General features: G+C 31.5%; 4 protein-coding genes and 2 long non-coding RNA genes across 8 annotated transcripts in view; 1 reads left to right on the top strand and 5 right to left on the bottom strand.

Annotated features, from left to right (window-relative positions):
• The window catches only part of Reck (Reversion-inducing-cysteine-rich protein with kazal motifs), a 757,413-nt gene extending 685,621 nt beyond the window's left edge, over positions 1-71,792 (top strand). Inside the window, exons 5-16 of the mRNA XM_075353978.1 lie at positions 12,280-12,443; positions 26,910-27,105; positions 30,730-30,863; positions 33,108-33,354; positions 35,002-35,278; positions 38,207-38,487; positions 42,234-42,419; positions 44,331-44,532; positions 50,281-50,435; positions 52,631-52,758; positions 58,133-58,386; positions 67,684-71,792. Coding sequence (XP_075210093.1) covers positions 12,280-12,443; positions 26,910-27,105; positions 30,730-30,863; positions 33,108-33,354; positions 35,002-35,278; positions 38,207-38,487; positions 42,234-42,419; positions 44,331-44,532; positions 50,281-50,435; positions 52,631-52,758; positions 58,133-58,386; positions 67,684-68,089 — 2,630 coding nt within the window. The 3' untranslated portion in view covers positions 68,090-71,792. The remainder of the gene's footprint in view (positions 1-12,279; positions 12,444-26,909; positions 27,106-30,729; positions 30,864-33,107; positions 33,355-35,001; positions 35,279-38,206; positions 38,488-42,233; positions 42,420-44,330; positions 44,533-50,280; positions 50,436-52,630; positions 52,759-58,132; positions 58,387-67,683) is intronic.
• Positions 71,793-110,234: 38,442 nt separating this feature from the next.
• LOC142317422 (uncharacterized) lies at positions 110,235-138,224 on the bottom strand. Of its 3 annotated transcripts, XR_012754751.1 has the most exons (6): positions 138,128-138,224; positions 136,734-136,899; positions 132,622-132,836; positions 128,287-128,456; positions 122,942-123,482; positions 110,235-110,936 (listed from the first exon to the last, which is right to left on the bottom strand). It is a non-coding gene; the product is annotated as an uncharacterized LOC142317422 (long non-coding RNA). The 3 variants fall into 3 exon arrangements; XR_012754750.1 differs by lacking the exon at positions 132,622-132,836; XR_012754749.1 differs by lacking the exons at positions 132,622-132,836; positions 136,734-136,899.
• Positions 138,225-150,700: 12,476 nt separating this feature from the next.
• LOC142318019 (uncharacterized) lies at positions 150,701-183,838 on the bottom strand. Its single transcript, XM_075354550.1, has 8 exons — positions 183,764-183,838; positions 181,281-181,406; positions 179,476-179,583; positions 168,016-168,129; positions 166,433-166,558; positions 158,552-158,680; positions 155,142-155,676; positions 150,701-150,759 (listed from the first exon to the last, which is right to left on the bottom strand). Exons 1-8 carry the CDS (start codon positions 183,836-183,838, stop codon positions 150,701-150,703), a joined length of 1,272 nt encoding a protein of 423 aa, XP_075210665.1.
• A 14,095-nt stretch (positions 183,839-197,933) lies between these two features.
• Positions 197,934-252,495, bottom strand: LOC142318018 (uncharacterized). Its single transcript, XM_075354549.1, has 10 exons — positions 252,393-252,495; positions 250,715-250,842; positions 246,588-246,864; positions 228,754-228,876; positions 226,988-227,095; positions 215,091-215,204; positions 213,505-213,630; positions 206,330-206,458; positions 202,924-203,458; positions 197,934-197,992 (listed from the first exon to the last, which is right to left on the bottom strand). Exons 2-10 carry the CDS (start codon positions 250,783-250,785, stop codon positions 197,934-197,936), a joined length of 1,542 nt encoding a protein of 513 aa, XP_075210664.1. The 5' UTR covers positions 250,786-250,842; positions 252,393-252,495.
• A 2,660-nt stretch (positions 252,496-255,155) lies between these two features.
• On the bottom strand, positions 255,156-261,561 carry LOC142318487 (uncharacterized). Its single transcript, XR_012754955.1, has 3 exons — positions 261,522-261,561; positions 259,398-259,546; positions 255,156-255,256 (listed from the first exon to the last, which is right to left on the bottom strand). It is a non-coding gene; the product is annotated as an uncharacterized LOC142318487 (long non-coding RNA).
• A 336-nt stretch (positions 261,562-261,897) lies between these two features.
• LOC142318017 (E3 ubiquitin-protein ligase HERC2-like) lies at positions 261,898-287,855 on the bottom strand. The gene is made up of 8 exons (XM_075354548.1): positions 287,711-287,855; positions 285,749-285,923; positions 277,592-277,812; positions 276,751-276,907; positions 271,638-271,753; positions 269,647-269,858; positions 265,632-265,726; positions 261,898-262,071 (listed from the first exon to the last, which is right to left on the bottom strand). Exons 4-8 carry the CDS (start codon positions 276,808-276,810, stop codon positions 261,898-261,900), a joined length of 657 nt encoding a protein of 218 aa, XP_075210663.1. The 5' UTR covers positions 276,811-276,907; positions 277,592-277,812; positions 285,749-285,923; positions 287,711-287,855.
• Between the last annotated feature and the right edge of the window lie 503 nt (positions 287,856-288,358).

The raw sequence follows: 288,358 nt of genomic DNA, 5'->3' as shown, positions 1-288,358 counted from the left end.
AACATCCTTGTCGGACTCCCTTTCTTATTACGGCTTCTTTCTTATGTTCTTCAATTGTTACTGTTGCTGTTTGGTTCCTGTACATGTTAGCAATTGTTCTTCTATCTCTGTATTTGAACCCTATTTTTTTTAAAATGCTGAACATTTTATTCCAGTCTACATTATCAAATGTCTTTTCTAGGTCTATAAACGCCAAGTATGTCGGTTTGTTTTTCTTTAATCTTCCTTCTACTATTAATCTGAGGCCTAAAATTGCTTCCCTTGTCCCTATACTTTTCCTGAAACCAAATCGGTCTTCTCCTCACACCTCCTCTACTCTCCTCTCAATTCTTCTGTATAGAATTGTAGTTAAGATTTTTGATGCATGAATAGTTAAACTAATTGTTCTATATTCTTCACATTTTTCTGCCCCTGCTTTCTTTGGTATCATATCTATTAACACTTTTTTTGAAGTCTGACGGAAATTCCCCTTTTTCATAAATATTACACACCAGTTTGTATAATCTATCAATCGCTTCCTCACCTGCACTGCGCAGTAATTCTACAGGTATTCCGACTACCCCAAAAATTTTACTATTTTTTGCTTATTACAAAGAACGCTTAAACAGTTTTTATTATCTATTATTATCTATTACATATATTTAACATGTGTTTAATTTTAAATTAATAACAAATATTGATAATAGAAATTTAGTGTCTTACCTTTTTTGATATCAGTATCGTTTTTTTCAAAACAATTTTATTTATATTACACAAATTTTTGTTTTTTGATCGGAAGAGATGATATCTGCGAGACTCTTACCGTACGGTTTACAATTTCATTGTAATTTTTTTTTTTAATATCACTGGGTTTTGTTAGATTATTCTTTTATTTATTTCTGATTTTTATCTTATGGATGTATTATTAAAATTTATTCCCTTTTTAGAACAAACAAATATACATTTTTTTAATTTCACGGCCAATTTTTTTGTTGATAGTTATATCATTCACTTCATACCATATTTTTTCTTTTTTAATAAAACTAGTATAATGACCTTCACGAATCGAAGATCCGTAATGTAATATTGCACTTATTACTTTGTAAGTGTTACCCTCGATTTTTATCGTTAAATTTGATTTTACCAATCGAATTTATTTCTGTTTTATTCATTCCTTTTTTTAATAAAACTGGTATAATTTCTTGTAAAGCAATACTTTTATTTTTTTTAATGAAGTGATGGGAATTAAAAAAATTGCTTCATCTTCAGTACTTTCATTTACATAAGAGCATTTACTATTAAAACATGTTAGTACATTTTCTTTTAAATTTTATTATTTCAAATTTTTGTACGCTACCTAGTACTATCAAGTACTAACCCTTGAAAATTTTTTTTTAACCTCTGGAACCAACAATAGGTATTATTCCAGATGACGAAAAGATGAATGATTTGTAGCGTGTGTGAAAATGCCACGCATGACCTGGATTTGAACCCGGGACCTCCGGATGACTATCAAGTACTGCTATCTAGCGGTGCGATTCCTAAAGTCACCTTTAAAATAATTAAAAAATGACATCTTCGAGTCCCGCGGTTTATCAAATGGAAAAAAAACGTCGTCTAGAAAATTCGAGGTATTTTTTTTAAATATTCTTTGTTACTAATCTAATTGTACTGAAATTTAATGTTTTCACACTTAATTTTCTTATTTTCATTTCACTGTTTAGAAATGTAAACATAGTTCGTTGACTTCGTAACGTCTTACCGACGAAGTTCTAATAAAATTCGTGATTTTATTTCACTAATAACTTCCGATTTTTTTCTCATATTTTTCATCAATCTGAGGTAATAATTATTAACAAATCAATATATTTAAATTTAAAAAAGGAGATGAAATCTGATTTGAACCGATGTTCCTTCCCCTTGTAAGATCTAAATATTTCATTAATTAAAATTTTATTTGGCTATAACTCTGGAACCAGTGAAAATAAGTACTACTTATGACATATCGTTGAAAAGCTCTCAATGAAAGCTTATTACTGCAGTTAAGAAAAAGTCCAAAATCCATTTTTGTTTTTGAGCTTTTATGGACACTTTTGGTCCAGTCGATTGCAATCAAAAGGAGAGGTAACTACATGTTACAACAACAGTCCTAAATCCAAAATTGCAACATCCTAAGGCTAATCGTTTTTGAGTTATGCGAGATAATACGTACATACAGACGTCACGCCGAAACTAGTCAAAATGGATTCAGGGATGGTCAAAATGTATACGAGGTGCTACCCAAAAGTTCGGGGAAGTTTACCATAAAAATAAAATAGATTACCATAACTTATAATTTCCACGGTCACCTTCAAAGCAATCCCCTTGGGCATTGATACAGTGATCCCAGTTTTTTCCCCATGATTCCATGCATCCCTGGAAGTCTGCAGGTGTAAGTGTTCGAAGCACGTTCTGTGTTTCTTACTGAATCTCCTCAATTGTGTTAAAACGATGGCCTTTCAATTGAAATTTTATTTTCGGAAAGAGAAAAAAGTCTCACGGGGCAAAGTCAGGCCAATAGAGTGGGTGGGGAATCACTACCGTCTTTTTGGAAGCCAAGAAATTCAAACGGCTAGCGATGTATGCGCGGGCGCGTTGTCATGGTGCAGAACCCAGCTGTTGTTACCCCACAGATCTGAACGTTTGCACCTAATGCTTTCACGTAACCGCTTCAAAACTTCACAATAGAACATCCCATTGACAGTTTGACCAAGAGGAACAAATTCCTTATGGATAATGCCATTGATGCCGAAAAAAAACAATCATCATGGACTTCACGTTGCTGCGAACTTGGCGTGCTTTTTTTGGCCGCGGTGAACTTGGCGACTTCCACTGAGACGACTGCTGCTTAGTTTCAGGGTCATACCCGTACACCCATGTCTCTCATCACAGGTTATGATGTTGGAGATGAAGTTAGGTTTCTTGCTGAATTTTTCATTTCACTACAGACAACTACGCGATTTTGTTTCTGGTCGCTGATCAACAGTCTCGGTACGAATTTTCCAGTAATGCGTCTCGTGTTCAAATTGTCCAACAAGATGCGTTGCAGGGACCCATATGACATTTGTACGATTGCACAAACATCATGGATTGTTTGTCAACGATCTGCAACAATAGCCTCTCGCACTTTCGCGATGTTTTCCGGTGTTGCGCTTGTTGATGGTCTTTCAGAACACTCATCGTCATCGACTGTCGTTCTTCCATCTTTGAATCGTTTGTACCACAAAAAAGTTTTACTTTTACTCACAGCATTGTCGCCAAATGCTTTCACAAGCATGCGATGGGTTTCTGCACCGGTTTTTTTATGAATGAAGCAAAATCTGATGCAGGTTCTTTGCTCTTTAAAATTTGTCATTTAGAATTTCGCCGAAGCAGTAAAACACAACGTTACACAACCGCACGAAACTCAACAATGCAGCCTCTCACCGTCACAGCTGTTGGAACACTGATTCACAAAGAGTACTGTTAGCCACAACTAGCGGCAGCAGGTCGTATCAGCAATTGTTCGCGCGCGAAATTCAATTCCCCGAACTTTTGGGTAGAACCTAGTTTTTCCGTTGAAATCTGAAAATCGAAATTTTTCGCGATTTTTCGTACAAGGAAGTAAAAAATATTAAACTTCTTTTAGACATATTTCTTTTTATTTATTTATTAATTTTCTAAAAATGTGAAAAAAAATCATAAAAAATTAACATAACACTTGCATATACTACAAATTAAAAATTAATTAAATATATTAATAATAATTATAATAAAACATCATATAATAATAATAATTCTAATTTTAATAAACAAGGGGTATATAATTTGTGGTGTGAAGATTGTGACATGATATATATCGATATAACTAGCCAATTCAATAGTGCAAAAGAACACATGAACAGTATTATATTATAATACATTTAATTTAGAAAAATATCACATTTGCAGTAATCATAAACAGCTACTTGTGAGCAAAAGTTTTTTTTAAAAATGATAAATTGTTTAAACATGTCCTAAATTCTACCCTACTAAACGACATTGGTATGTGTGTCTGTCTGTACGTGCGTCCCGTTTGCTTAGCACCGGAATGTACCGATTACTAACGGAAAATCCCGATTCTTTAGTACATGTCTCGTGATGGTCAGGTGTATAATTGTTATATTATTATTTACCGATATATACTAGTTATATTATTATTTATCGATATACCGTACATATATCGATATATATGTAAAATATATTTATCGAAGTTTTGGGAAAATTTATTACTTTTTAACCGGATCCGAATTTTCGAAAAAAAATCGCAAAACGGTCGATCGTGTGGTCTGAAAAAACATTTTCGAGCCCCCTCGACAATAACACTATCCACTCCCAATAGTATCCGTCGTATGATAATACTTTTAAGAGACCCCGGGGCGCCGTTCGGAAATTGGGGAGGAGGTGCGATGCAGTATCACCGTAATATCTCGATAACCGCTTGTCCGATTTTCACGATTCAAACGGCATATGTATCACCAGGTCTAGTACTAACTGTTTAATGCATCGGGTAAACTCTCGATCGACCGGATATTGGTTATCCGGAAATTAAATCGTTTAGCCCTATGTTTTAATTGCACTCAACAACCGTAAAACGTATCGATCCGATCTTTCGCTAAGTACGTTCAAAACTGTGCGCTAGCGCAACTATAAAGTAATAAAACTTAAAATTTAAATATAAAACTAATTTAGATTAAAATTTAGAGAATAAAACATATATTAAAAATGTTTTAAAACACCATTCTTAAATTAAATTCATTAAAAGGTAAAAATTAATTTTAGGACGGTATCTCAGAATGGATTTGACATGAAGCTTTGATGGTGATATGTAAGATTATGTAAAATGCATTTTTTCATATGCGTGAAGAATGTCCTAATTAATGAATTATTATTACTACACTCTATTATTTAATATATATTATGGCCATCCCTGAATCCATTTTCAGTTATTTCGGTTTAACGTCTGTACGTACGTACGTATGTATCTCACATAACTCAAAAACGATTACCGTAGGATGTTGAAATTTTGGATTTAGGGTTGTTGTAACATCTAGTTGTACACTTCCTCTTTTGATTGCAATTAACTGAACCAAAAGTGTCCAAAAAAGTCTAAAATTGGATTTTGGACTTTTCCTTTTACACTAGTCAAAAATGAAAAAGAAACAATCAAACAGGAAAAAGAAAGATAACATGAAGAAATATATCTCAAAAAAACGACAAGAAGATGAATATGAAGTGGAAGAAGATGTTAAGAAAAAGGGAAGAATAAAAAGATTAAGAGAAGAAAATAAATATAAAGAGGAAGAATATATATAGTGCCTCATTGAGAGAGCGGCAACCCCACTCTTTAGGCCATTCATCACGCATATAAAAAAATTGGCAAAGAAATCAAATTTTTAATTTGAAGCTATGATTTTCACATAATCTTACATATCAAAGCTTATCATCAAATCCATTCTAAGATATCGTACTAAAATTATTTTTTTACCTTTTACTGCGTTTAATTTATGAGTAGTATTTTAAAATTTCTTTAATTTATTTGTGAATGATTTTCTTCATAAAATAGTGAACTATAACCAAATAGTAGGCACCGGAATTTACCGATCATTTGCGGAGAATCCCGATCCGTTATTATCAATTTAAGAGCTGTCTTTCTTTTCTGTTTATCCTACGGAACTACCGTAAGGTATTACTTCAGAGGATGATATGTATGAATGTGAATAAATTGTAGTCTTGTACAATCTCAGGTCGATACTCCTGAGAAGTGTAATTAATTGAAATTCCACCGCCAAAGAACACCGGTATCCACCATCTAGTATTCAAATCCGTAAAAAGGTTATTCTTGCCTTTGCTAGGATTTAAACCTTACAACTCTCGACTTCGAAATCAGCTTATTTGCGATGATGAGTTAACCACTAGACATTTTCTAGAGTTAAATCTTTAATCTAACTTTTATTATATCAGTTTTCATCAATCAAAAAAATATTTTTACACAAGAGGTTATCAATTTTGGATACCTAATTATACCATTCCGAGATGCTGCTCGCAAGAGCAATCCGCCCGGAGGGCCTAGCTGCGGAGGTGTGCCCTACGCCCTGCAGATAGTTTTTTTTTTTTTTTTTTTGTCTTCAGTCATTTGACTGGTTTGATGCAGCTCTCCAAGATTCCCTATCTAGTGCTAGTCGTTTCATTTCAGTATACCCTCTACATCCTACATCCCCAACAATTTGTTTTACATACACCAAACGTGGCCTGCGTACACAATTTTTCCCTTCTACCTGTCCTTCCAATATTAAAGCGACTATTCCAGGATGCCTTAGTATGTGGCCTATAAGTCTGTCTCTTCTTTTAACTATATTTTTCCAAATGCTTCTTTCTTCATCTATTTGCCGCAATACCTCTTCATTTGTCACTTTATCCACCCGTCTGATTTTTAACATTCTCCTATAGCACCACATTTCAAAAGCTTCTAATCTTTTCTTCTCAGATACTCCGATCGTCCAAGTTTCACTTACATATAAAGCGACACTCCAAACATACACTTTCAAAAATCTTTTCCTGACATTTAAATTAATTTTTGATGTAAACAAATTATATTTCTTACTGAAGGCTCGTTTAGCTTGTGCTATTCGGCATTTTATATCGCTCCTGCTTCGTCCATCTTTAGTAATTTTACTTCCCAAATAACAAAATTTTTCTACCTCCATAATCTTTTCTCTTCCTATTTTCACATTCAGTGGTCCATCTTTGTTATTTCTACTACATTTCATTACTTTTGTTTTGTTCTTGTTTATTTTCATGCGATAGTTCTTGCGTAGGACTTCATCTATGCCGTTCATTGTTTCTTCTAAATCCTTTTTACTCTCGGCTAGAATTACTATATCATCAGCAAATCGTAGCATCTTTATCTTTTCACCTTGTACTGTTACTTCGAATCTAAATTGTTCTTTAACATCATTAACTGCTAGTTCCATGTAAAGATTAAAAAGTAACGGAGATAGGGAACATCCTTGTCGTGCTCCCTTTCTTATTAGGGCTTTTTTCTTATGCAGCTAGTTAGAAAATAAATAATATAATCGTAAAAATTTGTTTATGTATAATTTTTTTCTCCGTTACATTATCGGTACCTAGAAGAACTCTCTTGGATGATACACTCATACATATCATCCTCATTCATCCTCTGAAGAATTATCTAAACGGTAGTTACCGGAGGCTAAACTGGAAAAAGAAAGGTAAAGGTAAAGAAGAACTCTCTTGGAACTTTTCTGTGAACAAGAAGCCAATTTGATTGCACGCTTTAGAAGAATCAAACAAATCAACATAGTAACGCAGAAAGTATTTTTGTTAGCAAACCTTAATCTTTTCTCTCTTCCGATTTCGAGTATATATATTTTTAATCGTATATCTTTAAAATAACTAATTTTTGTATTGAAAACTACTTATTTGTGAAAAACGTTTTCAATATTCTGCATCGTCAAAGATAGTTTATCCCTAGCTTATTTTTTCGAGACGTAGGTTCAAAATCGATGGCTAAGTTTTGACGATTACCATCTCTCGACAGAACTACAGACATGAAAAGTTAAAAGCATTTAAAAATACATTTTTCAGTAAAACTTTTCGAAGAAAGCTTGAAATATTTCTTCTTGTTTCCTCTTGTTAAATAAAAAAAAAAAAAAACAGCGGAGTCATTGTTGAAAAAGATAGATTATATCGAAGAGTAAAATATAAAGTTACTTAAATATATATGTGGGTGGTAAACTGGTAAAAAGTGTGAGTAAGTGAGAACATTGTTTTCGTGATCATGAAGCGTGCAATATCGAACGATTACTGCCAACAATGGAAGAAGTCCAGGTAACCTTCACGAAATATGCGACATCGTATCTGCTGCTGTACCAGCAGTCGATAGCACACGACGACATTATCGAAAACGAGAAATAGAATTCTCCTACATAACATTGTTTAAAGTGCAATGTACGATGCTGCACGACTTGAATGAACACACTGAATTTATCTCTGTATAATAGTATTTTTAAAATCCACATTCACGTTTAGTAGCCGATAACCAAGGAGATTATTACGTAGAACCGAGATAGAAGATGCAACGCTGTGGTTATATATGTTCACCTGAATTAAAAGAAGTCTATCATTGTTAAAAACATCTTATTAAATCTGATATGATACTACATGACTTCTTTGTACACCTATTAAATTACATATACACATTTTTTGCTGCGTTTCATTTAAACTTATTTCATTTGAAAGTGAGATACGATCCTCCAATTCTTTAATAAAGTGGACAATTACACAGTTTTTATTAACATCAAACATTTATACAATTATTAATTTATGAAATATTAGGATAGAGTAAAAGTCCCTTTATTACTCGTATTACTAGACCAGTATTATTCGTATCTTCGTGAGATTTCTGTTGTATCGAATAAATAAAAGTTAATAATAATTAAACTATTTCGTTTAATGAACTCCTGTATACCGGTTACAAATTTTAATTTCGACCTTACGGTGTAAAATATTCAGTTTTTATTATTGGATTATTTGATGAATAATCGAAAATGAAAAAGAAACAATCAAACAGAAAAAACAAAGAAATATATCTCAAAAAAACGACAAGAAGATGAATATAAAGAGGAATAAGATGTCAAGAACAAGGGAAGAATAAAAAAGTTAAGAGAAGATGATAAATATAAAGAGGAAAAAAATATTAAAACCAATGAAAGAATAAAAAGATTAAGAAAGGACGATGAATATAAAAAGAGAGAAAATTTGAAAACTAGAGAACGTATACACAAATTAATATCAGAAGAATTATATCAAACCAAAGAACGATTAAATGATTGGCAACAAAAACAAATAAACGAAATGACGATCGACTCCGACTTACGGAGAATATTATCCGACAATATCACTGGAGTAATGAACTAAAAGATCAGAATTCTTTTCAATTTATTAAAAATCGGGCGTGTATGTCTCAGTGTACATGTAATTCTTGTGAGGGTCTATTTTTCATTCACTCTGTAGTTAACTTTAATGTAGATAAAATTAAACAGAAATTTAACTAGAAAATCCTAAAATAATACGATTCTAAATTATAATTTTCAATGAATATTAAATAATCAGATGTTTCACCAAATCTTTTACATACATACATATATGTTATGTAATAATGCCTATTAAATTACATATACACGTTTTTAAAAGTACATAAAATTTTATTTCACGAATTACTTCTGATATTTTTTTAATATTTTTATTTTTCATTGTTATTATGGAATTATTATTTTTACAATATTTTTGGAATATTTTAATGGAATTATTTTTTACAATAACGAATTAATAATTAATTATTAAATCAATATATTAAATAAAGTATATTTAAATTTAAAAAAGTAAATTAAAGAAAAAGTTAAAAAAGGGACATGAACTCTGATTCGAACCGATGTGCCTTCCCCTTGTAAGATCCAAATATTTCATTAATTAAAATTTTATTTGCCTATAACTCTGGAACCAATGAAAATAAGTACCACTTATGTATATCGTTGAAAAGCTCTCAATGAGGGCTTATTACTGCAGTTAAGAAGAAATCCAAAATCCAATTTTTTTGCATTTTGGTCTTTTTTGGACACTTTTGATTCACTCGATTGCAATCAAAAGATATTTTGAGAAATATTTTCTCAATTTTTTTTTATATTGTTATTATTGAATTATTATTTATCGTAATTTTTTTTATAATCAGAGGTTAATAAATCAATATAATTAAATTAAAACAAAAAAAAAAATGAAGTCTATTCGAACCGATTTAAGTTCCCCTTCTAAAATCCAAATATTTCGTTAATTAAAATTTTATTTGGCTATTAGTCTGGAACTGATGAAAATAAATATCACTTATGATATATCGTTGAAAAGCTCTCAATGAAGGCTTATTACTGCAGTTAAGAAAAAACCCAATTTTTTTAGATTTTGGGCTTCTTTGAACACTTTTGGACCAGTCAATTGCAGTAAAAAGGAGAGGTGAACAATTAGGTGTTACAGCAGTCCTGAATCCAAAATTTCAACATCCTACGGCTAATCGTTTTTGTGTTATGCGTGATACGTACGTAAAGACGTCACGCCGAAACTAATCAAAATGGATTCAGCGATGGTCAAAATGGATATTTTTGTTGAAATCTGAAAACCGAAATTTTTCGCGATCACATTTTGTATAAAAAAAATATATTACATGGGATATCTTAGAAACAGAGGGATACAGTTCTGGGACCTATTTTTTCGATTTCCCAGCTCAAAAACCATAAGAATCAATTGAATTTGCCCCTTAATTGACATTCCCAGAATTTCAGACAGCCTTAATTTACCCGGAGGAACTGAAACTCGGACGAAATCTTTCACCCTGTATAATTCGCTAACGAAGCGTTTTCGGACCTATGTTTATATGAACTTTTTTCTTATTTTTAGCCTCTAGAATGAGTTGTCAAAGTATTGCTGTATCCTCCTGAATCACTGTGTATATTAAAAAATAAGTTAGTTAGTTAGATTTGTAGGGAAAGCTGATCACATATTACCGTACATTTTTTCCTGAAGATCTGAAATTCCGGATCTGGATCAGGATTTCCTGAGAATAGCTTCGATCCTGGCTGAGATATACTCGATTATGTGAATTTTCGGTTCGGCCGAATTTTCGGTCAACCGAAAAACATACGATTATGCAGAGGAGATAGGCATTACCGGGGGGGGGGGGGGGGTCTAAATGCCGTCGGTCCCGGTCGAATAGCGTCGATCCTGGCTGAGATATAGCGATTTTTTTGTTGTTGGCCATGCACAGTTTAGGCAGGATATCGTAGTCTTTTACTGCGGAGAATTTGTCATTGTCCGGCTTGAAAATATTTTCTCGGACTCTGTCACCGTTGGGCATGCAAGTTTCTTTACTTTTTTTTTTTGTTGGCCATGCACAGTTTAGGCGGGATGTCGGAGTCTTTTACTGCAGAGAATTTGTCACTGTGTGCTTTGAAAATATTCTCTCGGACTCTGTCGCCGTTGGGCATGCACCCATTAATTTTTTTTCTTGTTGGTCATGGACAGTTTAGGCGGGCTGCCGTAATCTTTTACTGCGGAGAATTAACTTGTTTTTTTGCATTTTTCTCTATATTCCTTTTATTTCTTATTTTTTCAGCAGTGAGACTTTTTACTGGGGTAAATTGCTAATGGGAATTCTTTTTCATTTAATCTTTCCTCACCCTATCCTCTCGTGCGAATCTCGTTTTTAGTCGTGAACGCTTTTTCTCCGTCATAATGCATGTCGGCTATACGGAAATGCTGTAAGTTTGCATTTCAACTGAGACAACGTCAAACCGGATTTCGTACTTGAATTCGCGAAAAACCGATCGCTTTCAAATTTCACCGCCCTGCTTGGGGTCATCAAATTAACAGTCTACCGTATTTTCAACTCGATCCTACTTTCGGTTTCGGTTCAATTAACGGCACTGTTGTATACCGATAACGGTTATATATATAAAATCTTTTTAAAATGTCTATAAACTCTTATTATAATCATACATATTATATTTTTTGATTTCTAATATTTCCATATTTGTTTGAATATCAGATATTGAATGTGTATTATTAATAAGATGGTCGGAAACTCAGTTTTCCATTTTTATAATGTCTACAGTGTTCAGAAAATCTAGTTTTGAAAGATCTAGTAGTTTTTCCTATATAAATATCGTCACATTCATTGAATTTTATTTTATAAATTCTACTCAAATTGTATAAACCATGTGAATCAATATGTTTACTGTTTTGTCAATGTTTTAGTAAATGGTTATTTGCCTGAATGCAGACTTAAATTTATTGTTATTATAAACTTTTGTCATATTGTCAACAATGTTATCAGTATATATATATATAAATAGTCAATTTTTTGGGTGTCATTTATTGATATTAAACACGTATTACTGTCAATTTTTGACATTTGTTTTTTGTATATATTTTCATCCAAAGATTCATTAAAACCATTATACGTAGTGATTTCTTTTATAATATTTATTTGTGACCATAGATGATTTGAATATCTATATATTGCGGTTTTGTTAGTTAAGGAATTACTATATACTGAAGTTATAAAATAATTAATTTTACTTTATTTATTGTTCTGTACTTAGATTGATCAAGTTCTTTTAAATATTTTAATAAATACATTATTTTTTTAATCTATATCCTTTTTTTATATTGCAGAGCTCAGTCGTGAAGATCAATGGTCAGGATCAGTATGCTGTTCCTTACCGCAGTCAGAACGCTGTCAACAAGCTTGTGTCACTGCTACATCAAGACATGATCTTATTCATAGTTGCAGACATAGTGATGAACTTAGTTTTTTTAATTGTTTGGATAGGCAACAGGTATTATTATGATAATAATTTACATTTTAATGTTTACCTAATTTTTTTCTAACAATTTATCCTTTCTTTTCTTTTTCCTGTTTATCCTCCGGGAATTACCATTTAGGTATTACTTCAGAGGATGATATGTATGAGTGTAAATGAAGTATAGACTTGTACAGTCTCAGTCCAACCGTTCCTGAGATGTGTGGTTAATTGAAACCCAACCACCAAAAAACACCGGTATCAACTCACCGGTATTCAAATCCGTATAAAAGAACTGCCTTTACTAGGATTTGAACCTTAGAACTCTCGACTTCGAAATCAGCTGATTTGGGAAGACGCGTTCACCACTAGACCAATCCGATGGGTTCTAACAATTTATCCTAATCTTGTACAATGGTACTTTTAATTTTAGTATAATTAGGTAACAGAAAGAGACCAGATTAATACTTTTTTAAAATGAAACCCGACTGTTAAATATTTTTTTTATTCTGATTCTTACATTACGATGCATTATTTAGATCATTCGTTCTCTCAAAGTGGGCGATACCACTTCATTGTGGGCGTCAGAAGCCTTCAGGGGGTGTGTTAGAAGGCCCACAAAAAATTGGGGGCGTTCAGGCGATCTAGAAAGCGATGGCTGATTAAAAAAAAGGCAAAAATTATGTTTTCCTGATATTTCAAACTAAAATTAAATACTTATTACTCCAGTAGAAAAAAATTAAAGGGACATCAATATTTTTTAATAAAAAATTATTATATTCAAACTTCATTTAACTTTACAACCAAGAGGCTTAGAGAGACGAATAAAAAAAGAAATTAAAGCTTCAATAGTCGACTTTTTTACCGTATACTTTAGATTTAAAAATCATCATATTGAAAAAAAAAGTTTTTTTTCGTGTTTGATCGATCGTATGGAAGAAACAAAGATTTTCCAGTAAACTAAATTAAAATAATTTAAAAGCTTAAGACTTTAACTTCAATTTCTTTTTTTGTTTGTCTCTCTTCGATTTTTCCGAACCGAAATATTCCAGTTAAAAGAGAAAAGGCCAATTTTGTCTTTAATGTTACTTATCTCCCGATCTAATCTTTGTATTGATATAAATAAATATGGAAATTAAAGGGTTTTGATCTAAATTTAATGACATATTGTGAGGTCTTTAATTTTGCGTTGCAGTTTTTGGGTTTTTTTCATTTTGTGCCGAGGTATTGAAATCTTTAAAAATTGAGACTGTTACATGCATCACCCGCTCATCAGCTTAACCCACGATTAATTGAATATGCTGTCACTATTTTTTTTATATAATTACATAAATACAATTGTAATTTCTAGAAAGCAATTTTAATAAAAATACTTACAAATATGATTTAATATTCGTTTTAATTTTTTTCATTTAAAATATAAGTTTCAGCTCAGAAATAGGATATGCCATGTTTAAAAACAGTAATTGCAATTATTATTTTTAACTGATGGTAAGTTTAAAATTTTGGGGGATGCTAAAACATTTTTGATTCTCAATGTGAGGGGGTTGGAGAAAAAGGTTGAGAAACAATTATTTAGATCATATCATGAATGGGTAAATATGCTACAATATATTTTAAAAAAGGAATTGCTTCGGTACTAACATTAATCAAAGGAAACCATGATAAGACCTTGAGCAAAGCAGCATTAAAAAATATAAAATAATTATTAATTACAACAATTACATAAAAAATAATTACAAAATAAATCACAATTCAGGGAAGATTTTAATGAACTTCTTTAAGATCTAATCAACAGAGTAATTCTGTTTTTCTAAAATAAAATCTTTTAATTGCACTTTAAATAAATTAGTATTAAGATATTTTAAATGGTTTGATATTTATTAAAAATTACAACGTAAATACAATGAAACGTTTTTCGTAAAACGAAGATTATATTGAGTGACCGTGGTGGCTCGTACCTAAAATTATTGGGGGTGTTATTCCAAAAAAAAATTTTCTGGGCCTTTCTAAGGTTAATGGTTAAAGTTTTCTGTAAAATAAAAGAACCAAAACAAAAAAATAATCAAATTGAATAGTTGGAAGTAGGATAATAATCTAATTCTACGCTTTATCACATTCATTAGTAAAATTATCAACGGACATAGCCAAGTCTTAAACCTTGCACTACAAATTACATTTCAATTTACATTTCATTTAATCTGTTAAACATTCATGCAGTGACGGCTCGGGTAAAGGCACTGCGGAACTGAAGCACCCCCTATTTCTACTTGATATTATCGATAACATTTAATATCACGAGTCCTTTTTTCATTAATTTTTACATAAAAAATATGTAAAATTAATTTTTACATCGAAGAATATGATACACAATTTTTAAGCGCAATGTGTGTTAAAGCCCGTATTCAGTTTAACCCGATAAATAATAAAATATCAATACACATAATATTTTTTTAGTATTATTAGATAATAAATTAATAAAATGTCCGCTTAAAAACACTATAGTCCAACGGTGGTTAATTTAAATTTCTATTTACACAGAAACAAATATGTAATTAGTTTTTACTAATTACCTTCTCTTTCACCCTTCCAACGGATTTTTGGACAGATTTGGTGATCAAAAAGCCCTTGTTTAACTCTATCTTTTGATCTCTACTGAAAAAACAACTAAACCGCTTTCGTATTCCTTCCACCGACTAAACTAGAAAATGGAACGAACAAGGAACGTTCCGCACCCACGCGGAGTAAAAAAAAACTACCTTCCAGCAGCACGCCAGAGTCGGCACTACGAAAATGACAGTGCTCTCTCTCCTTCGCAGCCTCGCGTGCAGCTTCCTATGTACGCATGCGCACAACAGGCAAACCGCGGTAACTGCGAACCAAAAACAACTAAACCTCTTTCATATTCCTTCAACCGACTAAACTAGAAAAGGGAACGAACAAGGAACGTTCCGCACCCACGCGGAGTAAAAAAAAACTACCTTCCACCAGCACGCCAGGGTCGGCACTGCGGGAGCAACAGTTCTCTCTTTCTCCTCGCGTACAGCTTCGTATGTGCGCATGCGTACAACAGCCAAACACCACTCCGCTGCACTGTGAAGCGCACAGTTCCGTACAAATATTTTTGTATGTTTTTTCATTAACTCGGGGGTGGCTACTGACATTAAATTAAGGATTACATATTTTACAAGTATAAAGAAAAATTAATGAAAAAAGGACTCGATATATTAAATGTTATCGATAATATCAAGTGGAAATAGGGGGTGCTTCACTTCCACAGTGCCTTTACGCGAGCCGTCACTGCATGAATGTTTAACAGATTAAATGAAATGTAAATTGAAATGTAATTTGTAGTGCAAGGTTTAAGAGTTGGCTACATCCGTCGGTAATTTTAGTAACTTATTTTTCTTATCATATATTTCAGTTGGTTTTGCAATTAAAAAAAAAAAAATCACTATTTACGTTGTTCTGTAATTTAAATAAAGTAAAAACCTAAAAAGAGTTTATGTTTTAATAAATAAAAGAATTTATATCAAGGCAGTTTATATTAATAGAAATTTGAAATGGGGTTGGTAGAATTGAGAGTCGTTGAGAAATCTTAAGGATACTTGAAATGTTTTACTGGAAAGTAATTTCAAATATTATAATTATATATATATATATAATTATATATTTATATATATACTTTGCAACTTACTTATGAATGAATATTCTGCTGTATTTAATTAAATGAAACTGCATAATCTGCTTAGTAATAAATTCTTTATATATTATTAATCATATTTATAAAATTCCCAAGCATTCTAAGTACCATAAAACACCAGCATAAATGAGCCATTCATATTGTTAAATGTAATTGTTATTTGTACATACAATCTTTTTTGTTTTTTTGTTTTTTATCACTGACGGTTTGCGTGTAGGCACTGAGGAACTGCAGCAACTCCTATTTCCATTTGATATTATCGATAACATTTAATTTCCATGAGTCCTTTTTTTAATTCTTTCTTTACACTTGTACAATATATAATAATAAAGATACGAAGATCTTTGTATGGAACTGTGCGCTTCACAGTTCCAGCGGCGTGGTATTTGGCTGTTGCGCGCTTGCGCACATAGGGAGACTACGAGGGAGAAAGAGTACTGTCGCTCCAGCAGTGCCGACCCTGCCGTACTGGTGGAAGGTAGTTTATTTTTACTATGCGTGTGTCGGAACGTTCCTTGTTCGTTCCCTTTTCTAGTTTAGTCGGTTGAAGGAATATGAAAGAGGTTTAGTTGTTTTTGGTTCGCAGTTACCGCGGTTTGCCTGTTGTGCGCATGCGTACATAGGAAGCTGCACGCGAGGCTGCGAAGGAGAGAGAGCACTGTCATTCTCGTAGTGCCGACTCTGGCGTGCTGGTGGAAGGTAGTTTTTTTTTTACTCCGCGTGATTGTGGAACGTTCCTTGTTCGTTCCCTTTTCTAGTTTAGTGGTGGAAGGAATATGAAAGAGGTTTAGTTGTTTTTTCAGTAGCGATCAGAAGATGCTGGGAAACAAGGAGTCTTTGATTGCTAAATCTGTCCAAAAACACGCTGGAAGGGCGAAAGAGAAGATAATTAGTAAAAAATAATTACGTATTTGTTTCTGTGTACATAGAAATTTAAATGTATTTAAGCGTATTTAATATTTAATAATACTAAAAAATATTATCTGACATTTTATTGTTCATTCGGTTAATCCGAATACGATTTTTAAGCAAATATGCTTAAAAACCGTGTACCACATTCTTGAATGTGATAAAGTATAGAATTAGATTATTATCCCGCTTCCAGCTATTCTATTTGATTCATTTTTTTAGGTTCGTTTATTTTACAGAAAATTTTATCCATGGCCTTGTAAAGGCCCAGAAAAAAATTTTTTGGAACAGAACCCTCACTAATTTTGGCTATGAGCCGGCCACTCTTCATTGTAATACAGAGTGATTACAAATGAAATATACACTTTCGATAGCTTATTAAAATTTATTTTTTTAGTTGAAATGATTACTTACATGATTATATAGAAGAATTCATTAAGTCTCTATTTATAAATGTTCAATATTTGCACGTTTTTAACAGACAGATATCAACACTGTAATCGAATTCGTCCCAAACACATACAACCATATGCCGGTCAACGGTAACAACATTATTTGTGATGCTTTGTTTTAAGTCGTCTATATGAATAGGAAGAGGCCGTACAAAAACTTTGTCTTTTACATAACCCCATAAAATATAGTCGCAAAACATTAAGTCTAGACTACGCAGTGGCCAACCGTTAAACACTATGTTTTCTGCACTTGCCCAACCAATCTATCGTCTGGGAAAGCGTTCATCCAAATAATTTCTAATCTGTAAGGACCAGTGAAACGGAACTTCATCTAATTCCTCAAGTTGAGTCATTAGCCATTCCTTTAACATGTCCAGATAAGTTACTCTTGTTATTGTTACGTCGAGACAAAAGAACGGTCCATACACCCTTTCACGAAATATACTCCAAAACATGTTCACTTTAGGAGAATCGCGTATATATTGTAAATCTTTCTCTTGGGTTTTTGTATCCCACATTGTTACATTATGGCTATCTATTTTTCCGCTAATGTGAAACGTACATTCTTCACCGAAAATTAGGCGATGAAAAAAGCCATCGTCATTTTCAACACGTTCCTGCAACTTCACATAAAAATATTTACGTAAGCCTTTATCGTCGAGATTTAAAATTTGTTCTTACTGTTATTTATAAGACGCCATTTTAAAACGTTTCCGCAGAACTTTCTACACAGTCGGTTGAGGAATTTGTAATTCTAAATTTCTAATCTAGTCGATTCGCTTCAAATTACTTGACGATTCACCATCATCATTAGAGTTTGTTGTCAAATCAATTCTGAGATGCTGTCCTAAAATTATTTTTTTTACATTACAGTGCGTTTAATTTAAGAGTGGCGTTTTAAAATGTTTTTACATACTCTTTATTTTCGATTTTTTAGTGCATTTAAGGGTTCAAATATAGAGATAGAAGAACGATTGCTAAGATTTACGGGAACCAAACAGCAACAGTAATAATTGAAAAACATAAGAAAGAAGTCGTAATAGGAAAAAGAATCCGACAAGGATGTTCCCTATCTCCGTTACTTTTTAATCTTTACATGGAACTAGCAATTAATGGTGTTAAAAACAATTTAGATCCGGAGTAACAGTACAAGGTGAAAAGATAAAGATGATACGATTTGCTGATCATATAGTAATTCTAACTGAGAGTAAAAGGATTTAGACGGCATGGATGAAGTCCTACGCAAGAACTACCGCATGAAAATAAAAAAGAACAAAACAAAAGTAATGAAATGTAGTAGAGATAACGAAGATGGACCACTGAATATAAAAATAGGAAGAGAAAAGATTATGGAGAATGAAGAATTTTGTTATTTAGGAAGTAGAATTACTAAAGATGGACAAATCAAAAGCGATATAAAATGCCGAATAGCACAGGCGAAACGAGCCTTTAGTCAGAAATATAATATTTTTACATTAAAAATTAATATAAACGTCAGGAAAACATTTTTGAAAATATATGTTTGGAGCTAGCATTATATGGAAGTGAAACTTGGACGATCGGAGTACCCGAGAAGAAAAGATAGAAGCTTTTGAAATGCGGTGCTATAGGAGAATGTTAAAAACCAGATGGATGGATAAAGTAACAAATAAAGAGATTTTGCAGCAAATCGATGAAGAAAGAAGCATTTTGAAAAATATAGTTAAAAGAAGAGACAGACTTATAGGCCACATATTAAGGCATACTGGAATAGTCGATTTAATATTGGAAGGACAAGTAGAAGGAAAACATTGTGTAGGCAGGCAACGTTTGGAATACGTAAAAGAAATTGTTAGGGATGTAGGATGTAGGGGGTATACCGAAATGAAACGACTAGCACTAGATAGGGAATTTTGGAGTGCTGCATCAAACCAGTCAAATGACAGAAGACAAAAAAAAATGCATTTAATATAAGAGTGGATTTTAGTAAGTTTTTTTTATATACCTTTTATTTTCTACTCTTTAGTCTTCATAAGTTTATACTTTACAGCTGCGCTAGCGCACTGGTTTGAGCTTATTTACCGAAAGATAGGATCGGTACGTTTTAGGACGGGTGAGTACAATCAAAATATAGTGCTAAACGATTTAATTTCCGAAAATCCGGTCGATCAAGAATATACTCGATGCGTTAACCGTTAATTTTTCAGATCGCTCAGATTGTTTTCGAGATATTTGCGATTTTCATCCGAATATTCTGATCCGGTTAAAAAGTACTAAATTTCCCCTAACTTCTTTATATATCGATTTATATCGATAGGATAACGATGTATAATAATATTACAAGTAAACACCTGACCACCACGAGACATGTACTAACGAATCGGGATTTTCCGCTAATGATCGGTACATTCCGGTGTTAAGCTAAACGGGTGGCACACAGAGATACACATAAAAATGCCGTTTAGTTAGGTAGGATTATTTCAAGTATATTTAAAATAATTAATATGAATTTTAATTACACCTATATTTTTTATTTTATAACTAATTATGTATTTTGTGATGCTGCCATCATATCTCTTCCAATTTGTGACACGATTACATAATTTATTATTCTTTACCAATAGATTATTCTTTCCCCTAACTTCTATATATATCGATTTATATCGATAGGGTAACGATGTATAATAATATTACAAGTAAACACCTGACCACCACGAGACATGTACTAACGAATCGGGATTTTCCGCTAGTGATCGGTATATTCCGGTGTTAAGCTAAACGGGTGGCACACAGAGATACACATACAAATGCCGTTTAGTTGGGTAGGATTATTTCAAGTATATTTAAAATAATTAATATGAATTTTAATTACACCTATATTTTTTATTTTATAACTAATTATGTATTTTGTGATGCTGCCATCGTATCTCTTCCTATTTGTGACACGATTATATAATTTATTATTCTTTACCAATAGAATAAAATATTTATTGAGGTTTATTTCTATTATCCAATAAAATATTTTATTTGTGACTCTCATATTAAATACCTTTTTGTATTTTTGTATTTGTCAGTAGTTTTTAATTTTTCTTTCTGTTTTGTTTTATTTTGTTTTAATTTTTAAGTTTAATAAAATTTAAGATTAATTAAAACTACAAAACATTTGTAGCTATGTAATGTTAATTGAAATAATAATAATAATTTACACCTGAAGAATGTAAATATATGAAGAAGTCGTTTATTCATTTTAAATTCAAATTAAGTCTGCAAGTGCTGTTTCAGAAGAGTAATTGCTAATGTGGTGGATGAATGTGCATTTGAATAAATACATATCCACTTAGCTCTTGACTTAAGTCCACTTAGTAAAACAGTTTGTCATTTTCTTTTCAATTTCTTCTTCCTTCCTTCCTTCGTAACTCTTGATCTTTTTTTTAACTTAATTGTTTTTAAAGTAACTTATTTTTTATATTATAAAGTATTTCACATAATAAATATTTATGTATTTTTAATATTAGTTTTATTTGTAATTATTAAATTATGAATTATATTTGAATAAATAACAATTACCATATTTGATACCTTACGAAGTCTTACAAATTACCTTTAGAAACTCTGGTAATAATTCATGTTTCTGTTTATGAGTAAACGTTCAGAATAAATAATTTATAAAAAATATTAAACATTTTTTTTTTTTAATTACAAAAATATATTTGATTACAAACAAAAAATTACTTTTTATTAAAAAATTTTTTATTTAAGTAATATTAATATTAACATTAATAAAAAAAGGAAGCAAATTAGAAAAAACCTCTAAAAAGTAAAAATTAAGAATTAAATCAAATAAATGTAATAATTATTCAATTTTAAAATTAAATGTAATGAAAATATTTATTTAAATAAAAGCGTGGCGCAGTTTTTATAACAATGTTTTCGAATAAGTATTTATAGACATTTCTGTATTTTAAAATATATTTTTTGTTTAATTAGGTTGTACATGTATATAAATTATTTATCTGCAATAAAATAACTCAAGTTTTAATTCTTTGATGGTTCAAATTTGCACCGAAATGACCTTTAAGAGTTAATAAGATTAAAAATAAAAATTCAATTTAGAAATCTTGCGCAAAGTTATTACATTTTGACGGTAATCTAAAAAATTATTAATTATTATCGTTATTATAATTGTAATCGTAATCATGAATTCATTAAATAAAAATTCATAATTAATTAAAATGAAACTTTTATGAGAACACGTACTAAGAAAGAGAGTGGGTGTATTTTCCCAGATTTTTACTTGTAGCTAGTCAGTCTCAACTGGAGAGGTTCCAGCAGACCTTTCCGCCTCCTCGCGTCGTTATTGAAATTGAAAATGAAGATTAATTGTTGTAAAAATAAATGTGTTGTTTTAAATAAATTATAAAAACTGCGCCACGCTTTTATTTAACTAAATATTTTCATTACATTTAATTTTAAAATTTAATAATTATTACATTTATTTATTAGATATTTATATAATTTATTTTTTACTTTTCAGTGCATTTTTATATTTGTTAATATATTGTATTTTTTTCGTTTAAAATTCTCAATTTGATTTAATTCTTATTTTTTACTTTTTAGAGGGTTTTTCTAATTTGTTTCCTTTTTTTAATAATGTTAATATTAATATTAATTAAATAAAAGCTTTTTTAAAAAATAAATTTTTATATGTAATCAAATATATTTTAGTAATTTCTTTTTTGTATTTTTTTTAAGACTAAAAACAAAAGCTTTTAAAAAAGTAAAAATATTTATTTTTACACATCGAAGTTACATACGTGTACCAAATTTCAATCATTTTCATATGATATCACAAAATATTGCTAGATTTGATTATTCCTAAAGCGAGTTAAATAAAAGCTTTTAAAAAATTAGTAGAAATTATTTAAATAAATTAGAAAAAATCTGATGTGGACACCACATGACTTCCTTGTACGCGTATTACACTACATATACACATTTTTTTTAATGAATTGTACGTAAAATCTTGTTTCACTGATAACTTCTGATTTTTTTAAATTTTCTTTTGTTATTGTTATTATTGAATTATTATTTATCGTAATTTATTTTTACAATCAGAGGTTAATAATTATATTATAATTAAGATCAATATAATTAAATTATAACCAAGTAAAGAAAAAAATAGAACTTCAGACAAAATCATACAGTAAGAGAAACAAAACAAGTGAGAAATTATAAAGAGTAACAAAAAAAATGAAATTTTTTTTTTTTATTTGAAAGTCCTTTAACTAAAATTTAAAGGAGGAAATGAAACCTGAGTCTTAACAAGTTGTAAGAACATTACGCATAACTAAAAACAAATTTTCAATAATCACTTTAAATTGAATAATTCAAAAATATACAGTTAGTACCAACATAACATTGTGTTATTTTTCTGTCAGAAAATTAAATAAAATGACCTTTTTAAATATAAATGTACAATTTTTAGAAGATTTTGCTAAGAAAATCCAAAATATAATACGATTCTAAATTATAATTTTCAATTAATATTAAATAATCAGATGTCTAACCAACTCTATTACATATATACTTATGTATAGATATAAACATTTCTAAAAGTACATAAAATTTTATTTCACTATAACTTCTTAATTTTTTTTTCATTTTTTTTTTTTTTTTATTGTTATTATTGATTAATTATTTATTGTAATTTTTTTTACAGTCAGAGGTTAATAATCATTAATAATACAATATATTTAAATTAAAAAATAGTTTAAAAAAAAGAGATGAAGTCGGATGTGTCTTCGAGATACATACGTACAGATGTCAAGCCGAAACTAGTACTCAAAATGGATTCAGGGATGATGAAAATGGATATTTCCCTTTGTAAGATATATGTAGGGATATTTCCCCTTGTAAGATACAAATATTTCCTCATTTGGCTATAACTCTGGAACCAGAGAAAATATATACCACTTACGATATATCATTGGAAAGGTCTCAATGAGGACTTATTACTGCAGTTAAGAAAAAGTCCAAAATCCAGTTCTTTTGGATTTTGGGCTTTTTTGAACACTTTTGATCCAATCGATTGCAATCAAAAGGGGAGGTGCACAACTAGATATATGTTATAACAGTCCTAATTCCAAAATTGCTATATTCTACCTCTAATCGTTTTTGACTTATGCGAGATACATACGTACATATGTCATGCCGAAACTAGTCCTCAAAATGGATTCAGGGATGATGAAAATGGATATTTCCATTGAAAATCTAGAAACCGAAATTATTCGGGATTATAATACTTTCATTACTTCGTACAAGGAAGTAAAAATTAGTAGAAATTATTTAAATATATTATAAAAACAGTAAATTTAAATTGTGTATAAAGTAACAACTATTATTGTATCAAATCATTAAAGTCATAAAAAGTAAATAAAGTAACAAATCATTAAATCGATTGTTAAGTGATGAATAATTTTTAATTGAAGTCAAAAGATATACAGATATAGAAACATTAATAAAATTTAAATGTTTATAAATCATTTATTTTTAAGGAAACAGAAATCACTTTAAAAATAAACTATTTGACTTTAGCCCACGCATCTGTTAATATTTCTGATATTTTATTTTGTAATAAACTTTGTTTTATTTTCATATAGTTTTAATAAACATAGGAAATACTATAGAAATGTAAGTAGACAGTAAAATGTATTTAGTGGTAAGAGCAAATGAAGGGAGAGTAGAATAAAAAAAATGTTACATATATTTGGGGACTAACCTACCAGATTGGTCTAGTGGAGAACTCATCATCACAAATCAGCTGATTTCAAAGTCGAGAGTTCTAAGGTTCAAATCCTAGTAAAGAAAATTACTTTTATACGAATTTGAATACTAGATGTTAGCTCTTTGGTGGTTGAGTTTCAATTAACCACACATCTCAGGAATGGTCAACCTGAGACTGCACAAGACTACACTTCATTCACATTCATACAAATCATCGTCATTCATTCTCTTAAGTAATACCTTACAGTGTTTCCAAAGGCTAAAGAGAAAAAGAAAAAAATATTTGGGGACTATGATGAGAGAGGACTGGAAGAATGCAGTGGAAATAAAAGGAAGAATTGCAGTACAAAAGGAAACCTATGAAATTACTACGTAATAAAAGCCTGATCTTTCATTTAAGAGTGATCAACAGTATCTTGTCGTATGGAAGTAAAGCTTAGACGATAAGATAGGAGAGAGATTGGATCAAGGTTGAGATGTGGTTATAGAGAAGGAAGAAAAAAGTAAGATGGATGAATAAAGTGAAAAATGAAGAATTAATTAATTAATAACATTAAAGAAGACAGAGTTCTTATATATGAAATACAAAAAGTACAGGAAACTGGTTATCACAACTGATAAGAGAAGTAGAATCTTGACAACTATAATGGAAGAGTCAATAGAATGATAGAGAAATCAAGGAAGAAGAAAGATGAATTTAATAGATGAGGTGAAGATTGGAAACTACAAGGCGATGAAGGAGAAGGTAAAAGACAGAAATAGATGAAGACACTATTGGCATAAGGAACCTATTGCCAGACAGAACACAAAATGATGATGATTATGACTAACCACCATCATCATTAAACACTATGCTCATCAAATCTTCCTTTTTACTTCATTGTATGAAGTAAAGGACTTAATGTGATCGCAAAAAATTTCAGTTTACAGATTTCAACAGAAATATACATTTTGAACATCCTTGAACCCATTGTGTCTATTTTCGGCATGACATCTGTACATATGTATCTTGCATAACTCAAAAATGATTAGCTGTAGGATGTTGAAATTTTGGATTCAGAACTGTTGTAACATCTAGTCATGCACCTCCCCTTTTGATTGCAATCAACTGGAACAAAAGTCCCCAAAAAAGCCCAAAATACAAAAAATTTGGATTTTGGACTTTTATTAACTGCAGTAATAAGCCCTCATTGAGAGATTTTCAACGATATATCATAAGTGATACTTATTTTCATTGGTACCAGAGTTATAACCAAATCAAATCTTAATTAATGAAATATTTAGATCTTACAAGGGGGGAGGCACATCGGTTTGAATCTGACTTTCTTTTTTTAATTTAAATATATTGATTTATTAATAATTTTTAACCTCTGATTGTAAAAATATTTTCGCAAAAGATAATAATGCATTCAATAATAGCAATAAAAAACAAATATGAAAAAAAATCAAAAGTTATTAGTCAAATAAAATTTGATGTACTTTTAAAAATGTATATATGTAATTTAATAGGCAATATTCATATGTGTATATGTAATAAATTTGGTGAGACATCTGATTATTTAATATTAATTGAAAATTATAATTTAGAATCATATTATTTTTATTTATTCATTCGTTTCAGTCTACTTGGTAATAAATATTGCTATAAAATTTAATAACCTTCTCCTGTTTCATTTTTGTTTTCATTTTGTTGATGGATACATCATAATAATTTTAAAAAACATAGTATTAGGTAGATATAAAAGTAACCTTTATTTAAAAAGTGATAAAGGAACTTTTACTCTATCCTAATATTTATGGTTATAAATAATTGATGTTAATAAAAACTAATATTTCAGCAATTGTGTAACTGTCCATTTTTACTAAAGAAATAGAAGATGGTATTTCAATTATTCAAATGAAATAAGTTTAAATGAAGTGCATGTATATGTAATTTAATACGCGCACAAAGAAACAAAGAAGTCATGTGGTTTCCATTCAGATTTTTTTAATTAGTGCTTGGATCATCATTCATCAAAATCTCATATTTTTCATTTCTGTTTTCTCTTCTATTATACTTTCACCATTTGTATTACTTTATATTTAATTTTTCGCAAAGAATTATGAGTATTTCAGTTTTTGTAACTAAACATTGGATAGGAAAGTAAAGGACAAGAAGAAACAACTGTATATGAATATCTTTGAAATCATTTTTTTTTAGCTTGCAAATAGGAAATTTTTTGAAAAAGAATCATTCAGATACCACAGTATTAAGACTAATGTTAATTTAAGAAAAATTCCAACCCAGGTTTTTTGGGGTACTCTACATCTGAAGCAACAAATAATCCTATCATTGGACATCATTGAAATTTGGATATTCCTGCATTTATAAAATTTATTGCATTTTGTTTAGAAATTTTTCACATATTGCAGTATATACACTTAATTTATCTACTTTTTTTTAAATTGTTAAGCTAAGAGGCCTGGAGAAATAAGATTAGCCAAATTGTTTCCAACAATGAAACTTTCCAACTTATTTTAAACAAATTTTCTTTTTTTTTATGCTTTATGTTTATTATCAAAGAAAATATTTTATTTGTCACTTTTCATAAGAGATTTTTATGCTTTAATTGGATATATTTTTAATAATAAACTGAATATAGTTTATAAATTGTTGATTTTCTTTTTCATTTTTAGATGGGTGAAGAATGTTGTGGTGTAGCTAAAAGTTCTGAATGTCATAATGCCTGCCGCGCAATATTTCGTAGTGAATTAACACCAAGTAGAGAAGCCAGAGCTAATCTTTCAGAGGCTTGCAGCGATTCAAGTCCTAGAGTTATGTCTTGTGTTAGCAATTTCATTCGAGTTGCAACAGTTACCAATCCACATAAGTGTAAGTTACAACAACTATTGTTAAGTAATTTCATTACTGAAGTTATTAAACTTAATGTTATAATTTAACTGATAGAACTCTTTGTGCAATTTCAGTGTAAAAATATCTATCATGTTTATCATCCAACTGCACCAGTCCTGTATGTCTAGTATCACACCAAAGTGATGGTAAAATTTAACATTTTTAACAACTAGGACTTATACCAGACAGAAGGGAAATCGAGAGGAAAATAGGATGCTTCCCTACAAATGCTTTTTTTCTTCCTGTTTAACCTCCACAATCACTGTCAGGTATTACTTCAGAGGATGAATAAGGATGATGTGTATGAGTGTAAGTGAAGTTTTGTACAGTCTCAGATCAACCGTTTCTGAGATGTGTGGTTAATTGAAACCCAACCACCAAAGAACACTGGTATCCACAATCTAGTATTCAGATCTGTATAAAAGTAACTGCCTTTACTAGGATTTGAACATTGGAACTCTCAACTACAAAAAATCAGCTGATTTGCGAAGATGTGTTCATCACTATATCATCAACTCAGTAGGTTCCCTATAAATGCTTGCAAAGAACATACCTAACTGATATCACAGTCAACTTGTTAATTACACTGTTCAATAAAATTTAACTTTTTGTTTGTTAAATGAGAGTGAATGGCTGATTCTATAGTATTTTTTATGCTGATTTCATATATGTTAAGATTTTTTCTATCTGGCTCAGTTTTTTCGTAACTGAAATTTCTTTTGAAACCAAAAATGTATGGTGAACATAATATGACAATACATTACTTGCATTTTGTACTAACCTAAAATCTATTTCTTTTGGATTTTCTGCTGTAATTTGCTGTAGGTAGATCCCTCTTTTGTAGACTCCCCTCTTGTAGGTAGACTCCTACAGTAAATCAACTAACATTTTTGGGTTCCATTTTCCCTCGTATCGTGTTTCCATTGTAGATATCTCCTGGTGAAAATGTTCTCCATGTTTATCACTGGTAGCGCCAAAATTATTAGGGAAAAGATCCAAAAGTGAATCTAAGAAATGAGTGAGTGATATGTTACACCCAAGTTCTTTGTAACTTTGAAGGAGTTATAGACAAGTTGTCTATAGTTACTGGCCTTATGATTTCCAAGGAAATTGTTACTACATTTGAAATGTAGTAACATTTCAAATCACATTTATTTCATGTGCAACATGAAATAATTTCCATGCAGCAACTTCTAAGTCATTCAGACATTCTTTGCCAGATCACTCATTAGTTTTCTTATTTGTGGTCTAACAAATACACCTTCCTTTATTTTAGCATCGCTTATATTAGGGAATTTGTATTTTAGAAACTGAAGCCCTGCACCATTATGATCCATTGCTTAAACAGTACTTTTGAATAAACCTAGCTTAATGTGTAGTGGCAGAAGATAAACTTTTTCTGGTTTTACTAATGCCTGACTAACAACATTCTTCTCTCCTGTAGTCAGTATCTCTCTCTCTTTGGGCACTGCTCTTTTATGCAATGGTTTATCTATTCCTGCTCTCCATCCCACTCGCACAAGAAGCAACAGAACTTAGTGTACCTGAGTTGCAGTCCAAGTAAAAGCAGTATTACTTCCAGATCTCCACAAATATACCATAAATATTTCTCATACTGAAACCTGCTCAATACAAGTTTCATATTTTCATAACTCTTCTTCATGTGAACAGCGTATGCTAACTTATTGATGGCTATTTATTTCCAATGTGAAGTAGACCAACTTTAAAACTAAACTTTGACACATCAGTAAAAAGTCACCATTTATCAGGATGGTGCATATGTCCCAAAGCTTCCAGTAAAGAGTCAACATTATTACAGTACACTAAGTTTTCGTAATGAGAGAAGAAATGTTCAAATTCTGACAGTCTGTCACGGAAAGCACTTTATTTTAGTGTTTGGTTGTAAAAAATGCCATCCTTTCAGTCTTGATGCCAGTATTTCTGCTCGATTCTTTGATAAATTTAGATCACAAGCCAGATCATTTAATTTTGACCGATTAATTAAATGGGGATCAGTATATCTATTTTCTAAACTTTTTGGATCTCTTTCTTCATTGCCTGATATGTCAGCACAAAATTTGACATTTTCATCTTCATCTGAGTTCCATGTTTCTGGTGGTATTGAAATTGGAAGCTCTTAGATATATAGCACTGGCCGCAAAGCAGAGGGAATATTTGTGAACATATTTACATTCACAAAATGCTATGTTTAGAGTTCATGCATGCTACTACCTGAAAATAATAATGGTAGTTACAAAAACTAAGCCTGATAGAAGAATTCTGATTTCATATTTAAAATCAGCATGAAAAATACTATAAGAATCAGTTATTTACTATTGTTTAACAAAATCATTATTGATCAGTGTTATTTTATATTAATACATGGAATGTTGTTTAGTAAGTCCAGGCAAAAATAAAGAAGTCAGTTTTCAAATCCTTTTTATTTCTAAGAATAATCTCCTTTCAAGTCTGTACATTTAATTCAACAATGCTTAAGTTTTTTTGATCCTGTGTTTTTAGACTGATTTATCCAAGTTTTCAAAACAGATAGATGTTCCACCAATAACTTTTCCTCTTAAAATTTTTGAGTTCTCCTTGGGCTGTGTTGATCTCATACTTTAAACTATATTGTTTTTAAATCTGCTAAGTTTAATTTTTGTATGTTTAACTGTTAAAAATTATAAGTATTTAAGAGTTGTCGTAATTTGTTAACACCTAGTATTTAAAATCTCAGTGATTAGATTTTTCTGAATATATTCAGTGTGAATTTTTTATTAAATATAAACAATTATAATTATATTTTAGACTTATTTCACATAAATCTCTCTCCAACAACCCATTTCTTCATATTTGAATACAAGGAATAGTTAGAAAGTGCGAGTAGGCAGATGCAGAAGAATTTCATGATTTGATTTGAACAATTTTTCTGTTATAATTGCTGAAGAGTACGGTAGAAGAATTGGATAAATTTAAAAAAGTTTCTGTTTTTATCATCTCAATAGAGATGTGAAAAACATCTCTTGTAAAAAACCTCTCCTTGGATGTTTGAGGTGATTGGTCGCATACTGAAAAAAATATATAGTTTTGAGATTGGAGCATTTGAAAATTTCATTTTTCTATGTTTAACTGTTGAAAATTGAAAAGTATTTAAGGGCTGCCATACTTTGTTAATATCTTATACTTAGAACCTCAGTGATGAAATTTTCCTGAATGCAATCAAAGTATAAGCTCTTTAATTTTAATCTGTTAATTTCAATACACCATTTGATATCAATGACTGATCCAAATCTGAAGCCACTGATGTAGTAACATTAACAAAATGTTTTAAATACTAAACAATGGAAATAAAATTTCGATGAAAAGTAATAATATAACTTAGACCAGGCTTACATATTACTCTGGTTAGAGGCACTGAATGTCAGCTATTGCTATAATGTAAATTGTCGCAAAATATGCAGACAAGGATGTGAAGCAAGATGCCTCTGGACCATGCTAAATATTTTCTTCTTTTTTTTTACTAGCACATGACCCATAACTTCAGTATAAGTTAGTTAATTGTCAATTTTGAATCACATTTTATTATTAATAGTAAATTTGTTACAGATCTGCACTGCTGTGAAAAAACTAGCAAAAATGAATGCAGAGAAACATGTCGGCGCAGTCTTAGAACGAAATCTACAGATCAGGAGATTATAGATAGTCTTCAAGAGGGTGGTTGTGGTCCTCCTTTACTTCATGTTAGTAATGTTCCATTTTTGTATTTACAACTTTTAATTTTCATTTATGTTTTGTTCATTTATTTTTTTTAATTTTATTAAACATTGTTATACTGAACTAGTTTTGTAATTTAACTGTTAAATATCTGAATATAATCAGTCATCAATAATTTATTATACATATAATTAATTTTGACGTTTACTTATCATCATCTTCTATAAAAAATTAGGAATCTTTTATTTTTATGGAGTTAAGAGGGATAAAAAAGAACCAGTTACACTTAAGTTCATATTCCGCCATATTATTTTGCTTGACATTATAATATAAAAATTGTTTAATGTAATATATAATTGACATCATACCTATCGTTATAGTGAAAAAATTAAATATCTCAGAATATATATGATATACAGATAAAAATCTAGAAGTGTTTGTCAGTCTGTTACTATTTCACATAAAATCTACTCAAGCTACTGAGCTGAAATTTTGGATGAACATAGTTTTCATACCTGGAAAGAATACAGGACTAATGCCATTATGAAATATTTCACCATTCCAAGATGGTGACCGTTTAATGGCTTCTCAGCCATTACCAAAACCAGATTACATTTCTTTCTGATGTTTAGTTTTACTACGGCCAAACCATTGGTCAAATCAAATTTGGAGACTGTCAAATAATTTGTCGAGTTGGTTTAATACCTTGGTTCGGTTAAAATTATTCTAAGTATTATTTTATTCACTGATTCATTGAAAGAAATCAAAGTCTTTGTATTTATTATATTCCAAATTAAATTTATTATAATATTTGAATTTTTAATAACTTTATATATACGATATTGTATTAAAACATGTTGAGTCATTGATGGCTGGCAGAAGATTCACCGATAAGAGCATAAGACCATAGTTAAAAATTCATTTAAAAAGGAGTAAGAAAAAAGTGGGAATTTGGCAGGGATGCGCCCTTCATTTAAAAATTAAATAACCCTGAGTCATAACAGAAACCACTTGCAGTATTTGAAATTAAAGTTTTTACAAAAAAGATAACTGTTTTTTTTTTTTTATTTTCTTTCAGTTATTGAGAAAAGTAGATTTAAAGGTACTATAGTATATGGTACAGTAGCTCAACCAATACAGTCACTGTAACTGTTGCTGTGTGTGCAGTGCAACAGGTTACACAGCCTCCAGTTACTTGGCTAAAAAATATAAAAAAGTGAGAAACATAATATGGTCGATAAATGAGAAACGAAATACAAGTTACAGGACTGTTCTTTTTTTTTCTTGTTTAGCCTCCAGGAATTACCATCAGGTATTACTTCAGAGGATGGTATGTATGAGTGTAACTGAAGTGTAGTCTTGTACAGTCTCAGGTCAACCATTTTTGAGATGTGTGGTTAATTGAAACCTAACCACCAAAGAACACCGGTATCTACGATCTATTATTCGAACCGTATAAAAGTAACTGGCTTTACTAGGACTTGAACACTGGAACTTCAACTTCCAGCTGATTTGTGAAGATGCATTCACCACTAGACCAACCCAGTGGGTTTACAGGATTGTTCTGACTGACTATTCTGTTACTCGCATACTTCAAATCGCTCAAATCTTTGAATCCTGTGCTGACCAAACTGTTCTCTGAAGAAATTACAATACACTGTTAATTTCTATAAATTGAACAGGCTTTAAGTGTTAACAGGCTCAGTGTAAATAACACTGAGTATTATTCTCATAAGCATGAAGGTAATGAACACAATGGGGTCCAGGTAGGGAAGCCCCCTGTCTAGATGAGAAAGGTGAGAGAAGCAAGCCCTGATCAGCTAATAGGGTATACTTTTCTCGCTGGCCATGTGTGTTATGGATAAGGTTAAGCGTTCGTATTGGACTGATACTCATGGATTCCAACAGAAAATTAAAATATTTTTGACATAAAGCCCTTAGTATTAAATTTTCACGTGGATGAATTTTATTGAAAATCAATAATTAGCAAACAAAAAATGTATAATATTGATTGTATTACAACTAATAAAAGAAAATAATAGTCAGATTAAATGGATGATTTTCAAAAAATGATTTGGCAAAAATTGAACATTATGCAAATAAAACCAATTAAAATTAAGTGGTTGTGTTTTTTTATTTTATAAATTCAATAAAATTATTTAGTTTTACACAGCTTTAACAATAAATTGTTTTAATGATAATTGATTAAAATGTAATCATGTAAAATGAGAAAAAATTATAATTTGTTTTAACATTATTTTTAATTTTAGGAAGCACTATGGCAGTGTTTCTTGCAGGGAGGTGACACTGTATCAAGTTCAGTTGAAGTCTCTCGAATCGATCGCATGGGAATGGATTCTGCAAAACTCCATTGCTGTTTTAAAGCTTCTGCTCCTTCTTGCAGACGACTATGTCTTAAAACATTCTCAAACGAATGGACAAGATCTTGGGAGGACTTTGATAGAGAATGTCTTTCTCAATTATCAGAAGACACATTGCTACAATGTCTAGATGAAGGTAAACGTTGTTCGATTAAAATGTTAGTTAACATTCATTGTACTGTGATAAAAACATTTTTATTCATTAAAACTTTTATGTTATTAGAAAAAGACAACAATAAACTAAAACTGAATCGTATTAATTTTTTTTTAGACATGGCAAACAAGTATGTCATATCCTATGGCAGCTTGTACAAAAATTAGTGGGGGTGCTGGTCCAGAAATTTTTTTCTAGGCCTTTTCAAGGTTAAAGTTTTAAAATAAAAGAACCGAAAAAAAATGAATCAAAGCTGGAAGCAGGATAATAATTCAATTCTACACTTTATCGCATTCAAGAATATGGTACACAGTTTGTACACACATTGTGCTTAAAAACCATACTCGGTTTAACTGAATAAATAATAAAATATCAATACAGATAATATTTTTTAGTATTATTAGATAATAACTTAATAAAATGTCTGCTTAAAAACACTACAGTTCAACAGTGCTTCATTTAAATTTCTATGTACACAGAAACAAATACGTAATTAGTATTTACTAATTACCTTCTCTTTCTCCCTTCCAGAGTGTTTTTTGACAGATTTTGAAATCAAAGAGCCCTTACTTTCGACCTTCTTCTGATTACTATTGAAAAAACAACTGAACCACTTTTATATTCCTTCCACAGACTAAACTAGAAAAGGGAATGAACAAGGAATGTTCCGTACACACACTGAGTAAAAACAAAACTACCTTCCACCAGCACACCAGGGTCGGCACTGTGGAAATGACAGAGCTCTCTTTCCTCACAGCTTCGCATGCAGTTTCCTATGTGCGCAGCCAAACACCACGTCGCTGGAACTGTGAAGCGCACAGTTCCATACAAAGATTTTTGTATTTTTTTCATAAAATGTGGGATATCTACTGACATTAAGCTTAAGGATTATATATTGTATAAGTATAAAGAAAGAATTAAAGAAAAATGAACTCATTATATTAAATGTTATAAATAATATCAAGTGGAAATAGGGGTGCTGCAGTTCCACAGTACCTATACACAAGCCACCACTGGTCCTCCTGTTATCTGTTATGCATTCCACTGATGATTTCTCAAGTTATCTGAAGTAGTTGTTATTGGAATAGAGTACAGTCTGTGCTTTAATAAGATTATTTTATTTCACTTTTACATGAATTTAGCCATATTAAAGTATATATACAAATTATTAGTGATTTCTTATCTCATTTATGCTTCTTATCAGTGATTTAATGGAGCTGAGATAAATTTAGATGCATGAATAAATAAAAATACTGATAAATGTTAGTTGTAAAAGAAAAGGCATTTTTTACAAAAGAAATTTAACTTATTTTTATTTTTTAACTTGTGATGCATAATTTAAAAAAAATTATACCATCGTATATTGCAAATAAAAAAATAATAAATCTTAAAAAATATTATCAAAGATATTTGAGTATTAATTTGTCCATCTTTTAGAAAGGAAAACTTTTCTTTTTCCATTCTCATAATAAAAATATATCTTAAAACAGTGAAAAATAAAAGTTTTACACCATTAAATGCAATCATGTAAATTTATTGTTTTGTTGACTGCGCTTTAACCACAATTGATTACTGACATTATTTTTAACTTAATTATATTTTTATTGTGTTTCATTTGTTATTATCCAGTCGAAGAACCATGTGAACTTGGCTGTGAAGGACTTAGTTACTGTACAAACTTCAACAATCGACCGACAGAACTTTTTCGTAGTTGTTCTTCTCAAGCAGATGATGCTGCTCGTTATGATGTAGCCCTGTGGCAAGAACAGGGTTTTCTTAGCTTACCTGGCCTTCAGCTTCCAGTTCGCAATATATCTCGTTGTTCTCCACAAACATGGAAAGCAGTTGCATGTACTCTGCAGATTAAACCTTGTCATAGGCATTCTCATGCAAACCGCATTTGCAGGTGAGTGGAGTATCATTAAAGTTATGCATAATAAATGTAGTTTAATATAAAGTTATGTTGAGTATTCAAAGTATTAAAATGTCTTGATCATTTTTTGATGCCTGTAAGTATAAATGGATAAGGATTTGATAGATAAGGGTAAATATTATCCACATGGACACAAGGATAAATATTATCCTTGTGTAAAATAGTTATTTTTTTTTTAAATTAACAATATCCAATTTTATCAAACTAAACAACACAACTATTCTCATGTATGAGGCATATTCATAAAGTAAGGGCCGTCAACATACATTTAAATATTAGCAGGTCTGAACATAATGCATGCATGCAGGGACATCTACCGGCTGTTTACGAAGCCACTGCAGCTGTTGTTTTGACTTAGTAGTTGTTTGCTTTCTGGTGAATGCAGATTGCAATATCCACATCAATCATTTCTCCAGCTAGATGTGAAGTTCGCACTGTTATTCGATTTTTGTGTACAAAAGGATCTTCAGCTGCTGAAATTCATCAGGAGTTTGCCTAATGTATAAACCTACAATAATAAGTGAAGGAAAGGTTAGACAATGGTGTCAAGACTTTAAAAATGGCTGCACAAATGTGCATGATGAAGAACAGAATGGAGGTCCAGTATTTAGATTGATGAAATTATTGAACAAGTGAACCAAAAACTGCGATTGACGCAGTTTTCCAAATGTTGGACGCACTTCTATCTACATGATTGTCACAGAAAAGCTCGGATATCATAAATTGTGTGCAAGGTGGGTACCGAAAATGCTCACCGACCAACACAAAGAGCGAAGAATGTGCAGTGGATGAGCATTTTTGGACCGCTATTGATAAGATGGAGATGATTTGTTTTCCCACATTGTTACGGACGACAAGACATGGATATCCTACATCAATGCAGAATCGAAACAAGAGTCAATGAATGCAGTGGCATCATTCAAGTTACCCAAAACCAAAACGATTTGAGCAATCTTCATATTCAAATCGAAAAATGTTGGCTACCATTTAAGACAAAAAGGGCGTTGCTATGGTTGATTTCACGGAATGTGGATCAACAGTTACAGCTGACATGTACTGAGAAATGCTCACCAAACTGAGACGTGCGATCAAAGATTAATGTCGTCTGGCGTAATCCTGCTTCATGATGACACACATCCTCACACCACTGCCTTAACCAAGAAGAAGAATCAAGATTTTCATTGGGAACTTTTTGAGCACTCGCCATATACTCCCAACCCTGCATTTGAAAAAGTGGCTTGATGAACAATGGTTTGAAAACAACAACGTACTCAATACTGCTGTAGTCAACTGATTGAATTCCCAGGCAGAGAACTTCTATGCAGAGAGGTTAAAGAAACTGGTGCAGCGTTATGAAAAGTGCTTAGAACTGAACGGTGATTACGTGGAAAAGTGAAGTAGATATGTAGTAAAATAAAACTGTAATTAAAAACGTTTTTTCATGAATTAATTTTTTTTAATGACTAAATAGCCCTTATTTTATGAATATACTCAATACAACTCAATACAATACTTTGGCTTATCAGGAAGGACCTTATGCATCTCTTCCCATTTTAAATAAATTACCAAATAATTTTTTTTTAAATCTTAATTTATATTAAAATAAAATTTAATATTTTCTTTGAGATAATTTTTTACTCTATTAATGACTTTTTAAATAATACTAATAAAACAATTTAAAAATAAACCCAGAATTTTTTCATCTTCAATCAACATATACTTAATGTGTGCTCAAATAATTTTTATTAACACCTTTTGAATTGGTGATTTATTTTACAATTATATTTCATACTTAGTATCATAACACCTGTACTTTAGTTTTACTTCAGGGTTTATATTCTAAATAATTAATAGGAATTTGATTTCATCCAGTTTTTATTCATAATTAATTGTGTATTTTGTGATGCTGCTTTGATCAATGTTTTACCATGGTTTCCCTTGATCCATCCAGGCAAATGCTGGGGAAGTTCTTGTATTGATGGAAATGCATATTTACTCATTCCTGAAATAATTTACATAATATATTATTACTATAATGTATGGATCAGAGTAAATGATTTATTTATCTTTACTTCTGGTATTGTTCATCATCAGCTTTCATGATGACATGACAAAAATAAAGTGCTTTTTATTAAAAATTAATTAATTAATAATAACGATACAAGTATTTATCACAATTTTACAAAATTAAAAGTTTTCAAACAGAAGGTTACAAATGGTAGTTGTTATTTAAACGGTTAAAAACTTATGCAAATTTCATATTTGTTAAATAATTTCTTTAACATTTGTAGAATTTTCTAGAAAGATTCCAAATGATTTCATTTAGTGGGAATTTACTCTAGTACTGTACCATACATTACTGAGGAGTACTGTATGCAGTAGTTAGTAAACGATTACGAATCCACCAGATTGATCTAGTGGTGAATGCGTCTTTCCAAATCAGCTGATTTGGAAGTCAAGCGTTCAAGTCTTAGTAAAGGCAGTTACTTTTATACGGATTTGAATACTAGATTGTGGGTACCAGAGTTCTTTGATGGTTGGGTTTCAATTAACCACACATCTTAGGAATGGTCGAACTGAGACTGTACTACACTTCATTTACACTCATACATATCATCCTCTGAAGTAATACCTGAACCGTAATTCCTGGAGGCTAAACAGGAAAAAAAGAAGTATAATACTTATGTTACTTCATTTACCTAAATTTACACTAGTATAACATGTATGTACTCTGTAGACACTAACTATTAGGAAGTAGTTATTGTGTAGGTATATAAATATATATATATATAATTAAAAATTCAATATTTGATAAAAATTTAATAAATAACTTGTAACATTTACTAAGAATATTTTTGATATCTTTGAAGTATGTTAATGAAATATTTTTCTTTTTAACAGGGAAGACTGTTATGAATTGTTGAGCCAATGTATGGATTGGTCTCGCATGCCACCTGGGCATTCAGCAGCATCATTATGTGCTCGTTTATCTCCTGATAATCCAACAACTCCTTGCATACCACTTACCCCATTTCTTTCTCCTTCAGATCACCCTTATCATCCACCACGAGACCAGGTTACTCAACCTTGTAAAGGAGATCCTTGTAATACTAGTCAAGTATGTTCTATTAATAGAAATTGTCATCATGGCAGAGTCTGTCAGCCTTATCAATGTTTTCAAGGTAAAGAAATCATAATTTTTTATATTTTTATTCTCTTCTTAAATATAATTTCAATTAATATATAATTGAAAAATGATTTTATGAATTGTTTTAATCAATTTTTCAGAGTAGAAAATCATTGATTGATAAGGTTTAACAGCCTATACAAACTGGAATGAACATTTATTTAACCAACCACTTAATTATGGTATTATTCCAATTTATGACATCCAATTTATGTCAAAATCATTTTACCCCGTTTAAACTTCAGTCTTAGGATAAAAATGAAACTTGGTGAACTGTGTTAGAATGATATTGTTGTAACACAGTAAACCAAAAAGCTCATGGTCTTTCTTTCCAAATCTGATCACTTTTTGGAAGAATTCATTATACTCATAGTAGTTTCCATTCTTGAAAAAAATCAACTCGTTCACACAATTTACCTCTTGGAACATTATTGTTTAGAGGAAAAGGAGTGATTAATTCTAGAAATTAAAATTATTGTTTCTTTTAAGAATTGGTTTATTGATTTTTCAAAAACTAAAAATAAATATACCAGAAACAACATTACAGTTTAAATATATTTTTTATTATGCGGAAATGCAAATGCAGTATACAAACAGATTTAATTACAGTTAAGTTTTAATTACAAATAATAATCAAAAGAAAAATGTTTAGTCTTGACTTCAGTCTTCAACATCTTCAGGAAACGTTTGAAGGATTTTGATTTCTGGATCTTATTGCAGGTAAATAGTCAGATCCTCATACACCTTTGCAGGGATGTACATCCATAATGGTCAATGATGAACCACTTGAAGGAAAAATTTGGTGCATATTTATACTAGTCGGTTGACCTTGCCATCAAGATAACTTTCAAACTAGTAAACAAGGTCACATGCGCAAAAAAAAAATTCTCATGCGTGAAAAAGAAATCCCGCCAAAAATTTTCTATCAAAATGTGGTGGATGGGAAAGGGAATGACATTAGAGGTCAGGGTTATGTACCATGATATCATAGGGTCAAAAGTCAAGATTGTACCAGAGTGCCCAAAATTACAACACAAAAAAAATTTTTTAATATTTCTCTAAGTATGATACCATTTCTTGAATTGCTTTTTTTCGTACATTACAGATCTGTAAATCAATTTTTCTATCACCCTTAATTTTAAATAAATTACACTTCGAAAAAATTAAGGGAAAATATATTTAAAATCTATAAAATTTATAATTTTCCATGGCCATAGCTGTGTTAGAATGATTTCGCTGATGCTTTTCTTTTATAAATAGCTTCAAGGCATATCCCGAATTAATGTTCAACAGTAATCAGCTAGCATGTTAGTATTTCATTTCCCTTTATAGTGACTTTCCATCACCAAAATGTCTTGGTGGAAATGTTCACCTTCACCGTGTTCATCACTTATGTCTCCAAGGTTGTCCAGGAAAAAATCCCGATACAAGTGGAGGAAATGTATTTTCAATGACATATAGCTCTGTATGAAGTAAGAAGCTGATTAACAATATTGTGGTAATTGTCTGATTTTTGTAAAAATTGTCTGATTTTTTCTAAATTTCCCAAGCTGCACTTTCTACATTGAGTTAAATACATCATCTTTGACGAAATCTCTTATTTGAGGACCAAAATATTCCTTCTTTAAGTTTTCCTTCACTTAGATTCAGAAATTTCTGCCTGATGTTCAAAAATCCGATTTTTCATTAGTCCTAGCTTAATATGGAGAGAGGGTAAAAATATTTTTTTGGGTTCAGCTAAAGGCTCATGAATAACATTTTTCCTATTTGTAGTTAAGTTGTCTCGTTTCTTCCACTCTTTGGTAACATAATGTTTATCCTTAGCTTAGCTACCCCATTCACAAAGAAAACACATGTACTGTGTATAGCCTAACTGCATGCCTAACAAAATAGCTATAAGTTTCAAATCACCACATATTTTCCAGCTATGTTTTATATAATTTATTTTTTCAAGAACGTCTTTCATCACATCGTATGTCTCTTTCAAATTAATACCATAAGCGATTGGTATCAAAGGGTATTTGTTACCGTTTATCGTTGTGTAATAGAAACTCTTTTAAACTGTACTAGGAGGAATCTATGAAAAAGCGTCAGTCCTCAGGTTTATGAACTTGTTCTAAGTGCCACATAAGTTCATCAATATTTGTGCATTAAACCAAATTTTTGTTTTCATCAATAAAGTAGTGGTAAAGTTCTTTTTGTCGGCTTCGAAAGCCCAAAATTTTGTATTTTTTTGAAGTAAATTACAACCGTGAAGTCTTGATCCTAACAGTTCAGCTTGATTTTTTGATAAATTTAACTCCTTAACCAAATCATTTAATTCACCTTATGATATAAGATGTGGCTTATCAGAAGATAATTCAAAACCTTGAAGATAATTCAAAATACTTGATTCTTCATCGCTACTTTCGAAAAAAACATTCACAGGTGGCTCAGGAACTGGAATAATTTCAGTGTGAGGTACAGGCCTGATTGCAGATTGCAATGAAGGATATTTTACAGTATGTTTAGACTTTTTAGAAATTCCAGACACACTTGTTAAACAAAAGTAACAATCGGTTGCATGATCCTTTGGTTCATGCCAAACCGTAGGTACACTAAATGGCAAAGCCTTCCATGTACCTTTCAGCCATCCTCTTAAATATACACAACAATTAGTGGATACTATATGAGGAGCCCATTTCTTATCCTGATCAACAATTTTTCACTTAAAGTACAAATCATATGCTTTTTTAATTAAAGGTGTAATGTTTTTTCTATTTGATTTTACGGTAAATTTGCCACATATAAAACAATAGGCATCCACATCATTTACACAATTTTGAGGCATTATGACACTGCACTGTTAACAAACTTAAGACAGTAATAAGACTGAACAAAATTAATTCTTTCCTAAATCCAGTGCTTAATACAAACAACATAGCTGTGTTTTCAGCTACATGTTTTGACCTGCACAGACATGATTAATCTTGTCCATGAAGGCTCACTCTTAAGTATTAGATATGATGTCACAACATGTGACTATGATATAATTTAGTCTAGTATTGTTTATTTATATCTTACAAAGTTGTTAACAAAGTTAAACAATAAAAATTTAATTAGCAAAATACAATATAAGAGCTTAAAATGCTAACTATTTATTGAAAAATGAAAAAATCCTTTAATTAAAATTTAAAATTTTTTCAAAAATGGTGGGTAATAGAAAGAAAGATTCTGAGTTCATATCCATTTTCAGAATCAAAAAACAGATTAAAATCATGTATCGTTAGGAAACATGATGTGTTGTTAGGAAACAAAAATTATATTTATCAGTGTAATATTTTGTTAAAAATGTATTACTTTATAAATCGTGTACTATTTACATGATTTTTCCTTTAATTATTTGATTCAATAAACTTCACATATTTCAACATTTCATTTTGTGAAATAAATATTATTTATTATATTAATTTCAATATAATGTTGAAATTATATTTCATATATTGAAATATAACCATTCAATAAATGAATTATTCCATATTTGCAGAATAATAAATTTCCACAGAAAAATGTGGAAATTAGCAAAAATAGATCATTTATTAATTTTATCCTGACAGAATCTAACACCTTTATAAATTATTTGAGTTAATCTTCTATTTATTTTAAACTCTTGCATGCTGTCATCAACATAAACCTATAATGTTTTGTAAAAATTCTTTGCAAACATTCTCATAAATCAGGAATAATATTTCTTTTTTTTAGGCTGTAAACTTGGAGAAGTTTCACAATATACTGTACCTGCTGGTTCATATGTGCGTATACCTGTTGCTACTGGTCAAAAAGGATGTCTTAAGATATGCCAGTGCTCAGCACAAGGTACTATTGAACGTTGTCAACCTATGCCCTGTTTTCCTCTAGATTCATGTTGGCTTGGCAGTAAAAAAATTGGTAAATACTTGTATATATATTTTTAAAACTAAGCTCATTTTGTATAGAGTTTTTATCTGTGCTATTGTATAACTACTTTTGTTTCAAGTAATCTCAAATAGCTCAAAAAAAAAAAAAAATTCTAATATAAAAATCAGGACAAGAGAAATTGGTAGAACAAATTCATGATATTAAATCGTTCCAAAAATACTGATCTTTCACAAGAGTACAAAAGGTGACATTATTACATTATGTCAGTATTAGTTTATCTTTTTTCAAATGTTTGTACATCATTAAATATTATGTCAATCTATTACTAGTTCAGATATTTTAATATTCCTTGTAGAAGCTGTGAGATAATGCATTTACATCGAGTACAAAAAGGAACAAAAATGAGTGGCAGCTCGCAGCTAAAATTAGTGTGGTACTGCTTTAGAAAATTTATTCTGTGCCTTTTCAAGGCCGTGGTTAAAGTTTTCTGTAAAATAAAAGAACCGAAAAAAAATGAATCAAATAAAATAGTTGGAAGCAGGATAATAATCTAATTCTACACTTTATCGCATTCAAGAATATGGTACACGGTTATTAAGCACATTCTGCTTAAAAACCATGTTTGGTTTTTTACCAAATAAATAATAAAATATCAATACAGATAATATTTTGTAGTATTATTAAATATTAAATACGCTTAAATACATTATAGTCCAACGGTACTTAATTTAGATTTCTATGTACACAGAAACAAACATGTAATTAGTTTTTACTAATTACTTTCTCTTTCACCCTTCCAGTTTTTTTTTGGACACACACTATTTTTTTAAATTTCATTATTATCCTTGACAAAACAGTGGTATTCACTGTTTTTAGATTTATTTCATTGCAGGAAAGGGTTATTAGTAGTTCAATGGTTTAAACCCTGTGTTTTTAATCTAAAAGTTCCTGTTTTAGCTCAGACCGGTTAAGATTTATTATCACTTCTTAGTCAACCACCCTTTGAATTAAGTCCCTCATTTTTGGTGATGATGGAAGTTAAAACGACTAGTTTTGTTGTTGATTCAAATCCCCTCCAAACATTTCCCTGTTCAGTTTGGGCTGGGAAATAAGGTGACTGACACTCACCATTCACCTCAATGATAACTTTAGTTTAGTTGTATTTCATTTCTGAAGCTGTACAATTTTATTTACATAAATGATTTTTGAAAAATGAAAGGGACTAAATAACTAATCTGTTTTACATACTTTCCCTATTCAATCCAAATAATCTTTAAACTAACCTCTTCTAAAACTTTAAAACCCCTGAATTTTCTGCATCTCTGTTCAATAAATTGTGATTTATTTTTTAATAATTCTTTCTTGTTTAGGAATATAACGTACTTAATATTATTTCATGCATTTATATTTTTAATAAGCAATATAGACTTTTAATCAAATTAGTTTTTTATTCTATTTTTTAATGAATTGTATATTTCGTTTTGCTGTTCTGATCAAGTTTTTACCACATTTTCCCTTGATCCATTTGTTGGTTAATTTATCAAAACTGTATGATGACTATATATTGAATTAGTACTCCTGAGTTCAAAGTAATTAAGTTGTTGCTTAATGTCATACATTGTAAGAAAAATGTGTCTTTTTCATTTAGTTAATAATAAAAGTTAATGCTTATTGCTGCTAATATCTTGTGTTCATTAACAAACTCTTACAAATGTTGGTATAGTTTTTTTATCCATAAGTAGCATATCTGATGTGATCTGTATAACATATTGTTATCAGTTCCTTTATTGGTCACTACTTTCAACTCCTGCTTTAACTTTTTCTAGCTGTTGTTTCATGAAAAAGTTGATAGATTACATCCTTATCCGAGTTTTTCTGGTTTTTAGGTTGTTTTACTTTGAGTTTATTTTTTTTTAAATTAAATTTTCTTATACTTTCTAGAGCATGGATCATGGTTCTACATGGAATGCAATTTATGCAGTTGTTACGCAGGTGAAATTTCTTGCACTAAAAAACAATGTGAAATTTCATCCCTTGGTGTAAGAGATGCTGCTTATACTAGTCTTCCTTGCAACTGTCCACCTCATCATGTTCCTGTGTGTGGACGTAATGGAAATACTTATCCAAATTCATGTCTTGCCAAGTAAGTTAGAATGTTTTAATCAATATTCCAGTAAATATGATCATCTTGACCTTTAACCCTTTCAGTGCCAACATCCGATTTTTCGTACGTCTACTTTATTTTCAAGAAATGCCAGCGTCCGAAAAATTGGACGTTGATAATGGACAGTACAAGTAAAGCCAATGTCCGATTCAACGTACGTCTGAAAAATCGAAGTTTGTAAATAGCATAACATTTTTAAATTTTATTTTTAACGGATAAAATTTGCAAGATCGATTGTTCACGTGAGCAACATGCGGCCAGTGCAAAATCGATATATTGAAAGTTTTATCGATCAAAGTCACGGAACATTTATTTCAAACGTAACCTCAAAGTATCGTTTGTTGTTATCCTGTGTCACGTTCTGAAACGTTTATATTTGTGTGTTTAGTATTTGATTATTGTGTATTTGTGTTCTTTATTACAAAATGAAACGTGCAGCGTCGCCTCTGAGTGATAATGCAATGAGAAGGGAACTAGAATTGGAAAATTTGAGCGACGATTTCGTAAGTGATGTTGATATAGAAAGTAGTAGTGCCACTTCTTGTAATAATATATTCAATTGTAAATTTTACTAACAAGTGTGCTAAATAATTCATCAGTACAAATTGATGCAGATTAAAATCACGTAGCCGTGCAAAGCAATGTAAACCAGTATTATATAAATTCAAGAATTTTTGCAGTAATATTTTGTTTATAAATAATTGTATAAAAAAACAATCAACCATTTACAGTTACTGGTGGACAGTTCCAGCCAATGCATACCATGGTTTGCTAAAATGTTTAAACGCATTCGGTTCCCGGCTACTTTGCAGTTTTTTAATATGGTGGACAACACTACACTTCCTAAACCAGGGCAGTTGAACTGCCATGTGCACTATTTTCACCACTGATAGACCACGTGAACAACTTTAAAATATTTTTTGCCCCATACTAAATTTTATAAGTTGATAGTATGGTGAGCACTAAAGTGCATTCACAACTTAGATAATATCTACCAAAAAAACACCCCCAATACCTAGATGACCAGAAGCCAATAGGGTACTTACGTGTTAACGCCACCGCAGCTACAGCTTTATTTAAAAACAAAGTAGTCAATCTGATTTCGGTGGAAAATGGACCGATATAGTGTTTAACATAGATTCAAAACAGTCTCTTTATTAATTTTAATAAATGGTTATTTATATTTATTTATTTTATAAATGTAATTTAATCAAACTTAACCTACGCTCGCTAACCCTGATTAATTAACAGGAGTGTTTTGATTATTTAAATAATTGCAATAATTACTGAATTTCCACCGAAATCCGATTGACTACTTTGTTTTTAAATAATGCTGTAGCTGCGGTGGCGTTAATACGTAAGTACCGGCAAAAGTTTGGAAAAAGGTAACCTTCAACATCTTTTGTAGGATGATACTCAGTACATAAATATTATATATAAACTGAATACAGATAAGTCGTTATTTAGGCTTGAATATATAGTGGCTTTAGTGGAAGCTATCCAAAGATTGGTTACACCTTAAGGATAGTAGACCAACATCGTATACTTCCCCAGATAATCTTAGGAATCTACCAGGTGCTAGCTGTGGTAATGATGCTAACCCAGAACAAATTTTTTTTAAATTACCAAACAGGATGAAGAAAACCTGCTATGTTTGTAGTAAATGCAAAAAATCTTAGTATATTGTAAAAAATGCATGAAAGGTGTTCATACTACTTGCTAACCTTTGCATATTTGTTAACTCATTTTTTTACATCCAAGTCTGTATATTTTCTTTTGTTAGTAAATTACTTTTAGAAATTTTTACTGCTTTTTTCGGAATAATGTGTCTGAAATATGTATTGGAACTATTAAAATTAGTGTTACTGTTATTTGGTCTTGCAATGGGGAAAAGAGGAAAAACTGCATTACAAACAAATTGAAAAAGTGTGATAAAAATTTTATTTTTCATTATAAATAAACAATTTTTTTTTTACACAAATTTCATGAACTTGAATATGGTGTGACTTGTATCTTACTGGCTATTTTTTTGGTATGTGATTTTCCCTGTATACTCAAGAATTTTGAACTAAATAATATGTAAATAATCTTATCTAACTGATAAGCAGGGTTTTTACTGTATGGTTGTAAGAAGTAATGGATATTGTAGAGTAGTTAATTCTAAATAAAATAGTAAAAACAAATTTTCTCAGAGAGAAAAATGTCTGACACTTCTTGCATACACGTATGAGAAAATGACTGGCACTGAAAGGGTTAAAGATTATGTTAATTATCTTTAAAAATTCTGCATAACTAAGAAACTATAAGCAGTTTAGCTGCACTGGAATTATTTAACTTAGGTTGCCAAAGAATATTACCTATTTTATCATGCAATAGGAATTTGTGTAATTTGGTTCTATATCAGACAAGAAGATTCTGAGATCAGATTAAAAGCTTTGTTTTAATCTTAACAAAAAATGTATTTTTATTGATATTGCCTTTATTGGGTTTTTTAATTGAGTTTTTGCAATTTATATAGCTCAAAACATAGTTAGATTTAAGCCTAAGTTAAATTAATTATAAAATTAACTTCTGAAAATATTGCTGGAAACATATTAATTGGTCAAACATGAATAATTATATGTTGATATAACTTAATATCAGTAATAACTTTCCATTCAGGGCTGTTACCGAAAAAAAAAACCTCATGAATGTGTTTGTCTTATCGAGATGGACTAGTTGGAGTGACAAAAAGAATGCAATTCTACATAGAATCTTTGTTTAAAGTAATTTTGTGAGATTGCAACTCATAAATGATCGATATTAAAGTACAGATTATATAAATTTTTTAAGAAATAATTTTTATAAAAGTATGTTTTGATTATAACTGTCTCCTTTTTTTTTATTATACAAAACATATTGGATATTTTTTTATATTTTGTGATTTTTAAGAAATTACATTTTTTTATACACACAATAATTTAACTGTTATCTTCTATACAATTTTTGTGAGTTTTTCGTATAAGTTTTTTAATAAGTTTTTATAAAACATTTGGGTAGTCAGTTGTAATTTTTTTTTTTTAGATATTTAGATTATATCATGGTTAAGCAAAGATTTAGAAATCAACTCGTTGACTGCAAAACTTACCCTGGAGCAGACATTGATAGCGACCATAATTTGATGATAATGAAATGTAGATTGGGGTTTAAAAACCTGAAGAAAAGGTGTCAGATGAATCGGTGGAATTTAGAGAAGCTTGAGGAAGAGGAGGTAAAGAAGATTTTTGAGGAGGACATCGCAAGAGGTCTGAGTAAAAAAGATAAGGTAGAAAATGTAGAAGAAGAATGGGAGAATGTTAAAAAGGAAATTCTTAAATCAGCAGAAGCAAACTTAAGCAGAATAAAGAGAACTGGTAGAAAACCTTGGGTTTCAGACGATATTTTGCAGCTGATGGATGAACGTAGAAAATATAAGAATGCTAGCGATGAAGAAAGTAAAAGGAATTATCGGCAATTAAGAAATGCTATAAACAGGAAGTGCAAACTGGCGAAAGAAGAGTGGATTAAAGAAAAGTGTTCAGAAGTGGAAAGAGAAATGAACATTGGTAAAATAGACGGAGCATACAGTAAAGTTATGGAAAATTTTGGGGTACATAAATTAAAATCTAATAATATGTTAAACAAAGATGGTACACCAATATATTACGAAAGGTAAAGTCGATAGATGGGTGGAATATATTGAAGAGTTATACGGAGGAAATGAATTAGAAAATGGTGTTATAGAGGAAGAAGAGGAAGTTGAGGAGGATGAAATGGGAGAAACAATACTGAGATCTGAATTTAAGAGAGCATTAAAAGATTTAAATGGCAGAAAGGCTCCTGGAATAGACGGAATACCTGTAGAATTACTGCGCAGTGCAGGTGAGGAAGCAATTGTAGATTATACAATCAATCAGACTTAAAAAAAAGTGTTATAGTAATGATACCAAAGAAAGCAGGGGCAGATAAATGTGAAGAATACAGAACAATTAGTTTAACTAGTCATGCATCAAAAATCTTAACTAGAATTCTATACAGAAGAATTGAGAGGAGAGTGGAGGAAGTGCTAGGAGAAGACCAATTTGGTTTCAGGAAATGTATAGGGACAAGGGAAGCAATTTTAGGCCTCAGATTAATAGTAGAAGGAAGATTAAAGAAAAACAAACCCACATACTTGGCGTTTATAGACCTAGAAAAGGCATTCGATAATGTAGACTGGAATAAAATGTTCAGCATTTTAAAAAAAATAGGGCTCAAATACAGAGATAGAAGAACAATTGCTAACATGTACAGGAACCAAACAGCAACAGTAACAATTGACGAACATAAGAAAGAAGCCGTAATAAGAAAGGGAGTCTGACAAGGATGTTCCCTATCTCCGTTACTTTTTAATCTTTACATTGAACTGGCAGTTAATGATGTTAAAGAACAATTTAGATTCGGAGCAACAGTACAAGGTGAAAAGATAAAGATGCTACAATTTGCTGATGATATAGTAATTCTAGCCAAGAGTAAAAAGGATTTAGAAGAAACAATGAACGGCATAGATGAAGTCCTACGCAAGAACTATCGCATGAAAATAAACAAGAACAAAACAAAAGTAATGAAATGTAGTAGAAATAACAAAGATGGACCGCTGATTGTGAAAATAGGAGGAGAAAAGATTATGGAGGTAGAAGAATTTTGTTATTTGGGAAGTAGAATTACTAAAGATGGACGAAGCAGGAGCGATATAAAATGCCGAATAGCACAAGCTAAACGAGCCTTCAGTAAGAAATATAATTTGTTTACATCAAAAATTAATTTAAATGTCAGGAAAAGATTTTTGAAAGTGTATGTTTGGAGTGTCGCTTTATATGGAAGTGAAACTTGGACGATCGGAGTATCTGAGAAGAAAAGATTAGAAGCTTTCGAAATGCGGTGCTATAGGAGAATGTTAAAAATCAGATGGGTGGATAAAGTGACAAATGAAGAGTTATTGCGGCAAATAGATGAAGAAAGAAGCGTTTGGAAATATATAGTTAAAAGAAAAGACAGACTTATAGGCCACATACTAAGGCATCCTGGAATAGTCGCTTTAATATTGGAAGGACAGGTAGAAGGGAAAAATTGTGTAGGCAGGCCTACACGTTTGGAATATGTAAAACAAATTGTTAGGGATGTAGGAAGTAGAGGGTATACTGAAATGAAACGACTAGCACTAGATAGCGAATCTTGGAGAGCTGCATCAAACCAGTCAAATGACTGGACAAAAAAAAAAAAATATTTAGCTAATTTCTACTCATTGAATTTTTTGTAATGTATTTATTTCTTTTTTTGTGCATTATACATATGTTGTGAATATTTTTTTAATGTCACAGAAATTTATTTATTTTTGTCTTTTTAGTCATTAACATTTAGTAAATAATTTAAAAATTTTATTATAATGTATTTCTGTGATTTTTAATACTTTAAAAACAAAACATTTCCTTATAAATTATCTAATTTCTAAGAGCATTGCACTATTTTTCATTTACAGTATTTTTGATTGGTATGTTCAACCTTATCACTGGAAATTCTTAAACCTATGACAGATATAAGTGTTTCTTTCCTTCTTTAATTTTTTCACTTTCTTCACCTAATGTTCTGTTTATTTTATAGAATATTACTTTTAAAAAAAAATAGCTATTACTTCAAAAAATATTTATTAAATAAAACTGTTTGTTGTAGATGTGCAGGACTAGCTGATGCAGATTTTGATTTTGGATCATGTGAAAGTAAAGATCCATGTATAAATAATGCTTGTGGTGAAGGAGAAGTTTGTATTCCTGCAAGGCGGGTGTGTCTATCACTGTTGCATAAACCTTGTCAGCAGTACACATGTGGTAAGTTTTGTAATTTACAAATATACAATTACCGCAGCAAATTAATATATGATTATTTAAATAGCATTGATAGTAAAACTATCAATACTCGTCATCCAGAAGGTTCTGGGTTCAAATCCTACTCAAGCTTCATATGCTACAAAATTTGAATTTCATAAGTAACTATATTTGGGCTGTTAGTCTATAATTGTTAAAATAAGTAAGTAACTGAATAGTTTATTTAAGTGTAATGGTTTGCTGAAAAATTAACATGTAATTTCACAACAAATAGATTTCTTTGACATTTAAAAAACTCTTTAACGCATTTTGCCGTAATATTATGCAGTCACGAATTGCATCCCAATGTGTTTTGCCATAATATTACACATTCTGTCATGCCGTCATATTCTACCAGGTGTGTAAATTTGAAACCAGTCATCGAGCCATTTTTGTACATTTTCTTAAAAAGTGAAGGGCTGCTCAGCAAGTGTATGTCCCTTCGATGCAAATAAATTAAATAGTAGTCGGATGGAGCCAAGTCTGGTGAGTAAACCGCAAGAGAAAGTATTTCCCAACACAACATCTCAAAAGTTTCCTTGACCAATTTTGCTGTGTGTGTGATGTTGCATTATCATGAAGCAAAATCACTTTGTGTTGCCTTTTTTTATATTCTGGTCGTTTATCACGCAGTGCTTGATTCAAATCGATCATTTGTTGTCAGTAGCATTTAGTATTAACGGCATCACAAGGTTTTAGCAGCTCATAATAGATCACACCCTTCTGATCCCACCAAACACAGAGCACTGTCTTCTTTCCATAGCGATTTGGCCTTGAAATTGATGTTGATGGTTCACCTTCAGTTACCCATGATCTTTTACGGTTAGGATTCTTGAAATATATCCACTTTTCATCACCTGTTACAATTCGATGGAGAAATGGTTTTCTTTTGTACCTGGCAAGCAGCATTTCGCAAGTGGGTTTTTGGTTTTCTTGCCATCATTCATTCAGTTCATGTGGAACCTATATTCCCATCTTCTGGATCTTACCTGTGGCTTTCAAACATATGGAAATGGCTTCTCGTGTTATATTTAATTGATCCGTGAGTTGCTGCGTTTGAGTATCATCCTCATCCAATAATACTTGCAATTCACTGTCTTCAAACTTTTTCGGTGGTCTTCCACATTCTTTGTTTCTCACGTCAAAATGGCAACTTTTGAATTCTTTAAACCATTTAAAGCACTGTGATTTACCAAGAGCATGTCACCATAAGCTTCGACAAGCGTTCAATGTGATTCTGCAGTAGTTTTCTTTAAATGGTAACTGAAAGTCAATGCTGTCCAGAAACCGTAGTTTGTAGGGACAAAACTTAACTTGTTCAATGCTATTAAAACTACGCTGTTGTATGAAACTTGTATTGTTGTGAGTTGAAAATCTTTGTCAGCTGTCAAAGAAAGAAAATGGCACCAATGATGTGGTTTGACAGTAACTAAATTGACAGCTAGGGTCATGTATGGGTAGATTCTAGTTTCATATTTACATACCTGGTACACTCCAGCAACTGCAATTTAAACTAAAAGGTCTTAGATTAATTGTAGTACAGTTTAACATGTTTTTCTCTCTGTAATTACTGTTAATGAATAATAATCAAGTCTGAAAGGAACAAAATTTTTCTTATTCGTTCCGTGTTTCTCCTGATCAGCTCTTCCATTGTTTGACTTTCATACGCATTTGGTTTGTAGTTTCTTGGATATATTTTCATATACGAGCGTTTTAGTGGTCTTCTACTGATTTGTGGAGTTCATGTTGTATATTTTTATTTTAGATTAGTTTTTCTGAAGAAAAATGTGGTAATAGAGCTTAGTAATGTGGTAATAGCTTTTCGTTTACACCAGGCGTTTGCGTAATATGTGAATACATATTATTTTCTTGTTTTAGTTTATAGTTTAAAGTTATAAAATAATTATTTATTATAAACCCTTTAACGCGTTTTGCTGTAATATTATGCAGTTATGTAATTATACTGAAACTTTTCTACTGGTATCATGAATATAAATTGAAATACATGCAATTAAAGTTCAAGAGCATTATCGGCCACCAATTAATAAAATAATCCACACTGTTGGGGATTATTAATTATCAACATAATTAACAGATTTAGAATTACAGATTTAGTAAAAATAAACATAATTATACATTTTGTTTGTTTTATGTTACAGTAAATGTAAGAGAGTCTTGCAGAGATTTGCCACATGACCCAGTTTGTGATACTAACGGTCATGAGCACTCACATTTATGCTACATGTTACAGTACGGCAAAACACTTGATTATCATGGACCTTGTCTGGTAAGCATTTAAATTAGTCTGTATTTATTAATAAATACTTATAAACTTTTATTTTTTACTTCCATGTACGAAGTAAAGGAAGTATTGTGATCATGAAAAATTTTGATTTACAGAGTTTAACAGAAAAATCCATTTTAACCATCCCTGAATCCATTTTTACTAGTTGGGTATGACATATGTACGTATGTGTATAAGTATCTCACAAAACTCAATTACGATTGGCTAATCGTAATTTCAACATCCTACGGCTGTAGGATGTTGAAATTTTGGATTTAAGACTGTTGTAACATCTAACTAGATGTTAGTAGATGCATCTCCCCTTTTGATTGCAATCAACTGAACCAAAATTGTCTAAAAAAGCCTAAAATTTGGATTTTGGAATTTTTCTTAATTGCAGTAGTAAGCCCTCAGTGAGAGCTTTTCATGTAATAAGTGGTACTTATTTTCAATTGTTCCAGAGTTATAGCCAAATAAAATTTTAATTAATGAAATATTTGGATCTTACAAGGGAAGGCACGGTTCGAGTCAGACCTCATCTCCGTTTTTTTTAGATTTAAATATATTGTTAAATTAACATTTTTTATAGTCACAAGTTAATAATTACTGTGAAAGAATGTTTACAATTACTAATAATTCAACAATAACAATAAAAAAAGAAAAAATCAGAAGTTATTACTGAAATAAAATGTTATGTACTTTTAAAAGTCTGTTCATGTAATAGAATTGCCATTATTACATATGTGTATATGTAATAGATTTGGTTAAACATCTGATTATTTAATATTAATTGAAAATTATAATTTAGAATCGTATTATTTTTGGATTTTCAAGGTTAAATTCTGTTTAATTTTGTTTAATTATTCTGGAGTTTCTGTTTAATTTAACTACAGAATGACTGAAAAATAGACTGTCACAAGAACAACATATACACAAAGGCATACATGCCCGATATTTAATAAACTACAAAAAATTCGGTACTTACGTATTACAGCTGCTGTATAGGTTATGTTGACGTGTACGTATATCAAAATAACCTAACTAAATATAACCTACGCTCACTTCGCTTGCTAACCTCTTACGTATTAACACCACCGCAGCTACAGCTTTATTTAAAAACGAAGTAGTCAATCGGATTTCGGTGGATTAACATTAAGCACTGATTTCGATGCTATAACATTAAGGTTATATTATTAATAAGTTGTATATATTATGCATATTTAATGTTAATTATAAGAGGTTAGCAAGCGTAGGTTATATTTAGTTAGGTTATTTTGATATACGTACGATTTGTCAGTACACGAAGTCAACATAACCTAAACAGCAGCTTTAGCTGCGGTGGTGTTAATATGTAAGTACCAAAAATTCTTATCTTTTAGTTCATTATTCCTCTGATATTATCAGACAATAGTCTCCCTAAATTGAAGTTGATCATTTCATTTTTTTGTTTTTTGTTGCCAATCATTCATTTAATTTCTCTTTGGTTTGATATAATTCTTCTGATCTTAAGTTGTGTGCACGTTCTCTACTTCCAGCAATTGTGTAACTGTCCACTTTATTAAAAACTTTGAGGATCTTATCTCACTTTCAAATGAAATATGTGCACAAAAAATAACTGCAACAAAAAATGTGTATATGTAATTTAAAACCTGTTTTACACCAAATATGTCATGTTATTTATCACAGATTGCAAATTGTATTTTTATGATAAAAATTTTGCTGGATATAAATGTGCATTTTATTGGTTCTATATAATCTTTCTAAATTGCATTAAATCATAGATTTTTTATATTTTTTAAAATTAATTCTATAGTTAAAGAAGATGGTAAAAGCTGTGTACTTCCTGCGGAAGAAAAGAAGTAAACAAAATAGATTATAGATATTTAGTTTATCTTATAAATGAAAGATTTGAGACGTCTGGACGTTTCAAATTGTAAGAACTGCCAGTTGAATATTTTTTTTTAATCTTATTTTACTCAGTTGTCTTTGACAATAGACACTCATAATTTTCTAGAGAGAAGGAAAGAAGAAAAAAAAGATTACATGAGAAATATTTCAACAAAAGAATAATTGCAAAAAAAGTAACTCATTGCTTTTACACATAGAAAGGATACAATATAGTCAATCCTTAAATAATTAAATAATAATGCAGTTAATAATTTCAGATGAAATTATTGAAGGTAACGATATTTATTATTTACATAAAATTATAACTAATAAATTAACCTTGAGAAAGAATATTACTGATATTACCGACTAAAGATTATTATTGGTTTTTAAATATTAAAGATACCACACAAAAAATATTTCAATACAGCAGACACTTAAATATGATTTTTAAATATGTAACCAATGTACAAAAATATGAAGATATATTTTTTAACTTTCTGCAGTAACTTCATAAGTGTTATAACTAAAAAAGGAGGAATGAAAGACTATTTGTTTATATTATTCCAGTGGTTATCATAAAACACTCACACAGAGTTTTTTTTTTTCAGAATAATTTTAACTTCAACACACTAAGATATTCTAGAATTTCAAATTTTTTCATCCATTTCCAAAGTTAGCTTTGACCACACTGTCGTATTGTTTCTGAATGTTAAACAATCAAAGAACTTAGTACTGAAATCTTAGTTGTACCTTAATACTTCACTATCATTCTTCAAAGTAAGAACATCTGCTCTGCTGCAGCTCTAATCTTTTAAAAATTTCACTGTTCATCTCGAACATCAGTTCCACATATATGGCTGAAAGTGCTTCTGTAGTGCATTTTTCTATTTATATCACTACAAAAGAAAAGCAATAAATTTAAATAAATGAAAATGAAATATCACTATGTATTTCAGCCATATAACACTTTAAAAAACAGCATTGATCATCTATGAAAAATTGTTCATTAATTAATTTGAATTGAACTGCATGCTAGATTTTTATTTTTCTACAAGTAGGGGACATTGTTGAAGTTATAATGGAATTTCATTTGCATAATACTGAGCTTTGCAGGAATACATTACAGTTTATTATTCAATGTAACAAGTTACTTATTAAATTTCTAGTTGGCTTTCACATGAACCGGTGAATGATTTCACAACAACTAGCTGAATTTGTTGTTTCTTAAAAGATATTGGGTCAACTATTCTTCTTCTGGCTTGCATTTGACACCCCAATCTTCTGGTCATATAGAGGAATTTCATGTATAGCATGTGGGTTGTTGGCAGACTGTAAACGTGAGTTCTGTGTGTGTGTGCATGAACTTTTTGGGATGTCCCATAGCAGTTTTTTCTCTTCCAACAGTAGTCGACTAACATTTTTGGATTCCATTTTCCCTGGTATTATGTTTCCATTGTAGATATCTCTTGGTGAAAGCATTCTCCATGTTCAACAATAATAGCCCCAAGATTTTTAGGAAAAAATCCAAATGTAAGTGTAAGAAATAGATTTTGAGTTACATGTTTCACCCAAGTTCTTTGTAATTTTGAAGGAGTTGACTAACAAGTTCTCTGTAGTTACTGGCCTTATGATTTCCAAGGAAGTTGTTTCGACATTTTGAAATGATTCCCATGCAGCAACCTCCATATCGTTCAAAAATGCTTCAAACACCTGACCACTCATTAATTTTCTTATTTGTGGTCCAACAAATTTACCTTCCTTTATTTTAGCATTGCTTGTATTAGGGAATTTGTTTTTACCAACTGAAGCCCTGCACCATTACAATCCATTGTTTTAATAAAATTTTTGAGTAAACCTAGGTTAATGTGTAATGGCGGAAGATAAACTTTTTCTGGTTTTACTAATGCCTAACTAACAATATTCTTCTCTCTTGTAGTCAGTTCGTCTCATTTTGGCCACTGCGCTTTTACGTAATGGTTTTTCCTATCCTTGTTTTTTCACTCGCACAAAAATACAACTGAACTAAGTTTATCCGAGTTGCAGTCCAAGTAAAAGTGCTATCACTTCTAAATCCCCAAAAGTATGCCATAAATATTTCCCATACTGAATTGTGCTCAATACAAATTTCATAGTTTTACAAGACTCCTTCATGTGAACAACATATACTATTGGTATTAATGGGTATTTATTTCCAATATGAAGTAGACCAGCTTTCAAACTAACCTTTGACAAGTCAATAAAAAGTCGCCATTTGTCAGAATGTTTCATATGACCCAAAGCTTCCAGTAAAAAGTCCACATCATTACAGTACACTAAGTTTTCTTACCGAGAGAAGAAATGTTCAAATTCTGACTGTCTTTCACAGAAAGCACTTATTTTCATGTTTGGTTGTAAAAACTGCCTTCATTTCAGTTGTAATGCCAGTATTTCTGTTCGATTCTCTGATAAATTTAGATCATGAACCAGATCATTTAATTCTGACCTATTAATTAAATAGGGTTCACTATATCTATTTTCTAAAAAGTTTGGTTCTCATTCTTTATCTCTTGATAAGTCAGTACAAGATTCGACATTTTCATCTTCATAAATTCCATGTTTCTGGTGGTACTGGAATTGGAAGCTCTTAGTATGCGGCACTGTCCGCTTGGCAGAGCGAATATCAGGGTATTTAACAGTGCATTTAGTTTTAGCTGTTATCTCGGATATCTGTATTACACAAAAATAACAATCTGTGGTGTGATCCTTCGGTTCTCTACAAACCATTGAAATTGCAAATGGCATGTGACAAGATCCATTTAGCCAACCAGTCAACAACGTTACAAAAAAAACGCAGCAAATATGAGGAGCCCAAGATTTGTCCTGATCACCTAATTTACATCCAAAATATAGTTCATATCATGTTTTTATCAGTGGGAGTTATATTTCTTTTCTGAGATTTCAACGTTAGCTCATCACAGATGTAACAGAAATTATTGATTATTAATGTAACTGCAAGGCATTGTTAATACATTACAATAACTAATATTGTTTAAAAAGAAATACTTTATTAGCACTAATTTAATAAACATACACTCTCACTTAACTGAACAACATATACCCGCAAATACGAAAGCCAGCTACAAAACTGAATGTTACACATGCGAGAACTTGCACTTGAATAAGAATTAAAAATATTTCTCTAGTCTGCACGACAGTTTATGAGTAAATAAGGGACTGTAATAAATAAAGCTATTTAGTTCATAAATAATACAATAAAATATGTTCACAAAATGCTATGCTTATGGAGTTCCTGCATGATACTACCTGAAAATAAGAATGATAGTTACAAAAAACTAAGCCTGATAAAAAAATTCTGATTTCAAATTTGAAATCAGCATGGAAAATACTATAAGAATCAGTTATTCACTCTCATTTAACAAAATCATTGTTGATCAGTGTAATTAATGATATTTATTTCTACCTATTACGTATGTTTGTATTTTTACAGTACGGTTGTAATCGAACAGGACCTGTATGTGGGATTGACGGCAACACTTATAAATCAGAATGTTCAGCTCTTGCTAGGAAAGTTAATGTGGACTACTATGGTGTTTGTATGGCTGTTGGGTTAATAGGCGATCAGGCTAGATCACAATGTGATACAGTAAGGTGCCCTACTTTAACAAGACCTGGATGTGTTGGTGTTACACCACCTGCAGCATGTTGTCCTATTTGTGCTGGAGCTCTTCGAGTTTTGTACAGGTAAATAATTAATTATTTAACAGTTTATGTCATTGGTTTACTACAATAAAAAAAAGAACAATTATTTAGTTCTTTAAAGAAAATCCTTTAAATATAATTAAGAAAAAAATAATCATAAGTATTGTAAATTATTCTAATGCATCACCAGTTTGAATATAGAAGGATTATTTTAATATGATACTGCTTCATAATTTTGTTCTCGTCTTTAAGATTTGAACATTCAGCATCACAGGGAAGTGACCTCAATCCCTTGCTTTTCTTATTCTTTATTAATTATCTGCTTCAAAATGTTGTACCATCCTTCTAACCCTTTTTACACATGATATAACTGTTTCTATATCTGAAGGTAATAATTTTTTTTGTCTTCAGTCATTTGACTGGTTTGATGCAGCTTTCCAAGATTCCTTATCCAGTGCTAGTCGTTTCATTTCGGTATACCCCCTACATCCTACATCCCTTACAATTTGTTTTACATATTCCAAACGTTGCATGCCTCCACAAATTTTTCCTTCTACCTGTCCCTGCATTATTAAAGCGACTATTCCAGGATGTCTTAATATGTGGCTTATAAGTATGTCTGTTCTTTTAACTATATTTTTCCAAATGTTTCTTTATTACATTTTCCTATAGCACCGCATTTCAAAAACTTCTAATCTTTCTTCTCAGGTACTCGCATCCAAGTTTCACTTCCATATAAGGCTACGCTCCAAACATATACTTTCAAAAATCTTTTCCTGACATTTAAATTAATTTTTGATGTAAACAAATTATATTTCTGACTGAAGGTTTGTTTTGCCTGTGCTATTTGGCATTTTATATCGCTCCTGCTTTGTTCATCTTTAGTAATTCTACTTCCCAGATAACGAAATTCTTCTACCTCTATAATCTTTTTTCTTCCAGTTTTTACATTCAGCGGTCTATCTTAGTTATTTCTACTACATTTCATTACTTTCATTTTGTTCTTGTTAATTTTCATGCAGTAGCTCTTGCATAGGACTTCATCCATGTCGTTCATTGTTTCTTCTAAATGTTTTTTACTCTCCGCCAAAATTACTCTACCTTCAGCAAATCACAGCATCTTTATCTTTTGCACTGTTACTCCAGATCTAAATTGTTCTTTAACATCATTAATTTCTAGTTCTATGTAAAGATTAAAACGTAACGAGGATAGGGAACAACATCCTTGTCAGACTCCCTTTTTTCTTACGGCTCTTTCTTATGTTCTTCAATTATTACTGTTGCTGTTTGGTTCCTGTAAATGTTAGCAATCGTTCTACGTCTTTCCAGTCTACGTTATCGAATGCCTTTTTTTAGGTCTATAAATTCCAAGTACGTTGGTGTGTTTTTCTTTAATCTTCCTTTTACTATTAATCTGAGCTCTAAAATTGTTTTCCTTGCCCCTGAAACCAAGTTAGTCTTCTAACACTTCTTCCATTATCTTCTCAATTCTTCTGTACAGAATTCTAGTTAAGATTTTTTATGTATGGCTATTTAAACTAATTCTGTATTCTTCACATTTATCTGCTTCTACTTTCTTTGGTATCATGACTATGACACTCTTTTTGAAGTCTGACAGAACTTCCCCTTTAATTAATAATTAATTTATTAATAATTAAAAAGAATTTAATTGAATTTTAAAAAAAGGTAATAATTTAAAAGAACAAAAAAATTCCTACATTAACAGTTAAAAAATTATCTATTGGATGGACTATAAAACTATCTTAATTAAATGTGTAGAATTCCCATAAATTATAAACTATTTTTGTTATGGATAAAATTAAATTTCTGGATGTTTTTTAAATGGTAAATTTAACTAATTTATAGTTTGATTTTGTTGCTTACGTAATGTTTTGCTTTTATACAAATAAAGAAAATACTAAATTTATCATTCATTATTAAATAGCTTACATACAAGTTTGTAAATAAAGTAATGAGGCAAGTTCAGAAAAACTATTTTTTTACAATCCAGTTATACATGGACTCTACACGTTCAAAATAGTTCCCTTGGGAAGCAGCGCAATGCTTCAAACATTTTTCCCACTCTTCATAGCAGTTTTGAAATCAGACTGGAATATCCTTCAGACTTGTCAGTTACATTTTTTTTTTTTTTTTTTTTATGTTTTCTGCTGTTCCAAAATGGTGTCCTTTGAGGTTTTTTTTTTAAAGTCGGGAATAGGAAAAAGTCACAGGGACTCAAGTCAGATGAATAAGGTGGTTGAGGAACTACAGGGATGTTTTGGTTTGCCAAAAACTAATTAATTGAGAGTGCAGTGTGACAGAGTGCAGATGTACATCTTGTCCAGTCTCAAACTTATGATTATTGAGACAGTGTGGTTTATTAAACCTCAGTATAAACTGATCACTTCAGCATTAAGTCCAGTTTAATAATTGCTTTAAATAAGTAGGAAATGTAAGACAGTTATATATTTTTTTTTTTTAAGTAAATGATAGAAACTTCAAAGAAATATAGAAAGAATCAAAACCTTATAGTTGTAATAAAATGCAATAACAAACATAGTTTTCTGAGGAAAAAGGAATCTATTAATTGTTAAAATTAATTATCAACTTAAAACATCTTTTAATTACACTTTCCCAACAATTAAAATGTTTTCGGCTCAAAAATAGCTTATTTTTTTTTGTATTTCCATTTGCTGAATTCAAAAATCACCATAAAAATGACCAATTAGCTCTTGTTTTAGCGATACAATGACATGTCTTTTTTTTTTTTTACCTAATTACATTTTTAGTTTGGAGGTAATTTTGTTTTTGGAGTTGTCACACCTGTTAAATAACAAAACGCAATGTTGTCCAGCTGTTTGTAGGTTATAAACATTATTACTGTTGCTGTGACTGTGAGTTTCATATTGTTTGTGTTGTAATTAGTGCAGAAATTCTGGTTTTCAAGTACTTTTGAAGTGAAAAATTTGGTAAATCAAACTGCCATGAAAATGTGTAAATTCATGTGAAATAACATTTTCGTCACAAACGCAATCTGACACCTCTTGTGAAGACTTGATTATTTTGGTGTGAAGATATTGGCCCAGGGTAAGTCATGTGCTCCACATATATGTTGCAACTATTGTTCAGTTATACTACGAGAATGGCTGAATAATAAATAACATTCTATGGCTTTTGCTTTGTCTATGGTTTGGCGGGAGCCTACAAACCACACATTTAACTGCTATTTCTGCTTGACTCCACCTATAAAAGCAGTATTGTCACACCTATAAAAGCAGTATTGTCAATGAAGAAAAGATGAACACAATTCAATATCCTAATCTTCCATCTGCTATTCGATCTATTCCTCATTCAAATAGTTTATGTTCCTATTTCACTCCAAAATCTTAAATTAAAAAATGAAGACAGTGTGGAAGAAGAAAAATCCAACAAGCCTTCCATGTCCCATGACTGTGATGATGAGAAAGATAATAAACAGCACAGACTGAGTCAAGGGGAATTGAGTGATCTCATTTGAGACCTTGATTTGTCGAAGGAGAAGGCAGGACTTCTAGGGTCAAGACTATAGTGTTGAACTACATTGGAGAAGATTCCATTGCTAAAGGGATCTGCTTTCTTTTTTTTAAGAAGAAAAACAATTTTTTTTGTTACGATGTTAATGGCTTGATAAAATGTTTGAATTTGAATCATGATCCAACTGATTCGAGGCTATTCATAGACTCCTTCAAGCTTAGTTCTGAAGCTGCATTACTTCACAACGGCAACCATCTTCCTTCTATTCCTATTGGTCATGCAGTTCACATGAAGGACCCACCGGGTTGGTCTAGTGGTGAACACATCTTCCCAAATTTGGGAGTCGAGAGTTCCAGCGTTGAAATCCTAGTAAAAGCAATTACTTTTATACGGATTGGAATACTAGATCGTGGATACCGGTGTTCTTTACGGTTCGTTTTTCAGTTAACTATACATCTCAGGAATAGTTGAACTGTAGTCTTGTACAGTCTCCGTTCAACCATACATATCATCCTCTGAAGTAATACCTGAACGATAATTCCCAGAGGCTAAACAGGAAAAAGATTTCACATGAAGGAAACAATCCTGCTAGACTCAATCAAATATGCTGAACACAAGTGGAAAATCGGTGACAATCTAAAAGTCATCATTGTACTCTTAAGAATGCAACTGGGGTATACTAAATACTGATGCTTTTTATGTATGTGGGCCAGTAGAGATAAGAAATTACATTATATTCAAGCAGATTGGCGTGCAAGAAATCTTCACGTAATTCTCTTCAGACCTAACCAATTGCCAGGTATGCTTCCATCAATTAAGAACTCTTAGAATGTAACTGTCATTAAAAAAATGTCAAATCGACTTTCTGTGTTGTCAGTATATGTAATTAAAATACTTGCATCTATTGTATATCACAGAAACTAGAGCTAATAAAAATTTATCTTTATCATATTCGTTTTTTTCAGCCCAAAATTAGTAAGATTTGAATCATGAAGGAAACATTCAAAAAAAGATTTTTTTGTTGGGCAGTGTTATTTAATAATACGCTTTGGAATGATCTTTTACTTTCACAACTAAATTTTTTTATTAATTTAGCCCCAGTATACAGACAGGGGTTTTTTTTTTTTTTAAATAACTTAAAATTGTATTTTTGCTGTCATTAGGCAGCTAAGTACTTCAGTATATTACTGATATTTAATGAATAATGATGATGGACATGTTCATATTTTTCAAGAATAAGGATTTTATACATTTAATTGTAAAGTACATTGTCACATGTTATCAATTTTAAAAAGAGTATCAAAAGACTACATATGTTAAAAGTTTACAAAACTATTTATTTACTGTTGAGTTTCTGTTTACAAAATACCATATGAGCAATTTAAAGCTGAACCAAGCCAACTCAAACTGCAATTACTTGAGTTTAATGCCACTACTATTAGTACCAATATTTGTTCTGTATGTTACTCTTCTTGTTGTCAGTTATAAACTGTTTATGCTTCAGTGCAGTTTAGTTACATTCTTTGGAATGTGATTTTCTAAAATACCTTATTTGATCGAGAAAGGGGTTGATATAGTAGAATCCTTTGTGTGTCCTTTTGTGTGCATCAGATATTCGCAGTATCCCAAAGTAAATGCCACAATCCCAACAAAGAGTACCAATATAATACGGTTGAAAAATAATGTAAAATGGGATCAGTTTCAAATGAAAAATAAAATAAACAACTTTCCATTCAAAATTTCAGATATTCAAAGAAGAGTTTCTACCACCCTGAAAAAATATTTTTTTAGTTATCTCAACAAAGAGGTATAAAATACACATTTTGTCATAATATTCTTGATATCGTGTAATATAACAACAACCGTACAACAAGTTAATAGAACAGACAAACTGAAACATCTCAATTATTATGACTGGCTTTTCAAAAATATTGTCAACGGGTAGATAGACCAGTGTTGTATTATATATATCAGACGAGAAATCGTTTAATTTTTCTGCACATTTTATTTTGCACAACACCAGCTATCAGATGATTGAAAACTGTCACCATATATTTGAGTATTCATTTCACAATAAGAAAATCAGTGTTATTTCTGGTAATCATGTACCGAAATCGATACTTTTTGACCGGTTTTTCGATACAGAAGTGTACAGCACAATTTTTTAAGAATTGTACGGTCAGTTAACAAATTGTGAAACAGTATTATAAAGATGAATGTATCATACATCAAATGATTCACCAGTACGCTTTTATGCAGCTTTTAGAGAAGAACGAACTCCTAGCAGAACACAGTGGCCTCAGTGTTTTCCAGATTTGTCTAGTCGGGAGTTTTTCCTTTACTATTACTTAATGAATTTTTTTATGAAGTCCTCCTATATTGGTAAACTTAAGGTGAACATTCAACAAAAAATTGATGACGCTGACAACAATGTTTTGCATCAGCTGAATCAATGCAACAGCCACTTTTTTCAGACTTTTGGTTTGCTTGGCATTTCTCCTTCCACCACCCCATTTGGTCGCCCCAAAGCATACGACCAAATGTTTGTGCCACAAACGGCTACTGAGCCTCAAACAGTTTGGCGACCAGTGTCCTAAGTAACTCCTAGAAATTACCTAACAGCATGAGCGAACAAAGTGCGGTGCCATACACCACCGCCTTACATGTTCCAACCGCTTACTTGTCATATATTTCAACTACTAAAAATATATATGACATCCATAAATTAAAATTTATTTCATCGAGACAGCAATTTTCTGCCACGCCTAGGTTGCTGAATGCCAGCAAATACCTGCCCGCCATATTAAAGCGCTTGGAACCTTAATTGGCTGGTGGTCAGCCATACATACCTCTAGGTTAGCTTCACACAGCAGTGCGATAGGAGTCTTTTCCCTTAGGTAAACTACTGATGTCAGTTGAACAAAGCAATTGCATCAAAGAACTCCCACAAGGTCCGACAATGCGGCTCTTGCTACATTGACTTGCAGCTTGTGACTGGCCAATTTTCCTCCTGACCTGTAAGTTCCAGGGTGGCCCGGTCTCTAGCCTCCCCAAGAGCAGGGAAGTCAACAAAGCCACTTAAACATAAAAGTACATCGCTGCGCAGGACACTCACTTTGAACATCTTTTGTAAAAATATGATAAAATATGTAAATTTTTGCTAATTCCAATAACTATTTAATTTATTTTTTCATTTCATTTGTAAAATGTTGTATGGTGCAACTGTGTTTATTGTGTAACAGTTCAGTTTTAAGCTGCACAGCTGTACTTTATAAACTGTAATTGTGATTGTACTATGAAATTTAAAATAGCTAATGATAATTAATATAAAATTTAAAAAAAATTATGACACTAATATTAAATTTATAAAATCAATACTGTACTTTACACAAGGTTATTTATGTTTACTATTTATAAAAGGAAACTAGCTTATACTTTTAACTAGGACGTTATCCCTGATTCAAAATGAACTCAAAAGATAACTTAAAGATACACTTAACCACAGAAAATAACATTGTCACATTTTTATTGCAAAATGTTCCATACTTTTATCTCATACATTCTGACTACTATCACATAGATCCATTCTAATCAATCGCTGTCAGTAGTATTTATATCTCTGGGACTATAGGTTTTTCAAGTGACTGCAGCTGATCCATCCCTTTGTTCATTCAAGCAGAATGGTTACAAAACAACACTTATTGTCCTAACCGTTATTTTATTTTTTTAGAATTCTCTTGATATAAAATTCGTAGTTTATAATAAAAATATTCTCCATTTTTTCTTGTCATTCCTCTCTCTCTTTATCACCCTTTCTTTCTTTCTTTCTTTCTTGTTTTCACACTATTCAATTTTAAAAGTTTCTCTACTTCTCACAATATTATCATGTTATTTTCACTAATTATATTGATATAAAAACATACTACATAACTAACTGTTTTATATTTAACAGTAATCTATTAGCATCTTTATAACTGCAATTTCTTTATAATTTAGAACATGAGGAGATTCCCTCTCAATAAACTATTTATACCAATAATTCACCAACAGCTGAACACTCTCTTTTTCTGTTTAGTCTCTGGAACCACCATAAGAGATTACTCCAGAAATTCATCATCCACATGAATTGAGATTGTGGAAGACTACACTTCTACAATCTCAGGTCGACCTGAGACTGTACAACACTACATTTACCAGGTGTGTAAATATCAGAATTTGCCCATAGATGGCCCTAGCTGTCAATGTAGTTATTATAAAACTGCATATGACACAATTTTCGTTCTTTGACACCTGACAAAGATTTTCAACTCCCAATACAAGTTTCACACAACAGTAATTAGCATTGAAGATGTCAAGTTTTGTACCTACAAATTATGATTTGCAGGCAGCATTGATTTTCTGTTACCATTTAAAGAAAACTAGTGCGAATCACATCGAATGCTTATCAAACCTTACGGTGAGCATGCTCTTGGTAAATCACAGAGCTTTGAATGGTTTAAAAAATTCAGAAGTGGCGATTTTGATGTGAGAAACAAAGAACTTGGAAGACCACCAAAAACGTTTGAAGACAGCAAATTGCAAGCATTATTGGATGAGAATGATGCTCAAACTCAACAATAACTCGCGAATCAATTAAATGTAATACGAGAAGCCGTCTCCATACGTTTGAAAGCCATAGGAAAGATCCAAAACATGGGAAAATGGGTTCCACATGAACTGAATGAAAGATGGCAAGAAAATCAAAAAACCACTGGCGAAATGCTGCTTGCCAGATACAAAAGAAAGTCATTTCTCCATCAAATTGTGGCAGGTGATGAAAAGTGGATATATTTTGAGAATCCTAAGCATAAAAGATGATGGGTAACTTTAGGTGAACCATTGACGTTGATTTCAAGGCCAAATCGTTATGAAAAGCAGACAATGCTCTGTGATTGGTAGGATCAGAAGGGATTAGCAGCTCTATTATGAGCTGCTAAAACCTGGTAAAACCATTAATACTGAATGCTACTGACAACAATTGATCGATTTGAATCAAGCATTGAGTGATATAAGACCGGAATATCAAAAAAGGCAACACAAAGTGAGTGATTTTGCTTCATGATAACGCACCATCACACACAGCAAAATCGGTCAAGGAAACGATTGAGGCGTTCAGTTAGGAAATGCTTTCGCTTGTGGCTTACTCACCAGACTTGGCTCCATCCGAATACTGTTTATTTGCATCGATGGGACACGCACTTGCTTAGCAACACTTTACTTCTTATGAAAATGGCTCAATCACACTGGTTTGCCTCAAAAAAGCAACAGTTTTTTTTTTTGACGTGGTATTCATAAATTGTTAGAGGGATGGGAAAAATGTGTAGCTAACGGTAGACAATATTTTTAATAAAATATTTTTTTATAATTTTCATACAATAAACTTGTATTTTCTGTTCAAAAATTCCAGTTTCATATTTACACACCTGGTACATTCATACATATCATCCTCTGAAGTAACAGTTTACGGTGGTTGTGGAGGCTAAACAGAAAAAGAAAGGAAAAAGGTCAACCATTCCTGAGATGTGTGGTTAATTGAAACCCAATCACTAAAGAACACCGTTATCTACGATCTAGTATTCAAATCCATATGAAAGTAACTGCCTTTAGTAGGATTGAACCTTAGAACTCTTAACTTAGAAATCAGCTGATTTGCGATGATGACTTCATCGCTAGACCAACCCGTGGTATAAAAGCTGAACACTGAAAAAATTAATTAATATTATTATAATATTAATTTTAACCTGTTTTTTATTTTGTCTCGTTTTAATAATTTATTATTTTTTTCAGCCAAAAGCAAGTCGATAGGGCTTTATATGCGTTAAGAGGGAACAGTATAAGTGCACTCACTGTTAGTGCTGTTTTAAGCGCTCTAGACAGACAAGTGCAAGTAGCAGAGTGTACTGTAAGAGGATATCTGACTGTAGAACTAGATTTGATTGTTCTAGTTACACCCGTAACTCAGCACGCTTCAGAATTGCAATTAGAAGCATGTTCAAGAGAAGCTGAAAAATTGGCTAGTCTTATACGAAGAAGCAGCCCACGCGTTTTGAGTGAACTTAGTTTAAGTGCGTTGACTGCGGCTACAGTAATACATACAGTTGTCAACTCAGCTGGTATTTTACACATCACACTTCCATATTACATAGTTCCAGCACTGTTTTTGTTACTGAGGTGGTCACGTTTTCCAACTTAGTAAAATCTTCTTTTTTTTTTTTTTTGTTCATTATTTAACTTATTAGTCATTATGTTATGATGTTATTTTATACTTTAATTTTATAAATTAAAAAAAAAAATTATTGAAGATGTTAAAAATGAATTTCAGCACCTAAAATTAAAAAAAAATAATAATAAATCACTAACTTACAATAAAATGTCTTAGTTTATAAAAAAAATTTAAAACCAAATTCATATTTTTATAAAAAAAAGAAAAAAAGAAGAAAACATTGAATTCTTTTAAAAAGTTTTTAAAATTATGTGTGGAATGCAACTATTTATGTCGTGTTTATTAAAAATTTTCAGTAATTTCTCTATCGATAAAAATTAAGTTAAGGTTATTCAATATGTATTTAAGAACTTGGCATGAATCGTTTCAGAATAAAAAAGCATATATGTGAAAAATTTCAAAATTATGTTTTTTAAAAGAAAACACGAAAACTTATTTGAAAGACCAATAATAACCTCAGGTGTTTCAGTTTTCTTATTATCTGGTCTTAGATTGAGCTGTAAGAGTTTTAATTTTATCTCAATTTGGATTGTGTTATATATTTTAAGTTTATTCATGCGCCAGAAGTAATTATTTAATTGTAAATAATTATTTAATATTCTTTAGTTATTTGTTTTTTACTGTAATAACTTTTGAAAGATGGTTGGTATGAATAAATGTGAGGAATTTGCAGGATGCAGTGAATTCTTTCTCATTGAAAGGAAGGAAAAGAAAAAATGTCATATATGTTTTGCTTTATAACCCTCCTTAACTCTTTCTTTTGCAAAAAATTATAATAAATATTTAAATAGTTTGTAAAATATAAATTTTAAAAATTCATATGAATTGTCATTGATTATAAATTAATTAATTATGAACTAATAACAAAGTAAATATTATTTTAAATGAAATCTTTTCTATAGTCCATTTTATTTCCATTTTTTTTAAGTAACTGCTTTTTGTTAGCAAATAATTAAAGTAATAAATTTAAATTAGTATAATTTATCCTAAAAATAATTTAAATGTAAAATAAACCTAACATAGTGGTAGAGCAACAAAAAAAAATTGGAAAATTTAAGGAGGAAAGATTAATACATAAAACTTTGTAGGTTTTAGAACAAAGTACTCCATTTACAAATTATCTTTTAATGATTACACAACAAAAATTATATCCTACAAATATCCGCCTCTTGCTGAAGTTTCCATAACTTTCTGCAACATTTCAGATAAAATGTTGTCTCCACCAATGGACATCAATACGAGGTGTGACTATTAAATAACAAGACTAATGCTGTAAAATATTTTAATTTAAATTTATATATAATTAGTTATCCCCTTCAATATACACCCTACAACGCTCCATATGAATTTTCCATTGTTCAAAACAGTGCTGCAAGTCATCTTCATCATGCGTGCCGCTTTTTCTTTAACAGCTTCAACGGTCTGAAATCTTGTTCCTTTTAATGCAAATTTGACCTTGGGGAACAGATTAAAGTCACATGGTGCCAGGTCAGATGAATAAAGCAGATATTCTAACACTGGGATATTATACTTGGCTAGAAACAGTGCAGTGTGAGCCTGTGTATTGACCGTTGAAGAACCTACGACTTGTTCTTCCACAATTCGACTCAATTCTTTCTTATTTTTTCACGGAGTTCAGCAACGACCTCAAGGTAGTAATGTTGATTAATAGTTTGACCTTCAGGAATCCAGTGAAGGTACACAATCCCATGAATAATGAAAAAAACAACCATCATTTCTTTGAATTTTTATCATCTTCAACGTCTTCTCTGCAATTTTGGAAATAATTAAACCACTCAAAAACCTGCGCATGTGATAAACATTCATTGCCATACTTTTTTTAATAAAACATAAGTTTCAGTAGCGATTTTTCGAAGTTTCATATGAAATTTCATGACAGTTTTTTGCTTTAATAATACCATTTTTTTTTTTTATTTGCTTGGCATTTCTCCCGCCACCACCCCATTCGATGCTGTAAAGCATAAGACCGAATGTCTGTGCCACAAACGGCTACTGAGCTCGAAACACTTTAGCAATCGGTTTCCTAAATAGCTCCTAGAGCTTACCTAACAGCACCAGCGGACTAAGCACAGTGCCGTACACCACCGGCTTACATGTCCGAACTGCTCACTTGTCATATATTTACTGAAATGGGTAGGTGCACCCCATCAACTACTAAAAATATATATGACATCCATAAATTAAAATTTACTTTGTCAAGACAGCAATTTGCTGCCACGCCTAGGTCGCTGAATGCCAGGAAGTACCTGTTCACCATGTTAAAGCGCTTGAAGCCCTAATTGGCTGGTGGCAACCATATATCTCAAGGTTAGATTCCCACAGCAGTGTGTTAGGAGTCTTTCCCTTAAGTAAACTATTGATGTCGGTTGAACATAGCATCCGCATCAAGGATCTCCCACATGGTCCAACAATGTAGCTCTTGCCACATTGACATGCTACTTGTGAGTGGCCAATTTTCCCCTTGGTCTCTAAGTTCCAGGGTGGCCCGGTCTCTGCCCCCACCCCACACCCCAGGAGCAGGGCAGTCAAATATCAGGTGTTCATTTGACTGTACCTCCCCACAGATGCACAGCTCATCAGCTGCCAGGCGGAATCAAAACTTACAATACAGTTATCATTTTTTTGGTAATCAGAAAAAACAGATGTTATCCAAACGAAGGCTACGGCCAGACTAATATGTTTATAGAAATTGGAATGGTAACAATCTGAAGAGAAGGCTTCATGCTACACAGCTGTTGGTTGTACAAATTTGGTGCATGCGCAGTTCTTCTGTAGCAGCATTAGTCTCATTATTTAATAGCCACGCCTCATATTGCCAAGTCTTCACCAGATTCATCAATATTTTAAGGTATCTTGTAGATACTACTTTCAAAAATCTCCACATGCACTTAAATCTAGAGATTTTGCTTGCCATGGTACGAATTTGTTTGCCATTTCTCAAGTGACATGATTCCCTCACAACTGTTATACTACAATAATAGAGATTTAATTAACGTTTACAGTTGTATTATCTTGTTAAAACCAAGGTGACCCAATAAATTATCTGTACTAATTAGTTAGAAATGTTTCGATAATATTGAGAGTTGTTCCGTGATCATTCTCTTATTGTCAAAGAAATACTATCCAACAATCTCTCGAGACTTGATAACACATCAAGCCAGTTTACCTTTTCTGTGTAAAGCGGCTACTTGTAAAGCTAGTTTGAATTTTATATATAATTTTTAAAAAACCAGCTTACTAAATGAATTTTCTAATCCATACTATCAGAAATTTTGTTTATTTACGATTTAATACATTTATAAATTAGAAAGAAAGTTTTGGTCGTTTTCAGTAACATTAACTCACAAAAATTTTCAAAATATCTCTAGTCCTGAGGCTTCAGTTCTTGAACAATCTATATTTATGATTAATTCAAGACCAGAAAATTAACAGCAGATATACTGCTCATGTATATTCTCTTAAAAAGTGTGTGAGTGTGCGTATGTGTTTTGTGTGAGTATGTTGTTGCACATTAAAAATGTGTACATTTTATTTATTATTTGTAGTTATTAAAGTATACTTTAATATATAATTAATTTAATTTATAAGCGCAGTATTTTCAATGTGTTCCTGCACTTTTTTGTACATTTTTAACATCTTTTGTTATTTTTAATTGTTATACTTGTAATTTGTAATATATGTATTTGAAGTGTTATTTTATTTATTTGTTCTAATTTTTTTTTTTTTTTTTTAATTAGTTATTTTATATTAATATCAATAATTTTAAGGGACTTCCAGTATAATAATATGGATTTTTTTTTTAAGAATGTATTTAACATATTATGTAGAGAAGAAAAACTATAAATGTGGGAATATGCTCAATTATTTTCAGCAAAAGAATTTATTACCGTGTTTTTTTTATAGTTTTGTTTTTTTGATAATAACTAAACAGAAATAATGTTAGAGAATTTTAGACTTAAGAGTACCTTATGTTTTATTTAGTTTTTATTAATTTATTTTGTTACCAAATTTATTAGTTACAATTTTAGTATAAATTATTGTTAACTTAATGCTTTTATTTAAATAGTGAATCTTTGTTATTATATTTGAGTCGTTTTAATTTTTTTAAATCTAATCTTAAAGATATGTTATAATTTAATTACTACATAATATATCATTATTATTATTATTATTATTATTATTATTATTTATTAATTCAAGATGTTAGATAGGGTTAATAATAGTAGCAGTATCTAACTTATTCTTTCCTCTCTTTATTAAATTTTCATATAACTTTTTTATTGTTCGTGTACTTAAACATGTACAAACTGCAGTCTCATCAAAATTACAAAGAAAACTTCTCCTTTTCTTTGGCCCATTCTGTATAATTACATTTGCAATTAAATGAAAATGTTACCGTGATATTAATTCAGCATTGTTTTTGTATAATTTACATTTACTCATAAAAAAAAGAAATTCTTTTACATTATAGCTCATTTATATATACAGAAAACAACTGTATTTATTATCAGCAATAATTGTATTTATAATACTAATGTATGTATGTAAATTATATTACCATTGTATTTAAAATCAATGGAACTGTTTTATTGTACTAATTCTATTTGTATTAAAAATTTGTTGAAGATTATGTACACTTGTCTTATGAGGTGTGGCTATTAAATAACGATACTAATGCTGTAAAATATTTTAGTTTAAATTTATACATATTTAGTTATTATCTCCTTCAATATACACCCCTCCTCTATCCCTACAACGCTCCATGCGAATTTTGCATTGTTCGAAACAGTGCTGGAAGTCTTCTTCTGTGAGCTCTTTCATGACATATGCCACTTTTTCTTTCGCAACTTCAAACGGTATGAAATCTTGTTTCTTTTAATGCAGATTTGACCTTGGGGAATACATAAAAGTAACATGGTGCCAGGTCAGACAAATAAGGCGGATGTCTACTAACACTGGAGTGTTATACTTGGCTAGAAATGTTTACAAATAATGCAGTGTGTTGTCCGGATGAAAAATCCATGACTTATTCTTCCACAACTCAGGTCGTTTCTTATTTTTTCACGGAGTTGAGCAACGACCTCAAGGTAGTATAATGTTGATTAATAGTTTCACCTTCAAGAACCCACTGTAGGTACACAGTCCCATGAATATAAAAAAAAATCATCATCGCTTTGAATTTTGATTTGCCCGTGCCTTTCAGTGCATGGATTGACACTTAGTTTCTGGATCATACATGAAAGCCAAGATTCATCACTTGTTATTGCTCTTTCCAAGAAGTTTGGGTCATTTTCAGTGGCATTCAAACTATCAGAAGAAACATTTTCACGAGCTTCTTTTGATTCGATTTTGAGAATTTTAAGGCACCATTTTCACAAAAATGGTGCCAAAAAAAAAAAAAAATATTCAATTTTAACATGCAAAAAGTGTGTGTGCACACTTTTTGCATGTTAAAATTGTTGTGTAAAATTTGCATTATGCATTCTTTGTCAATTTCTATACTTTCAGTAATCGCAGAAATAGTTAGTTAACTGACAGTCAGATGAGATCAGATTATCAATTTTTTCAATATTTTTATCAGTTTTTGATATGGAAAGGCGACTTAGACGAACATCATTCAATGTCTTCTCAGCTATCTTGGAAACACTTAAACCACTCAAAAATCCACGCACATGATAAAAATTCATATACCTTTTTTAATAAAAGATAAGTTTCAGTAGCGGTTTTTTCAAGTTTCATATGAAATTTTACAACTCTGCTCTAATAAAACACTTAATACTAACAAACACTAGCAAAAAAACAGATATTATTCAAACAAAGGCCACGGTCAGAGTAATATTTCTACAGAAGTTGGAATGGCAACAATCAAAAGAGAAGGCTTCATGCTACACAGTTGTCGGTCATACGAATTTGGTGCATGCACAGTTCTTCTGTAGCTACATTAGTCTCGTTATTTAATAGCCACACCTCGTAATTATTTTTAACCAAAAGGGTGGGTGTTGGTTATTGCTATTTATTAAGAGCAAAATAATATTTAACTTAAAAAGAGCCTGCATCACTTAGTCTATAAATAATAGCTTATTGGCAAACGCTTAAATAATAATGGACTTCATTTTCAACCCCTTCTATAAATCCACTTCTATACACTTTTCAACATGTTTGAACTTTGTATTCTTGTTAGTTGTACCCTGTTCATTTTCTGGATGCCATTGGTAATGTTTTTCTTTTCAATTCCTGCAGGGTGTGTAGATTGCTCCTGTAAACAATTTCTTTTAAGTAACCCCATTTCTGGATTAGTCAGATCAGGGAGTCTTGGTGGTCGTAATCTTTTAGAAATGATTGTTCCTCTGAAAAAATCCTGCATTCAACATAGATAATATTTTAGAATTCTTCCCACTGCAGTATGGGTTGAACCTCGTGAAATGTTATTAAACCTTTCAGGCACATTTCTTATCTTACGCCGTACCTGTTTTATAAGATTTTTTAACTTGCTTCTAAATAACAGTTTTCACTGGTGTTTCCCTTCCAAATTTCTCCCTGAACACATAACATGAGATTTCATCTCTAAATAAGTTTCCACTGCAAATGCATGTTCAACAGTTAAACACAATTTAACGAAAAACAAACCATTACGCAACCTTGTTTAAAATTCAGTGCTCGGTACAGACTGGCACTACTCAAATGTGCAGGCGATAAACAGCCCTCCCTATTCCAGCTTCTATATTATTGTACCCATCTTACAGCAATATATTTATTTAGTATAAACTAATGAGTGTTGAGGCCTCTTTTAAGTTGAACACCTGTATTAATAAAATTATAAAGCAGTAATCATCTAATTATTAAACATTAATAGTATTTAGTTATATTTAAACAAAATGTTAAAATTGATGATTATCATGATAACCTGAATTAAAATTTATTAAAATTAGCCAGCTATCAAGACAGAATGTCAGTTTGTTCACACAATCTTTTTTTTTTATTTCTTTTTTGTATTTGTTAATTCAATTTTTATTCAATAACATTTTTTTAGCACTAAATGAGTTCTGTATAAAATTATGATTCAAAACGAACTAAATTCTAGATTTATAAAAACTCACATCGCATCATGATTATGTTAACAAATTTGTGACCTTTTCAAAAAAAAAATTTACTTATTTTAGGATTAAATTAAAAGAAATTTCTGTAGGCTATTTTATTTACTTTTAATTTATCAACATTGGATGTTTAATCAGCGTGTAAAAAACAAGTTTGTGTGCTTATAAATAAAAGTAACTCTTCATGTATACTCTCATTTTCATACTAATTATTATTATTATTATTAATGAGATAGTTATAATATTATTTTGTCATAAAATTAAAATTACCAATAAATTTAGATAAATTTAATATTAATTGTTAAATTAATTTATTACTATATATTTTTAAAAATGTAATGAACGTGTTTGTAATTCATTAAATTTATAATAAATTAGATAATGAGTTATAGAATACTTATTTAAAAAATTATATGTGATTTCCCAATTGTGTAAAATTTCAATTTTTTTCTTAATACGAAAGTTGTAATTTTGTAATCACATTTTTATATATTACATTATCAAATGATTGTTTCAATAATAATATAATTATGTATTATAAAACATATCATTAATCTAATAGACAAATTTAAAATTATAAAGATAAATATGAATTGATTGGATGTTTATGTATATAAGTTATAATTTCAAAATTATGACTCTAAGTATTATTTAATTTGAGTTTCTATTCTGTAATTATCTTTATTTATTACATAGTTTTTTCTTTCATTTAATATCATTGAATTAAAGAATGATTTTTTTAAAAATATATTACATGTTTTTTTATAGTAATTTTTATTTAGTGAATCAGTTTCATTACTAAATAAATAATTGTATTCTTATTGTAAAATTTCATTATTGTGATTAATTCTTTTTTTTGTGTGTAAAATGTTCATAAAATCAAGTAACCCCATACGTAACTATATTTATTTAACAACAGTTGAATTATACAAAATAGTTAATTAAGCAAATTAAGTTTTTAGTTTTTTCCTCGCTTATATGCTCAATAAGTATGTTCAAATAAGTGAATGTTGATGCTGGTGTCAATTCATTTCTTTACACTCGAAGCCACCTTCGTTCTTTCAATCCACCCAAAGTGTGGAGGTCATTTTTGAAAACAGTATCTTTCATCCCAACCTCATAGGGAGAAGACACCCGCCTTGTGAGGTTTCCGGTTGCCACACCATCCCTCTGTTTTGAGCCCAGAGGAGCTTTACTGGAAGTCATCTTTAGATCCTCTAACTGATTGCATCTCACAGTCATCAGCCAAGTTTCGGTTGGGATGCCACCTATGTAAATGCTTCAGCAGATCAGTAAAACACAAATCAAATTTTGCTTTCATGTAGGCCTTAGAACAGATATCTTCACATACAATCTAACATGATTCCCTCAAACTAACTGACCGAAACCGCAGAAACGTAAACCCCATGCCTACTCCAGATTTGACTGCACCGTCTGTGATTGTGAATGCCTCAGAAAATGAACAAGTTGAAAGTTAAATCAGTGCTACATTCATACCAATCAAAATTATGTTTTGCGCATCATAAAAATTCAAACCTACACCCAAATAAATCGGTCACCTAACAAGGGGAATGTAACCTCATTATGGTCTGTGCAGGAGCCAGAGACAAATCCAGCACCCCCACCCGGTCCCATCATGGAGTCTCGTGTGGCATTTCCAAGTCACAACCAGGACCGCCGCTGACGGAACAAAGCCACACCCCCGGCAGTGCGGCCAACCCCATCAGTGGGAGTGCCAAATTGAATCACAAACAACACCAATATAACCATGACACGATGCCAATGCGCCTAACTCCAACCAATCCAATGCCTAGGCCAGAACCCTAGCCACCCAGGATCCTACCACAATCAAATACCTTGATTAAACTCCCTCTGCAAACTTACACACCATAAGGGCGCAAAAAAAACCAGCCACTATAGACCACTCCTCGTGGATCATCCAGTTAATACGGAGATCCAGAAAGGGATGTATCCTCTCAACTTACCTAACAGCTCGTGAACGTTCGATCTGGTATCAGGGATAGACGTAAAGGATGTGATCCACTGTATCATCAGTCCCACAGTCTGGGCATTGACTCGAATCCACCGAAACGAAACCTAGCCAAACTTGCACGAAAGGCACCGTGCCCAAAGAGAAACTGTGAGATGTACTGATTAGACACCTAAATCAGACACTAGAAATATACCATGCGTGTAGCTACCTGTGGGGGATTCGTCCCACCTGACCTGCCAAGACACAAGGCTCCAGTCTTCAATCTCCTGTTTTCGTTCTGACATCAATAGATTATTTACCTTGTAAATGTAGCGTTCCTTATGCTTATTAGCCAAGATTTCTGTTGGTGTAACAGTATCTTTCAGATGATTCCCAGAAGTAAAAATCTGCTTGTAAGAGATTCAGAGACAGTCATCTCATTATAACCAGCAGTTTTATAGCAAGGCTGTGTGTTTTGAGGTAAAACTGTGTGTTTTGAGTAAAACTTAGCATAGGATCTTAGCATTTAGTATAGGACTAAGTCTTAAGTCCTAAGTGGGACACTAATTTAAATTTGTAAATCTACAAATGTAGAATTAGTATCCGTTTGAGGTTGCATGATTTTATGAACACCTGTATTTTCCATAATTATTAAATTGATTGAATCAAAATTTGCAGGTTTTAATGAGATTCGTGTATATTTTATATTATTTCTTGTTTTAAACTTTAGAAAGTTTAAAACATATGGAAAAAACAGATGTTAGATTAAGACATAAAATCTCTTAATGATTCTTTCAGTGACTTTACTAAAGGTCAGATTATTTTTAATTTGTCCATACTTTAATTTTATATACGAGGTAGTATTTTACATTTTATTTTATTTAATATACACTTAAAACAACAACTGAGATCGTACAAAGAAAAGTACCCTTTATTTACTTCTCATTCTGTTTTAGTTTGGCTGATTGATGATGTCACCCTTTCTCCAGGCAGGGGACAATAAAGTAAATAGCCTAACTGAAAGTTTAGATTAGTAGATGTTTTCTCATTTTTAGAATTGCTGTACTTTGAAGTTCCCTTATGACAGTATTCACATCTGTCTGTTTGACACGATGAACAGAATTTGGAGATGAACTGCTCAAACTAGTGGTTTAAAATTTATGTAGAACAGTAATTTATTGCTAAATAAAAAGATTGGAACTTTCAAAACTTAGTACAAAGTTCTTTTAATTTGATTTTTTTTATAAAATTGATTTAGCTTTTTCTCGTTATCGTTTTTTTTTTTTTTTTTTTTTTTTTTTTTTTTTTTTTTTTTCAGTTTGTGCGTGACTAAAAAACTATGACATGTACACATAGACATGTAAGATTTCTAATTCTTAATAATGATGTAACATTGATAATTACAATTTTTCAAGTTAATCTGTATTGTTTCCAAATTTATTTTTTGTTTTTTTATTAAAATAATTGTTTTTTTTTTGTTTTTTTTTAAATCCAATCAACCCAAATATTTAATTGAATATTTAGTTCTAAATATTTAGATTTTTAAAAACTGAAAAATATATAATGTCGTATTTTAATAACTTAACATAAATGTAATATGAAAACTCAAATCTGATGTGTTTATCATCCCCCCCCCCCCCAAATAAAAACTAGTCTCATGTAATATGTAAATAACAGATACAGTACTGTTTCCATAAAATACATAAATATTTAGTAATAAAGAAAAAATATTAGAAAAATTTTTCTAAATGGTTTCATACCTACTTTTTTCTAAAATTATTACAGTTTATTGAAACGCTGTAAGACATTTAATTGTTTTATTGCTAATATATGTATTTTAACTGTGATATTTCTACTGTATTTCTAAGGGTATTAATAATTTTTATTACTTTGTTAAATGTATAGATATAATAGTCAAAATAATGAATGCCAAAGATGTACAATATAAAACAAGGAAATTATATGTCGACAAATATTTGAAAATTTTTGCTGTTATAACTATTACTTTTTAACAATAATTGTATATTATGCAACAGATGTAAATAATATATATGAAAAGAATTATGTCATTGAGAAGAGATTTCTGAAAGATTAAATTTTTAAAAATAAAATTGTTTTGTTTTTTTTTCTTTCAAACTATGGTAGAATATGTATCCAAGATTTATCTGTGAAACATTTATTTATTGCAAAGTTTTTTTTACTACCTTTCCTAATAGGGATTTAGTGAATTTGCTTTTCAACAGGATTTAAACAAACGTCTTCCAGTTTTTTGAGTATTTTCTATCATTGTTTTATGGCGTTTTCTTTTCATATACTTCACAGTCCTTCACTATCTTCCAGTACCAAATTAGATGTTTGCTAAAGACAATTTCTACATAGGTTATGGCCCAAACATTATATTTTTTCTTCATCACAAAAATTATGAAAAATATTATATTGAAGTCTCTGTATTCATGATGTATTCTGTAGAAAAGAAACATGATAATATCGCATATTCTTCCCAACCATCAAACAAATTATACTCCAGTTTACTTTTCGCAACAGAATACATACAAAATAAATCACTTTAGTTACTTCATTTTACTATATCCAAAAGAGATAATTTCACTTTTAAAATATGTAGGAAACTTACATCATAACCCAACCAACAATGCAGAAACAAGCAGTGTATCTAACCTATTACAGATGCATCACAATTATTTTGGTACAAAAATTAGGTACTTAATCGTACTTAATCCAAATTTTTTTCTACAGTATTGAGAAACAGGGTTAGGATGCTTAGTAGACAGCAGACTAGCGCTTAAGAGTTGTCAAGGCATACCGGTTGGTCTCACATACTGGCAAACACCAATATTGCCAGTATGCCTCCAATCGATTTGATGGCCAAGGAATGCTCTGAGAGATGCAAAGGCAAGAATTTTTCAGAGACCAGGACAGCACTGATTAGGTGATGGTAAGAGACGTGGGATGTGACCTCCACCAGCAGATGGACATACAGGTTGATGCCATGTACCAAGACCTGGCTCGACCGAGGATATGGGGAGGTCGATTTTTGGGTAGCCAAATGGCTTTCAGGACATGGGTCATCCAATGTCTACCTCCTTTCCAAGAAGAGGAGGGAGGCTATCTTGCTGCTGTCAATATTGCAAGGAACAGATTATGTCGAGCACACCTTTTTAAGGTGCCCCAGATGAGAGGGGGGGGATCTGAGAGACCATTTGACAAGATGGTCACTCCTGAAGAAGTAATGACAAACATGACAGGCTCGAGAGAGGGCTAGGACCTATGTATAAGCTGGTCCTCTCTAAAAAGATGGAAGAAGAAGCGAGATGATTAGATGGTGTATGGTTAAAGGGGGACAGTGGAAGGCCAGCTCTCAGGGATCCATAGGATCGTCACTGATGGTGTGCCCTCAGGGAATGCTGGAAGCCACCTCTCAAGGACAACACCGGGTGTACCCAAGGTCGGTGATGATGCAGAACCAAACGGTGGTTCCATACCACTTCATGAATGGGAGAGGGTTTTTAGTGAGTACCCACCTTCAGCAGGAAACCTCACACACCCAGTAGTAAGAGCTGCTGGCATCTGGTTGCAGATTTTCACTCCAACACAAAGATGCATCACAAAATAAACATCTTTCAGCTGTTGTACAAGGTTTGAGATTTCACCCAAAAAAAATAAAAAATAAAATAAATTTGCAAAACTTCTTTCAAAATTGCACCCCCACCCCAAAAAAATGCTTTAAACTAGTGGCTAAGTGGGTATACTGCATCAATAGTACCCCTCTGTCACAACAAGGTTTGTTTTTTCTTTTTCCATTTATCCTCTGGAACATAAGGTATTACTTCAGATAAAAGTATAGTCTTGTACAGTCTCAGATTGACCATCTCCAAGATGTTTGGTTAATTGAAACCCAACCACCAAAGAACACTGGTATCCACGATCTAGTATTCAAATCCATAAAAACCCTTTCTTTACTAGGATTTGAACCCTAGAATTCTCAACTTCAAAATTATATTTTTAAAAATTGATATTTTTAAATGGCCGTCAGCCATTTTGGAGTGGGTTGTGCAAAACTGTCAAGCATTTTTATCTTGGCATGCAGAGGTGTTATTGAAACCATTGCCGTTTTCAATTTATAAATTTGTAAAAATCCATTTACCCAGAAAATTATATAGAATATGATGATATCGATAACTTGACATTCAAAGAGTTAAATTGTGTTTATAAGCCATGCATCAGAAAAAGCCGTATGACACGAAAGTCCTAAAACTGTGTTGTCAGCTTTTTTATTTCAATGCCATTGAAGCTTTTGCTTACAGTATGTTTAACAATGGTTTTATAACTTAAAGCTCACATTCTTTTTTAATGAAAATGTGTTTTGTCTTGCAAGTACATGAAAAAATGTAAATAACATTATATCAATGGTTTCCAGATATTAATATTCTATGTCACAATGCTATGCGAAATTTAATCAGTATGTTCTGAAAAACTGGATCTCTCAAAGACACACTCAGTCCATCTACCTGTCAAGAGAAAAGTTCTAATTTCATAGTCCAAATGATATTTACAGAAATTTGGCACAAAAGCAGTTAATCTCAAGTAGTAATAAAAACAGAGCACAAACATTAAAACCCACCGGGTTGGTCTAGTAGTGAATGCATCTTCCCGTATCAGCTGATTTAGAAGTGAAGAATTCCAGCATTCAAGTCGTAGTAAAGGCTGGACTACTTTTATACAGATTTGAATACTAGTTCATGGATACCGGTGTTCTTTGGTGGATGGGTTTCAATTAACCACACATCTCAGGAATGGTCGAACTGAGACTATAAGACTATACTTCATTTACACTCATACATATCATCTTCTGAAGTAATACCTGAATGGTAATTCCCACACACTTATTACTGTCCACTGACAGTAATAGGTGTCCGTAATACATCAGGTAGGTAGACTTTGCAATAAAAACTTTTGGCAGTATTATCGAGGTGGTCTAAAAATATAAACAGAAAAAATATAGGCACTGCAAGAAAAAATATTTTATTCTACATTATGCACAGCTTATAACAGTGTCATCTCATTACAAACTCATTTTGAACAGTTTTATGAAACTCAATTAAAAAAAAATAATAATAAAACAATATTTTAAAAACTATACAAAATAATTTTTAAATATTTATTTATAATATATTTTTTTTTTGTTTTTAAATATGTTTTAATAATTACAGAAATAAATAAGTTTTTACAAATTAGTATTGCATTATCACATTTCATACATATTCTAGCACGCACACGAACAAGTTTATAAACATCCATCATGAAAGTTCCCAGTTTTTCATTCTATCTGATATAGAAAATCCATCATAACTAATCACTTTCTCTGGATCAATTTGTAATTTTTCAATTTTAAAAATTAATTCTTCATTAAATGATGGTTTATAAAATTCAGATAATTCAGGTTCCTTGTCTTTATTTTGTTCAACATTTTTACTTTTAATTCTTTTATCTTGCTCGTATTGTAAATCATTATCGCTCACTTTTAGATCAGCCATGATTTTAATAGATATTTTCTTCAAACGGTATGTTTATTTTTCGGTAAAACTAAAAAGGATGATAAATTTAAAATAAAGCTGAATAAACATAGATAAGAGTACTACTAAACACAGGTATATGCAAGGTAAGTACAAAATTATTAATTAAATAATCAGTCATGCTTTATTGCATGGAAAGTAACTATTAAAGGATTTATTCAGTCTAATATTACAAGAGGAAAAATCTTAACTTTTAGGATAAAATGAATACTGTACTATTAATTTCCTATAAAAAAATTTCTACTTCCTTTTACAAAGTAAAAGTAAGAGTGTCTGTCTCTCTCAATCTCTCTCTCTCTCTCTCTCTCTCTATCTCTCTCTCTCTAAAGTAATGGAAGTATTGTGATGATTTCAACTATTTTGATCATCTGTGAATCAATTTAATTTGGTGTGACATCTGTACATATGTATCTCGCATAACTCAAAAACGTTTAGCTGTAGGATATTGAAATTTTGATTTAAAACTGTTGTACCACCTACTTTTGCACTTTTCCTTATGATTCCTTTCTACTGGACCAAAAGAAGCCCAAAATCAAAAAAATTTGGATTTTTGACTTTTAAATTAGTAATAAGCCTTCAGTGAGAGCTATTTAACGATATATCATAAGTGGTACTTATTTTCATCAGTTCCAGAGTTATAGCCAAATGAAATTTTAATTAATGAAATATTTGGATCTTGCAAGATGAAGGAACATCAGTTCGAATCAGACTACTGATTTATCAATAATTATTTACCTCTGATTGTAAAATTTTTATGATAAATAGCAATTCAATAATATGAAAAAATATGATAAGTTATTAATGAAATAAAAACTTTATGTACTTTTCATTTTAAAAACATGTGTATGTAATTTAATAGGCTTACAAGGAAGTCATATGGTCACCCACATCAATTTTTATCATTACAATAGGTGTTATAAACAAACACTGAGGTAATTTCATTGATCAACATTACCTTTTCTCAAGAAAAGGTAATGTTTCTCGCAAGACATTGTGAGAAATGAAGTTTGCTCATTTCTGCATAAGCAATCAAATTTTTTCAATAGAAAATTAGTTAACTATGCCACTACCCTGTTGACTTCCATCAAAATCTCCAAAAAAAATTCAATATCAGAGGAAAATTGGAAAATAATGGATGAATTTTTCTTACAATATACCATACACGTAGTTCAAATCTTTTAAGAAATTTTAAAATTCTTTTGACGGTTGTCAAAAATGAAGATGGTTATCTAAAAACCTTCTTAATTAACATTCTTTTAGATAATCAAAAGCCTCTGTATCAATATGCTAATGTAGTAAGGAATACCAGGGTACATTGAAACTTAAAAAAATGTATTTCCGTTATATAGTCCTATTACATATAATTTTAATTAAATCATTAGTTCATTATCTTGATTATGCACTGTTCTAAAAACAAATGTCATTGATCTACAACAATCATATTGAAGTGTTTTATTTCTCTTGATGTATACCTTTCAATAAATAAATCTTAGACGCGCAGTATTCACCATATTTGCAATTTCTATATAAAGGAATACATCTAAACCACTAATTATATTTCATTTTTAAACAAGAAACAATTTTTATAAACATTGATAAAATCTATGTTATAATCATACCTTTTTTTGTAACGTGTAAAATGCATTACATCCAGAGAACGCCTTGCAGTAATTTTTTTGAACTAGTTGAACAAACGGAGTTAAAAAAATTCATATTGTTAAATGGAAAACCATTTCAGATACTGTAGGCCTAGATTTTTTAATATAGGCCTTGACTACTGGTATAATTGACTTTAACCTCTGAGTTCACCATTAGGTACTGCTTCAGAGGGTGAGATGAATGATTTGTAGCATGTGTGAAAATGGGCCTGACCGGGATTTGAACCTGGGATTTCCAGTTGGAAGGCCGAGATGCTACCACTCGTGCTACGGAGGCCGGTATAATTGACTTCTTTTTTTCCTGCTTAGCCTCTCATGATATGTATGACTGTAAATGAAGTGTAATCTTGTACGGTTTCAGTTAAACCATTCCTGAGATGTGTGGTTAATTGAAACCCGACCACCAAAGAACACTGGTATCCACGATCTAGTATTCAAATCCGTATAAAAATAACTGAATTTACTAGGACTTGAATGCTGGACCTCTCGACTTCCAAATCCAACTGATTTGGGAAGATGCATTCACCACTAGACCAACCCAGTGAGTTGGTATAATTGAACTTTCTTCTTTCTTTTTCCTGTTTAACCTCTGGTAATTACCGTTTAATACTTCAGAGGATGATATGTATGAGTGTAAATGAAGTGTAGTCTTGTACAGTCTCAGTTCGACCATTCCTGAGATGTGTGTTTAATTGAAACCCGACCAACGGTATCCACTATCTAGTATTCAAATCCATATAAAAATAACTGACTTTACTAGGACTTGAATGCTGGACCTCTCAACTTCCAAATCAACTGATTTGGGAAGAAGCATTCACCACCTGACCAACCCAACCCAGTGAATTAGTACAATTGACTTTTTTTTTCTTTTGACTCTAAGGCGGTCTTCCCGCCCACCGGTTTTACACCCAGCACGGCAGGTCAACCGCCCCCGTACTAGATCTTTTCTTGCCTGCCTCTAATTCCCGCCGACAAGGGCAATGCCGTTCCCCACCCCCGCCAGCAGAAACCGGGTCTCTGTCTTTATGCCATTTGCCTCAAACCGGTGCGACCAGCACAAGGAGCGCGCGCACCCCCAAAACCAGCCGGGTCTAGGTCTTTTAATTTTAGTACAATTGACCTAATTTTGGTTTTCTTAACTTATAAAAGACAAGAGATAAGAGATTCTCTATCAGACATTTTTCCATAGCTATCAGGTTCTATCTCAATACACATAAGAAAGCCACACAAGAAACACCACTAAATGTAGTTTGGGATGGAAATGTGTATAATTACCAGCGCATTATGGCCCAGGCAATAAGCAATTTAATTGTCAATGGGTAAAAGATTGATCCCGAGGTTTATTTACCTTCCTCTCTTCTTTCTATGAGAAAATTACCAATAAAGTAATTGTAAAGTTGAACATAAAAAATGATGAAATTTCACTTTCTGTAATTTTTTTCAAGAGGCAGGGATGGCACACAGTTTGAATTATTTTTTTACATGTAGGTATATGTTAGTAGTTTTACCATAAATAATATTAATGGTGATATACTTACCCCTAAATTTTTATGAATTTTTGAAAAGTAATTTTTTTTAAAAATTCAAATTTTGGCTTCAAATAACTCTGATGAGAATATTGCTAAAAATCTCAAAATTGCACAATTGGAGTGTTTTTATGGATGTTTATTGCAAATAAAAAGTTTCTTGTATATTGTACTGATAAAAAAGTTTATAACTTCTCAAAAATCATGAATGACCTGTTAAAGTGATACCATTTTGACTCACTAAATAAGTGCTGCAAGGGGGTTTCTTTGCACTATACAATTTTTATATTTAGTTCTTATCTATGTTGTTCACAATATTTTTTTTTTTTTGTCTTCAGTCATTTGACTGGTTTGATGCAGCTATCCAAGATTCCCTATCTAGTGCTAGTCGTTTCATTTCAGTATACCCTCTACTTCCTACATCCCTAACAATTTGTTTTACATATTCAAACGTGGCCTGCCTACACAATTTTTCCCTTCTACCTGTCCTTCCAATATTAAAGCGACTATTCCAGGATGCCTTAGTATGTGGCCTATAAGTCTGTCTCTTCTTTTAACTATATTTTTCCAAACGCTTCTTTCTTCATCTATTTGCCGCAATACCTCTTCATTTGTCACTTTATCCACCCATCTGATTTTTAACATTCCCCTATAGCACCGCATTTCTAAAGCTTCTAATCTTTTCTTCTCAGATACTCCGATCGTCCAAGTTTCACTTCCATATAAAGCGACACTCCAAACGTACACTTTCAAAAATCTTTTCCTGACATTTAAATTAATTTTTTATGTAAACAAATTATATTTCTTACTGAAGGCTCGTTTAGCTTGTGCTATTCGGCATTTTATATCGCTCCTGCTTCGTCCATTTTTAGTAATTCTACTTCTCAAATAACAAAATTCTTCTACCTCCATAATCTTTTCTCCTCCTATTTTCACATTCAGCGGTCCATCTTTGTTATTTCTACTACATTTCATTACTTTTGTTTTGTTCTTGTTTATTTTCATGCGATAGTTCTTGCGTAGGACTTCATCTACGCCGTTCATTGTTTCTTCTAAATCCTTTTTACTCTCGGCTAGAATTACTATATCATCAGCAAATCGTAGCATCTTTATCTTTTCACCTTATACTGTTACTCCGAATCTAAATTGTTCTTTAACATCATTAACTGCTAGTTCCATGTAAAGATTAAAAAGTAACGGAGATAGGGAACATCCTTGTCTTATCCCTTTCTTATTACGGCTTCTTTCTTATGTTCTTCAATTGTTACTGTTGCTGTTTGGTTCCTGTACATGTTAGCAATTGTTCTTCTATTTCTGTATTTGAACCCTAATTTTTTTTAAATGCTGAACATTTTATTCCAGTCTACGTTATCGAATGCCTTAAAATATTGCCACAATGCCACAATATTTTATCTATGTTAATATCTTATAATCTATTTAATTTATTGTCTATTTAATACCTATGTTATATCTATTTAATTTATTTTATCTATTTAACTTATATCTATTTTATTTATGTTTATATATTCTATCTCCTAAATATCTTATCTTTGTTTTCACTATTTTTAAAATAATTAAAAAAAAAAAAGATTATTAATGACAGGTTGTAATTTAATGTTAACTTAACAAATACCAGTAACCTAATACAATTTTGATTCAAAAATACTTGTAAAAGTTACCCAAACTGAGATTACAAATCTTTTTTCAAGTATTCATTTTTATTTTTATATTGGTTTATTTTTGTAAACACTATCAAAGAAAAAATAAATTGTAGTAAAATTTTAATTATTCTTCAATGAAATAGCCTGTATCTGTAGCAATGAAAGTTTATTATTTAGTGTGGTTAACAAACAGCTGTGATATCTCTTCTGGTGATGACTTGTCACTGTAGTTAGTTCAAATGATGTTAACTTTCTCAGAAGTTTACAGATCAGTACCCACACTTTATCTTATTGAGACTTTTGAAATGATGTACATTGTCCAGCTAGGTGGAAAAAATGAGCCTGCACATTGTCATTTTTGAGGCTTTGAAAGAATATTTTCGAAATAGTGACTTTCCCAAAAGTAACTTTCCAGGAACTAAATTTAAATTTGGAAAAATATGTTCTTTAAAATCTTGCTGTAATGTTATTTTTCTTTAGTTTTTTTTTTACCTGTTTTCTTATGAATTCTCAGGGTTACAACAGAAATATCCATACATGAGACTGAATTTTGACAAAAACCTTTTTTCATGATATTTACAAACACTAGTGACATCTGAATTAATACGTAAAAATAATAAGTTGCTGCGTTTTCACCCAAAATTCACAAATTTAATGAGTTCTTTTGGTGCTGTACCATACACTGTTTCATGGAACACTTCATTCACATAAATTCCTATGAAATACTGTTCTTCCATTTTTTTATGTGAAATTACATGAAAATAATGTAAAAATTAACTGATTTTAAAATTTGCAAATATAATATTAAGTAAAACTTATTTATTTAATTCACTTCCAAACACAGAATGAAATTTGAGACATTCTGTAAAGATGTGAACATGTCACTAAAACTAATGTCAGACTGCAGTCTGTAACTGCAAAACTAAATGATGCTACAAGTATAAATGAGCATGTTACAACATGAGTTTTCCTGACGACTGGAAATTACTTCAAGTGCCTGTTATAACATGAATGGTTTCAGTACGTATAAAAATATTCAAGTGCCAAGAAGGCAAGAAACCTCCTTGGAAATCTAATTTAGCAAATCAAATGGTATCGCTTTTACAGGTTTTTCATAATTAAGAGGGGTTATAACTTTTTTATTAGTACAATACACAAGAAAAACTTTTATTTACCATAAACATCTATAAAAACACTGTAAGTTGTGAAAATTTGATATTTTTATCACCAGCCCCAACAAGTTATTTGAAGCCAAAATCTGATTTTTTTAAAAAACTAGTTTTCAAAAATTCATAAAAATTTAGAGGTAAATATATCACCATTAATATTATTTATGGTAAAACTACTAACATATATCTATATATAAAAAAATAATTCAAACTGTGTATGCCATCCCTATCTATTGAAAAAAATTACCAAAAATTAAATTTCATTGTTTTTCATGTCCAACTTTATTGGTAATTTTCTCATAGAAAGAAGAGATGCACTTAAATAAACCATTGAATCAATCTTTTACCTTGAGAAAATATGAATAGATTGCTTTTCCTTTCATTCGTCGAGGACAAATAGTTTTCTAATTATGATTCTTTCTGTAAATCCCCTGCAATCACAAAAATAGGTGTGCGCACCGTAACAAAAATGGCTACCACAGGTAAACTGCTTAAATAAATAATTTTATGGTTCTGAAACATATAGGAAACAAGTGGGTAAGTGTCATTTTTTTTTTTTTTTTGAATTGGTCAAGCAACCACCCTTGGGTCAATTAAAACGGATTGATCCTATAAAGTTATGCTTTGAACTGAAACATGAATAAGTCACTTAATTCCAAGCTCATGGGTTAGTTTTCAAAAACATTAACAGTTTAAATAATCAGCCACGGTAATAACAAAGTTGCAAATGGTGATTTGGTTTTTAAATGCATAAAACATTTACCCAGCTGAAATTCATTGACAACTAATTAAAATGTATGTCAAGGTGTAATGAATGGGCAAATTTTTATTAAAACTCTGAATAAAATATAATTAATTAAAAACTTGAAAGTGGATTTAATATTTGTTGCAGTTTTTAAACTGGTTTGAATGAAATAACGTCTATGTTTGTGTGTGTGACTGTTTGTCTGTCTGTCTCTCTCTCTCTCACTCTCTCTGTATGTCTCTGTCACTCTCTCTCAGTCTCTTTTCTGTGTTTCTTTCTCTCTTTGTCTGTTTCTCTCTATCTGTCTATGTGTCTGTGTGTGTGTCTCAATCTCTCTCTCTCTCTCTCTCTGTGTGTGTGTCTCCCTCACTCACTCTTTCTCTGTCTGTGTGTCTATCTCTCACTCCGTCCGTCCGTCTGTCTGTCTGTGTGTAGAGAGAAAGAATGATTGTGCTTATGTGCAGTTAGAAAAAGTGATATAAAATAACGTGTATTACAGAATGAATACTTTAATTAATCAGTAATATTTGTATTTAACTCTATCCTCTTGATAAAGCATTATAAATACGCCAATCTTTAGGATCACCGATTACACAGATCAAAAAAATTAAGGAATTGAAAGTAGTTTGTAAACTGATAACTGATTTTATTTTGTGCAGTGATTTCAAATATAGCACCATTTTTTTCTATCATGTAAGAATTCTGCACAATATTAAAAAAAGAAAACGGAAATATGGCATATTGTATATGTATTCCTCATGGAAAACCTCTAATTATAAAAATGTAATACAAAGAATTTTTGCACATTTTCTTACCTCTTCGAAGACTTGTATTGCCTTTTTCTTTTCCTTTCAATGCTTCTCAGGACACATTTTCTGTTGTAGTAAGCTTGCTGATCATCTACTGTTAGTGCATCATGCACTAACAGTAGTCTTTAACCATGCTCACATTCAACCTTCCCTGATATCTGCGTTCCATTTCCTTTATTATCTTTGTGAAATCTTTCACCCTGTTCTTCACTCACAGCCCCAAGATTTTCCGGAAAGTAATCAATATTAGATTGCATACTTTCAAGCTCATCGAACAACCCAAGTCTTGCTTGTTTTCCACTATACACTTAAATTTGGGTCCTTATTTTTTCCAAAAATTTCTTTACGACTTCTTTAAATGCTTTCCATTGCCTTTTTTTTTCAATTTCCTCCACTTATGTTTGAAAGAATTCATCTTTAAAACGTTTATGAATATCTGAACCAGTGAAAATCCCTTCTTTCACTTTGGCATCTTACAGTTGAGAATACTTACGGCATATGTATTTAAAACACTCTCCTTTAGATAGGGGCTTTTCAAATCATTTCATCAATCCCAGTTTGATGTGAAGAAGAGGAAGGAGCACTTTTTGCCATATCATATTCAAAGTTTTTATTTGTGCTGGCCTTGTGTTTTTATATTTAAAAATGGCTTCAAGAGGTTGTGTTAATTTACTCGTATTTTCTGTTAAATTTGTGGTGAAGAAACAGTAAAGAAGTATTACAAACTTTGTGAAAAAGTATACTATACCTGTTAGGTAAAGTTAACAAAAATAAAATGACACACAGCTCGTATTTGCCAAAAGAAATTGAACTTTAATTAGAGAAAAATAACTTAATCTTATCTTAAATCATAACCTTAAAAAATTGAATGAAATTACAGAATAAACATAACTTAATTCTATACAGAATTTATACAAGGAATATCAGCTAAAATTAACGTATCACAATTATAATATTAAAATGAGAAATACATAAACATACATTTTTCAAATAATCATTATGAAAATCGACAATTTATCACACAAATAAACTGCATATAGGTTAATAATATGAAAATCTGCAATTTAACAAAGTCTGAAAACAAGAGAACTTAAACCATTTTTAATGTAACAGTGTAACTGGAAAACTGTTGCATTACTGACATATTCTGTACTAATGAAAATTAGCAATGAACAAATGTCATTAACTTAGAAAAATAAACTACAGTAAATCTTATCATTGGCACTAGCCTTTTCTGAATTATGAACATCATATGGTTAATTATATATATGGTTAAAATATATAATGGTTTTTAAAATATATATATGGTTAAATTATATTAATTATATACAATTTTTTTGTTTAGATTAAATCTAAATATTAATAAAAACAAGTTTTTGTTATATTAACATAATAACAACTTGCTTCTGTATGCGCTCCATTGTCCCAAATGTAAATAAAATATTTACATAATAAATTTACAGCACACTTCATATTTCTACAACAGTGTAAGCAAATACTATGCATTTCTAAATATAGATTACCTATATTATAATGCTCTTCCAATTTGTGATTAAAATTTTAGATTAACTAGTATTTATAGTTACTTACTTAAAAAGAAACCATTTTATATGTGGATAAAAACAAAGTATTAAATAAATTTTCATTAAAATTAGAATCTTAATCAGTCCATTACCATTTTAAAATAGTCCATACATATCAATAACATATAAATAAATCTAAAAACCTAGCAACAACTTTTTAAATAACAGTCAGCTGATCATTTACAACTTTATTATATGTCGTATATGCATATTTATGCATATGTCATAATAATTGCATAATTATAATTTATGTTATGTTGTATTACAATACATGTTTTGTTTTTATAAGTTTTATCACAAAAATGAACAAATAGGCTATGAAACTACAACTTATTTTTTTATAAGTAGGCTTTCATTTATTCTGTAATAAAAAAAAAACTGTAACAAAGAAAAAATTAACTTTTACAGAATGTACAGCTACTACAGACAAGACTGTTAGTACAAGTCTGTCTGTACAACAGACTTATAACTGTTTATAAACCCACTGCACACAATGAAATCTAATAATATTGAATAAATTCAATTCATATTATAATGGTTTGAAATTTGTGTTTGAAGTCTATATAAATAGAACAATAAATTACTTAGATGTTAGTATTGAAATTAATAAAACTAATCAATTTATGTCAGTATATAGGAAACCCACAATTAAAAAAACTACAATACATAGATAATGAAATCATCCTCGGTTACACAAAATTAATATATATACAAACATGATTAAAACAGCAGTTAATTGCACACAATATAATAAAAAATAATAATAAATTAAACAAAGAATTAGATATTATAAAACAAATTGCTATAGATAATGGTTATAGTGACTCCTTTAATTGATAATAAATACAAAAAACAAATTTCAAAAATTAACAATACTAAATCTTTAATACCAACAAATGATACACAGAAAATTGGCAACGTATATTTAAAATACAAAACAAATAATCATATAATAAAACATTTAAAAAACAGTAAATATACAGATCCATATAATTTATACAATTTGTGTGGAATTTATAAAATAAAATATAATGACTATGACCACATTTATATAGGTAAAACTAGTAGATCTTTTGAAACCAGATTTCTTGAACATATTAGACACTATAAAAATGGAAAATTGGATTTATCAAATGTTGCTGACCACCTCATTATCAATAAACATTCTATTTCTGATATTCAAACCAATCCGGAAACACTGGAAATTAAGAAATAAAATATAAATAATAATAAAACATAAACAGTTTTTCTAAGGTGTCCTTAAACTTATGAAAGATACTGCTTGAAGGACCCCTATTACATAAAATAAAATAATTGGCATTGGCAGAATGAATTGGTTTTTAATGTTAACTTTATGTTTACTTTCTATTCAACATAGCATGACTGGTTATGTAATTTTGTCATAGTAATTCTGAATTTGTAATTTTATTTTTACCTTGCATAACCCTGAATTTTAATAATAAATTTATCTATATGTATTCTGTTCTATTTTAAATTTTGCATAACCCTGAATTTTAATAGTAAATTTATCTATAAGTATTCTGTTCTATTTTAAATTTATCTTTTTTTTTTTTTATAGGTTTTACAAAAAGTAAACATACCGTTTGAAGAACAAATCTACAAAAATCTGGTTGATCTAAAAGTGAGCGACAATGATTTACATTATGGACAAGATAAAAGAATTAAAAGCAAACATTTTGAAAGAATTAAAGACAAGGAACCTGAATTATCTGAATTTTATGAACCGTCATTTAATGAAGAATATGTACTTAAAATTGAAAAATTACAAATTGATCCATTGAAAGTGATTAGCTACGATGGATTTTCTATATCGGATAGAATGAAAAACTGGCAGATTTCATGATGGATGTTGATAATAAACTTTCTCGTTTGTATGCTAGAAATATGTTGACGAAAATAATGAAGCAATGCTGATTTGTAAATGTTATTTATTTTTATAATTATTAAAGAATATTTTATAAAATCCAAATACTGCTTTATAATTTTAATTTTTTAAAAATTGTTTTATTTTTTAAATGAGTTTTAATGAGATGCCTAACATTGTTATATTGTTAGCCGTACAGAGTGTAGAATAAATAGTATATTTTTTCCTTGTGCCTTTTGTTTTTCTGTATTCATCCGTTTTAGATCACCTTTATAAAATTTTTGTTGCAATATAGAATAATATTAACAAAAGTTTTATTGCACTGATATTTATCTATATCCCAAGAACCACTGATTTAGCCTGAATATATATTGTAAGGAGTGAGCAATGTAAAACCAAACCCGTAATGTAACTGCTGCAGAATTGGTAGGTTATGTTGGAATGAAATTTTATTAATGATATAAGAAAATTAAATTAAATGATATAAATTAAATAAGAAAAAAGATAAAACATAATTTTAATGTTGCATTTATTTACCTTATTGTTACAAAAGATGTTGAAAATGACCACCGTAGCCATCAATGCACATTTGTGCTTGACTAATCATATTGAGAGTAGTCTGACGCAAAATGTTGTCAATTGCGTTGATTTCCCGTTGAATGTTCACCTTCAGTTCATCAATTTTTTAGAGATTAGATGCATAAACTCTCTCCTTTAAGTAGACCCAAATGAAAAAAATTCACAAGTAGACAATTATGGGGAACGTGGAGGCTATCATCCTCAGTTGACAGTTCGTTCATTTGTGAAAGCTGCATAAATGCAATTTGGTGAAACATTTGATGTACGACACATTCCTTCATTTTGTTGGAAGAAGTTGTATTAATTTTCATTACCAGTTAATTGTGTGGAGAATTCTTCGAAAATGGCTTCTTCTGGACTGGCGGTAATTCTCCTTTCAATATCAGCAATGCTGTGGAGTCCTAACAGAAGGTTGCCTATTTCATTTTGCATTTGAAACCGAACCTGTTGTACGCCATTTTTTAATTAAATCGTTTATGCTACTCTTCACTGAAATACAGGCATTCAGAAATTTTTCTATGAATACTTAATGTGATTCTTCAAATGATCCAGAATGAATATAGGCAATCCTCTCCTAGATTGAATAAGGCATTTTACATGAACACAACTGCATTGACAAGTAACCACATGATAAATAGCAGCAACATGTACATCCACTAATTGCACAAGTTGTGGAGAGTCTTTCATAAATAGTGTTGGGTAGCAGTTTCATTATGGGTTCAGTTTTATGTTGCTCATCCTGTATATTGGAATGTATAACATATATACTGGAAGCTGTAGAACGTAATAGCAAATATCCTGAGATAAAAGTTATCATTGAAAAGAAATTGAGTACTGCAGTTAATTAGCGCAATTGATTGATAACAAAAAAAGTATTGTTAATTCATTTGATGAAGATAAACCTTGTTGCCAAGTTTAATAGTAACTGTAATACATGAAAAACTCTCCTAAATATGATTTGTTTTATTACTACAAATTTCCTTTGTTTTTTGTCTTCAGTCATTTCCCTGGTTTAATGCAGCTCTTCCAAGATTCCCTATCTAGTGCTAGTCGTTTCATTTCGGTATACCCCCTACATCCTAAATCCCTATCAATTTGTTTTACATATTCCAAATGTGGCCTGCCTACACAATTTTTTCCTTCTACCTGTCCTTCCAATATTAAAGCGACTATTCCAAGATGCCTTAATATGTGGCCTATAAGTTTGTCCCTTCATTTAGCTATATTTTTCCAAATGCTTCTTTCTTCATCCATTTGCAGCAACACCTCTTCATTTTTCACTTTATCCACCCATCTGATTTTTAACATTCTCCTATAGCACCACATTTCAAAAGCTTCTAATCTTTTCTTCTCAGATACTCCGATCGTCCAAGTTTCACTTCCATATAAAGCGACACTCCAAACATATACTTTCAAAAATCTTTTCCTGACATTTAGATTCATTTTTGATGTAAACAAATTATATTTCTGACTGAAGGCTCGTTTCACCTGTGCTATTTGGCATTTTATATCACTCCTGCTTCATCCATCTTTAGTAATTCTACTTCCCAAATAACAAAATTCTTCTACCTCCATAATCTTTTCTCCTGCTATTTCCACATTCAGCGGTCCACCTTCATTATTTCTACTACATTTCATTACTTTCATTTTGTTCTTGTTATTTTCATGCGGTAGTTCTTGCGCAGGACTTCATCCATGCCATTCATTGTTTCTTCTAAATTTTACTCCCAGCTGGAATTACTATACCATCAGCAAATCGTAACATCTTTATCTTTTCACCTTGTACTGTTACTCTGAATCTAAATTGTTCTTCAACGTCATTAACTGCTAATTCCATGTAAAAATTAAAAAGTAATGGGGATAGGGAACATCCTTGTCAGACTCCCTTTTTTATTACGGCTTCTTTCATATGTTCTTCAATTATTACTGTTGCTGTTTGGTTCCTGTAAATGTTAGCAATTGTTCTTCTATCTCTGTATTTGAACCCTATTTTTTTTAAAATGCTGAACATTTTATTTCAGTCTATGTTATTGAATGCCTTTTCTAGGTCTATAAACGCCAAGTATGTCGTTTTGTTTTTCTTTAATCTTCCTTCTACTATTAATCTGAGACCTAAAATTGCTTCCCTTGATCCTATACTTTTCCTGAAACCAAATCAGTCTTCTAACACTTCTTCCACTCTTCTCTCAATTCTTCTGTACAGAATTCTATTTAAAATTTTTGATGCATGACTAATTAAACTAATTGTTCTGTATTCTTCACATTTATCTGTCCCTGATTTCTTTGGTATCATGATTATAACACTTTTTTTTGAAGTCTGACGGAACTTTCCCTTTTTCATAAATATTACACACTAGTTTGTATAATCTATCAATCGCTTCCTCACCTGCACGGCGCAGTAATTCTACAGGTATTCTGTCTATTCCAGGAGCCTTTCTGCCATTCAAATCTTTTAATGCTCTCTTAAATTCAGATCTAGTATTGTTTCTCCCATTTCATCCTCTTCAACTTCCTCTATAACACCATTTTCTAATTCATTTCCATTTACAAATTTCCATCATATTTAAAATAGCTAGTAAAAAGTTTCTATGTTACTTTTTCAAATTCTCTTATGTGATTACATCAGTTAAAATTTAGTTCTAAATAATCTTTATGATTTTCATTTAACGTTTTTAGTTGTTAAATTATTGCTATGGTGTTTTGCAGTTAATATATATGAAAGTAAAGTATAAATATTTTTATAAACATTTGTGTTCTGCAATTTTATTAACATATTTGTAGCTAAAAAAAAAAACAACACAAAATATATAAAAATAGGAGAAATATGAAAAATGTGTGCTGTAGTTTTCTGATTAACATGACTAGAAAACAGGCCTATGTTATTTACAACTGTACGCAATATCTTAGATTTTTTTTGCAAACTTTTAATAGGCACTTATACGTGATTATAAGCATTAGATGTCAAAAGTTTTTGAGATTTAATGAAGTTCTAAAAGTCTTAATGATTAACTTATGAAGTTATCGAGGTTAGGCAAATTTTGAAATGAAACTTACAATTACAACTAAAGGAATAGATTGCCAGTATTTGGAGTTTCATAGAACTTTTATTTGAATGTAAGCTTATATACAGCTAATATTACCAATATTTTATAAAGTGGCTTCACACATTTTAAACTAAAAAATGTTTTGTAGGTGTAATAGGGTTATTTTTAAATTTAACACTTTCAGCGCCAGATCTATGATGCATGTTTTTACCTCCAACCCAACTGTATGTTTAAGAGTTCTCTCTGCCAGACCACATGTATCAATTTGACACATTCCTAAAGTTTAGGTTCAATTTTCATAACAGTTGCAAACATCTTACTGATAAAATGCTTTTATTTTAACTAATGACAATTAATTGTCATGTTATGAACATAACAATTTTAAATTTTAATTCCTATTTATAAAAATTTATATGCATAACTATAAAATTCATAATTAATCACTGATGACGTTGGAATAATCCAAAAGCACTTGGATAATCAATACTCACAATTTTTGGTTAAGTGGATATCTATATAAATTCCTAAAGTTCTGCATGGATCATGTGTATCAAATTGATACACACAGCTGTTGTTAAAGTTGTGATTGATTTATATCAATGTTATACGCTGCAGATTTGGTTGAAATTGTGCTATTTGTTGTTCTGGGCAGCAGTAAAAGTTATATACCACTAGGTCATAAATTTTATGTAGGTAGCCCTGGCAGTCAGCTGATTTTTAGAGGGAAACATTTCAGCTACTAATCTTAATTTCGAATTTGCTATTAAATCCAAGATTTGCAGCTATGTGTAAATGTGTCAGTTGATCATAAACTGTTTATCAAAAAAAGTATATTTGTATGGAGTGGAGTGCTTTTTTAAATCCCACAAATCAACCAAAAAGTAATTGTAACAGTTCAACCATTGAACGGTTTGTTAGACATTTCATATTATTGTAAGAATGTATTATTTATTTCAAAAATCACTTCATATTATTATATATAATGTCTTAGTAGTTGTAGAGATAAATTCATTAGTGTATCATACATAAAATAATGAATTTATTAGTTTGCTAGTTACAAATGAAACGGCCAGTTATTTTGATTAAATATTTTCCAAACCTTTTCTCATGGACCATTTGTATATAATTGATGTGAATAAAACTTGACTGAAATAAGCTTTATGTTTGATTATAAAAATGTTGATTTTTTTCATAAAAATCATCTGAGCCAAGCTGAAAATTATATCAAATTACAGGTGGTCTAGTAGGTGCATTTATGTATATGTCAATTTGATGCACACGGTCTGTACAGAAATATCACTTTGTATCAAAATGATGCACATGGCACTGAAAGTGTTAATTTAAATTTTACTGTCATTCTGTGCTCATCTACACATTCTTCCTATACTGAATCACCAAGAAATGGTATATATGAGTAGTCCCATTTAAAATACTTAGATTTAACTTTTGATGACCAACCTTTTCAATTACTTTTTTTTGAGGTCACAGTGGACCACTTTAGTTAACTCTGGTTCGTCTTTTCTTTTTATTTCTTTTCTTGCTTGTTTCTCAATAAGTCTTCATTCTGTCATTCTTCATTCTGTTTTTTTAGTTTTTCTAACCCTCATTGTTGTTTTTTTTCTTTAATTTTAAATCTGGAGTTTTTTTTTTTTTTAGTATTTATATATTGTTAGGTTTGTTTTGTAAATCTATTGTGATTTCTAGTTTTTGCATATCATGTTTAATTTCGGTCATCCAAGTCAGTGTTTTGGACATTTTCCAGTATTTCTTGACCAGTTTCGTGATCTCCTTCTTTAAGAAGGAGATTCTTTTCTTTCTAAAGTAGTCTAGAGTTGGTTCTACGTCTTTATGTACCTCTTGTTTTGGTATGAGTCATCTTTTACATATATGCGTGGTCTTAGAATTCTTCTTTCTAGTCTTTACATTTTTGCTGAATAGGAAATGTTGGATCTTAGTTTGAAGAATGTTTCGCTTACAAATGATATTATAGGTCGGATTACAGTTTGTAATGCTTGAGTTTGTTATCTATTGAGATACATCTTTTGTTGTAAGTTGTTTTAGTGGTATTTTGTGCACAACTGAGATTTTGTTGTTATTTCTTTCCAGAGGTCTTGTATAATATTTTCTCCTAAATATTTAAACCATTCAACTAGCTCGACTTTGTGTCCGTTTATGATTACGTGATTCAATACCAGGGAATTTATGGCCATTATTCTAGTCTTTTCATATGATATTCTTAGGCCTATTTTTCCTGCTAGTTCTTCCAATGAAGTTACTTAGATTCTAGCTTTTGAATTACTTTTATTATAGGATAGAAAAAAAAAATCCTCTTGCAGAATTCATGGTCACATTATTCTACTATTATACTTACTTCCCTACTATAGTGACTTCCTTTATTTAATTTAGTTATTCAAAAATAAAAGTACAATTAAATGATATAATAAGTTACAAAGTATATTAAGAATAATGTTTTTATTACAAAAAAAAAACTTGGTGATTTTATTTAACATTGTAACTCTTGTTTCTTTCTCTTCAATTCTTTTTTTTTTTCATGTAATTAAAATCAATTACAACAAATAGACTATTTACTTTTTATTCATGTAAAACTTTTACGAATAAGTTCAAAAAAGCCAGCAAAGTCAAAAAAAATTCCTTGAGCTGTCTCATATATTTAACAAGTTTTTAAAATGGAAATAATGCAATAAAATTAAGTTATGTAACTTTAATTATTGTGGTTATACTATAGGCTTAATTGTTGATATTCTAGCCTTGAAGTAGGACAATTTTTATGTCATCTGTATTCCCATTTTAAATCTACTGTTAACCTTTTTAAATCCACTTTCGAATAACTTCCACCGACTAAGCTAAAAGAGAACGAACAAGTAACGTTCCATACACACACGGAGTAAAAAAACCTATCTTCCACCAGCATGCCACGATCGGCACTGCTGGAGCAACAGTGTTCTCTCTCCCTCGCAGCCTCCATGGGCACATGCACACAACACACACTTCACAGTTCCATACAAAGATTTTTGTATCTTTTTCATAAACTGGGGGATGGCTACTGACATTATGCTTAAGGATTATATTTATTTATTTAGCGTATGGCACTAAGACACAACACCAATTACAGTCAAAGATTACAAAAAAAATTTCTAACAAATTAATATAAGCTACTGATTCTGGAGTCACCATCAGGATATCTTCAGGAGTCCCTTCATAAGCTGTCCTAGGGCAAACTTCTGTGATGTGTTTAATAGTTTGATTTTCACCAAACTTGCAAAGAAGCATCGATGTTTTACCCCATTTACACAGGAAATGGGCACACCTACCATGTTGAGTTTGTATTGTGTTTAACGTTGACCAAGTCTTACATGGCAAGTCAAAACCTGGCGGCTTTTGAGTAGTACATGGAATTTGGTTATTCTGCTTGTGGTCCATTCTTGATACCAGGTGTCAGTCAGGTTGAATTCTTCCTCTGTGACAGCAATTGCTGTTTTGAAAGGTGGCTTTCTTGATCAGAAGGCGACCATGATTGGCATCCTCAATGCCTTCATGTAATGGTAGGTTTCAAGTGTCCATAATCTTATACTCTCTTATAAGGGCAATCATACGGTACAAATTTGGGGGTGGTATGTGGCTCAATACTGGGAACCGTTCCACAGGAGTAGACCTGATAGCCCCAGCAATCATTCTCAAGTATCAATTCTATGAGCATAAGGGCTGTGTTAAGCCACACAACATTCCACAGCCAAGAAGACGATGTTCAGAGCTGATGTGCGCAAAGAGGAAGCTGATGCTCCCCATTTTGTTCCACAGAGCTTATGTATAATGTTGTTTGTCGTTTTCAATTTCTTTGCAGTTCTCATTAGGTGCTCCTTAAATGAAAGCATTCTACGAAATATCTTTGTTCTATCATCCCTTCTCTCCAGACAGTGTTATAAGCGGTTGATAAATCAATGTATGCAGCAGAGGTTTTAAGATTTCTTTGGAACCCCGCTTCAATGTACGCCATGAGCGAGAGAACTTGGTCGGAGCAACTTCGTTTTGGTCTAAAGCCTGGTTGTTCAGTTGGTATAACATCAAATATTCTCTGACAGATTCTGTTCTAGATAAGCCTTCCTTTCTAGTAATTTATATGTCACTGATAGCAATGGTGTAGGCCTATATCTCTTAGGTATGTTTGCTGGTTTCTCCGCTTTTAAAATGGCTACTACCTTCGATTGCTTGAACTCTCTGGGTTCGCTGCTGGTCTGCTCTATGTCAGTGAAGACTCTGGCCAGCCAAAGTTTTGCGTATTTTCTGCAGTTTAACAGGAATTCCGTATTGATGCCATCAAATCCTTGTGCTTTTCCTGGAGCATCAATTTAATGTCTTCAAGTGTAAGGATTATATATTGTACAAGTATAAAGAAAAAAAGGGCTCATTATATTAAACGTTAATGATAATATTAAGTGAAAATAGGGGTTGGTGCAGTTCCACAGTGCCTATATGTAAGCCGCCTCTGATTTTGATAAAATCTTTTGTTTGATTTCTTTATGTTCTTTACTCTTGCTCTCAGCTCTAGTATTTACTTTTGTGAGCAGACTTGATATGTATTGTAGAAATGATTCAATATATCAATATTTTTAGATTTTTATTATGTGTTTATTATAAATAATTTGTTTATTTTGATGAATTAATTCACCACATTAGTTTAAAAAAAAAGTTTGTATTAGGGAATTATGCGATGGAATTTTTTATTGTATGAAAAATGGCATGCCTGGTCAGGATTCAATCCCTCAGATGAAAAGCCAAGCCCCTATTACCGCTCCGCCATGAGATCACCTGTTATTAATGTCGGCTGTAATTATCATCTACCTTACAAAAAATACAATAATTATTATCTCTTCTATTAAATACACATCAACCTAATTCCAATGAGAATTTAATATAAGCACGTATTTTTGTATAAAATTCATTTTCAATATCTTCACTTCAAACTTTCTTCTTATTGTTTCATTAAAGAAGAAAGGTCAAGACAGGTTTAAGGCGAGGGGAACAATTTCAAATAATTTTATATAAAAATTCTGATCAAAATCTGCTAAATGGAGCAGAGAGAAATGATATTATTAGTTACCCAACTTCTGCACAATGCATACTATATACTAGTTATTGTCATATAGCAGGATGAAAAGAGAGGAAAAGGCCGAGTTCCTGCCTCCTAAAAACAAGGATTTTTTGAATGGGTATGGTAACACTATCAGAAAAATCCCTGGTTTTCTTTTCTTTTAAGCAGATTTCATAGGAAACCTACCTATTGTAATGGGTACCATGATTCAACTTCCAGAAAATTTTGACATATCTTCGCATTTCACATCCTCCAGACTCCAAAATCACCATCAGTTCAAAAGTTTATATAACCACTTCACTTATATATATAAAATCTATATCACTTTCTTGTGGACACAATAACTGCCATAATTTTGTGCCAATCACTTTCAAATTGATACATAAAATATAACAACTCCAAATCTCGGTCAAGTTTGTTAATGGGCAAAATCGACCATGGGGGGGCTTTTTCGAAAAAACAAAATATCGCTATAACTTTCTTGTTAAGTAAAATATCGTATTCATTTAAAGTTCCTACTGCTCTTTGGATGAAGACCTAAAACTTATTTCACTAAAAGTTTTTGATATCACCAACCATTGGCCCAGGGGATGGAAAAAATGGGGTTTCAAAGATAAAAAAATCATACCTCCGCCTTAATAGGCACAGTATCAAATCGATTTAAACTGGGTCGTTAGTCCTCTAAACATTACCTAAAATTTTTGTCTGAAACAATTTTTGATATTACCAACCCTTACGGTAAGGGATGACTAGATTGTTGCTGGAATCGTAAGATGGGGCTAAACATGTGAAACTTTTTTTCACCTGCTATCATTGTAATATTGAGTAAATTTAAAGTTTTCTTAAATTTAAGGTGGAAATCTTTTTTATCCTTTACTTAGCACCGGTAAAATCTACCTCCGTCTTCCAGCGTGCCGAAAGGGATTTTTTTTGTATGCTTTGATTACTTTTCTTCATTTTTATTTTCAAATTTAAAATCTATAAAACTGTTCAAATATGTAAAACTTCTGTATTCATTATTACCATGTAGTTATGTTGTTTGTCATGTTCAGTTTTCTATGTAGAAATATGTTGAAACCTACTGTTGAATTTGAGACTTAACAACCTGCTACACTCTCTTTTCTATATTTGATGTGACCTCCTTCAGTTCTTTTCACTATACAAGCAATCAAATTTGTCTTCACTCTTCAGGATGAAGATATGAGATCAACTTCATAAATTTGTTTTTTCTTAAATTTTTGTGTCATTATGAGTTAACTTTATAATAACTATCAAAGAAATGATTAGATTAAAATGCACCTGAAAATTTAATACAAATTAAACAATCTTTTAAATAAGCTTAGTATAACTTTTAGAAGCTAGAATATGATGGGTCTATCCTCAATGACTCTGAGAGAAAAAATTAAGGACCTAATTCGCTTATCAATAGGGGCATTTGCCACTACCTCTATACCAAGTTTACTGGTGGAATTCTACGAACTCTCATTACATTACAGCAGGAAATTCCAGGCTATCAAGTATGCGATCAGCAAGTCCTGTTTCTCCAACTGCTCACAGCAAACGACCAGGCATGCTAGCACTCTACTATTCGAGGGAAAGAAATCCTCTTACTGCAGTCTTTCAACCTTCTTCGCCATCACCGGGAACTAGATCTGCCTGTTCTTAGGATTCTCGGAAAGGAAATAGGATGCGGCGCTTCTTGGTTATACGCATCTCTAAAGACTGAATACTTACCATCTGAAAGTTGTAAATGGGACCCACATTACCAGTCTGCTAGAGATCAATTTAGCGAGATGGCCAAGAAGTACAATGGATACACTCGCATCTATACAGATGGCTGTCTTGGCCAATGGATGTGGCTATTCAGTTATATTCCCCGACACCGAGATATATAAGCTTAGTACCTATTTCTCTGTGTTCTTTTGCAAGGCCTACGCAATTTACTCTGCCTTTAGAGTTATCGATACTCGTACTGTTGACAACTTCCTGGTAATTACAGGCTCTATGAGTGTACTTGAGAGCATGAGCTGCAGACGAACTGAATCCATCGTCCAAATAATTTACGATACCCTCAAGAATAAATAAATAAGATTGGTATGGGTCCCTGGCTCTGTTTAAGGATGTGCACCTAGTTGTGGAAAAATCCATTACCAGGGAAAGTCTGCAGGGTCCCATTCTCGGTCCCCTGCTGTGGAACTTTGTATTCGACAGATTTCTGGGATTGATATTTCCAGAAGGGGTCACAGCACAGGCTTTCGCCAATGACTATCTCCTTTTAGTTCGTGGTAATTCACAACCACAGCTACAGAACCGGGCTCAGGCGGCCTTGTCAACTGCAGAGGGGTGGACGGACATTGAAAATTTAAAGATTTCTGTGCCCAAGACAAAGTTTATGCTTCTCAAGGGTGCAGACAAATTATCATACAGTCGTAACCCCCATATTAAATATAAAGGCTGTGTAATCGACCGAGTTAGAATTCATAAGAACCTAGGTGTTTTGTTTGATGAAAAACTGCTTTTAGCAACTACATTAGGCAAATAGCAGCGGATGCTGTCTCAGTAATGCACAAACTTAGGAGGATTGCTCGGAAAGACTATGGGTTGTTGGGCTGTCAAATGTACATGGTGTACTGAGGTATCTTCGAAAGCATGACATCTTATGCGGCACCTGTTTGGGCGCATAGGTTGGATATGAATAGAGCACTTGTTCAGAATTTAAGGAGTGCCCAGCGCAGAGCCTTAATTGTATGCACTGGTATTTTTAAAACAACCTCCTACAAGGCTACCACCGTATTGGGAAAGCTCTCCCAATCGATTTAATGGTGAAACTTCGAGCAGCCATGTGAAAATTGCGAAGAGGCCGGGAGGCCGAGGTATTTGGGATGCAGTTTCGAGCCGGGCCAGTACCAGAGTGGAATGGTGATCACAATGAACCAGATCTAAATTTTGTTCAGTTGCCCATCTCCTGCTTGTGGAAGAGGCTGCAAAGCGTCGTGATGGAAGCATGGCAGCTGGAATGGGACAACACGACTAAGGGAAGATCCTTGTATAAGTTTATACAGGATTTGGGGGGATGGTATGTCTTGAGCTTGTTTTTAAGGGCAATGGGTGCCTGGGTGCTCACCAATCATGCTAACTTGAACCAATATCTGCTTCGGTTCCGCCTGGCAGCTTATCAGCTGGCAGGCGGATAAGCGCCTTGTGTGGAGGTACAGTCAAATGAACACCTGATGTTTGACTTCCCTGCTCTTGAGGGAGGGGGGGGGCAGGGACCAGACCACCCTGGAATGTAGACATCCAAGGGGAAAACTGGCCACTCACAAGTTGCGAAAGCCGCATTGTCAGACCGTGTGAGAGTTCCTAGATGCGGTTACTTTGTTCAATCGGCATCTATAGTTTACTTAAGGGAAAGACTCTTACCGCACAGCTGTGGGAAGCTAACCCTGAGTATGGCTGACCACCAACCAATTATTATGGTTCCAAGTGCTATAAAATGGTGGACAGGTACTTACTGGCATTCAGAGGCCTAGGCACGGCAGTGAATTGCTGCCTAGATGAAATAAATTTTATTATGGATGTCATATATATTTTTAGTAGTTGACGGAGTGTACCTACCCATTTTAGCAAATATATGACAAGTGAGCGGTTGGGACACGTAAGCCGGTGGTGTATGGCATCACACTTAGTCTGCTTATGCTGTTAGGTAGGCTCTAGAAGCTATTTAGGACACTGGTCGCTAAACTATTTCAAGGCTCAGTAGCCATTTGTGGCACAGACATTCGATCTTATGCTTTAGGACGACCGAATGGGGTGGTGGCGGGAGAAATTCCAAGCAAACCAAGTGGGTCCCTGACCATTGCAGCATCCTTGTGAATGAATGGGCTGATGAGGCTGCCAAAGGAGCATCAATAAATGGCCTCCCAGTAGTACATATGGGAGCGACTTCATGAAAACAATCCATGATAAATTATGTTCTCAGTTCTCTAAGTAAGTTCTGGCTGTTGTCCCCCATGTCCTTACATAGTATCTGGGAATTATTAGACTGAGAAACCTTTTTTCCCAAGCAACAGAAGGGACGAAGTAATCCTAACTTGGCTGAGGATTGGACACACTAGGTTTACCCATGCCCATCTAAATGGCTCTCCTCAGCAGTACTGTGAAGCATGCAATGTAAAATGGTTCATATACCATTTGCTCATGGATTGCCCAATCTTCAGAACTATTCGACAAAATTAGATCTGTGTTCAGATGTGAAGTCTCTACTAAACTGGAAGGAATGCATAAAAACTGTTGCACTTTCTCTCTGATAGCACGATGAAGAACATAATTTACAATAAACACAAAATTTATGTTGTGTTTATTGTTTTTGGTGTTTATTTTATTATTTACGATCAAGTAGTTACATTTAAGCCGCTAATGAATATAATTGTTGATGCAACTATAAATAATCCCCTTCACTCTTTCCTTTATTTGATGTGATTGATTCCAACTAATTCCACAGTCAGTAATACTTTCATATTCTAGATATACTTTAAAGAATGGTTAATCACTCTATTACTAAGAAGATTTAATGATGAAAGAGTAAGGATTAACCATGCCCATAAAAAGAAACCTGGACTTTAATTGAACAAAGAATTGTAATTTTGAAAGAAAATTCAGAATTTTCCTTTCAAAATTCCAATGAATTCCTGAATCATTCACGAGTCCAACTTGGATTTCCAGGAAATATAAACGCTGTGGCATTTTACAGGATTTAGCTCTGAAAGATGGAAATGCCAAATTTATTGATGATGATAATAATGAATTGGATGATGAAACATCATCGAAAAAGAAAGGAATTTTATCTACCCATTTTTCAGTAAACAGTTAATTTTTTAAACAAAATTTAATCAGTTCAACATGTACTTATTAATCACTTCAAAAAACCTTAATATACTTTTATTTTATTTTTTTAAATTTTTACTTTATTTTAGTTGAACTTTCATTTTAGGTCCTGAATTTTAGACTTTCTTATGTTCTAAATTGCAATTATCGTTTTTAAAAATCAATTTATAGATGATGACTTATTTTGATGAGTTCGTGTTTACCATTAACCTTTCCAAGAATAGACACCATTCCCTGGATATTACTATGTTACCAATTTTAATATATTTTTACTTTATTGTTACAAGGAGAGCAATGTGCAATTTGTTAAAACCAAAATCTCTAATCTTCTATCCCTTCATTTCTAATGCTTTTGTTTATTGCATAGTCTGCAAATCTGAGATGTCTTAATTCTTTATAAAATATTAAAATGAATAATAAAGCAAATAAATTTTTTTCAACAATCAATAGAAACATAGAAAAAAGTGTTTTTAAACAACATGCAAACTACATAACACAATGTAGATTTGTGTTCGTTTCTTTAAATGTATGAATAGAACATAATTAAGAAACGGTCAATCTAACTGAATAAGAGAATCTTATTAATAAAGATTTTATTGGGCTATAAACTTTGGAACCAATGAAAATAAGTACCACTTATGATATACCGTTGAAAAGCTCCCAATGACAGCTTATTACTGCAGTTAAGAAAAAGTCCAAAATGCAAAAGATTTGAATTTTGGACCTTTATGGACACTTTTGGTCAAATCGATTGCAATTAAAAGGAGAGGTGCACAACTAGATATTACAACAGTCCTAAATACAAAATTTCAATATTCTACGGCTAATCGTTTTTGAATTACGCGAGATACATACAAACATACATCATGCCGAAACTAGTCAAAATGGATTCAGAATGGTCAAAATGGATATTTCCATTGAAATCTGAAAACTGAAATTTTTCGCGATTACAATCATTTCTTGTACTTCATACAAGAAAGTAAGAAATACAAAAAAAATTACAAAAATATATTTGATTACATATAAAAAAATATTTTTTAAAAAAGCTTTTTTATTAATATTAACATTTATAAAAAAAATGAAACAAGTTAGAAAAACCCTCTAAAAAGTAAAAAATAAGAATTAAATCAGATTGAGAATTTAAAAAAATATATAACAAATATAAAAATGCACTGAAAAGTAAAAAATAAATTATATAAATATCCAATAAATAAATGTAAAAATTATTAAATTTAGAAATTAAAATTAATGAAAATATTTAGTTAAATAAAAGCGTGGCGCAGTTTTTATAATTTATTTAAAACAACGCAACATTTATTTTTACAACAATTAATCTTCATTTTCATTTTCAATAACGACGCGAGGAGGCGAAAGGTCTGCTGGAACCTCTCCAGTCGAAATTGACTAGCTGCAAGTAACAATCTGGGAAAATGCACCCACTCGCTTTCTTTGTATGTGTTCTGACATAGTTGAAATTCATTTTCGAATTCTGCTTGTAATCTAAGACAAATTGAATGCACTCTTTCCGCTAAAAGTTTCATTTTAATTAATTATGAATTTTTATTTAATGAAATCATAATTACGATTGCAATTATAATAATGATAATAATTAATAATTTTTCAGATCACCGTCAAAATGTAATAAGTTTGTGCAAGATTACTAAATTTAATTTTTATTTTTAATCTTATTAACACTTAAGATCAATCGGTGCAAATTTGAACCATCAAAGAATTAAAATTAGAGTTATTTTATTACAGATAAATAAAGTATATACATATACTAAACAACCTCATTAAACAAAACATATATTTTAAAATACAGCAAATGTCTATTCAAAAAGATTGTTATAAAAACTGTGCCACCCTTTTATTTAACTAAATATTTTCATTACTTTTAATTTAAAAATTTAATAATTATTACATTTATTTATTTTTTATTTATTGGATATTTATTAGATATTTATATAATTTATTTTTTACTTTTCAGTGCAGTTTTATATTTGTTAATATATATATTTTTTTAAATTTTCAATTTGATTTAATTCTTATTTTTTACTTTTTACAGGGTTTTTCTAATTTGTTTCCTTTTTTTATTAATGTTAATATTAATATTAGTTAAATAAAAGCTTTGTTAAAAAATAATTTTTTATATGTAATGAAATATATTTTTGTAATTTTTTTTGTATTTTTTTAAGACTAAAAAAAAGTAAAAATATATATTTTTATACATCGAAGTTACATACATGTACCAAATTTCAATCATTTTCATACGATAGATCAAAAGATATAGCAGTTGCAAGATTTGATTATTCCTAAAGCGAATTAAATAAAAGCTTTTAAAAAATAAAGTAAAAATACATTTAAGTGACTGAAATGAAAGTATTAGTTTCTTAAACCAAAATATAGTAAACATTAAAGAACCATCTTAATGAAAGAACCTAGTTAAAAAAAAATTATATATCAAATAAAAATTATATAAATAACAATGTGCCTCTTAATTTCACAAATTAAGAGGCATTAATTTGCACATTGCCTCAAATTAAGAGGCATATATATAAATTTCACCAATTATTTATATATATATATATATATATATATGGAAAAATTCATGTTTATTAGTGTATTAAGAAAAAAATTAAAACTTCTAGGTTGTATTTTTAACAGGCTTTAGTAAAAAAAATATGGAATTAAGTAAGTAGATTTTAAGCCTTATTTATGACATTTTTTTTTGACTAAGTTTGCAAAAATGTTTGGTGCAATAAGAAATAAAAAGTATTATAAAATTTGAATACAATTTATTAAAAAAATTACAAAATATATAATTAATTATAAAATATAATTTATAAATCATTCATAAAATATAAATATATAAAAATATATGTAAAATTAAAATTATTTATGAAAATGTTATCGTATATTTTAAAATGCTACAAAAGATTTTCAATTATTATTTAACAGTTATGTACAAAATATAAATATTTATTAATACGATCACAACAATTTAATTAAAATTTTAAAACTATGTTTAAATTATAGAACAATTTATGTAACACTCACAGAAACAAAGATAGAGAGGTAGTTTCTGTTAGTTTTACGTAACAACGTAAACTTATAAATATATATATATATATGTATACAATTTCATAACCAAAAAGTAACATACATCTATGGACTTTACTGGCTAACATATTTTTATAGGAACTCATTAAATAATTAATTGTATTATAATTAAAATTGATATATAAAACTTTAGTTCAAAGTTAATATTTTAAAGTACCAGTTAGAAAATACTAAATATATTGACTTAATACCCCGTAAAATATATTTATTTTTTATTAGGTTGCCAGCAAAGTACTGTTCAGTTTTATGATGTTTATATATGTGATGTACAGGTATATTAGAAGTGTAGGTACTTTTCAAGAAGATGCCCATAGCTGATCTGTAGTTAGTCACTTTAGTAAGTCAGTTAGTTGTAAGATGGCGCCACTGAAAGGAGAAAATAAATTAAAATTATAATCTAACTTTATATAATAAATAATTATAATCGAACCAAACTTAACCTACTTTGCTTGCTAACCTTGACTAGTGAGTGAAGCAAGCGTAGGTCAAGTTTGGTTAATTATATTTATACTTTTAGATTTATTTATTATATATATATATACATTTATTATACAATGCACCTTCAATTTACACAGGTGTTACGTTCCGGAAAATTTCTGCGTATAATGAAATCGCGTAAATTGACTCACATTTAATGCAGAAATACTGAGTAGATTCTTGTTAAGTTATACAGTAAATTACTGTACTCAAAAAATACTGTACTTTATTTTACTATTTTATTATTACAGTATCATTGTATTATTTTAATGATATTACAGTACAATGTACGTGTTTAAAAAGAAATATATGTATTATTTATTTATTTATTTTCTCCTTTCAGTGATGCCATTTAACAACTGACTAACAACAGATCAGCTGCATGCATCTTCTTGAAAAGTACCAAAATGTACCATGTTTTTATATTTGCTACAATTAATATTAAATAATTTTTGTGATAATTTTTACTGTTCTTTTGCCTTACCGCGACCTAAAACTCACAGAAAGTTTTATTTTAATTATTTATTGTAAGATAGACACAACATTTTTTAATAATTAAAATATTTTAAATGATGAAATTTCATTGGGTAATAATGTAGAATGGGTTAATATGATTATAAATTTGATTATCTATGTAAAATTGTAAACAGTCATAGTCTATTAGCAACTGATAAAGTTAGCACTGGCTCATATTTCAGATGAATGTAAAAAGGGTTAAGTTTACCTTACAACTGGGTTCAAATTTACATTGTAAAAATGTTTCATCTGCAATGAACTTATGTTGATTAACATTTCTGATGTTGAAAATCAAACAAAACTGAAAAAATTACCAAAACTGCTGTCACCAATATTACAGAAGATAATTACAAAAGTAATTTTTCTAATGCATCTATTTTCATTTAAATGATAGACTTCATTGAAACTGTTAAGAACAATAAATATTAAAGAACTGGATATGTTTTTAAATGATTTTGTTCAATCATTCTTTGTCATAATGAAAAGACTACTTTAAGTGTCCTATTAATTAAAAAATGGACACTAATATAGGATTTGATAACATTCTTTCCGATTACAAGCTAATGACATCTAAAAAATTGTCTTTGATAATATGTATAGACTAATTATATCAAACCGCTGGTGTTAATCTAAATAAAACATTTAAAAATATAAATAATTATGTATTGATGAAACAATTGTTTTATTTAACCTTTTCAGATCATGTAGCCTTGGAACTGGTTATGTACGGCGTCAGTTTTAAAACGCTGTAACAAAATCACTTTATATGGGATCTAAGTCATTTATTTTTTTTTATATTCATAAAGGAATCAGTTTTATTACACAATTTGAACGAAGTTTATACAATGTAAAATGTTTTATTTAGACTAGATAGAATATGACCATTTTTTTCTCAGAAATGTGCTTGTGTGTGTGTGTGACTTGTGTATTATAATTGCTATGAGGATTACGGATTTATTTATTATTTACAAAAATAGCTTATCTTACTAGCAACATATCGATGTATTGAAACACTAATAAATTATGATATACGGGACACAAAAAAAAAAAGAAGGAATTTGAGATCATAAATATGTCACTTTTACTTGAGGTCTATAAATATCTTTTCTAACAAATGATATCGGTGAACATGTAACAATATCGATTCGTAATGAATAACAGTATACAGTAAAAATGGTTTTTTGTAAATCTGATTATCTTTTTGAGTGGTGGGATTTTTTATAAAACGTACTTTTCTGAATCTACTTTCACTTATACTAACATACGTTACTAATCTGTGATTTATGACAAGGGTTTTTCATCATATTTTGCCCAACTTTCAACCGATTTGGTTGAAAGTATTATTTTTTTAAATCAGCAAACTATGTTTTATAAACACAAAACAAAAAAAAAAAAAATTTCGCTAATAAAAAACGCAGTAGAAATGCAAAAAATATTCTGCAATTAAATTATCGTAATTTTTGTACTTTCAATTTTTTTGTTGTTACAAACATAAAAAATATCCAATCGTAACGGTTTTTTTTTGTCAGAATCTGTTAAATCTCTTTAATATACTGTAATTTTTTGAAATTTTTTTCACAAGCGGGTAACATAAGACTATGAAGGGAGGCAATCAGATACCAACATATTTTCGCGGAGCGCTAATCAACCGCGGATCATTGTGATGGCAAAAGGTTAAGAACAAGCTTCACGGTGTGCCTATGGCACACCTCCGCAGCTAGGACCTCCTGGCAGATTACCCTGGCAGGCGGCATCTCGGAATGGGAGAATTAGGTGCCCAAAATTGATTACCTCTTGTGTAAAATATTTTTTTTTGAATGATGAAAATCGATATAACGAAAGTTAACTCTTAAAAAATTTAACTCTAGAAATTTATACTAATGAATCGGGATTTTCTGAAAAAGAAAAGTGATCATTCTGGTGCCTACTTTTTGGTTATAGTTCATTACTTTATGAAGAAAAACAATCGCATAAATAAAAAATATATATAAAAAAATGTTTTTAAAACACCACTATTAAATTAGGCACACTAAAAGGTAAAAAATAGTTTTTGGACGATATTCAGGACATCCTAAAACTATTACCTTTTAGTGCATCTAATCTAATAGCAGTGCTTTAAAATTTATTTTTAAATATTTCTTATTTTCTACTTTTAGAATATTTAATGTAAGAGTGGTTTTTAAAATGTTTTTTTTTTATTTTCTACTTTTCAGTCTTCATAAGTTTATACTTTACAGCTGCACTAGAACACAGGTTTGGGTGTATTTAGTGAAAGATCAGATCAGTATGTTTTATGATGGATGAGTGCAATCAAAACATAGGGTTGAACGATTTAATTTCCAGATAACTACGATCTGGTCGATCAAGAGTGTACTTGATGTGTAAAACAGTTAGCGCTTGACCTGCTGATAGACACACCATTTGAATTGTGAAAATCGGACGAGTGGCTGGCAAGATATTACAGTAACACCCCATCACACCCCTTTCCCAGTTTCCAAATGGCACCCCACAGGCGCTTGAAAATATTATCATCCGACAGGTACCACTGGGAGCGAATAGGTTAACACATCCAGGGGGTAGAAAATTTTACAGAGCACCAGGACTGATGTTTTCAAGATATTTGTGATTTTCATCTGAAAATTCGGAACCGGTTAAAAAGTACTAAATTTTAACAAAAATTCTATATATATATAAATATTGGTAAATGGCCTGCACAAAAATGTACGAACTAAAATGTAATCACATTAATAGAAATTTTCAGAAATCACGGTTTAATCTCCAAATCGATTTATTTTATGAGAAAACCTAATTAATTAAAAACATGGAAGCATCCAGACTGGAAAAAAGGTGAATACCAGTTGGATCACATTTGTATGGATAAATATGTATATTAAGAGATTCAAAATGTTAAAGTATTAAATGGAACAGATACCGGATCTTATCATTATTTAGTTAAAATCAAAATAAAATTTACGCCAACAAAATGGAAATTAAACAAAAAGAATAAACCAAAAAGAGAATATGATTCTAGCGGATTAATTGGAAATTCTAATTATAAAAATTAAACTGAAATTCTTGTAGAATCTGATTTGAATAAAATTATTCCAAAATTAAAAGATATCGCAAAAAAGGTTTCACCTATAAATCCTAGGAAAAACACCAGTGGTGGAACAAAAATTGCAATAAAGCCGTAACAGATAGGCATAATGCTTGGTTGAAATTTCAAAGCGATAAATCTGATGAATCTTATTGTAATCTTATTAATCAATGAAAAATCGCATACAAAATTATTCATAATGTAAAGAGACAAAATCAAAATAATTTAATTAATCAAATTGAACAGGACTGTAATAAAAATAATTCTAAAAGTTGCTATAAACTGTTTTATAATCGGTTACAAAAATACGATGCTCCGACATTAACGCTTAAGGATAAATCTGGTAAAATTACACATAATAATAAACAAAACGCGTAAATCCTTGCAGAAGCTTTTAATAAGCTTTTGAACTGCGAAGAACCAAAAGATTTACTAAAATAAGTGTTAATACAGAAATTGAAATGCCAGAATCAAACAGAAAACCGCCGACTTATAAAGAAGTAGAAAATGCACTTAAAGAACTTAAAAATAATAAAGCAAGCGGAGAAGAGCAAACAGTTGCAGAAATTTGGAAAAATGCAGGAGAATCACTTAAGAAATCTTTGCATAATTCTCTGGTTAAAATTTGGGAATCCGAAGAACTTCCAGAACATTGGACGACAGCTATTATACATCCTTTGCACAAAAAAGGCGACAAGACAAATCCAGACAATTATCGTGGAATTTCGTTATAGGATTGTATGTATAAAATTTTATCTAGAATTATTTACAATAGAATTAAGGACCGACTAGAAAGCGAGCTAGGCGATAACCAAGGTGGTTTTCGGCCTTGGCGCAGTTGTCCAGATGAAATTATTACTTTGAAATTACTTATAGATATTTATAATAGAAAGCAAAAACAGATGATTATTTCTTTTATCGATTTAAAAAAAGCGTACGATCGCATACATAGGCCTTCGATGTTAAAAATTCTGAGAAATCTGAGATTGGATCCTAAATGGGTAAATATTATCGCTTTAACATCGCCAAATACAAAATCTAAAGTGAAGTTTCGTGGTGAATTTTCCGAACTTTTTTTACATAAAATCCAGACTGAGACAGGCGACAGACTTTCGCCTTTATTATTTAATTGTGCACTAGAATTTCTGATGCGCGGATTGTTTAAAATTAATCCAAAAAATATTCACATATGATAGAGATAACTTATATTTAAATCACCTAGGATTTGCCGACGACTTAGCTTTATTAGCTAATAGTATCGCAGAAGCCAGAATACAAATAACAAGTACAGAAAAACTTGCGAATAAACTTGGACTTAAAATTTCTTATGAAAAGACTAAAATGATGGCTATACATCCTTTAGTTATTAATTCTGCAAATATTAATGGAAAAAAAGTAGAACTTGTAGAAAAATTTAAATATCTTGGAGAGATCATTACTTGTAATTGTAACGAAAAACAAAATCGGACCGAAAGACTTAATAAATTATTTAAAGTGCTACAAGTAACCAAAAATACTTACAACAAAAAATCGCTCTCGATTAACACTAAAATTAGACGTTACAAAACTGCGGTTAAACCGGTAATTACTTACGCGAGCGAGACTTTATTTAGATTAAATCAGAAAAATAGGACTGAACCTATCCTTAAAGTTGAACGCAGGATTCTTAGAACCTGCATAAACAAAAAATATAAACGCGAAAATCAGTAGAGATTATTGCCTAATAAATTTCTGTATGAAAACTTGGAATCCTTAATCGATACTATGAAAAAGAAGCGAATTTCTTTCTGTTCACACTTATTACGATCACGGCAGGATAGGATTACTAAGAGAATTATCGATCGATTTTGGTTTTCAAAAATCCGGCGTTATGGATCAAAGAAATTAAAGAAGACGTGCAAGAATTAAATTTGACTTACAAAGATTTACTTAATAAATCCAAAAAATTAAAATTTGTTATTAAAGATCCGAATACCGACTTTAAAGTAACAACTTTTAAATATACAAAAAGGATTTATTCAGAAGAGGATCGTAAAACGAGATCATTAAGAATGACTAAATATTGAGAGAAAGTAAACGCTAACAACTTAAAGGCCAAAAGATTGGCAAAAAAGACTTCAATTATTCTGACTAAAGTGGTCCTTTGTGGCCTTAAAAGTAAAAAAAAAAAGAAAAGTATACACCTCACCACCACAAGACATGTACTAACGAATCAGGATTTTCCGCTACTGATTAGTACATTCCAGTACTAAACTAAGGGGGCTATGCACATACAAATGCCATTTCATAGGGTAGGATATGCCATCAGTTAAGCAATAACCTCCATACACAGAAAAAAAAATTAAATTGTGATCTATACCTGTTAAAACAGATTTATTAGCTATCAAGTTAAAATTAAAAATTCTTGAATATATGTATGCAAAAAAAAAACATTTTTGAATAAAATTTATTTAAATAAACAAGAATTATATTAATCAAGTTTTTTACACCCATTACTTATTCAAAATATTGTTGGTAAAATTACAGTATTAACGGCCTCAGTACCAATATATTTTCTGCTAAAATATGTTATTACCAATATTGTAATTGTTGAAGATAACTTCCAGTTAGATGTCTTAATTATTAGAACAATTCCTGATGACAGTAACCGAAATCATCGGTTCTGAATTACGTGCCTGCTTTGAAAGTATTTTACAATATACTTTTACTGTGATTGTACCAGCCCAGTAAAACCTACCACCAAGATATTTTTTTATCCCAGAAAACAGCTGCCATGATCTTCAAATCTGACTGGGTTTGCCTGAATAGATATAAAAATATTAACTTTACCTCTCTTGTAACGGTTCAAAAATGCACAACCAGATCACATCCTTTGATTTTTCCCCTTTGACAGGTATCGGGAAAAATTTTCAGCTCTCATCTTGTACACAGTTTAAAATGGAAATTTTGTATAAAAAAAAAAAATCACAAAATGTGTGAAAATTACGTTGCAAGAACATTACCTATAAAATGTTGGTTTTCAAAATTTTTGAGAAATACAAAATCAAAATGTTGTAAATTGTCTTGAGCCTATTTAAAAATTTATGTCCTTCAACAAGACCCTGAGGGTAATTTTAATATCAATTTATCATAAAAAAATATATTTATACTATGTTGTCCCATGCTCTCAGTAGCCAGTTACCAAATTTTTTTTCCTTTTTTACGTAAATATAATTTCTTTTGTTTCTTAAAGTGTTAAATACAATGAGACCAAAATCTAATAGAAATTAAAAAATTAGAAAAGAATTAAAATTAAAGAGAAGTTGGAGAAGCAAAACTCAATGATCCGGATAAATGACAACAAGAAAAGGAAAATTAATCGAAAAGATATTTCAAGAGGCGATTTATAAAGAAAGATAACAAAACATAAATAGTGATTTAACTACACAAGAGTGATAACCAAAAGAAAAATTTGAATGACAGCAATAAGAGGTCAAGAAAAAGGAAAAAAATAAAAAGATTTCAAGAACCGATGAATAGCAAGAAATCTGAGAAATTTTATAGGCTATTTAGAAAATAATTAGAAGTTAATGTGATGCTGCCTACAAGTGGAATGTACAGTAGTTCATTTTTGTCTTCAGTCATTTGACTAGTTTGATGCAGCTCTACAAGATTCCCTATCTAGTACTAGTCGTTTCATTTCAGTATACCCTTACATCCTAAATCCCTAACAATTTGTTTTACATATTGCAAACATTGCGTGCCTTCACAATTTTTTCTTCTACCTGTCCCTCCAATATTAAAGCGACTATTCCAGGATGCCTTGATATGTGGCCATAAGTCTGTCTCATCTTTTAACTATATTTGTCCAAATGCTTCTTTCTTCATCAATTTGCCGTAACACATCTTCATTTGTCACTTTTATCCACCCGTCTGATTTTTAACATTCTCCTGTAGGACCACATTTCAAAAGCTTCTAATCTTTTCTTCTCAGGTACTCTGATCGTCCAAGTTTCACTTCTAAATAAAGCTACACTCCAAACATATACTTTCAAAAATCTTTTCCTGATATTTAAATTGATTTTTGATGTAAGCAAATCTGAAGGCTCATTTCGCCACTGCTATTCGGCATTTTATATCGCTCCTACTTCATCCATCTTTAGCAATTCTATAATTCTACTTTCATTTCGGTATACCCCCTACATCCTACACCCTTAACAATTTGTTTTACATATTCCAAACATTGCCTGTCTGCACAACTTTTCCCGTCTACCTGTCCCTCCAATATTAAAGCGACTATTCCAGGATGACGTAATATGTGGCTTATAAGTCTGTCTCTTCTTTTAACTATATTTTTCCAAATGCTTCTTTCTTCATGAATTTGCAGCAACACTTCATTTCACTTTATCCACCGATCTGATTTTTAACATTCTCCCATATCACTGCATTTCAAAACCTTCTAATCCTTCTTAGGTATTTCGATTCACTTCCATATAAAGCTATGCTCCAAACATATACTTTCAAAAATATTTTCCTGGCGTTTAAATTAATTTTTGATGTAAACAAATTATATTTTTGACTGAAAGCTCGTTTCGCCTGTGCTATTTGGCATTTTATATCATTCCTGCTTCGTCCATCTTTAGTAATTCTACTTCCCAAATAACAAAATTCTTCTATCTCCATAATCTTTTCTCTTCCTATTTTTACATTCAGTGGTCCATCTTTGTTATTTCTACTACATTTCATTACTTTCGTTTTATTCTTGTTTATTTTCATGCGGTAATTGTTGCGTAGTACTTCATCCATCACTGTTCACTGTTTCTTCTAAATCTATCGTACTCTCAGCTAGAATTACTACACCATCAGCAAAATGTAGCATCTTTATCTTTTCACCTTGTACTGTTACTCTAGATCTAAATTGGAATGTATAGATGATCATGTAAAAAGGATGAACCATTTTAAAATTTCAAAATTACTGCAACAAAAATTCAAAAGCGTACATCTTGTGATCACAAAATAGGAAATTATATAGCAAAATATTTTTAATTTTCAAAACGTGAGGAGCATGTATGTTGTGAAAAGGTATGTGCAATAATCTGAATAGATGTGTTTTCAATATTTTTTATTTTGCATATTTATATGCTTAGTATAATTTTAGTAAATATAAATGTTACAAGATATAGTTTTATTAGTTTTCAACTTTTTTTCATAAAATTACAGAAACATACGGTATCTTTTATTTAAAAATATAAAGTAGATTGTTTTGCTTGTATATAAATTTTTTTTTTCAAAAAAACTTAAGTATAAATGACAGTAAACAAAAAAAATCTTATGAATAATTGGTATGAAAGTTTCAGAAGTAACCATAAACATCCCAACCCCATAGGAGGAAGACACCCACCTTGCGACGTTACTGGTCGCCACACCACCCCCTCCGTTTCAAGTCGTGAGAGGCTTTACCGGAGGTCGTCTTTAGACCCTCTAACTGATTACATCTCACAGTAATCAGCCAGGTCTCGGTCAGAATGCCACCGATGTAAATGCCTTGGCAGACATTTGCATCAATAAGATGCAAATCAAATTTCGCCTTCACGTAGGTCTCAAACGGATATCTTCACATCCAACCTAACATGATTCCCTCAAACCATAGACAACTTGGTATAATATAGATTTCAAAATTTAATTTTTTGGTTCTACATAAAGTTCGCTTTTGTTTTTGGTAAATTAATAATCTAAGGCAGGGTAAAAGCACCATAAAATTTTCCTGAATAAATTAAAAAAAGTTTATTAAACAAATGTTTTATGCTAAAACTTCCACTAAGAATGATGACCCCAGTAACAAAATGGAACTTGAAGTAAACAAAATACATGATTTAATGTCTAGTAATTTGAATATTCCTAAACAAAATTTGTTACTATGAAAGGAAATTTAAGGCGTTTTGAAAATATAAGTAAGTGAAAAAAATAAGTAATAAAAACAGGATGCATATTATTCCAGAAAGAATCCAACAGGGGAATTCAAAATACTTTACTAACGTATATATTTTTTCAAAAATAATATTATGTAAATAATGAAAAAAAAAAAAATTTATACAGGCTTAATTTGCTTTTGGATGTGAAATGTTGACAGATGCCATTATTATGATGGAAGCTAAGAAGATCTGGGCCTGACAAGAGAGAGCTTTAGAGGTTATAAAAGAAAAGAAACTAAACAGATCGAGGGAAAGATTATCATTTAATTTAAAAACTACATAGAGATTAAGCTAATTGGGCTGTGTGAAGAGATTGATGGAGCCAAAATAGTGAGAGTTATACCAAAGTGAAAGATTGACTAAAATAAGAAGGAGCAGCTGCTCGAAAAAGATGGATGATTGATGTTGTAGATGATATAATAGTGATGGATGTTAGGAGATTGAGAGAATTGATTGAAGTTTCTCGAAGAGGGTTATGGGGGAGGTCAAAACCCACCAATGTTTATAGTATCGAACAAAGAAGAAATGAAAAATAGCCCTTGCAGGGTACGAGAAGTGATAGACCTGAGCTGGTTGCAGCAAAGGGAGAGACATAACCATTAACTTTTTTTTTTATTCAATGTTGCATGGAGTGCAGATGGGTGTACTTATCCCTCTCCTGGTAGTGGAGACTGCCACGACCAGCGGTGATGAAGCCGAAGAATGAGACGGATGGGAAGAGTAAACTTTTATTAATTATGTATTCTGTATGGGTGTGTTACTAGGCTTAACTGCGTTTTCCTGATGGCGGCTAAGTGGTGGTGTGAGTGAGAGTAAGTGTTTTTTATTACTTGTGTTGTGTCCTGCGGATGGGTGAGAAAAAAAAAATTACAGGGGGCGAATCATGGTCGCCGTGCAGGGCCAGGGAGGCAGCCTGGATGCAGAGGACGCTTTGGCTCCTTCATATGCAAAAATGAAGATCAGTTGGGGTGCTCCGATGATGCATTTGGGACTCTCAGGTTTGAGAGGGGGGACGTGGCGGTTTGCCGGCTTCGCACAAGGCGTAGCCGGCAACCTAGTGTAGGGACGGGAAGGGTAGCCTCTCAGTGGAGGGATGTAGTGGTCGTCCAGAAGGGAGGGCTACTGCATCTTGATGAAACTGAGAGGACCCTGATGGGACGCCAAAGGAAAGGCAAGACAGGGGGGCAGTCGACTGCCACGACACTCGACATTCCTGCGCTTAGCCTAACGGCGGAGGCCGGGGATATGTTTAATCAGAAATTAAGCAATGTACTGTATATATACATAAAAATTAAACAGACTTACCCACAATATGGTAGTGGAGACTGGGTTTGGACAAAGCTGATGTAAGCTTGCTCTGCCAAAATCTTGCACTGTTCTGTGCAACCGGTCACTTAAGCCTTCACAGGTAGTGTTCCTTTGGTGTGTCCATATTGAAGCACTTACTGCTGCAGGCAAGCCCTGAGACTTCGGTATAGACGGTCTTGCAGTACCTGACTCTCTGGTTAAATCTGTGGGGAGCAGCTCACAAAGGAAACCCAGGCAGGATCAGTGATCTGGTGCATGCCCAACTGCATCTTCATCTGCGCCTTGCAACACCATGATTGGAGTCTTTTGTGAATGATGGTCGATGTTCTGCCTGTCTTTGGGTTTAGCCCGCTCTATTGCGAGCGGCTGACAAGTTAAACACTCGGTAAGATGAGGTTGAGGTGTACGTATCGTGTGGACTTTGTGTGATGGACATGAGTGTTGGCTTGATTATTCCCTCTTGTGGGTCATAAATAATTATATTTCATTATTTGTTTGCAATTTACTTACAGACGATTTATATTATCACATATGTTAATTTACGATTCTATATTCCGATGTTTTTATAATAAGTATTTCAATTAGTTTACAGTAATAAATGTATGCCTTTCATGCATCCAGTGATTTAATTCAGACACCTAATACCGTACACCTTTAGAATAATTACCTTGCGTATCCAAATGACTTTTCTTAATTCCACAGTTTCTATGCCAGAGGGTCAACACAAAACACCTCGTCCTGCAGAGCTTTTTGTTTTTACAAGCGAAGTGATGGAAGAGTGTAGAATTCATCGATGAAGAAAAGACAGAATGAAACAAGTTTTGACCGGATTAGTATAGTGATGCCAATTATAAAACCCTAAAAATCATTTTTCTTATAAAACAAATTTATCTATTATACCTGATCCATTTATAAAAATATAGAAAACTGATAAACTTGAGCAACTTTATATATAAACAGAAATATTAAGAATCAGCATTAAATATTAATAATTAATAACATATAAAATATTTAATACTTACTTAAAATATTATTTTTTCTTTTACACAGTAAAACTTCAGTCATAAACTTCATTGTAATTCAGTATTTTTTAAAGCATTAAAAATTATAATATTCAAGTAGCTGATTTACAGGACAGAGTTTAGAATTAATGCGATTTCCTTCCTTCATTTACTTATTTTTTTCTTTCTATCGATGAATTTTTTTTTGTTTGAAACAGAAGAAGATCTACTATCAGAATGTTCAGAAGAAGAAGGTGAATGTTGAGAAGACTCTGTCTCTGATTGCCTAAGCAGGATACTGGAACTAACTGGAATAACATTTGTATCCATAGATGGAATTTTATGTAATAATTTCATACTTGACCTTGGGAGTTCTTTGATTTGTTTGACTACTTTTCGAATATCCAAGATGTAAGTATCTATACAAGAGGTGAAAGCAGCATCAATGATTCTTTGTGGTATCCATCCTTTAATATCAGTGTTTATTAGCCATCTGAGTTCACAATTAGAACCATGACCAAGCAGTGGTGAAATTACAAAACATCCTGGACCATTTTCGGCTCTGAAATAATATAAAATAGTTTTGTTTTAATTACAATCAAAAAAAAAAAATGATTCATCTTAAACATTTTTATAAAAGTTTAAAAAAATAGTACAAATTTTCAAGAAATATGGACTATCAGATCACTGTTTGATGCGCATAAAAATAAATCATGTAAATCGACATTCAGAAAATTAAAAATGTTAACTTATCTAGGTGTTTATGTATATGAAAGTGTGCAATCTTTGTTAAACAAAAATCAATTATCTTAAAAAAAAAATAACAATATTTACCTCTACCAACCTGTAAACTGAACTCTTTTTATAGAACTGAATACGATAATTTAACTTCCAAGAAGGAGTTTATTTTGCTCCCATTGCATTTTGAATAAATTACTGAACCATTTAAAAAATACTTTGTATCAATTTATTTAAAATACAATTAAACATATATCTTTTACAGAAACAATATTACTGTTAATAGATTAAAGAAAAAAGTAATAATTAAAAATCCGATGTGGACATCACATGACTTCCTTGTACACTGATTAAATTACATATACACATTTTTAAAAGTACACAAAATTTGATCTCACTAATAACTTCTGATTTTTTTAAATATTTTTTTTAATTTTTTGTTATTATTATTATTATTATTAAATTATTAATTACTGTAAAATCTTTCTACAATCACGGGTTAATAATTATTAATAAATTAATATATTAAGTTAAAAAAATAAATTAAAGAACAATGTTAAAAAAAAGGAGATGAAAACTGATTCAAACCGATATGCTTGTAAGATCACTTGTAAGATCCAAATATTTCATTAATTAAAATTTTATTTAGCTATAACTCTGGAACCAATGAAAATAAGTACCGCTAGTAATATATCGTTGAAAAGCTCTCAATGAAAGCTTATTACTGCAGTTATGAAAAAGTTCAAAATCCAAATTTTTTTGGGATTTTGGGTTCTTTTGGTTCAGTCAATTTCAATCAAAAGGGGAGATGCACAACTAGATGTTACAACAGTTCTATATCCGAAATTTCAACATCCTACAGCTAATCATTTTTGAGTTATACGAGATACGTACATATGTACATGCAGAGGTTATGCCGAAACTAGTGAAAATAGATTCAGGGATGGTCAAAATTAATATTTCCATTGAAATCTGAAATTTTTCACGATCACAATACTTCCTTTACTTCTTACAAAGAAGTAAAAATAAATAACAACTTATCTGCATTCTGTTCAATGTGTTCTTAAGCACGTGCTCAAAATAGTTTTCAATAGCAGCTTCTAAATTTGGGACCATTTTGTAGTAATTTGTTTTATATTTAATGTATTTAACTTAACATTATTTCACGTGTTTGTATTTAAATAATTAATATGGGGTTTAAAGATGAAAGCCATTTGGAAATGCCAAAAACTGAATCATAAAAGCTTTGCGTGATCCAACAGGGTCCAGTTCCAAATAATAATAATAATAATATGGACTTTAAACACATCCATTTTGACCTGATTATGTCTTTAGAAGGAATGGTAATGAATTTAACTTTCATATATTTTTGTTAGTAGTTCCCTTCTCTAGCTTCACAGATCCAACCAATTACAACCAACTTTTGGGTAATAACAGGTCTTCGATCTGGAAATAATGTAAGCTATCTTAAACTGCATTATCTAGAAGAGGGGAACTACATTGAGGGGCAAAATAAAAAAATTACACTATTTTCAAATTTTAATTATGTTATCCTATAAAATGATAAAAAAGAAACACCTTTTACCTTTTTTGAGTTTTGAAAAAAATTCATTGTACTCGAGACATAAGTGAAAAATGTGCTCAGCAAAAGGAAGCAGGAACGCATCGTGACTAGCACATACATGCTTTATACACATATACAAATAATCGAGTAGTACATACGCATGTACAAATTTCTATTTTAATAGAACGTTTATAAAATTAAAAAAAAAAAAAAAACTTATACCAGCACCATATCAAGATGACTAGTATATTAAATGGTTAAGTTATGGAAACAAAAACGCACTAAATAAAATAATTACTTAAAAAATAAAAACCCTGACTACTAATTATACACATCTACCTAGAAAAATTTGTTAATTTTTTTTTTGTTAAAAAATAGATAAACAAGTTTTCCTTTCTTTTCTTACAGGCATAATTTAGTCAGCAAGATGAAATGTAATATTACTTCATTTTATGTTGTATTTGGGTGCGCCTGTTAGTCTTAACAAAGTGAAGGCTATTAAAGTCACCATCTATGTAGCCTTCACTTACACCTGACTGCAACATAAAATGTAGAAGTAATATTAAATTTCACATCGCTAACTAATTTACATATCCTGAAAATATGCATGTAAAAAAAGAAAGAATAACTGGTTTATCTATTTTTTGTTTCTTTTTCATAATTATTCTAAGTAGTTGTGTAGAATTATTATTTACCATGTGAACACCTTCAAAGCTGAAAATAATATAGAGAATATATGGATCTGTTTTTAAAATAGGAACATGGAGGATAGGAAGAAATCAGGAAATAGAGGGAATACTGCAAGACAAAAAATTGTAAGGGTAATAGTCACAAAGAATTGGTTGGCTGGGTCACTTGGAAAGAATGACAAAACAGATATTGCAACAAGGGATAATGGATAGAGGAACAAGACTAGGACTAGGAGAAGAGGCAGGCCAAGAACATGCTGGCTCCACAATTCCAACCCCATAGGGGAGAAGACACCCACCTTGTGATGTTACCGATCACCACACCACCCATTCCGAGCCCAGAGGGGCTTTACCGGAGGTCGTCTTTAGACCTTCTAACTGATCGTCCTTAGACCCTCTCACAGTCATCAGCCAGGCCTCGGTCAGGATGCCACCGATGTAAATGCCTCAGCTGACATTTGGATCAGTAAAATACAAATCAAATTTTGCCTTCATGTAGGCCTCAAACAGAGATCTACACACCCACCCTATCTGATTCCCTCAAACCAACTAACCGAAACCATGGACCCTGTGCCTTCTCCAAATTTGACAGCACCGTTTGTGACTGTGAATGCCTCAGAAAAACAAACAAGTTGAAAGTTAATCAATGCTATACTCATACCAATCAAAATTATGTTTTACGCAACACAGAATTCACATCTACACCCAAATAAGTTGACCAAATTAAGTCGCCTAACAAAGGGAATGTAATCTCATTCCGGCCGTGCAGGAGTCACGGACAAATCCTGTACCCTTACCTGGTCCCATCATGAAGCCTTATGCGGCATTACCAAGTCATAATCAGGACTGCCACCGGCAGAACAAAGCCACGCCCCTGGTCACACAGCCACCCCAAATCAAATCATAAACGATACCAATATAACCATGGCACGATGCCAATGCGCCTCTTTGCCGGATACCCTAGCCAACCGGGATCCTGCCACAATCAAATAGCTAGATTAAACTCCTTCTGCAGACCTACACACCACAAGGGCATGAAGAAAATCAGTCACTATAGACCACTCCTTGCAGATCATCCAGTTCATATGGAGATCCAGAAAGGAATGTATTCTCTCAAGTTCCCTAACAGCTCATGAACATTTGACCTCATATCGGGGACAGACATAGAGGACTTAGCAAAACTCGCCTGAAAGGCACCATGTCCGGAGAGAAACTGTGTGATATACCGATTGGGGGAGATCCATCCAATCACACTTAAATCAGATACTATAGGAAACATACCATGCATGTGGCGACCTATGGGGAATTCGTCCCACCTGACCTGCCAAGATGCAAGGCCACGGTCTTCAATCTCCAACTTTCGTTCTGACGTCAATAGGTTATTTACCTTGGAAATGCAGCATTCTCCTTATGCTCATTAACCACTCCAGCTAAAACACGCTTGACTCCAGCTATAACACAGACTGTCTCCCATGAGACTGTTCTATAATAGCCAGCAAGAGGAGTCGCTGGGCCTGCAGCAAAATGGCCGTGCAATACCTAAAAACCAAGCGGTGAGCCCAGACAGGCGCAGCATACAGCATAATAAGTTTGCTGACACCTTTGTAAAGGATACGCATGGTACGGTAATTCAATCCCCAATCAGGATGATTGACTCTATGGATTCCATTAAAAGCATCAGCAGCCTTTTTTGCAACATACTGTAGATATTCCTTGAACCAAAAATTCTCATCAAGGATAACACCCAGGTACTTTTGAGCCATAATGTACTGAATGGAGACCAGCCATCCGAACCCGGATTCGTTGGGAAGTAGCCAATCGGCCCTTAAGCAACATCATTGTGGTTTTCTCTGGGCTCGCTCTAGGCTGTAATAAAGGATCTGAGAGCGATGAGGGTGAAAAGATGGAGAGAGGAGGCAAGAAACAGGGAGGATTAGAGACGAATCATGGAGGAGGCCAAAGCCTATGCCGAGCTGTAGTGCCAGAAGAAGTATAAAATTAGTAGTTGGGATTTTTGTTTTTTAATAAAAATTTTATTTACCTTATAATTTGGTTTTATATTTGTAATTTCTCTTATACTGTTATTATTCAGTAACAGTTTGAAATACCACAATTATGATCAGTAGAATCTAGAAACACTATCTTTAAACCTCTCACAATTAAAATAAATTAAATTAACTTGCAAAGATATCGTAATTATTATTAGACTTTTGTAAGAAAACTGTTACAGTCAGGATTTATTTTATTCCACTATAAATTATACTAATAAAAAAATAATTACGATGTAAAATAAAACAAACTTGAAATTGAGTAGTAAGAAATTAAAAACTATAGATATGGTTAATAAATATAAAATATAAATAGTTTTTACAAACCTAACATATTGTTTATCTTCAGGAACTAAAGGTGTTTCAATTGAAACAGAAGCTATTACAAAGGAAGTACCTACAGCAGCTCTATGTCGTAACACAACAAAATCTCTGGATTTTACAGGTCCTCTTTTGGTAGATACTGTATATGCTATATCAGTATGAGTATCCAAAGTCTATAATGAAAAACAGATAGAAGGAACATATAAAATGATTATTTCAAGAAAAAGTTAACACAAATTTAGTGGTAATAAAATGACAAATCTATAATCTATATTTCATACAACTTGGTGTTTGATGTTACTGTGTTACTGTAGTCAAAAAAGAAAAAAATTCAAGAAAATATCACAATTAGAATCATGAATAATTCTGTATAAAAAAGATAAAAACAACAGCTGAATGTTATTTTCAGTTTTCTTTTCACAGACATGAAAAAAAAAGTTATTCAAAAAAGTAAAATTTAGAAAGTTATAAAAAAATAAGCAATGGCGATAAAAATTAATTTAGAGTTCATCTAAATACGGTTTTTAAAATTGCCATAAAAAAATCACATTCTGGATTTTTTTTTGGGAAACATACACATTTGTGGATTTGGTAGGAGATTTGCAATAAATCTGTTATCATTACAATAATTCGTACAAACAAATTCAACTTTAACAACTTGAAATCTAAATAAATTAATATGAAAATATTTTAGAGTTAAAAAGTTGGAAACGCATGAAACTGGAATCTTTAATTCAAGTACGGTATCAACTGAACATCCTGCTGCAAGCAGTAAAATATGAATTTTTTTCCTTGCTAAGAAAGGTTCATCAAATATTTAATAAATATAAATATTTTTATTTAATTAGTAAACTTAAAATTCAAAGAATAACAATAAATATAAATAAACTCGTCGTACATCTTTATCACTTGTTCATAAATAAGATTTATATAAATTACTGATATAAAATTTGAAAGAAGTCAACCTAAAAATAAAAAAATTAAGTAGGGGGCATATGTTTTTTTGTTTTAAGAAGTACCGTTTTAATACAAAAAACAAGTAAATCTTTTTTTTTTAATTTAAATTCACTTAAAAGCCTGGATCTTAATCTACAATTCTCCAATTTCCACCCAAATTAAGGCATTTGTCATATCATGTGGTCAGTTTCTCCATTTCAGCTTCATAGAAATCTGCTGCCTAAGAAGACAATTCCCAATGGCTGCATTGACATAGTCATCATTAATCGTGCTGACTGCTGAGGTGCCAAGAGAAGGCCGAAGATATCATTAGAGTTGGAGGGCAGGAGGATATTATTTAAACCTGCAATCAAGTATTTGGATAGATGCACAGCTGCGGTTTGCTAACCATATCCTTGAGGCATGCAGCAGGGCAAACAGGGCCGTACACCTCATAGCAAGCATTCTGCCGAATTGTGGAGGGCCGGGCCAGCAGAGAAGAAGATTATTGACGGGTGTGGCCTATGCCGCAGTCCTATATGGAGCTGAAATCCGGGTGGGCGCTGTTAGTTACTGAAAATATTGTGGTGTCATTGTGTCGCTGCACAGGAGGTACTACCTATGGGTGGCGGCTGCATATAGAACACTTTCAAGGGAGGCAGTGGAGGTTATCGTGGATCTCCACTCAATAGACCTGGTGATTATGCAGTGAAGTAGGCTGTGTGAATACAACACATTGCTTTCCACTGAAAAAAGAATGTGAAGGAGGCCACATTAGAGGAAATTATGAAGACATGGCAGGAGAGGCGGGACCATGGCACAAAGGGCAGGTGAACCCACATATTGATCAGAGACATCAGGAGATGGACTGCCAGAACCCATGGCTTGCTGGAATACCATCTCACCGAGCTACTGACAGGCCATGGGGGCTTCAAGGCATATCTATTTCGATTTGGCCTACACCATACAGACTCCTGCTGTGCTTGCGGAGAGGAGAAAATGACATACCACGTATTTTTCAGATGCTCTCGATTTGTTGTGGAGCATGGGAAAACACTAGCTGTACTTGGTACAGTGGATATGATCCTACCGAAGGAGTTACAAGAGATCGTACTAGCAAAGGTAGATTACAGGGTGGCAGTCGCTAGATTTTTATAAAGATGTAATGGACAAGTTGTTACAAGGAGGCTTGAAGAGCAAATACACACCGGAGGGTTCTGGGGTGAATGCGGGCAAATGTCTAGGAGACCCCTCAACCCGGGGGGGGGGGGGGGGTGTCGTCTGGATGCAATGAACCCATGGACACTCCAATGCCTGGAGCCTGAAGGTAAAGCTCCCCCTTTCTGAAGTATTGCTAAACAAGTTGTGCTAGAAAGGGGGAAGGGTAGAGGTTTAGTCAGTTGGGTGCAGGCATACATACGCACTTAATAACATTTTGCAGAACCTGTTAGCAAGCCCGTGACCACTCTATATGTAAATGGCATTCCTCCAGCTATAAAAAAAAGTATCACAATATGTTTCGGCAAATTTGAGAATTTTATCAACCCTGTCAGTTATTTGACGCCAAAATTTGAATTTAAAAAAAAAATTTATTTTCAAAAATTCATAAAAATTTAGGGGTAAGTACAGGGTGTCCCATATAAAACGCGACCCATCAATCACTCATCCATGAAATTTCAAAAGTCAAGCATACTCCCCTACTCGTTACTGAAATGGACACGTCCAATATCTGAACATCGCGGCTATGCAGTAGAACACTACCGATAGTAACAACAATGCAATCATAACATTCAGTGTATTGCTAGAGACAAGATGATGTTTTCACTAGATGAACATGTTTTCATTGTTGAGTCGTACTTCAGTACAAAATAAGTGGTTGCAGTGCAAGATTTGTTTCGCCATAAGTACCTGGATAAACCAGCTCCTAACAAAACATCAGTATTAAGGTTAGTTGCAAAATTTAGAGAGACCGGTTCTGTTAATAACAAGGAACACAAAAGACCTGCATCAGTGTTGAATACAGATACAGTCACTGAAATCAAAGAGCAATTACTCCTCGCCAAATAAATCGATCAGACGTTTGTCTGCTGAAATTAATTTGTCTAAATCAACTGTTCATTGAGCGACCACACAATTACAATTACGACCTTATCGCATTCAAACGGTTCATCAACTTCTTGGGCCCGACAAAGAAAAAGGGCTACAATATTGTCAACGGGTTCGTCGATTTCTGTGTGAGGAAATTAATGTTACGGATTCGTTATTTTTCACAGATGAAGACGGTTTCATTTGGACGGCTATGTAAACAGCCAAAACAGTAGAATTTGGAGTGCTGAAAATCCCCACGTTTATCACGAAAAACAATTACACCCACAGAAGACAGACACTGCCGGCTACAATATTACGAAATATTACGGAATAAAGAGAACTGGTAGAAAACCTTGGGTTTCAGACAATATATTGCAGCTGATGGATGAACGTAGGAAATATAAGAATGGTAGTGATGAAGAAAGTAAAAGGAACTATCGGCACTTAAGAAATGCTATAAACAGGAAGTGCAAACTGGCGAAAGAAGAGTGGATTAAAGAAAAGTGTTCAGAAGTGGAAAAAGAAATGAACACTGGTAAAATAGACAGAGCATACAGGAAAGTTAAGGAAAATTTTGGGGTACACAAATTAAAATCTAATAATGTGTTAAACAAAGATGGTACACCAATATATAATACAAAAGGTAAAGTCGATAGATGGGTGGAATATATTGAAGAGTTATACGGAGGAAATGAATTAGAAAATGGTGTTATAGAGGAAGAAGAGGAAGTTCAGGAGGAAGAAATGGGGGAAACAATACTGAGGTCTGAATTTAAGAGAGCATTAAAAGATTTAAATGGCAGAAAGGCTCCTGGAATAGACGGAATACCTGTAGAATTACTGCGCAGTGCAGGTGAGGAAGCGATTGATAGATTATACAAACTGGTGTGTAATATTTATGAAAAGGGGGAATTTCCGTCAGACTTCAAAAAAAGTATTATAGTAATGATACCAAAGAAAGTAGGGGCAGATAAATGTGAAGAATACAGAACAATTAGTTTAACTAGTCACGCATCAAAAATCTTAACTAGAATTCTATACAGAAGAATTGAGAGGAGAGGAAGTGTTAGGAGAAGACCAATTTGGTTTCAGGAAAAGTATAGGGACAAGGGAAGCAATTTTAGGCCTCAGATTAATAGTAGAAAGAAGATTAAAGAAAAACAAACCAATCTAGCTCTAAGAGCTCTAATAATAGGAATTATTATTAGTATTAGGTGACTTTACTGTGCCAGGTTTTGTATGGAAAACCTAAGAAATATTTCTTTTGCTAAATGTTGTCATACAAATCTAAATATTAAAAATGCTGTTACTCACCTTACAAATGGGTGTTGAAAACAACAACACCTTACAAGATGATGTTGTTTTCTACAAATTGTAAGCTTCTGCAATCAAATAATTTGTTAAACTGTTCGAGTAATTCTCAAGATTTAGTTTTTCTAATCTTACTGGCAGTAGTGTTAATATTGCTTATGGTGAAATTTTTTATCATGATAAATATAATTTATCAAGATCATCAGAGATAATGTTACCTAAAATTTTGAAATCTAATTTTATTTCTCATAAATACTTAACAGATTATAAAAATATTCATCTTATAATAGTCAGAATTTACTAAATAAGAATATATGATTACATTTTCTCATAAAAATTGATTGTAAACAATATTAATTTTTTTTATCGCAATATAAGCATGAAGCTAGTGCATGGAACATGGAAATGTCACTTTATAGTGTATGAAAAATGTCACACCTAAGCAGGATTTGATATTGATCATGAATATAAATTTATTAATAAGAAGAGAGTTCCATAAGCTACAAAAACAATATAAATCTACTTTAATTAAAAATGAAATTCATACAGTGTGTGATAAGGAGGGAAAAATAATGTTGACAACTAAATTCATATTAGACTGTGTAGAATTAATATGGAAAGGAAAGAAAGCAATGGTTCTAAATGTTGTCAAAGGGTTATTAAATATATATGTATGCTTTTTATTCCCTTAATGTGTATGTTGCAATTTGTTCAAGTAGTTAACAATAAAACTACCCTACCATGGGCCAATTAGATGAAAATGATATGTAAACAATGTGTAATCTTGTACACTCAAATCTCTGCTACAGAGGAATTATTTTTTATCAGTGTTTATTTTACTGGAGGTTTTTAACTGAATTTTTGCAATTCATTCAGGAAACACACACACACACACACACACACACACACACACACACACACACACACACACATTAATCTCAATTATAAAAGTAAATTTCTACACATAGAAACTTTTTTTTGTTTTCCACCATATTTATTTTTTGTTACATTGTACAAATTTACATATATTCCAAATATCTTTCTGGGTCAATACATTTAATGTGACCAAGGGTTGACACTAATTCAAAAAAAAATTCAAACTCACCCACTTGTTTTCCACATGTCTCAGGACCTTAAAAAAAAGTCCTTTTTTTTATTTAAGCAGTTTACCTGTGGCGGCCATTTTTGTTATGGTACACACACCTATTTTTGTGATTGTAAGGGTTTATGAAAACAATCGTAACTAAAAAACTGTTATTCCGGAAAGAATGAACCAAAAAGCAATATATTCATATTTTTTCAAGGTGAAAGAATGGACTAGCGGTTATTTACCTATCTCTCTTCTTTTTACGAGAAAATTACCGATAAATTTGATCTTGAAAAACAGTGAAATTTTACTTTTGGTAATTTATCTTGATGAGGCGAAGATGCCAAACACAGTTTGAATTATTTTTTTACATGTAGGTATTGTTAGTAGTTTTACCACAAATAATATCAATAGTGATATAATACTTAACCCTACATTTTTGAAAACTAATCTTTTTACATGATTTAAGTTTTGGCTTCAAATAATTTTGACGGGCTGGTAATAAAAATTTCAAATTTGCACCGCTTGCAGTGTTTTTATAGATGTTTATGGAAAATAAAATAGTTTCTTGTGTACTGTACTAATAAAAAACTTATAACCTCTCAAAAGTCATGAAAAACTTGCTACAAGCAATACAATTTTGACTTAATAAAAGGGATTTCTTGTCTTCTTGGCGATTTAATATTTTTATACTTAATACTACAGTTGAAATAGACTTGTTTGAACCATTCAATTGCAGTGCTAATCTTATAACAGGCGCTTGAATTCATTTCGTCATCAGGAAAATTCATGTTGCAACATACTCATTTATGCTTGTTGCATCATTTAGCTTCGCAGTTACAGACTGGTGTCTGACATTAGTCAGTGACCTGTTCACGTCTTTACCAAGTGTCGCAAATTTCATTCTGTTTTTGAAAGTGTTTATTAAATAAATAAGTTTTCATTATTATATTAGCAAATTTTTAAATTATTTAAATTTTTACATTATTTTTCAAGTAAAACAATGGAAGAACAATGTCCCATAGGAATTTATGTGAATGAAGAGTGTCAAAACATTGTACTGGTACAGTGCCAAAAGAACTCATTAAAATTTGTGAATTTACTGATGAAAACAAATAACTTATTTTTTTACATGTTAATTCAGATGTCACTAGTGTTTGTAAATATCATGAAAATGTTTTTGTCAACATTCAGTCACCTGCATTGACAGTTCTGTTGCAACCCTTTGAGAACTCATAAAAAAACAGTTAAGAAAACCTTGACAAATAACATTAGAGCAAGCTCTAAAAGAACACATTTTTCCAAATTTAAATTTAGTACCTCGAAAGTCTCTTTGTGTTAACTGTTTCAAAAGTATTTTTTCTCACCAGAACAAAGAACAATATGAATGTAATGACCAAGATTAATATATTGCCCCACATCACAAAATTGAACAATTGGATGCTGGTTGTAGCATTTTGGGTGTATCACTTCCATAAAAATTACGGTATTAGAAGCTACCATAAATATGTTCTTGTGTCAGAAGGCATTGTAAGATGTTACTTTACTTCAGACTCCAAGGACTATGATCATCTGGTGTCAAGTATTCCACCACTTTCACTTAGGGAAAAAGACTCTATTGTTTGTGTGTATAGTCATACACACAAACAATAGAAGTGGATAGAAGTGGTAGATATTAGCCTTGAAAATGATGATCTGCAGGTTCATTTTTCCAAGAGAATTATTAGAAGAGATATCACAGCTGTTAACCACATCTTAACCACACTAAACAATAAACTTTCATTGCTACAAAAACAGGCTATTACATTGAAGAATAATTAAAATTTTGCTACAATTTATTTTTTTATTAACTAAGCTCTTCAATCGTTCTTTAATATCTTGATGCATTTTATACTGATTTTCGTTGTGCCATTGGTGTAGTTAATATCAAATTACTTATTAAAAAACTTGCTGCGTGTGGATTTTATAATAAATTGTTGTCTTGGATACATCCATTTCGTAAAAACAGAATTCCTTATGTTAAAATTGATAATTTTATCTCTAAGCCTATTTATGTTAGATATGGATTAAGACAAGGCATGCATTTGGTTCTCAAATTTTCCTTGTATTTATAAATTACTGTTTATTCATATGCTATTCGCATTTTTTAATTTTTTGCAGATGATATATGAAATTGTTTAAGCCGATTACAAATCTAGTTGATATTCAATTACTTCCGATCAACTTGAACTGTGAGCAAAACTAGTATTTCTGCTAACTTTAAAAAAATTAATTTCATATTCAATTTGGAAGGTTTCAAAATGTTGATATAATTGTGCAGCTGAATAATATAAAATAATACTGCAATACAAAAGGTATCTTCTATTAAAGACTTAGCTGTATGTTTTGATAGCAGTTATCCTTCAATGAATAAACTGGTAATACTGTAAGTCACTAAAAATGATAAATTTTATTAAGAGATACTCTACAAATTTTAATTAAAATTTTAGGTCATGCATTTATGAAGTACTAAATTAAAATTAATAAACTCTGTTGTATGGTGACCTTTTGCTGACTTGCAATTAAAATTACCTGAAATACCACAGAATTTTTTTTACGTGCTGCATATAAAATCAGTGATTCTATGATTCTATTACCAATCATAACTTTATTCATATCTTTAATTTGTTAAAAATACCAAGAATTGAGAGATTTCTGATCAGGACAGATTTAATATTTGCTACTAAAATTTTTAGTAATTATTTTGACTATCCTAATTTATTGCAGTTTTTTAACTTTCATATTAACTACATTGATTGGTATAATTTTCAAAATGTTCATGGTTCACATAGATTATCTATTACTATGCCACCTATACTATGTAAAGTAGACTTAATACCTTAACCTTTTCAAGAGCTATTCTAACTTATGAATGAAAATTTTGTTATGTAATTATGTTGGTTTTTTAATATGATTTTGTATTCATGGGTTTCATGCCTGTCTATATCAATTAAATAAATAGATACAATTTAAAATTTAACATACTTACCAAATAGCAATTGTACAGTCTTTTAGGTTAAAAAGTTTTAGGGTAAAAATAGAAAATTAGGCCACAACAGCATAGACAATTGCAAAATTCCAGCAAGTACTTTAAAAGATCATTAAACTACCAAGAAGCCAAGGTAACAATTCAATTCAAAATCTAGAAACTTGAACTGAAAAATTCAAACAAAATAATAAATCAAAATATGCAAAATCAGCCAGAAATTAAATAACAAGGTAGCAAGGGTTAATTTTACTGCAGCAAATTACAGAAACAATCATGAAAACAACAGATGAAACGGAATGAAATAACGACAAAGGTATTTCCTTCTTACCTTTGACAAACAAAATCCTTTCAAAATATTACTGAATTAAATCAAACACTTAACAACATTACTAAATAGACTCTTGCAAACACCTCTCATAGATAGCTTTCTTATAATTCCTTACTGACTGTTCTTTATGTTTTATAGTGGCTTGAATGAGGTTATATTTGATATTGATTCATTTGTGATGGCACTATTAAATAATTACTCTGAAGATGAATTTTTAATTAAATTAAAAAAAATATTTTTTCTGCATCCTGATAACCTTGCTATTTCTTATTAATATATTTACCTAACATTATTTCATGTGTTTTATTTAAATAATAGGTTAAAAAAAATAAGACATGAAAACTAGAACTAAAGATCTCCCAGTTATAAGATTTGAACACTCACTATACCACTTGGTTCCTGTGACTAAAAATATACAAATAACTTACTTATTTAATAAAAATGTTTAATTAAGTTTACTACAAAACATCACGAGTTGGAAGCTGCCATTTTGGATTTAATGGAGGAATCCCCAACCAAAAACTATACAAAAAGGTAATAATAAATTCCATTACAAGCTGAACCACCAGCCCACGCTCTTGTTATCTAAAAACTTTTTCTAATTTGTATGCCCCATTTTAGAATACACATTTTTTTCAACATGCCCACAATAATAAAGGTTACCAAAAATAGGGAAAAATACTAACATTATTCAGATTAAGCAGAATTCAAAAAACAATGCAAACTTGTTTAAATATATAGATGTCAATAAGCACAGGTTCACTGAAGTTCTTTTTATTATATGTCAGTGAAATAGATTGATAATATTGGTTTGTAAATTTTTGTTTACACACATCTTTGTTCTACATTTCAAATTATGTGTGTGTGTGTGTGTGTGTGTGTGTATATATATATATATATATATATAACGCCAACCTTTGTAGACGCGTTAACCACTTGACCAGACCGGTGGGTTAAAATTAGAACAATTTACGAGTGGTTAAAGTTCACACCAATAATTGATCAATACAAAAAATTCAAACTTAAATTCTATTGATTTATATTTGAATAGCATAACATTACTTACTTAGTCAGATAAACAAAGTAAACACCAAGTACACAATAATAAAATTACAACGTCTACTACACCTCTTCCTAACAACGCTTTCCCACAAATTGATCAGTGATGCCAACACATGCAATTGTATACTTTAATACATACGACCTCTGGATATAATCTTGGAAAAAAAATATATATACATACGTATAATATTGCACAACATACTTAAAAATAATTTTTCATTCACGGAAAAGTTAAGTGGTTTAATGTAAAAATAAAAAATTCTTAGAAGCGATTGTAATTTATTAAAATAAAAAAAAAATATTAAGCCAGCATTTAATAATAACAACAATGTTCTCATATACTTGTTAGGAGATGTTTATTGGTCCCAGATATCTTGAAACATGAACATCTTTGTACGCGCATCGCCGACAAAATACAGAATGCATCACGCTAAATCCGAAGTCAAATGTCTAAATATCTCTTAAAGAAAATGATAGAGGCCTCCTCGACCTAGAATCACTTTGTAACAGACACATTGCTTCAATGAAGTGATATTTTCTCTCCAGATCTGAAACATCATCATTGGACAAAGCAGTAGTTGCATCTGACAAGGGTTACTCCCCTCTAAATCTGAATGTTGACAATTTCTACATAGTATCATTACAACTAGACATAGGATCCAAGCATGGAAATCTAAGGCGCTCCACGGTAGATTTGTCCATTCCCACGAAAATGCTAATAAGGTCGTATAAACGCGTTGGCTGAGGGACGGACTTCTATTTAGAGAAACTGAAGGTTTTTACATGCCATCCAGGATAAGGTCGTTGCGATGAACAATTACAAGTAGTTCATAGAAAATCAGTGATGAGTGCGGGATGTGTCACCAATTATCGGAGACAATTGATCATTTTATAACTGAGTGCGCCAGTCTGGCTGACAAGGAAATCTGCATCACCACGATCTTACATTAAACACTGTTCATCAGGCGTTCGCGTTGAAATTAGGACTCGTAGATATCAGGGAGCAGTGTCCTTGTTATGAATATACGGCGAGGCCTGTGCTGGAAAATGAGCACTATAGACTGTGTTAGATCTCTCGGTAAATACTGATAAAATTATTGCTTCGAATAGGCCAGACGTGGTTCTCCACAACATTAAAGAAAAGACTGCTCTTCTCATTGATAACTGATCACAATATTATTAAGGCTGAGTAGATAAAATAACTAAGTACAACCCTCTGGCAATAGAGTATAAGGAAATTTACAGACTGAACTCAGTAAAGTCATTCCCGTTGTGATAACAGCAACTTGATTGATTAATAAAAATTCGAAGAAGTGGATAGAAAAGGTTGGCCTGGATCCTATATTCAACATTCCAAAAGATCGGTAATTCTGGAGAAGTGTAGGATTGTAGAGACTATGTTAAATGTACTACATCACTAAATGAGGTACGCCTCAATGGCCTCTCGTACTGCAGTTCCGGATGTGAAATATCGCTGAGATGAAAAGATAATAATAATGTTTTCGTTATATATAAAAGTAATACAAATATGTAGTAATTGAACATAAAAGTTCAAATAACATTGTCGTTAATAAATTAAACAAGTAATAATTTTAATTATTTCATAGCTTTTTTTACATGACGGTCGGAGATGATATTAATTTAAAAACACATACTTCCGTAACAACAAACCGAACAAAATTTATTATCTTTTTTTTTATAAAAAATATGTACTTCAGATATATTGTAAGAGTTTAGTTGTTTTTTTTTTGGTGTAGGCTCTTATCATCTAAACTCCCTCCTCCACAAATAACTCTTGAAGACCAGACCTGTCAGAAAGTGGTCGGCAAGGAAGACAGTGGAGCCCACAGGTACCGATAGAACTCGTACATCCGCATAAGGCCTCTCCTTACTCTTTTTCTTTTTATCCTCCGTAACCAATGTAAGGTATTACTTCATTGTATATATATGAATGTAAATGAAATGTAGCCTTATACAGTCTCAGGTAGACCGTTTCTGAAATGAAATGTGTGGTTAATTGAAACCCAACTACCAAAGAACACTGGTATCCATGAATTATTGTTCAAATTCACATAAAAGTAATTGCCATTCCTAGGATTTGAACTTGGATTCATCCACTGGAGACACACTAAGATCACGTGCTCAACATCATCAAGGGTGCCACAATATAAACACAAATCTTACTTGCTGCGCTCCCTTGTGAGCAGATACAACCTGAAGCAGCGATGACCCAACAGGAACTGAGTAAGGAAATAGTTTACCTTGCAGCTGTTTCACACTGGTGTCAGATGACATTATTAAGCGGTTTATTTTTTAAATTCGTATAAACATATCTTAGAATATGTTCAAAATAAATATCAAGTGATAAAAACTTTTTTAATGCAAGTAGATATCTATAATTTGTTTGTTCATGATAATGTATAAATGAGGTGAATGAATGTTTGTAAATGTCTTGAAGGAGAGAAGCTCAACAGCAAATCTCAACAAATATTTACTTCATTCTTCTCTTAAAGGATATATTCTTAAAAATCTTGAATTTTAAAAAAGGTCAGTAGAATGTAAGTGACAAAAATGGTTTAAAAGGTTAATTGTCGGAACATTTGGATGATTGTTGGGTTTTGATTAAAAAATTGAGATTTCTTCTGTTACTCTAAGTATGAGGAGAGTTATGTACATTGTTATTTGTAATGGACCAAGCTAAATCTCTGAGCTGTGAAAATTTTAAACGTAAATAATAACATTGGATTTTATTAATATTCCCAGTAATCGGCTATCATTTAAGTCCTGATTGGATTAGGGATGGCTTTGTAAATAATAATCTTTGAACTAGAGACTTTGAAGAACCCTTTAACATAGATTTTGTTTATCTTTTCTGGTGTCAAGTTCCTTAGTCATTCATTACACCATCATTCTGTACCTTTATCCTTGAATCTGTCTTCTCCAAAGTATTTCATGGGTTTTAACTTGATGCCCACTATTCATGTAGTTATTATTATAATTACAAGGTCATCCAGAAAGAAACCAAACATTTGATATTCCATATCATCATATTTGCCTATTCATTATTTCATTTGTGGTGGTGTGTCATTACAAACAAATAAAATATTATTTCTAAAGAATCCTACTTGGTTTTTAGAAATAAAATTTTGTTTGTCATGTTTCCAGTCTGCAAATATGTCTCTAATGAGATTGTAAATTTTTTCTTGTATAAAAAAAAGATTAAAAGTTTTGAAGAACAACTTGTTTGTGTAATATTGCTTTAAATTTGGAAAATACTTATAGAACCTGATGAATTTAGATCTAAATTTACAAATGTCATTACTAATTATGCTGGGTTTTAAAATCCAGCTATCATGAGTGCTTCCAGACCATACAGCTTCGGTGCTGGATACTTTGTTGTCCACATTACAATGTTGTCTGGCAAATCCTTTTAGTTTATATAATGAAATATAATTATTTTTTTCTACAATCAACAGCACCAATTACATATGGAATTTTGAATCTAATACTCCACTTTCCTTTGGCTTTAGCAATTTCAGTTGCATTTCAGAAAAAAATTATTCATCAATTTTCCTTAAAAACTGCTTTTTCGAGAACATAATTGAATGCTTTTGTATCAGTTCTTCTGTATGAAATCCTTGCTAACACCATTCTGAAATCCTGGATATGATTAATGTCTGAGAAAAACTTCAGTTTTTTGTTGCATGCTTAAAGTAACTCTTCTAGTTTCATTTGTTTCAGGTAAAAAAATTATTGTCAAAAACTCAACAGATTCTTTCACAAACACAAATTTTCTTGTACTGATCATCATCACTGATTGTTCTTACATCACACACTGTTTTTACAGTACAAATGCTCATAAATGCAGCCATTTTATTAAACTGTAAATGTTTTTGGTATGGTTACTACTAACAATCAACGAGCTAGTAATAACTGATAAATTTAAGTAATTGAAACGTATTATTCCCCCAAATTTCAGTATTTACTTAGTAGTATCGGTAAATAGTATTTCAATAAATACTGATAAAATTAACTGAAGTAGTAATTGCTTTTTTATTCACAAATACTAAATAATTTACTAAAAATATAGCTAGTAATTACTGGTTTTCATTCCCCTTCCTCAGTGTGATAATTAACATTTTCTGCTATTATTTTTATCTTCCGTAAAAAGAATGACTGTTCTAGGATAACCTCACTCCAACTACTTCCACTACTCGCTCTCCTTGTATTCAGCCTCTTAATAGACATTTTTTTTACAAATTTATTAAAAAATTAGAATGTAAAAAATTTATATTTATTGGTACCTTTTTTTATTGCAGGCCATATTGTTTCAGAGGTGGCTGTAACCCAAACCACACTTAAAAAGTTAATCTTGTCCTATCTTGACCTAATCAACCCTAAAATTAATGAGGAAACGTTAGCAGTTTACTTTGTAATTTATTTATATAAACAAAAATTATTTTGTTTAGCAAACCACTTATTTTGCATTTCACCCTAGCAACACAAATTTTCAACCATTCTTTCATGGATTACCACCCCCATGTCCTTGAGGAATGTGGATTAATTTTTAAACTGTCTTTTACATACACATCCCTATGATTTCATTCTTTATTTACCCTTAGCTGAATTGTAAATAATCGTTTTTATGTTTATATCAATAATTTTATTTTTACATTCCTTTATATTAATTATTTCACGGTCAGGTATGATAACAGAAACTTTTATTTTCACAATGCTTTAGATTTCTTGTTTCATATAATATTTTAATAAACAAATATCCTGTCAACCCTTTATATACAATTAATTTAAAAAGAAATTTTCTAAATAATTAATATTTTTATTGTCTTCTTATCAATTCTTTCAATATTTATGATTTTATCAACCCATTCTTGGTTTGCTATAATTAATTGATAGGCACATATGTAATAATAATTATTATGTCAACCTTCTGAGCAGATTAAATTTATAATGTCTTAAAAGAAAAACATATCTTATCATTTCGTTAATGCTTGCTGAAATATAGCAACATTAATATGTACGCAAAAAATAAATGTTACTAACAATTACTATACTAATTGCTAACTACTAACATTTACATGCTAGCTACACTAATATTTATAGAGATTAACACTAACTATAACAATATATATGTGTTTACTTAAAATAATGGGTAACAGGTTTTTTATGTACATTATTCATGTTATTAATAAATATTTAAGCATAAATTAGGTTTTAGCATAACTGCTGATGAGTTTATTGGATAAAAACAAAGTATTCCAAGAGTTAATTAATGTCTGACTGTTTGAGGTTACAATAATATAATTATTAAATATACTAAAAAAATTTCTTGATAAGTTTAATGATTTTATTTTTTCATCTTTGGATTAATTTTTAATAAAATATTTATAATAGAATACTGGACTAGATGGCATCACCATTTAGTCCATCTAGAAACACCGAGTGATGCAGTGCAGGTCCTGGTCAATGTGGTCCCGCAAAAGCTACAAGATGCTGCCAACTACTGCTTACACATGACTTTGTGCCAGATGCTTGGAAGGTTGCTCGGTTGGTGCTATTGGAAAAGGGTAGGAATCAGGAAGTTAATGTCACTGGCTACCGTCCTTTGTGCCTACGGAGTACACTTGATAAGCTATTCGAGCGCCTTCTTGTGGGTAGATTGACGACCGAGTTGCATGCTAGGGTAGGTAGTATTGTTTTTGCAAAGGTAGGTTCACAGTGCATTCTCTCAACCGAGTAATGAAGCTGGTCGATGAGGCTGCTGCTGGTTCCTGGCGTATCAGGATGGTTCCGCTTGTTGAAAACGCTTGCTATACCCTGCCCTGGCGAGTGACTCATGATGAAGTGGAGAGACGTGGTGCAAGTGCGTACTCCGGCGAATCGTAAATCTGTACCTGTCCCGTAGGTATGTAGTCGCCAACTCTGAAGTAATGCAAATTACCCATGAGTTGGAGGGTGATGTGTTGCAGGGCTCAGTTCTCGGTCTTCTGCTATGGAACGTCGCATACGATGTTGTGTTGAGAATCATGTATCCGGAAGGGGTCACGGCCCTAGTAGTACAACAAGAAGTGGCTGAACAGGGCAATGCAGCAATTTGCATGGCAAAGGAGTGGTTCGAATCAAATGGCCTTAAATTAGCAGAACGGAAGACGGTAGCAGTGGTCTTGGCTGGCAGAAGGCTTGACCCCATCGTTTCCTGAGTCGGTGAAACTGATGTTGCGACGTCCACCAAGGCTAAGTACCTTGGTGTTTGGTTGGACAGGCGGAGTACTTTTCTTGAGCACACTCGGGAGGTGGTTAGCAAGGAGGATGAGTTAGTGCCCCAGCGAAGCTAATGAGAATTCTTGGCAGCCCATCTACCAGCAAGAGGAGACTCCTCGCCTGTTTGGCGTAGTCAGTGTGTTTGTATGAGGCTCCGGTATGGATTACAGCCCTTAGCGCCAGGCGGGTCAGGGAGCTCCTGGATGGGCTGCAGAGAATGCTTGCCTTGCAGATTGCTTGTTGGTACAGGAGTGTATCCCATGAGGCGGTGTTTTTCATTGCCGAAGTGCCACTCTTGAGTCCCATCACAGAGGAGCGGGGTACGGCTGCCGGTGACGCGTGTAGATGGCTTAACAACCAGTGGCAGGAGAGATGGAGAGAGTCGAGAACGGGTGAATGACCATATCCCTCATCCCAGAAATAATTGTCTGGATGAGGACATTCGGAAACCTGTCTTATGAGCTGACACAGTTTTTGAGTAACCACGGCTGCTTTGGAGCATATCTTCAAAGGATTGGGAATTGGGCTTCTGCTCTATGTCAGTATTGTGGGGTCGTTAACTCCCCATAACATGTTGTGCTATGGTGTGGGCGGTGGCATGATGTAAGGCGCCCAGTAGTGGATGAGTTTTGGGAGTTACGGGTCGGGAATGTAGTCCCTAAGATGCTTGCCTCGGAAGCAGCGTGGCGGAGTATAACTGCCATGGTTGAAGCTTTGTGCGTGTAAGAGAGACAAAGAATGGCGAGTAGGAGTACCTCGCAAGGGTTGTGTTGATGTGTCTTCATTCAATCAAATAAATTATTAATGTTATTTTTAATATATAGCCAATCTACTTTATTTAAAATTAGATTTCGTCTGCTTTATTCCTTTCTCCCTATATTCAGTTGTATTGTAATTTATATCTGTTTTCTTTTAAAATATTGCGCTTTGTCATTCTGAGAGAATTTAATGGGATCAATTTAATAACTTCAAATGCAAATAAAAGTTCATTATTCTCTATTTATTCATATTAAATCATCATTCGAGTACTAGATTACGAAAGAGGGTTTGAGTGGCAATGCATGAAGCATTATGTAGAAACTTCTGGAATGACTGAGATGATTAAACGTGAAAACAATATAAATTTTTGATTAAGAGCTAACCAAGTAGGTATTCGATTCTTATTTGTACCATACTTCTCTATCCTTTAAAACTCAGATTCATAAAATTAAAATTATCAGGAAGTTCAATAAAATTAAATCAATTTTTACATTTAAAATAATGCCAAAGATTCATCTTCTTGTTTTGGGATTGCTATGCTCAAAAAAGGAATACTGTCAGTATGCATATTTTATATATTTAATTCAACAGAATTATTAATTTGTAATATATTAATTTTACATTCTGGGATGTAAACTTCTGATTCTACAAAGAACACAACTTACAAAAAAACAAGTTTCATTAAAGTAACTAAAAAACATATAATAAAATGTTAAATGTAATTTGTATGAGTTTGTTTTATCCCTTAATAAATTACAAGCTCAGTTACAGTTTTGATAATTTTTCAGTCTAGTGTTCACCTATACAAAGACAGTTCAATTAATTTATGTCAATAAAACAATATAGCAGTAAATCAATTATATTTGTAAAAGGATTTCAATCAGATCTACTCTCTTCCCTATCTTCTTGTTCAATACGAAACCTACTCCTTGCCTGCCCTTTATTTGAAGCTGTGTTAATTATTCTAAAATCACCTGACCAAAAGTCGTTTTCCTCTTCTTACCAAACCTTGCTAATTCCTGCTACATCTACATTAAATCTATTCATTTACCTCTTTAAATTTTCTAACCTACCAACCTTTTTTAGACTTCTAACATTCCGCTCCGACTAATAAAATGTTCTTTTTTAATATTTTACTAAGGTAGGCGCCTCCATCTTTACTATATATGAATATGCAGAGTTACATTTTCTTGCAAAAAAAAGCAGCTGTGGTTTTCCATTGCTTTCAGCTGCGCAGTACTGAAGATTAACTGTTGTTGCTATGGCTGTAAGTCCTCCCGACCTATGCCGTTAACAACTACTGAAAGAGCTGCTGCCTTCTTTCATTAATCATTCTTTAGTCTGGCTCTCAACAGATACCTCTCCGATACAGCTGCACCTTCAGTCCAGCTACTCTGAATCACTGAGCACTCAAGCCCCCTCAACAACGGCAAGGTCTCATCATTCATAGCGAGTAATTTTAAAATGTATGTATGTTAAAAATCTATGTTATGTTTATATGTGTACAGGTGCATTGCAGCAACATATATTTATTTTGTTACATGTTTTTTAACAGCTATTATAAAAATCAGAATATTATTTACATTTATAGAAATGTACAGCATAGTACTGTATTTCAAAAAAAAGTGTTTCTATTATTTATACACCAAAGTTATTTTACTAGTTTTTTTTTTTTTTTACATATGAAAAATGTAAAAATTAGAAATGAAATAAAATTAATTATTAAACCAAATTAAATGTACTTGATTAATTTTATTTTAACTTAATGGCTAACAGAAGTGTTAGTTCTCTGTTTACTATATTTATTTCAATGTTGTGCAGTGTACTTTGTCAGTCATTTGTGACATTTATTTATTTTTTTAAGCGGTTTGCAGTACAGCTCAAGCTCTTTACCACATCCTGACCCCATAGGGGAAGACCCCCTCCACCTTGTGATAATCCCAGTCGCCACATATCCACCTCTGTTCCTAGTCCTGATGGGTTTTACCATTTTACCAGAGGTCATCTTTTAGACCCTCTAAACCTGGTAACACTTCACAGTCATCAGTCTGGCCTCTGTCAGGAAGCTAACAATGCAAATGCCTCTGCAGACACTTCCATCATTGTATTTACACAACTTATCATTGCCTTCTTCCAACCATGATCCACCTACCATAACTTACAACTCTCAATCAAATAAACCGATTTGCAGAAGTGTGATCCCTGCCTTCCTCTAACTCTGAAGGTTTCACACAAAAATTCTTCCCTTATCTAACTTCAATTAGAATGTGCACTCAGATCATTACTTGGTTGATTGAGTCTTTAGACACCAAAAGTACTAATCTCACACCAATTACATTTTGTTATAAAACAAAATTTTGATTGCAACAATAATTCTGTCTTGTAATTCAATTTACTCAAAGACCTCTTGTTTACTCAATAATCAAGAAACAGATTCACAAATTTAATAAGCTTCTAATGAAAACTTACCCTATTTTTCTCTGCTCTGGTCTGCTTTCAGAAGCAGGGTAAATGCCTACACCCTCCCATATTGCAGCTTCATCACACATTTATCCAAAGATCCATTCTCATCCTAACAGCAAATATCTAAGCTTACTGGGACGTCATGCCAAAACACCTACCTTGGTAGGTAGTAAGCACCCAGGCAGGCCCCTAGCTACACAGGTTGCTATTCTATAATAGCATCAGACACCCTCAGCCATCCTCCGCAGGGCTAAGAATCTAAGGAAGCCAGCAACTATGTTCCACTGCCTTTTGGTCTTCCAATTTAGTTGCAGATCAAAAACAAAATTGATTCTCGCAAGCTTTTTACTGCTTTAGTATGTTCAGCTTTGTACCTGGAGCAAACTATAAAACACATCATCAATGGCCCTACACTCCAGAAACAAGTTGAAGTAATAACCAAATCTGTTAACCAATTTTGTGAAGCACCATGACCAGAAGGAGATTGTGTAATAGGCTGATTGGGGGAAATCCACCTAACAACCTGAATACTTTTAAAAAAATCCTAAGCCGTCTGAAAAAAAAAATGTTTTCAAAAAACCTTACATCTGGGTTGAATGAATACTGCACATGTAAACACCTCACATGTTTAACATATACAGTGGTGTTTCACATGCATGAATAATGTAAAATATCAGACAATTTATAATGTTTAAATAAACATCTGAACCAGGGATTAAATAAATATTTGAATAAAAAAAAATCCATTCCGCACGCTGGAAGGGAGAGGTAGATTTCATCAGTGTTAAAAAAAGATTTCCACCTTAAAGTTAAGAAAAACTTACCATGCCCCATCTTTTTACAACTTCAGGAGCATTTTGGTCATCCCTTGTCGTAAGGGTAGGTCATATCAAAAATTCTTAAAGAACAGAAGTTTTAGGTAATGTTTAGAGCACTAACAACTAATTTAAACTGATTGCCGACTGTGCCTAGGGAGGGTATAACTTTTTATCTTCAAAACTACATTTTTACACACCCTGGGCCAATGGTTGGCGATATCAAAAAACTTTACTTATATAAGTTTTAGGCCCTTATCGATACAGTAGTAACAACTTTAAATGAATTCTATATTTTTCTTAATAATTAAGTTATAGTGATATTTTGAAAATGCACCCCCCTTTTCTGATTTTGTACGTTAATGAACTTAACTGAGATTTTGTGACAAGTTATTTTTAAGGAACAATTTGAAAGTGAAATATATATATATAAATTTTTGAGCTGATGGTGGTTTTGGTGTCTGGGGGGATGTGAAACGCAAAAATATGTAGAAATTTTCCAGAAATCGAATCATTGTACCCTTTACAATCGCTAACTTTATTATGAAATCTAACTAAATCATGTAAAAAAATTAGGAAATCAGGTATGAAATTATTCATATGCTATATTTTCCATTGGGCTAATGACCATAGTAGTTACTGCCAGTAAAACTAAAAAAAAGTCAATTATATTTAACAATGATTAAATAATAACTAAACAACGATCAATTTATTTCAAATTTAATTTTATTAGCATTTCATGTAGAAGTATATTACTTTAAGTTTTGCTACATCATAACGCTTACATAAAGATTTAAGCTAATAAATTTTTTAATATAAAAGAAACAACAACAGCTCAACTTATCAATAGAGATTAGATAGAAGAAAAATACTTTATTGACTATATTAAGAAAAGTAAGAGATTAAATAAGGTAAACAGAGAAGGAAAAAGGTTCACATCTAAGTGTATTTAGTGAGCTTCACTATGTCACTAGTACAAGAGAAAAAATAACTATATAATAAAACCGTTAAACACAAGGAGAAAAAATTTTACAGTAAAAAACAAAAACAATCCATTAAGTTTTAAAAAAACAAAAAAGACAACACCAAAGAGTTCTATTATATAGAATCTGGATTATATTATATAGATCTATGAAAATGGGGAAAATGACAAAATTACATAAGTTAAATTAAAAATGATTTGAGTTATTTAGAAATAACGAAAATATATCTATGTTTTTATTAGGTTTCAGTTAGAAATCATGGTATTACACAAGTCTGTCTTTCATCCAGAAGGTTTTGAGTTCAAATCCAGGTTAGGTTAGCATTTTTCACATGCTATAACATCCATATTTGACTAAAACTAAGTAATTAGTTGCTGAAATAAATAATATATACTATTTAAATTAAATTATTTACAAATAAACCTGTAATATTTTAATTGGCGTTTTTTTTTTTTTTTTTTTTTTTTTTTTGTATTTAATTATACTTCAGTATTAATTTTAACTTTTTATTACAACAAAACAGAAGAGGAATAAGAAAACTTATAAAATTAAATGGAAAGTTTTAGATTAAATCTAATCCTGAAAACCAATTACAGTAAAGTCTGTTTTAATAAAAGTTGGTCAAATTTAGAACAATAAATCCATCCACCTGGTCATCCGCAAACAAAAGTGAATATTCTCATCACCACCAATCTGGACTACCATCATACCACACATTTTTTATCAATTTGTAAGAACAAAGTTTATATAACTGATAAAATTTTGTTTTGTCTTAAAGAGAATTAGAAGTAATAGGCATTTTTGTCCCACACTTTTACTAATAACAACAAAATCTCAATACTTGACTCTTATCTTTACACAGCTTTTGGCATGTTGTACCTAACTTAATACAATTTATATGTTGGTCTTCTATAGAGTTCCGGAGCAATTTTTGAGGTACATTGACAAAAGCTTTCTTCAAGTCAGTAAATTGTATCGATACATTAAAAGTATGAATAAAAATAGAACAATGAAAAAATTTGCGGACTATTTTGAAAAACAGAAAATGAAAACAAAGTTAAAGAGAGACATGAAAGAGAAAAATATCAAAATTGAAGATGTAGAAAATAAATGATTGTAGACAGATATGATATGTGCAAGCACTTTGAAAGAATAAATGTATTATTTAATTAATATTTCAATTATTGGACACTGATCGGTTTCAAGAAAACTGTTAATATCTCATTATTCTACTGTAAAATGAACCGATTAGCAACTGAGTGTATTTCTGTGTACTACTCACGTGTACAGATTTGGAATCATAATATGAGAAAGATCTATAACAGGAGCCACTTTTGCTGAAAAAAAATGTAATTAACAAATCAACAGTTTTGTAAAAAAAACCCCAAAACTCCAACTCTCATATTTTATGTTGATGTATTAAATTGTACAGATTTTAAAATCCAAATACTTTATTGGTATTTTATTACAATACAAGAGCTGAAAGTTTTCTCCTTGCCAACTGCTGGGTCAAGTATATTAGTCATTGTATTGTACTAGTTCATTGTGTTTGTATTTTATATACAAATACGTCATTTTATTAATAATTTGATGATGTCATCTGTTAGATGGTACAACAAATAAGGCTCACCCTGTCCCGCCTCAGCCAGGTAACAATTCAGTTGACAATATTAATTACTTTTTAGTAAACTGTTAATCCCAATATATTTCAATGTACTACTAAACTCTACCTGTCTATATATATAATACGGCTGAAAAAAGGTGTGCAACATCAATTTTTGCAAAAAAAAAAGTCTATCCCCCACTTTTTTTGATATCTTTGATTGTACATTTTATTAACCGCTAATATTTTACTATTTTATGAATTTGTGTCATTACTGAACATTAATAATTTCCCAGTAATTGTAATTTCATTATTATTTTATTAAAATACAAAACTTTTTATTAGGCACTGAGAAAAGAAAGACTGTTTCTTTTGTTTCATCTTTTTAAAAAGTAATAATAGAATACTGAAAAAAAAATAGAATTCTGCAGAAAGAAAAACAAAATAAATTAATTAGACTGAAGCGATTCAAAAGGTTCTCCAAGACGTAGGTATTGTTGAAACCTTTTTAAAACAAGATCTGTTTAGAAAGTTAATTTTCAATCACGAGTTGGAAAATAGAAAAAGAAGATGGTCTGGAAAGAAATAGACTGGAGAAGAGAGAGAGAGAAAATGAGTTAAAAAAAACAAAAAATTCTGGAAAAAATTATCATTACCATTGTCTATATATGCCTAAGATTATAACAATGACATACCATTAAATGTAGAAAAATGAGATTTTTATAAATGAAACAACCTCAAAATCATCTACTTTTTGATATGAGGCCACCACATTTAAACCCCCATGGCTGGGACACTAAAAAATTTAAACGGAAAAGTTAAGACTATGCAGATTCACAATGTAGGTCAGGGAAAGACGGGGTAGCTTTAATTTAGTTTTAATTATCTAACTGGTACAGGATAAATGCATCTGGTCATAATATAATACAACCAACTGTTCTTACGAAAAGGAATCGTGTACATTTTAAATAAAAGAGCAATCTGTTTTTTGTAGAACTTTATTTGATTAAAAAAATAAATAACTTTGAATGTACATATGAAAATTAATCAAAAACATAATTTTTAAATAATAAGAATATATAAATATAGTTTAATCCACTTAAATATTTAAGTGGAAGATTAAGTTTTCATTTCACATACATATTGTAAAATCAGACTATATAATTCTGAAATCTTTTAATTTATGAACAAAATATTATTTCTTAACATCACATAATAATCGCAATTTATATATTACAAACATTTCTAAAACTGAAATATAATAAACTAATTTTTTTATTACAATAAAATACTCTATTTCATAAAGAAATTTATTTTATAAAAAATTGAATAAAAAATATTATTTTGCGATAGTAAAATTTTAGTCAATAATTTTGAATAACTGTTGAATCTGCTAAAAAATCCAGAAAAAAGCTCAACTATTTGTAACCAGTAACTAAACTAGAAAACTCAAGTCCCCTGACTAAACAAGAAATAAAGAATAAACAGATCTCTAAAAATTAATAAAGCATCCGGGTGAGGACCCAATAACTGTGTAATTTTTTAAATTATGATTATTAGCTAATTAATCAATGATCTATTACAGAAAATATTTGGAAGACAAAAAAAATCCTGCCAGAATGGCCACTCTGCCCCAATTCATCCTTGACACAAAAGAGGAGACAAAATTTACAGCGGAATGTCTCTCCTTTCAGTAACCTTTAAAATGTTATAAAACTTGTAGAGAATACAAAGAAGAGAAGAGCACATCAATAAACAAATTGGGAAATATATCAGGGTGGTTTAGAAAGGGAAGATTCTGTGTGGAAAAAATAAATAGTAAAGAGGAGATTTTTTTGCCTTTACAAAAGATCGGGCAAGATTCAAATAGAAATGGTAAATGTAATTGCTGAAATATATTTCTTAAAATATATAACAAAATATTTCTTAAATAGATGTTTTTAGGTGTTAAAAAAAATGTAATTTTTTTTATATTTTCTGATATTATATATTTTGAAAAATATTTTGGTAAATTTACAAGCATAAATTCAAAATAATTGCAAAGTTATACAAATTTAACTCTTAATTGTTGTCGTCTGGTCATTTTTGACCTGAGAGGTATATTTTTGTTGGCTATGTTGACATGACAGTTGCTACTTCCCAGATTTTCATTGTCCACTGTATTCAAGGGTGTTTCAAGGTCATCTATAGTGCCATGTACAATGAAACTTATTGGTTTACCTTTTACGAGTGTTCACAATCAATCCGATGATAGTAGCAATGTTACTTTTTTTTTTGGTAATAAAATCGTCATTGTATTTTTTACATTTTTAACAAATTATGAGTTTACTGAGTATAAGTACTCTTGTGAATGTAGTAAAAGTTTGAATGAAAATGAAATTAAAGATATCTTAATGAACTGATGATCTGTAGGACAGTGAATCTATATTTAGTGAATATGATAGCGATAGTGAATGTGACATAGAAAGTCCTGACAATGTATGTGAAATTAAAAACAAAAACGCCATGAGTGTATCAGATGAATTGTTGAAGAGGAAATTAGACAAAAGTCTGTTTATGAAAAAAATTGTTATAAATTGGGTACTGAACTTATTAGTTCAAGAACTTAGGTTATTAGGACTCATCTTTCTCAAATAAAAGAAACTGCTAAAAACTTGAATCTCTATTAATTCAATTTATTATTGGGAATTACTGTTTTAATTAGAACATAAAATTACTAAATTATCACTAAAACTACTGCTTCGCAACTTCCTTTGTTAATCACAATAATTATGAATTAAAAGGTTTAATGGACTACTGTATTTATTTGGTATATTTAATTCTAGTAAAGAAGATGTGAGGAATCTACAGAAAGTGATGGAACTGGAAGTGTTATAATCAGGGAAACCATGTCCCTTCAGCGGTTTTTATTTCTGTTAGTTTTAACGACACTAAAGTACACTCCAGTACACGAGATGGTGACAAAACTGCTCATATTTTCAAATTATTTAAAATGTTCCTCTCAATTGCCAGTCCAATTATTATCCCTCCAAGTATCTAATTGTAGACAAGATGTGCTTGACAGTTTTCAGGATCTATGCACCTTTCCTATGTTCATGAAAAATAATCCCTGAAAATATGGACATATATTTAAGAAAATCACTTGCCTTAACTCATATGAGACGAATTGAAGAATCCAGACTTCCAACATCGCTGACTTTAATATTAGAAATGTATTAAAAATTAAAAGAGGAATAATCGAACCTGAATTGCTACAGAAAAAACACAGGCGATGTCATATGTGCCCATCAATCAATGACAACAAACATCTCAACATCTGTAGCGAGTGTGAGACCATGTATGCAAGTACAAATAACATCATAAGAAATAGTTGAAATTAGTTATGAATATTAAGATGTCGCTTTAAACTAGAAAGGTAATTAAAATCCTTTTCGCAGAATTTACAAAAATAATTTTTCTCTTTTGTATGAATATTAAGATGTAATTTTAAACTGTCTTTGCGATTAAATGACTTTTGACAAAAGTTACAAATATAATTTTTGTCTTTTGTATGAATATTAAGATGTAAGTTTAAATTGCTTTTGCAATAAAATGACTTTTGACAAAAGTTACAAATATAATTCTTCTCCTTTGTATGAATATTAAGATGATTTTTTAAACTGTCTTTGTGATTAAATGACTTTTGACAAAAGTTACAAATATAATTCTTCTCTTTTGTATGAATATTAAGATGTATTTTTAAATTGCTTTTGCGAGTAAATGACTTTTGACAAATGTTACAAATATAATTCTTCTCCTTTGTATGAATATTAAGATGTTTTGTTAAACTGTCATTGTGATTAAATGACTTTTGACAAAAGTTACAAATATAATTCTTCTCCTTTGTATGAATATTAAGATGATTTTTTAAACTGTCTTTGTGATTAAATGACTTTTGACAAAAGTTACAAATATAATTCTTCTCTTTTGTATGAATATTAAGATGTTTTGTTAAACTGTCTTTGTGATTAAATGACTTTTGACAAAAGTTACAAATATAATTCTTCTCCTTTGTATGAATATTAAGATGTATTTTTAAATTGCTTTTGCGATTAAATGACTTTTGACAAAAGTTACAAATAAAATTCTTCTCTTTTGTATGAATATTAAGATGTAATTTTAAACTGCTTTTGTGATTAAATGACTTTTGACAAAAGTTACAAACATAATTCTTCTCCTTTGTATGAATATTAAGATGTATTTTTAAATTGCTTTTGTGATTAAATGACTTTTGACAAAAGTTACAAACATAATTTTTCTCTTCTTTGTGCGTAATAAGTTGTGTTTTTAACTTATTTTCAAGAATAAGAGACTTTTGACAAGAGTTAGAATTATTTTCTTTCTCTTTAGCATGACAGTTAACATGCCTCTTTAAATAACATTTACATCTGAATCTTTCATTGCAAAATTCACAAACCAATTTCTTTCCTTTATGCTGAGGTAACTCATTTTCATTACTTATATCCTTCCCTAAATTTTCTGTTCTTAAATCGCAATTCGCACACTTGCATTCACTGGTTTTTTGTTTTATAATTCCACCATATACTGAATTATTTACACATCTCTTACAATTGTTAGTACTTGCAGTGATGGTTAATTTATCAATAATAACCTGTAAAATTAAAACAACAATTAAAAAGTAATTATCAATTAATGTAAAATTATTTCCATTACAATAACATTATTCTATTTTGTAAAAAGCCGCAAAAATGGATAAAAAACTGAATATTTTAAACATATATTCAAAATAAACATAGTTTGGAATATTATTTAATGATTCACAAGTAAAGTTTAACGTAATAAAAAAACTTTACTTATCCTATTGCATATCTATACACATAGCTGAAACTTTAGAGATTGTCTGGGCTAAAGGTATCCAAAATAAATGGCCTATATTTAGGAAATCAGTCCTAACTTCTTAGTACTCAATGATAGCATAAATCTCGAAGAATTGTTCAGTGTACTTTCAATATTCAGTAGAATATGCGTATGATGTGCAGACAAGCTGACTCCAATGCGATTGTAGTCCATCAAGATATGGATCCCACAAAAACCATTCAGTGCATGCTTTTGTTAATGGAGTTTCAATCATGTACACATGTTTAACAGCTTGTACAAACTGAATGGAATATCAATTCTTTTATGTCAAAGTTTAACGTCCTCCAAGGTATGACTTAAGAGACAGAAATCATCAAAGGTTTCAGTTGCGATGAGGCAATGGATCAAGTAAGCGACGCATTCACTGCCCGTCCCATTAACTTTATTAGGCGACTTGGTTATGGACTGCAAATATCTCTTTCTACTGTTCACAACATTACTATAAGCACTCAGTTTGCAAGAATACAAGTTACAACTCTTATTTATAGTTAGATATCTTATTTAGTGGTGAGACAACTTTTCATTTGTGCAGGATAGTTAAAGACACTCTGTCAAATTTAATGTACTTAAAACCCCATGCAGTAATCAAAAATGAAAGGGACACACCCAAAGTCAATGTCTAGTTATGATGAAACAAAAATGGTATAATCAGACTGATTTTTTTCATGCAGCTCATTGTGACGGGCACATTTATCTCAACCTGTTTGAGAATTTTCCTGTTCCTCAGATTCCTGCCGGATTCAGTTTCCAACAAGATGGTGCTCCTACACATTTATATTGAGATGTTACCATATTCCTGACAAAAATTCTAACTTTTTTCCTTGAAATTTCATTAAAAGTTGTAACAAAGGAAAGTTTGAGATTTGGACGATTTAAAACAAAAAATTGAAGGCGTAGGTCTAATAATAAAATAATAATCGTGCATATCAGTTGTATATAATATAATTAAATAAAATTACATATCAAACATAATAGAAAATTAAAACTACAATCATATATAAAAAACGTATGAAGTCAGTTAAATAAAATAACTACTTCTACTATAAATAGCAACTTAAATTAAAAAAAAAAAATAAATAGAATAAATTTACGCTATGTAACCTGGAAAGCCAATTTACATTACTGAGTGGATTTAAATCACGCTATTTATAAAAATTATGATTATTTATTTTTTTTATCTAAAAATGTGCTGCCATCTGTTGCTGCTTTTATAAGTGTCATCTTCATATTCTGTCTGAAAGTTGATCAAGTAGGAATCTATTGCATTTATATGTTTAAAATCTCTGGAAAATGTCCAAACTTTACCTAGTATTATTTAAATTAAATTTCTTGATATTTTCACTACATTGAAATTTCAATATTAAAATTAACTATTTACAATATTTTAATTTTTTATTATGTTTGATATGTAATTTTATATAAATATATTATATACAGCTGATGATGCAGGATCCTGTAAAGGTGCTTTTGGAATAAAAAATAAGGTAAGTGTCATTTCATTTACTTTATAATTCTGTACTTGGGTTGTTCAAGTTGAATTTTTTATTAAAAAATACAACATATATATATGTTATCATATATCATCAAACTGGAAAACATTATTTATAATGTATAATTTTATAATAAACAAAATAAAAATATATAATTTTTTTAATTCTTCTAAATTCGCGTCCTCTTCTAACAATATATTAAAAACATTTTAAAAAACTAGTAAATAAATCTGATGAAGTGGTGCGCATGCAAGAAACACTAATATATATATATATGTATTTCCACACAGGGCAAGAAACTTAAAAACGAACTGAGAGGGCTTGAACTACATGTATTTTAGTGTTACCTTTTACAATGCTCTTATTAGCTCTATTATTGGAGGTGTATATTACTACTCTAATCTATTATTGTCTGTTGTAAACTATTCATGCTTCAGTGCAATAATTTTGGAGAACAGTGGTTTCCTTGTCACCACGATTTGTCTACTGCAATTCTGACTAGACGATTTGTCTAGTTGCAAGTCCTACACTATCAATAACTGAAGGCCAATGTTCACAATAAAAAACTGAAGTCATTGACAACAGTTTGCATCAGGTGACTCTCAATATGATTACTTTAACATTGCTGCATCAGCTGTGCAGGGTGATCACTTCGGATATCTTTTGTCAAAATGTGGTAGATATGTTAAGTCTTCCTAATGTAAACACAAAATTAGATTTTATATTATATTATTTTCTTTTCATTTACAGATTTTATGTCACAACCATGTTTAGTCTGAACCAAGTCCTCTTTAAACTGCCTACCTGATAAATATTGAAACTGAATACAATTAACAACAAATCACCCAAAGCTTACTAAAATGTCAACTCCATCAACAGGTTAAAATTCACATATTTCAGTCATCAATGAATTTCAAAAACACACTTTGCTCTCACACATTGACCATTTATCATTCACAATCATCTCAATAAATCGATATTAATTAAACAGAACTAAATACAGTTACAAACATTTTTTTTTAAACGAACACAATGATATATATATATATATATATATATATATACAGTAATGAAATTAACAAATCATGTTTGTTACAATAGCCAATTGCTAATACTTACACGACATGGATAAAATACCATCCCATCTTTTGTCTTCACTGTGTGAAAATCTTTTATTCGAAGTTCATTGCTTTTCATATTAGGATTAACCTGTGGTGAAACATCATCATTCAATAAGATCTCAGATTCCTTTAAAAAAAAAGATAAAGAAATCATATTACAAACTAATTAATTTCCAATAAATGTTTTTTTTTTTTTTTTGTTTCTGACTGGAACTTAGTAATAATACCACTTATATACAAATCACATATCATAAAAATAAATATTTTTGGCAGTAAATACCATTAAAATCTGTCTTGCTAAAAATTTTAGAAAAATCCAAGTATTATGACAAAATTTAGCCAAAAAAGAAGAAAATTATTTTAATTTTATTTTTATATGAATTTACTATTAATATAATATTACAATTGTTATTAATATATATATATTATACACTTTATTTTCTCAAAGTGTATTTGCAAAAAATAACAAAATAGCAAACACATTAATCACAAATTTAATTCTGAGAAAATTAATTTTATAAGTCAATTTAAAACAAATATGGGGGGTTGTTCAAGAAGGTTTTGAAGAATTTTTTTTAAACTTTCAACTTAATTCTCTTGCAATTTGATTCATTTACCCAGATTTTCCAACTTTTTTTATATTATCAATATGATGTGATTTGTCCAACTCAGCGAAATAAGCAGTTCTCTCACCTTTGCATCATTAGAAATAAATCTTTGTCCAATGAGCCATTTTTTCAGATTTGGGAGAAGGTAATAATTAATTGAAACCAAGTCAGGTGAATACAGCACATGCTTCTAGATGACTTTGTCAAAGTGTAAATTATCATTGAGTTTTGCAACTACTATCAGAGATATGTGTACCCGCACATTATTGTGGTAAAAAGAACAGTATCTTTTTGGCCAATGTGGCAGTACATATCAATCAGTCTAGTAAAACATCAGAACTGTAATGATCCTCGTACTTGAAAGTTCATGTATTACTAAAGAATAAACCAAAACATGGTAAAAAAATGCAATGAAGCCAAATTAAAAAATCAACATTAAGTGCTTACATAAAGTTTCACTCATATAACTACTCCACTAAATACACTCTGAAAGGGCGAGTAAAACTAACTTACTGCTTCATGTTTGATTTTATGATCTTCTAATTTAATTAGGTTGGTCCCTTCAGTCACAAGAGGATCTGTCACTTTTTCAAAATTATCACACCCATTACTGATCGGCTTATATATATATAAAATATTGTCAAGTGAATTATTAATGCGAGACCTGACATTAGACACATCACTAATAAAAATGGCACTAGTCATTCTCAAGAATGAAAGAGAAGAAGAGGTTTTGCAATATTTTCTTCATGCAACAAATATACACAAGTGTTACATAACCATGATATTACCACTGAAATAAAGGTGATAGTCAGCCACATACAAGTAGCTCAATTATTTATACCACAGAAATTTATGTACAATGGACATCAAAACTATCAGAGAACATTACCATGACTGTGCCCAGACGTACTTTAGTTGCTTTACATGAAACAAAATCAAACTTAAAAAAAAAACTAGGGAAGAAAGTTTAAAGCAACCGACTAATGGTCTTTTAAACAGAAAATTATAAATTATATATGACTCCATTCACTAAAAACATTAAAAAGCTGGAGCTACAATTTTAATACATTTTTTTTTAACTTTACAGTCCAGTACACTCTTCTTCAATTCTGAGAAGCCCCTTATTGAACAAAATGTTGAAATTCATCAAAGTCACTCCCAAAAATTGTAGGCTCTCTGTAGGAGATGATTCTCTCATACTCTGAGAATGACATTTCCTGTCGTATATTCCCGATACAGAATAAAAATTGCACCTAAAAGATGTATTGTTTGTTATGCAAACAACATAAGAAAGGAATCACAATATAACTGTTGGGAATGTGATGTTGGTATTTGTCCTGCCCCTTGTTTTAGAAATTTCCACACTAAGAAGGAAAACATTTTCATATTTCAAAAACATTAAAATTCATTTAAAAAAAAAATGTATGACTAGTATTAAACTGAAATATAGTAATAACTCTGTGAACTGGCAAACATGAATCTAAGTTATTATTCTGTGATCTTGAACTCTGAATGGCTAAATTCATAAATATTTATGAACTATTTCCATAGAAAATAATTTAATCGTTTTCACAGTAAGATTAGAAATATATACATAGAAGATTCACAACATGTAAACTTATTTCACCATGGCTCAATGAGATAATGATATGTATCAGACTACACTTTGTTTAGTTTAGTAGAGACTAAGCTTCTTAAGCTTAGTAGAGACTAAGAGAGCATAGGATCATTTTAGTCAGTCTGTTATGCATGTCTCTTTGATGGGACTGTTTGGGCCTTGTGGTCCTCCCATTACTTTTTCATACATTTCAATCTTTGTGCCCTTTCTAGTGTTGAAAATGTTTGTGTTGTGAGGTTTTATCTTATGAGTGTTTTTGTTCGTGATTTTCTCATTTAATTTTATCGTACCTGTGGCGTCTACTGATGTAATGCCAATTTCCTTCAGATCCTATCTTATTTCTCCGAATCATCTGCATCCTGCCTTTGTATTTTCCGAGTCGAGATTGTACTGCATTAGCAGTTTCCGAAGTCTTGAATACTGCATCCTCATGATTATGTTGAAAGAATCCTAATCTCCTCTTATGCATATCAGTAATTGGTTCTAACTCTTTGTACATGATTTTGTTTGGCACACTCCACCACTGCCCATCTTTCTGATACCTTTTATCCACAATGCAAGTTCTTCCAATTTTTTCTTTCCATCTTCTGGAACATGTCTGTCTTTGATTGTTCGTTCAGGTGGAAGAGTGTTTGCTGAATAAGTGGTTTATGGTTTTATAACTGTGTTTTAGTGTCTTATTTTTGTATTTATTGATAGGCATTTTTATTATAAGTGTACCAGGTTAATTTTTGTGCTTCAGCTAGATTTTTCTTCTTATTCAGATAAAGTATTTTTTGTTTAGATTGTTTGTTATTATTTCTCCAAGGTATTTAAATTGGGTTACTAAATTTTGGGTCCAATTTTATTTGTAATGTTTTGAAGTACTAATATCCGTGATTTCGTTTCATCAATCCCATTTGCTACAAGTGTCAAGTCGCCAGCAAAACTAGGACAGTTTGTTTAAATTTTTCCACCCATTTTAACTTTTGGGAGACACCTTTTTGAGCTTGAGCTATTCCCTCATTACCATTTCTAGAGCACAGTTGAACAATAGTGGTGAGAACTCATTGCCTTGGTGCAATCCTGTTTTGATCTCAAAAAGTTATGAGAGCTCACCTCTGAATTTTACCTTTGACACTGTTTGTAAGGGTCAGTTTTATCATGTTTATAATTTGATAAGTAGTTCAAGGTGTCTTAGAATTTTTAGTAGGGATGCAGTCATAAGCATTCTTGAAATAGCCAGTTGCTTCTATTGACTTCAGTGTTTCTTAATGATGTAGTCTCTTTATTCTCCTTAGGGGTCAGGTGGTTTCTTTTCTTTGTTTTACTAGATTAGGGAAGGATATTTCTAATTTTTGGGATAATAGCAATAATAGATACTTTTTCCACTATTTTGACACATTTGCCGTTCCAACATTGATGTTTTTGTACGGGATTTTATTGGGGCTAATTCTTCTGCGATTTGTTTATTGTTGTTGACTGGATCTTCGATTTATCTGTGATTGTTATTTTTTTGGTTGCTTTTTTGTAATTTTCATTCTTGATCAGTCGGGCAGGATCCTCTTTTCTTCTAGTTTTAGGACTTGAGTTTGTTGTTTTCTTTGTGAAGCAAATTTTATTTTGACTACATAGTGATTGGATGCAGTGTCTACGCCTCGGATGACTTTTACACTGTAGATCTCCATGTGGTGCTGTTTATCCATAAAGACGGTCGAGTTACCATTCTCCTATAGTGTAATCAAGGTGTTTTTAGATTTTCATTTTTTGAGATTTCATCTTGAAATATGTGGATTTCAATATTAGGTTGTCGTTTCTGCAGAGATCGATGAATCTCTGTCCATTTTTGTTTGTTTTTTTTTGGGCGGGCCACTTTCCGATGTTGTCGTGGTCTTCTTTCTCTGTCTAGTTGGGCATTGAGTTTCCAATTAATTGTTTAACATGGATTTCAGTTATGTTATTTATAGTTAGGTTGAGTAGATTCCAGAACCATACTGTTTCTTTATGGTCTTTTGGAGAATTATTTTTATTATTAGTGGATGCATGGCTGTTTAATTATAGTGTAGATTTTATTAGATGCATTTGGTGTGAGTGTTGCGATTCTTGGAGATTGTGACTTGAATTCTTGTATGGAGTTTATTATTTTGAGTCTGACTAAAAAGCCAGTTCAAAACTGTGGGACTTTTTCATCACTCTCTTTCCAGGTATACCTCTGCAGAGTCTATATCCGTGAGATTCCATAGCATCCTGGTCAGTGTTTCTTATTTCCTGCAGACCCATGATGAGAATTTTGTATTGGTCCATTCGGCCAGTTATTATTTTTAGTTTACCAGTCTGCTGCAGCAAGTTTACTTTGTGTGTGGAAATGTAGATGGTTTGATTTTGGACTTTGTATTTTTCTTATTTGTGTGTGTAGTGTTAGGGCATTCCAATGCTTCCAGTTGCATGTTATCTTCTAAGTAGAAGCCCACCATATCCAAATGCTGCCTTTTCTTAACTCTGGTGTTGCTTGGTTCAGCAGGTGGACTATTCCTTAAAAAAGACCTTTTTGTGATGCCTCTCAAGGGGTCACCTGTCAAACTAGGTTCCGAGTTACAACTCTAAATGCGATCTAGTGAGTTGTGATTAGATGATAAATGAAGCTATGAAGTTTTTTTAGATTCAGTTCACCAGACAAATTTCTCCTATTTGTTCGGGATACCTCCAAGCATAACCCATGAAGGCTCAATCTGACTTTTGTTAAAAGATGTTATTTTGGATAAAGGTTACAAAGTCTGATCCTAAATGTTACACCCGTATATATATATATATATATATATACAATAGCCTTCGCAATTCACAGAATTAGAGAAACACTCACCTTTAATCTTTTACTTCATCAAAATGCTATTGGGCCTAAGCCCATCCTCAGATATATCTTTTATAAATTCTTAAACTGTTTATAATTACACAATAACTATTAGCTTTTTACATTTTGTAATCTTTTTGCAATTGTTGGATTTTATCTTATAAATACCGGAAGAATACGATAAAACAAAAACTCCTGTTATTTCAATTGAGAAATAAAATGAATATATAAATGAAATTGTTTTAAAAAAATTAATGACCCAACAATAAAGGTTTAAAAATTAAAAAAAGATTCCACAGTTAAATACAAGGAAATATTTAATAATAATAATAAATTAAAATATCATATCAGATTATCCACACATACCTTATACCCCAAAACTTACAGGTTTCCCAAAATTACACAAGGAAGGTATAACAACAAGACCATTAATTAATTTCAAAACAGCCCCAAGTTATATTATTACTAAAATTATTGATATAGCAATTAGATCAAAGATAAATTTAGAATACAAATAAAATATAAAAAACAGGTATGAATTAATAATTTAAATAAGTTAAAAATTATTAAAACTATAATTACTAGCTTAGATATAACTAATATGTACCCAAGATAAACCCATTGATTACACAATCTCAAAAGAAAATAAATTAATAAAAGCAGGTGAAGACAAAAAATTTATAAATATTTAACAATTAGAAACATGTGTAAGCAGAATTATTTTGAATTTATTGGAACCTGTTACATATAAGAAAATATTTTACCCATGGGATTTCCCTTATCTGCTTTAATGTCAAAAATATATTGCAGGAATTTGATAATAGAACAGTATACGGCATAAATCACGTATATTAAATTTTATTGTGGGTCAGATTCGTGGATGATAATTTAGTTATATATGAACCAGTTATAGATAATGATGAGGTAATTTTATATAAATTCAGTTCAGATCATAAAACTTTATATTTTACATATGAAATGGAACATAACAGAAAAATAAATTATTTATATAATGAATTATATAAAAAACCTACCTGAAATGAAATTTTTATAAATAGGAATTCTTATCATATTCGGTCCCAGAAGGTTAATATTTTTAAGTACATGATAAACAGAGCAATAAAATACATAAATGGGAATTTTGTAATTTTAGTATAAAGAATATAGCTATAAAAAAATGGATATCATACGTCATTGATTTATATTAAATATATAATCCAGAAATTTTTAGTAATATAAATATTACTAAATTATTACCCATAAAAATAGTGAAATGTTTATCTAAAATACTCTTATACAAATAAAATTATAGAAAACTAAATTGATGCGTATACAAATAAAAAATACAAACCTGATAATCATATAATAAAACAATAAAAAGTAAAAAATAAATGTGGGTCTTCTGGTATTTATAAAATTAAATGGAACAATTATGAAAAGATATATAAAACAAATAGATCATCTAAAGATAGATTTAATGAACATTTTAAATCATTTAAAAATAGAATAATAGGTTTCTCAAATGTTCCTGACAATTTTATAATAATTTTGATTATTATTTACTTTAAAACTGATATATAGTTTAGAAGGTAATTTGGAAATAGTTGAAAAAATTAATACTGAAGATGTATATATATATATATATATATATATATATATATACATGAATTCAGCTAATAGTTATTATATAAATTGTGAACAGTTAAAGAATTTATAAAAGTTATCACTGAGAATGAGCTTAGGCCAGAAATCATTTTGAAGTAAGAAATTAGAGGCAAGAGTGTTTCTCTAATTCCGTGCTTTGCAGAGGCTGAAAGAATATTATATCGTACATATAGACATTTATGTACAGAGAGAAAAAAATGGAATTAAAAAGTTTAACCTGCTAAATAATTAATATATACGAGTTCACAAATGAACTGCATGAAATCCAAAATTTACATGCATGGCCATAATAATGAAAAACAATACAGTAGGATGCCGATTTTCAAGATATCTGACAAACTACACTGCTTAAATCCAAATTAAGAAATTTAAAAAAAATGCATTTTTTGAAAAAAATCTTCACTTCAACCGGAAATTTTTTATTTATGTTTATTTTACTGGGGTTTTCAATCGACCTTTTTGCAATTCATTTAGCAAAAATATATATGATACTTATACAGGATGAGTGAAGATAGACTTGCTAAGAAAATTTCCAACATCGTCAACGTAAGTAAATTAAAGTCGATTTGAATGAAAGAAACACAAGATGATCTGCAACGACTCAACATAATACAGCGGGACACCATTTTTCTAAATGTCTAACAAGCTGGACGGCTTAAATCCAGACAAAGAAACTAAAAAAAAAAACTAGTATATTATTTGAAAAATTTTAACCATTTATACCAATCTGTGCTTAAATAGGTATTTTTCTTATCAATCTTTATTATACTGGGTTTTTAAACTACAGTTTTGGAATTCATTTAACAAACCCATATATATATATATATATATATATATATATATATATATATATATACTGGCCTTTGTAAAAGTAATTTTCTACATTCTACACACTGTATTTGTTGTACCATATTACTAAATCTATCTTTTCTTACATTGTACATATGCTCTAAATTTCTTCTTAATTTTAGTGAAATATATGTTTACTTTTATTTTTAAATTTTATTTACTTAGTATGTTACTCATTAAATACAGAATGATATGTGCATTGTATACCACAAATCTTTTTTAAATTACCCTTTTCAATTATCCAGATTTGGCCTTGCAAGGTCCGTCTGGATAATTGGTGTGGCACTATATACAAAATCTAACACTTACCATTTCATTTTCAACTTTTAAATTTTCTGATTTAACTAGGTTGGTGTCTTCAGTTGATAGGGATCGTTTTTCATTATCACTACTCATAATGTCAAGCTCCTCTTTCAGTTGTTCTAAATTCATTTTCTGTAATAAAAAAACAATAAATTAATGCTGTAAGTAATTATGTTCATGATTTATTGTAAAATTTATAAAATAAAAAAAAAATTATTTATCTAATTCGCTTACCACACACATAAATAGTGCAGCCACAATTTATTATAGCCACATAATAATAATAATTATTATTATTAGTTGCCTTTAATGTGCCAAGTTTTATTCCAGAAAATGTTTCTTTTGCTAAATTTTATCAAAAATGCTGCTATTCACAAATTGTAAGGTGGTATTGTTTTTTACAAATTGTAATCTTTTACAATGAATTTGTTAATCTGTTGCTGTAATTCTTATGATTTAGTTTTTTCTAACCTTACTGACGGTATCAATATTGCTTTTGTTGAAATTTTTTATCATGAACATGAGAGAAAACATTAAATAAAATTTTGAAATTCTAATCTTATTTTTCATAAATACTTACCAGATAATAAAAATATTAATTCTGTAATATTCAGCATTTATCATACGAGTCTGATTGCAAATAATATTTATTTTATATATCATCACATAAGCATGAAGCTTGTGTGGAGCATGGAAATGGAATTTTATAACATATGAAAAATGTCATGCCTGACCAGGATTTGATATGGATCATGATATAGGAATTTTTGCTGATGAATCGCAACTATGTATTAATAATATTGTTGACTAAAAAATACCAAAAATACTTATGCAAAAATGTAATTATCAAAGCAGTCCTCTAGTGAACTTATCGCAATTATTAATAAGAAAACACCATACGCTTCAAACACAATATAAATCTATTTTAAAATTAAATAAAAATGAAATTCATTCAATGTGTGATAAGGAGGGTAAAATGATGTTGAAGTGGGAAGATAAATGAGATGTCTTGGGTTTGACGAATAAACATATAGAGCGTAAAAGTAGTTGGGAAAGGAAAGAAGACAATAGTTCCAAATGTTGTCAACGATTATATTTTTATAGACTGAGTTGATAAGGTGGATAAAATGCTGAGAGCATATCCATTCAAAAGAAAAAGACAAAACGGGCGATATAAAAGCAGTTCTGCCAACTTTTCAATATCACTGTATTCAATGCTCATAGTTTACATAAGAAAAGTGGTGAGACGTACAATCCTCTTCAATTCAGACAGAAAATTGTTGAAATTCATCATAGTCATTTCCAAAAAAGGTAGGCCCGCTGAGAAGATCCTCTAATTCTCTCTCTGTGTTTAACTTATAATTTCAATTTTTTCAAATAAATCTTCACTTCAATAGGGATTTTTTTTTATCGATCTTAATTTTACTGGTTTTTTTAATTTAACTTTTTTCAATTCATTTAGCAAAAACATATATGTATTAAAACTTATTAAAGTAAATTTTTACCCAATTATCCAGATCTGGCCTTGCAAAGGTTCATCTGGACAATTGGTGTTTTCACTGTATGCAGAATCTAATATCCTTACTTACCACTTCATTTTTAACTTCTAAATTTTCTGTCTTATTCAAGTTGCTGTCTTCAATTGCTAAATGATCTTTTTCGATATCAAGTAGTTCCTCTTTCAGCTGTAGTAAATCTACTTGCTGTAATAAAAAACAAATAAATGAAACATATTAACAATATTGTTGATATTCATGTACCAAAAATATTTATAAAAAACGTAATTATTGAAGCAGTTCTCTACTGAGAATTTACACAATTATTAATGAGAAAAACTTCCATAAGCTTCAAAAACAACATAGATCTATCTTATTATTACGATATATTTAAGAACAAAATATTTGTAATACTCTTAGTCAAGATTTATTTTTTAATTATACTGTTAAAGTTGACGAATCTTTATCTAATGATTCCAAAGGTTTTTAAAATAAGCTAACAAAAACAATGATAAATCTATTTTAGGTGGCCACGAAGGCGGAGCGAATGTTCTCAACACTGATGAGGCTATTGGCCAATGTTGCAGGTCCCAGGGCATCTAAACGCAGGATATTAGCGTCTACGGTGGTGTTGGATATATAGCCGATACTACTGCTATCACATACAATATTGTATGTGATGGCGGTAAGGTGGGAGGCCTTCAGACTGAACAGCAAGTATAGGAAGTTGGCAATCAGGGTAGCCCAATTATATAGGACAGTTTCCTTGGATGCTTCACTAGTGGTGGTGTGAATGCCACCATTTGACCTCATAGCCAAGGAAAAAAGGGATAGGATCACAGAAGGCAAGGACCCGTATGTTTATTGAATAGCAGGAGGTGGAAGAAGTCAAGTAGAGTTGTGGACGACACCGAGTGCAGACGTGTTTCCTACTCCGCGATATTTTACTTTTTGATTGGGTTTTTTTTATTTTTTACTGGATACGGACATCGGAAATTATAGTGGTATGGTTAATGGACACAAGTGCAAAGTTTTTTGAGTTTCGGTTTTTTTTTTTTTTTGAAAATACAAAATTTTGAGGAAAGTGCAGAGAACTTTTAGTGCTACAGCCCTTTTGGACAACGGTTAAGAACCGAAGGGGTGTGGGATTGTAAGTAAATACAACTACACAGACAGAGTGAGTTAAAAAGTACTTTGAATAAGTTTTTTTTTTTTAATAAGTATATACATTTAACTTATATAGAGACAAATTTTGCAAATCAAGCGACAAGCTCTGGCTTGTTCGTGACGTCATTGAAATACAAGTAAACAAGGACTTGTAAAATTTTCAGAAGTTTTACTGTGTACTAGTAGAAATTTTTCTAAGTGTTTGCGATACTTTACACGGGCAAACTCCTATCCTCCATATCTCCTATAGTTTTTACCATAGAACCAAAATTCCCAAATATCTATCCGAAACCAAAGATTTCTGACCTTCTGACCGCCCCTCATATTTTGACCCCCCCCCCAAAATTTTTGACCCCGGATTTGGACACATACATTTTACTTCCCCCCCCCAAATTTTTTTGGGGGCACCCGCCCGTGTGGGGTATCATAGGACTCGAAATCAACCCCTGATTTCGAATCCGAAGCTCGCTTCCAATAGAAGATAAGGCCTCTCCAGAGGCTGGGCCCTCGAGGGGAACTGCCGGAAGGAGGGATAGTGTTTCTGAAGTCTCAGAAGACATGGACATTACAGGATTAAATCATGGAAAAGCAAAGTGGAAGACAGTAGAGGGGAGAACCGCCAAGCGGCCGAGAGCAGGCTCATCAGAAGAGGAGGCCCCCCTTAATTTGAAGGAGGTTACGTACAGGCTGGGTAATGCACTATTATAGCTTAGGCAACTAACTGGCAAGGCCAGTGTAACGGCAATCAAGGCTCATGAGAGGGAGCTGACAGAAATTTATAAAGATTTACAACGAATAAATGATGAGACTCCAGACACAGTTGACCAAAGTACGCAAACCGAAAGTCATGGCAGGAACAAGATGTCAGATATTCTAGATGTAGAGATGACAGATGAACAACCGATAGACAGATTACCCACACGATGGTCAACCTGGGTAATGAACAGGCTGACCCAGGAGAAAGATCTAAGACCAGGAGATGACAGCTGTTTTTTCATCGATTTGAATGGATTAAAGCCATCCAGCCGGTATGCTGGGACGGCACCTGGGGCAATGATCTTACAAGACTCCACCATCCTCGAAGATGGAAAGATCACAAATACCGGAATTAGGTACATGGTAATCTATGACTCTAGAGAAGGAGATAAGATAATGGCCTCTCATATTATAAAGGCCTAACGAAGAGCTGTAGGTAAGCTGGAGTCAGCTGTCTTTGTGGTTCCCAGTGGTCCAGCGGGCATCGTAGTGAGAAAACTAGTAATATACATGATGAGGAAGGGTAAGACTTTGCTGAGGATGTTACTCCCCAGCCTGAGCGAACAAGGGAGGGCAAGGTCGAGGTCGGTATCAACAAGAAGGGGAACCCCCCCGGGCCGTTGAAAGTAAAACGGTCGTAGTAAGGGCCCCCGGTAAATCTTATGCCGATCTGTTGAAAACCATGAAAGAAAAGGTTAAGGTTGAGGAGGCCGGCGAAATACTGTCAATTAAACAGGGAAGGGATCAACAACTAGAGGTCTGAATTAGTGGGGCGCAGAAGGCGGGGGAGTTTTCCTCCCTGCTGAAGAACAGAGCAGAGGATCTCCAGGTGGATATAAGAACAAGAGGAGACCGCAGAACAGTCGTTCATGTAAAAGACATGCTAGGCGACACTACTGAGCGAGAGGTCAGGGAAGCGGTAGAGAAGGTACTAGGACAAGGAGAAAACTTTCAGGTCACATCACTAAGGGAGGCATTTGGAAACACAAAAAATGCCACGGTGGTCACAAGTCAAAGGAATGCAACGAAATTAATTGCAGCAAGGCTGAGAGTAGGGTGGGTGAGTTGCAGGGCCTACATCCGGACGGATATAGAGAAATGTTATCGATGTTGGGATGTCGGTCACAGCAGAAGACTGCAGAGGCCAGGACCGTTCAAACCTCTACTTCAACTGTGGTAAACCCGGCCATGTAATTAAAGATTGCAAGGAGGCGACCATATGCCTGGACTGTGGAGCCACTTCACATAGGACCGGGAACCCGTGCTGTAACAAAGGTCATGACTAAAGTAATACTAGTTAATAATAACAGGATCCTACTCTCTAGTGATTTGAGCATAGAAATAGCAGCTAGATACGAAGCAGACTTCCTGGTGGCCACCGAACCTAATGTGTATTCGGCGGCCAGAGAACAGTGGCTGACCGATGGGAATGGTGATGTGGCAATTAGAAAGATCGTTGGAAATGTGGATTATGATCTGTATGGTAGAGGTGACGGACTCATTGCTGTTGAAGTAAGCGATAAGATTATAATAGGTGTACATATCAGCCCTAAGTTCACTTTTCCCACGGAATTATAGGCCAATCTCCCTGTTACCGGTATTGTCTAAGTTGTTCGAGCGAATTTTCCTCGAAAAACTGAGGCAATACATGGAGGGAGAAGTGCGGCCCGAGCAATTTGGGTTCAGGGAGGGTCACTCAACTACCCTCCAACTGGTAAAAATAATAGATGACCCTGTCGGAGGCCTGAACAGGAAAGCGGTGACTGCAGCCGTCTTTCTGGATGTGGCCAAGGCCTTTGACAAAGTTTGGCATAGCGGGCTGCTTTACAAGCTAGCGCGATCGGCGATCCCTTACCGCTATGTCAGACTGATGCGGTCATATCTGCTAGACCGACATTTTGTCGTGCGCGTAGGGGAAACGATTTCCTCTACCAGAGAAATAGCCGCTGGGGTTCCCCAAGGAGCAGTGCTCTCCCCGTTCCTGTACACTTTGTACGTGAACGATATGCCGCTATCGGAAGGGGTCAAAACGGCCCTTTACGCAGACGACACGGCATATTTCTACAGATCCGCAAATGTGGATTACGCGGTCCGGAGGCTCCAAAGGCAGCTGGACTTAGTGGAACCGTGGCTCGACATGTGGAGAATCAGGGTCAACGGTGAAAAATCGGTGGCCGTGATGTTCACATGCAAGACACGAAAACCGACCAGAGCTGGAAATCTCAGGGGAGAAAATCCCTTTTGAGAAAACAGTTAAGTACCTGGGGGTGGTGTTGGACAGGCGGCTTACCTTCGGCGAACATGTAAATTATGTGACCCGGAGGGCTAAGGCCGCCAGAGCCTCGCTATACCCAGTGCTGAACAGTGCCAGCCCGTACCCACTGGCAACTAAGCTTCTCATTTTTCGGCTGTACGTACTGCCGATTCTAACATATGCTTACCCGGCATGGGGGGCAGTGTTGAGCTCCTCGCTTCAAAAGAAGATCGAGGCCGTCCAAAACATCGCGTTGCGGACGATCTTTGGAGCTCCGTGGTTCGTCAGGAACGCCACTCTCCGATCTGATGCGAGATTTCAATCCGTGTCCGAGGTGGGGGTGGCGCAGGCGCGCAGACTGTTCGGGAGAGCGGCTGTGTCCGAACACAGTCATCTTCGGGACATCTGCCGAGAGGACCCAACCCCGACAGTTGTAAGGAAGCGGCCTCACGCCGTACTGGACGAACCACCGTGATGGTGCGGTGCGGGAGCAGAGAATCGACAAATCAGGCTTAGGGCCCTCCATATCGCATGAGCCATAAACGGAATAGCGCGTCAGAGGCGTTTCCGGGGTCGCGAGTGCTTAATTTCCGCGAGTTATATAGTCTGAAGACGTCAAATACGGTAGTCGCGCATAAAAACAAAAACGCCGTCAAAATTTTTAATTTTTTTTCTTTTTTTTTTTTCTCGTGTGTGTGTTCTGCTTCTTTTGTTGCAGATACCAGCAGCCACCGCAGGACAAATGGTTTCTTCACTGCGGCCACGCGGTCCCCCCAGCCCCTTCTCGGACACACGTGTGTCTGAAGGTTGATAGTTGCGTGGAGTGAATAATTTCTGTTTAATTCTTCTAAGAAAATCGCGCCCCAAAACCGCGATCGCGAATAGGTATCACCATTCTGTAAGTTCCCTATTACCTTCCTTTCCCTTCAAGAAAGAAGAAAGAGGGAACGAGCCCAGCAGTCACAAGCCCAGCAGCCACTGACAGCACAGAAGAACGAAGAAACCTGCACTTTCCCCCGTTCAGCCCTTCGGGAATCCAAGGTTAATGGTATGTAACTTCGGTTACTACCAATTCTTGGAAAGTGCAGGCCAAAGAAGAACGAAGAGGTCTTCGGAAGAAGAAGAGGATGAAGAGGAGGGAAGATCCTCTACTCGTCCCAACATCACGGACTGGAGTCCGGAACAGAGCCCAGCAGAGATGCGTCCTGAAAGGCAGCCATAACAGAAGTGGATGAAGAACTTCTACACAACCTTTCCTTTAACACTTACAAGTAAATGAAATTAAACCAGCAATTGCGACTCCTCCGGAGTAGGGGTCGCATTGCTCCCTCCTGATAGTTAGTGCCCCGTTGTGGCGTATTCCTGCTAGCCTATGAAGCGTTAGCACCGAAAGGACTTCAGTGGACGGTCTGAAGGGGAATTGCGTCGGGAGGACAGGTTTCATAAGCCTAGCCTTCCACGGTCGGCCCATAAAATGGGTTCGATAACGCTAGTTTAACAACGGATTGGAATGCAATTAAATCCGTCCTTAAAATACTAAATAATAATAAACAAAACTTGAAAAAATTTGACCCGCTATTAAAAATTAACCCTTTTAAAAAAAAACAAGCCCGATTAGAATGATCCAGCAGCAAGGGACTCTGTCCAGGTTCTGCGATAAAGTAGGGAGTAATAAACTCCTGCCAGCTTTGCATTCCATTCCATTCCATTCCATATCAGCCCTAACTGCAGCAGGGAATCTCTTAAGAACAGACTCCTTGACCTCCAACAAGTCATTATACGAGCTCGGAAGAGAATTGTAGTCCTTGGAGACTTTAACTGCAGGACTGTTCTAGCTGGAGCGGTCTCCTCGAGCGCTAGAGTAAAACTCCTGGAGGAATTGCTGGCAGCGACAGGAATGACATGTATTAATGACGGAACAGCCACCTACCAAGCAAGAGGGCATCAATCGGTCCTGGATTTAGTTATAATTGATGGAAGGATGCGCACTGATGCAGCTGATTTCATGGTTCTTAATGACGAAACAGCCAGCGATCACAGAGTCATCTTTGTTAACTTCAGAGAGCAACGGCCAGAAATAAGACAGATAAATAACAATATCAGAATGTCTGATCAACAGATATATAGAGTGGCTAATAATGCGGCAAATAGAATTAGAAATAGTACTCAGATAACACCTGAAATATTCCAAAATATAGTTAAAGAAGAGATGGCGAACATACCGAGGAGAAATAATATTAAACATAATATGGTCTACTGGTGGTCCAGGGAGATAGAGGAACAGCGTAGAATTATGCAAAGACACAAGAGGACGGCCCAGAGGTTGCGAGCTAGAGTTGGTTCGGAAATAGGATGTAACATTGCGACAGAGCAATATAGGCAAGCGAGAAAGACGGTTAACTTCCTCATAAAGCAGGCCAAAAGAAGGAAATGGTTAGAACTATGCGATGAGTTGAATGCTGATCCGTGGGGAAAGGCTTTCAAAATAGTAACCAAGCGGCTTGGGAGACAAGCTCCGACACTGAATGAAGAAACGGCTGCGTTGCAGATCAGAAAGTTATTCCCCAGAACAGAGGAGCAATATAATAGAGCGGTGATAGAATGCCAGGGAGGAAGATTTACACAAAAAGAGGTCATGGAAGCTATAAATAAATTAAAAAATAAGAAAAGCCCCGGCCCAGATGGCATCCCAGCGGCCATCATTAAGATAATAGCTAGAATCGTACCTTGGGAAATAGTCGATGTAGCCAGCTACAGCCTACAAAATAGAAGCTTCCCTGAATGCTGGAAGGAAGCAAGAACAGTCTTCCTCCCAAAGGCAGGACAAATTCAAGAGAACACAGCATATAGACCGATTACGCTCATAAATAATATGGGAAAAGTAGTTGAAAGGTTGTAAGAAAATAGACTTAGAGAGGAAAAACAATGACTACATCCGGAACAATAAGGATTTAGAATGGGATGGCCCACGGTGACCGCAGTCGAGAAGGTAAAAAACTGGGCATTAAATTGCAGAAGCGGCACATGGAGGACTAGAAAAATCCCCATGATCATAATGCTTGATGTTAGAAACGCATTTGGTACGGTCCCCTGGACAGCCATCATTGAGGCGCATCAAGCCATGCAAATAAGTAAATACTTAGTAAATCAGATAGATCAATATCTGCAAAATAGGTTCATAGAGGTCAAAACCATAGAAAGGAAAGCCATATTTCAGGTATTCGGAGGGGTTCCACAGGGATCTGTCCTTGGCCCAACCTTATGGAATGTTTTCTATGATAAAATCTTCAGGCTGAACTACCCCGAAGGGGTATCGATAGTAGGATACGCGGATGATATCGCAATATTAGTAGAAGACAGAGATATTAATGAACTGGAGAACAAGGCAAACCAAGCACTTAGAACAATAGATGAATAGATGGAGGATAACAAATTAGAAATAGCTCCTAATAAATCCTGTTGCCTGGTCCTCTCGGGTAGAAGACCATTAAGAAGTGTGAATCTAAATATCAGAGGACAGAGAATCGATGAAGTAAAAGTAACAAAATACTTGGGGGTACTTCTGGACAAAAGTTTACGGTTCAGCAAGCATATCGATATGATTTGTGGGAGAGTTACTCCTGCTGTAAAGGGATTAAGAGGATTATTTCAAAACCATGGCTCACCTAAAATGGTTATTCGAAGATTGATAACCGCGGCTATCACTTCGGCGGTACTGTATGCGGCTCCCATATGGGGGGCGGCAATGAACATACAGCGAAATAAAAAGAAGTTGAGAAGTGTCCATAGACTGGCATTGCTGCTAGTTACTGTACGGTATCGTATTACGCGCTGTGCGTACTGACCGGGGTCCTACACATAGACCTTCAGATAAAAGCCAGAACCCTCAGACACAGCGGTATGTCGAAAGAAGAGATGGAAGGGATTATAGAACAAGAATGGCAAGAAGAGCGGGCAGGGTCCAGAGTGGGAGAATGGACCAGACGCCTAATCCCTAATATTAAAACCTGGAATAACAATAGACTCGGAGATGTCAATTTTTACATGACACAATTACTGTCGGGGCACGGCTCTTTCGGTCAGTATCTGTATAGGATGGGAAAAGAGCCACCCCGCAGTGCATCTATTGTCCAGACGACGACGATGCCGAACATACGTTGTTCATATGTCCAAGATGGGCCGTTAACAGAGGTCAAATAGTAATTAATGGTCTTACACCAGAAAAATCTCATAAACCGGTTGGGGTACAACAATGAGAACCGGGAATGGTTCCGCAGGTTCGCCGGGGAGGTCCTGCGGGCCAAAGAGGATGAAGACAGAAGAACGGGAGTATAAACAGTAGGGTAGGGCGGACAGTCACTCCATGGAGGGCCTGTACGTCCTGGTGTGCGGGAACCTGAGAAGGGGGTGAACTCCAGGGGAGTTTGAGTTTGGGTTAAAATAAAAGACCAAGTCCCGGTCGGCGGGGTCGTTCCTGCGGGAGCCTAGGCTCTTTGTGGGGTCAGCGCTGTCGATTAGAGGCCAAAGGCGTAAAAACCGAGTCGCGGTTCCCTGCTGAGGCGCTGGGGGCCGGACCTTGGCTCTAAAGCGAGGGATTAGAGGCAGGCAATGTAAAACAAAAGATCCGAGACCGGGGAGGCCAACCTGCCGTGCCGGACGTATAGCCGGCGGGTGGGGGACGCCTCCTTTGAGAGTAAAAGGACACTCACCCCGACTGAGTATACTTAACTGGATATCCGATCGGGGAGAGTAGGAAAAAAAAAAAAAAAAGGAGGTGGAAGAATCCAAAAGGACATTAGAGCTATATTTTGATCCCAGAAGTAGCTGCTGTATTGGTCAATAGACCAAGGGTCATTTGGGTTCTACGTCTGCAGGATTGGAAGGAGGTGTACAGATCAATGTCAGTATTGTGAAGAAACTAACACATTGGAGCACATCTTTTTCATGTGTCCCAGGTGGAAGGAAGAACTGGCATGTGATGGTTTGGACTCGCTTGGGGGTCATGCAGTTGATGCTCTTGTTCGGTGAGAGTTGGACCATGTGTTCACAGTGGTTTCTGGTGGAGCGCTCCACCAGAAACTACTAAAGGAAGAACATGAGGTGAGCAGCATGAAGAACATGAGGTAAGATGTCAGTTGAGGGTAGTGCTGGGCACCAGTCTTTGGGGGCAGGTGACAGGTGTGCCTCGACACTGCCATCAGCAATGGCTCCCATGAAATGCATTCCTGCCATCTAAGGCTAGCATAGCTGTGTGGAGAAGAATCTACGTGTATAGTAAATATTGAGTTGTAAATATCATGTGAATGTGGTGTGTAAATATTTTCATGAATGTGAGGTGTACCTGTGATGCACGTAGTGCTGAATTTGAGCCTTTACAGCAGTTCCAGTACCACATTGCCTGAGGGAATGGGCTTTTAGCGAGTCCACTGCAGTAGGCGGTGAACATCACACCCAGTATGTACAGGCTACTGAGCGTTTGGTTTAGGCATGTTTTCCCACTTCCGATGTAAAACAAAAAAAAAACACTATTTTCTATTTTATTATGTACTTATGATTTTGCATTCATGGGTCTCATGCCTGTCTATTAAATTAAATATAAATAAATAATATTAAAAATTTACCACATGCAAAAATTTAAAAACTTACCAAATACAATTGCCCAGCCTTTGCTTGAGAATAAAAATGGAAAATTAGGCCTTAACAACAAAGACAATTGCAAAAATATACGAAGTACTTCAAAAAATTATTAAACTGCCATGAACCAGCAGTAAGATTTCATTTCCAAAATCCAACATGAACTAATAATGCAGACACCACCCGTCTGCACAGATTACAGTGACAGGCCTTAACTGTCCATTTCACGACTCTAACAACATGACATCTATTACATTGATTGTGTCTAGCGGGTCAGTTACTGCTGCACACTTCTCATACTAAGCGGCCGATATGATGTTATACCATCAGGTAGTTTACCTAGTTTGATTGGTTTCAGCTATTTTCCATACATCGAGAAAATATTCAATGTTGAGAATGGATGTACAGTAATAATAATTATAATAGCTGAACAAGAACTTTACGATGAGTGAAGTTAGCATTGTAGATAATTTATGAATTAGATAGTATGCAAACAATGAAGATATTGCATTTTAAAGTTTAATGATAAGAAAATTAGAATTTATTTTGCAAAAGCAGCAAAATTTATTTGTTCTGAATGAATACATAAAAATGTTAAAAACATCTATTCATATGTTAAAATCAGCTCCTGGGTTGTGTATGAGATTTTTCACTGATTTTCTTATTTCTGCATGCCAGCAATCTTTTAATTTTTTTCAAATTAAAAATCTTTTTGGGTGAAATTAAAATTAATTTAATATATATTCTTAGAATTAACCTTCACTTTAACAAAGCAGTACTTGCTGATAATACTTCCTATCTCTATCTATACTATTATATAAAGAGGCAGAGGGTTTTCGTTTGTTTGGGATAAACAAAAAAACTCCTTAATCACTTTCAACCAAATTTTTACCCACATTTCTCAGCATAACTGAGAAGGTTTTTAGATATGTTTTCAATCTCAAAAAAAAAAAAATGGGTATATATCTGTAGTAGTGGAGATTTTCCGGTTGAAGCACAATCTTTAATGAACTGTGAGTCATCACTGTGTGAGGTGAGGTTGAACTGAATGCATCATATCAGTCGACTGAAAATATTTTTGAGTAATATTAAATTTTGAACAATTTCTTTCTGTTTAACAATAATGACCTTCCCTTGGGGTATGCATGTGAGGCTAGAGTGGTAAGGTATACGAACACCTCATGGGAGGCTAGCCCAATCATTACTATGAACTTGTAACAAACAGGGTGCCCCTGGGGCACTTTTTTGGAGGTGCAATGTGGTGCTCTTATATCAGAAAACAATCATCCGATTTTGAAAATTCAAACTGGGAATATATATATATATATAGTTTGTCTGTTTGCTCATGCATCATGTGAGACGAATCTGACTGACTGATTACTTTCAAATTTCAGAATACATATGTGTTACCCCAGAGAAGGTTTTAAGCCATTAACCGAGGCCCTAGCTCCCTTGAACATTGAGATATTAAAAATATTCATTATTTCTTCACTCCCAAGACGGGTGAAGTTGTGAATTAAAGAAATTCATTAAGGAAAAGATAGATTTATTCTTCTACTTCATTACTGAATATTTCTGCCGCCATTGCAAAGAAATAAGTTATGATTTTTTCATTGTCAAAGGCGTGTGTACTTTAGTTACTATAGTTCCTATTACCTATATTTCATAATTTAGTTTCTTTTTCAGGGTTCTGTCCAACCTCATCATGTATGTTACAATATCCAATAATTATAAATACTTACATGACCTGGATAAAATTCCTCCTCTTCTTCTGCCTTTATAGTGTGTACATCATTAATTTTAAGATTAATCCGAGGTGGAATGTCATCATTTAATGAGATCTCAGATTTCTATAAAAATAAGATGAAAAAAACCTTACAAAAATGTTGAAATTAATTAATATTCAATAAAATATCTTTTTTTATTCTGACAAACTTAAATATACCATTGTAAATTAAAAAAATATTAAAAAAAAAGGTCTTTCAACCCATCAAAGACAGAAAAGAAGACACAAATTATTTAACCCCTTCATAGTTTTTGATGAAATAACTCATCAAATAACTACCCTGATAAAAATTTCCTTGACGAAATAATTCGACATCCACTTTTTTGCTGAAAAGTGCCACTGATGAATTATGAATTAACCCATTTAATTGTGTTTGTTGATGGGTTACTGTAACATATGCGAGTCTAGTTCCATTTTTACTCTAATTTATTGCTGAAGCGGTAGTATCATATTGTTTCTCTATTCTATATGTCCTAACAAAGTATATTCATTATTCGGGTTATTTTTTGCAAATAAATTAGTTGACATTCTTTATGTCAAGCAGACTAATCTTTATGTCAAAGATTTCTTTAAAAAAAAATAACTACTAAACAAGTTTTTGAGGTTTCACCTGTGAAAACAGACTGATAATTATGAGATGCATTTGTTTGTAGCTCTATATATGCTATCAGGAATTACCTGAAAGCCACAAACTGAAAGTTATTACACAAACAACCTCCTTTTTACAACTCTTGAATTTGGAAATGTTTTAGCCCAAAGAATCAAACTTTTATTGTATTCCCTCAATTTTACTCATGATGATAATAATACTAATAAATCTTCAAAAAATAAAATCGATTATTGACTATCTTGTTAAAAGATTCAGAGATGTATATACACCAGAAAAAATTTTAGCAGATGATGAAAGTTTACTGGAAAGGTAGGCTAAATTTCATTCACTTTATTAGAATAAAATGAGCACACTTTGATATAAAAACATTTCAGAGCCAGAAACTGGATATATATAAATAAAAATTGATAGCATACGTAGATGCAAGCAAACAAAATATAAAAACTCCTAATCATGGCTACACCACTAATATTGTCATTACTCTTTTTGAAACTAGTAACCAACCAGTGAACAATAAAGCTACCCCACGAACGTCCACTTAAATAAGAATGATATGTATGACATGTAAACAATGTGTAGTCTTGTACACTCAGGCGTAACATTCCTGTGTTATATGGTTTATTGAACCCCAACTATCAAAGTCTATAGGTGTCCATGGTTTATATTTTAATTGTCTATAAAAGCAAGTAAATTTTACTAGGATTTGAACTTTACAACCTTTTGACTTCAAAAATCAGCTGTTACAGCAGTGTTAATTAACTGCCTATTTGCAACTCAACAAATATTAGTAACAAAATATACATATACATATAGTATATGTAGGTTGGTATATATACATATAGTATAAGGTTGGTATATATATACCAACCTTTGTAAAACTGATTATAAAAGCAAATGTTATATAGTGTATCTTTGGTACCATATTACTATCTCTTTTTTCTTACACTGTACATTGTATTTTCATTTTTCAAATTTCTTCTTAATTTAACTGAAACACATTTACTTTTTATTTTTTTTTACTTATTGTATTACCCATTAAATATAGAATCACACAACCTTTTTTAAATTACCCCTTTCAATTATCCAGATTTGGCCTTGAAATGTCCATCTGGATAATTGGTGTGCCACTGTATATAAAATCTAACACTTACCACTTCATTTTCAACTTTTAAATTTTCTGGTTTAACTAAGTTAAACTCCTCAATTGTTAGAGATGTGTTTTGATTATTCATAATTTCAAGCAGTTCCTCCTCTTTCAGTTGTACTGAATCTATTTTCTGTAATAAAAAACAATAAATAAATGCTACAAAGTAAACATGTTTATGATTTATTGTACAATTTATAAAAGTAAAATAAATTGTATATGTAATTCGCTTATCATACACAAACAGCGCAGCAACAGTTAAAAAGATGATGTTTTTTACAAATTGTAAGCTTCTGCAATCAAATAATTTGTTAAACTGTTCGAGTAATTCTAATGATTTAGTTTTTCTTATCTTACTGACAGTGGTGTTAATATTGCTTACGGTGAAATTTTTTATCATGATAAATATAATTTATCACGATCATCAGAGATAATGTTACCTAAGATTTTGAAATCTAATTTTATTTCTCATAAATACTTAACAGATTATAAAAATATTCATCTTACAATAGTCAGAATTTACTAAATAAGAATATATGATTACATTTTCTCATAAAAATTGATTGTAAACAATATTAATTTTTTTTATCGCAATATAAGCATGAAGCTAGTGCATGGAACATGGAAATGTCACTTTATAGTGTATGAAAAATGTCACACCTAAGCAGGATTTGATATTGATCATGAATATAAATTTATTAATAAGAAGAGAGTTCCATAAGCTACAAAAACAATATAAATCTACTTTAATTAAAAATGAAATTCATACAGTGTGTGATAAGGAGGGAAAAATAATGTTGACAACTAAATTCATATTAGACTGTGTAGAATTAATATGGAAAGGAAAGAAAGCAATGGTTTTAAATGTTGTCAAAGGGTTATTAAATATATATGTATTTATATATGTATACTTTTTATTCCCTTAATGTGTATGTTGCAATTTGTTCAAGTAGTTAACAATAAAACTACCCTACCATGGGCCAATTAGATGAGAATGATATGTAAACAATGTGTTATCTTGTACACTCAAATCTCTGCTACAGAGGAATTATTTTTTATCAGTGTTTATTTTACTGGAGGTTTTTAACTGAATTTTTGCAATTCATTCAGGAAACACACGCGCGCGCGCACACACACACACACATTAATCTCAATTATAAAAGTAAATTTCTACACATAGAAACTTTTTTTTTCCACCATATTTATTTTTTGTTACATTGTACAAATTTACATATATTCCAAATATCTTTCTGGGTCAATACAATTAATGTAACCCAAGGGTTGGCACTAATTCAAAAAAAAAATTCAAACTCACCCACTTGTTTTCCACATGTCTCAGGACCTTAAAAAAAAGTCCTTTTTTTTATTTAAGCAGTTTACCTGTGGCGGCCATTTTTGTTATGGTACACACACCTATTTTTGTGATTGTAAGGGTTTATGAAAACAATCGTAACTCAAAAACTGTTATTCCGGAAAGAATGAACCAAAAAGCAATATATTCATATTTTTTCAAGGTGAAAGAATGGACTAGCGGTTATTTACCTATCTCTCTTCTTTTTACGAGAAAATTACCGATAAATTTGATCTTGAAAAACAGTGAAATTTTACTTTTGGTAATTTATCTTGATGAGGTGAGGATGCCAAACACAGTTTGAATTATTTTTTTACATGTAGGTATTGTTAGTAGTTTTACCACAAATAATATCAATAGTGATATAATACTTAACCCTACATTTTTTAAAACTAATCTTTTTACATGATTTAAGTTTTGGCTTCAAATAATTTTGACGGGCTGGTAATAAAAATTTCAAATTTGCACCGCTTGCAGTGTTTTTATAGATGTTTATGGAAAATAAAATAGTTTCTTGTGTACTGTACTAATAAAAAACTTATAACCTCTCAAAAATCATGAAAAACTTGCTACAAGCAATACAATTTTGACTTAATAAAAGGGATTTCTTGTCGATTTAATATTTTTATACTTAATACTACAGTTGAAATAGACTTGTTTGAACCATTCAACTGCAGTGCTCATCTTATAACAGGCGCTTGAATTCATTTTGTCATCAGGAAAATACATGTTGCAACATACTCATTTATGCTTGTTGCATCATTTAGCTTTGCAGTTACAGACTGGTGTGTCTGACATTAGTCAGTGACCTGTTCACGTCTTTACCAAGTGTCGCAAATTTCATTCTGTTTTTGAAAGTGTTTATTAAATAAATAAGTTTTCATTATTATATTAGCAAATTTTTAAATTATTTAAATTTTTACATTATTTTTCAAGTAAAACAATGGAAGAACAATGTCCCATAGGAATTTATGTGAATGAAGAGTGTCAAAACATTGTACTGGTACAGTGCCAAAAGAACTCATTAAAATTTGTGAATTTACTGATGAAAACAAATCAACTTATTTTTTTACGTGTTAATTCAGATGTCACTAGTGTTTGTAAATATCATGAGAATGTTTTTGTCAACATTCAGTCACCTGCATTGACAGTTCTGTTGCAACCCTTTGAGAACTCATAAAAAAACCAGTTAAGGAAACCTTGACAAATAACATTAGAGCAAGCTCTAAAAGAACACATTTTTTCAAATTTAAATTTAGTACCTGGAAAGTCTTTTTCTGTTAACTGTTTCAAAAGTAATTTTTCTCAGCAGAACAAAGATCTACACGAATGTAAAAACCAAGAGCAATATATTGCCCCACATCACAAAATTGAACGATTGGATGTTGGTTGTAGCATTTTGGGTGTATCACTTCCATAAAAATTAATTAAAAATTAAGGTATTAGAAGCTACAATAAATATGTTCTTGTGTCAGAAAGCATTGGAAGATGTTACTTTACTTCAGACTAAGCTGTCCACATTAGAGATTTTTATTGCTAACCCCATGAAAGTTATTTAAAGCCAAAATTTTAATTTTTTGTAAAAAAATTAGTTTTCAAAAAATCATAAAAATTTAGGGGTATGGATATCACCATTTTACCATTTATTTATTTATACCATATATTATTATTATTATTTATTTATTACCATTTATTTATGGTAAAACTACTAACATATACCTACATATAAAAATAATAATTCAAACTGTGCATGCCATCACTGCCTCTTGAAAAAAATGACCAAAAGTGAAATTTCTGTATTTCTCATGTTCAACTTAATTTTCTCACAGAAAGACGAGATATGTAAATAAACCACTGTACAAGCTTATACCTTGAGAAAATATGAATAAATTGTTTTTGTTTTATCCTTTCAGGACTAATGGTTTTCTTTAGTTATGAATCTTTTTGTAAGCCCTTACAATCACAAAAAAAAGTGTGCGCATTGTAACAAAAATGGCCACCACAGGTAAAATGCTTAAATAAAATCGTTAGAAATTAGTTATTAAGACTGTATAAACTAAATAACTTTCACTGTGAAGGAATATACGAAATACTCCTGATTTACTAAAAAAAATTTAAAAATTTAAAAGAATACTTTTAAGATCTTGAGACATGTGGAACAAAGTGGGTAAGTTTCAATTTTTTTTTTTGAATTGGTTAAACCATCCTTGGCTCACATCAAATGGATTGACCCATCCCTCATTTTGAAATACATGATGGTAACTAAAATTGGCTGAATCCACAAAACAGAATTCCTTATGTTAAAATTGATAATTTTATCTCTAAGCCTATTTATGTTAGATATGGATTAAGACAAAGCATGCATTTGGGTTCTCAAATTTTCCTTGTATTTATAAATTACTGTTTATTCATATGCTATTCGCATTTTTTAATTTTTTGCAGATGATATATGAAATTGTTTAAGCCGATTACAAATCTAGTTGATATTCAATTACTTCCGATCAACTTGAACTGTGAGCAAAAATAGTATTTCTGCTAACTTTAAAAAAATTAATTTCATATTCAATTTGGAAGGTTTCAAAATGTTGATATAATTGTGCAGCTGAATAATATAAAATAATACTGCAATACAAAAGGTATCTTCTATTAAAGACTTAGCTGTATGTTTTGATAGCAAGTTATCCTTCAATGAATAAACTGGTAATACTGTAAGTCACTAAAAATGATAAATTTTATGCATCCTGATTCTATGCCAATTCTATGATTCTATTACCAATCATAACTTTATTCATATCTTTAATTTGTTAAAAATACCAAGAATTGAGAGATTTCTGATCAGGACAGATTTAATATTTGCTACTAAAATTTTTAGTAATTATTTTGACTATCCTAATTTATTGCAGTTTTTTAACTTTCATATTAACTACATTGATTGGTATAATTTTCAAAATTTTCATGGTTACATAGATTATCTATTACTATGTCGCCTATACTATGTAAAGTACACTTAATACCTTAACCTTTTCAAGAGCTATTCTAACTTATGAATGAAAATTTTGTTATGTAATTATGTTGGTTTTTTAATATGATTTTGTATTCATGGGTTTCATGCCTGTCTATATCAATTAAATAAATAAATACAATTTAAAATTTAACATACTTACCAAATAGCAATTGTACAGTCTTTGTTTTAGGGTAAAAATAGAAAATTAGGCCACAACAGCAAAGACAATTGCAACATTCCAGCAAGTACTTTAAAAGATCATTAAACTACCAAGAAGCCAAGGTAACAATTCAATTCAAAATCTAGCAACTTGAACTGAAAAATCCAAACAAAATAATTAAATCAAAATATGCAAAATCAGCCAGAAATTAAATAACAAGGTAGCAAGGGTTAATTTTACTGCAGCAAATTACAGAAACAATCATGAAAACAACAGATGAAACAGAATGAAATAACGACAAAGGTATTTCCTTCTTACCTTTGACAAACAAAATCCTTTCAAAATATTACTGAATTAAATCAAACACTTAACAACATTACTAAATAGACTCTTCCAAACACCTCTCATAGACAGCTTTCTTATAATTCCTTAATGACTGTTCTTTATGTTTTATAGTGGCTTGAATGAGGTTATATTTGATATCGATTCATTTGTGATGGCACTATTAAATAATTACTCTGAAGATGAATTTTTAATTAAATTAAAAAATATATTTTTTCTGCATCCTGATCACCTTGCTATTTCTTATTAATATATTTACCTAACATTATTTCATGTGTTTTATTTAAATAATAAGTTAAAAAAAATAAGACATGAAAACTAGAACTAAAGATCTCCCAGTTATAAGATTTGAACACTCACTATACCACTTGGTTCCTGTGACTAAAAATATACAAATAACTTACTTATTTAATAAAAATGTTTAATTAAGTTTACTACAAAACATCACGAGTTGGAAGCTGCCATTTTGGATTTAATGGAGGAATCCCCAACCAAAAACTATACAAAAAGGTAATAATAAATTCCATTACAAGCTGAACCACCAGCCCACACTCTTGTTATCTAAAAACTTTTTCTAATTTGTATGCCCAATTTTAGAATACACATTTTTTTTCAACATGCCCACAATAATAAAGGTTACCAAAAATAGGGAAAAATACTAACATTATTCAGATTAAGCAGAATTCAAAAAAACAATGCAAGTTTGTTTAAATATATAGATGTCAATAAGCACAGGTTCACTGAAGTTCTTTTTATAATATGTCAGTGAAATAGATTGATAATATTGGTTTGTAAATCTTTGTTTACACACATCTTTGTTCTACATTTCAAATTATGTGTGTGTGTGTGTGTGTGTATATATATATATATATATATAACGCCAACCTTTGTAGACGCGTTAACCACTAGACCAGACCGGTGGGTTAAAATTAGGTCAATTTACATGAGTGGTTAAAGTTCACACCAATAATTGATCAATAAAAAATTCAAACTTAAATTCTATTGATTTATATTTGAATAGCATAACATTACTTACTTAGTCAAATAAACAAAGTAAACACCAAGTACACAATAATAAAATTACAACGTCTACTACACCTCTTCCTAACAACGCTTTCCCACAAATTGATCAGTGATGCCAACACATACAATTGTATACTTTAATACATACGACCTCTGGATATAATCTTGGAAAAAATATATATATACATACGTATAATATTGCACAACATACTTAAAAATAATTTTTCATTCACGGAAAAGTTAAGTGGTTTAATGTAAAAATAAAAAATGTACTGAAATTTTCATAAAATTCTTAGAAGCGATTGTAATTTATTAAAATAAAAAAATAAAAATATTAAGCCAGCATTTAATAATAATAACAATGTTCTCATATACTTGTTAGGAGATGTTTATTGGTCCCAGATATCTTGAAACATGAACATCTTTGTACGCGCATCGCCGACAAAATACAGAATGCATCACGCTAAATCCGAAGTCAAATGTCTAAATATCTCTTAAAGAAAATGATAGAGGCCTCCTCGACCTAAAATCACTTTGTAACAGACACATTGCTTCAATGAAGTGATATTTTCTCTCCAGATCTGAAACATCATCATTGGACAAAGCAGTAGTTGCATCTGACAAGGGTTACTCCCCTCTAAATCTGAATGTTGACAATTTCTACATAGTATCATTACAACTAGACATAGGATCCAAGTATGGAAATCTAAGGCGCTCCACGGTAGATTTGTCCATTCCCACGAAAATGCTAATAAGGTCGTATAAACGCGTTGGCTGAGGGACGGACTTCTATTTAGAGAAACTGAAGGTTTTTACATGCCATCCAGGATAAGGTCGTTGCGATGAACAATTACAAGCAGTTCATAGAAAATCAGTGATGAGTGCGGGATGTGTCACCAATTATCGGAGACAATTGATCATTTTATAACTGAGTGCGCCAGTCTGGCTGACAAGGAAATCTGCATCACCACGATCTTACATTAAACACTGTTCATCAGGCGTTGGCGTTGAAATTAGGACTCGCAGATGACAGAGAGCAGTGTGCTTGTTATGAATATAAGGCGAGGCCTGTGCTGGAAAATGAGCACTATAGACTGTGTTAGATCTCTCGGTAAATACTGATAAAATTATTGCTGCGAATAGGCCAGACGTGGTTCTCCACAACATTAAAGAAAAGACTGCTCTTCTCATTGATATCTGATCACAATATTATTAAGGCTGAGTAGATAAAATAACTAAGTACAACCCTCTGGCAATAGAGTATAAGGAAATTTACAGACTGAACTCAGTAAAGTCATTACCGTTGTGATAACAGCAACTTGATTGATTAATAAAAATTCGAAGAAGGGGATAGAAAAGGTTGGCCTGGATCCTATACTCAACATTCCAAAAGAAAATTGTAAATTTTTTCTTGTATAAAAAAAAGATTAAAAGTTTTGAAGAGCAACTTGTTTGTGTAATATTGCTTTAAATTTGGAAAATACTTATAGAACCTGATGAATTTAGATCTAAATTTACAAATGTCATTACTAATTATGCTGGGTTTTAAAATCCAGCTATCATGAGTGCTTCCAGACCATACGGCTTCGGTGCTGGATACTTTGTTGTCCACATTACAATGTTGTCTGGCAAATCCTTTTAGTTTATATAATGAAATATAATTATTTTTTTCTACAATCAACAGCACCAATTACATATGGAATTTTGAATCTAATACTCCACTTTCCTTTGGATTTAGCAATTTCAGTTGCATTTCAGAAAAAAATTATCCATCAATTTTCCTTAAAAACTGCTTTTTCGAGAACATAATTGAATGCTTTTGTATCAGCTCTTCTGTATGAAATCCTTGCTAACACCATTCTGAAATCCTGGATATGATTAATGTGTGAGAAAAACTTCAGTTTTTTGTTGCATGCTTAAAGTAACTCTTCTAGTTTCAGGTAAAAAAAATATTGTCAAAAACTCAACAGATTCTTTCACAAACACAAATTTTCTTGTACTGATCATCACTGATTGTTCTTACATCACACACTGTTTTTACAGTACAAATGCTCATAAATGCAGCCATTTTATTAAACTGTAAATGTTTTTAGTATGGTTACTACTAACAATCAACGAGCTAGTAATAACTGATAAATTTAAGTAAATGAAACGTATTATTCCCCCAAATTTCAGTATTTACTTAGTAGTATCGGTAAATAGTATTTCAATAAATACTGATAAAATTAACTTAAGTAGTAATTGCTTTTTTATTCACAAATACTAAATAATTTACTAAAAATATAGCTAGTAATTACTGGTTTTTATTCCCTTTCCTCAATGTGATAATTAACATTTTCTGCTATTATTTTTATTAATTTTTATCTTCCGTGAAAAGAATGACTGTTCTAGGATAACCTCAGTCCAACTACTTCCACTACTCACTCACCTTGTATTCATCCTCTTAATAAAAATTTTTTTTACAAAATTATTAAAAAATTATAACGTAAAAAATTTACATTTATTGGTACCTTTTTTTTTATTGCAGGCCATATTGTCTCAGAGGTGGCTGTAACCCAAATCACAGTTAAAAAGTTAATCTTGACCTAATTAACCCTAAAATTAATGTGGAAATGTTAGCAGTTTACTTTGTAGCAACACAAATTTTCACCATCCTTTCATGGATTACCAACCCCATGTCCTTGAGGAACATGGATTAATTTTTAAGCTGTCTTTTACATACACAGCCTTATGATTTCATTCTTTATTTACCCTTAGCTGAATTGTAAATAATCGTTTTTATATTTATATCAATAATTTTATTTTTACATTTCTTTATATTAATTATTTCACGGTCAGATATGATAACAGAAACTTTATTTTCACAATACTTTAGATTTCTTTTTTCATATAATATTTTAATAAACAAATATCTTGTCAACCCTTTATATACGTTAAATTTAAAAACAAATTTTCTAAATAATTAATATTTTTATTGTCTTCATATCAATTCTTTCAATATTTATGATTTTATCAACCCATTCTTGGTTTGCTATACTTTATTGATAGGCACATATGTAATAATAATTATTATGTCAACCTTCTGAGCAGATTAAATTTATATTGTCTTAAAAGAAAAAAATATATTATCATTATGTTAATGCTTGCTGAAATATGTACGTAAAAAATAAATGTTACTAACAATTAATATACTAATTGCTAACTACTAACATTTACTTGCTAGCTACACTAATATTTATAGAGATTAACACTAACTGTAACAATATATTGTGTTTACTTAAAATAATGGGTAACGGGTTTTTTATGTATATTATTCACGTCGTTAATAAATATTTAAGCGTAATTTAAGTTTTAGCGTGACCGCTGATGAGTTTATTTGATAAATACAAAGTATTCCAAGAGTTAATTAATGTCTGACTGTTTGAGGTTACAATAATATAATTATTAAATATACTAAAAAAATTTCTTGATAAGTTTAATGATTTTATTTTTTCATCTTTGGATTAATTTTTAATAAAATATTTATAATAGAATACTGGACTAGATGGCATCACCATTTAGTCCATCTAGAAGCACCGAGTGATGCAGTGCAGGTCCTGGTCAATGTGGTCCCGCAAAAGCTACAAGATGCTGCCAACTACTGCTTGATGCTTCCAAGCATCTGACTTTGTGCCAGATGCTTGGAAGGTTGCTCGGTTGGTGCTATTGGAAAATGGTAGGGATCAGGAAGTCAATGTCACTGGCTACCGTCCTTTGTGCCTACCGAGTACACTTGATAAGCTATTCGAGCGCCTTCTTGTGGGTAGATTGATGACCGAGTTGCATGTTAGGGTAGGTAGTATGGTTTTCGCAAAGGTAGGTGCACAGTGCATTCTCTCAACCGAGTAATGAAGCTGGTCGATGAGGCTGCTGCTGGATCCTGGCGTATCAGGATGATTTCGGTTGTTGAAAACGCTTGCCCTGGCCTGGCCCATAGCCAGCCCTGGCGAGTGACTCATGATGAAGTGGGGAGACATGGTGCAAGTGCGTACTCCAGCGGATCGTAAATTTGTACCTGTTCCGTAGGTATGTAGTCGCCAACTCTGAAGTAATGCAAATTACCCATTAGTTGGAGGGTGATGTGTCGCAGGGCTCGGTTCTCGGTCTTCTGCTATGGAACGTCGCATACGATGTTGTGTTGAGAATCGGGTATCCGGAAGGGGTCACGGCTGTAGTTTTTGCAGATGACCTGGCCCTGGCAGTACAACAAGAAGTGGCTGAACAGGGCAATGTAGCAATTCGCATGGCAAAGAAGTGGCTCGAGTCAAATGGCCTTAAATTAGCAGAACGGAAGACTGTAGCAGTGGTCTTGGCTGGAAGAAGCGTTGACCCCATCGTTTTCTGAGTCGGTGAAACTGATGTTGCGACGTCCACCAAGGCTAAGTACCTTGGTGTTTGGTTGGACAGGCGGAGGACTTTTCTTGAGCACACTCGGGAGGTGGTTAGCAATGATGACGAGTTAGTGCCCTAGCGAAGCTAATGAGAATTCTAGGCAGCCCATCTACCAGCAAGAGGAGACTCCTCGCCTCTGTGGCGTAGTCGGTGTGTTTGTATAGGACTCCGTATGGATTACAGCCCTTAGCACCAGGCGGGCCAGGGAGCACCTGGATGGGTTGCAGAGAATGCTTGCCTTGCAGAATGCTTGCCTTGCAGATTGCTTGTGCGTACAGGACTGTATCCAATGAGGCAGTGTTTTTCATTGTCGAAGTTCCACTCTAGAGTCTCGTAGCAGATGAGCGGGGTACGGCAGCCGGTGACGCGTGTCCATGGCTTATCAACCAGTGGCAGGAGAGATGGAGAGAGTCGAGAACGAGTGAATGACCATACCCCTCATCGCAGAAATAATTGTCTGGGTGAGGAGGACGTTCTTATGAGCTGACACAGTTTTTGAGTAACCACGGCTGCTTTGGGGCATATCTTCATAGGATTGAGAATTGGGCTTCTGCTCTATGTCAGTATTGTAGGGTCGTCCCCATAACATGTTCTATGGTGTTAGTGGTGGCATGATGTAAGGCGCCCAGTAGTGGATGAGTTTGGGGAGTTAAGGGTCGGGAATGTAGTCCCTAAGATGCTTGCCTCGGAAGCAGTGTAGCGGAGTAAAACTGCCATGGTTGAAGCTTTGTGCGTGGAAGAAAGGCAAAAAATGGCGAGTAGGAGTACCTGGCATGGGTTGTGTTGATGTGTCTTCATTCAATCAAATGAATTATTAATGTTATTGTTAATATATAGCCAATCTACTTTATTTAAAAATATATTTCGTCTGCTTTATTCCTTTCTCCGTATATTCAGTTGTATTTTAATTTTTATCTGTTTTCTTTTAAAATATTGAGCTTTGTCATTCTGAGAGTAGAATTCATATGTTTTGTAATTTATTTATTTTTAAATTTAATGGGATCATTTTATTACTTCAAATGCAAATAAAAGTTCATTATTCTCTATTTATTCATATTAAATCATCATTCGAGTACTAGATTACGAAAGAGGGTTTGAGTGGCAATGCATGAAGCATTATGTAGAAACTTCTGGAATGACTGAGATGATTAAACGTGAAAACAATATAAATTTTTGATTAAGAGCTCACCAAGTAGGTATTGGATTCTTATTTGTACCACATTTCTCTATCCTTTAAAACTCAGTTTCATAAAATTAAAATTATCAGGAAGTTCAAAAATTAAATCCATTTTTACATTCAAAATAATGCCAAAGATTCATCTTCTTGTTTTGGGATCGCTAAGCTCAAAAAAGGAATTAATTAATAACGTGAGTATGTATATTTTTTATATTTAATTCAACAGAATTATTAATTTGAAATCTATTAATTTTACATTCAGGGATGTAAACTTCTGATTCTACAAAGAACACAATTTACAAAAAAACAAGTTTCTTTAAAGTAACTAAAAAACATATAATAAAATGTTAAATGTGATTTGTATGAGTTTGTTTTATCCCTTAATAAATTACAAGCTCAGTTACAGTTTTGATAATTGTTTAGTCTAGTGTTCACCTATACAAAGACAGTTCAATCAATTTATGTCAATAAAACAATATAGAAGTAAATCAATTATATTTGTAAAAGGATTTCAATCAGATATACTCTCTTCCCTATCTTCTTGTTCAAAACGAAACCTACTCCTTGCCTGCCCTTTATTTGAAGCTGTGTTAATTATTCTAAAATCACCTGACCAAAAGTCGTTTTCCTCTTCTTACCAAACCTTGCTAATTCCTGCTACATCTACATTAAATCTATTCATTTACCTCTTTAAATTTTCTAACCTACCAACCTTTTTTAGACTTCTAACATTCCGCTCCGACTCATAAAATGTTCTTTTTTAATATTTTACTAAGGTAGGCGCCTCCATCTTTACTATATATGAATATGCAGAGAGTTACATTTTCTTGCAAAAAAAAGCAGCTGTGGTTTTCCATTGCTTTCAGCTGCGCAGTACTGAAGATTAACTGTTGTTGCTATGGCTGTAAGTCCTCCCGACCTATGCCGTTAACAACTACTGAAAGAGCTGCTGCCTTCTTTCATTAATCATTCTTTAGTCTGGCTCTCAACAGATACCTCTCCGATACAGCTGCACCTTCAGTCCAGCTACTCTGAATCACTGAGCACTCAAGCCCCCTCAACAACGGCAAGGTCTCATCATTCATAGCGAGTAATTTTAAAATGTATGTATGTTAAAAATCTATGTTATATTTATATGTGTACAGGTGCATTGCAGCAACATATATTTATTTTGTTACATGTTTTTTAACAGCTATTATAAAAATCAGAATATTATTTACATTTATAGAAATGTACAGCATAGTACTGTATTTAAAAAAAAAGTGTTTCTATTATTTATACACCAGTTATTTTACTAGTTTTTTTTTTGTTTTTACATATGAAAAATGTAAAATTAGAAATGAAATAAAATTAATTATTAAACCAAATTAAATGTACTTGATTAATTTTATTTTAACTTAATGGCTAACAGAAGTGTTAGTTCTCTGTTTACTATATTTATTTCAATGTTGTGCAGTGTACTTTGTCAGTCATTTGTGACATTTATTTATTTTTTTAAGCGGTTTGCAGTACAGCTCAAGCTCTTTACCACATCCTGACCCCATAGGGGAAGACCCCCTCCACCTTGTGATAATCCCAGTCGCCACATATCCACCTCTGTTCCTAGTCCTGATGGGTTTTACCATTTTACCAGAGGTCATCTTTTAGACCCTCTAAACCTGGTAACACGTCACAGTCATCAGTCTGGCCTCTGTCAGGAAGCTAACAATGCAAATGCCTCTGCAGACACTTCCATCATTGTATTTACACAACTTACCATTGCCTTCTTCCAACCATGATCCACCTACCATAACTTACAACTCTCAATCAAATAAACCGATTTGCAGAAGTGTGATCCCCATGCCTTCCTCTAACTCTGAAGGTTTCACACAAAAATTCTTCCCTTATCTAACTTCAATTAGAATGTGCACTCAGATCATTACTTGGTTGATTGAGTCTTTAGACACCAAAAGTACTAATCTCACACCAATTACATTTTGTTATAAAACAAAATTTTGATTGCAACAATAATTCTGTCTTGTAATTCAATTTACTCAAAGTCCTCTTGTTTACTCAATAATCAAGAAACAGATTCACAAATTTAATAAGCTTCTAATGAAAACTTACCCTATTTTTCTCTGCTCTGGTCTGCTTTCAGAAGCAGGGTAAATGCCTACACCCTCCCATATTGCAGCTTCATCACACATTTATCCAAAGATCCATTCTCATCCTAACAGCAAATATCTAAGCTTACTGGGACGTCATGCCAAAACACCTACCTTGGTAGGTAGTAAGCACCCAGGCAGGACCCTAGCTACACAGGTTGCTATTCTATAATAGCATCAGACACCCTCAGCCATCCTCCGCAGGGCTAAGAATCTAAGGAAGCCAGCAACTATGTTCCACTGCCTTTTGGTCTTCCAATTTAGTTGCAGATCAAAAACAAAATTGATTCTCGCAAGCTTTTTACTGCTTTAGTATGTTCAGCTTTGTACCTGGAGCAAACTATAAAACACATCATCAATGGCCCTACACTCCAGAAACAAGTTGAAGTAATAACCAAATCTGTTAACCAATTTTGTGAAGCACCATGACCAGAAGGAGATTGTGTAATATGCTGATTGGGAAATCCACCTAACAACCTGAATACTTTTAAAAAAATCCTAAGCCGTCTGAAAAAAAAATGTTTTCAAAAAACCTTACATCTGGGTTGAATGAATACTGCACATGTAAACACCTCACATGTTTAACATATACAGTGGTGTTTCACATGCATGAATAATGTAAAATATCAGACAATTTATAATGTTTAAATAAACATCTGAACCAGGGATTAAATAAATATTTGAATAAAAAAAAATGCATTCCGCACGCTGGAAGGCAGAGGTAGATTTCATCAGTGTTAAAAAAAGATTTCCACCTTAAAGTTAAGAAAAACTTACCATGCCCCATCTTTTTACAACTTCAGGAGCATTTTGGTCATCCCTTGTCGTAAGGGTAGGTCATATCAAAAATTCTTAAAGAACAGAAGTTTTAGGTAATGTTTAGAGCACTAACAACTAATTTAAACTGATTGCCGACTGTGCCTAGGGAGGGTATAACTTTTTATCTTCAAAACTACATTTTTACACACCCTGGGCCAATGGTTGGCGATATCAAAAAACTTTACTTATATAAGTTTTAGGCCCTTATCGATACAGTAGTAACAACTTTAAATGAATTCTATATTTTTCTTAATAATTAAGTTATAGTGATATTTTGAAAATGCACCCCCCTTTTCTGATTTTGTACGTTAATGAACTTAACTGAGATTTTGTGACAAGTTATTTTTAAGGAACAATTTGAAAGTGAAATATATATATATAAATTTTTGAGCTGATGGTGGTTTTGGTGTCTGGGGGGATGTGAAACGCAAAAATATGTAGAAATTTTCCAGAAATCGAATCATTGTACCCTTTACAATCGCTAACTTTATTATGAAATCTAACTAAATCATGTAAAAAAATTAGGAAATCAGGTATGAAATTATTCATATGCTATATTTTCCATTGGGCTAATGACCATAGTAGTTACTGCCAGTAAAACTAAAAAAAAGTCAATTATATTTAACAATGATTAAATAATAACTAAACAACGATCAATTTATTTCAAATTTAATTTTATTAGCATTTCATGTAGAAGTATATTACTTTAAGTTTTGCTACATCATAACGCTTACATAAAAAGATTTAAGCTAATAAATTTTTTAATATAAAAGAAACAACAACAGCTCAACTTATCAATAGAGATTAGATAGAAGAAAAATACTTTATTGACTATATTAAGAAAAGTAAGAGATTAAATAAGGTAAACAGAGAAGGAAAAAGGTTCACATCTAAGTGTATTTAGTGAGCTTCACTATGTCACTAGTACAAGAGAAAAAATAACTATATAATAAAACCGTTAAACACAAGGAGAAAAAATTTTACAGTAAAAAACAAAAACAATTCATTAAGTTTTAAAAAAACAAAAAAGACAACACCAAAGAGTTCTATTATATAGAATCTGGATTATATTATATAGATCTATGAAAATGGGGAAAATGACAAAATTACATAAGTTAAATTAAAAATGATTTGAGTTATTTAGAAATAACGAAAATATATCTATGTTTTTATTAGGTTTCAGTTAGAAATCATGGTATTACACAAGTCTGTCTTTCATCCAGAAGATTTTGAGTTCAAATCCAGGCTAGGTTAGCATTTTCCACATGCTATAACATCCATATATTTGACTAAAACTAAGTAATTAGTTGCTGAAATAAATAATATATACTATTAAAATTAAATTATTTACAAATAAACCTGTAATATTTTAATTGGCGTTTTTTTTTTTTTTTTTTTTTTTTTTGTATTTAATTATACTTCAGTATTAATTTTAACTTTTTATTACAACAAAACAGAAGAGGAATAAGAAAACTTATAAAATTAAATGGAAAGTTTTAGATTAAATCTAATCCTGAAAACCAATTACAGTAAAGTCTGTTTTAATAAAAGTTGGTCAAATTTAGAACAATAAATCCATCCACCTGGTCATCCGCAAACAAAAGTGAATATTCTCATCACCACCAATCTGGACTACAATCATACCACACATTTTTTATCAGTTTGTAAGAACAAAGTTTATATAACTGATAAAATTTTGTTTTGTCTTAAAGAGAATTAGAAGTAATAGGCATTTTTGTCCCACACTTTTACTAATAACAACAAAATCTCAATACTTGACTCTTATCTTTACACAGCTTTTGGCATGTTGTACCTAACTTAATACAATTTATATGTTGGTCTTCTATAGAGTTCCGTAGCAATTTTTGAGGTACATTGACAAAAGCTTTCTTCAAGTCAGTAAATTGTATCGATACATTAAAAGTATGAATAAAAATAGAACAATGAAAAAATTTGCGGACTATTTTGAAAAACAGAAAATGAAAACAAAGTTAAAGAGAGACATGAAAGAGAAAAATATCAAAATTGAAGATGTAGAAAATAAATGATTGTAGACAGATATATGTGCAAGCACTTTGAAAGAATAAATGTATTATTTAATTAATATTTCAGTTATTGGACACTGATAGTTTTCAAGAAAACTGTTAATATCTCATTATTCTACTGTAAAATGAACCGATTAGCAACTGAGTGTATTTCTGTGTACTACTCACGTGTACAGATTTGGAATCATAATATGAGAAAGATCTATAACAGCAGCCACTTTTGCTGAAAAAAAATGTAATTAACAAATCAACAGTTTTGTAAAAAAAACCACAAAACTCTAACTCTCATATTTTTGTTGATGTATTAAATTGTACAGATTTTAAAATCCAAATACTTTATTGGTATTTTATTACAATAGAAGAGCTGAAAGTTTTCTCCTTGCCAACTGCTGGGTCAAGTATATTAGTCATTGTATTGTACTAGTTCGTTGTGTTTGTATTTTATATACAAATACGTCATTTTATTAATAATTTGATGATGTCATCTGTTAGATGGTACAACAAACAAGGCTCACCTTGTCCCGCCTCAGCCAGGTAACAATTCAGTTGACAATATTAATTACTTTTTAGTAAACTGTTAATCCCAATATATTTCAATGTACTACTAAACTCTATCTGTCTATATATATAATACGAGAGTGATGTACAACAACTTTGGCTGAAAAAAGGTGTGCAACATCAATTTTTGCAAAAAAAAAGTCTATCCCCTTTTTTTGATATCTTTGATTGTACATTTTATTAACCGCTAATATTTTACTATTTTATGAATTTGTGTCATTACTGAACATTAATAATTTCCCAGTAATTGTAATTTCATTATTATTCTATTAAAATACAAAACTTTTATTAGGCACTGAGAAAAGAAAGACTGTTTCTTTTGTTTCATCTTTTTAAAAAGTAATAATAGAATACTGAAAAAAAAATAGAATTCTGCAGAAAGAAAAACAAAATAAATTAATTAGACTGAAGCGATTCAAAAGGTTCTCCAAGACGTAGGTATTGTTGAAACCTTTTTAAAACAAGATCTGTTTAGAAAGTTAATTTTCAATCACGAGTTGGAAAATAGAAAAAGAAGATGGTCTGGAAAGAAATAGACTGGAGAAGAGAGAGAGAGAAAATGAGTTAAAAAAAACAAAAAATTCTGGAAAAAATTATCATTACCATTGTCTATATATGCCTAAGATTATAACAATGACATACCATTAAATGTAGAAAAATGAGATTTTTATAAATGAAACAACCTCAAAATCATCTACTTTTTGATATGAGGCCACCACATTTAAACCCCCATGGCTGGGACACTAAAAAATTTAAACGGAAAAGTTAAGACTATGCAGATTCACAATGTAGGTCAGGCAAAGACGGGGTAGCTTTAATTTAGTTTTAATTATCTAACTGGTACAGGATAAATGCATCTGGTCATAATATAATACAACCAACTGTTCTTACGAAAAGGAATCGTGTACATTTTAAATAAAAGAGCAATCTGTTTTTTGTAGAACTTTATTTGATTAAAAAAATAAATAACTTTGAATGTATATATGTACATACATAACTTTGAATGTACATTAATCAAAAACATAATTTTTAAATAATAAGAGTATATAAATATAGTTTAATCCACTTAAATATTTAAGTGGAAGATTAAGTTTTCATTTCACATACATATTGTAAAATCAGACTATATAATTCTGAAATCTTTTAATTTATGAACAAAATATTATTTCTTAAAATCACATAATAATCGCAATTTATATATTACAAACATTTCTAAAACTGAAATATAATAAACTAATTTTTTTATTACAATAAAATACTCTATTTCATAAAGAAATTTATTTTATAAAAAATTGAATACATATAAAATTTAATAAAAAATATTATTTTGCGATAGTAAAATTTTAGTCAATAATTTTTAAAAACTGTTGAATCTGCTAAAAAATCCAGAAAAAAGCTCAACTATTTGTAACCAGTAACTAAACTAGAAAACTCAAGTCCCCTGACTAAACAAGAAATAAAGAATAAACAGATCTCTAAAAATTAATAAAGCATCCGGGTGAGGACCCAATAACTGTGTAATTTTTTAAATTATGATTATTAGCTAATTAATCAATGATCTATTACAGAAAATATTTGGAAGACAAAAAAAATCCTGCCAGAATGGCCACTCTGCCCCAATTCATCCTTGACACAAAAGAGGAGACAAAATTTACAGTGGAATGTCTCTCCTTTCAGTAACCTTTAAAATGTTATAAAACTTGTAGAGAATACAAAGAAGAGAAGAGCACATCAATAAACAAATTGGGAAATATATCAGGGTGGTTTAGAAAGGGAACATTCTGTGTGGAAAAAATAAATAGTAAAGAGGAGATTTTTTTGCCTTTACAAAAGATCGGGCAAGATTCAAATAGAAATGGTAAATGTAATTGCTGAAATATATTTCTTAAAATATATAACAAAATATTTCTTAAATAGATGTTTTTAGGTGTTAAAAAAATTACATTTTTTTTTATTTTCTGATATTATATATTTTGAAAAATATTTTGGTAAATTTACAAGCATAAATTCAAAATAACTGCAAAGTTGTACAAATTTAACTCTTAATTGTTGTCGTCTGGTCATTTTTGACCTGAGAGGTATATTTTTGTTGGCTATGTTGACATGACAGTTGCTACTTCCCAGATTTTCATTCTCCACTGTATTCAAGGGTGTTTCAAGGTCATCTATAGTGCCATGTACAATGAAACTTATTGGTTTACCTTTTACGAGTGTTCACAATCAATCCGATGATAGTAGCAATGTTACTTTTTTTTTGGTAATAAAATCGTCATTGTATTTTTTACATTTTTAACAAATTATGAGTTTACTGAGTATAAGTACTCTTGTGAATGTAGTAAAAGCTTGAATGAAAATGAAATTAAAGATATCTTAATGAACTGATGATCTGTAGGACAGTGAATCTATATTTAGTGAATATGATAGCGATAGTGAATGTGACATAGAAAGTCCTGACAATGTATGTGAAATTAAAAACAAAAACGCCATGAGTGTATCAGATGAATTGTTGAAGAGGAAATTAGACAAAAGTCTGTTTATGAAAAAAATTGTTATAAATTGGGTACTGAACTTATTAGTTCAAGAACTTAGGTTATTAGGACTCATCTTTCTCAAATAAAAGAAACTGCTAAAAACTTGAATCTCTATTAATTCAATTTATTATTGGGAATTACTGTTTTAATTAGAACATAAAATTACTAAATTATCACTAAAACTACTGCTTCGCAACTTCCTTTGTTAATCACAATAATTATGAATTAAAAGGTTTAATGGACTACTGTATTTATTTGGTATATTTAATTCTAGTAAAGAAGATGTGAGGAATCTACAGAGTGATGGAACTGGAAGTGTTATAATCAGGGAAACCATGTCCCTTCAGCGGTTTTTATTTCTGTTAGTTTTAACGACACTAAAGTACACTCCAGTACACGAGATGGTGACAAAACTGCTCATATTTTCAAATTATTTAAAATGTTCCTCTCAATTGCCAGTCCAATTATTATCCCTCCAAGTATCTAATTGTAGACAAGATGCTTGACAGTTTTCAGGATCTATGCACCTTTCGAATGTTCATGAAAAATAATCCCTGAAAATATGGACATATATTTAAGAAAATCACTTGCCTTAACTCATATGAGACGAATTGAAGAATCCAGACTTCCAACATCGCTGACTTTAATATTAGAAATGTATTAAAAATTAAAAGAGGAATAATCGAACCTGAATTGCTACAGAAAAAACACAGGCGATGTCATATGTGCCCATCAATCAATGACAACAAACATCTCAACGTCTGTAGTGAGTGTGAGACCATGTATGCAAGTACAAATAACATCATAAGAAATAGTTGAAATTAGTTATGAATATTAAGATGTCGCTTTAAACTAGAAAGGTAATTAAAATCCTTTTCGCAGAATTTACAAAAATAATTTTTCTCTTTTGTATGAATATTAAGATGTAATTTTAAACTGTCTTTGCGATTAAATGACTTTTGACAAAAGTTACAAATATAATTTTTGTCTTTTGTATGAATATTAAGATGCAAGTTTAAATTGCTTTTGCAATAAAATGACTTTTGACAAAAGTTACAAATATAATTCTTCTCCTTTGTATGAATAATAAGATGATTTTTTAAACTGTCTTTGTGATTAAATGACATTTGACAAAAGTTACAAATATAATTCTTATCTTTTGTATGAATATTAAGATGTATTTTTAAATTGCTTTTGCAATTAAATGACTTTTGACAAAAGTTACAAATATAATTCTTCTCCTTTGTATGAATATTAAGATGTATTTTTAAATTGCTTTTGCGATTAAATGACTTTTGACAAATGTTACAAATATAATTCTTCTCCTTTGTATGAATATTAAGATGCAAGTTTAAATTGCTTTTGCATTTAAATGACTTTTGACAAAAGTTACAAATATAATTCTTCTCTTTTGTATGAATATTAAGATGTATTTTTAAATTGCTTTTGCGATTAAATGACTTTTGACAAAAGTTACAAATATAATTCTTCTCCTTTGTATGAATATTAAGATGATTTATTAAATTGCTTTTGCATTTAAATGACTTTTGACAAAAGTTACAAATATAATTCTTCTCTTTTGTATGAATATTAAGATGCAATTTTAAACTGCTTTTGCGATTAAATGACTTTTGACAAAAGTTACAAACATAATTCTTCTCCTTTGTATGAATATTAAGATGTATTTTTAAATTGCTTTTGCGATTAAATGACTTTTGACAAAAGTTACAAATATAATTCTTCTCCTTTGTATGAATATTAACATGTCTTGTTAAACTGTCTTTGTGATTAAATGACTTTTGACAAAAGTTACAAATATAATTCTTCTCTTTTGTATGAATATTAAGATGTATTTTTAAATTGCTTTTGCAATTAAATGACTTTTGACAAAAGTTACAAATATAATTCATCTCTTTTGTATGAATATTAAGATGTAATTTTAAACTGATTTTGTGATTAAATGACTTTTGACAAAAGTTACAAACATAATTCTTCTCCTTTGTATGAATATTAAGATGTATTTTTAAATTGCTTTTGCAATTAAATGACTTTTGACAAAAGTTACAAATATAATTCTTCTCTTTTGTATGAATATTAAGATGTAATTTTAAACTGCTTTTGTGATTAAATGACTTTTGACAAAAGTTACAAACATAATTCTTCTCCTTTGTATGAATATTAAGATGTATTTTTAAATTGCTTTTGTGATTAAATGACTTTTGACAAAAGTTACAAACATAATTTTTCTCTTCTTTGTGCGTAATAAGTTGTGTTTTTAACTTATTTTCAAGAATAAGAGACTTTTGACAAGAGTTAGAATTATTTTCTTTCTCTTTAGGATGACAGTTAACATGCCTCTTTAAATAACATTTACATCTGAATCTTTCATTGCAAAATTCACAAACCAATTTCTTTCCTTTATGCTGAGGTAACTCATTTTCATTACTTATATCCTTCACTAAATTTTCTGTTCTTAAATCGCAATTCGCACACTTGCATTCACTGGTTTTTTGTTTTATAATTCCACCATATACTGAATTATTTACACATCTCTTACAATTGTTAGTACTTGCAGTGATGGTTAATTTATCAATAATAACCTGTAAAATTAAAACAACAATTAAAAAGTAATTATCAATTAATGTAAAATTATTTCCATTACAATAACATTATTCTATTTTGTAAAAAGCCGCAAAATGTGGATAAAAAACTGAATATTTTAAACATATATTCAAAATAAACATAGTTTGGAATATTATTTAATGATTCACAAGTAAAGTTTAACGTAATAAAAAAACTTTACTTATCCTATTGCATATCTATACACATAGCTGAAACTTTAGAGATTGTCTGGGCTAAAGGTATCCAAAATAAATGGCCTATATTTAGGAAATCAGTCCTAACTTCTTAGTACTCAATGATAGCATAAATCTCGAAGAATTGTTCAGTGTACTTTCAATATTCAGTAGAATATGCGTATGATGTGCAGACAAGCTGACTCCAATGCGATTGTAGTCCATCAAGATATGGATCCCACAAAAACCATTCAGTGCATGCTTTTGTTAATGGAGTTTCAATCATGTACACATGTTTAACAGCTTGTACAAACTGAATGGAATATCAATTCTTTTATGTCAAAGTTTAACGTCCTCCAAGGTATGACTTAAGAGACAGAAATCATCAAAGGTTTCAGTTGTGATGAGGCAATGGATCAAGTAAGCGACGCATTCACTGCCCGTCCCATTAACTTTATTAGGCGACCTGGTTATGGACTGCAAATATCTCTTTCTACTGTTCACAACATTACTATAAGCACTCAGTTTGCAAGAATACAAGTTACAACTCTTATTTATAGTTAGATATCTTATTTAGTGGTGAGACAACTTTTCATTTGTGCAGGATAGTTAAAGACACTGTCAAATTTAATGTACTTAAAACCCCATGCAGTAATCAAAAATGAAAGGGACACACCCAAAGTCAATGTCTAGTTATGATGAAACAAAAATGGTATAATCAGACTGATTTTTTTCATGCAGCTCATTGTGACAGGGCACATTTATCTCAACCTGTTTGAGAATTTTCCTGTTCCTCAGATTCCTGCCGGATTCAGTTTCCAACAAGATGGTGCTCCTACACATTTATATTGAGATGTTACCATATTCCTGACAAAAATTCTAACTTTTTTCCTTGAAATTTCATTAAAAGTTGTAACAAAGGAAAGTTTGAGATTTGGACGATTTAAAACAAAAAATTGAAGGCGTAGGTCTAATAATAAAATAATAATCCTGCATATCAGTTGTATATAATATAATTAAATAAAATTACATATTAAACATAATAGAAAATTAAAACTACAATCATATATAAAAAACATATGAAGTCAGTTAAATAAAATAACTACTTCTACTATAAATAGCAACTTAAATTAAAAAAAAAAATAAATAGAATAAATTTACGCTATGTAACCTGGAAAGCCAATTTACATTACTGAGTGGATTTAAATCACGCTATTTATAAAAATTATGATTATTTATTTTTTTTATCTAAAAATGTGCTGCCATATGTTGCTGCTTTTATAAGTGTCATCTTCATATTCTGTCTGAAAGTTGATCAAGTAGGAATCTATTGCATTTATATGTTTAAAATCTCTGGAAAATGTCCAAACTTTACCTAGTATTATTTAAATTAAATTTCTTGATATTTTCACTACATTGAAATTTCAATATTAAAATTAACTATTTACAATATTTAAATTTTTTATTATGTTTGATATGTAATTTTATATAAATATATTATATACAGCTGATGATGCAGGATCCTGTAAAGGTGCTTTTGGAATAAAAAATAAGGTAAGTGTCATTTCATTTACTTTATAATTCTGTACTTGGGTTGTTCAAGTTGAATTTTTTATTAAAAAATACAACATATATATATGTTATCATATATCATCAAACTGGAAAACATGATTTATAATGTTATAATTTTATAATAAACAAAATAAAAATATATAATTTTTTTAATTCTTCTAAATTCGCGTCCTCTTCTAACAATATATTAAAAACATTTTAAAAAACTAGTAAATAAATCTGATGAAGTGGTGCGCATGCAAGAAACACTGATATATATATATGTATTTCCACACAGGGCAAGAAACTTAAAAACGAACTGAGAGGGCTTGAACTACATGTATTTTAGTGTTACCTTTTACAATGCTCTTATTAGCTCTATTATTGGAGGTGTATATTACTACTCTAATCTATTATTGTCTGTTGTAAACTATTCATGCTTCAGTGCAATAATTTTGGAGAACAGTGGTTTCCTTGTCACCACGATTTGTCTACTGCAATTCTGACTAGACGATTTGTCTAGTTGCAAGTCCTACACCATCAATAACTGAAGGCCAATGTTCACAATAAAAAACTGAAGTCATTGACAACAGTTTGCATCAGGTGACTCTCAATATGATTACTTTAACATTGCTGAATCAGCTGTGCAGGGTGATCACTTCGGATATCTTTTGTCAAAATGTGGTAGATATGTTAAGTCTTCCTAATGTAAACACAAAATTAGATTTTATATTATATTATTTTCTTTTCATTTACAGATTTTATGTCACAACCATGTTTAGTCTGAACCAAGTCCTCTTTAAACTGCCTACCTGATAAATATTGAAACTGAATACAATTAACAACAAATCACCCAAAGCTTACTAAAATGTCAACTCCATCAACAGGTTAAAATTCACATATTTCAGTCATCAATGAATTTCAAAAACACACTTTGCTCTCACACATTGACCATTTATCATTCACAATCATCTCAATAAATCGATATTAATTAAACAGAACTAAATACAGTTACAAACATTTTTTTTTAAACGAACACAATGATATATATATATATATATATATATATACAGTAATGAAATTAACAAATCATGTTTGTTACAATAGCCAATTGCTAATACTTACACGACATGGATAAAATACCATCCCATCTTTTGTCTTCACTGTGTGAAAATCTTTTATTCGAAGTTCATTGCTTTTCATATTAGGATTAACCTGTGGTGAAACATCATCATTCAATAAGATCTCAGCTTCCTTTAAAAAAAAAAGATAAAGAAATCATATTACAAACTAATTAATTTCCAATAAATGTTTTTTTTTTTTTTGTTTCTGACTGGAACTTAGTAATAATACCACTTATATACAAATCACATATCATAAAAATAAATATTTTTGGCAGTAAATACCATTAAAATCTGTCTTGCTAAAAATTTTAGAAAAATCCAAGTATTATGACAAAATTTAGCCAAAAAAGAAGAAAATTATTTTAATTTTATTTTTATATGAATTTACTATTAATATAATATTACAATTGTTATTAATATATATATATTATACACTTTATTTTCTCAAAGTGTATTTGCAAAAAATAACAAAATAGCAAACACATTAATCACAAATTTAATTCTGAGAAAATTAATTTTATAAGTCAATTTAAAACAAATATGGGGGGTTGTTCAAGAAGGTTTTGAAGAATTTTTTTTAAACTTTCAACTTAATTCTCTTGCAATTTGATTCATTTACCCAGATTTTCCAACTTTTTTTATATTATCAATATGATGTGATTTGTCCAACTCAGCGAAATAAGCAGTTCTCTCACCTTTGCATCATTAGAAATAAATCTTTGTCCAATGAGCCATTTTTTCAGATTTGGGAGAAGGTAATAATTAATTGAAACCAAGTCAGGTGAATACAGCACATGCTTCTAGATGACTTTGTCAAAGTGTAAATTATCATTGAGTTTTGCAACTACTATCAGAGATATGTGTACCCGCACATTATTGTGGTAAAAAGAACAGTATCTTTTTGGCCAATGTGGCAGTACATATCAATCAGTCTAGTAAAACATCAGAACTGTAATGATCCTCGTACTTGAAAGTTCATGTATTACTAAAGAATAAACCAAAACATGGTAAAAAAATGCAATGAAGCCAAATTAAAAAATCAACATTAAGTGCTTACATAAAGTTTCACTCATATAACTACTCCACTAAATACACTCTGAAAGGGCGAGTAAAACTAACTTACTGCTTCATGTTTGATTTTATGATCTTCTAATTTAATTAGGTTGGTCCCTTCAGTCACAAGAGGATCTGTCACTTTTTCAAAATTATCACACCCATTACTGATCGGCTTATATATATATAAAATATTGTCAAGTGAATTATTAATGCGAGACCTGACATTAGACACATCACTAATAAAAATGGCACTAGTCATTCTCAAGAATGAAAGAGTAGAAGAGGTTTTGCAATATTTTCTTCATGCAACAAATATACACAAGTGTTACATAACCATGATATTACCACTGAAATAAAGGTGATAGTCAGCCACATACAAGTAGCTCAATTATTTATACCACAGAAATTTATGTACAATGGACATCAAAACTATCAGAGAACATTACCATGACTGTGCCCAGACGTACTTTAGTTGCTTTACATGAAACAAAATCAAACTTTAAAAAAAAACTAGGGAAGAAAGTTTAAAGCAACCAACTAATGGTCTTTTAAACAGAAAATTATAAATTATATATGACTCCATTCACTAAAAACATTAAAAAGCTGGAGCTACAATTTTAATACATTTTTTTTTAACTTTACAGTCCAGTACACTCTTCTTCAATTCTGAGAAGCCCCTTATTGAACAAAATGTTGAAATTCATCAAAGTCACTCCCAAAAATTGTAGGCTCTCTGTAGGAGATGATTCTCTCATACTCTGAGAATGACATTTCCTGTCGTATATTCCCGATACAGAATAAAAATTGCACCTAAAAGATGTATTGTTTGTTATGCAAACAACATAAGAAAGGAATCACAATATAACTGTTGGGAATGTGATGTTGGTATTTGTCCTGCCCCTTGTTTTAGAAATTTCCACACTAAGAAGGAAAACATTTTCATATTTCAAAAACATTAAAATTCATTTAAAAAAAAATGTATGACTAGTATTAAACTGAAATATAGTAATAACTCTGTGAACTGGCAAACATGAATCTAAGTTATTATTCTGTGATCTTGAACTCTGAATGGCTAAATTCATAAATATTTATGAACTATTTCCATAGAAAATAATTTAATCGTTTTCACAGTAAGATTAGAAATATATACATAGAAGATTCACAACATGTAAACTTATTTCACCATGGCTCAATGAGATAATGATATGTATCAGACTACACTTTGTTTAGTTTAGTAGAGACTCAGAAGATCGATTCCTGAGACATATGGTTAATTAAACCCCAACCACCAGAGTACACAGGTATTCACTGTATAAAAGCAACTGACTTTTACTAGGATTTGAACCTGAGAACTTTCGACTTTGAAAATCAGCTGTTAAAACAACTTTTTTGTGATGAGTTAAACACTAGATCAGCCTGGTGGGCTAAATATATATATTATTATTATCTTTTATGACCGCATAGGATCATTTTAGTCAGTCTGTTATGCATGTATCTTTGATGGGACTGTTTGGGCCTTGTGGTCCTCCCATTACTTTTTCATACATTTCAATCTTTGTGCCCTTTCTAGTGTTGAAAATGTTTGTGTTGTGAGGTTTTATCTTATGAGTGTTTTTGTTCGTGATTTTCTCATTTAATTTTATCGTACCTGTGGCGTCTACTGATGTAATGCCAATTTCCTTCAGATCCTATCTTATTTCTCCGAATCATCTGCATCCTGCCTTTGTATTTTCCGAGTCGAGATTGTACTGCATTAGCAGTTTCCGAAGTCTTGAATACTGCATCCTCATGATTATGTTGAAAGAATCCTAATCTCCTCTTATGCATATCAGTAATGGGTTCTAACTCTTTGTACATGATTTTGTTTGGCACACTCCACCACTGCCCATCTTTCTGATACCTTTTATCCACAATGCAAGTTCTTCCAATTTTTTCTTTCCATCTTCTGGAACATGTCTGTCTTTGATTGTTCGTTCAGGTGGAAGAGTGTTTGCTGAATAAGTGGTTTATGGTTTTATAACTGTGTTTTAGTGTCTTATTTTTGTATTTATTGATAGGCATTTTTATTATAAGTGTACCAGGTTAATTTTTGTGCTTCAGCTAGATTTTTCTTCTTATTCAGATAAAGGATTTTTTGTTTACATTGTTTGTTACTATTTCTCCAAGGTATTTAAATTGGGTTACTAAATTTTGGGTCCAATTTTATTTGTAATGTTTTGAAGTACTAATATCCGTGATTTAGTTTCATCAATGCCATTTGCTACAAGTGTCAAGTCGCCAGCAAAACTAGGACAGTTTGTTTAAATTTTTCCACCCATTTTAACTTTTGGGAGACACCTTTTTGAGCTTGAGCTATTCCCTCATTACCATTTCTAGAGCACAGTTGAACAATAGTGGTGAGAACTCATTGCCTTGGCGCAATCCTGTTTTGATCTCAAAAAGTTATGAGAGCTCACCTCTGAATTTTACCTTTGACACTGTTTGTAAGGGTCAGTTTTATCATGTTTATAATTTGATAAGTAGTTCAAGGTGTCTTAGAATTTTTACTAGGGATGCAGTCATAAGCTTTCTTGAAATAGCCAGTTGCTTCTATTGACTTCAGTGTTTCTTAATGATGTAGTCTCTTTATTCTCCTTAGGGGTCAGGTGGTTTCTTTTCTTTGTTTTACTAGATTAGGGAAGGATATTTCTAATTTTTGGGATAATAGCAATAATAGATATTTTTTCCACTATTTTGACACATTTGCCGTTCCAACATTGATGTTTTTGTACGGGATTTTATTGGGGCTAATTCTTCTGCGATTTGTTTATTGTTGTTGACTGGATCTTCGATTTATCTGTGATTGTTATTTTTTTGGTTGCTTTTTGGTAATTTTCATTCTTGATCAGTCGGGCAGGATCCTCTTTTCTTCTAGTTTTAGGACTTGATTTTGTTGTTTTCTTTGTGAAGCAAATTTTATTTTGACTACATAGTGATTGGATGCAGTGTCTACGCCTCGGATGACTTTTACACTGTAGATCTCCATGTGGTGCTGTTTATCCATAAAGACGGTCGAGTTACCATTCTCCTATAGTGTAATCAAGGTGTTTTTAGATTTTCATTTTTTGAGATTTCATCTTGAAATATGTGGATTTCAATATTAGGTTGTCGTTTCTGCAGAGATCGATGAATCTCTGTCCATTTTTGTTTGTTTTTTTTTGGGCGGGCCATTTTCCGATGTTGTCGTGGTCTTCTTTCTCTGTCTAGTTGGGCATTGAGTTTCCAATTAATTGTTTAACATGGATTTCAGTTATGTTATTTATAGTTAGGTTGAGTAGATTCCAGAACCATACTGTTTCTTTATGGTCTTTTGGAGAATTATTTTTATTATTAGTGGATGCATGGCTGTTTATTATAGTGTAGATTTTATTAGATGCATTTGGTGTGAGTGTTGCGATTCTTGGAGATTGTGACTTGAATTCTTGTATGGAGTTTATTATTTTGAGTCTGACTAAAAAGCCAGTTCAAAACTGTGGGACTTTTTCATCACTCTCTTTCCAGGTATACCTCTGCAGAGTCTATATCCGTGAGATTCCATAGCATCCTGGTCAGTGTTTCTTATTTCCTGCAGACCCATGATGAGAATTTTGTATTGGTCCATTCGGCCAGTTATTATTTTTAGTTTACCAGTCTGCTGCAGCAAGTTTACTTTGTGTGTGGAAATGTAGATGGTTTGATTTTGGACTTTGTATTCAGGTTTCCCAAAATTACACAAGGAAGGTATAACAACAAGACCATTAATTAATTTCAAAACAGCCCCAAGTTATATTATTACTAAAATTATTGATATAGCAATTAGATCAAAGATAAATTTAGAATACAAATAAAATATAAAAAACAGGTATGAATTAATAATTTAAATAAGTTAAAAATTATTAAAACTATAATTACTAGCTTAGATATAACTAATATGTACCCAAGATAAACCCATTGATTACACAATCTCAAAAGAAAATAAATTAATAAAAGCAGGTGAAGACAAAAAATTTATAAATATTTAACAATTAGAAACATGTGTAAGCAGAATTATTTTGAATTTATTGAAACCTGTTACATATAAGAAAATATTTTACCCATGGGATTTCCCTTATCTGCTTTAATGTCAAAAATATATTGCAGGAATTTGATAATAGAACAGTATACGGCATAAATCACGTATATTAAATTTTATTGTGGGTCAGATTCGTGGATGATAATTTAGTTATATATGAACCAGTTATAGATAATGATGAGGTAATTTTATATAAATTCAGTTCAGATCATAAAACTTTATATTTTACATATGAAATGGAACATAACAGAAAAATAAATTATTTATATAATGAATTATATAAAAAACCTACCTGAAATGAAATTTTTATAAATAGGAATTCTTATCATATTCGGTCCCAGAAGGTTAATATTTTTAAGTACATGATAAACAGAGCAATAAAATACATAAATGGGAATTTTGTAATTTTAGTATAAAGAATATAGCTATAAAAAAATGGATATCATACGTCATTGATTTATATTAAATATATAATCCAGAAATTTTTAGTAATATAAATATTACTAAATTATTACCCATAAAAATAGTGAAATGTTTATCTAAAATACTCTTATACAAATAAAATTATAGAAAACTAAATTGATGCGTATACAAATAAAAAATACAAACCTGATAATCATATAATAAAACAATAAAAAGTAAAAAATAAATGTGGGTCTTCTGGTATTTATAAAATTAAATGGAACAATTATGAAAAGATATATAAAACAAATAGATCATCTAAAGATAGATTTAATGAACATTTTAAATCATTTAAAAATAGAATAATAGGTTTCTCAAATGTTCCTGACAATTTTATAATAATTTTGATTATTATTTAGTTTAAAACTGATATATAGTTTAGAAGGTAATTTGGAAATAGTTGAAAAAATTAATACTGAAGATGTATATATATATATAAACGTGAATTCAGCTAATAGTTATTATATAAATTGTGAACAGTTAAAGAATTTATAAAAGTTATCACTGAGAATGAGCTTAGGCCAGAAATCATTTTGAAGTAAGAAATTAGAGGCAAGAGTGTTTCTCTAATTCCGTGCTTTGCAGAGGCTGAAAGAATATTATATCGTACATATAGACATTTATGTACAGAGAGAAAAAAATGGAATTAAAAAGTTTAACCTGCTAAATAATTAATATATACGAGTTCACAAATGAACTGCATGAAATCCAAAATTTACATGCATGGCCATAATAATGAAAAACAATACAGTAGGATGCCGATTTTCAAGATATCTGACAAACTACACTGCTTAAATCCAAATTAAGAAATTTTAAAAAAAATGCATTTTTTTGAAAAAAATCTTCACTTCAACCGGAAATTTTTTATTTGTTTATTTTACTGGGTTTTTCAATCGACCTTTTTGCAATTCATTTAGCAAAAATATATATGATACTTATACAGGATGAGTGAAGATAGACTTGCTAAGAAAATTTCCAACATCGTCAACATAAGTAAATTAAAGTCGATTTGAATGAAAGAAACACAAGATGATCTGCAACGACTCAACATAATACAGCAGGACACCATTTTTCTAAATGTCTAACAAGCTGGACGGCTTAAATCCAGACAAAGAAACTAAAAAAAAAACTAGTATATTATTTGAAAAATTTGAACCATTCATACCAATCTGTGCTTAAATAGGTATTTTTCTTATCAATCTTTATTATACTGGGTTTTTAAACTACAGTTTTGGAATTCATTTAACAAAACCATATATATATATACTGGCCTTTGTAAAAGTAATTTTCTACATTCTACACACTGTATTTGTTGTACCATATTACTAAATCTATCTTTTCTTACATTGTACATATGCTCTAAATTTCTTCTTAATTTTAGTGAAATATATGTTTACTTTTATTTTTAAATTTTATTTACTTAGTATGTTACTCATTAAATACAGAATGATATGTGCACTGTATACCACAAATCTTTTTTAAATTACCCTTTTCAATTATCCAGATTTGGCCTTGCAAGGTCCGTCTGGATAATTGGTGTGGCACTATATACAAAATCTAACACTTACCATTTCATTTTCAACTTTTAAATTTTCTGATTTAACTAGGTTGGTGTCTTCAGTTGATAGGGATCGTTTTTCATTATCACTACTCATAATGTCAAGCTCCTCTTTCAGTTCTACTAAATTTATTTGCTGTAATAAAAAAAACAATAAATTAATGCTAAAAGTTCATGATTTATTGTAAAATTTATAAAATAAAAAAAAATTATTTATATAATTCGCTTACCACACACATAAATAGTGCAGCCACAATTTATTATAGCCACATAATAATAATTATTATTATTATTAGTTGCCTTTAATGTGCCAAGTTTTATTCCAGAAAACCCAGAAAATGTTTCTTTTGCTAAATTTTATCAAAAATGCTGCTATTCACAAATTGTAAGGTGGTATCGTTTTTTACAAATTGTAATCTTTTACAATCAATTTGTTAATCTGTTGCTGTAATTCTTATGATTTAGTTTTTTCTAACCTTACTGACTGTATCAATATTGCTTTTGTTGAAATTTTTATCATGAACATGAGAGTAAAGATTAAATAAAATTTTGAATTCTAATCTTATTTTTCATAAATACTTACCTGATAATAAAAATATTAATTCTGTAATATTCAGCATTTATCATACGAGTCTGATTGCAAATAATATTTATTTTTTATATCATCACATAAGCATGAAGCTTGTGTGGAGCATGGAAATGGAATTTTATAACATATGGAAAATGTTATGCCTGACCAGGATTTGATATGGATCATGATATAGGAATTTTTGCTGATGAATCGTAACTATGTATTAATAATATTGTTGACTAAAAAATACCAAAAATACTTATGCAAAAATGTAATTATCAAAGCAGTCCTCTAGTGAACTTATTATCGCAATTATTAATAAGAAAACACCATACGCTTCAAACACAATATAAATCTATTTTAAAATTAAATAAAAATGAAATTCATTCAATGTGTGATAAGGAGGGTAAAATGATGTTGAAGTGGGAAGATAAATGAGATGTCTTGGGTTTGACGAATAAACATATAGAGCGTAAAAGTAGTTGGGAAAGGAAAGAAGACAATAGTTCCAAATGTTGTCAACGATTATATTTTTATAGACTGAGTTGATAAGGTGGATAAAATGCTGAGAGCATATCCATTCAAAAGAAAAAGACAAAACGGGCGATATAAAAGCAGTTCTGCCAACTTTTCAATATCACTGTATTCAATGCTCATAGTTTACATAAGAAAAGTGGTGAGACGTACAATCCTCTTCAATTCAGACAGAAAATTGTTGAAATTCATCATAGTCATTTCCAAAAAAGGTAGGCCCGCTGAGAAGATCCTCTAATTCTCTCTCTGCGTTTAACTTATAATTTCAATTTTTTCAAATAAATCTTCACTTCAATAGGGATTTTTTTTTTATCGATCTTAATTTTACTGGTTTTTTTAATTTAACTTTTTTCAATTCATTTAGCAAAAACATATATGTATTAAAACTTATTAAAGTAAATTTTTACCCAATTATCCAGATCTGGCCTTGCAAAGGTTCATCTGGACAATTGGTGTTTTCACTGTATGCAGAATCTAATATCCTTACTTACCACTTCATTTTTAACTTCTAAATTTTCTGTCTTATTCAAGTTGGTGTCTTCAATTGTTAAATGATCTTTTTCGATATCAAGTAGTTCCTCTTTCAGCTGTAGTAAATCTACTTGCTGTAATAAAAAACAACAAAATGAAACATATTAACAATATTGTTGATACTCATGTACCAAAAATATTTATAAAAAATGTAATTTTTGAAGCAGTTCTCTACTGAGAATTTACACAATTATTAATGAGAAAAACTTCCATAAGCTTCAAAAACAACATAGATCTACCTTATTATTACGATATATTTAAGAACAAAATATTTGTAATACTCTTAGTCAAGATTTATTTTTTAATTATACTGTTAAAGTTGACGAATCTTTATCTAATGATTCCAAAGGTTTTTAAAATAAGCTAACAAAAACAATGATAAATCTATTTTAGGTGGCCATGAAGGCGGAGCGAATGTTCTCAACACTGATGAGGCTATTGGCCAATGTTGCAGGTCCCAGGGCATCTAAACGCAGGATATTAGCGTCTACGGTGGTGTTGGATATATAGCCGATACTACTGCTATCACATACAATATTGTATGTAATAGCCGATACTACTGCTATCACATACAATATTGTATGTAATAGCCGATACTACTGCTATCACATACAATATTGTATGTGATGGCGGTAAGGTGGGAGGCCTTCAGACTGAACAGCAAGTATAGGAAGTTGGCAATCAGGGTAGCCCAATTATATAAGACAGTTTCCTTGGATGCTTCAGTAGTGGTGGTGTGAATGCCACCATTTGACCTCATAGCCAAGGAAAAAAGGGATAGGATCACAGAAGGCAAGGACCCGTATGTTTATTGAATAGCAGGAGGTGGAAGAAGTCAAGTAGAGTTGTGGACGACACTGAATAAAGACGTGTTTCCTAGCTCCACGATATTTTACTTTTTGATTGGGTTTTTTTTATTTTTTACTGGATACGGACATCAGAAATTATAGTGGTATGGTTAATGGACACAAGTGCAAAGTTTTTTGAGTTTCGGTTTTTTTTTTTTTGAAAATACAAAATTTTGAGGAAAGTGCAGAGAACTTTTAGTGCTACAGCCCTTTTGGACAACGGTTAAGAAGCGAAGGGGTGTGGGATTGTAAGTAAATACAACTACACAGACAGAGTGAGTTAAAAAGTACTTTGAATAAGTTTTTTTTTTTAATAAGTATATACATTTAACTTATATAGAGACAAATTTTGCAAATCAAGCGACAAGCTCTGGCTTGTTCGTGACGTCATTGAAATACAAGTAAACAAGGACATGTAAAATTTTCAGAAGTTTTACTGTGTACTAGTAGAAATTTTTCTAAATGTTTGCGATACTTTACACGGGCAAACTCCTATCCTCCATATCTCCTATAGTTTTTACCATAGAACCAAAATTCCCAAATATCTATCCGAAACCAAAGATTTCTGACCTTCTGACCGCCCCTCATATTTTGACCCCCCCCCCAAAATTTTTGACCCCGGATTTGGGCACATACATTTTACTTCCCCCCCCAAATTTGTTTGGGGGCACCCGCTCGTGTGGGGTATCATAGGACTCGAAATCAACCCCTGATTTCGAATCCGAAGCTCGCTTCCAATAGAAGATAAGGCCTCTCCAGAGGCTGGGCCCTCGAGGGGAACTGCCGGAAGGAGGGATAGTGTTTCTGAAGTCTCAGAAGACATGGACATTACAGAATTAAATCAAGGAAAAGCAAAGTGGAAGACAGTAGAGGGGAGAACTGCCAAGCGGCCGAGAGCAGGCTCATCAGAAGAAGAGGAGGCCCCCCTTAATTTGAAGGAGGTTACGTACAGGCTGGGTAATGCACTATTACAGCTTAGGCAACTAACTGGCAAGGCCAGTGTAACGGCAATCAAGGCTCATGAGAGGGAGCTGACAGAAATTTATAAAGATTTACAACGAATAAATGATGAGACTCCAGACACAGTTGACCAAAGTACGCAAACCGAAAGTCATGGCAGGAACGAGATGTCAGATATTCTAGATGTAGAGATGACAGATGAACAACCGATAGACAGATTACCCACACGATGGTCAACCTGGGTAATGAACAGGCTGACCCAGGAGAAAGATCTAAGACCAGGAGATGACAGCTGTTTTTTCATCGATTTGAATGGATTAAAGCCATCCAGCCGGTATGCTGGGACGGCACCTGGGGCAATGATCTTACAAGACTCCACCATCCTCGAAGATGGAAAGATCACAAATACCGGAATTAGGTACATGGTAATCTATGACTCTAGAGAAGGAGATAAGATAATGGCCTCTCATATTATAAAGGCCTTACGAAGAGCTGTAGGTAAGCTGGAGTCAGCTGTCTTTGTGGTTCCCAGTGGTCCAGCGGGCATCGTAGTGAGAAAAATAGTAATATACATGATGAGGAAGGGTAAGACTTTGCTGAGGATGTTACTCCCCAGCCTGAGCGAACAAGGGAGGGCAAGGTCGAGGTCGGTATCAACAAGAAGGGGAACCCCCCCGGGCCGTTGAAAGTAAAACGGTCGTAGTAAGGGCCCCCGGTAAATCTTATGCCGATCTGTTGAAAATCATGAAAGAAAAGGTTAAGGTTGAGGAGGCCGGTGAAATACTGTCAATTAAACAGGGAAGGGATCAACAACTAGAGGTCTGAATTAGTGGGGCGCAGAAGGCGGGGGAGTTTTCCTCCCTGCTGAAGAACAGAGCAGAGGATCTCCAGGTGGATATAAGAACACGAGGAGACCGCAGAACAGTCGTTCATGTAAAAGACATGCTAGGCGACACTACTGAGCGAGAGGTCAGGGAAGCGGTAGAGAAGGTACTAGGACAAGGAGAAAACTTTCAGGTCACATCACTAAGGGAGGCATTTGGAAACACAAAAAATGCCTTGCAGCCTTGCTGCAAATTAATTGCAGCAAGGCTGAGAGTAGGGTGGGTGAGTTGCAGGGCCTACATCCGGACGGATATAGAGAAATGTTATTGATGTTGAAGGGCGAAAAACGGTTGAACGTTATCATCGCCCGGAAAATAAATAAATAGATAAATAAATAAATAAATAAAAATAATTTTAGGTTTTTAGATAAAATTAAAACTTAAAACTACTATCACAGAAACAAAATCCGGAATGGGTGTAAAAGGCCCATTCTCGGATAACAAAAACACTAATATGTAACTTAAAACTCTGTTAAAAACTATCACATTAAAAATAAATAAAACTTAAAACTATGTTAAAAACTATCACATTAAAAATAAATAAAACTTAAAACTAAAAAAGGAGATAAAACTTAAAACTAATATCACAAAAATCTTATAACTAATATCACAGACGAATTTAAAAAACATACAAAAAAAAACAAAAAAATCCGATAGGGAGTAGTTATTGATGTTGGGATGTCGGTCACAGCAGAAGAGTGCAGAGGCCAGGACCGTTCAAACCTCTGCTTCAACTGTGGTAAACCCGGCCATGTAATTAAAGATTGCAAGGAGGCGACCATATGCCTGGACTGTGGAGCCACTTCACATAGGACCGGGAACCCGTGCTGTAACAAAGGTCATGACTAAAGTAATACTAGTTAATAATAACAGGAGCCTACTCTCTAGTGATTTGAGCATAGAAATAGCAGCTAGATACGAAGCAGACTTCCTGGTGGCCACCGAACCTAATGTGTATTCGGCGGCCAGAGAACAGTGGCTGACCGATGGGAATGGTGATGTGGCAATTAGAAAGATCGTTGGAAATGTGGATTATGATCTGTATGGTAGAGGTGACGGACTCATTGCTGTTGAAGTAAGCGATAAGATTATAATAGGTGTACATATCAGCCCTAAGTTCACTTTTCCCACGGAATTATAGGCCAATCTCCCTGTTACCAGTATTGTCTAAGTTGTTCGAGCGAATTTTCCTCGAAAAACTGAGGCAATACATGGAGGGAGAAGTGCGGCCCGAGAAATTTGGGTTCAGGGAATAAACTGGTAAAAATAATAGATGACCTTGTTGGAGGCCTGAACAGGAAAGCGGTGACTGCAGCCGTCTTTCTGGATGTGGCCAAGGCCTTTGACAAAGTTTGGCATAGCGGGCTGCTTTACAAGCTAGCGCGATCGGCGATCCCTTACCGCTATGTCAGACTGATGCGGTCATATCTGCTAGACCGACATTTTGTCGTGCGCGTAGGGGAAACGATTTCCTCTACCAGAGAAATAGCTGCTGGGGTTCCCCAAGGAGCAGTGCTCTCCCCGTTCCTGTACACTTTGTATGTGAACGATATGCCGCTATCGGAAGGGGTCAAAACGGCCCTTTACGCAGACGACACGGCATATTTATACAGATCCGCAAATGTGGATTACGCGGTCCGGAGGCTCCAAAGGCAGCTGGACTTAGTGGAACCGTGGCTCGACATGTGGAGAATCAGGGTCAACGGTGAAAAATCGGTGGCCGTGATGTTCACATGCAAGACACGAAAACCGACCAGAGCTGGAAATCTCAGGGGAGAAAATCCCTTTTGAGAAAACAGTTAAGTACCTGGGGGTGGTGTTGGACAGGCGGCTTACCTTCGGCGAACATGTAAATTATGTGACCCGGAGGGCTAAGGCCGCCAGAGCCTCGCTATACCCAGTGCTGAACAGTGCCAGCCCGTACCCACTGGCAACTAAGCTTCTCATTTTTCGGCTGTACGTACTGCCGATTCTAACATATGCTTACCCGGCATGGGGGGCAGTGTTGAGCTCCTCGCTTCAAAAGAAGATCGAGGCCGTCCAAAACATCGCGTTGTGGACGATCTTTGGAGCTCCGTGGTTCGTCAGAAACGCCACTCTCCGATCTGATGCGAGATTTCAATCCGTGTCCGAGGTGGGGGTGGCGCAGGCGCGCAGACTGTTCGGGAGAGCGGCTGTGTCCGAACACAGTCATCTTCGGGACATCTGCCGAGAGGACCCAACCCCGACAGTTGTAAGGAAGCGGCCTCACGCCGTACTGGACGAACCACCGTGATGGTGCGGTGCGGGAGCAGAGAATCGACAAACCAGGCTTAGGGGCCTCCATATCGCATGAGCCATAAACGGAATAGCGCGTCAGAGGCGTTTCCGGGGTCGCGAGAGCTTAATTTCCGCGAGTTATATAGTCTGAAGACGTCAAATACGGTAGTCGCGCATAAAAACAAAAACGCCGTCAAAATTTTTAATTTTTTTTCTTTTTTTTTTTTCTCGTGTGTGTGTGTTCTGCTTCTTTTGTTGCAGATACCAGCAGCCACCGCAGGACAAATGGTTTCTTCACTGCGGCCACGCGGTCCCCCCAGCCCCTTCTCGGACACACGTGTGTCTGAAGGTTGATAGTTGCGTGGAGTGAATAATTTCTGTTTACTTCTTCTAAGAAAATCGCGCCCCAAAACCGCGATCGCGAATAGGTATCACCATTCTGTAAGTTCCCTATTACCTTCCTTTCCCTTCAAGAAAGAAGAAAGAGGGAACGAGCCCAGCAGTCACAAGCCCAGCAGCCACCTGCCCAGCAGCCACTGACAGCACAGAAGAACGAAGAAACCTGCACTTTCCCTCGTTCAGCCCTTTGGGGCTTCGGAAATCCAAGGTTAATGGTATGTAACTTCGGTTACTACCAATTCTTGGAAAGTGCAGGCCAAAGAAGAACGAAGAGGTCTTCGGAAGAAGAAGAGGATGAAGAGGAGGGAAGATCCTCTACTCGTCCCAACATCACGGACTGGAGTCCGGAACAGAGCCCAGCAGAGATGCGTCCTGAAAGGCAGCCATAACAGAAGTGGATGAAGAACTTCTACACAACCTTTCCTTTAACACTTACAAGTAAATGAAATTAAACCAGCAATTGCGACTCCTCCGGAGTAGGGGTCGCATTGCTCCCTCCTGATAGTTAGTGCCCCGTTGTGGCGTATTCCTGCTAGGACTTCAGTGGACGGTCTGAAGGGGAATTGCGTCGGGAGGACAGGTTTCATAAGCCTAGCCTTCCACGGTCGGCCCATAAAATGGGTTCGATAACGCTAGTTTAACAACGGATTGGAATGCAATTAAATCCGTCCTTAAAATACTAAATAATAATAAACAAAACTTGAAAAAATTAGACCCGCTATTAAAAATTAACCCTTTTAAAAAAAAACAAGCCCGATTAGAATGATCCAGCAGCAAGGGACTCTGTCCAGGTTCTGCGATAAAGTAGGGAGTAATAAACTCCTGCCAACTTTGCATTCCATTCCATTCCATATCAGCCCTAACTGCAGCAGGGAATCTCTTAAGAACAGACTCCTTGACCTCCAACAAGTCATTATACGAGCTCGGAAGAGAATTGTAGTCCTTGGAGACTTTAACTGCAGGACTGTTCTAGCTGGAGCGGTCTCCTCGAGCGCTAGAGGAAAACTCCTGGAGGAATTGCTGGCAGCGACAGGAATGACATGTATTAATGACGGAACAGCCACCTACCAAGCAAGAAGGCATCAATCGGTCCTGGATTTAGTTATAATTGATGGAAGGATGCGCACTGATGCAGCTGATTTCATGGTTCTTAATGACGAAACAGCCAGCGATCACAGAGCCATCTTTGTTAACTTCAGAGAGCAACGGCCAGAAATAAGACAGATAAATAACAATATCAGACTGTCTGATCAACAGATATATAGAGTGGCTAATAATGCGGCAAATAGAATTAGAAATAGTACTCGGATAACACCTGAAATATTCCAAAATATACTTAAAGAAGAGATGGCGAACATACCGAGGAGAAATAATATTAAACATAATATGGTCTACTGGTGGTCCAGGGAGATAGAGGAACAGCGTAGAATTATGCAAAGACACAAGAGGACGGCCCAGAGGTTGCGAGCTAGAGTTGGTTCGTAAATAGGATGTAACATTGCGACAGAGCAATATAGGCAAGCGAGAAAGACGGTTAACTTCCTCATAAAGCAGGCCAAAAGAAGGAAATGGTTAGAACTATGCGAGGAGTTGAATGCTGATCCGTGGGGAAAGGCTTTCAAAATAGTAACCAAGCGGCTTGGGAGACAAGCTCTGACACTGAATGAAGAAACGGCTGCGTTGCAGATCAGAAAGTTATTCCCCAGAACGGAGGAGCAATATAATAGAGCGGTGATAGAATGCCAGGGAGGAAGATTTACACAAAAAGAGGTCATGGAAGCTATAAATAAATTAAAAAATAAGAAAAGCCCCGGCCCAGATGGCATCCCAGCGGCCATCATTAAGATAATAGCTAGAATCGTACCTTGGGAAATAGTCGATGTAGCCAGCTACGGCCTACAAAATAGAAGCTTCCCTGAATGCTGGAAGGAAGCAAGAACAGTCTTCCTCCCAAAGGCAGGACAAATTCAAGAGAACACAGCATATAGACCGATTACGCTCATAAATAATATGGGAAAAGTAGTTGAAAGGTTGTAAGAAAATAGACTTAGAGAGGAAAAACAATGACTACATCCGGAACAATAAGGATTTAGAAAGGGATGGTCCACGGTGACCGCAGTCGAGAAGGTAAAAAACTGGGCATTAAATTGCAGAAGCGGTACATGGAGGACTAGAAAAATCCCAATGATCATAATGCTTGATGTTAGAAACGCATTTGGTACGGTCCCCTGCACAGCCATCATTGAGGCGCATCAAGCCATGCAAATAAGTAAATACTTAGTAAATCAGATAGATCAATATCTGCAAAATAGCTTCATAGAGGTCAAAACCCTAGAAAGGAAAGCCATATTTCAGGTATTCGGAGGGGTTCCGCAGGGATTTGTCCTTGGCCCAACCTTATGGAATGTTTTCTATGAAAAAATCTTCAGGCTGAACTACCCCGAAGGGGTATCGATAGTAGGATACGCGGATGATATCGCAATATTAGTAGAAGACAGAGATATTAATGAACTGGAGAACAAGGCAAACCAAGCACTTAGAACAATAGATGAATGGATGGAGGATAACAAATTAGAAATAGCTCCTAATAAATCCTGTTGCCTGGTCCTCTCGGGTAGAAGACCATTAAGAAGTGTGAATCTAAATATCAGAGGACAGAGAATCGATGAAGTAAAAGAAACAAAATACTTGGGGGTAGTTCTGGACAAAAGTTTACGGTTCAGCAAGCATATCGATATGATTTGTGGGAGAGTTACTCCTGCTGTAAAGGGATTAAGAGGATTATTTCAAAACCATGGCTCACCTAAAATGGTTATTCGAAGATTGATAACCGTGGCTATCACTTCGGCGGTACTGTATGCGGCTCCCATATGGGGGGCGGCAGTGAACATACAGCGAAATAAAAAGAAGTTGAGAAGTGTCCATAGACTGGCATTGCTGCTAGTTACTGTACGGTATCGTATTACGCGCTGTGCGTACTGACCGGGGTCCTACACATAGACCTTCAGATAAAAGCCAGAACCCTCAGACACAGCGGTATGTCGAAAGAAGAGATGGAAGGGATTATAGAACAAGAATGGCAAGAAGAGCGGGCAGGGTCCGGAGTGGGAGAATGGACCAGACGCCTAATCCCTAATATTAAAACCTGGAATAACAATAGACTCGGAGATGTCAATTTTTACATGACACAATTACTGTCGGGGCACGGCTCTTTCGGTCAGTATCTGTATAGGATGGGAAAAGAGCCACCCCGCAGTGCATCTATTGTCCAGACAACGACGATGCCGAACATACGTTGTTCATATGTCCAAGATGGGCCGTTAACAGAGGTCAAATAGTAATTAATGGTCTTACACCAGAAAAATCTCATAAACCGGTTGGGGTACAACAATGAGAACCGGGAATGGTTCCGCAGGTTCGCCGGGGAGGTCCTGCGGGCCAAAGAGGATGAAGACAGAAGAACGGGAGTATAAACAGTAGGGTAGGGCGGACAGTCACTCCATGGAGGGCCTGTACGCCTTGGTGTGCGGGTACCTGAGAAGGGGGTGAACTCCAGGGGAGTTTGAGTTTGGGTTAAAATAAAAGACCAAGTCCCGGTCGGCGGGGTCGTTCCTGCGGGAGCCTAGGCTCTTTGTGGGGGTCAGCGCTGTCGATTAGAGGCCAAAGGCGTAAAAACCGAGTCCCGGTTCCCTGCTGAGGCGCTGGGGGCCGGACCTTGGCTCTAAAGCGAGGGATTAGAGGCAGGCAATGTAAAACAAAAGATCCGAAACCGGGGAGGCCAACCTGCCGTGCCGGACGTACAGCCGGCGGGTGGGGGACGCCTCCTTTGAGAGTAAAAGGACACTCTCCCCGACTGAGTATACTTAACTGGATATCCGATCGGGGAGAGTAGGAAAAAAAAAAAAAGGAGGTGGAAGAATCCAAAAGGACATTAGAGCTATATTTTGATCTCAGAAGTAGCTGCTGTATTGGTCAATAGACCAAGGGTCATTTGGGTTCTACGTCTGCAGGATTGGAAGGAGGTGTACAGATCAATGTCAGTATTGTGAAGAAACTAACACATTGGAGCACATCTTTTTCATGTGTCCCAGGTGGAAGGAAGAACTGGCATGTGATGGTTTGGACTCGCTTGGGGGTCATGCAGTTGATGCTCTTGTTCGGTGAGAGTTGGACCATGTGTTCACAGTGGTTTCTGGTGGAGCGCTCCACCAGAAACTACTAAAGGAAGAACATGAGGTGAGCAGCATGAAGAACATGAGGTAAGATGTCAGTTGAGGGTAGTGCTGGGCACCAGTCTTTGGGGGCAGGTGACAGGTGTGCCTCGACACTGCCATCAGCAATGGCTCCCATGAAATGCATTCCTGCCATCTAAGGCTAGCATAGCTGTGTGGAGAAGAATCTACATGTATAGTAAATATTGAGTTGTAAATATCATGTGAATGTGGTGTGTAAATATTTTCATGAATGTGAGGTGTACCTGTGATGCACGTAGCGCTGAATTTGAGCCTTTACAGCAGTTCCAGTACCACATTGCCTGAGGGAATGGGCTTTTAGCGAGTCCACTGCAGTAGGCGGTGAACATCACACCCAGTATGTACAGGCTACTGAGCGTTTGGTTTAGGCATGTTTTCCCACTTCCGATGTAAAACAAAAAAAAAACACTATTTTCTATTTTATTATGTACTTATGATTTTGCATTCATGGGTCTCATGCCTGTCTATTAAATTAAATATAAATAAATAATATTAAAAATTTACCACATGCAAAAATTTAAAAACTTACCAAATACAATTGCCCAGCCTTTGCTTGAGAATAAAAATGGAAAATTAGGCCTTAACAACAAAGACAATTGCAAAAATATACGAAGTACTTCAAAAAATTATTAAACTGCCATGAACCAGCAGTAAGATTTCATTTCCAAAATCCAACATGAACTAATTATGCAGACACCACCCGTCTGCACAGATTACAGTGACAGGCCTTAACTGTCCATTTCACGACTCTAACAACATGACATCTATTACATTGATTGTGTCTAGCGGGTCAGTTACTGCTGCACACTTCTCATACTAAGCGGCCGATATGATGTTATACCATCAGGTAGTTTACCTAGTTTGATTGGTTTCAGCTATTTTCCATACATCGAGAAAATATTCAATGTTGAGAATGGATGTACAGTAATAATAATTATAATAGCTGAACAAGAACTTTACGATGAGTGAAGTTAGCATTGTAGATAATTTATGAATTAGATAGTATGCAAACAATGAAGATATTGGATTTTAAAGTTTAATGATAAGAAAATTAGAATTTATTTTGCAAAAGCAGCAAAATTTATTTGTTCTGAATGAATACATAAAAATGTTAAAAACATCTATTCATATGTTAAAATCAGCTCCTGGGTTGTGTATGAGATTTTTCACTGATTTTCTTATTTCTGCATGCCAGCAATCTTTTAATTTTTTTCAAATTAAAAATCTTTTTGGGTGAAATTAAAATTAATTTAATATATATTCTTAGAATTAAGCTTCACTTTAACAAAGCAGTACTTGCTGATAATACTTCCTATCTCTATCTATACTATTATATAAAGAGGCAGAGGGTTTTCGTTTGTTTGGGATAAACAAAAAAACTCCTTAATCACTTTCAACCAAATTTTTACCCACATTTCTCAGCATAACTGAGAAGGTTTTTAGATATGTTTTCAATCTCAAAAAAAAAAATCGAGTATATATCTGTAGTAGTGGAGATTTTCCGGTTGAAGCACAATCTTTAATGAACTGTGAGTCATCACTGTGTGAGGTGAGGTTGAACTGAATGCATCATATCAGTCGACTGAAAATATTTTTGAGTAATATTAAATTTTGAACAATTTCTTTCTGTTTAACAATAATGACCTTCCCTTGGGGTATGCATGTGAGGCTAGAGTGGTGAGGTATACGAACACCTCATGGGAGGCTAGCCCAATCATTACTATGAACTTGTAACAAACAGGGTGCCCCTGGGGCACTTTTTTGGAGGTGCAATGTGGTGCTCTTATATCAGAAAACAATCATCCGATTTTGAAAATTCAAACTGGGAATATATATATATAGTTTGTCTGTTTGCTCATGCATCATGTGAGACGAATCTGACTGACTGATTACTTTCAAATTTCAGAATACATATGTGTTACCCCAGAGAAGGTTTTAAGCCATTAACCGAGGCCCTAGCTCCCTTGAACATTGAGATATTAAAAATATTCATTATTTCTTCACTCCCAAGACGGGTGAAGTTGTGAATTAAAGAAATTCATTAAGGAAAAGATAGATTTATTCTTCTACTTCATTACTGAATATTTCTGCCGCCATTGCAAAGAAATAAGTTATGATTTTTTCATTGTCAAAGGCGTGTGTACTTTAGTTACTATAGTTCCTATTACCTATATTTCATAATTTAGTTTCTTTTTCAGGGTTCTGTCCAACCTCATCATGTATGTTACAATATCCAATAATTATAAATACTTACATGACCTGGATAAAATTCCTCCTCTTCTTCTGCCTTTATAGTGTGTACATCATTAATTTTAAGATTAATCCGAGGTGGAATGTCATCATTTAATGAGATCTCAGATTTCTATAAAAATAAGATGAAAAAAACCTTACAAAAATGTTGAAATTAATTAATATTCAATAAAATATCTTTTTTTATTCTGACAAACTTAAATATACCATTGTAAATTAAAAAAATATTAAAAAAAAAGGTCTTTCAACCCATCAAAGACAGAAAAGAAGACACAAATTATTTAACCCCTTCATGGTTTTTGATGAAATAACTCATCAAATAACTACCCTGATAAAAATTTCCTTGACGAAATAATTCGTCATCCACTTTTTTGCTGAAAAGTGCCACTGATGAATTATGAATTGACCCATTTAATTGTGTTTGTTGATGGGTTACTGTAACATATGCGAGTCTAGTTCCATTTTTACTCTAATTTATTGCTGAAGCGGTAGTATCATATTGTTTCTCTATTCTATATGTCCTAACAAAGTATATTCATTATTCGGGTTATTTTTTGCAAATAAATTAGTTGACATTCTTTATGTCAAGCAGACTAATCTTTATGTCAAAGATTTCTTTAAAAAAAAAATAACTACTAAACAAGTTTTTGAGGTTTCACCTGTGAAAACAGACTGATAATTATGAGATGCTTTTGTTTGTAGCTGTATATATGCTATCAGGAATTACCTGAAAGCCACAAACTGAAAGTTATTACACAAAAAACCTCCTTTTTACAACTCTTGGATTTGGAAATGTTTTAGCCCAAAGAATCAAACTTTTATTGTATTTCCTCAATTTTACTCATAATTATAATAATACTAATAAATCTCCAAAAAATAAAATCGATTATTGACTATCTTGATAAAAAATTCAGAGATGTATATACACCAGAAAAAATTTTAGCAGATGATGAAAGTTTACTGGAAAGGTAGGCTAAACTTCATTCACTTTATTAGAATAAAAAGAGCACACTTTGATATAAAAACATTTCAGAGCCAGAAACTGGATATATATAAATAAAAATTGATAGCATACGTAGATGCAAGCAAACAAAATATATAAACTCCTAATCATGGCTACACCACTAATATTGTCATTACTCTTTTTGAAACTAGTAACCAACCGGTGAACAATAAAGCTACCCCACGAACGTCCACTTAAATAAGAATGATATGTATGACATGTAAACAATGTGTAGTCTTGTACACTCAGGCGTAACATTCCTGTGTTATATGGTTTATTGAACCCCAACTATCAAAGTCTATAGGTGTCCATGGTTTATATTTTAATTGTCTATAAAAGCAACTAAATTTTACTAGGATTTGAACTTTACAACCTTTTGACTTCAAAAATCAGCTGTTACAGCAGTGTTAATTAACTGCCTATTTGCAACTCAACAAATATTAGTAACAAAATATATATATACATATATATATATATACCAACCTTTGTAAAACTGATTATAAAAGCAAATGTCTATAAAGTGTATCTTTTGTACCATATTACTATCTCTTTTTTCTTACACTGTACATTGTATTTTCATTTTTCAAATTTCTTCTTAATTTAACTGAAACACATTTACTTTTTATTTTTTTTTACTTATTGTATTACCCATTAAATATAGAATCACACAACCTTTTTTAAATTACCCCTTTCAATTATCCAGATTTGGCCTTGAAATGTCCATCTGGATAATTGGTGTGCCACTGTATACAAAATCTAACACTTACCACTTCATTTTCAACTTTTAATTTTTCTGGTTTAACTAAGTTAAACTCCTCAATTGTTAATCTGTTTTGATTATTCATAATTTCAAGCAGTTCCTCCTCTTTCAGTTGTACTGAATCTATTTTCTGTAATAAAAAACAATAAATAAATGCTACAAAGTAAATATGTTTATGATTTATTGTACAATTTATAAAAGTAAAATAAATTGTATATGTAATTCGCTTATCATACACAAACAGCGCAGCAACAGTTAAATTATTATTAGTATTAGGTGACTTTACTGTGCCAGGTTTTGTATGGAAAACCTAAGAAATGTTTCTTTTGCTAAATGTTGCCATACAAATCTAAATATTAAAAATGCTGTTACTCACTCTATAAATGGGTGTTGAAAACAACACTACTTTACAAGATGATGTTGTTTTTTACAAATTGTAAGCTTCTGCAATCAAATAATTTGTTAAACTGTTCGAGTAATTCTAATGATTTAGTTTTTCTAATCTTACTGACAGTAGTGTTAATATTGCTTACGGTGAAATTTTTTATCATGATAAATATAATTTATCACGATCATCAGAGATAATGTTACCTAAGATTTTGAAATCTAATTTTATTTCTCATAAATACTTAACAGATTATAAAAATATTCATCTTATAATAGTCAGAATTTACTAAATAAGAATATATGATTACATTTTCTCATAAAAATTGATTGTAAACAATATTAATTTTTTTTATCGCAATATAAGCATGAAGCTAGTGCATAGAACATGGAAATGTCACTTTATACTGTATGAAAAATGTCACACCTAAGCAGGATTTGATATTGATCATGAATATAAATTTATTAATAAGGAGAGTTCTATAAGCTACAAAAACAATATAAATCTACTTTAAAATTAAATAAAAATGAAATTCATACAGTGATAAAGAGGAAAAAATAATGCTGAAGTGGCAAGATAAACGACATATTTTCTGTTTGACAACGAAATTCAAATTAGACTGTGTAGAAGAAGTATGGAAAGGAAAGAAGGCGATGGTTCCAAATGTTGTCAAAGGGTTATTAAATATATATATATAAATGCTGTAATTGTATATGTTGAAGCCAAAATGAGAAGTTAATAATTCGCACTGTACTAAAATAACAACTGATTTACCTTCTAAATCTGTAATAAATTTTTGAACTTCAAAATTGTTTAAATTTGTTCAAAATTTGTTGTATTAAATAATTAAGAACTGAAAATATAAATGTAAATTTTTAAATTAAATATGATAATTAAAGTAAACAATACCTCAGTTGACCAGGCCGTTTAATTTCTAGTAGTATTGCAAATTATTTCTTATTTTAATTATCGGAAGGCTGTTATTATTAGGGTTTGGGCCATAATTCCAACATTAACTGTTTAAAGTTCGTTATCAAATGTAATTCTGAAGGGTATACGAAACAAAAAAGATACTACAGGGGTTTTAACTCGTTTTATTTCTATCGCGATTTTTCCGTCCTTCCAATTTTCATTGCTCATAAATAAAAAAAAAAAGCGTTGATGATAACTGATTTTCGCCATTATTTCCGCAAAACATTACATTAAAATCACGTATCGTTTCCTATTTAAAAAAAGAAATTGATTCAATATGACGGATCCAAGACAGCTGACAAAATATTTCAAACTCATCATTACTACGAAGATCCATCTTTATTTCTACTTTCTAATATTCCACCACGGTTTCAAAGTAAAAACTAGTTTCCAAATTTTAATTTTACTCCGTATGGAAATGTCATCAGGCTAAGGAAAATAAAAACCGTTGAAGATAGAAAAGGAACGTAAACTAAACACTATGTATGCTTGCAAAACTTATGTTACAAACTTCTTTCATTATGGCTGTTGAAAATAACATTTTTCTACGCTTCACTTTGTGTAATACTGAACGTATTTTAATGTATTAACCTAATTCTCTCGTAGATCTGTATTCCCGTTTGACAGAACGACCTTTAAATAACGGGATTACTTTCATACCGGATTTAGAATTGCACGAAAAAAGTAACCGTAGTTAAATTGTCTGTATGGAATGGCCTCTGATTTTCATTAAATCTGATACATAATCTAGCTTTATTTAAGACGTAAGTTACGAGTTATAAAACAAATTTGTCGTCAGAAACCCCTTTCACCCTAATTAAATCCCTCATAATTCACATAGTACCCGCACACAATATTTCGTTATTTCGCACTACACGCGTGTAATACACAGGTAAACGTGAAAGATAAAAATTTAAGAATGTCGACCGATATTTCTCTAGTGAATGTAGACACATACCAAATACCTCGGGTTAAACATTTAAATATTTACTAACATTATGATACATTCGGAATTTCACCGGTATATGTCGACAAACACAAATAAGCGGTGGCGGGGATTGAAACGATAACTAAAAATTAAAATAGAAAATTACCCGATAGCGATCTCTAAGGTTAACAGATTTCGAAATATCCTGGTAAAAAAAAGGCTGTACTAAAAAAAGTAATAACCTACACTCGCTTAGCTCGCTAACCTGGTTTAATTAACGTTAAATATAATTGTTGCAATTAAAAACGGTTGGTTTGTATGTAGTTGGGGAGATCCAACTCGGTGTGGAACTACCGCAAAATAGATTTAGATTTAAGGGACAAAATTTGTTTTTCGCCTGAAAAAAGCAATAAAATAGTTCCGAGAACCGTATCTGCAGTATTTATTCGGAAATCTGGTATGAAATTCAATAAATTGGGGTAAAACCCTGTATTTTTGGTAAGACCTACGATAACTTTGATAAATGAATAATAAACCGGTAAAACTTTTAAAGCATTGTATTCTGAAGAAGAAAAGAAACGTTGTTGTTAGATGAATCGAACAAAGAAAAACCTTTTCACTTCTCTTTCACCAGTCGTAAATAGGAAACAAAGAATTTCAGGCAAATTTTTATATTACATTTCTCCGTTATTTGCACGTGTAGAAAAGTTTATAATAGATCCGGCAGAACAATATGTACACTCTTTGAAAATAACAAGCGATTTTTACGGGGCTATTATCCTTTATATAACGGTACGGAATTTAATAGCAGTATAACTAAAAATTAAAGCAGGTATACAAAATTAAAATATATTTTACAAACACAAATCCCACCGCCTACGTGAAAGATTTCGTTAATAAAATATAGTTATTGCTTAGCATTTATTCTGTTACAAATTAACACAGTTTAAAATATTTTACGGTCATAACCCAAATCCATCATTAGAAGCAGATATACAGCTTGTACGAACGTGTAAAGGAAACTAATGAAAAAAAAAACGAAATTTAAAATTCAACTAAAAACTAAATATAAATAAAGATTTACTGGATGTCCCACCTGACGTTTATATAATATAAAGACTGTCCAAAAACGAAGTAAAGCAAAAAATAAATACGATAAAGGAAAAGTTAATTCGCTGAAAAACAGCAGAAATAGAAGCACGACAACAAGTAAAATACATTTAACGACCCCGAAAGGTTAAACCAAATACAACAGAAAAATCCTCCGATACAGAAAATAATCTGCATTTAAATTCTCTTGCAGAACCGTCGTATTCCTAAAAGAAATCCATCTCGAGCAGCTGAAATAAGAGATATAACTATTAATTCGGAAACGTCTCGACAGAATTAGATTTAACCAAATTAGAGGCCTCTTACCGTACATTTTTTCATAACAGATTTGGTATTAAATCGTTTATAAAATCTGAATAATATTTACGAATACGTAATAAATTGTTTTCATTATATCCGATCGTATAATGTAAGTGAAAATTGTCGTAAGTATAGACGGAAGTAATTGTTTTAAAATTATTAATCGTATGAAAACGTTAAGTACGAGATAAAAGAGGTATTGTTAACGGTCTCGCTTCGACTGTTGAATTCTTTACTAGCAATTTAGATGCATACGGTTGAGAAAAATACGAAAAATTGTTATAACATTTTATTGAGAATTCTGAAGTGCCTGACCGCAATCGAACCCGGGACCTTCGGATAAAAGGGCGAGATGCTACCACTCGCGCCACGGAGGCCGGTAACCGTCGCTTAATATTCACGCATTTTTTTTTACTAGAGGGTTTTATATTTACGAATTTTGGTAATAATATAACATAATTCCAAGTCTAACCTGAAATCGAACCCAGAATTATTTACCGTACAAAAAGAACGGAATTCTGACGAACTTCAGACGCAACGTCACCCTCACTGTTTTAAAAATATGTACGAGTAAGAGATTCCTCCATTCTTTAATTACGCAACAAACTTCGAAACTTAACAAAATATTTTTTTATCGCGGGTTCATTATTTTGATTTCATCGACCGATAAAATGTACGATATGAGTATTTTTTTCACAGAAAATTTACTCCGTTGGAAATTGTTAGGTCAATTGATACCCTTAACTAACAGCCGACACGTATAATACGTATTACAATTGAAAGAGGACATAATTTTTTACTACTACCGTACTGGTTGACAAAAAAGATGTACATTTCATTTTACATTCTCAGATTAAATGTATCGCGTAACCGACTTATATCCGAAACGTGTTGGTTCCAAATGCCGTTAATTTTTTACGTACGAAAATATTTATCTACTTAACCGTCATATTATTAAAAAATAATTTAAGTTTGGGCATGAGCCTTTAGGCGTTAAACGAAAAAATAAATATCGAACTTGGATATTGCAAAAAAAGAAATGCGTTAGACAGTTTAACCAAGTCGGTTTTCCGTTTCTTATACATTCCCGTAAGAAATTTTATTATGTCGCATTCTTTTACAGATTGAATATTTTTCAAAAATGTTACCTCGCAGCTTACGCAAACGCATCGATTAAAGAAAAAGTAATCGAACCGTTACATACAGGTAAAATAAAATAAAAATACTAAACGACAATCGAAGTCGCCTGAATTTCCATCCGGTTGGCTTTATTCACGTATAAAAAACGGAAACGTTAAATATTCAAACTATTTATATTTAACAAGACCTGCTTGCAACAGATCGAGTAAGAAGACGCCATGCACCGGGCTCCGTAAAAAAAAATACTATCGATGGCGACGGATCATAATTTTGAAAGTTTGATTCGCTTTTTGTAAAACGCCTAAAAAAATTTTAGACTTTCAAATTACTTTCCTATAATCTTCAATAACGTTATAATGGAACAGCCTGAAGGTGTAAATGCAGGAAAACGTTTTTGCGAGAGCTAATTGAACGGCAGTCGATCGACCGGTTGTTCTAATAAGCATTTATCCAACACCGTATGTCGTTTTCAATTTTGAAATTATCGCTAACATCTAAGAATTTTATTACGACCAAAATAAAAACGAATGAAATCATTTTATATATATAAAAATAAAAAATACGGTGCCAAGCTTTCTGTTAAAAAATTTAATTTCATTACTTTACTTGTTGAAAAGATATTTAATTCGCAATAACCAAAATCACGATTAAATATTTCTATCAAAATTTATAACTTTGAAATCAATATCTACGTTACGTTCAGTCGATTATCCGGTTCTTAATAGTAATTTTAAGGGAATTATGTATATATAGGAATATTTTTATTTTAACGTTTTAAGAAATAGTTAATTTTTAGCACGCGATAGAATGGAGGCGCATTTTAATTACTAGCGTATTTTATTCGACTTTGGTGGTTTTCAGCTTTCTATTAAAAAAAAAAAATACATTTATTTTAACAATAAATTTGAAGTAACTTTCAGTTATAATAAATTCTTACGCGATACAGTGCGATAAATAGCTAAAAAAATGAACACAAGCTGGGAATCGAACCGAAATCCCGGTATCTAACCCTCTGATGAAATTACTTACGTTTTTAATTTATAACTCCTGCGCGATCGTTTACTTACGCGTTATTGTTTAGATGACTTACGGGCTGTTGAAGAAGACAAACTTACGCCTGAAATCGAGTTATACACGGTATGAAAGATAGGAATACTAGAACGAAGTAAATAAGGAGAATAGTTAAATGTAACATTTACTTTGCAAATAAAAATTATTGAAAAATCAATTTCTCTTAAATAGAGTAATGAAGAAGATTACAATTAATTTCGACTTAATATTAAGGACAATCCTCATACTCAAATTAGCCGAAGCGAAAATAGAAGCTGTTAACGAAAAAATTGATAATATCCAGTCAAGAGAGTTAAAAGAAAAGGAGCCGCTAATTACCTTTCAAGTGAAACACTTTCTTATTTATATAGTTTAAAAAAAACAACAATACTTTCAACGTATAAATAAATAAATTTTGTAAATGTCCAGAGAAAAAATTCATAATAACAATTTCAATGTTAAGCTTTAAATTAAGCTATCCGAACAAAAAAAAGTAAAACCTAAGAACGTTCAAGTACACCTATCAAAAAAAAAATCCTAACCACCTCAAAAACCCAATTAAGCCACCTGAAACAAAATACTCTACAAGTAATCGATATCTAAAATAACAAAATTAAAAAAAAACCAGAAGAATAAAAACCCAAAAACCATATATAAATCAAACCAAAGTAAAAATATAAAGAACTCACTACATCCAAAAACAAACAAAAAATAAATAAATATAAAAAATTAACCTAAAATCAAAAGGCAAAACAAAAAAAATATAAAAAAGAGAAATATTCAGATATAAACTATAAGAAAAATTAATATAAGGGAAAAAAAGAATTAGAAGAAAACAAATAATAAATTAAACGTAAATTATAAATAAAAGTAACCCCCGCCCACCACAAAAAAAAATAACTAAATTTTTTTTAAAAATCTGAAATAAAATCCCTTGAATAAAACCCAGAAAAAAGGAAATCCACATAAACAAACTAAAGAAACAAAAAATGCTTAACTAAGCCTCCTATAAATCGGATATCTTCTCTACCTAAAAAACAATGAATAAAAATAATACCGGAACACAAAAAAAGTAACGATTTAAACACAGCGTGAATTAATAAATGAATAAAACAAAGAGATGAACACCCAAGAGAAAGAATAAAAAATATAAATCCCAATCGTCTAAGAGTAGAAAAAGCAATAATCTTCCTCAAATCATTTTCTAAACGAGCGGCACAAGTATCGCAAAAATAAATAAAATAATTAAATCGAATAATTAAATAATTAAGTCACCAAAGTAGAAGAACGAACTAAAGAAGAAACAGGGGTAGGAGCTGCCGTCGCCGAAGGCAACCAAACACAAAAGGGGAACCGAACGCTTTTAGTAAAAGAAGCAAATAAAACCAAATAAACCAAATTAATAAAATCACCGTCAAAAAATATAATGAAAAGAACCAAAATTAATAAATAAACCGATACACAAAATTAAAAATACATCGCCTGCACGATTTATTAATAAAGTAATAAGACCAGAACATAAAGAAACTCTATTTTGATAATAAATAACTAAACAATAAAAAATTAACCCGAGACAATCTCAGCCTAATAATAAACAAATAAAATCAGGTATTAAAATAAAAAACCGTACTTAGAATAACAAGAAATTTAATCAAAAAAAACACGGAAAAAGAATTTAAAAAAAAAACCACTCAAAAAAAACGAAATCATATTCAAACAAATAAATACCAAAGAAAAAAAAAGATTGTAACAGAAAAACATAGCCTATCCTCAAAAAGATCTTTGACATCACAAATCAAAATTTTAAATTAAAATAAATAAGCAAAATTAAAGGAAACAATGAAGAAGCAAAACATAAAATTCACGAACATAACAAGAACTAATTAAAATTAAATCACCGGAATAAAGACCGTGCTGAGTTAAAGAAAAAATTATTACTTTATAACAAGCAGGAAAAATAAAAATCAAAAATAAAATCTTCATCTTAAAATAGAAATAATTAAACTATTCTCAGAAAATAAATTCAATCTAGGAGGACAAGAAGACGCAAAACAAAAATCAAAAAGAAAACTAACTAAAGGTAAATAATTAAGCAATCCCTTAACGAGAAAGAATCTTCGTCTTCCCGATCGATCAAAAAAAGACCCGAAGAAACAAAAGCACGAGCGACCGTAAAAGACGATGAACCGAGTAATCCCAAACCAGTTATAGTAAATAACCAGACTTATGTGACAAACAGACGAATAAGCAACAAGAACCTTTAAATCTCTTTGAATTATACAAAATATTCTAACGACCAAATAAACAAATACTAACAAAAAAATAACCGTAATTAAATAAAAAATAATAAATATAACCTAATCGACGAATAAACCCAAACCCCCCCAACTTTAATATTACACCGGCTAAAATTATAGAACCTGAAGTAGGGGCCTCTACATGAGCCCTTAAATACTCCGACTAAACCTAAAGCCAAATCAAAGAATTCAAAATAGATAAAAATAATCTTAAAAGCTAACAATTTAAACCATCAAAATTAGAAATTAAAGCTACCCCTAACCTTAAATCAATTTAATTTAAAAAAACAAGGGTTCAAAATATAAGAAAATAAACTTAAAAGCTAACAATTTAAAGCATCAAAACCAGACCGTAAAGCTACCCCTTATGCTAATTCAATACAAAAAAAAAATCAAGAATCCAAAAGATTAACTCTTATAATAATAAATTTGTTTTTAAGAAACCAAATATAAATATTTAAATAAGCGCGTGTAATTATCTTATTAAACTGAAACTTAAAATTAAAGTTAAACCATGAGGGTTTTTTTTGTATAAAAAAATATTGGTAAGAATTGACTCAACGCCTAGAGTCAAACCAAAACCGTCATGTTAGTAGGTTGTTTGATCCAGCAAAACGTGATTTTTTTGTGCCTCGTAATAAATTTTAAAACAGAAAAATTCAATTAAAAAAATTAACGGTAAATATTTTTTTTAAATGTTACGAAGAAAATTTAAACACGGTGAATAATTATTTATTTTTTTAAAATTAATGAGTGTAAATTCGGGCTATTAACATTTTTAATTTAATAAATTATTTGAATACATACATAGAAAGAGAAAACATCTGCAGATTATTGTTTCAAAAATTGTAAAAAAAATTAAAAAAGTAATTACTCACCTTAATCAGTAATATCTCGACAAAAAGAAGTAAACTGGATGAAGTTCCCTCGAGTCAGTAACAGTCTTACAAATTGAATCTACGAACACACGTACTACACTTTCCCGTACACTAATACAGGACAACTGCGGGACACACATATTTCTCTGTCATCCCCCACTATGGCAACGAATGTCACGACATCTTTACCGTTACTTTTAAACAACAAAATTATTCCATTTAAATTTTTTTCGCTTATACGTTGTCCATCCATCAAACGTCCTCTAATACCAAATAAGTTATTTTCAATCTTGCGGAACTTATAATTACATTAAATATTAACAAAAATAAATTTCCATTTTAACGATGCACGAAAGAGTTATAACAAAATTTACGCTTATTTAATTAACCTATTACGTAATCAAGCTCAACATACAATACATGTAAATGCAGACCCGCACGCGCGCGCACATCAAATCTTGTTATTAAGTATTATTATATTTGTTTAAATATCAAATCAGGGATTAAAAAGAAATAAAATTAATTTTTTTTTAGATGCAACACGACCTCCACGCTATTAGAGAAGCAGCTGTTTACCTGCTACAATAAAACTGTGCCGCTAAAACTGAAATTACACGCTTATAAAACCCAGATACTGCAGGAAATGAAACCCGATGATTGTGTAAAACGTTACGATTTCGCCGTTGAAATGTCGGACAGAATAAGTGAAAACGAATCGTTTTTAGACGATATAATTTTTACAGACGAAGCTACATTCCACGCGAACGGATGCGTTAACAGACACGATACACGAATACGGGGCTCTGAAAACCCACACGCAATTATCGAGAAAAAAAGCGATTCGCCTAAAGTTAATGTTTGGTGTGCTGCGATGAAAAATCGTGTAACAGGGCCTTTCTTCTTTGCCGAAAAAACAATTAATGGAGTCGCGTATCTTTACGTGTTAACCGATTATCGCTTTCCTCAGCCGGATGGACTCGAAAACATTCATAGACTTCATTTCCAACAAGATGGTGCTCCCCGCACTTCAATGCGTCGGTCACGGACGCTTTGAACGAAAAATTTGGAGATTGATGGATAGGCCGGCGAGGACCCGGACTTTGGCCTCCAAGGAGTCCAGACCTGACATCTTGCGATTTTTTTCTTGTGGACATCAAAAGCGTTGTTTATTTACAAAAAAATCGCGACTTAAACCGCTTAAAAAACAGGATTAATGAAGCGATGACAATCGTTAACGAAGAAATGTTAACTAATGTTTGGAGAGAAGTCGAGTATCGTTTGGACATTTGTCGAGCGACTAAGGGCGCACATATTGAAATTTATTAATTATGTAAAAAAATGTTTGAGACGACAAATTTGAAAAATAAAAAACATAAAACTGTAAATAATTCTGTTTTAATTTCAACCGTATTAAAAACCGCACCGTTCTTTTATGATAACCCTGTATTTGTAATATTATTACTGGAATAAATTTGAATTTGAAATCGAGTATACGAATTATATATGTTATTCTCCAACGTTGGAGGCGATTAATCAGATTCACCACATTCAGATATTCTGATGGTGAAAGTTGAATAAAAATATTTTTATAAAAAAATTGAATAGCAAACCATCTGACCGATCATTTGTTTGTTATTGTTCATCCATTCAGATAACAAAATCTGTATGTCTTGATTGACCCTTTTGATTTATAAAATGCTGAAAATTTTATTAATTTTTTTAATAAATGCGGTCAATTTGATTAATCTCCTCCGATGTTAGAGAATAATATACTTAATCTGAAAAGTTAACGTTAATCGGACGAGATTAGCAAACGTAGGTTATGTCTGGCTAAAATTGAACTTCCATTTTTGCCAGGATTTCTCGTAATCTATGAGTGATATTTTTTTAATTTCTCGTTATCGTTTCGATTCCTCCCAGAGCTTATCTGTGTTGTCACATGCATCGGGAAAGGTCCAAATATGCAAATATTTCGGTCTTTCACCGACGTATTTGGTACGTGTCGATCTTCATCGAAGAAAATCCATATTTGTCAGATATTGATCTTCCACCGTAAGGGTACATTAATCGCTAACTAAAATTTTGTTTCGTATAAATTTAGTTGAGAATAAGTTCATTTGTTTAAAGTAGAGTCGAGCAGAAATCCCGAAGTGTGAATCAATCAAATAAATTACGGTACATTTCAATCGACTTACTAATAAACTAAATTCAAATTTCATTTAAACAGAACTTTTTACTCCGCAAATAATGAATATTGTACATTTACCAAAACCCGCATCTTAATCTAAACCTAAATTAATTTAACCTTAAGTGAATCTAATTTCATTATACACTTAATTTCATCGAAACTAATCGATTTAGCCCCAAAATAAAGTATATTACACTTACACAACATCGAAATTTTGGTGAGGGTGCCGGGTAACTTGCAAGAGACAAACGTCGATGAAAGGCGTTTTCGATGAATAATTTTAATAGTAACGAAAAACTTTGGTTATACATAAAGTATATTCCAAATTTCATCAAAATCAGAGGCGAGTCCATAACTTGTATAATTACAAAGTTGTTATTAAATGTAGACGTGAAATATACAGGAACCAGAGATAGATTTAAATTTTGCATCTATTTCATAAATAGTGAAATTTTCCTGTAACGAAATCTGTAAGCGCACCTTTTAAATTAGAATATTTAATTAACAATACGTCTCACAAAATTTAACAGTACAAACGCAAAGGGGAGCTGCTACATTACCTTCAACTTTCCCGCCTAGGTAGCGCTACAGCTCTAGAAGGGAAAGTAATATAATCGGTCCGGTTTCGGCATATGCGGTTTTTACCGGATCTTCATGTTTTGACCCCTAAGGAACCCAAAAAACTTTTTCCGGATGTTAATGCTCATATAAACATGCGTTCAGTGTCGGCATATAAATCACTTTATACCTCCAGACCTACCGGACCGATTTTTTACCAAATTTCGTCTGATTACTTTTACATCTGAGACATTAAATTTTCAACTTAAAAGGTCAAGGGGATGAGGCTGTATAGCAAGGTCACCCTCAGTATCTCCAGATTTCACCTAATTAAGGTCATATTTTTCTTTGGCACCTTTGTTAACGATTAAGAAAACAATATTTGCAGAAAATCTTTTTTTTTAAATCGCATCCCCACCACAAAAAAGTTCTAAACTACTGCTATGTTGAGACGTCGCAGGCGAGTGGTAGAATTAAATAACTGAATAATATTTAAAGTTTAAAAAGTAATTCGGTCTGGCGGGGTATCTAAATCGAACGCCAGATCGACTCGGTACCTGGTACGTTAAGCCTTGTGGATACACCAGTCTGCCGATCGTACAGGAGAAATTTGTTCAATGTAAGTTATGAAATTACCATTGGTTTATAATATCTAATTTTATTATTATATTTAAATAAGATGATAAATATATTAAATTAAGTTTGCTTGTTTGTTTGTTTGTGTGTGTGTGTGTACGTACGCGCATGAGAAACTACTCAGATGTAAGACTTTCCCGGAACGTGGCTTTAGCCGGGTGACAGGAAAGTCCTACAAAAGCTTATCATGCTGACATGTGTACACTCACATGAATACATGTATGCTATTAAAACATTTTTTTTTTTAATAATGCTGAAACGTTTTCACATTATTAATGCAATTGCTCAAATCAATGAAAATAAAAAGTCAAATCCTAATAGGTGACTAGATATCGACTAGAAAATCTGACTAATATGAACTAGATCGGTATTAATTTCATTTTTGCTGCAGTGAAAAAAAAATTTCATCGATAAATATCGAGTGCTTTATTTGACGAGAAAAAAATATTGCCAATTTTAAAGTTATTTTTGCTGTTGATTAGCAGAAACGGAATTCAGTAACTTTTCTAGGTAATTAAATTACGAGTTTACTTTGTTTTTCTTTATAGAAAAGATCCTAAAATTAAAAGAAGAATTTTACTATTCTATTTAAAAATTAATAAGATGACATGGGAAATTTATTACAAGGAAAAACCTATTAATTTGCTATCAAAGTATTACAAGTCAAAGGATGATGACAGAAGTGTTCTCTATGATTATTTTATCTTTGGTTAATGATACTATTTGTACCACTGAGATATGGCTTATCGATAAGGCTACGATATCTGAATTGTTCCTGGGTTATAAATTTAATGTATTTAGGAAGTATTGTACGCTTAGAAATTAAAAATGGATGAAGTAATAGCAATTTTAACTGCTTATAACAGTTTTATTCCAAAAGTTGCTATCAGTTAGAGCTGATAGGGGAAAACTTATGCGGGTTAAATATCTCTGACTGTCAACTTTTTTAGTCGTATCAATTTTGCCGAATCACTGCTTGGTGAATACCTGTATGCTTTTACAGTGATTTTGAAGATTTCTACAATTCATCTAACTGTAAAGGAGATTTAATAATAACAAATGATCTTAATTTGTATATTTTTGGTTCAGTTGATGATCTCTTTTAAAGTGATGTTTCCTGTACAGCTTTGCTGCATTTTTTTAACTGTTGTGGTTTTGGATCACAACATGTAGAAGATTTTAGATCACAATAATGTTAGTATTTCTAAAATTATTATATAGTATTAGAAATACTACTCATAATAAGACCTTAGATTTGGTAATTGGTAACATTGATATAATATGTCAAAAATTTGTCTATATAGTTGTTCATCATTCTGTTCTTAGTATCATTAATATAAAACGCTATTCTGCATCTCATGATACTCATTTCTCTTAAACTAATATCAATTTTAAAGCAAATTGTATAACTTTTTATTGGTTTTCATCAAATTATACTTTATATGAACCAAGTTAAATAGATTTAGTCGAGTCCTACTTTTATGAATTTTTTTACTTAATAGTAAACCGGTTTATACCCAAAAGAAAATTTTGATTTCAAATTAAATGTCCTATCTGTTTCATCTGAACTATTATTATCAGAAAAAAATATAAATTTCAAATGACATTTAAAAAGTAGGCCAACACATTTTACTTAAAAGCCATTTTTATGTAAAAAAATCAGCTTATAATAAAATGTTTTGAGTATTTTACACACTCAGTAATTTCATTTCCTCAAAAAGTATTAAAAATTCAGATTAACAAGTAACATTTGTATGTAAATAACATTGAAAACTTAATTTCCCTTGACATATCAGAAAACTTTTGATTTTTAAAATATAAAAGGACTATACTATTGATTTTGCAGTAAGGTTATTGAATGATTGGTGTAATGAGAGTTAATATAATGCCAATACTTTTGCAGAGTATTGTAGAGGAGTTAACCAGTACCTTCTAAGCCATTATTGTAGGCTTTATCTTGATTACCTTCTTTTCTGATAATTCCATTTGTCACAGAACATCCAGTGGAAAGTGACTATAAGTTGGTATCAAAGATTTGTTGGCTTTGACTTGATTCTGTCCAAGACATTTAAAGCATACAAAACTATCTTTATAAATCACTAATGTGTTTGTGTAATTCATAACTTTGTTCTGATATTTTTCCTGTAGAATGGAAAATTGCAAAAATTATTCTGTTATTCAAGAAGGGTGATATACAAGATAACAAGAATTATTATCGAGTTTCCATTCTTTCTACAGCCATAACAAATTTTTGAATAACTTTGTACAGGCTCATATTCTTCCATACAAAAAATAAAACTTCAATTCATCAATATGGTTTGTTTTTGGGTCATTCTAAAATGTCAAACATAAATAAACTTTTCTGAATATGTTTTGGATTTTTTTTAACTATGTTCACAAATCGATTTTATTCACACTTATTTCACAAAAGAGTTTGATAAAGTAGATCGTCAATTTTACTGTAGTCTGAGTTTTCTTATAAGCTGATATTTCAACCGCTTATATTTAGTCTGTAGGACTCGATTTATATTGTATTGAAGTTCATACTCTATTAAATTTACAGTATAGTCAGGTATGCTCCAGAGTTCTAACCTTCGACTAATGTTCTCTAATTTCATAAATGAAATTACTGAGTGTAAAATACTCAAAGATGTTATTACAAGCTAATGATTTAAAACTGTTTAGATGTATCTCTACATGTCAGGATGCTGTAAGACTCTAAATCAGCATTTCTCAACCTAGGGGGTCACAGTGATATGAGGGGGGGTTGTGAAATTAGCCTACAACCTTACACATAAACAATATTGAAGTCATTTTATAAGAAAAAATCATTTATTACAAGGGTTATTTTTTTTTCAAGTCCGATCGGTCACGAAATTAAGACCTCAGTGAAAAAAAAATTTTTTTTGTAACAAGAACTTACATAGTTGCCACTCCGATTTAGGCATTTGTCGTAGTGTGGTATCAACTTCCCAATACCCTCGTCATGCCTGATGACAACATTCCTCTCTGCTTATTCTGAATTGCCCTTCATAGATGTTGAAGAGTCACGCAGTATGAGGCTGTAGTGATGGTCGTGCCACGTTGCATGAATTCCACCAAGAGAACTCCATTCCGGTCCCAGAACACAGTAGCCATACATTTTCTGTTGGAGAAGGTTCGCTTGAACTTCTTTGGTTTACTGGGAGAATGAGAATGCATCCACTGTTTGGATTGTTTTTTTGTTTCTTCTGTTTCAAAATGGACCCATGTCTCGTCTCCTGTGACAATTTTGTTCAAAAAATCTTCTTCTTCATTGTGGTGGTACTGGAGAAACGTTAGGGAGGCGTCTACTCTCATTGTTTTGTGATAGTGGGACAACATCTTGGAAACCCATCTCGCACACAGTTTGCGGTACTGAAGTCTCTCACTCACAATAGTGTAGAGAGCTGACCTTGAAACGAATCACTCAATACAGAAATTGTGAACCGATGATTTTCTCGAATTGCCTCATCCACTTGCTCAACGAGATCATCGGTTGACATCCGATTCCTTCCCTGACCGCCTGCATCATGAACATCTGTACATCCTGCTTTAAAGTTCCTGCACCATTGTCGCACTTTGTTGTCACTAATTGAAGTTTCGCCGTACACATTACTTATTCGTCGATGAATTTCAGCTGCATTACACCCCTCAGCCTGAATTACCGCACGTACTTAACACTTGGCGGGAGATGCTATTGTTGCAGACATGTTTACGTGCTAGCTGCGTGTTCAGAACTAAACGAAGTGATGCAGCATGATTGAAGGCCATACTAGAGACGCTGCGCAACACATATGCGCAAAGGTTCATCCAATTTTTGCATGGGTTTTTATTTCGCGACTGATCGGACCTTGAAAATAAAAATAGCCCTCGTGCGTGTTCAGAACTAAACGAAGTGATTCAGCATGATTGAAGGCCATACTAGAGACGCTGCCCAACACATATGCGCAAAGGTTCATCCAATTTTTGCACGGGTTTTCCATACATGAAACTATGTTAGAAACACACAAAAGCAAATTGTTTTCAAGTGATAAAAGATAATTCCTACATTTAGTTTTTAGTGCAATGATAGACGAAAAAATCTTTTCACAAAGGTAAGATGTGGTGAAAGGGATTAATATTTTCAATGCTTTTGTGACTAAATTTTCATATTCACTTTATATATTCACATATTTACTTTAGCTCAGGCAAATGCATCTTCATGCTATCCAAACTGTGGTGAATAATAGTGTCTTCTTAATCCAAATTTTTCTCAGTATAATTGGAAGTGAGTGGAAACATCAAACTCTTTACTTTAAAGGTGAAAACAGATGACCCTAAGAATTATAGAAGTTTGGAGGTATTCTAATTTTTGGAGAGGGTACTTTTCGGATAAAGTTTTAAAAACCTTATTTGAGAGGGAAACTGCTGGTATTCAAGGAAAAGCAGGTAGATCTTAGAGCAGGGAGATCAACAACAGACTTTTTGCTCATAAACTGTTGCTAGAAAAATGGATGCAAGTGGCAGAAGACTCATATTGCTTCAATAAACTTACAAAAGGCATAAGACAATGTTCTCATAAATAATTTATGAAAGAAGTTAAGAGATTGGAGTAAATTAAAACTTCGTATATGCATGAAATTACATGAAGAAAACTCTTTAAGAGTAAAGATAGGGACTAGTTTGACAGAAGAGCTTACAGTGAATAAAGGATAAAGTGAAACAGGGAATGAAGGGAAAAAATATGGCAGTGGAGAATGTAGAAGATCGAGAGAAGTGGAAACTGGGTGCTGAGAAACGATGTTAGTTGTAGAAATCTACTAAAATAAAATAAAGGTTCTCTTCCATCAAACAGAAACAAGTTTTACAAATTAGTAATGTTTTGTTTCTTCAAGGGGTGTTTCTTCAATGTGCTTTGCTGATTTAAACTTTCTGTTTCAGCATTTCTTATACAGTTATGACACATAAAGCAGTATTATGTTCACTAGCTAGTTCCTGTGGTGAACAGAGTCAAGATATCACTTATAGAGCTGAAAATTTTTTGCAGTTTTTTAGGCTTGATACCTATAGTTGGGCAACAGTAAGTATGTCTCAGTGAAAAAGGCAACAAAAACACTACATTTTTAACTTTCCTTATAAAAAGTCTGACACTGGAAGTTTATTTTATGAATAGCTCTGCCAGTTTTGGGATGACGTATCTCAAATTATGAACAACCATGTTAGGTTATTCTATCTAACATTACTATCTTTATTAACTAACATTACTTAACTTTATTTAACAATATTCCGTGCAATTTGAAAAAAAAATACATCACTATAAATCAGTAGTCATGATAAATAATATTCAGTGAAATAAAACTTACACAGAAAGAGATGACAAAGTAAAGACTATTAATTACCTTTCTGAATGTCGCTTCTTTGGTAGCGTAGACAAGAGTACCTCGTAATGAATTTAGGCTAACATCACCAGTAAGTGGAAACATAGTGACAACAGGACAAAGCAAATCAGAAAAATGGTGAAGTAATACCAGCCTGCTTCGTAATAATGTGGGTGGTAATTCTCGTAAAACATCATATTCCAAAGGTACACGGAGTGGAAGACGACTTGATAATGGTTTATCCGTACTCCAGGCCAAAGTATGAGCAGAACCACAAGCAACTCTTGTTATTTTTTCCCTTTACATTGAAAAATAAAAAAAAAAACAATAATACATGTATGTACTCATTAAATCACAAATATCATTTTAAATAATTAGAGACCATTATATTATATGCATTGGACCAAATAAATGATTTAATTTAGTTATGAATTAAAATAATTTTTCAATACTATTTTGATGAAGAAAAGCTCTTTTAGACAATATTCATAATTATGATCAAGACACAATCTTATTTTTACAAAAGAAAATATCTTATTTATAGGTAAAAACAATAATTTGAATAGTTGATGTCACATTCAACAAACCAGATCTTATAGATTAGTAATATAAGTGCAATTATTACTGTACACTGTTGGCTTCTTCTATTACCTAATAAATATAGGTCAATACCTCTAAAAAAAGGAAACCTTATTCCGAAACCTAATCTAAAAATATAGTAAAAATTTATACAAATGAGACTAAAATATACCACACTACTTTGTTAAGAGTATATTTACTTTTTCTGCAAGCAGTTCAACTATTTATCATTGATTCCAAAAAAGTGATACAGTCAAGTAAAGTTTCAATTTAACTGAAAAAAGAATGGTTTAGAGATACTGTTATGATATTTTTAAACTCATTTAAAATAACTTATTACAATTAACATCAAAATAAATTTTCAGTATTTATTGGAACTTGCATCAAGAAATTGATTATAATAATAATTTTTTTTTAATAATATTAATTAAATGATATTCTGAAATGAGAGATTGAGATAAGGTCATAAACAATTTTTAAAAAAAGAAGATATTAAAGAAGAAATCTAAAACAGTACAGAAATTTGGTTCACAATATATTTTTAAAACAGGAAGAAAAAGTATAAAATTAGAGACAATACAAAGGGTAAAAACAATTTTGTAGCTGACCAAATTCTAGTATCAACTACACAACTGCCCTTGATTAGAGTATTCTGCAATAAAATGTTTGGATTTACATTGCCACATAGGAAAAAGTATTTAATAAAACTGGACAATAACATTACAGGAAATGTTATTTTATTGTTCCAATGTAAAATGTTGCCTATTCTACTATGAAAAATAAACTACTTGAGAAATTTTTTTATTTTATTTAAATCAAAGTTAGAGAATAGAGTGTAATAGTAATATAATAAACTGAAATAATGTAAATTGGACTAAAATTTAAGAAGCGTGTAACAGATCCTTGATATCATTATTTTGTATAAGTGTACAGATGCATCTTGTTTTATATGTGATCAGAAAATAATTAATTATCACTTAAATTTAAAATATATAAAATCTTTTACTGAGATTTCAATAATTAGTTTTAAAGGATTATAGAAGTTATAAAATATTTAATGAACTTAAAATAGAAAAAGATTATATTATGAACGTACAAAAGTACAACACTTATAAACAGTTGCTATTTCATTATAGCCACATTTGAAAATAAAGTACATATATTATATCAGTTACAAATGAAAATGTTTAAAGACAGTCCATAATCATAAATAAAATAAGAGACATCGATTTAAATAGAATAAAAATTGTTCAAACCAATGTGGTTACTCTATTACACTAAAGATAAACTGAAGTATAGATCACATCAACATAAGATAAATTATAAATATAAAAACAAATTATAAGATAAAAATAAATGTTTTAAAGTCCAAATACTTATTTAAATGCAAAAAATAACAATAAATTGAACCAAAAAAAAGAATAAGATATGAAAATAAAGGATTAAACATAGTTTGCTGTATTTAATTAAATCAAGTAATGAGTGACCAATCATTCCTTTAATGTAGGAAAATTACTATTCAAGCCCCTCCCCCTCCCCTCATAGACTGCATTTAAATATTTTCGTTGAAGGACAAAATTTTCTTTATTTATTTTTCATTTTTATCTGATGTAATTTTGTACAGGTTGACAATGCGGGATCCTGTGAAAGTTGATTTTTGGTATTAGTTTTTTTAGGTTCTGTTACTGTGTTTGGTGATTGGTTATTTTGTTGTTATATAAATAGTAAATTTATTTGTGATTTTGTTGTTACATAAATAGTATATTTATATATAGAGCCTATGACACTTCTGGTAATGTAAGGATTCCAATGCAAGGTCATATATATAAACTGGTTCAGCCACTCAGCTGCTACGGTCGAACAAACATACATACATACATACATACATACATGTATACATAAAAAATACATATAAAAAATTACTACAAAATAAGCTACAATTCAAATGGCACTTATGAAAATTATTCTGAACACATACTTATGTACAAGTTAAAACAGAATAAAGAAAGATTTTATTTTTAATTTGTATTATTAAAAAATTCATCAACAGAATAATATTGTTTTTGTGAAAGTAAATTTTTTAATTGTATAAATTGGTTGGAAGATTTTTCAAATGGTTTGGCAATTTATTAAAAATGACAACGTAATAAGAACTTTTCTCTTAAGCTGATGTATAGCGTTGAATTTCACAAAAACAACAATCTTCTTAGCAAAAATTGCACATTTATAAATCTAAACACAAAGGTAAGTTATTGTATTTAAACATAGGTCAACACGATTCATAGTTATGAGCACAAGATAATGATCTGACAGCCCATTTTTGAAACTTAAAAATGCATTCAGGTTTCTTTGAGAGCCCCAAGAGATGACATTATAATTTATATGAGAATATATGTGGGTATAATAAATATTTAATAACGATAAGTTTAGTGTTTTATTAGGGTGCTAAAAAGCAAATTAGTATCTCTTGATTCTGTTTAAATAAAATCAATTTGACCCCCAATAACTTGTAATTTAATAAAACACTTCAATCTAATAAAAATGGCATTGGAATGGTAATGACATTGGAATCAACCTGAAAATCTTATTTGAATAAGATAAAAATAATTTTTATTTCTTTACAAAATCTTATTAATCATATATATTGTTAATATGAAATTTTGACAAATTTACAAAATACTAAGAATTAACTGGTATAAATACCAGCTCCAATAGAAACCTGGATCTACTATTATATGAATTCTTGTTCAAAAATACAAAATTCTCCAAGCAAATAATACTTTCCCCATCTTACTTCAGTGAATGACACTATTTTTATTTAATTTACTATCATTAAATAATTTAATATTAATTAATCACCTCTATGGAAAGAAGAAAGTGTGTTCACTAACAGAATCAACATGAGTAATAAAAATAAGCTAATTTTTATGAAATAAAAATTTAGTACTGAGGATGATCATTTATGTGAAATACTCTTATTATTTTTAAAATCTCTTAATACACTGAAGCGACAAGAAAACAATGACAAAAACATCAGTAAAGATATTGGCCCATCATTTCTAGTACGGAGATCATATACTTTCCTTAACCCTTTGGACTCCAACAAAATTTTTCTTACGTGTCCGCATGGCTCGTATGGTCTGCACCCACTTGTCATACCAATGACAGCACACACCCTAAACAAATTGGACCCTATTGGCAGAACACCATGGACTGCAATGCAGGACACAGGAGTGCAAAGGATTAAGTCAATTACCACCCAAACAGAAAACTTCTTTCAAATGATAATCACACAACAAATCATCACCACGAACAATAATGGCAAACATCTAAAAAAAAATATTTTGCTGGTAAAGTTACATTGCTCACATATAAAAAATTCAAACAATGAAATAAACAATTATTAAGGTTCAACAATAAAAAAAATAAAATATAATCATAATTTAAAGAAACGGATTGGTAATTTGAATAGCTACTCTCATTTATGCGATACAAATTTTAGAAATTAGTTTAAAATAAGTTACACCATAATTACAATTTAAATCAAATAAAACAAGTTATGTCTTTACCTGTAGGGCAACAACAAGGCGTGGTTTTTGAATAGCATTTGTTGATCCATCTCCAAGTTGGCCTTCATCATTGTCTCCCCAAGTAAACACTTCACCTTGTTCACTACATGCGACACAGTGTAATGAACCTATATAAAATACTAAGATATAATCTACTTCAAACAATGATCATTATTTTTATTTCTAGAACACATATAAGCAACAATTTGCCATTTTTAATGTAGAAAATGCAGGCTAAGACCAACTTCAATCTATTGAAACAACCATAGGCCTACAAATATTTTTTTCATATAAATAGTATAAGTTTCCTTTTCAGTTAATATTTTTACCATCAGACAAAAGTAATAAATTATTTGATGGACTAGAAGTAATTAAAATAATTTACTTTAAATAGCTGACATAAGAAATTAGTAAACTATCCAAGAAATGCTCTGTTCAGAGAATGATTTCTGTGACAATTTAACTATTAACCGTGTTATTATTGCACTACCAAAAAATAAAACAGAATAGAGTAAAAGGTTTATCTCAATAAATACTGAACAACAATGACTATATAAACCAAATGTAATTTTCAAAAAATAAATTATATATAATACCAATATATCAATATATAATACCAATAATTAAGGTAAAGAATTATATTTCTACAAGTAGGTACACTAAATAAAGAAATGTATCTTATTTATTTTTAGTATTTTTATATCTTTTCAAAACTGGACTGCTTTTTTATACAATGATCTATTAGATGTTTAAAGATACCTAACATGGTAAAGTTTATTATATTTTTTATAATTAGAAATAACAACAGAAAAATAAGAACAGTAGAAAAAATACTTAATTTAAAAATATAGTAACTGTCATTAATAAACCACCAAAATGATTTTGAACAAGATAAGCTTATTAAATAAAATCTTATTAAATTTAAGTTTATATTTAAACTTATTAAATTGGTTGTAATCAATTATACTACTAAATAATATTTTGCATGTCATTGGTTTGATATTGTTGTGTGTTATTGGTGTGAGATAGCACACAGAGTTTTACTGAGGATAACTTACTATTAACAAAATAAGTAAATTATAAATTAAAAATACAATTCTGATTTTACTGTGAACTTCACAACAGCTAATTAAAATGAATACAAAGTTAACAAGAGATAGACACTTTGAATGCTCTCACACACCAAGTCAAATGACCACACATTTATCACAGTGTACCAAAGTTTGCTGGTACTCCAGGCCTAGGGGTTGACCTGTACTAACAGCCGCCAATCTATCTTTTATTTGTTCAAGCATTTCAAGCTGTTTCTATTGTCCGAACCCTCTACACTATTTTAGGAAGAATTCTGTGTTGTTGTTTCTGGATTTTTCTTTTTCAATCTATTAGTCTCCTTATGTTCTTCATTTTCTCTTTCTTTCTTATTCTGGTACTTTCTATTACTAATAGCTTCTACCATTACAATATGTTTGTAAGATAATTGATTTACTTTAGAAATAAATATGGTGAGGATAAACGTTTCAAATATTTGGCAGAATAGTGAAAATTTATAATGAAGAGATTTTTTGTATAATTACAATAGAAAAATGATTAAAAAATCTATAAGAAGTAAATAAATAATGTAGAACAGGGTGAAGGGATCTAACTGATGAAACATTCATGAAAACATTAAAATGTATACCTGTAGCAATGCTGATTATCTTTTTGCCTTGCAAAGCAGCAACCTTACGGGGTCTTCTTACGTGATCATCTGAACCATGTCCCAATCTGTGATAATCTCCTTTCCCCCTACGGAAAAAATTTTTAAATATCAAAAAATTGAAGGAATATTTTTCTAAGTGAAGAACTAGACAGGTTATTATCCCCCAGACAACATGATCAATAAAATACAACACTGTTCTCAACTATGAAAAATCTTAATAAAACTTTTAGAAATGAGCATGGAGAATAACAAAACCAATATTCAAAATATACAACACAAAAATAAAGTACTTTTTAAATGTGTAAACAATAATGAACTGGATGCGTTCAAATACCATTGCATACCACAATGCATGCACTTCCCTGCAAGTAAATTTTAAGAGTTGTAAAGACATCCAGTAATGAGAAAATTTTTGAAGTTAAATGTTAATGAAAGTGAAATACTTATCACTAATTAAATTTAAATAATAAGATCTAATTAAATTTAAATAATAAGATGTTAACTGGAAAAGATTAAAAAATGAAAATGGAATTTATAAAAATCAAAATTTAATAACAAAATAAATCTGAAAATTAATTTGGAAATTCAATATCCAAGTAAGATACTTATAAAATTGTAGTCATCATTATAGTACAGATAATCTACTTAATCAAAATGGCTTTTAAGTTTTGAAGCATTTAACCATTTTGGATAATCTCAACTTCTAATTTTAGGTATAGTTCCCTATTTTACACTGTTATACATTAATCGTAGTAGAATTGTTTATTCCTAATTATTTTCTTTTGTTTTAATCTTAAAATTACTACCAAAACAGATTTTAACATCTATGTAAAAATAACTATATAAAGTACTGCTTTATAATAAAATAATTACATCTTCATGAAGAATAAACATACTAACAGAACAATCTCTTTTTACAAATCAGTGCAATGTCAGAGTTTTTCTGTTACATAGGAATTTAAATTTACATTCCATATATAGGCGGCAAATTCAAAATAGACCTTAATTTAAAAACAAGCATCATATATAGCAATGAAAAGCACTAAGTAATATTTAAAGGTTGTGATGTTTGATTCAGCTTTCTAATAGGATGCACAGAAACATACTGAAACAAGCATGTGCATCAGCATGTTCTTTTTAAATATAATACACACATTTAGAAACAGCAATCAGTTATTAACTATCAATGCATTAGCTCAAAATAATTTTTCTAGTTTCCTAGTTTTCTGATGCTAGTGATATGAATTTGAACCATTTAAATAACACTGAACAGAATATTGTAAAACGTTAAATCTGTTTTCAAATATCCTGGAAAGATATATTTTTTATGTATGTTTTCAAATTTAAAAAAGTAATTTCATGATTACTTTTGCTGTGACCAAATAAGTCACAGCATCTTAATCTTTAATATTTTCTGATAAAAAGCTAAATACTTACATTAGTTCGATAAACTACTTTAATAGCATTCACTTTTTTCATTATATTAATTTAAAAGTTGTGTAAAATGAAATGTTCTTTAGTGTTATAACCAGCATTTTTCAGCACATCAATTTTTATGGCACTTTTCACAAGCTATTATTATTTTCACAAGCTGATTAATACCTACACTTATCTTCAGACTGTAAATTATAATCAGAAAAAGGCCGATTAAAATACTCTGACTTTAATTTTGGATGGAACTTTTCTATAGAATATTAAGGTTAAACACAGACCACTCATTCTTAAAAAATCTAATTTCTTGATCTCCTTCACCTGTCCAATTTCTTAATGGGTTCATCTTTTTTCCCATTTATAAAAGAATCAAGTTGACATTTTTTTTAAATTTCTTATCTTTAGACAGTATATTTTATGCATGTTTTTGATCTATCCTCATTTTTCTTACACTCGCCATCTCATAATAAGGATTCATACAATACACTGGAAGTCGTTTCAATATCTTCGTACTTATGTTTAATTATGTTTGCAGTTCTTATGCTTATTTAATTTACATTATTTACTTCTTTTTACATTTTGTTGTATTTTCTTTCATAATAATTAGCATAATTATAAATATCCAGTTTTGTCTTCTTCTTTTTCTTGACTGTATCACTCTATGGGCACTATCTGGATTAATCTGCATATAACTGACACATTGACATAATAATTATTTTTTCTTTTGTAAATAGAATACAATCAATTTCATTTTCTGATTCACTATTTGTGCTTTCAAAGTTAATATTTTCTAGAATTATTCATTTTGAAGAAACTGATTTCTCTTACAAGAAACCTAGTGTTATTTTTTAGTGTAAGTGTCTGACTTCCAACCCAAGCTTCCTTATACAGTTGTAGTTTGAATTAATTTTATTACTTGCATTAACTTCAAAATTGCCAATTATGTTGAATTCTAAATTTTGTAGTTTGAATTAATTCTATTACTTGCATTAACTTCAAAATTGCCAATTATGTTGAATTCTAAATTAGATGGGTTTGAATAGTCTGTTAAAGAGTTTATTTTAACTTTACTACTTCATTATCTTCACAAGTAAGAATATAAAATTGTATTTTTTACTTGACCGTTTCTTCTTTTGACTGTAAATGTTGCTAATTTTTGGAAAGAAAGATAAAGTGAGGCAGTTTTACTTTAATTTCTGCCATTATAAAGTAAGATTTTTTTAAAATGGGTCAATTTTTTAAAATGTTATTACTTATAAAATTTAAATAACATATTTTTAAATTTTATTAAAACTAATATACAAAGGCTAACCATGTATAAACACTTCCAGAACGCATCAAAGCAACTGAAAATTGTGAACCGCACTCAACTTTAATAACACCAAGTCCAGCAAGAGAATTTTCATAGGCACCTATAAAAATCAATAAAAGATCTAAAATTAAAATTAATATAAAACGAAACATAAAATATTGTCAACCCTAAATATTCTCTCATAATAACATGTTATTTTAGAAAAAAGTCTTGAATATTCAGTAATAAATATTACTATCATAAATTCTTATACCTAAAGAGAATTAGAAACTACTGTAAAATAAGAAATTAGTAAAACATACTAAGTAATCATTATTTTCTTTTTACGTATTATAAAAACATGCACAAAGGTAAATCTACCCTTGCCCTTAAATGTAACAGAAAAATATCAAAAATTATCATTTTGATCTATTCTAACAATTTTGGATTTTTATTAAGGGTGACCAGATAAATCGATTCCACAAATGATGAAATCCAAAAAATTGCTAACTAAAACCCCTCTTCATATAATGTCTAGTTTTTCCACAATGACTACACATAATCTAGACAATCAGATGGCTAACAAATAAAACAGAATAAATAATGTTGATATATTTGGAAAATACTCATATTAAATTAAAACAATGTAAACATCGTACTACCTTTTGATATATTTAGGAGAAAAAACAAACAAAAAAGAATAAAATAAATAGAAACTAGTATTGACAATGATTTTTCAATTTAGTATGTTAAAACGTATTTTGATATTTGAGTCAGAAGCACAAATGAAAAATTCGTTTTTATTTTAAGGCTGATTTTACTTTTATGTAATACAGATGAAAACATAAAAATAATAGCAGGAAGAAAAAAGGGAATATAGTATGAAATATTGCTATAAATAAATAATACATGCTGGGAAAACAGAGAAATACTTAGTTTGGGACATTCCAGAATAGACTAGGGAGAAGAGGAACAAATAGTATTCAAAAGAAAATGTATCCGTAAAAGACCAGTTCGTCCATCAGGAAGATAAGATGACCAGGTGAAGGGGAGTGCAGGTGAAAGAGGTAAGAAAAATAGAAGCAAACACTGGAGGAAGAAGAAATAGAGATAAACAGAAGTAGTGATTTTCTTATTAAAGGTAAACAACAGAATGGGTTATTACTGCCTGTAAGCCACTAACCACAAAATGCTATTCTATAGATGAACTGATGTGTCACAATTAATATTATATAAAATTTCAGAAAATGTGTGCCAAAGTTAACACAAAAGATAAAAAAAATCAATTTTTAATCAGAAAATAACAATACTCTGTTGTAAGGAGATGGACCCCCACATAACAAGAATAAATGATCAATCTCGATTGGTGTAAAAATAAAAACTAAATATAATAAATACAAGTAATAACAGAAATAATAATTGGATATGTATATTTAGACATACAAAAAAACAAACAAACACAAACACAAACACACACACACACACACACACACACACACACACACACACACACACACACAAACACACTCAATCACTCACTCACACACACACATACATATATATAAAAATTCACATTTGAGAAAACTACCAGAAGCAACAATTAAAATTGAAATAAATGTCAAACAGATTGAAGGCATCTGAAAAACATATAGCTAGTTTTTATTTAGTTAAACATAATTCTCATAACACACAAAGAAAATATAACAAACTGTAATGCAAGTTATCAAATTGGCACAGTGGATGCTTGATGAATGAGAATTCATGTATTAACCTGATGTGCACCAAATGTAAATGATAAATGACTATTTCTTAAAAGACTATCTCACTCTGATTAATTCCTTGTAATATACAAGCTTTAATGTGACATCGCTTAGTTTCATTCAACCGCTCATTCTGTTAATTATCCTTCAACCAGTATTTCAGGAAGCATGCATAATAATCAGAATGGATATATTTGTGTGATAATCATAATCAGATGATAAATGTTTTATAATGGACGGCTGAATGCAAGCTTCTTTAGTTGTTAAATGAACTCTTCTTTGTTTGCAAATTATGTATAGCTAAGAAGAAAGCAGAAACTATGTGTACTATAGTAGCTAAGATATAGCAGATTTTTGGATGTGTATTGAAAATATCAGACATGAACTAATGTACATGAAGACCATAAACTGAAATAGCCACTTCAGAATATGGTGGAATCTACCTGTGACATGATGATGGGCCATAGCTTGCCAGTAAATACACTGCATTGTGAGGTGGACTGATATGTAAACAACCACAAACGAACATTCAACATAATCATCCAGCTTAGAGCCATCAATGTAAATATTATATCCTAATTCAGAATGGACAGAAGTTTGCAAAATTCCTGCTGCATCAAGTGATTAGTACCAATTTTTTATATTTAATTAGGTGAAGGTGAAAATTGAGTGGTAGAAATGTCCAAGACAGAAAATCACACTGTTGGAGAACAAATGGTGGCAAATTTGATGAGACCCAACATTGAAAATACTGTACATATTAAACACTCATTGGAACAATTAGTGTAATGTTCCAAAAAGTGGTCATTGAGCCTATTGCTGTAGACAATATCATACAAGTGATGTTGAAGTTATGTTTTTATAACACATGTAGATAATCAAACATTAACTGATGTCATTTTCAGATATACTCACTAACTCCAATAAATTCTTACAATTGGGCTAGATTGGAATGCATTGATAGCAAGTTGAAGGAAGTTTTTATGAACAGTATGAACTATCTGCCTGGGAGAAGAGTAGACCAGTGAACTATAATTCAATCAAAATCTTAACAAGGCTCTGTCAAATTTAAGCACACATGTCTGTTTGTATCCCACTAGCTGTTATTTACAATAAATAACTAAAACTTACTTGTAATTGGATGAATTTGTAAATGTAATTAGGTGATAAAACTGTGGCCTAAAAAATGTCCTTTTCAGGCTTTAATACAGATATCAAATATAACTCAAGTTACTTTGGAAAATACTGTACATATTAAACACTCATTGGAACAATTAGTGTAGATGTTCCAAAAAGTGGTCATTGAGCCTATTGCTGTAGACAATATCATACAAGTGATGTTGAAGTTATGTTTTTATAACACATGTAGATAATCAAACATTAACTGATGTCATTTTCAGATATACTCACTAACTCCAATAAATTCTTACAATTGGGCTAGATTGGAATGCATTGATAGCAAGTTGAAGGAAGTTTTTATGAACAGTATGAACTATCTGCCTGGGAGAAGAGTAGACCAGTGAACTATAATTCAATCAAAATCTTAACAAGGCTCTGTCAAATTTAAGCACACATGTCTGTTTGTATCCCACTAGCTGTTATTTACAATACATAACTAAAACTTACTTGTAATTGGATGAATTTGTAAATGTAATTAGGTGATAAAACTGTGGCCTAAAAAATGTCCTTTTCAGGCTTTAATACAGATATCAAATATAACTCAAGTTACTTTGGAAAACTACGGTTTAAAAAAAATGTTGTACAAATTCAAGTAAAATTTACAAGGTGGGCCAGAACAGAATGCTATCATTTCCAGGGGCAGTACTGACAAATGAACATTTTATTGCATATTATAATTCTCTTAATATAAATATAACAAAGCATTTAATGATTTTTTAACAGAAAACTTATTTAGTACATTGCACAACTAGTACCTCTGAAACCATAGGAGCTAATGCAGAAAACCAAATGCATTTTCCATAATTTTGAAAACATCACCAAAAAATGTGTATTAAGACGCAGAGACCAGTAGTCCTACGATAGAAGATGGCGAAACAAGACTATAGATGGTTTTTGATCCCTTAGTATCAGAATACTTCTGCAAAGATTCAATGTAACTCATCCAAGGTAAATTTTTGAATCTTGGACTGAGTAATGTGACCTCTGTACCACCAATGCTCCTGCTATATTCCTGATCCAAAGTATAAGTATTAGTTTCTGAAAACTTATCCCAGTCCTTCTATATTATCCAATGTCTTGGTTGCATCAAAGTTATGCTATTTATGTTAAGTATGTTTTGCGTGGTAATCACTATCATATTTGATGATAAACAAATTATAAATCAGAGATTTTTGTTTATAAATCCAAAACATAAAAATTTTTAACAAGCTCAAATGCAATTTTTTTTACAGGAAAATCTACAAGACTCACATACAGTTTTGTTTAAAGTTTCATTAAATATTAACACATAATAGTGAAAATAATAAAAAAAATAATATTTACCTTGCAACGATCAGAACCTCCATGACCTATTTACCATAATCACCATCACCCCATGACCATACAGTATCATCCTCTGTTATACACAGAGTTTGAGCATCACCACTTCCACATGCTATATCCCATACTCGATAACCTAATAATCTCTCAACCTGAACAAAATAATAAAAGGGAAACAAAATTTAAATAAGATTTGATGAAGTTCATAAAAATCATTCCAGAACAATATTTATAAATCCTACGTGATTATCACATAAACTCCATTACTGAGATTTTCTTGTCCTTGTGATGTCAATTGTGACAGCATGAAGCTTTTAGTACATTTGTTTAATTTTAGCACCAACAGAAGTTCATAAAAACAGAATATATGTGGAGTACTGAATTTTTAAAAGACTCAAGGAAATTATCTAATCAGAAAAAAGAAACTTAAGTTATCTCAAAACTAAGTTAATTTTATATTAACTTAATTTAGAATTTTACTAAAAAAAGAACTTAACTAAGTTTTTCTACATTAAGTTAACTCTACTCATAAAACTATTTAAAAACAAATTTTGTAAAGACATCAGTTAGCAACATAGTAAAAAGAGTGATAAAAAAGGTTATATCTTGAATTTTAGACATGCTCTTTTAATGAAAAAGGTTTAGTAATTTTCTTTTAACTTTATATTCTAAAAAGTATTAATCAAACATTCCAAGACTAAACAAGCTAACAGAAAATAATAGTAACACTTAATTTTGTAATACTCAGATCATCATTTGAATTGCTAACTAAAATTTAAAATATCCTTTTTTTTGTAGAATTCACAAATATTTTAAATCTAGGACAATTTTGTTCTGATGTAAAGGAGTTTCAATGGTTCGACAGAGTAGGCTGAAGATGCAAATATTTATGATGTGCAAATATATATATATATATCTTACAAAAACATATAGAACTACAAAACTTGGACAAGCATGCTGTCATATGATAGTAATTCCAAGGAATACAAAAATTCTGTTTATTTTCTTCTGTAAACTTTATTTATTTTATTAATAGATAATAGTCATAAATATCCAATCAAAAAATTATGATATATTATTAAGTTACACAACCTATAAGAAATAATTTAGATGGGCCACTAAATATACAAATAGGAAGAGAAAAGATTATGTAGGTAGAAGAATTCTGTTATTTGGGAAGTAAAATTACTAAAGATGCATGAAGCAAGATATATAAAATGCCAAATAGCACAGCTGAAACGAGCTTTCAGTCAGAAATGTAATTTGCTTACATCAAAAATTAATTTAATCTTTAGCAAAACATTTTTGAAAGTATATGTTTGGAGCATAGTTTTATATGGAAGTGAAACTTAAACGGAGTACCTGAGACAAAAAGATTAGAAGCCTTTGAAATGCGGTGCTATAGGAGAATGTTAAAAATCAGATGCGTGAATAAAATGACAAATGAAGAGGTGTTGCGGCAAATTGAAGAAGAAAGAAGCATTTGGAAAAATATAGTTAAAAAAAGAGACAAACTTTAGGCCACATATTAAGGCATCCTGGAACAGTCACTTTGATATTGGAGGGACAGGTAGATGGGAAAAATTGTACAGGCAGGCAATGTTTGGAATATGTAAAACAAATTGTTAGGGATGTAGAATGTAAGGGGTATAGCGAAATGAAACATCTGGCACTAGATAGGGGATCTTGGACAGCTGCATAAAACCATTCAAATAATTGAAGACAAAAAAAAACTGAAAACTTGAAGCTTGAAATCTGCAGTGACGACATTATTCATGAAGACTGACATATTAGAGTATAACGTATAGCAAAACCAGCTGCAGTAAGTGTTGGCACAATTCATAACATTATCGGTAACAAGCTGAAGTATAGCAAAACAAGTGCAAAGTGCATCCTGAAAGAGTTAATGCAACAACACAAGAAAACAAGACTCAAAGTGTGGAGAGATTTGAAAGAACTCTATGAAAGGGAAGGTGACCTTTTCTAAACAAGTTATACCAAAATAATGAAACAACTACAAGACATTATCAACAAGAACCTTCGTTACCAATGTTTGTATTTTTATTAATTAAAAGACAAAGTATGAGAAAAAATACACAAGTCATCAAGAAGAAAAAATGTACACACCAATTTAGGTTTAAGCTGATCTTCAGAATCTCCATGTCCAAGTTGACCATAGCGACCTTTACCCCAAGTATAAAGTTCACCATGTGATGTAATAGCAGCTGAATGTGCACCTCCACAAGCAATTTCAATAATTTCTTTGCCACGCAGAGTCTCTATCAAGCAAGGATGGTCACACATACTAAAACACAGTAAAAAAAAGTCAATGGTTCTGGAAATTAGAATTATACATCACCAAAAATCAGTATTTATAAATTCATTCATAATTTTTACTACAAGCAATTCATTTAAAAAATTTTATAACTAACAACATTTTGAAGAAAAACAATAATAAATGTTAAACAGACAGTTAACAGAAATTAAAAATGTGATAGGAAAATTAAAATAAAACAAACCTACGATCTCCATGACCCAACTTTCCATCATCCCCTTCACCCCAAGAATAAACTTCACCATCTGCAGTCAATGCCTCCAGAATTACACAGAATGTGTAAGTACGTAATGTAGTACAGTATGTGTAATGTGTAGAATTACCTCCAGAATTCACAGCAACCTACAAAAAAAATTTATATGTATAGTTGCCCCAGCGAATCTATGAGTTTAAAATGTCATGTGCTGACATCTCATTATATTATTGTTTTCCAAAACATTATTTTTGCGCATAATTATTATTATTTTTTTTAATTTTTGACTTACAAACAATACATTTATGTTGCTGTATGTTCACTTCTTTCCACTTGAGTTGATTACATGTATAAAAATGCTTAATGAATCAATCTTGTAAACAATGACAATTCCTTAACCAATGACTAATGCTCAGATTGGTATTATGTACAGGCCTATAAAAATTTATACATGCAGTTAGAAATGATGTTGTCTTTTGTCATGATTTTATTTAGATCTGTCATTCATATTACACAATGTGTGTATAAAGAAATAAACTTTAGTCTAGTTTATATCGTGTTCAATGAAGGCATTTGGATAGCGTTTTTGTGCAGTCATATTATTTTATAACTACTCATTGTTTTTTGCAAATTTTTTGTAACATATTATTTTTTGTTTGTGTGGTATTAGTGCAGTTTGTTACGGTAGAATTTAAATCCACAGTTAAGAAAAAAAAACTTAGGAGTCAAGCACGTGAAATTATCAATAATGTTTATGATTTCATGAAAAAAGAAGCTCTAAAAGCAGGTAAATTAACTGATGACAAACATATAACTGACATTCAAAAATGTGAAGAAAGAACTTCTGCTGCTTGTGGAATATCAAGAACACAAATTCAAAAACTCAGAAGAGAAAAAACAGACATGATTCTTCAATCATCATCCCAACATGTTCTTTCAGCAAAAAAGTATAAACAACATTTGAAACCTGTCAGTGGACTGGACAGTTTTGATTTAGGTGTAGTTAAAAGAATAGTTAGTTAATGAATTTCATTCAAAGAAGAATGAATAACCTACTTTAAAAAAAAGCAAGAACTTCAGTCACCTATTGATTTTAAAGGCAGAGAATGAACTTTAGCTGTTATTTTGAAAGAGTTAGGTTTCAAATGGGGTAAAATTGAAAATAACAGGGCACTTTTAATTGAGAAATCCAATATCAGGTGGAAGAATTGAATATTTGCAGGCAATGGCTAAGTGCAGACAAAGCAATGCTACAATTGTTTATTTGGATGAAACGTACATTTTAAGTTTGCATTGTATGACAGTCATGGTCTGATGGTATTGTTGAGGGCTGATTAATAAAGGTGAACGTTTAATAGCAATTCATGCTGTAGGAGAAATCAGTTTTATTCCAAATGTATTACAAACTTGTAAAGCCAGTTCAAAAAGTGGCAACTGCCATGACAACATGAATACAGACAATTTCATGAAATGGGCACATCAAAAATTGATTCCAAATCTGTATTAACAGACATTGGTGGAATACATCAATACAGGTATTAATAAAGCGCCAAATTCTAACTAGAAGAAAAGATATGACCCATATCCAAAAGATATGAAAAAACCCATATTCCATACAGTTAAAAAATGCTGAAATTACAATCATATGAATTAGTGAAGTAACATAAAATTAAAGTACAAAAATATCACGGATGAATTTTTGAAAAAACATGGGCATCGTGTTTTTAGACTCTTGATTTGAATCTGAATGAGGTGGTATGGTCAGCCGTTAAAAGACATGTGGTGAGTCATAACACAACATTTTCTCTCACAAATGTTAAAAAAATTAACTACGGAGAAAATTAGTTCCATGAATGAAGATGACTGGAAACCCTATTGTGAAAATGTAAAAAATGTTAAAAAAGAGCACGTAAAAATGGAACCACTGATAGATGAAATGACAGAACATTGTATTATACATGTAGACTCTGATAGTGAAAGTGACAGTGATAGTGATTCGTTTAGTGAGGATAGTAAACTTGCTACAAGTTTGAATTAGATGCATGAAGAAATTTAAGTAAGCTTTTGTTTATTATTAAAAATTAATAATTTACTACAAATAAAGGTTATAAAAGCATTAATTACGTATTGTTTATAATTAGTAATGATTATAATGATTTCATACTTTTAATAATGATATTGTTTCTTGTTCTCAATTTTTAACCCAATGGCTAAATGTTTTTTTTCAAATTTTTCAATGATCATGTTGAAAAAGTAATTTCTAGTAAACAGAAGTAATAACTAAAAGTGTAAAGTTATACATTACAACTTCAACACAGGTACAAGTCATTTAATATACAGTAATTGGCAGTGCTTGGTGTACAACATGTGGCGTGGCAAAGGTACATACTGCCAAGTAGTAATTGCTGTCTTTTTGTTCTTCATGTTTATTTAATTTTAATTAGTCAGACAACTATCACCAGCACCACGGTACTTAAGACACAGTCTAATACTTATTCATTTGTTACCAGTACATGAGTGCTATACTTATTGGGGTGATTTTTTGTGCCATGAATATACTTTTTGTAATAGATGTAAACAAAAATATTTTTGATGCAATATTATTTTGAAATCCAAAAAAAAACTTTAAATTTAACTAGAAGCAATGATTATAATGAGTGCAGGTACTTAACAAATAATTTGGTGAAATGTTAACAACCTTGAATTCTAACAAAGTAAAAAATTGGGAATATAAAAATTAATAATAACAAATCATAACAGTAATAATAATAAAAGTACAAATCTTAATATCAAGCTGTTCTTGTAAATTAATTTTCTTGCCAAATCTGTACAGACCTTTAATTTAATTAAAATCTTTGCTATTTAATATTTTATTCATAACAGTTTAACTGATAAATATTCCATAGTAATGTGCTTTAAGAGTTGCTGAATGTCAAGTTGCACCAAGATGCACAATATCATGGATCCAAATTAATAAATAAGGTTTCTTTACAACTAAGGTTAACTAGACAAATACACTAAAATTTACTTTATGTATTTGAATATTAAATATAATCCTAAATTCAAATAAATAAAGACATCAAATAAAATAATGTGGATTATAATAAGTTGTAAAATCTGTGATACAACCCAGCTTGATAAAAAAAAGTTCAAGAATGATAAAATCATATTTTAAGTATACTTTATTTATGTGTACAGAATATTAAACCAAATCTAGTTTGGGGTGGTAATTTATTGGAACTGTACTTTTTTCCACTTTCAGCACAATTAAACATTAGCAAATGACAACCATAATCTCTGATTACACAAACCAGGAAATTAGTGAGTTTTCTGGAGATGTCTGAGCAAATCACCTATTTACTTGATGGGACAACTGCATACTCTTTCCCAATTATTTACATAATTGTACACAATCAACTTAAACATTAATCAATTCTTTCTACATCCTTACCTCTATTTTAAATACTTAAAGCACATAATATTCCTGCCTCACTGAAAGTTTATTTTTCAAAAGCATTAGTTAGCATCTGATTTTTTTTCTGCGGCAAGTTTGTTAAGTTTAAAGAAAAGTATGACGAAGATCTTCCATTTCTTAACATCAATCATTCAAATCAGAGGAGATACAAAACAAAAAACAATGAAAAATATACAACCATAAAAACACCACTTGTACAATAATTCAAAAATGATCTTGGTTATGTAAATTTACCTTTTTAATAAATACATTTTGTAATGATTCAATCAATGTCGGTGTTAAAACAGTGTCAGTTCCACCAATACCTAAACGACCACCAGCACCATAGCCTGTATAACAAACAAGATATTTTAAAATAAATAAACAGCAAAAAATTACCTACTGCTTTATTTGATTGATTTATTTTTATTTCATTGTTTTGATTGATTTTTCCTTTATATCTAGTGTACCTTCATCCATAGTTCATGATTATAATAATGTAATAATTTATGAAAGAATAAATACAATTAAATAACAAATATCTAATGAAAATCAATAAATAAATATGCATATATATATATAATATATATATATAATATATATATATATAAAATATATATATAAAATAACATTTAAATAATATTTATTATAATATATATAATAAAATATATATATATAAAACAAAACCTTTTAGAGAATAGATATATAGTACTTCATTAAGTCACACAGTCTAAAAGATGCCGATCCTACACTTATGTTTATTTTACATGTTCCTAGCAAGGCAGATATTTTGCTGAGGCTGTATTAGACAAGGTCAAAACACACAGACTACATGATGCATTATCCTTCAATCTGTGTTAGTAGTTTTCTACCAGTACAACAAATTTACCATTTTCATGCCTGGCATATATTTATTATGTAACTCATTTAATCATTAAGTCTTATCCTGAATGCTAGAAGGATTTAATGAGCAATTTTCCCAATTATGCAGTATCAAATAAATCAAATATTTTTCATTTATTGGCTAAATTTTGTGAAACAGAAAATGAGCTGATTTTAAACATAGTGGCCATATATCAGTATTACGTGAAGATAATTTTATGCAAAACATTAATCAGTTGCTTTTACAGTCTCTAGGAAAGTCGCTAAAGAAGCTTTCTCAATAGACTGGACATCTGGTTGCGGTTGTTAACAAGGATAGAAATATACTCAAATTAAACTCATAAGGAAGAACTTGTAGAACCTGACTTCTCTACTGTATGGGTTGGGTGGGAAATCCCTTCTTACTAGTTATGAAATTATTAGGATAGGTGCTGCTTACCTTCTACGGATCTAAAATGTTTGTCTGGGTTCCACCATGTTCAAAGTACAGCTGTGTGTGCCTCCATGACTCTTTGATTATCCAAAACAGTATATCAGGAGTGATCATTTCAAATGCTGACTGAACAGCATCTTGGGGCTGCTCATTGTTGATATATCTGCATTTTTAGATCTCTTCTTTTCTTTTACAAAACCTTCTTTTACAAAATCAGGTATGGTGAGGTCAGGAATTCTTGCTGACCAAGGCAATGGAGCCAGAAACACTTCTGATCCACGTCCAGCGATTAAAAAAAAAAAATGTTGGAAAAATTTAATGAGGTGACTGGAGACATTCAAAGCAAAATGCTCTGAAGTACCATCTTGCTTAAACATAATGATGTCAGCAATCCATTTGCCATTAATTTTAGTAGCAACTACTTGTCAATCATTCTCAGATAACTGTGGCATCGAGAAAATAAGGACCACAAGGAGATGTTTAGCTGTCATCTGAGCCAAAAACATAATATGAAGCAGTTGGTGTTTGATTTCCTCAAAAAAGTGAGGATTGTCTTTCACCCAGAAAAAAAAACATTTCAATTAAGAGAGCTTTGATAAACTGCACTCGTCTGAGAACACGATGTTTTTTTTTATAATTTGCTTGGAAAATATTCAAGCAATAACTAACATGCATAAACACATTGATCAAGGTCATTGTCACTTAACTCATTAACTGTGGCTGGATGAAAACATTTAACTTTCAAGTCCTTCTGCATATGGTCTCACATTGTTGATCTTGGAATCCCTAACTCTGCAGAATTTTGGCAGATTGATTTCATCAGCGACTGTTGAATTGATGCCTCCACAGCAGCACATGTCTCAGCTCGAGTGTTCGGCCTCCCAATGCATGGGGCATCAATAACACTTCCTGTTACAAAGACCTTCTTCTAACATGTCAGTAACATTTGCTGTGATGGTGATTAATTTGAAAAATGCACAAAGAAGTCAGTCATAATATTCTCCAATGTTTTACCAGTGTGTGAATATTCATGAAGCCACACACAAGCTAACAAAAGCTCTTAGACAGTGAAAGCACTTGTATCAGCCATTGTTCCACACTTGACTACAATAAAGGTTATCTCACCATGAATGAACACACTGGACAATCCCCACGATGGCTTATCCTCCCCACCTTTCCCAGCAAAAGTGAGCAATATCACTGGTGAGAATTGGCAGTAGTAGAGTTCAATTAAGCTGGATTCTATTACAGTGTAACAAAACTTTCTACCCATCCCACAGTTGTTCAAACAAATATTTTATTTGAGCTGGTGTGGGTGTTTCAATCTTTTTTAATTAAATGAAGCTTGGTTTCATTTAGATATATAAACAGCCAAAAACAATGGAGTACGAAGTTTTGAAAATTCTCAAATTTATCATAAAGTCCAATACTTTTTCAAAAAGTTGGCGTTTAGTGTGGAATTTTGTGAACAGTGGTCAGAAACATTTTTTTTGCAGAACATTTATAATTGTGTAACTTTATCCAGAAATTACAAAAAAATTTACGGCCTTGCTTAAAACTGAAGAATGCAACTGCTGAATACAGCAATATGAATCAACACTGAAAGAGAAGGCCTTCAACTAGTCTACACAACTGAATCTAATTATGGGTTCATGTGCAGTTAAAATATCAGTGTTTTTATAAGTTTTAGGTAATGCAAAAGGGCTAGTATAAGATTTATGTTATGTCACCTTCATTTTTCTTGCAATTGTCAAATGCTTCTATCAACATTCTTTCTAACAAGGTAATTTCTCTTTAATACAAATGAGATTTGTATTCTTACTAAGATACATATATGTTAACTCAAAGTGAACATGTTTGAGGTAAATTTCCAATGATCCGTGATGTTACTGGTTTTACAAATAAAAACTAGGATCATGGGGTTAGCAGATGGATGAGATGAGTGGTGAAAACTTATATGACGATTATTGAAGTAAAAATTTATCACAGAAAAATACTCAATAAAATAGTGATTCTTCCTTCTTCAAATTTTTAACGTAACAATTTGTTTTTACATTAAGAAAGTCCAAAAAATTTATCATTAGCTAAAAGATAAAAATAATGATTGCCAATTTCCTTGGTGGAGTGGCTGCATCTCGACCTTTTGTTTGGAGGTCCTAGGTTCGAATCTTGGTCAGCCATGGCATTTTTCATATGCTACAAAATTCCACTTCCACATTCCCAGAGACAAGCCTCACACTTATGAATGGAATTAATTCATCAGCAAAAATATCTAACTTATTGTCACAGTGTATTTTGTATTTTACAAGAAACCAAGCTACTTGATGAATCACCTACCATATCACCATCACCATCATTGGTTTAAGTCTCCATATTTATTTTGTTTATTTAATTGACTTGGTGGTCTTCTTCTTCACATTTAGCCATCACTTTGTTGTGGAGGACCTATTTATACTATCAATCAGAATATTAATTTTATCACAAATTCAAATTGCACATCTACTTAACATTACTCATACTATAAATTACATGCTGCAACAGATATATACTGTAGCAGAAGTCAATAGAAAAAAAACACACTAATCATGTATTTGGAATTTTAGACTATGAAATTAGACCACAGGTGCATCCTTGGCACTGAATGTGTTAAACAAATTGATTATTGCCTTATTGTAAAGCACCATAAAGAAATACTTTCAAATATTTTAATGTATAGGTTTTTTTTTGATGAACAGCAGGGAAATAAGTTTATTTTTTTGGGTATATTAAACAGTCATAATAACTTCCAATAATGGAAAAGGTACAGTATTATTATTATTATTACTTTCTTTTTCTAATATTGTGGTTAGTTAACATATTAACTTTATCACTTGTAGCTTAGTAGCTTAAATCCACAAAAAAGTGCACGATACAAAATAAAAAAATAATCATCTGAATTAAGGTTAAAAATATTACCTGTAGCGTACACTTTTCCATCAGATGTGACGGCCAACAAAGTTTGTTCTCCTCCAACTAGTTGAACTGGATGTAATGCAGATAATGCCTCACAAGGAGTAGGCAACTTAACTTTTGTTCCTTCAACACCACCCAGTTGTCCTCTATGATTGTGACCCCAACCATAAATAGCTCCACTACCACCCCATGATAAACTCCAATCTTCTGGTTGTCTATAAATTAACAATAACACGCATATATAAACAAATAAGTCTGAAGTGAAAAATGATAATATAAAAGAAAAATTTATCACACTTAACATTAAGCAACTCAAAATTCTTAAAAGATGAACTTGTAAAAAATTTCATGTTTAAAGTTATTTTTAATTAAATATATTGCTGGTAACTTGAAAAGCTTAAAATAGTGGATTTATAAAATATTAACTAATTTACTAGATGAGAATCGATGAAAACATATGTATATAATCATGTACATAATCTATAGAAATATGACGTTTATACGATTCTATATGTGTAAACATGTACATATATGTAGAAGTCCACTTTACTGTTATGCATGCACCAGAAGTTATAGTTAGTTAAGCATTTTTTTTTAGTCTCCTTCATCAGAAAACCAAATGAAGTAACATTTTTCATAATTTCTTTTTCTTTTGGGTGTTTTCTTAAATGATTTTTCAACAGTTCATTCTCTTACTTTGTTTTTTGCATTCTCTCTTTTGTCCAGACATTAGATGGTTTTTTCCTTCTCTTGGAAATCCTTGAAATCTTGTGCAAGTTTGCGGAACTCTGTTCTACCTCGCACTATTTCTTTAGAAATTTTCATTCCTTTTAGTCTTTTTGAATTATTGAGGTCCATTGATTTCCATTCTTTTTGTTACAAATGGGATTGAAGATTTGTTTTGTGAGCCTGTTATCATTCATTCTCATGAGGTAGCCAGAGAACTTGGTTCTTATTTTTTTGATAGAATCTGACATTTTCTCAGTTTTATTATATTTGTAAAGATCTTTATTACTTCTGAATTTATACCCATTTTCACCTACTTTTATCGGTCCTATGATTTTTCTCAAGATTTTCCTGTTTTTTTTTTTAAATATTTCACATGATTTCAACTATAGATGTATTGTGATAAGTTACACATCTTCTAGTTTGATTATTGTATTGCAATGGCTGGTTTTTGGCTTTAATTGAGATGTTCTTTTTGTTGTAAATATCTTTTGTTAGTTTGTCAATTTTTGTAATACTTGTTTGATTGGCTTCTGTATCTAAACATTGATTTACTGTTTTTTTTTATTAAATCCATTGATTTTGATTATTTATCCCAGATATTTAAATTTATTAGCTTTGTAGATTTTTCTACATTTTATAATTAGAGACTTGAGAGGAATTTTTGATGTACCATGAATTCCATCTTTTTGACGATTTTTAGCTCCACTTTCTCTGCGATTTCTTTTGGGCAGTTTAGTTATTTTGCTGCCATTTCAAGATTCTTCAAGAAAATTGCAATATATATAGGAAAAGAAATATAAGCAGATAATTCCAATACTATTCAATTTTGAATCCAGCTTTATATATGTATATTTCTTACTTTAAAATTAATTGCTTTGTTTTTTTAAAAGAAAACCTGTATTTATATTAAATAAAATGAATTTTAAATACAATTTTTTTCTACATTTAACATACTACATTTTATATTCTATTTCTGATCCTTTTCCTTGATCTATTCTAATAAATAAATCTTTAATATGACTTATGTGATCAACATAATTATAATAATGAACATTATTTATAAACACTATTACAGATGAATTTATCACTAATCAAAAGAAAATATCCCAACAATGAAAAATTTTTTATGCACTTCATACAGTAATAACACATTTTTATTTTTAATTATTAACAGTTAATGAATAACAATTATAATTGTTATTGATTATAATAATCCATCATAATTACATTAATATTTTAACTAAATCATCAACAATTTGTCACACCTATTTAACCACATTAAAAGCTGTTCATCATGATCCTGTTTAAACAAATTATGATTTTCATGATTATTCTTGACATCACCAATTCTTGGAGCAACTTCTGATATTTTCTTTTGGACCTGAAAAAAAAGATATTAAAAAAAAATAAATAAATAATTAATCTTACATACATTTACAAATACACAATTTAAAAAAAAAACAGAAAAACCCCTATGTACATAGCTAATCAAAGGCTTCTTTTTATTTCTGCTACAATGTATTGAATTTGCAAAACATTGAACTCTATATAATTTCAATCTCTAGATTTTACTTAGTTTGCTTCATAACTTAAAATCTGACTCACAAATTTTAAAAAGTACAAAGTGTTCGAGAAGTAGCTATACACCTGTCATGCACTAGTATAACAATATAAAACATTAACTTACTTTACAGTAGTTGTTGAAAATGGTCACCATGAACATCCCAGACATACTTGCAAGCGTTTCTTCTTGTTCTGGAAGACTTTCAAAAGTTGTTGACCTTGATGAAATCATGAATAGCATTTTGAAATTCTCAAAGGCTATGGGGATTTTCTTTTTAAACATTACATTTTGCATAACCTCAAAAATAAAAATCTGGTGAGCTTAAGTTTGAGAATAAGGCGGCCATAAGGCCTTACAAATGATTCTATTTCTGAAAACCTCTTGCAGTAATTTCATGGACTGCCTTGGCTGTATGCTCAGTCGCACTGTCTTGTTTAATCTGAGCATTAACTTTGTCCTTGGTTAGCTCTCCCACAACTGATTAATGACTTCACAATAATGAACTGTATTGCTTCCATGAAGAATATTGGGTTACCTATTCTTTTTTCAGATATTACAATCTGCTCCTCAATCTTTTGGTCATGTAAATTCAAGAACCACATGAAACCATTTACCCAAATTTAATTCTCTTTCCAAAGACTGTGGCAGATAAACTTTAAACCGCTTTTAATTTATATAGGATGAGACTGAGCTTCTTATGAACTGCCTTGTGTGCAGTTGCAACACTAATAGATTCTGTAGGGCCAACTTTCTCAAACGACTCGTTGGGACTACATTGCATAGTAGCTAGGTCTTGAAGTTTTTCTTTGAGTATTGATAGTCTGCTACTTCACCCAGTCAGTCCTTTACCGATTCTGTCTCCTAAAATTTCTTGATTAGTGTTCTTACACTATGTCAATTAGAAACTAGTGTACCTGGAAATCTAAAGGAAAACTGGTCTTTCATTATCTATGTGTACCCACTATGCTCATGGAAGACTTATTCAATGAGAAATAATCACTGTTCTAAAGTTAATAACATTTTTATGATCGAAGGGGATGATCACACAATGTACAACAAAGAACCAGACATACTTCTCATCTCAAGGTTGGCATCCTGTCCCGCATAAGCAAAGCACACAACACAGGATTACCAACCTCTTAAAAAAAACTACTTACAGGGACATGGAATACAATCCCTCATGATACAATAGTGTTTATATAGGTGTATAGCTACTTTTCAAAGGGATTATATTAATGATTACCATGATAACTCAGCAAAATCATAAAATATTCTCACGGAAAGAAATGTTTATTTTATCTATGCCAATGAATTAAATTTTTTACTAACTTGTAAACAGCTACATTTTGACATGATATGCATTTTCATTTTCCTTCATTTATTTTATCATAACGAATACAAATGAACATATGTATTAATATGTTTATTACACTGTACACAATAATAATAAATAAATCTCTGGAAGAGATCTGACAGTATTTAAGATTCAGCTGGATAGGTAAAACTCCATACAATTCAGGTAATAACAAGGATTATCAGATGGCTATTTAAAAAATAATCAAATCAATATTCTGCAGGATTTAGATAAACCAGTCAATAAAATATTGCTGTTCAGTAAGTCACAGCCTGAGTATCTTAAGATGTCTCTTGACCTTGCAAGAGGTGGATGATAGAACACTGTCAAAAGGTAAGCAATTCACAGGTGACGATAGACTTAAGAATGCTGTAAATCAGTGGATAAATGGACTAATGACAGAAAAACACGATAAGGGTATATTGAAGCTAGTTTATTGTTACAATAAATGTCTTAATTCATGTGGTGATTATATACAGAAGTAGTGTAAGATATGTAGTCTAAGAGAAATAAAGAATATTTATTAAGTTTGCAGATTAGATTTTTTTAATAAAGAAATGGTCTTTACTTTAGAGATAAGCTTGAGGTATTTTCTTTTGTTAGTTGTTTTGTAGTTTCTCTGTGGGCATAGTATCTTCCTTACCTTTCATTCTTTTTCCTTATTCTTCCTTCTTCCTTTTTGAAAGAAATTGAAAGAGATGATATTTTTCAGAGGTGAATTATTATTATAAACATATAAATACAATTAAATAATATTGAAAAATGAAATATTTAATTAATGTGCATTAGAACAAAACAGTACGATTTGATCATCCTATGAAAATTTATCATCTAACAATAACAAGAAATTTCATGCTACAGGCATCAGAAGTAATCATTACCATTAATGAAATATCTAACTATGCAATTCACAATGTTTCGTTTCTTGAGAAGCACAGTGCAAGTTTTATCTGCATTTAAAATTAAGTAATTGTATTCCTTAAGGTTCTTTAAAAAAAAATCACAATGTCTTTCAAAAAGGAAGGAAAGGTCCATGGATAAGGGAAATTTTAATCATCAACTTAAATTGTAATTAAAGTTTTTAAAGGTAGCTTTTTCTAAACAATGGGCTTATAGTCTGATCTCAGTAACTTACCCTACTCACAGGTTGCCAGAATATGTTATATGACTGATTAATAAATCAGATTAAAAAATTTATTTATTTATGAATATGGACTAGACCTAAATGTTATATACACTGTTTCAATGCAATGAATGTAATATTAATTATCTACATTCAGGATCCATTTAAGAGAAAACTTTAAATCTCTTTTTAGTCTAATTATTCCACTAGATCCAGCGATGTAGAATTACTAACAGAAATAAATAGACTAACAGAAATAAATAACCTAACAGAAATAAATAGGCAGCTGACCGATGGCATTGTCCTGCTGCACAATAATGCATGTCCACATTAAAAAAATTCTAAAATTAAATATCCAAAATATTTAATTTTAATTCATATATTAATATTTAATTTTAGAATTCATTTTCAGTTAATCACCTGAGATTTAAATTAAAATGTAAGACAGATTCACTATTCTTCTTTACATCAAAAAAATAAATACATGCAAATGATTCTTTTGATGTTAGGTTAGACAGTCCATTTGTTTATAATACACTCTATTTAATGATATAATGAAATAGCTCATTAACTAATACAATAAAATTAAATCTAAGCATTCCATTTGTTATAAATCTGAACACTATAACATATAGAAAATATAATTCATAGCTGACCTTTGACTAATAAAATTTAATAATTTTTTTAAAAACAAATCACGATCAGTGATGTTGGTCAGTATGATTTATATAAGATGATTGAATGAATAATTAAATTATTTCCTTTGTACCACTGATTAACTATTTAAAAGACAAAAGTTGGCTGACGGAGTGATCAGTTGAATGAAAAATGGTTAAGAAAGAGACTACTGTAGTGTATTATAATGTAGAAGGCAGGTCTTCTTCATAATACATTCTTGAACTAAAAAAGTCATAAAAAATGAAATTTTCATAACAGTGAATTTTTTTTCCTAAAAGTTAAGTAAACAACAAAATACCCAATACAGTAAGCCAAAGAATTAAACACATTTTGACCACAGATTCAACTTTTTGAATAAAACTTTCCTTTAACACATTTTAATTTTAACTTTAAGTGGTTTTTTCATGTTACACATGGTACGAGAGGTTATCTCTAAAGTAAAGACCGTTTCATTGTAAAAAAATCTCTAAAAAATTCTTTCAATCTCTCAAACAATCGGAAGGAGCTAAGTCTGGCCTATGTGGTGGGTGATTGTAAATTTCTCATCCAATGTTCTCAGTAAATCACATGTCGGACCCGCAAAATGTGGACATGCATTATTGTGCAGCAGGACAATGCCATCGGTCAGCTGCCCAGATCACTGATTTTGAATGGTGTGCTATAACTTAGGTACAGTTTCGCAGTAAGCTTCTGCATTTATAGTCATTCCACATGGCATAAAATCAATCAGCAGTATGCCAAACTGATCCCAAAAGACTGTGACCATCAGTTTGTGTCCAAATGGCTGTGGCTTGACCTTTGTTGGTTTGGTTGGTGATTGAGGATGATGTCATTCACTTGACTGCCATTTTCACTCTGACATGTAATACAAAACGGATGTTTCATTGCCAGTAACAATTAAATTAAGCAACTCATAACCTTTTCCTGTGTAGTGCATCAAAAATTCTGAAGCAGATCCCGTTCAGATTTTTTTGTGATGTTCCGTTAATATGTTTGGCACCCAACGTGCACAAACCTTTCTGAAACCTAAATGATCATGAGCAATGCGACCAATAACAGCTCTTAAAACACCAGGAAAAAGAAGGACCAGGTCAGTAATCGTTGCGATGATCTTTTCTGATTTCATCATCGACGCGTTTCAACAAGTCCGCTGTGATTATCAAGGGCCTTGTTCCTCATCATGCACATTAATTCTGTTATTTCTAAACCGTTTACACCATTTTCAGACATTTCATTCATTCATTAGATTTATCACCATACACAGCAACCAACTGTCATGAATTTCAGCCGGCTTAATATTTTGACAATTCAAAAACATATGACTCCACGTATTTCACAGTCTGCGGCAATATCGATTTTGCTTTTATTTTATAATGTAATAACTCAAACATAATCAAAGATACTACAACATGACAATTTACAGAAACATTGCAGTGTGTACATTACTAGCATGGCCATGAACAATACAGGTTCGCCAAAAAGGAGAGAAATTTCCCAGCAATCTTTACTTTAGAGATATCCCTCGTAAATAAATACATGAAGACAATAAAGACTGACAACCTCCTGATAAAAAGCTGCACAACGTAAATCATTTTTATACCCACCTAAAATAAATAAACTAAGAATTTTTTTAATAATAACCAGTAATATGTATTGTACCTCAGCACAAAATGTAGCTGGAAGTTGAGTTCGATGAATTAACGCTGCTGCAACTCTCATAGCTAAACAGTAGCGTTGAAACCAAGACCATTTGTGCCGGTCAGCACAATATGATGTAGCATCCACATTCAGATCACAAGCAAGTGCTACCCAATGCCTAAAAAGTATATAACACATATTTTATAAATAGAAAGTTTAATATTTATAGAAGTACAACATTTTTTACTTCCTTGTACAGTAAAGGAAATATTGTGATTTTGAAAAATTTTGGTTTTCAGACTTCAATGGAAATATCCATTTTGACCATCCCTGAATCCATTTGAGTAGTTTTGGCATGACGTCTGTACGTATAAATGTATCTTACATAACTCAAAAACAATTAGCCGTAGGATATTCAAATTTTGTTTTTTGTAACTATTATAATATCTAGTTGTGCACCTCCTCTTTCGACTGGACCAAAAGTGTTCAAAATAGCCCAAAATCCAAACAATTTGGATTTTTGACTTTTTCTTAACTGTAGCAATAAGCCATCACTGAGAGTTTTTCAATGATATAGTGGTACTTATTTTTATTGGTTCCCGAGTTATAGCCAAATAAAATTTTAATTAATGAAATATTTAGATCTTACAAGAGGAAGGCACGTCGGTCCAAATTCGACTATCTCCTTTTTTTTAACTTTTTTAAATTTAAATGTATTGATTTATTACTAATTATTAACCTCAGATTGTAAAAAGATTAAGAAACACATTGTAAAAAATGTGTATATGTAATTTTATAGCTGTATAAAGAAGTCATGTGGTATCCACATGAGATCTTTTTAATATTTATATAACATGTTTACCTTAAAAAAAGGACTGTGCATAAGATGTTTTCCACCCTTCACAGCAGGATCTTCATATTCATACTGACGTAATAATGCTTGAGGTAAACTATGTACTAAATTTGCTAAAGATGAATCAACTCGATCTGTTTGAAGAAATGCAGGTATATCAAGAAGTTTTCCAAGTGGTGAACACATCAACTCTCTTAATTTTTCCAAACACCACATTCGTTCCGCAGCACCTGAGAAATAAATGATAAACTCATTAATTGTTATCAAATCAGCAATTAGGGATAGACAGATTGGGAAGTTTGAGGAGAGTCTTGGCCTCAATCTTAATGTTATTTGGCTGAAAACATAAAACGTTTAAAAAGTACACAAAAAATAAAACTTTTTCATCTCTTACCAATTTTAAGTTTTGGAATCAAATTATTAAAAAAACAATTACCAATAACTTGCTAACACTCAATTTGGCAATGACTTTAAAAACTCTAAATTAAAAAAAAATTCTAAAATTAAAAAGCATTTTTACTTTTTGATGCAGTTTTATTCAGTTTTATTTTATGAAAAATTGTATTTTACTTTTTTTCAGTTCTACCCAAATTACAGACACACCTTTTTTTGGCAAAATCTCAGAAAAATATTCTTATCAATTAAGACATCTTATGTTATAATTATGAGGCTTTGTTTTTTCAACTTAATGTAACAAATTTCACTAATAAAGTGAAACAAATTCATATATATTTGTATGCAGTGCATTATTTCACTGTTGCAAAACTATCTTACCCCTCTTGAAATATTAATTACAGTCTTTATACAGCATTTCTATAAAAATAGAAAAAAGTTACTGTATTCCTGTAACTGATTTATAAAACTGAATTTTGAAGTTAAGCTGCTAATAGGTGTATAAGAACTAAGTATTTCATCCAGAAAAAGGGCAATCAAGTGATTTTTGGTTTGAAATGTAATAGATATTGAAGACAGATTTAAAAAAAATTGTTTATTATCTTTACTATGTTTATGAATGTATCACACTTTTTATGAAAGAGAGAAATCAATTTCAACTAAATTCAGATCTTCATGAGCATATCATGTTATCTTATGGATGCATATAATATGGTCATAAATTAAGTACTTTATACTCATTCAGAAATTGGTTGTATAAAACTGACTTATCAGTAAAGTAGGGTAATACTTATTTAAGTAAGAATCCATCATAAAAAATTTGTTTCTTAAAAATGTTTTTGCAGGGAAAACCCTATACATTTCCTTGAATGGCATTGAGTGTTTAATAATAAGCCTTTATTAAGATGAAAAAATGTAATAATCTAATTCACCAACCCTTAATATTCAGAAGTATGTCAAGAGCATTTTTAAATAAAAAATGTACAATTTAAAACTTGATCATCTAATTAAAAATTTTTTGATACTATTTATTTTGTACTGACTAGACTACATCATGTTTCTTTAGTGTATAATTGTAAATTTATACAAAATAAATACAGTAAATTTATTATGCTATATTATATTTTAAATCAATCTAACAGTGTTCTACATTGTGCACTTACAATTTATGAATAATAATAATAATAATATTATTATTATTATTATTATCATTCTTACTTAAAATAAGCAATCCAATGAAGATAGAATTAATTAAAAACATGTAAAAAACCAGACCCTATTTTTCAGCAACATTGTAGATAAAACTTGATTTGAAAAATGCTATGCCATTCAGAACAATTCAAAAACTATGTCACGGGAATTTTGATAGAAGTAAATGAGAATTTGGAATCATTAAATCTTTAATTTGAAAGTTTTTCACTCAGTAATTTTTTTTACGTCAGTCATGGAAAAAAATTTTTTTTAACTTTTTAGTGACACAAGGAAACTATCTCTGAACCTCTTCAGTAACTGGTGACATTGTTCTCATCCTGGAATATACAGATGTTATTTTTTTCCTAATCAAGCAGATATATCTTTAATGTGCAATTTAAAACTGTTTTATAACTGAATTGTGTCTGTTTATTTAGTACATTATTATTATTGTGCGCTTTTGTGTATTGATACATTTTATAGTGATCAAATTTATTACCTCAATTATTAAAGAGAAGGGCAATGCAGGATGTAATGCAAATGAATTTTGGTGAATATGAAAAAGTCTCAAAAATAGCAACAGAACAAATAATAGACTTCATGAAGAGGAAAAAAAGGTCACAAATTATGGAATGATGACTGAAAAAAATTGAAGCCATAAGAAAATACAAGAACAGGAAGGGTGAAAAAGGTAAGAGGCTCTACAGAAAAATTAATGAATTAAGAAAGGTAACATAAAAAGTAAAGGACAATATGAACAAATATAAAAAAGAAAGCAATAACAGCAACATAGGATAAGTGGTGGAAAAATATAGGCACTAAAGAATTATACATAGAGTTGGCAAAGAGTTATACAAAGAAGGAGCATACTTAAAATAAAACCAAATGATCTTCCCATAGAAGATACATTTTAAATTACATAAGTTAAATTATTGTAATAAGTGAAAAGATACTACGACGTTAAAAGATAAATATGAAGATTAGAAGAAAATATAAGGTTTATTTAAAATGTACACAATCTTAGGGCATTAAAACAATATTTCTTTACACTTAGTTGTAGCTTTCTTTTGAAATGTGAACACTATCACTGTACACAGTCCACCTCTTTTCCAGTTGTTCACATAATTTCTGAAAATTTGATTTTGTCTTATTGTGTTTATATCCACACACTTGTCAAATTGTAACCTGCTAAGTGACATTATCACTAGATGTGAGCTTCATGTAAAACACCAAATTTAAATAAAACACAGAAACATAATTTTATAACAATAAATTTTTAATAAACAAATAAAATAAAATTACTACATTGGGATTTGCAAAAAAATGTACTAGGGCTATGTTGCTTATGCTTTTCTTGAGTTTTACAAAAAATTAAAATAACTCAACACATCAAAGAATATTTCTAATGGCGATGGATAATACACGTTACTTATAAAAATAAAGAAAAATGGTGATAAAGTCCCATAACTAGTCTACTAAAGTTTGTAGAACCACTATTACATAACTACTTGTATACATCTAAATTTAACAAAATATCTTATTAATACTTATGGGAGTAAGAAATTGGCCAATCCAAAATTAATTTTAATTTCAATTTTATACATAATTTATCATTTTAACATGTTATAATTTCAATATTTTTTAATGTTATAAAAAAAATCGATGGATAAGAAATCTTCTGATAAATCCATGAATGTATTTATGGAGTGACCTTTGATATCAAATTTTCATACCTGTATTCTGCACAAATCAGTCTATGATTTTTCTGATGGTTTTTTTTTTAAATACTCACAAGACTCATCTAACCACGACGATGTCCCGCATATAACTGACGCTTTTCGATGGTGTCAAAGGTCTATCCCACCACTATTTCTCTGAATTGCCCAAGTCTGTGTGAGTATGTGTACTCATACAAACGTAATACTCTTTATATAGAAAAGTTTGCTCATTTTTACTCACATGTCATATTTCTTAAAATTCTATTTTAAGAAGGAACTTGATAACTAATGAATCATGCTGCTATTAATTTTATTTTTACGTTTTTTTAAAAAAATATCATTTGTTGACGTATTAGGAAATCCATATAACAAATAATTTACAATAAAATAAAATACAAATAAATTCACCAATTTAAATACACCAATTCAATTTTATTTGTATTTTATGTCAGAATTTATAATGGTTACAAAGAGGAATAAACAGAAATCACATATACCCAAATCCAGAATAAGATGATACTGAACCTTCAAGGGATTCAAAGAGTTTAGTTAAAAAAATTTATGTGTAGGTGTAAAAATTGGCAGAAAATTTATCATGAAGAAATTTCCAGTTGAATGGATTTGGTCTTTGTACAAGTAAAAATTAAGTAAAGCTTATTCAGACTCTGTTGTTAACCCACCTTGCTATCTTTGCCCTACAAGAGTTACAATGTTTTCAATAATATACAGTTATCATAGAGCATTGATTTTAGGTTACATTCAACTTTCATCATTAGTTTCTACAGTGTGAGAAAAGTTATAATCAGTATTTCTGTGTTACATTCTGCTTGTTCTGTGCTACATTAATATGAAATTCTTTTTACCTCAGTTGAGAGCAAATTAGGTAAAAATTTAAATTACTTTACATACACCCAAATCATTTGTTGAAATTCCACATGCAGGACCTTCAATAATATATCATTAGTAATTTCTCGGCCAATCAACTGACTATATTTCGTGATTAAATACTAGACTATTTTCGAAAATATCAATATCTCTTAGCTTATTAATAATCCACCAAAATGCGAATTAGTTTCCATTTAAGTTGTGATCAATATAGACATAAAAAACTTAAGGCATGAAATTTAAAAATTGTTTTTATGGGTTTTTGGTAGGATAAGCAAGAATGTTGTTACATAAAAATAAATTATTAATACCAGTAACTCTTCAAATTAATTTTACTTTAAAAGATAGAAACTAAGGTATAATTATTACAATTTACATTAACATTTATCAAAAAAGAAATAATTTTACCAGAACCAAGAGGAAGTTGGTCACTACTATGATCTTTTTTCTCAACACTATCTTCACTTTCCTTTTTTGGTTTTGATTCAGGAGGCTGACTCTGAAACACAATATAAATTGCTTTATATTATAAGCCCTTAAATTTCATTAGGAATAGAAATTTGGAAAAAAAAACTAGTGACTTATAATTAGAATATTGTCAAAATTTTTCTGAAGAATAAACAAATACTCAATCGGCACAAAAAATAAACAAATACTCAATATGATTTACACAATAATTTCTAAAATTCACTTTTATTCGAATAAGCATATATGCTACATGCTGACCTTCACAGAAAAGTGGCAGCACCTGCGCCTTATTATTTTATAATTACTCATTATAAAAAAGAAGCTAACAGGTAGCTGTAATTGGCCATAAGCATGAAATTACCATGGTGTGAAATAAATAAATAATTATTTAATAACAGCGAAGTGCTGTTACTACTTTGAAGTAAAGTAGTAAAATTAATCATCTTATTCTCTAACAATGGATTAAATACACTCCTCCAATCATATCTAAGCACTGGTAAGGATTATACAAACTTCCCATGAACAAGTACTAATAATTATAAATGTACTGAATTGTAGCATCTTTATCTTTTACATAGAAGTTACTGGATATGAATCCTGCTAAGGATTAGTATTTTTCATACACTATAAAAATCAACTTAAATAAAAAAAACTGTAGGGCATCATCAGCCTGCTCCTTCTATATAAAATAAATAAATCAGTATTAAATATATATACATACAGAAGCGAATAAATTAATCCGAACAAAGAGAATTTTTGTTCTGCTGTAGGGAATTTTCATTTTGTGGCTGCCTGCTTGCTGTTTGGTGTTTCAGATTATGTTGTTAGTTGATATACAAAATAGAATTAATGGTGTTTGTGCTTTTATAATTCATTGCCAATTAGTTTTTGGCGATCTTATTAGTTTCTGTTAGAAGTTTGTTATTTGTTTCTAGTTAATACAATGGATATTAAATGTAAAGTTCCCTTCTTTCATGTAGTTAAAAACTATATTGTTGTTACTGTAGCTGCAACAGGAAGGGACTAATTTAGTATTGTCAGAGGCTAAAGCAATATATGATTGCTTATATTGTTACACTTTTGTTCTGATGTATTGTGTTAATTACTTATAATCTTTTTATTTTATTAATGGAAACAGAAGTAAATCATATTCTATAGGATATTAAAATATTTAAGCATGTACTGTAATGTATTACATTAAGCGATCTACATAGTTTAAAATTTGTTATTTTGTAAAGATAAGTTGATAGGTTACATTTTATTAAGTTTATTAATTTTATCTAGGTTATTATAGCGGTATATTTTCTGATTTAGTTTTTGACATTTTTTATTATATACTTATAAATTAAAAATGATAAAAGGTTACATTAACATACTTATATACCTACCTGACAATATTATAGAGGAAATTTCTCAGTTACCTATCAGAGAATTTTTATATTTGTAAAAATACTAATTACTTGGGGAATTACATTTTCATAAATAGATAAATTACAACTGTAATCAAACACGTCTTTTTCAGCATTATCTGGGGTCATTCCATATCAAATCACTCAATCTAAAATTAAATGGTTGCATGGCCATTTTTGATATTTGTAATTTTTTGAAAATTCACTTTCTCATACTTCAAGAATTCAAGACCAAATTTTTTTAATTTTTAAAAAGTTGTTTGTATGTGCTAGGTTAAACTTTATGATGCTTTGCATGCTAATTTTTGAAAATATATTTAATGATACATACTGAATTTATGTATTATAAAAAGTGAATTAAGACACTCTTGATGTGACCAGTACAATTTATTGTAACATCAGCTATGAAATCACATTGTCCAGTTGCTGTCAATAATTCTGAAATAAGAGTTGAAGGAGAGCGCTTCAGTGAAGACAGTTATTTATTTTAGTGATTGGTTCAGTATAAGATAAAAAAAAAACTTTGTAAACCTCTGATCACATGACTGAAGTTAATGTAAAATAGAATTTTGCCACAAACAACACAATCATCTGACATTTTGCAGCATGAAATCTAAACAACTATAACTGACAAATACCATAATCATTTACTCAAATTTGTGGCATCTCTCTATCAGGCTGAGAACTTTTCGAACAACCCTGGTATATCCAGAGAAAGTTCTTACTACCAGACTATTGCACTATTTCAAACATTTGATTCAAAAATATTTATTTCCTTACTTTTTTGTTAAGTAGGCTTAATTGATGTTGTCTTCTGTTTATCAACTGCAACGACTTAGCTGGATTAGATTTATTACTATTATTGTTATTTTGAATAATAATTGTAATTACATGCCAATATATATTCAGATTCTTTAAAAAATTCATTAAAAAAGTTGATAAATAGAGTCACACACTGACTCATGAACATATAATAAATGAAATTTCCATAAAACACTCAATTCAAATGTGTTGAATAACCTGAAATATATATATTTTTGACGTGACGTCTTATAAATCAATGAATGCCGGCAGCACGCACGAAAGAGCATGACTCATTGTTCCATTCCACCTGAGCCAAGCATATGAGCAAGAGAGAGGCACGATCGGCCTAAGCGTTCAGTTTGTGCCGCATCTATCTCTCTTCCACTCGATTTATTGTCATTGATTTGATTTCAGTTTATTTCTATAATTAATTATTCATGATTATATTTAAACAAATTATTTATGTTAAACTTGCAAAAACTACAAATAATATTTAAAAATTGAATATTACTGTTTTTTAACCAGAATTTTGATTTACTTAAGTTTTAAAAATGTTTAGAAGTTTTAATGACAAGTTGAACCGCTTAACCGTCGTGCAATGGAATATACTATCATGTCAAGCAGGTTTTGGCGGGCTTTTCAAAAACAGCAATTTCATGAATTTGATTTATGATTTCAATTTCATCGTTTTAAATTGACAATTTATCATCATTGATTTGATTAAAGTTTATTTCTACAACAAATTGTTCATAATTATTTTTGAACAAATCATTCAATTTAAACTTGCAAAAATTATTAAATATTAATTATTATTATTATTATTAAATGAAATGAAAACTGGAATATTAAGTGTTTCATTAGCTAATTAAACTATCACTTCGATTCAATTTGTTTAAACAAGTAATTTTTAAAACATCCAAATCATGGATGAATTTAATTAATTGGTATTTTCATCTAGCCCAACGCCAGTTTCTCAAAAAACACGTGTTTGCTTCATAAGGATTAAGGGTCATTAAGGGTTTTTTTTTTGCGACATTACAATCAAAGGTCAACGAATATCATGGGCGCGAAGCACCTGCGATATTCGTCTTTGCAAGACGTTGTCATGCTCAAATCTCGTGCGAAACGTAGTTTCACACAAACCAATTTTTTTTTTTAATAAGAAATTTCAGTGGTTCATGCATGTGAAAAAAATTGTTTTTTGTTATTTTTTTTAATTGGGCAACTAAGTAAAACATTTAACAAGAAATTATAAGAAATAATAATTACAGCATAAACAAAATAAATATACACCAGACCTGCATATTGGTATTCTCAAAGTTATCTGGTTTGGCTGAACACTTTTTCTTTTTTACATCATACAATATTTTCTTCACAGTTCTTTTCCATATATGTTCTGTATGAAGAATTTTAAGATTTCTTAGTGCATTTATTTCATGGCTAGTAGCTGGACGTACTTCATACAACAAAAACCTAAAACGATAAAAGAATAAAATAACATTATAAATAAAACATTACAATAAGGTTTATAAATACAACACCATTAATGTCCATAATCTAAGTATAAAATACAACTTCATTAATACATGTATTTACAGATGAGGAAAATAAAAAAAATATATTATAATATATGTTTAACATATATACTAAAATTATATTTGATAAACAATTCTGTCACCCCTAAATTATTTTATATCTCACCACCAGAACATTTAAATAAAATTCTGAATTTCACATAATGCCACATAATGGAGCAGAAAATTTGGTAATGATATCTTAAGGAGGTAAGGAAATACTTGGAGTTTGGGATGATATACTGCATAAGTTTGGATGATAGAACTTACTCTAACACATTCTGAGTACAAGTATAGATTAAGAAAAGAATAGATCTACCATGTACACATAAACAAGTGTGTTTGAAAACACAGTAGCATTCTTCAGTGAGAGCCTTCAAGAGCTGCAGCATCTAAAACAGTATACTATGCACTCTGATAGGAAAATTTAAAAGTGTCTGTTCCTCAGTGATAAATAAACTCTGATGGATCTTAAATATGAATGAATTTGCTGGCATAAATTCCATAACATTCTGCTAGATTGCATCAGTCATATAGGTATATGATGGACACACAGACACACACACACACTCATTGAATGATTCCTTTTTTGCAAATACAGTTAGCCTTCTTTGTCTTTATACATATATTCTTTGTCTTTGGAGCTGTGTACGTTTAAATCTTAATAGCTAGTTTTATAACAATTGTCAAATGTAGAGGGTGGTCTTCATGTACTACTCCAATCATTCTTCTGTATATTTATTCAACTTCATTTTATTACTGTAATAAATTTTTCTTTCAAAAACTGAAGAAAAGCTACAGAAAATATATGTTTTCTGAGAAATTTTTAACCTATCTAGGCTTAAGACTTATGTGAAACTTGCAATAAAAGTTTTTTAAAAATATATCCTATTTACTGCCTGGTAACTAACCTTTATTATATTTCTAGATAAATTTTGACATTTTCAGATCACCGGACCACATGATGTCCCAGTGCAATTGATTCTTGCCATACAGAGAAGCATGCCTGACAGATTTTGGCATGCTTAACAGATAACATTATGGGGAATATGCTCCAGATGGAACAGGCATGACAGGCTAAGATGATGGTCAGAATTACCTGCACAAAGATGGTGGAGTGGAGGAGTACAAGAGTGAATTCCCTCTGATTTTCCTTGGAGATGTGTTCATATTCATATTTAAAGCAGATCGAAAAAAAGTAAAAGTAAAGGCTGAAGCACATGACTATAGTTTGCTACGACATGCAACTAATGCTAGCAACAGGTACTTTGTTCCCAACTCATGAAAGGTGTGACAGTAATTCCTCATCAGACATCTATTTCATCAATGGTATTAGTGAAAACATTCACAATAACAAAAATGTTTTTTTAAAACACCTACTCCACTGATAAAACAAATAATATAATAGCTTGATATATAATAATAAATAATAGCTTTATACATATATATTTTACTGAAATTAATTTTTTAAATTATTCCTTTGTACTGTGAATTATATTTAAATTCTATTAATAAGCATTCTAGAACAAATTATTGAGATAAGGCATATAAATGAGGATGCAGGATCACACAAAAGTACTTTCATGAAACATTAAGGTAAGCTGTGTCTTATTTCAATATTCTGCACTAGATGGTTTATTTAATAGAATTTATATATGTCAGCAGGAGTACATTATACCTACACACCTGCACAAGCGCACCACTTCTCACAAGCTGGCTGCACAACACTCCCATGACAATGGCGCTGTAGCCCCACCAGTCGCAGGCACCTTTAAAAGTGCAAATGGCAGAACAAATTTTCAATTGTCTATTTTTTTCTCTAACTTGAGGATATGCTTCTTTTGTTTCTGTTTTCTATCAGTTTCAGGTGATACAGAATAAAATGACGGCAGCCTCGCAGTCCCTCCAAACCCTTTCTGGAAACATGTGTGTCTGGATGATTTTAAAATTAAGAATTTTCAAGGAATAATCTTCAACTGAGCTACTTACTTCATGAAACTATTAAACAAAACAAGGCGATCGCTGTTCCCCAACACTCACGAATGCAAAGTTTTATATAATATTGTAAGGTCCAAACTTCCTTCTCCATCTCATGAAGATAGAGAGTGATGAACGAGGAAGAGAAGCTCAGCAGTCACCAGCCAGAAGAGAGAGAGCCCATGATGATAGAGTACTTTCCCCCATGATGCCCTTTTCAAGGCCACTGGACAATACAAGGTTTACAAACTGTAATTTATTAACAAAGAATGGTAAAGTGGCCCGCCAACATGGACTACAGTCCATGTTGGCGGCAGCAGGAAAGACAGCCCTCATCCAAAAAAGTACTGTAACTTT

The sequence above is a fragment of the Lycorma delicatula genome, chromosome 1 (genome assembly GCF_047948215.1).
Source record: "Lycorma delicatula isolate Av1 chromosome 1, ASM4794821v1, whole genome shotgun sequence".
Taxonomy (NCBI): Eukaryota; Metazoa; Arthropoda; class Insecta; order Hemiptera; family Fulgoridae; genus Lycorma; species Lycorma delicatula.
Note: the sequence above shows the minus strand (reverse complement) of the source record. Positions and strands in the feature narration are given on the sequence as shown.

Bases quoted from the DNA above. Each gene is read 5' to 3' on its own strand.
- LOC142318019 (XM_075354550.1), bottom strand. From the start codon at position 183,838: ATGTTATTTGTCAAGGTTTCCTTAACTGGTTTTTTTATGAGTTCTCAA. The intron at 168,130-179,475 runs GTAAGTATTTAT...TTTTTATTACAG, and splicing joins AGGAATTTTATCCAGGTCAT to CAAGTAGATTTACTACAGCT. The intron at 158,681-166,432 runs GTAAGTGTTAGA...TTTTTTTTAAAG, and splicing joins TAAAAGTTGAAAATGAAATG to GAATCTGAGATCTTATTGAA.
- LOC142318018 (XM_075354549.1), bottom strand. From the start codon at position 250,785: ATGATGAAGGCCAACTTGGAGATGGATCAACAAATGCTATTCAAAAAC. The intron at 206,459-213,504 runs GTAAGTGTTAGA...TTTTTTTTAAAG, and splicing joins TAAAAGTTGAAAATGAAATG to GAAGCTGAGATCTTATTGAA. The intron at 203,459-206,329 runs GTAAGTATTAGC...TTAATTTTACAG, and splicing joins TGGTATTTTATCCATGTCGT to GTTATTATTGATAAATTAAC.
- LOC142318017 (XM_075354548.1), bottom strand. From the start codon at position 276,810: ATGAGAGTTGCAGCAGCGTTAATTCATCGAACTCAACTTCCAGCTACA. The intron at 265,727-269,646 runs GTAATATTTTTA...TTTGTTATACAG, and splicing joins TGGAAAAGTGTACGCTACAG to GCTATGGTGCTGGTGGTCGT. The intron at 262,072-265,631 runs GTAAATTTACAT...TTTTTTTTGTAG, and splicing joins AAAATGTATTTATTAAAAAG to GTTGCTGTGAATTCTGGAGG.